This window comes from Ornithorhynchus anatinus, chromosome 3 (assembly GCF_004115215.2).
Source record: "Ornithorhynchus anatinus isolate Pmale09 chromosome 3, mOrnAna1.pri.v4, whole genome shotgun sequence".
NCBI classification, from domain to species: domain Eukaryota; kingdom Metazoa; phylum Chordata; class Mammalia; order Monotremata; family Ornithorhynchidae; genus Ornithorhynchus; species Ornithorhynchus anatinus.
Genome location: NC_041730.1, coordinates 30,068,675 through 30,357,032, shown reverse-complemented (window position 1 = coordinate 30,357,032; position 288,358 = coordinate 30,068,675). Strand labels below are relative to the sequence as shown.

Here is a 288,358-nt window from a genome sequence, read left to right as displayed (position 1 = left end):
GGTTTTCTGGGGTATGAATTGTTAAGGACAGTTGAATTCAGTCCCTGTAGCCCTGCCCTGCTAGACTGCAACCTCCTTGAGAGGATGGATGGCTTCTCCTACCTATTTTTGCACTCTCCCAAAATGCTTAGAACAGTGCTCTGCACATTACCGGTGGTCAATAAATGATAAAAATAATAAATAATGACTACTAGTAATTATAACTATTGAGGGTTTTTAAGCACTTACTATGTATCTTACTTACTATGTATCTAATACTGAACCAAACCCTTGGGTAAGCAATCAATCAATCATATTTACTGAGCTCTTACTATGTTCAGAGCACTGTACTAAGTGCTTGGAAGAGCAAGATACAACAGAATTAACAGACATGTTCCCTGCTCATGATGAATTTACAGTCTAGAGAGGGAAACAGACATTAATATGAATAAATAAGTAATTTAATAATGTATAATTTAAAGATATGCACATACGTGCCTTGGGGTTGGGGATGGGGCAAATATTAAATATCCAAAGATCACAGATTGAAAGGCACTGACAATGCAAAAGGGAAAATGAGCCAGGGAAAAGAGAGCTTAATCATGGAAGGCATGTTGGAGGAGATGTAACCTTAGTAATGCTTTGAATGTTGGGAGAGTGGTGGTCTGGCACCTATGGATGGGGAGGGAGCTCCAAGATAGATACCTTATCAGCATATTGGACATAGTTCTTGTCCTCCTTGGACTCCCAGTCTAAAGGGGAGGGAGAACATGTATCTTCTCCCCATTATTTGGCAGCTGAGGGAACTTAGGTACAGAGAAGTTAAGGGACTTGCCCAAGGTCATGCAGCAGGCCAGTCACAGATCCAGGATTACAACTTGGGTCACCTGATTTCCAGGCCTGTGTTCTTTTGAAGAACAAGGAAATGGCAGTGGATATAGAAAAAAAGAAAGAGAAGGAGAGTGGGGACCCCTCCTTGAGGGTTTCCTCCGGGCCTAGCAGTTGCACACATTTTGGTGAGCATGGAGGAAACCAAAATTTTCTGCACAATAGCAACTATCTTGAGCTTCTTGGTCCAATGGAGGGTGTTGGAAAGGTCAGCAGTGGGATGGTAATCAATGCTCTGGTTTCCCAACTTGAACTCTGTTGGAGGTTTATGATAGAGTTCTAAACTTAGGGTATAAAGCTCAAGATAGTGTAAAGAAGATGGAGGAGAGTAAAATTTTCCCCTCTCGAGAGCCATGCACATCAATGCCCTGGCCTTGATGACCACAGAGATGTTAAATAGCAATAAACAGGGCAGATTTCAAAAGAACATTTATGAATAGATAGGCATCCTCACCTATTTCCCACCCTCCCCCCTTCCTCCCCCGCCCCATCATCCTCTATCTTGAAAAACGGGTGTATTGTTTCTGATTCTGTTGAATTCTGAGGGAGGAGTTTGTGGTGAGAAGGAGTTTGTTATTTCTAACGTTGTTTCCAATTTGGACAATGAACCCTGATCTCCACTTTGTCAGAAGAGGAATAAATGTCTAGTCTGAAGTCACCCTAAGCAGTTGTTCCCACCAATATATGTTGAGACTTGAAAAATCTCAGTATAAATCACCAACATAAGGAAAGGGTTGAAGATTCAACTTGAGGGAGCCAATCTACAAATGAACTGAAAGGAGTCCATTAGTTGTCTCTAAAATGCAAAGTGAAAAGTAAATGCAGGTTTTTTGGCAACATAGGAAAACATAAATAAAGATTCAATGAAAACTTGCAAATTTGCCTCCAAGGCGGACAGGAATGTTCACAGCAACTCAAGTGAGTGTGTGAGTTTACTTCTCCCCTCCTCTTCCTCTCCTCCCACCCCAGGATTCAAGGGAGAAGGATATAAGAAGTGCTAAGAGTGGAGAAGTGTAGCTCTGAATACAAGACACTGACTGGGATTTGCAGTTACTCTGTTTTTTTCTCGTTGTTTGTGGGTCTCATCCTTTGCTTTTCAGGGGGCTATATATACATTTTTTACATTTGTTTTCCTCTTCCTAAGGTCTGATTCTGCTGACCTACATTCCTTCCCACCTTCAAAATAATAATGGTGTTAAGTGCTTACTCTGTGCCATGCATTGTACTAAATACTGCGGTAGATACTAGATAATCAAGTCAGACACAGTCCCCCTACCATAGAGGGAACACAGTCTAACCCTCCTAAAAACCTTCCTCAATCAATCAATCAGTCAAATTCAATCAGTGGTATTTATTACGTGCTTGCTCCTTGCAGAGCACTAAAGCACAAGGGAGAGTACACTAGAGGAAGTAGACATTATTCCTACTCTCCAGGAGTTTACATCCCTGGAAAGCATTCCCAATCTAATTACCCCTTCTTGATCATAACTTCTTCAGAACCAAACTTAGCACTTATTTTTATATTAGTTAATTTATTCCATTTATGTATTCGTTTTTGTTGATAACATAGAGAGCAGTTGCATCGATGTTTTCCCTTTTGTTGCTATTGTTTGCATACCACTTATGTCTGCCTGTCTTCCCTATTAGATTGTAGAAACTTAGAGGGTAGGAATTCTGTTTTCCATTTCCATTATCTGCTCCCAAGAGCCAAATACAGTGTAATTATATAATAATTATAATGGTATTTGTTAAGCATTTACTATGTGCCAGACACTGTTTTAAGCACTGGGGTAGATACAAAATAATTGGGTTGGACACAGTCCTTGCCCCACAAAGAGCTCACAGTCTTAATCCATTTTTTCCAGATGAGGGAACTGAGGCACAGAGAAGTTAAATTACTTGGACAAGGCCTCACAGCAGTGGCAGAGCAGGGATTAGAACCTATGGCCTTCTGACTCCCAGGCCCATACTCCTTCCACTAGGCCATGCTACTCATCCCATGATGATGATGATGATGATGATCATGAGGATTATGGCGATGGTGGTGACAGGTTTTCTAGGCAGGAGAAAAGAGTTTAAAATGAAGACATGATAGCTCAATGCATTAACAGTGTCATTAAGCCTAGAAAAAAACTTGAGAGTTCTTGAGTTTGAAATGACTTTATTAATAAAAAGATTTCTTATTTTCACTCCATATATTTCACTGAAGTTTTGTATTAGAAACAGAGCTCCCATTTTACATATAGGGAAACAAGAAGCCTAGAAAGGAGGAGACACTGGTCTAAGATTTCTGAGGTGAGTTAATGATAAGGTTTGGCCTAGGGATAATGATCAGAAATTATGGTATTCCTTAAATGCTTACTATGGGTCAAGCACTGTTCTAAGTGCTGGGGTAAATACAAGTAAATCAGTTTAGACACAGTCCCCGTTCCACATGGGACTCACAGTCTAAGTAGGAGGGAAAACAGGGATTTAATCCCCATTTAACGGAAGCACAGAAAAGTGAAGTGATTTGCCCAAGGTCACACAGCAGACAACTGACAGAGCTGGGGTTAGATCTTCTGGCTCCCAGACCCATACCCTTTCCACTAGGCCACACTGAACTAAGCTTTGTACATATTTCCCATTCAATCCTCTATGCCCCCACTCTCAAGGCTGTTACTGATCTCACCCTTCAGAAAATCCATCACTTGGACCTTTGCATTCTTGATTAGGCTTCATATTCAGACAAAAAATAATAATAAGGGGAATGCATTTGCAGAAAAGTGAGGGCAGGGACCAGGTTCCTGAACAATTTAAGGAAAGAAAATCAATTCCCTTGACTACTTGCTGGTGACCAATTTTAGCAAGGCTCCTACTGTTTGTGCTATTTCTCTCCTGGCCAGTGATAAACACTGTTCTCCTGAACAAAATGTAATGCGGTCCTGTGCTCTGCCTAACTGATGGATCATCAACTCACCAACCGTGTATGAGGAAGTGCCAAAGAATGGGTTTGAGTTTTCTGCTGTGACTGAACGTTTATATAAGTGGGAAAAGCACTGTGCTCCAAAATAAATATACCCCTGATTAAACAAAACCTGGTTACCCAGCAGAGAAAGAAAGATTCAAACAAAGAAGTGGAAGACTCTGATGGGAGAAGGGAGGCAATTTTGCCAGGTGGGTTAATGCTAAAAGAAAAGGGGGAGGGATTCAGCCTGAAAACTGAAAGAAATGCCAGACAGTCAATCAGTTGTATTTGTTGAGAGCTTACTGTGTGCAGAGTACTATACTAAGCTTTTGGGATTGTACAGTATAACAGAGTTGGTAGACGTTCATTTATTCATTCAGTCATATTTATTGGGAACTTACTGTGTGCAGAGCATTCATTCATTCAATAGTACTTATTGAGCGCTTACTATGTGCAGAGCACTGTACTAAGCGCTTGGAATGTACAAATCGGTAACAGAGACAGTCGCTGCCCTTTGACGGGCTTACAGTCTTATCGGGGGAGACGGACAGACAAGAACAATAGCAATAATTAGAATCAAGGGGACTGTACTAAACACTTGGAAAATACAGTTCGGCAACAGATAGAGACAATCCCAACCCAACAACAGGCTCACAGTCTAGAAGGGGGAGACAGACAACAAAACAAAATAGGTAGACAGGTACAAGTAGATGGGCATCACTACCATCAAAGTAGATAAATAGAACCATAGATAAATGCACATCATTAATAAAATAAATAGATCAATAAATACATACAAATATATACAAGTGCTATGGGGAGGGTATGGGGGTAGAGCAGAGGGAGGGAGAAGGGGTAATGGGGAGGGGAGGAGGAGCAGAGGAAAAGGGAGGGCTCAGTCTGGGAAGGCTTCCTGGAGGAGGTGAGCTCTCAGTAGGGCTTTGAAGAGGGGAAGAGAGTTAGTGTGGAGGATGTGAGAAGGGAGGGCATTCCAGGTCAGAGGTAGGATGTGGGTTAGCATTTTAAGGTCCTAGCCGCAAGCAACATTCACACACAATCTTTCTTGAAATCCCACAGGTTCTTGCTCTCCTCAGGATTTTTCTGCTGCTCCCTGGGATAGGGACTGTGATGAATCTGATTACTCTGTATCTACCCCAGCCTTTAGCACATTGTTGACAAATTATATGTAAACCCATAAGAAATATCACAATTATCATGTTGATTATTATCACTACCAAAGATCCACCCCATTTCCAGTTAGACCAAAAAAAGGTAAAAGCAAATCTAGGAGCCAGAGAAGTGTTTTCCCATTCTGTCTCTCCCCATCTCAGTTCTTTGATACCTTTGAGCTTGCCCATCCTTCCAGGCCCTATCCCTCACCCTTCAACCTTTCCAGGGCAACTCCCTGGACTACCAATATCATCAATCCCTTAAGAATTCAGATTCCTACTTTGGAAATAATAATGAGATCCCACTTTTATTAATTATAATCCTCTGCAATGTCATAATGCCTCACTAAGGAGCTGCTTTTCAGTTATCAATTAGTTAATCCTCTCACTTCCCCTTGGTTTTAAATTGTCATTATTAGCTCCGTTGACTCAATCAAGTCTTCAGATGGGTTCAGTGACTTGCCCAAAGTTAAAAGCCAGAGACTCAGATTGGGATCAAATACAAGGTAAGGGTGATTCTTGTGAGCCTGGGCTTCTGAGCAGGTATCTTAAAGCAGAGATTCTGGTGTTGGTGTTTTCCTGAGGGATATCACTACAGCATAGAGCTAGAAGCAGGGCCAATGTGGAGGTCAGGAGCAAGACCCCTCAGCACCTCCTCTCACCTGGGAATGGGAATGACAAAGGCTTCCCAATTGATTCCCTCCTTCTTTCCAGCTTTGCACATATTTCCCATTCAATCCTCTATGCCCCACTCTCAAGTAACACCTGTAGGAAGCAGCGTGGCCCAGTGGAAAGAGTATGAGACTGGGGGTTGGAGGACCTGGGTTCTAATCCTTCCTCTGCTCCTTGCCTGTTGTATGACCTGGCCAAGTCACTAAACTTCTCCGTGCCTCAGTTCCCTCAACTGTAAAATGGAGTTTGAATCTTATTTCCTCCTATTTAGACTGTGAGCTCCATGTGAGAAAGGTTTTGTGAGCATGATTATAGTGCATCTATCGTAGCACTTTTTACAGTGTTAGCACATAGTAAGCCTTAATAAATATTATTATTATTATTATTATTACATGCCCTCCCTTGCTCAGCTCCAAGAGAGCCTGCTCTGATTTTTTTATGGTATTTAAGCACTTACTATGTTCCAGACACTGATCTAGAGGCTGGTGTAGATACAAGGTAATCAGGTTGGACACAGTCCCTTTTCCATATGAGGCTTCACAGTCTTAATCCTCAATTTACAATGAGGTAACTGAGGCACCGAGTAGGTGAAGCGACTTGCCCAGGGTCACACAGCAGACAAGCGTGGCTCAGTGGAAAGAGCCTGGGCTTCAGAGTCAGAGGTCATGAGTTCGACTCCCGGCTCTGCCACTTATCAGCTGTGTGACCGTGGGCAAGTCACTTAACTTCTCTGTGCCTCAGTTATCTCATCTGTAAAATGGGGATTAACTGTGAGACTCACGTGGGACGACCTGATTACCCGTATCTCCCCCAGTGCTTAGAACAGTGCTCTGCACATAGTAAGCGTTTAACAAATCCCAACATTATTAGACAAGTGGCAGAGCTAGGACTAGAACCCAGATCCTTCTAACTCCCAGACTCATGCTCTATCCACTAGGCCATGATGCATCTCTGATTTCTTTGAAAACTCCCAACTCTGTGCCTTCAACTCCTGCTGGTCTTCCTGCACTGCAGCATTCAAACATTTCAGTTAGTGTCCTTCTCACTCTGCCACTAATTAGTGATACCTGAATAAATATTTCCCCAGACAAATGAAATGTGTGCAAAAGAAACATTTTGCACCCGTGTAATTAGTGTCTGACTCTTCTTTTAAGGGCCAACTTTCTGGATGTACAAACATGTGACTCAGAGGGGAACCTTATATTTGTTAAACAGAATAGCAAACACATTTATAAGTGACAAATCCCACAGAAACCTCTCCTCAAAGCCTTTAAAAATCACACGGTCAGGAGGGAAAAATGTCAAATGAATAAAAGCTGGTGTATTCGTTCCTAATGAAAATTCAAAGAGTTACCTGCCCACAGTGATGATAATTACCATTTGTATTGACATAGCTCCTTTTTCATTTGCAGAGTTCAAAGCTCATTTATATACATTAACTCTTTATTCTACCTAATAGCCAAACGCAATGGATGGCCGGTTTTGCTAACCCCTCTAGTTTGGTGTTGTCTTTGAATTGGGTAGACTGAATAATAGAATGCAATTATCATGAATCAATCATTCACTGCTATTTATTGAATGCCCAGTTTCCAGAGTAGCATAGCCTAGTTGATAGAGCATGGGCCTGAGAGTCAGAAGGTCATGGGTTCTAATCCCAACTCTTCTACTTGTCTGTGGTGTGACCTTGGACAAGTCACTTCTCTGTGCCTCTCTGTGTGAAAGTTGGGATTGAGACTGTGAGCCCCTGATGAGACTGTGTCCAACATGATTTGCTTGTATCCACCTCAGAGCTTAGAACAGTACCAGGCACATAGTAAATAATAACAGTGCCAGGCATGAATACCATAATTACTCTTACTATTAAGCGCTTCCACTCTCAAGGTCACACCTGGAGAGTTTCCAGTACTCTACCAGTCTCGACTAGGGGAGGGAGAGTCAAGCAGAGGCATATTCATTCCATTCCTAGCTTGGGCAGTGGCTAAAGAGTGGAGGGCAATCTGCTGCAAGTCAAAACTCACCTGTGCTGGGCAGCAGAGGCATGGGAGAGAGATGAGGGTGGAGACTCAAGTTGACTGCATGGAAGGAGGCAATGGTAAACCACTTCCACATTTTTACCAAGAAAATTCTATGGATACACTACCAGAATGACTGCAGATGGAGGTGGAGCATTCTGGGAGAGACATGACCATGGCATCGCTATGGGTCGGAGATGACTCAACAGCATAAGACAAGAATTAAGTGCTTGGAAGAGTACAAGACAGCAAATTTGGTAGACACGATCCCGGCCCACAAGGAGCTTACAATCTAGAGAGGGAGATCGATATTATTAATATAAATAAATAAATTACAGATATGAACATAAGTGCTTAGGGTAGGGTGAATAAGGGGTACAGATCCAAGTGTATAGGTGATGTAGAAGGGAGAGGGAGTAAGGGAAATGAGGGCTTAGTCAGGAAGGCTTCTTTCCATTATTTGATAAGACTAAATTACCACAAAAATACCCTGGTACAAATTTGAAACATAATTAAACTGGCCTATTCAAAAGTAAAAATATGTATTTTCTCCTATGTCAAACTATATGGAATGTAGTGGGTGAGAATTTTAGAAACAAATCTAAAAGTTGAAAGTTTAGTCCTGGGATTTTCTCTATAATTTCTGAAAGTGACACCTTAACCTAGATTTTGTATTGCTTGGGCACTTTTTAATGACTTACTCTCCCTCCTGAGATTGAGAGGTCCCTTGATTTACAGATGAGGACATCAAGGAACAAAGAGGTGAAGCTCCTTGTCCATCACCAGACGGTAGCATATAACAGAGCCCAACATAGCAACCAACATGTCAGATTCCCCCAGTATGATGGCTAGGGCTGAGAAAAATCAATCAGTCAACAGATGGTGTTGATTGAGCATTTACTTTGTGCAGAGCACTGTAATAACCTCTTGGGAGAGTACAATATATTAGAGTAGGTAGACATGTTCACTGCCCACAGGGAGTTTACAGTCTAGAAGGATAAATTACAGATGGCGCTGCCCCAACTGCAAAGGTGCCTCAGAAGGGAGGGAAAATAGGGGAAGTGAGGGCTTAGTCTGGGAAGACCTCTTGGAGGAGATCAATTAATGGTATTTATTGAGCACTTATTGGGTGCAGAGGACTATTTTGAGCTCTTGAGAAAGTATAACACAATAGTCTTGGTAGATGCAAACCCTGCCGTTAAGGAGCTTGCAGTCTAGATGGGGAGACAGACATTGAAATTAATTACAGATAGGCAAAAGAACAGACTGTAAAAATATGTACATAAGTGCTGTGAGGCTGTCTTGTCTTATTTTGTCATCTCCTACTGATAGCAACACCATGGCCGCATCTGTCCCATAACACCCGACCTCCAGTGGCAATCATTCTGGTAGTGTATCCACAGAGTTTTCTTGGTAAAAATATGGAAGCGGTTTACCATTGTCTCCTTCCATACAGTAAACTTGAGTCTCCACCCTTGACTCTTTCCCACACCGCTACTGACCAGTGCAGGTGAGTTTTGACTTGTAGCAGATTGCCCTCCACTCACTAGCCAATGTCCAAGCTAGAAGTGGAATGGATAAGCCTCTGCTTGACTCTCCCACCCCTAGTCGAGACTGGTAGAGTACTGGAAGCTGTCCAGGTGCAATCCTGAGAGGGGGCTGTGAGGCTGGGGGTGGAGTAAATATCAAATGCTTAAGGGGTACAGATCTGTGTGCATAGGAGACACAGAGGGAAGGGAGGGTAGGGGAAAAGAGGTCTTAATCAGGGATGGCCTCCTAGAAGAGGTTTGGTTTTAGGAGGTGTTTGGAAGGTGGGGAGAGGAGTGGTGGAGAATAAATTCTCCCATTCCTGCTTCTCCATGTCCAGAAGGAGAAATGTCCACAACTGGAGGCCTACTGCTAAAGGGAGGGACATCGCCAAGTCTGTGTCCAATGCCTGTATGCTCTCTTGCATCTACAGACCTTGGCAAGACTTGGGACTGACAACAGATTCCTGCATTTGAGAGGTTAACCCAGCACCAGCACTGCTGCTGTCCATTCCTGGTCAGAGCAGCTCAGGTGCAAACTGAAGGTAAGGGGAGCTACTGTGGAAGGCCTCAGTTATACCCAGATGAAACAAAGAATGTTTCTCCATGCATCAAAACCACCCACAATAACCAGCAGTCACTTTTCAAGTCGGTAAGGGTCTGAGACAGGGTGGATGTTTCCAGCAGAGCATTGTTTGAATAACTCCAAGATAGCACCTCTTTATCTCTTGTTCGCTCACTACATGTAAACTATGTGGACTTCTCTATTCAACTCCCCTTTTAGGAAAAATTATCAAGAGGTGAATTCTTTCTTGCGGAGAAAAATTCTACTCAGTAAGCATTTTGGTTTCCAAAGATAAATCACATTTATAGAGCTATTGTGCCTTTAAGGTTAATGTGCATCTAGTTTGAATCCAAGAGATTCAAGGAGACAGTATGGCTTAATGGAAAAAAAATGGGAAAAGGAGTCAGGAGACTTGTGTTCTACTCCCAGTTCCTCCATTTGCCTGCGGTGTGACTCTGAGCAAGTCACTTAACTTCTCTATACCTCAGTTCCCTCATCATTTAAAATGGGGAAAGAGTTCTTGTCTTCCCTCAGTTTTAGATTATGAACCCCATATGGGACAGAATCTGATTATCTTGTACTAACTATACCAGAACTTGGCACAAGTAAGGATTTAATAAATAGCATCATCAGGTATGATATCCCTGGGGCCAATGTTCATTGTTCAGGTAATGACAGGTCTATCTTGGAGAGATCTTTTTACTTGATGGTTTAATTGGAAATCTTGGGGCCCAGAGGACAAAATTTAGGGATGGAAGTTATAAAAAAATCCTCAACCATGTTAAACAGAAAATAAAGTAATTTTATTTGTGAGAGGGCTAACGTCCTGTTTCTCAAATTCCAGGGTATGGAATTTGGATTAACTTCCCAAAGGCAATATGGATTATCTTCCTGATAGATTATAATAATGTTGGTATTTGTTAAGTGCTTACTATGTGCCGAGCACTGTTCTAAGCGCTGGAGTAGACACAGGGGACTCAGGTTGTCCCACGTAGGGCTCACAGTCTTAATCCCCATTTTACAGATGAAGTAACTGAGGCACCGAGAAGTTAAGTGACTTGCCCAAAGTCACACAGCTGACAAGTGGCCGAGCCAGGATTCGAACCCATGACCTCTGACTCCAAAGCCCGTGCTTTTTCCACTGAGCCACGCTGCTTACATCACACTGCTGATTATCTCCTGAACTGCAGAAAGAACCACTGTAGCCTAGTGGAAATAGCAGTGGCCTGGGGATCGGAAGACTTAGGTTCTAATCCTGACTCCACCATTTACCTGCTGTGTGACCTTGGGCAAGTCACTTAACTTCTCTGTGCCTCAGTTTCCTCATCTGTAAAATGGGGGTTAAAGTTGTGAACCCCATATAGGAGAGACATGGACTGTGTGCACCTTAATTATCTTGTATTGACCCCAGCACTTAGTACAATACCTGGAATGTAGTAATCACTTAAATACCATCAAAATCAAAACCAAAAATTGCTTAATAAGGTGATATGATCCTTATAAATACTCTTTGAACACTAATTGGTGATGGTGATGATGGTAGAGACACTATTTAAAATGGACTCTTCTGTGGGCACCAGGGTGGAAAATACTGCCTCGTGGCTCTTTTCTCTTAAAGAAAATTCAGCTTTGGGAAGATGTGAAATACCTGTTCCAAAACATGGAGATTGTATGCACATAAGTAGGAAAGGACATTCTTGTGGTTTGGGTCTTTGAAACTGATCTCTTTTCTTCAACACGTGGAGAGCAGTGTCTATTCAACTGAGCACTTTGGGAGTTTTTTCTTGATTTTAAACATGGAAAGCCAGGTGTGGAAGGCAGTCTTTTGTTTAAGGATAAAAATGTGAAGTGACACATTCTATACAGCTCCAGAGTAAGGACAAGTGAAGGGCACCTAATTGCTGATCCCTTGGGTTGGCCCTTGCTACATAGGACAAAAAGCTTTGTATTCATTGTAGGATCCATTAGGGTCCACGGGCTACACAATCTGGGCAAAGAAGTTACTCCATTATAGGAGCAACTTAAAAGCTTGAACTCCTGTGGACACAGCCTCTGAACAAAGAAAGCCCTTTGCAAAGACAATTAATTTTGAGACACTCTAGTCTAGAAGATTTCTAACTTAGGGAGTGTTCCCTCAAGGGGTTCACAAGCCACTACCTGGGCTAATGACCCTTATATAACAAGGTCAGAAGGAACTGCATTCTCATCTTTCCCTCCCCTAGCCCTTGAGTGAATATGGGGAGGTTATAAATAGGGCCCAGCATTCATCCGATTGCCCTAAAGTGATGTGGAGATTTTCAACTCTGGAGAAACTTTGTCCAGTCAGCAGCTCTGAGCTGTGCTAGGGTTTTCTGCCAATTGTCTGGGGCTCGTCCCTTGCCTTTCTCACAAATGCTAAGCAGGAATTGCACCTGCTATTTTAAATAAATGCAAAACTCTTATTAATATTTGACAATGTTCCAGGGGCATAGCATGGGAGGTGGGAGCCCTAGATTCGAATGTCCCCTCTGCTACTGGCCTGCTGTGTGACCTTGAGCAAGTCAACTCTGTGCCTCTGTTACCTCATCTTTAAATGGGCATAAGATACCACCATTATTTACCTTTTAGTCCCACAGGCATTAATCAGTCAAAGAGAGAGGAGTCAGGAGCCCTACCCTTAAGGAGTTTATAACCTAGAGAGAAAAAAATGAATTGGGAAAGTCTTCCACAGAAGGTGGGATTTCAGAAGGATTTTGAAGATGCGGAGAGTTGTGGTATAGCAGATTTGGAGGGGGAGGGAATTCCATGCAGGAGGAAGAGTTTGAGCCAGGGGTTGGAGATGGAGGAGTAAGAATATGGTGAGAGAGTAGAATATCTTGAGAGGAATGAAGAGTTGAGCTGGATTCCAGGAGGAAAAGAAAAAAATTTGATGGAATGCCATAAACCAATGATCAGGAACGCAATGGGAAACAACTAAGATCCTGAGATACCAAGAGAGATAAGCAGAATGATATGACTGACTTCAAGCTATAATCTTGTTTTTCCTCCTGCTCTCACTATTTATAAATAATTATGTTTGCCTGCCTCCCCCATTAAATTACTCATCCCTTGAGAGCAAGAACCATGTCTATTGCTTCTGCTGTAATCTCTGAAGCTCTTAGTACAGTGCCCTGCATGTAGTAGATGCTTTATGAACACTATTCATTAATCGCCCAAGTGGATTGACTCTGGGAACATCTAGTTTACAAACCATAAGAGAACACATCTAGTTTACAAACCATAATAGAACCAACATGCCCAATATATATTAGACAAACACATAGGGATTCAAACACATTTCTCTGCCAAAGTTCAGGTTTTGATTAGCCAGTGAGTACACAATCACCTGTAGGTAAAGTGAGGATTCTCACTCTCTTTAATTGGAAGCTACTGTAGACAATTAATCCCACTTTTGCTAGTCACCAATCCTAGCTCTCAGTGGAGCATTTAGCACATCAGATCTCAGGAGGGGGCTTGTTGGGGTTGGGGTACAGATGCTTTGTGGAATGGGAGAGTGGATGGAGGGAGATTTTGGTCTTTTTTCTAACCCTTAAAATGTAGAGGTAAGAGCAATCAATTTGATGGCATATTTATTTGTTTTAGCTTATTTGAGCCCAATAGGCAATGGGGCATTGGAATTTCTTGGTAACTCATAAAGAAAAATCCCCTGTATTGAATGATTTTTCAAGATCCTACTCAGCCTATATAGCTCAGATGGTTGGGTGAAAGTCACTTCTTCTAGCAATGCAGGAGTTAAATCCTTGGGGAAGGGATAGTAAAGGCCTAAACAACTTGAGCCAAGAATTCATCTCGTTTGAACACTATGAGATCCCTTTGTCTCCTAGGAGGTGGTTATAGAAAGCTATAAGTATGTGGTTCTTAATGTCTTGTATTTGGAATGGGTCTTCTACCATAAAAGACTTTTCCTTTGTTAAGGGTTTGATTTAACAGAATTTCTGTGATGTTTAGCTTTAATTTTCTAAGCCCTGACTTTTATTTGGCTTGAGGAATCTGGAAGACGTTTTCCTTGGTTCCACCTATTACTGTGCATAGCAGGACTATTTTCTCTGGGTAGCCAATAGTTGGATGCCCAAAGTGAAATGTGGAGCTGTTTAACTAGCCATAGTAGAAGGTAATCCTGATCTAGACTAGGAAGGCAAGCAGATGATGCACAGTGTGAATCCAGCGTGGTTGCTAGCGTGTTTCCGGAGAGCGGAGGGATCTCAAGTTCTTAGGTCCACTGAGTGCTTTGGGCAGAAATGGTAGATGGCCTGAACCCACTGCTTTTGCATGGCAGGAGAGAAAGCCCCCCACTCCCACCCCCTGCAACCAGGTCACTGTGGCCTAAGCAGACCTGTCAGTTTGGGGGAGGGGAGCAAATTGTCCAGGCAGAACCCACACATTCTGGGAGTTAGAGGGTAGGAGTGTGATGTTTAGTTTGCCATAATCCAGGCTGAACACCCCCAGCTAATCAATAAAGTGTATTTTTTGAGCACTTCCTGGGTGTAATAATAATGTTGGTATTTGTTAAGCGCTTGCTATGTGCCGAGCACTGTTCTAAGCGCTGGGGTAGACACAGGGGAACCAGGATGTCCCATGTGGGGCTCACAGTCTTAATCCCCATTTTACAGATGAGGTAATTGAGGCACAGAGAAGTGAAGTGACTTGCCCAAAGTCACACAGCTGACAAGTGGCAGAGCTGGGATTTGAACTCATGACCTCTGACTCCAAAGCCCGTGCTCTGTCCACTGAGCCCTGCTGCTTCAGAGCACTGTACTATGTGTTTGGGAGTGTAGAATACAACAGTGTTGGCAGACAGATTCCTTGATGATGATATTTGTTAAGCATGTATTGTGTGTTAAGCATATATTGTGTCTAGCACTGAACTAAATACTAGAGTAGGTAAAAGATATAATCAGTTCCTGTCATTCATGAAGCTTTCAGTCTAAAGGGAAAATAGAGTATTGAGTCCTCATTTTATAGATGAGGAACCTGTAGCACAAATAAGTTAAGTAATAATTGTGTTATTCATTAATTGCTTACTATGTGTCAAGCACTATATTAAGCGCTGGGGTGGATACAAGATAATCAGGTCCCACATGGTCTCACCATATAAGTAGAAGGGAAAACAGGCATTGAATCCCCACTTTGCAGATGAAGGAACTGAAGCACTGAGAAGTTAAATGACTTTCCCAAGTCACACAGTAGGCTATTGCCAGAGCTAGGATTAGAATCCAGGTCCTCTGACTCAAACTCATGCTCCTTCCACTAGGCAGGCCATGCTATTTCTTTACTATTCAATTAACCTTTTATCAAAGGAATAATTTTCCATTAATATTATCTAGTCATTTTTGCCTATCTTCTTTGGACCCCCTCCCATTTATGCACAACTTTTAACAGGTGAAATAACTGAAACTGGATTCAACTTTCTCTTGTCTGATCAGTGAGGGGCTAAGAAGAATAACTCCCTTGCTTTTGTAAGTCTTATTCCTGTTTATACTTTCCAGAACCATGTTGTCTTTTTCAACTAAAAGAATAGTTTCTGACCACTTTCTATTACTGGTCAGCTCAGGTCTCCAGGTCTTTATTAAGTACTGAGGCTTCCTAAATCCTCCATGGGTAATCTCTTCATCTTTAAGTTTTTTGCTTTGTGTGTGTTGGCTTTTAATTCATTGGCCCTACTGAATTTCATTCTGTTTTTATAAGTTCAACTTTTTAATTTGTCTAAATCACCCTGAATTATAATTACATGTAATATAATTATATATTATATGCTTGTCTTCCAAAAAATTAACAGCATTGCTCTATTTTTTTATCACTGGCAGACTTTGATGAATGTGCTCTCAGTTCCCATGTCCTATTCAATAAAAATATTGAATAAAAATGGTCCCAGACACTGATCCATGCAGAGTACCTTTCAATACATGTCCCTAGTGTGACACTGAATGCTACTCTTTAGGTCAGCTGTGCATCCACCTAAAATTTTTATAAAAACAAATTTACCCATTTTGACAGTAAAAAAAAATCATTTGGAAAGGAATCAAGTTTTTATGCCGTCTATTGCTTCCTTGTCTACAAGGCCTGTTACAATGACAAAAGTAGATTGAATTTGTGGAATAATTTTCTTCTCTCAAATCAGGCTGTCGACTTCCTAGTATGACTTAGGATTAGATGTACTGCTTTTGCTTTCTTGTCTCTACAAAAATCAAGCAGTTTGTCAGTAATATTTCTTGAGTTTCTACTATGGACAGAACAGTGTCTAATTTCTTCTTCCTATTGATCTGGGCTAACTTCCACTTTGTAGCTTTCTTAATTTTCTTTTAGGACCCTCAAGAATTCCTGGTTTAACCAATCAGTGTCTTGCCACTTTTTCCTTCCTGTGCAGTGATAACTTCTCTTAATCCTATAGAATTTACTGGTCCCCTAGGTCAGTTATGTAGACTGTGAGACCCAAGGGGGACAAGAAGCATGTCTGCCCTAATTATCTACTCCATTGCTTTTTCAATTGCTTTTGATGCTGTGAAATCTTATGAGACTGATATATGCAAGAGCCCTAGGTGTATTGTTTTGCTATTCACTTGTCCAGTCTACATAGTACCTTTTGGTTTTTTTGCCTAATTGAAATGGGATGAGGTTACCTGGTTCGGAAGCATGACTTAAACACTGCGTTGCTGGGTGCCCCATGTCCTGCTGTGGAATCCTTCTAAAATCCAGAGAAAGAGCTGAACTAACTGTCCAAATTAAAACAAGTGTCTGAATTTCTTAATCTCTACTTTGAACTGTCACCCATTGTAATTATCTTGAAAATTAAGGTTCCTGTGAAGACTACCTTTTCCCCTGAAAGACTGAAATCAAAGTAAAGAGCCAAGTTTCCAATGGGAAACTGAGTGGGCAGCAATGTAAGTAAATTTGGCTATTCTCTAGGAAGGGTTGTTTAAGGATATTCATCTTCTTCCCTGGAGTAGGCACAACTCCCACCTTGTCCAGGTAGCAAACTAAATGACCAGTAGACATTCCTTCATGAGTCGTTTTAAGGCACACAACGTTTTTGCACATCCACAGTGCCCAGTACTCTGAACAATGAAATTAATACCAGTTTGATCCACTTAGCAATCTTTTTTCTTAATGAAATTCCTTAGCAGAGAAATCTCCACAGAAGTCAAATGACTTTTCTAATATATATAAAAGATTCAATATATAAGGATTTACCCCAGTACAAATACTTGAAACTTTTAAAGTGTCTGGTATAGCTGAACATACATATAAGACATTTGAAATAATCTACAGCAATCCGATACATGTGCTGTAATGGTTTGGAATTAAGGAGTTTAACTCACCCAAAGGATTCGCCCCATTGGTGATTCTCTAGGAAAAGTATTTAACTGACACTAAGGGTCTGTTGTCATGAAAGTACAGTTTAGATGGCTCATGGAGGAGAGAGAGAGGTTACTGCAGAAACAAAACCTGTGGAATATCAGTTAAAGATCGAGGCGATGTCCATTATTCAAAGTTGTCCTCAGAGGTTAATTAGCTAGGCTTTCTCACACCTATGAGGGGAGAAAAGCTGTGCTGTGCTATTTAGTAGGCAAGTTAGAAATGTGGACTGGGGAGATTAAGTGGGTTCTGGAACGTCAAGCTGTGGATCTGTAGCAAGGCCAGGAAAAGAATGGCTGCTTGTTTAGATGAACCTGTTCTAGTTTGGCTGCGATAAAGAGCTGATTGTTTGCTGCTCTCATTGGGTTCGGTTATGAAACCTGGGTTCCAATTGACTGTATTTCAGCTCAACACTCACAAGTTCTGGACTCAGAGAAAGCTGTGGCATTTTGTCTCTGTTGTCCTTTATAAACTGGAGTAGAAATGGGTGAGATTAGAAACCTGTGGAGTTTGCTTCTTCTCCTAATATCTTCAGGATATCTGTGTGGACTGTAACTGGTAGTGGCTTTTCTCATTCATTTTGCTCAGGGGGCAGTAGACTGCCTTCTATTCTTCCTGAACATGGGTGAACTTCACTTGTCAAATTCGGTTTAGGTTGGCTATTGTTTGTCCCCCAGTGTCAAGAGTGGCTAACAATCATAACTGTGGTGTTTGTAAAAGTGTGTACTATATTCCAACCATTATACTTAGCACTCAAGTAGATACAAAATGATCAGCTTGGACACAGTCCCGATCCCTCATGAGACTCACAGTCTAAGTAGGAGGGAGGATAGATATTTAATCTGCATTTTACATATGAGGAAACAGAGGCACAGAGAAGTTAAATGATTGCCCAAGGTCACACCACAGGCAAGTGATGAAGCTGGAGTTAGAACTCAGAACCCCTGACTCCCAGGCCAGTGCTCTTTATACTAGAGCACACTGGGCCCCTCCTGCCCCACACCCCTAGAGACCATCTCCTGATCCTGGGCTTCAGAGAATTGACTTCTCGATCTCTTAATGATTTTGGCCTAGAGTATGGTTCAGTAGGGAAAACCCTTGAGAATAAAATTTAATAAATCCAAGCAAGCTGAATGCTCTCCCTGTCCTTGACCTCCCCCTTGAAGATTTTGATGCTGGTTGGAGATGATGGGCAGAGAGCAGATTCCCACTATGGGCTAATTTGTGAAGAACTAGCTTGGTTTAACAACTGTAACTTAAACTCCTTTGGTAAGAGTCTTTATTTCTTTTCTGGCAACATTCTGGTCAAGGACAGACACACCAAGAGCACTGAAATTTCAGTTTCAACCTGTCCAAAGGGCTAAGATACTTCCTCCCCTCTCTTCTTTCCACCCTCTTCCTCCCTGCCCACCCATCCTACTCTGAATAATTATAATGATGTCATTTGTTCCAATCTTAATATGTGTCAAGAACTATGCTAAGACCTGGGGTAATAATGTTGGTATTTGTTAAGCGCTTACTATGTGCCGAGCACTGTTCTAAGCGCTGGGGTAGACATAGGGGAATCAGGTTGTCCCACGTGGGGCTCACAGTCTTAATCCCCATTTTACAGATGAGGGAACTGAGGCACAGAGAAGTTAAGTGACTTGCCCACAGTCACACAGCTGACAAGTGGCAGAGCTGGGATTCGAACTCATGAGCCCTGACTCCAAAGCCCGTGCTCTTTCCACTGATACAAGTTAATCAGTTGGACACAGTCCCAGTGGGGCTCACAGTCTTAATCCTCCTTTTACAGGTGAGGTAACTGAGGCACTGAGAAATAAAATGATTTACCCAAGGTCACAAAGCAGACAAGTGGCAGAAGCATTCCATTCCTCAGATTGAACGAGGAGGAGAAGTCCAGCTGGTAATATTCCCACTTCTAGGAGAATGGAATAAAGACTGGAAAGAGAGGATAAGGCCGTGCTTAGCGGGGCTTCACCTCAAATCCTTCCCCACTCTCTAAACCCCACCCAGTTATGGAGCAAGGAAGTACCATTGGGTTGCCAGACTGGTGCAACCTGAACAGTTGGAAGCCAAGGGAAGTAATTGATGACCAAGGTGGGAAGGGTAAGTAGGGAGACAAGGGCGGGAGGGCACAAGGAGGGAGCTAGTAAGGTAGTATGTCTATTTCTAATGAAGCCAGACTGTCTATATCTTGCTTTTCATCACAGTGAAATCTTATGAGCCTGATATGTACAAGAGAGCCTTGGGTGCATTGTTATGCTATTTGGTTTTGATAAAACATGGTATTGTACATGATGTTCTTTAGCTACGTCAAACCTCGCTTCATGGCTAATACATGGCACAGGTCCATACCACAAATTGTGCAATGCTGGGGCAGTAAAAACATTGCTGCTACTAGGGGATTAGGATTGGTATTTCAATTTGAACTTTGGAAAAAAAGAGAGAAAACTGATGGCAGAGGTTAAAGGAGAAACTTTCTTTGTTTAAAAAAACAAAAAACAAAACAGGGATGGGCAGATTGATTCAAAACAAGGAGATTCTTTTTTTTTTTCCCTTCCCTTCCAATGAGGCTTTCTTTCCAGTCAAATTGTTTTTCCTGACATTTGGGGATAGGCAGGAAAGCACTCCTTTCTCTCCTGCTCACTGACTGTGGTAAGAAGTCCAAGTACCTGAAACTTCAAGCCAAATTTTGCAGGAGGCTAAGATGGCTGAGATAAGTCTCAAATAATTATCTAGATATGTTTGTGCCCTCCTGACCTGAATTTGAACTTAGACAGTTGGGTGTTAACTCCTTAATATTCCCAGGGCTATGTGTAGAGGCACGAGAGAACTGCGCCACAGAAATACTCTGACCTAAAGTCCTTAGAACTAGAAAAATAATAAATCAGCTGTTCTTCATTGGGAAATTTCATAGGAAAATCTATCCTGATGTGGGTTTTTTGTGCTAAAATCTAATTCTCACATTAAGTCTAAGTAGTAATAATGGTATTTTTAAGTGTTTATTATGTACCAAACACTGGGGCACAAAATAATCAGGGCAGCCCCAATCCCACAGTGGGCTCACAATCCAAGTGAGAGGGAAAGCAAGTATTTCACTTCCTCAAGACTATAAACTCATTGTGGGCAGGGAACTTGTCTACCATTTGTGTTATTATTTTTATGACTATGGTACCTGTTAAGCACTTACTATGTGCCAAGCACTGTTCTAAGCACTGGGGTAGATACAAGGTAATCAGATTGAGCCCAATATGGGACACAGTCTTAATCCCCATTTTACAAATGAGGTAACTGAGGCACAGAGAAGTTAAGTGACTTGCCCAAAGTCACACAAGTGATGTGGCGAGGCCAGGATTAGAACTCATGACCTCTGGCTTCCAAGCCCGTGTAATTTCCACTAAGCCACACTGCTTGCATGGTACTCTCCTGAGCTCTTAATACAATGTGCCGCACACAGCAAGCATTCAATAAATACCATTGATGATGACTTATAAGTGAAGAAACTGAGGCAAAGAAAAGTTAAATGACTTGCCCAAGATCACACATGGGGCAACTGATAGAGCTGGGATTAAAACCTAGGTTTTCTGACTCCTGTCTGTGCTCTATCCAATAAGCCTGCTGCTTCTAAGTGGCTGGCTAGCTATATAGGTGTATTTGGCTGGAAAAATATCACAAATGTCAGAAGTGAGCAGTTGAATTTGGATTCCTTTGACTCTGCTGCATTTCTCTCTGGAGAGAACTGTGTAACTTTGACACGGAACCCTCAGACATATCAACCTGAAGAGTATACTTATGCTGTTTTTTTAAGGTTATCAAATTCCAGCTCCTTGCTGTCTTGTGAGGTGCTGGTTGTTCTCAACTGACAAGGTCAATGGTTTGAAAAAACAGTGATTCTGATTGAGTAGGAGGGAGAAAGATCCACAGAAGTTGGACGTCTCAGCGTAGTTGTCAACTGTATTCGACAAAGCACAGGAAACTAGGAGTTATTCTAATTTCCCGGGTACAACATATTTGGCAACATATTTGGACATTTTAATTTATGATTTACTTTCATCATCTTCACCCCTGATCCTGGGCTTGAATGCCCCCTAGATGCATGGTACTTACCAAGGTCTCTTGGCCAAATGTAGCTGAGATCAAGTTCCTACCCTCAGGAAACATGTAAAAAACTTTCTGAAAGCTTCACTTCTCTTTACATTTTGTTTGCCCTTGTTAATATATTCACCCTGACTTCAGCTATACTTGTTGTGGGCAGGGAATGTGTCTGTTGTAATATTCTTCCAAGGGCTTAGTACAGTGTTCCACACACAATAAGCCCCCAATAGATATGACTGAATGAATACAAGGAAATTCTTTGCCCACAAACTTTGACTTATAGGTATGACTTCTTTTCTCGGAGTCTTCAAATAAGCAGAAAGATGTGGACTTGGTGTTATTCCTCAGATTGGCTGGCCCCAAGGATTTTTTTTCTTTGGTATTTGATGTGCATTTTACTATATGTCAGGCACTGTACTAAGCACTGGAATAGATAGAAGCCAATCAGGTTACATGCAGTCCATGTCCGACAATAGGGCTCACAGACTTAACCCTCATTTTACAGATGAGGTCACTGAGGCACAGAGAAGTTAAGTGACTTGCTCAAGATCTCACAGCAGACAAATGGCAGACCTGGGATTAGACCCCAGGTCCTTCTGACTCCCAGGCCCGTACTCTATCCACTAGGCAATGCTGCTTCTCACTGTACATAATAAGTTGAAATCTTATTCTTGCTTCCCTATCATTGGAAGGAATTAGCAAAAGCCTACAATGAAAAATGCAAACAGTGAGACTTGAGAGTATTAGTCATCCTTTTCAAATGCCATTTCAGAATGAGTGTTTGGTACTATAAAGAGATGCTATATTACCAAGTACAGCGGGCACAGGCTTCATCACCTAGAAATTAGCATTCTAAAACTGTTACCAGTGACACAAATATGTTTATGGATTTGGAAGAAAATAACATTCCTAAAATCACACACATTCATAATATTATTATGCACACTGTTTACAAATTCTAACATTCATAGCTCTCTGAGAGGTACATTGAATGGAGGAAGAAAATTACTTCATCTCAATCAAGGAGGCTTCCTGAACAGCATGGCCTAATGGAAAGAGCAGGGCCTGGGAGTCCAAGAACCAGGGTTCTAATCCCGGTTCTCCCACTGGGCTTCAGTTTTCTCATATGTAAAATGGGAATTCGATCCTACGCCCTCCTAGTTAGACCGTGAGACCCAAGGGGGACAAGAAGCATGTCTGCCCTAATTATCTACTCCACTGCTTGTTTGGCCCATAATGAGTGCTTAACAAATACTACTACTATTGTTTTTATTATTAAGTAGCATGGGAAAACATCTAGATGGTGAAACAGAACTCTACTAACCTAAATTGCTTCAAAGGTTGTATAAAGAACATTTATTTAGTAAATGACATAAATATTTTTAATGGAATTAAACATGTGAAGTTAATTTTCTTAGAGCAAAAACAAATAACTCAATTTGAGATGACAAAACACTATTATCAGCTCCTCTTCTCACTGTGCTTCATTCTTTACTTTCTCCTTCCAAACTCTTGTTCACAGCCTTTCTATTGCTTGGAACATTTTCCCACTTCAAATACACCAGACCACAGCTCTCCTCACTTCAAAGCCATTAACTTATTTTTTTATATCATTGCCTGTCTCTCCTACTAGTCTGTAAACTTGTATTGGGCAGGGAGCATTCCTGCTAATTCTGTTGCATTGCTTAGTACAGTGCTCTGCACGGAGTAAGTGCTCCATGAATACCGTTGATTTAAAACTCACCTCCTTCTGGAGGAATTCCCCAATTAGTGTTCTACCTTCCCAAAGTTTACCTTTGTACATTACCCTTAGCACTTAACCTACTTTCAGTTTCGGTTAACGTTTTTATCTTTTTGTTCTTCTGTAGGTGTGCTTTCAGTAGTTGCAGCAGTGCTCTTTTCCTCCCATAATTTCTTGTGACTGCCTGTCTGTCAGTCTTCCCCATTAGATTGTAAACTCCTTGAAAGCAATGACCATATCATTTATTCAGTTATTCTCCTCCACTGCTTAGTGCGTTCTGCAAACTGATATCCATTCAAAAATATTGATAAAGAAAATCACCTAGGGTTTATAGTAGCGCTAATGAATTATCCAGAGTGCTGGTAGTTTAGGGTCACTGTGCAAGCCACTTGCACTCCAATTAATTCCTCTGCCCAGATTTTGAATGGCAAGATTTCAGAACCAAGGCTTATCTCTCTTTTCTGGCAGTCGACTCCATCAGTGTCATTGTTTTTGAGGAAATAACAGATAATCCAGTGTGTACAACCTAGAGGAACTTCCATACCTACTCATAAAGAGCTGCAAAGTGTTGATCACTAATTTTTTTGCAATACTGCAAGTACTTTTTTGATCTGAGTTATATAAAGCAAACCAATCTTGGTGGTGTCAGCTTGCTATAACTTCGAACCCCATGTTGTTCAGTAGAAAGTATCTCAGTAAAACTTATTCACAAGGACACTTGGACAGGATCCTTACCCCAGTTGGAATGCTGGGATGTTACCACAGAGCTCTCTGAAAGCTCATAGAGAAGCAGCATGGCCTTGTGGATGGAGCAAGACTTGAGAGTCAGAAGGATCTAGGTTCTAATCCTGCCCCTGCCATTTGACTGCTGTGTGACATTGGGCAAGTCACTTCTCTGTACTTTTTACCTCATTTGCGACATAGAGATAAATACTGTAAGCCCATGTGGGACATGGGCTGTGTCCAACTTATTGGCTTGTAGCTATCCCAGTGCTTAGTACAGTGCCTGGCACATAGTAGTGCTTAACAAATGCCATAGAAAAAAGTGTCTTTACTCTCCCAAAATTTGACATTGAGCCTTCTTGTTGGCTTGGTTTCTGTTCTTTGGTATATTGGTTGTATTGCTCATGCAAGTTCAGAGAATATCCGGTGATGGCCAGTCTGAAACTCAGCGCCTCATATTGCATCTTCTAAGAGTTATAATCAATGAGCTGCTTTTGTTTAGAACTTGGATGCATCTATGGTGTTTCTTTTTATCGGAAGATGAAAGATGGCAAAAGGTGTCATTTGGCTCCTTCTCTAAGCAGGTGTAGAACTTTGCTATTCAGTTTTCCAGTCTACTGGCAGAAAGTGGAAATCCCCCATGGCAATCAGTTGTTGGATTTTGGTACTGCTTATCGGTGTTTGTCAGTGTTGGTGAGCTGAAGATAGCAGTGAAGGGCTGTGTATATACATATATATTTATATATATATATAGAGAGAGAGAGAGAGAGGGACAAAGTTAGGGAATGGGAGGTGGGAGAAAGAACTGGAGAAATAAAATGGTAAGGAGTGTCCAGAGAGGGAAGAGAAGGATCAAGAGAGAAATGATTCAGAAGTCTGTGTTTCCAGGAAAATGAAGTGGTCCACACTGTCAAAAGAAAATGGGATGTGGCAGTTGTATGGATGGGATGAAAATACTAATAGGAAAAGAATAAAGATAAGCAATTTACGTTAATGTCCTTTTCCACCTCTAGACTATAAGTTCACTGGGCACAGAACAAGGCTACCAACTCTTATATTGTACTCTCCCAAGTACTTAGTGCAGTGCTCTGCACACAAAGCGCTGAGTAAATATGGGTGATTAAAGGTTAGACCTAGGGCTCTCATATCTCTGGAGGTACCTGTGATGAGTGAACTTCTCACTTCTACCATAGAAAACACTGAAACTTTCGATGTTTACTTTGAAAAATGGAGTTCACTTTGGACTTTTAAAGTGGGATTGAAGGTGCTTGAAATAATGGTTTGCATTAATGAAATTTAGGGGTGGCAGAAGGCAGAAACGGGAGAGAAAAACCCTAAAGTTTTTATATCACATACAGAAATCTTGTTTTTTTATTTCTATTTTTAGGATAACTGCTCAACATTCACATCTTTTCTCCCCATCACTCCTCTTCTACTTCCTTACCCTCAACCATTATGGTAATAGAGGTCATAAGCAGTTACTGAGAACAAACTAAGTGAGGGCTTCAGCCTGACTGAAGAAAAGAAGATTGTGTATTGTGATTCTCCTCAACTTTGGAAATGTGGAAAACTGAAGAGAGCCACAAAAATTAGTAGAGATTTGAGGAATATAGCCTAAAGGAACTGGAATTATTGAATTTAGGGAAATCAAAGCTAAGAGATGCTTTTAACTTCAATAAATTTAGAAGAGATCACTGTTAGGAAGTTGCTAATTAGCTGATCTCAAGCTCCATAGAGACCCTAAAGGTGGGGTGGGAAAGAAATGCTTCAAATTTCAAGAATTCACCAAGACCCAGTTATCTGGAATCATTTAGGGGCTGTCCTTCCAGATTCAGGAGAATGGGCTGAATTTCATCTCTTAAGGTCCCCAGTTGCATAGTTCAAAACCAGGTAACCATCACTACTTTAGTGAGCCATGCTCAGCTATATTAGAATTTGCTTAGGCAGACTTTTCATGATTTTGAGAAATTCATTTTTTATGTCATTTCTGAAAAAAATGATCTCACACACCTTGAGGAGAGATGGGTTGGGAAAGAAGATGAATCTGCCCGATCTTAAAATAGATCCTTAGGAATTCAGAGTAAATTCAGGCTGAAGAAATGTTGATTTCTGTGCAATCAAAGACTGATGACTCAGTTTCTTGATTTGTATGCTGTATCTAGTTTAAAAAAAAGTACAGGAAAGGTACATTTGCTTACCTTTAGTTTGTCTCCCAAGCCCAGTAGCATTTCCTTACTCTTTTTAATCACAAGACAGTTTCAAACCATCACCAACTCAAATGGAAGAAAGTGGTTGTGCCGAATGACTTTTTTTCAAGATGCTTAGTGGAAACTATACCCTTGAAGCACTTGATATTCACCCCACAGCACTTACATATGTACCTGTATTTTATTTTTATGTTTGTCTCCACTTCCAGACAAGTTCCTTGTAGGTAGGGAATGTGTGTACCAATCTGTGGTATTACACTCTCCCAAGAGCTTAGTATAGTGCTCTGAACACAGTAAATTCATTCATTCAATAGTATTTATTGAGCACTTACTATGTGCAGAGCACTTTACTAAGCGCCTGGAATGTACAATTTGGCAATAGAGACAATCCCTGCCCATTGACAGGCTTACAGTCTAATCGGGGGAGACAAACAGACAGACAAAAACAATAGCAATAAATAGAATCAAGGAGATGTACATCTCATTAACAAAATAAATAGGGTAATAAAAATATATACAAATGAGCGTATGAGCACAGTGCTGAGGGGAAGGGAGAGGAGGAGGAACGGGGGGGGGGGAAGGGGGCTTAACTGAGGGGATGCCGGGGGGCAGAGAGGGAGCAGAGGGAAAAGGGGAAGCTCAGTCTGGGAAGGTCTCTAGGAGGAGGTGAGCTCTCAGTAGGGCTTTGAAGAGGGGAAGAGAGTTAGTTTGGCAGAGGTGAGGAGGGAGGGCATTCCAGGACAGCAGGAGGATGTGGGCCAGGGGTCGACGGCGGGATAGGAGAGAATGGGGGATGGTGAGGAGGTGAGCCGCAGAGGAGTGGAGCCTACGGGGTGGGCAGTAGAAAAAGAAAGGAGGAGAGGTAGAAGGGGCCAAGGTGATGGAGAGCCTTGAAGCCTAGAGTGAGAAGTTTTTGTTTCATGCGGAGGTTGATAGGCAACCACTGGAGGTTTTTAAGAAGGGGAGTGACATGCCCAGAGCATTTCTGCAGGAAGATGAGCCGGCCAGCGGAATGAAGAATAGACTGGAGGGGGAGAGACAGGAGGAAGGGAGATGGAAACATTATGGCCACTGATTATTATTTTTTTTAATACTCAGGTCCTCAAAGGGGCGATTTGTGCTCTGTCTCCCCTCATTTCCCTAACAGCCTGCTGTAGCCAGGTTTACCCCACCCTTCCAGGAGAGAAAATTTTCAAGGACAGAATGATGTTGAGATCATAGGTGAAATGGTAACTCTAGCAGCCACAGCACACAGTGAAGATCCAGGCATATTCACTTCTGTTAACAACATACCAAAGACCATTTTTAAAATGGTATTTGCCTAGTGTTTACTATGTGCCAGGCACTGTACTAAGCACAAGGGTAGATGTAAGCTAATCAGGTTGGTCACGGTGCATGTCCCACAGGGGGCTCACAGTTTAATCTCCATTTTCCATTATAACACTCACTGTTAGCCCTGTAATTGATTAGTCAACGTCATCAATTTTAGGGGAACATTTAGGGTCTAGGAAGCAGTAGGGGGAGGGAGTGGGGCTTTTAATGAGTCAAGATATAATCCCTTCATAATGCTAACATTCAATTCCTGTTTTCCTGTAGTGCACAGTGAGAGACATTTAAATCAGATTATATTTAATCTTTGACAAACTAAGGCTGTGAAGTCCCAGGATAGAGAGAGAGGATATTGCCAGGGCTTGCCTGGCTCCTCTGGAATTGGCTGTTTATAGCCCCGGCACCTCTGGACTTGCCATTTCAGTTTTATAAACATGTAATACTTGTAGGTATTGCTACATATAGGTTTGAAAACAACTAACACTTATATAGGGCTATGCTGCTAGGCTGTTCTCTCAAATAAGCTCATGACTGAATGTCCATTGGTGATATTATCCTTGGTAGCAATGACATTAACTTGGCTTCACATCCAAACTCTGTAATTACTTTTTTTATGGTATTTAAGTGGTTACTATGTGTCAAGCACTGTTCTAGAGCTGGAGTAGGTACAAGTTAATCAGACTGCATACAGCCCCTGTCCCCCATGGGGCTTAGAGTCCAAGTAGGAGGAAGAAGAGAAATTGAATCCCCATTTTGCAGCTGAGGAAACTGAGGCACAGAGAAGTTAAGTGACTTACCCAAGGTCACACAGCAGGCAAGTGGTGGAGCCAGGATTAGAATGGAGGTCCTCTGTCTAACTTTATAATAATAATAATGATACTAAGTGCTTTCCATGTTCAGGACACTGTATAAAGAACTGGGGTTGTTACCAGCAAATCAAGTTGAACACAGTCTCCGTTCCACATGGGACTCAGTTTTAGTCCCCCTTAATCTCTACCTTTAAACTATAAACCCACTGTGGACTGGGAGTGTGTCTGCTTGTTCTGTTGTACTCTCTCACATGCTTAGTACAGTGCTCTGCATACTATAAGCTCTTGTTAAATACAATTGATTCCCATTTTATGGATGAGTGTATAGAGAAGTTAAGTTGACTTGTCCAAGGTCACATAGACAAGTTACTGGATTAGAAGCCAGGTCCTTCTGACTACCAGGTTTGTGCTCTAACCTCTAGACCACATTGCTTCCCTTAGGCTTGAGCTCTGACTGCTTACATGTCACATTAAGGAATATGTAGTACACTATTGTGCAGTTTTTAAAAAAATTAGTTGATCTGAATTCAACTGAGGATGATGCCCATGAATCAAAGACTTTAGGATAAAGGCAGGATAATGTATACTGGAAATCATTTAATTAATCAATAGCTCAATCGTTTTTATTGCTCACTTACTGTGTGTAGAACACTGAACTAAGTGCTTGGGAGAGTACAATATAAAAAGAGTTGGAAGAAGTTTTGCTCATGAATTCACAGTCTAGAGTGGGAGACAATATAAAGTATGGATATGTACATAAGTGCTGTGGGGCTGCGGAAGGGGTGGCTAAGAAGTGAAAATCCAAGGGTAAGGGCGACGCAGAAGGAAGCAGGAGAAGAGGAATTGAGGGCTTAGCTGGGGAAGGCCTCTTGGAGGAGATTGGCCTTTAATAAGGCTTTCAAGGTGGAGTGAGTGATCATCTGTTGGATATGAAGAGGGAGGGCATTCCAGACCAGAGGCAGGATTTGGGCGAGGGGTTGGTGGTGAGGTAGATGAGATTGAGGTACAATAAGTAGATTGGCATTAAAGGAGTGAAGAGTATGAGCTGGGCTGCAGTAGGAGAGTAGCAAGGTGAGGTAGGAAGGGGCAAGGGGTTTGAGTGCTTTAAAGCCAATGGTAAGGAGTTTCTCTTTGCAGGGGTAGATTGGCAACCACTAGAGGTTCTTGAAGAATGGGGGAATATGGCCTGAATGGTTTTGTAGAAAAATGATCCAGGCAACAGAATGAAATATGGACTGTTAACTTGTGGGCAGGGAACATGCCTACAAACTCTTTGTATTCTCCCAAATTCTTAGTACAGTGCTTTCCACATAGTAAGTACTTAAGTATCACTGATTTGACTGAAGTGGGGAAAGGCAGGGAGGTCAGCAAGGAGGCTGATACTATAATCAAGGTGGTATAGGACAAGTGCTTGGGTTAGCGTGGTGTAGTGGATAGAGCACAGGCCCGGAAGACAGAGGTCATAAATTCTTATCCCAGCTCTGCCAACGGTCTGCTGTGTGACCTTGGGCAAGTTATTTCACTCACTTTGCCTCAGTTACCTTATCTATAAAATGGGGATTGAGACTGTGAGCCCCACATGGGACAGGGACTGTGTTCAACTCGATTTGCTCTTAGCCACCCCAGTGCTTAACAAATACCATCATTATTATTATTATTAGCAGCTAGGATAAAGAAGGGGCAGATTTTAGTGATGTTTTGAAGGTTGAACTGACAGGATATGGAGACAGGGTTGAATGAGAGAGAAGTCTAAGATTACACCATGATTACAGGATTGTGAAACAGGGAGGGTGGTGGTGGTGCTGTCTACAGTAATGTGAAAATCAAGGTGAGGACAGGGTTCAGGTGGGAATATGATGGGGGCAGGATTGTGGTACCAGCATTAAAGGAGAGGGGGCAAATATTCTGAAGTACCCTCAACCCAATTTGCTTGTGTCTACCCCATTACATAGTATAGTGCGTGGCAAATAGTAAGCACTTAAGTACCATAATTATTATTATTATTATTACCCTGAGAAGTTGGGGGAGAAGAGTTTTCAAAGGTACTGTGCTTTGAGCAGGGACATTAAGTTCTATTCCCTTCGCTCTGTAATTGAAGTATCATAAGAAGGAGACCAGTTGAGTTTTTTTCTTTTAAGAAGATGATCCAATATGGGGACTGAAAGTGAAATTTGAAGGAACTTTATACTGAAATAGTGTATCAGAGATGGTTGGAATTAGATATCTACTAGTTAAAAGAAGGAAGAAAACCACAGGAAAGAATCCTTGCAATTAATCAGTGGTATGTGTTGAGCACATACTGTGTATATGGCACTGTGCTAAGTGCTTGGGAAAATTACAATACAATAACATTGGTAGATTTATTCTGCCTACAGGATTTGTCTTAGTGATCAAGCACCCTGAGTCAGGATGGACAAAAGGTCATCAGGACTTGATTGACAAATGGGTAAAGCCCTCTAGCCTCTTCACCAGTGAGAACCTGTCCTGACCCAACACATTTGGGGCTATTGACTTTGGCAGCTTGGGGCTATGACCTGCCAGCAGAGTTCTTGAAATATGAATGTGAAATGATTGGGAATGAGAGTTTCTATGACACTGATAAGTGATAAGGAGAAGCAGAGTGGCCTAGTGGATAGAGCATGGACCTGGAAGTTAGAAGGAGCTGGGTTCTAATCCCAGCTGTGTCATTTGTCTGCGGTGTGACCTAAGGCAAGTCACTTCACTTCTTGGCATTAGTTACCTCATCTGTAAAATGGGATTAAGACTGTGAGCCCCATGTGAGACAGGAACTATGACCAATCTGATTAGCTTGTATCTACCCCAGATCTTAGCACCGTGCCTGATACATAGTAAGCACTTAACAAATACCATAAAAGGAGAGGAGCCTCATCAAGTTGCATTCTGACTTTGAAACCTCAGCTCTAATCTTCTTTAAATGCAATATATTCTATGATGGCATTAAGAGTAAGAAACTTTTACTTTGGAGATTGAAGCTTCTCTGAGTCTCCTCATTGGTTCTCTCAGTGCCCCTCTTCCCCTTCTCTCCCTTTCTTCCTCTCTCCCACCTCTCTTTCATGAAATAGGGTCAATGATGAGCGCAGACAATGGACTTTGGCAAGCCCTTCTGGTCTATGCATGAGAATGGACCTGGCCTTATTATTGGCTACCCACATAGAGTTTTAGCTGCTCTCATTCCATAAAGCTTGAAACTAAGATATTCCTTAACTCAGTCTCTCTCTGTAGTCTACCTAATTTATTCAATAAACATGGTGCTTAAAAGTCAAAAAGATAAAAAGACCTGAGATTTTTAAGAAACAAAATTCTGGGAGAACAACTTTAAGACCTTCTGAAGCTGCTTTGGGATAAACAAGATTAGCGTCATAATAAGTTTCTGGCAAAATTCCTTGGCTAACTTAACTAAACTGAGTAAATAGCTCAATGATGTGGTAATGCTGGGGTAAAGTCATGGTGGCTAGAAAAGCTATTTGGAGGCTGCCAAAAAACACATAGCGATTCATGAAAGCAGTACTGACCCTAAGCCTTACAGGTAGAACAAAATTATTATTCTTTTTCATGAAGCTTAACTTTCATAATACTCTTCAATGTTGAGAGATTAGCTTGGCTAATTTCCAAGAAACCAAAGGAAGATAACCAACTCTAAGGTGTTAGACTCTTAAAAGCTGCACAGTGCTTGTAGGGAGGGACAGAAAGGGCTACACTGTACCATAGCACTCTGCCATAGGAGTGCTAGAATAGTTTAGCATTTTTTGAAACAGTAATGCCTTCGTTTACTCTTGCTCACTCTCTCAGTCATCACCACTAATGATATATATTGAGCACTTACTGTGGGCAGAACACTATACTAAGTACTTTAGAGAGTACAATAGAGAAGTAGTATGGTGTAGTAGATGGGCCTGGGAGTCAGGGTCATAGGTTCTAATCCTCTGCCACTTGTCTGTTATGTTACCTTATTCAGGTCACTTCACTGCTCTGCCTCAGTTACCTCATCTTTAAAATGGGGATTGAGACTGTAAACCCTATGTGGGAGAGGGAATGTGTCCAATCCAATTATCTTTTATTTACCCCAGTGCTTAGAACAGTGCCTGGCACATAGTAAGTGCTTAACAAATACCATTATTATTATTATTATTGTTATAAGTGGTGGAGTGGGGACTAGAACCCATGTCCATCTTCTTTCCACTGGGCCACACTGCTTATATAAACTGGAAGATAGCTTGAAGCACTTAAATGCCACAATTATTAATCCCGGTTCTGCCACGTGCTTTCAGTGTGACCTTGGGCAAGTAACTTAAATTCTCTGAGTCTCAGGTTCCTTAACTGTGAAATGGGTGTACCTGTTCTCCCTCCTACTTAAACTGTAAGCACCACATGAGACAAGGACTGTTGTCCGACCTAATTAACCTGTACCTACCCAGCACTGAGAACAATGCTTGACCCATAGTAAGTGCTTAATAAATAAAATTAAAAAAAACTTGGTAGACACATTCATCTCCATCTTTTCTTGAAGAAGGATGATATGGTGATGCTGATAGGGATCTAACCACTGAACATTTTGAGGTTACTATGGTCACTGACAGTTGAATCCACTTTGCCAATCCAATTTACAGTCATTGTGGGTTTTCTTCCAGGTGGTATTCCCTGATTAACGTCTCCTTCATCTTTTTGGTCATACTATCCCTTCAACCATCTCAGTACTTTAATGCTCTGTTCTGTTTACTTCTACTCTCATCTTCTTTAAGCTATTGTTTCACTCATTTCTCTCCCATTGGACTGAGGTTCTTTGAAAGCAGGGATTGGGACTTCTCTGCATCTCCTAAACCCCTATTACAGTGCTCTGGACACAACAAGTGCTCAGTCAGCATCAGCTATTGGAAAGAGCAAAGCAGGCTGCCAATAGGAAGGAGTCTCTCTAAGCCCCATCCTTCTCTCTTCTCTTCACCCCATTGGGGTGGGGGTTTGGTGGCCCCAAGCAACAGAAATTTCACAATCTAAGGGAAGTGTGGACCGGGGGTTGTGCTGGGAGGGAAAGGGAAGGGTTGAAAATGTAGAATTTCCTGCTACTCCAGTAGTTCCACACCTTAAATTGCTCCAGGTTGAGCTCGGGGTGATCCTCATCATCATCAACAATGGTATTTGAGTCCTTATTGTGTATAGAGCACAATAAGAACTTGGGAGAATACAATACAGCAGAGTTGGTAGACACATTCTTTGCCAACAATGAGCTTACAGTCTAGAGATGTTAAAGCCCAGAACCCATGCCTCCTGAGTTCAGTTCAGAGGGGCCGCTTAGGGAGAAACCTGCTTCAGTGGCTGGTATTTCCATTATTGTAACCCCCACCTTTTCCCCTTCCCTCCTCCATTTCACTCTTCAGCTCTGGATTAAGGCAGTGGCATATTGGTTTTCCTCCCCCATTTGAAAAGCCATTAAGAAGTGGTGTGGCCTAGTAGGAAGAGCATGGAGAGTCTGTGAATTTGAGTTCTAATCCTGGCTCTGCCATGTGCCTGCTGCATGACCTTGGGCAAGTCATTTAACTTATCTGTGCCTCACCTGTTAAATGGGGATTCAGTGGTATTTGTCCTTCCTCCTTTGACTGGGAGCCCCATCTGGGACAGGAATTATCTCTATCTACTTCAGTGCTTGGCACAGAATAAGCACTTAACAATTACTGCAATTATTATTAGTGTAATGTGTTGAATTGATCTTGAATCAATACTTCACCCTATTGGCAATGATGTCCCTCACTAGATTGCACAGTCCTTGAGGGTAGGTATCATGTCTACTGACTCTATTGTGGTGTATTTACCCAAGCAGTTAGTATGGAGTTCTGCCCACAGTAAGCAGTCAATGAATACCCCTATAGGGCCAAAAGGGCCAGAGAACTGGAGAGGAAATAAGTGTCCTATAACTCTCTAACCTTGTTTGGAAGAAGGCCAGTCCAGGAAGAGCGGTCATTGAGCACAAAATGTCAGACAAAAGACAACTAAGATTGTATGCTTATGGAGGACACCCGCCAGCTGAACATCGGACCGTAGAGTGTAAAAGTAGATTAGTAGTGACCCTAAGTATCAGTCATTGATTGCTTTGCAGGGTCTGCAGTTTCCAGATGCTGGGATTCATCAGGAAAGAGATTTTTTTTTAAAAAAAGATCCAGTTTGACCTCTACTTAAAGTATGTCACACCTGCTTCTGGAAAATTGCATGCATTTCTGGTCCGACTTCATGTCCCCATGAAGTTGGAACAGCAGCAGAGAAAAGCAGAAACGGTTACTGGTGGTGGTGAAATGAGAGGTAGAAAACTTTCAAATAAGGATAAACCAGAGGCTAGCATTTCAGTCTGAAAAGATGAGACTGAGAGGGAGCATAACTTGAAGTCTAGAAAGTTATGAAAGGGTGCGTAGGGTGAAGGAAGAATTATCATTGGTAAAAATCCCACAGCAGTCAATCATTTCTTGAGCGCTTACTATGTGCAGAGCACTGTTCTAAGCACTTGGAAGAATACAATACAACAGAATTAGCAGACATGTTCCCTGCCCATAACAAGCTTACCGTCTAGAGGGGGAGGCAGACATTAATATGAATACATAATTTATCATATACAATTTAAAGATACAAAATTGCAGTGGGTTTGGTGAGAGGGGGGATTATCAAATATCAAAGTTCACAAACTGAAGTGCAGAGATGATGCCAAAGGGAGAGCGAGCTGGGGGAAAGAGGAATGAACTGGGGAAGGCCTCTTGAAGGAGATGTGACCTAATAATGCTTTGAAGGTGGAGAGAGTGGTGGTCTGGCATATAGGAGCCACATTATCTGGCTCTAATAGGAGATTAGCGAAGTGAGGTAGGATGGGATAAGCTGATTGAATGCTTTAAAACCAATGGTAAGGGGTTTCTGTTGGATGTGGAGGTGGATGGACAGCCACTGGAGGTTCTTGAAGAGTGGGTAGACGTGAACTGAACATTTTTGTTGATAAATGATTCATTCGGCAGAGTGAAACATATATTGGAGTGGGGAGAGAGCAGAAAACCAGGAGGTCAGTGAGAAGGCAAATGAAGTAGTCAAGGCGTGATAGGGTAAGAGCTTGGATCAGCATGGGAGCAGTTTAGATGGAGAGGAAAGGGTGGATTTTAGGAATGTTGTGAAGGTAGAACTGACAGGATTTGGTGACAGATTGAATACGTGGGTGGAATGAGAGGGATGATTCAAGGACAACGCCAAGGTTGTGAGGGCTTGTGAGGTAGGGAGGATAGTGGTGTTTTTTTACAGTGATGAAAAAGACGACGAGGACAGAGTTTGGCTGGGAAGATAAGAGTTCAGTTTTGAATATGTTTAATTTGAGGTCTCTGTGGGACATTCAAGTATATATGTCTTGAGGGCAGGAGGAAATGCAAGATTGGAGGGAAGCAAAAGGAAGAGGGAGCATCCACTGAAGATTGAAGTTGGTAGGATCAGAACTAAAAGAAGGAAGACATTCAAGCCAATTAAAATTACCAGTGGGTTCAAGAGGGCTTCGGTAATTCAAGGGGAAGCAGGTCACAGAAGCTTTCTAAAGGGAAAGTTAAGAATAAAGAGGAGAGAATTAGGGATGTTAGTTGGTATACCCGTAAACTTTAGGATTGTTGTTGAGCAAGGCAAAGATGGAGTTCTGAGGATGAGAAAAGTCGTTGCCCAAGAAGCAGGGGCACCTCTTGTATCACATGGACTGGACTAGAAGCAGTGTGGTCTAGTGGATAGAGACCTGGCCTGGGAGTTGGAAGGACCTGGGTTCCAATTCCAGATCTGACACTTTGTTTTGTGACCTTGGGCAACTTACTTAACTTTGCTGTGCCTCAGTTACCTCATCTGTAAAATGGGATTAAGACTGTGTTCCTCACATAGGACCTGGACTGTGTGCAACCTGATTAGCTTGTTTCTACTCGAACTTTTAATACAGTGCCTGGCACTTAGTAAGCACTTAATACCATTAAAAAACAAATTGATAATACAGATCTAGGCAAGGCTGCATGGGCTGATAAAAGGATGCTACAGAGACAGGGGATGAAAGCATTTTTTTCAGAGGGAGTCCTTTCTTCACTCAAAAGGTAGCTCTGTGAGGAGGTTCTGGGGTCAGACCCTCCCCAGTGCCTCTGGAGACATTGAGCCACCCAATCACCCAAGCCTGTGTGAGCCAGGAGTGTCACTTTTGAGCTGAAGGACAACTTTACTGTCTTAATGATTCTGCCATTTACTGGCACTGTTGTGTCCACTTGCACAAAGGACCACTGTGTTTTTTGTTTTGCTCTTTGCTTTTCATGCTTTCCTTCTGTTTTTAGGAGAAAATCCACTCTGAACTGTTCTGTCACAGGCAAGGATGACTGACGAAGTGGTGTGTGTTCCTGGGAAAGGTCTTGGTGATTTTTTTTTTTTTTTTTTTGATTCCTTGGTCTCCCCCTACCAGCTACTTCAGGTTGCCTGCCACTGAGCGAGATAATATGGATAACTCAGCAAATTATCACCACTACTGCAAATGCAACTCAAAGGCATGTCCAGTTTGCAGTAAAACTTACTCCTCACCTTTTTAAATATTGATTTCTGAACCTCCATCAGCAGCATGCTTTTGAACTAAAGCACAACTCTGTTACTAGTGCCATGAATGGACTATTAGTATAACTCAGTGATGGAATTTTTTTTGGTCTGATTAACATGACAAACATCAGGTTTAGTAAGAAATCTCTCCAATGACTCAGTATTTTTTTCCTTGGATGACATAAATAGTAGTGACAAAATGGTACATCTAAAGTCTAGAGCACCTTGATTTAGGAGTGGGAAAGCTGCATCTTTCTGCCACCCAGCAATCTAGTGTGGTAGGTAAATATAAGAAATCTTCCCTCTGTGTCTCCTCCCCATCCCAAAACAATCATTTAAAATTAAAGTATTAATGCATATGCTGGCGCCGGTGAAAAATTAGGGTAATAATATGGGCAAGAATATAACCTGGTGTGGTATGTTATTACTTAACATATATAAAAGCAGAGGAAAATCCTCAGGTGAAAGATGACAATAACACACCATTTATAGAGCTCTTTTCTTCAGAACACTTCAAGCACCTTGAAAACATGATTTCATTAATCTGCACCACACCCCAGGGAGGCAGGAAGGTGGCAAGATTCTTTACCCTCATTTTGCATATGAGCAAATTGATGTTCAGAGAGCTGATGTGACTTAACCAAGATCACCAAGAAGAAATGGAAGGACTTCACTTCCTCCTCCTCAGTTCAGTCTGTGGAGTGAGTGGGGAAAAGAGACTCTGGAGTATGTGAGAGATCTGCTTGATTTCCTTCAGGGATACTGAGGTTCTGTATCATTTCAGTTAAACTCATGACTGATCCCATATCAGTAGGTGAGGCTGTAGTCATAGGAAATATGCAACTGGAGAAGGACGCAGCTTCTCTTGTCCTCTAACATCCTGGGGTCACTGATCGCTTTGAAGATAAATGAAGACTTTCCAACTGGCTAAGTCGACTCAAATCCATGCAGCGTGGTTAACTGATGTGATGAACAACAAGATAAAGCATTTATTCAGGCGCTTCATGGAAAATAAAAAAATTATTTCCTTTGAGAAGACTTCCAAAGGCCTTTTCTTACACCAAAAAGATAATTACAACACAAAAGAAGGTAAAAACCAAGGGCACTTTGTCCACGGAGACTTTTCCAGAGCTGCAGTCCAAAGAGCCTGAGTGTTCCCCTCTACCTTTTTTGTTAAGCAGTTACTATCTTCCAGATGCTGTACTAAGCGCTGGGGTAGATACAAGCTAATCAGATTGGACATAGTTTGTGTTCCACATGGGGCACTCAGTCTCATCTCCCATTTTACAGATGAGGTAACTGAGGCACAGAGAAGTCAAGTCGCCTGCCCAAGGTCACACAGCAGATAAGTGACATAGCCAGGATTAGAACCCAGGTCCTTCTGACATCCAGGCCGGTGCTTTATCCACTAGGCCATATTCCTTCTCTAATCCCTTGGGCTGCAGCTCTGATACCTTTGTTTGAAGTACTGAACTCAACCAAGAATAGAATGGTAGATGATTCTAGCAGTAGTTAACGGTCCAGAAACACATTTACAAGATGAGATGACAGACCTTAGCCTTTCATTTCCTTTGGTCAGAATGTCTTTGGGCTTTCAAGGTTTTTTTGTGTGTGGGGGGGTCTCCTGTAGTGTAAGCTCCTAGTAGACAGGGAATGTCTACAACTCTATTGTACTTTCCAAGTACTTAGTACAGTGCTCTGTGCACAATAACTCAATAAATTGGATTGATTGAATGGTTAACCATTTGAATATCGAGAGACTTGTGGAGGATAATGTTTTAGAAGAAATATATCAAGGAGGGGAAGAGTGGAGGCAGGGGAATAAGTGAGGAAGCTGAAGCTGTAGCCATGCCAAGAAATTACAAATGCCCTGGACCAGAAAGGATGCCATTTGGATGGACAGAAAGGGGTGGATTGTGGAAATGTTCTTTAGGAAGAACCAAAAAGATTTGGAAATGAACTGAAGGATATATGACAAGGTCATGAGTTTGAGTTGTGGTGGAGGATGGAGGAGGTGGTGGTGTCAACCGTGATAGGAAGTTAGGTGGACAAGAGTATTTGTTGGGAAAGATGAGGAGATCAGCTTTGAGCTTGAGGTGCCAATGCGACATCACATAGAGACTTCCTGAAGGCAGGAGGAAATGCAAGACCGTGGAGGATGACAGAAGTTGGGGTTAATGAGCTAGATTTTGGAGTCATCTGCATAAAGGTGGTAGTTGAAACTGTGGGAGTGGATAAGCTCCCTAAGAGAGTGCGTCAGGAAGTAAAGGGAATCCAGAACAGACCATTGAGGAACATATAGTGTATTCTCCCAAGGGCTTAGTGCGGTGCTTTGCATACAGTAAGTGCTCAGTAAATACAAATGAATGAATTCACAGTTATGGAGTAGGTGGCTGAGGAAAAGCTAGCAAAAAAAGACTGAGAAGAATTGGCGAGAGAGGTAAGAGTGGAACCAGGAGAGGCTTGAATCAGAAAAACCAAGGTTATACTCCCAACGCAGCTCTTGTCTTTCTCAAATCCCTCTTAGTCAATCTGTCAAAAGTATTTATTGAGCACTTGTATGCAAAGTACTGTGCTAAATGCTCGCCTCACTCCCAGTCTGACCAGTGTAATTCTGGGCATACCATTTCAGATTGGTTTGCAGCCAGACCAAATCATATTACTGGACAAATGTTGAAAACATTGTTGACGTACCCCTACTCCTATGTCTCCAAACCCACTTCCCTGCACACCCCCTGGGTCTCTATCATTACAATACTCTGCAAATAGTAAGTGCTCAATAAATACCACTGATGATGTCTCGCCGGTTAGGAATAGAGCTGACTTGCTTTGGCAGTAACTGCAGGGCTTTGGTAAGTAAGTTGCCGATGAAAGATCATGGTATCCTGTATCCTGCTCTCTTTCATTACAGGAAAGCTGCACCCATTTTGCTCCAGGCCATTTTATGTGGTTCACAAGCCAGTAGGCCCCTCTTCCAATGGGAGATTGCCAGCCAGCACTGTCTAAATTTCACCATTGTGTGGAATGTGAGTATGGGCAAGTTTTTGATGGGTTCACTCAACCACCTTCTGTAGCAGTTGATAGGCCCATTTCCCTGGTCCGGTGAAAAGGATCCAGCTCTGAGAGCCTGCTCCAATAAAACCCTGGCTATAAGAAACGTCCATGTCTGTCAGAAAGCAGTAGCAATGGGATTAGGGCCGGCTGGAGTACAATCTGCCCCAGGAGGCAGCTAGAGTTGTGAACGACTTTGACAGAAGGTATGTCACAGACCAAGACAAAAGGGGGTAAATCCCCTTTGAGAGATTAAGCTAGCAGGAAGTACACTAATAGGAAAAAAATTATATTTCATTTCTATATCAGGTCGTATCGCAGCCTCACCCCGAGATGAAAATCGTCTAATTCCTTAGAATACTTGCTAGAACAATTGATTGGAAAATAACCAAGAGATGGGAGCCTTAAAATAAACTGTACATATCAACTCCTACCTCCAAGGCTTCTTTTACAGTAGGAAAAAAGAAAAGTCATAATTTCCTCCCACACCTTCGTTCTCCCCTTCCTCACCTTATTGGTGTTAGTCTCATTAGTACCCTGTGTCTGGGTGAATCCTGCACTGTGGATTGTGAATTTCTTCTATCATGGAAAAAACCAATACCTAATACGATGCCCCCTTTAACCAAAGTTAAGGGTCCACCGGAGGACAAATCATTGGAAAAATGCCAATTGTTGATGAGACTATGCTTCTGACAAGGTCAGAAGTCAAAGTTTGGTCATCAGCCAAAGCAATCTGAAGCTCCACACTAGTTAGGGCTAGTCAGTTATTGGACTGACTGATATTTGACATATTTTAGCATTCGACAGTTGGGTATGTTAATTCCTAAATCTTTGGTGGCATGGTTGATGATGATTGGTAAGTAAGTATTCAAGACAGCTTTCCGAGGGTGATGAAATAATGGAAGTTCTCAAGTTCCCCCGTCTCTTTCATGATTTGTGTTGGCTAGAGGGAGTTATGTCTTCAGCATTCAATTTATTTAATCCCATACCATTTATATTCTGACTCCAATCAACTTTTTAATCAAGCATGGTGACGCTTCTAACTGGTCGATGAACAAATGTCCAATTTCCTGTCCGCTCTATGTATCAGGGAGCTCAGGCTAAGTTGGTATTTTCTTTGGTTTCTGGGAGCTCCTCCTTCACAGAAAAACAGGAAGAGCTAGAGAGACCAGTAATTTTAGTTCTGGCCCACCAGTTTAGAGCTAACAAAATATTTTGGAGCTGCATTTTCTACCATGTTTCCAAAAGGGTGGGGAGACTGTGAGAGTCCTAGGGAGACGGATTTAGTTGCTACAGAAGAGTCTCATTGTCGCTCAACATGGGTTACTGAGAAAGCAGTGGGAGATGGGAGAGGTACCTCAGAGGGAGGGAACAAGATTAAAGAATGGGCGGGAAGCAGGGTGACAGGTGACATATATTAAGAGAAAAACAATCCCGTGTGCCATAACAAAACAGCGGACGTTGGCAGAGAGAGGTGCCAATTAAACAACATCACGAGGCCTTTAAGGTATGTGACCACTTTACATTTGGCAAGTGAGTCCTCATGAGATGGGGGTGAGGCTAGTCCTGACTTCTTTACAGGTATAGGGATTTGTCCACCAACTCGAGGCACCAATAGCACCTCAGGATTAAGATAAATACATAGTAATATTTAAGCACTTACTATGTGTCCGGCACTGTTCTAAGCACTGGAATTAATCAGGCTAATCAAGTTAACCAGGTTAGTCACAGTCCCTGTCCTGCTCGGGGCTCCCAGTCTTAATCTCTATTTTAGAGAGGAGATAACTGAGGCACAGAGAAGTTAAGTGACTCACTCAAGGTCACACAACAGACAAATGGCAGAGTCAGGATTAGAACCCAGGTCCTCCTGAGTCCCAGGTCTGTGCTTTATCCACTAGGCCATGATACTTCCTCCAACCATAAAGGGAATGTCTTGGAATAGGAATGAGAATTTACCAATGTAAGCTTTATAAGATGATTCTGCAATCAATCAATAAATCAAAGGTATTTGTTGGATACTTACTGTGTGCAGATCACTGTACTAAATGCTTGGGAGAGTACAATACAACAGAGTTGGCAGATGTGATCCTTGCCCACAAGGAGCTTACGGTGACCAGAGGGAGGCAGACATTAAAATAGCAGAGCAGCTACAGTAACTGGTTTTCTTCTGGGGTTAAGGAAAGATGATCGGGTGTTGTTTCCCTCTCTTATACAAGGCCTTCCTGCCTTGACATCCACAAATTCTTATTCCTGGGGCGTGGCGATTCTTCCTGTCAGCAAAGCCTGAAGCCCTGTTGTTCCGTCCTGCAGTGGGGTGTGTAGAGTAAGGAGGTGTTCAGGAGGGTTGTGGGAAATTGAAGGGATGATGACAGTAGTGTTTATGAGCCAATCTGGCTTCCTCAGGCTAACAAACTACCCGCCTGGTTGCTTGGAGAGGTTACTGTCAGGTGGACAATGAGAATTGGTGCACTGACAGTGGGAAAACAGGTTTTTCCCTCCACAAGCTCAGGCCATGAACCAGAAGAACCCAGGGAACCCAGAGCTCCAGGAACAAGAGCAGCTTCAGTCCAAGACTCCTAGACCGGGAACACTGAGCTCCACTTGTCCCGATGTTACCCCAAGAGAAACTGGGAGCTGGGTGGGTGAACCAGAGAAAGAAGGCTTCACTGAGGTGGAGGCTAAGCATTTGGGGATACAATACAGCAATAAACAGACACATTCCCTGTCCATAACAAGCTTACAGTCTAGAGGAAAATGCTAGTCCAGAGATTGAGGATCATACCCTGGAGGTATTTAATGCTGCTTAGCTCTTTTCGTCTTTTGGATCTAAGAAGTTCGATTTCTTGGGTCCCCTTCCCAGTTCTGATGCATATGCCTCAAGTCCCTGGAAAGTAGCTCAGATGCCTCTGTTCACTCCCATGGACTGCTTATCAGTCCCTTTACAGTGAAAAGCTAGCTGCCTTGAGTCCATAATGTCAATGGTCCATAATGTCAATGGATGACTACCCAAGGGAAGTGTATGCATCAAAGGTTGAAAGGATGGTCTCCCCAAACAGAGCTTCAATCAATTATATTTAATGGGTGCTTACTCTATGCAGAGCACTGGACTAAGCACTTGGGAGAGCACAATATTACAGAATTGGTAGACACATTCTCTGCCCACAATAAGCTTACAGTCTAGAGGAGGAGGCAGACATTAATGTAAATAAATCATGAATATGTACACATGTGGTGTGGTGCTGAGGGAGGGGTGACTAAAGGGACGCAGAGGGGAATGGAAGACCTCTAGGAGGAGGTGTGCCCCACCACCATATCACCTTCCTCCTCCTCTTCTCCCCTTCTTCTCCCTTCAAGACCCTACCTTTGTTCAACTTTAATTCCATAGTTTTGTCCAGCCCTATCGCCTAATCCCCTGCTTTCTTCAATCAATAGTATTTACTGAGTTTCTACTGTGTGCAGAACCTCTAATAAGCACAAGGGTATGAACTGTTGGAGACATAATCCTGATAGTGCTCTGCATACTGAAAGAGGAAGTGGACAGTAAGCACTTGGGAGCATACAGTGTATTTAGGAGACAATCCCTACCCACAAGTAGGTTGTTTTTGTTGTTTTTTAAAAATAATATTTAAGTGCTTATTATGTGCCAGGCACTGTAGTAAGCACTGGGTAAGTTACAAACTAGTAAGATTCAACACAGTTCATGTCCCACATGGGGCTCACACTCTTAATCTCCATTTTATATATGAGGTAACTGAGACACAGATAAATAAACTGACTTGTCCAATTAGCTGACTTGCTTGTCACATAGCAAACCAGTTGTGGAGCTGAGTTTGGAAGCCAGGTCCTTCTGCTTCCCAAGCCTGTGCTCTTTCCACTAGGTCAAGCTACTTTTCTAGAGAAGCAGCGTGGCTCAGTGGAAAGAGCATGAGCTTTGGAGTCAGGGGTCATGAGTTCGAATCCCAGCTCTGCCACTTGTCAGCTGTGTGACTGTGGGCAAGTCACTTAACTTCTCTGTGCCTCAGTTACCTCATCTGTAAAATGGGGATTAAGACTGTGAGCCCCATGTGGGACAACCTGATTCCCCTGTGTCTACCCCAGTGCTTAGAACAGTGCTCTGCACATAGTAAGCACTTAACAAATACCAACATTATTATTATCATTAGTTAATTCCTTCCTCTTATCCTCCTATACTCATCTGGAAGAGTGTAAGATTTCCCTTGCAAAGCCCCAATCCTATGGAAATGGGCTCCCTTCCCTGCCTTACCCACCCAGGGGCAGTTGGAAACAGCGTGGCTTAGTGGAAAGAGGATGGGCTTGAGAGTCAGAGGGCATGAGTTCTAATCCCAGCTTCACCGCTTGTCGCTGTGTGACCTTGGGCAAATCACTTAATTTCTCTGTGCCTCAGTGACCTCATCTGTAAAATGGGGATGGAGACTGTGATCCCTACGTGGGACCACCTGATTACCTTGTATCTACCCCAGTACTTAGAACAGTGCTTGGCACATAGTAAGTGCTTAACAAATATGCTTAACAAATACCAACATCATTATTTAATGATAATGGCTGTGTGCAAAATGATGTAGCCCATTCCTGGTTCCACAGAACTCCAAATGAAACAACCCAGGCCGGCTTAAGGCTGATTTTCACATGTGCAAATGAGTAAGTTAGGCCAGGATCAGCGGTAATGATCTCAGCTGAAAAATCCAGTTATTGGAGACTTAAGACGTTACTGGAGACTTAAGACGTATCTTTATGATCACAGGAAATCAAAAGTAGAAATAGTGGAGACCTATCCAAAAGCTGACCCCTTTCCCTGGCACTACTATAACAGGTCTTACCTTTTTGATTTGACTAGAACACGATGGCAGAATTTGGAAGCATTCTTCTGGCCGTGTGTGTCTGGATACAACGCAGCACAATATCGGAAGAAACTGTTGCACACCCACCCATGGCATAGAAGATTAATTTTCTTTAATTGGGGTCTTTCAAGAATGCAATCCTTGCATTTTAGAACTGGTTGTATTTCCTACCATCTGTCTTGACTCAGACTTCTTTGAAAATCTTTAAAGGCCTCTCCCTTGGGCTGTTTTTCATAGACATCACTGTGAAAAATTTTCCATGAACTTCAGCCTAGGTCTTCATTTTCTTAATTTCATCCTTAATTACCTGAATTATGACTCGCTTAATGTTTGTTTAACAAACTTGTACTTCTTTGATTCAGTTCCATAGAACAGCTGCCCAATGGAACCTTTGTTCAGAATCTCTTTTCCAATGGCCTTCATGCCACTACTGTTTGCCTTCTATAATGGCACTTCCAATAAACCTGAAAAACATGTCCATGGTTATTGTTTAAACCTCAGCAGGGTAAGCTTAGTTGACATCTGTCATTCATCCCATTCAATTCCGGTAAGGAAACCTACTTATTTCTTCTCACAGGGTACACTTTATTTTTGACACTTGTTGAGAAACAGATTCTCTGCCTGAAAAAGCAGGATGTATTTATTCTTTCAAAATTCCATAGGTTTTCTCTCAAAGGTCTCACAACCTGACTTCCCCCATTTTTTCTTAAACTGGGCTTTCATTATCAAGTCGTAATTCACATCTATGGCGGGAGTCTTACAGCAGTTTATTGTATAATTGGAATTCATTTTTGGCATCGCTGCTTAGACCTATTCCAAGATATGCCAGGTGTTGCTTCCCAAAATTGAACCTTGTCAAACTAGGTCAATAATTAACTTGAATCGTACAACAGAATGCTTTTGCTCAAAGAAGTGCAATGTGCAACCAATGGATTTTCTTTGAAAATAGCAAAGCAAGAGTGAATAAAAATGGATTCATCATCCTATGTCTGCACTCTGAGAATTGCTTGGGTTTGGAAATTCAAACCTGAAGATGAGAACAAATCAACAAATTCCCCTCTAGGCTCTGAGCTTGTTTTGGGCAGGAATGTGTCTGTCTGTTGTTATATTCTCCCAAGCACTTAGTACAGTGCTATGCACAAGGTAAGCACTCAATAAATATGGTTGAATGAATGAATTAGAAAATTTGACGAAAAATCAGCTTCAGATAAATATCTTTGCACTTGTACTATCTTCCACAGGAACTAAATTCAACCTCAGCCTCCATGCACCCTGGAAAGAAAGCAAAGATTAAAAAAAATAATCCCCAACTTCTGGGAGGTTTTTTAGTAAATATGGAAAAAAAGTTCCATAACTGGCTGACCCAGGGATCAGAGTGAGAACTAAAGTTCTGATGCTTGCCTGGGGGTTGGGCTCATTTAAAGTCAGCGTAAGACTTATCAAGATATAAAAATGAGATCCAGTTGTTAGGATTCTGCCTTGTGGTTATGTTTTGTGCTAATTATTATAGTTTGATAATGAGGCTCCAAGAAATTCTGGCTGGGCTGTTCGTCTGTGTGGGGCTGTGTAGTGGAGGGCCATAAAGCATAGAAGCCAATTTGTTCATTTGAAGAATCCTTCCCCTTCTCCTCTCTCCTCCTGGAGGAAGACTCACATGTCCCTTACTGGGGAAAAAGTTGTCATGAGAACCCCTCTTTTTCCTGGTTATTTCCTATCCTAAGACCTCCAAGAGGTCTCATTTCCACTTCATGTGAGACGCACTTCAGATTTTGTCAAACTCTGTCATATTTGATACAGAAACAGAAAAAGTTAAAGCGAGAGCAAAGAGATTGGAAAGTGGCATTCATTTAGATTTTTTTGTGGTTTTTTTAAATTTTTTTTGGCAGGGGGTGTCGGGGGGAGTGTGGGGTTGGGGGTGGGGAGGCATGAAGAACATGCACAGGACCTATTGAGTGTAACAATAGCTCTGATTCTCCTATCACACAGGGAGACCAACACAATTTCAATTAGTAGGTCTTGACAAATAAAGAAAACAAACAGTTTAGTAATAATAAATGAAGGTCAGACTTGGCGTTTCACCAGTCTCCATACTGTATCCCTGCCAGGGTTTTTCAAAGGGAGCCTTTGAACACTGCTAGAATGGGTTCCATTTTTAAACAATTCCAGCTTTTGTTTGTGGTGTTTCTGTTCTCTTTCCTTTTTTAAATTTATTGTGAAGAGACTCCTATAAAGTACACTGAATTTCTGTTCCAGGGAGAGTTTGCCTGTTCTTTTTGCTTCTTCCCAAGTTGATACCACAATTTCATCAGTTTATGTATAATATCAAAAATGTATGACAAGTGGTTTGGGGATGCAATAGTGGGAAATGAAAATTAACTATTCTGTTTAAGGCTTCAAATTTCGAAGAAAAAGTACACTCTAGGGAATGCTCTTCCCTGGGAAAAGTCTTGGATAAGTCTAAGCCATGACCTTCCATTTTTAAAATAGGGGTGACAGATTGGTGAGTGGTATTATATTTGGGATGCACAGCCAGTGTTGTATTCTTTTAAACATATTGGGATTTAATTATGCCGATGGTTCACTTGTAATGTTGGCCATGAATTTACCCATTGGGGCTTCAGTTCTGATTTTGAGTGAAATAGGTCTTTGATCATTTTCCTTCTACTTGCTTAATCATGAAGTCTGAAGAGCTAAAGTGCACATGTGGGTATGCTGGGTAAATACCCTGAGAAAATAACAAAATAGTTGTCTGGAAACAGTGAATCCAAATCTCTCCTCTTTATGTTCCCATTCCCAGTCTCAGGAACTCTGAAAATAAAGCGAAAGGATGAGCAATATTAGACAAGCGTGGTATGTAGAGTTCCACATTTTATTTTTTTAAAACACTAAGAAAACATTTTTTTAAGGCTTAAACCCTATCACTTGTTTTCTAGATAGGATATCCTACATTTATTGAAAAGATCTTTGCTCGTAAACTCCTTGTGGGTAGAGATGGTTATACACGATGGTATTGATAGTACACTGCTCTGCACACAGGTACTTTATAAATGCCATCGATTGAGAAAGAGAGGGGAACAGAGACTGTATAGCCACCTTTGCTGTAGAGCATGATATTTCTACTTTTATGTTGGGGGGGGAGGGGGCAGAACGAGGATGTGTGGCTTCAGTAAACAAAACAGAAACCTCAGAGACAAAACCCATGAAGCAGCACCTCACAGCATCAGTTCACGGTTTAGTACACAGTAGACATTTTAGCAAATATGGTTCCTAGACAAGACAATTACAGCCTCTGGAGAATTAATTTTCAAGCAAACAAAATAGAACTTCCAACATTCAGGAGAAACCGATTTCACAAAATGAAATAAACAGAACACATGATAATCATCTTCAACTGGAAACAGTAGCTGTGATCAAGAGAAAAAGAAAAATCTAAATCCAACACTGGAACCTTCAGAAAAAAATTGTAACGAGTGCTGAATTTATTTTCTTTGGGGGGTAGTCATAAATCTCTCAGTGTTTTCAGAGGGTTAAATGAGGTTAACTGGAGGGAAAGATTGGGCAAAAGAGTGAAAACTGTGAAGTTCAGAATATGGTTAGGTGACAAGTAACCTTCTTTCCCTCTTCATTTGAAACATCTCTTCAGGAACAGGAAATGCAGGAAACACCCTGGAATTCTCAGTACAAGAAAGAATAATTGGATTATGGAAATTGTCACATTAGACATTTCTCAAATTCAGGATAGTCCTTAGAGAGTTGGGATGGTTAGAAACTTTTAATTGAGGGAATCGTTCTGATCTTGAGGGAGGAGGCGGGAATGAAGGGTGGTGGAGAAACCACACATTTCTATTATGGGAAAATCAAGAAACTCCAACTTCTAGACTGTATTCCAGCTTGGTTCCTAGGAGAAAGTGTAAATCATTCTCAGGATGACATTAATTTCACTTTGTATCACTGTACCTTTTTTTTTTTTTTACAAATTATTTTCTTCTGCCATGCTTTTTTACATAGTTGTGGGCTTGCTAGCTATATACCATGAAGAGGAGAAGAAATCTTTACGCATTTTTCAAGCCTCCATTTGGGAGTTGTGAGAATCTATAAAGGTTTCAAACAAATCTGATGTGGACAGAGACCTAATGGAGCTTCCATAGGATGATTGAAATAGCACTCTTCTGAGGAGGAAGGAGTAGACAGATAGCTGTCCAGAACACTGGCCTACAGGGGATAGGGAGAGAGAGAGAGTGTGTGTCTGAAAAGTCAAAAGCTGCTGTGGTGATTTCCCCAAGAGGATCATTTGATCACCTCTGGGGTGATTATGCTGTGTAATACCCACTGTTGAATTAGTTGGTTACCTAAGCCCAACTTCCAGGGCACAGTGCAGTGATTTTTCTGTATTTGAGAAGAACACTGCTGGACCGTGAACACTCTGCCTTGGATCTCCTTATTTAATGGTGCTCTGATTCCAGAGCAACAACATGGAGTGATTAAGGGGGCCCCAGGGCAGTAGAACAACACTTTTAGCTCAGAACACCACTCTTAGCTCAGAATAACCTAATACCCTTTAGAGAAGCATTGTATACTTCTGAGGGTTAGGGTCTGTGTCTAATTTCTACCTGTGTGTTCTCTCCCAGTGCTTAGAACAGTGCTCTGCACACAGGTAGGTGCTTAAGACATATTGGTATGACTACTAGGGTTTGCTGAAGGTAAGGACTGACTGGATCACCCTGAACTCCCCAACAAATTATTGCATTTTACCTCCTCTTGCATTCCTAGTGGAAATGGTCTCCAAGGTTCTTGGTTAACAGCTTTCCTTAGTGATAACTGTGATTTCCTTTTCCATTTGCACTGTAATAATCCTTATTGCTATTATGACAATATATGCTAAGTACTGGGATGAATGCAAAATTATGAGTTCAGACATAGTCCCTATCCTCAAGGAATTCACAACCTATCCTATTGCCATTTTACAGATGAGGAAAACTCAGGCTCAGAAAGGATAAGTGACTTGCCCAAGGTCATACCGTAGCCAATCGTGGTGCTGGGACTCAAGTCTCGTTTTCCTGATCCTTGTCAAGTTGTCTTTCCAGTAGGCATGCTGCCTCCCTGGGGACTGTGCTGTTGAAAATTTAGTAAAATTCACAATGAATTATTGTTGGTCTTTTCCTCCAATAAGGCTTGATGAAAATCCCAACTGATGGTGAGAGATTGACTGTTGGAGGAGTGGAATGGGAAATCAACCAATGCTATTTTTTGAGGGTTTACTGTGGGTAGCGGGCTGTACTAAGCATTTGGAAAAGTACAATACAGTAGCATGGCAGACACATTCTCTGCCCTCAAGGAGTTTACAGCCTAGAGGGGAGACAGACATTGAAAAAAATTACAGATGGATATGTACATAAGGGCTGCTGGGGCAAGGGGGATCTCCATCCAATTTAAAATGCCCTGTGAATCAGTATCTAGAGATTTGAAAATCAAGCAGGCAAACACTCCACGGATGACTTTCAGGACAGTGATAGACCTGTTTGGGTGAGATGGATTCTTAAAGCCAAGTCACAGATACTTTGTCACTTAAATATCAGTTTCAAAGATAATTATTTCATCCACCTGATGAGAAATTTGATGGCTCAAATGCAATCAGGTGTGATTCTAGGGATGATGCCTATCTGATAAAACAAACAATTACACTTCGCCAGGAATGAACTTCTAGTTGATAGGCTGCTTGAACAGCTCTGAAGCAGCAGGAAGTCATTCCTTACATTAATTAACCCTATGAATAATCTTTGAATTGTGACTAAGGACCTCTTAAAACACCATTATGACTGGCTCAAGCTGCAGAGGTCATTGATTTCTAATTGGCGGATTGTTTCTACCAGCTTAACCAAAGCAGCAGTTCCAAGATTGGTCATTCTTGCATGTGTGAATAGTGTCAGGCTGTCTGTGTGAGGTAAGAACTGAAAGCCAGGGTCCCTGGAAGTCGCATCAGGCAACTACCGAGGCCAATTTTCAAGAAGAGACTGGGTCCAGGCTGAACTCCTTTTGAGGGAATCTAGGGCTGACTGAGCAAGCCAGGGTAATGGAAACCACCTGGGCCAAAACTTGCCATCTCCCCAGTGTCCACAACTAGATGCCTCTGTGCTCCTCTGGTTCCATGCTACTTGCATACACCTTCCTGTTACATTTGCCCCCTTTCTTCCCTGACTAGCCCTACTCTTCCAGGACTAGTTTCAACATAGCAGCTACTACAGAAAACGTGCAGGAGGAGAACTTGGGTGGGCTGTCAGGGTGAGGTGTGCTGGATTCCCTGCAGGCCAGTATTAGAAAGCTGGGAACCCAGGACAGACTACTGACTCCCCCCTCTGGGTCAGCTCTCAGCTCTAGAGATTTCTCAGGAGAGGATGGGTTAGAGCAGTGCTCCAGCACTTAAAGCAGTGCTTGGCACATAGTAAGCGCTTAATAAATACCATCATTATTATACAACAGTTCTGCTCCTTTAGGCCATGTTTGGTGGGAAATCTTCTTTCTGGGCCAACTATCACCAGACCTTCTCTGGTCAGGTGGGCAAATCTTAGATCTACTGATAGACAGTGACTGAGATAATGATGGTACTCTTTAAGTGCATACTATGTGCCAAGCACTGTTCTAAACAATGAAGTAGGTACATGTTTATCCAATAGGACAGAGTCCTGTCCCAGATGGGGCTCACTATCTTAATAGGAGGAGTAGGATTTAATCCCCATTTTACAGATGAGGTAACTGAAGCACTGAGAAGTGAAGTGACTTCCCCAAGGTCACACAGCAGGTATGAGGCAGACCTGGGATTAGAACCCAGGACCTTTGACTCTCAGGCCCGTGCTCTTTCCCCTAGGCCAGGCTGTTTCTGAGATAATTGCCTTATCTGATCCCCATCTTCTAGAACTCCAGCTGTTTCCATGCCAACCGTGGCAGGCTCCCCTAAATGTATCCTTAAGGACAATGAGCCTGGGCAGCTGTCCCTTTGGTCCTAAGGGTTAGGCGTGACCTAGCATTTGGTTATCAAGGATAAGCCATCTGGTTTGGTAGACTGCCTTGTGTGAGTAGTTATTGTCACAACCACCCTCCAGGAAGGCTTTTCCTCATGATCTCCTATGGAAAGTTGGGCAGAGAGGTGAAGTGATTTGCTTCAGTCCAGACAGCAAATTAATGGCAAAACCAGGATTAAAATTGACCATCTCCACTTTGCCCACCTGGAAGCAGGAACTAAGATGACTTTCTGCTCAGTAGGGTGTTCAGAGGTAGAAAAAACAAAAAACAAAACACTGAAAGGGATGATCCAAGGTCTTAGATAAAATCAGCCATCATTACCTTTGACCACAAGGGAAAAGCAATGAACCAAATACTCCTCTGATCCCCTTTCTCTCCACCTCCCCTTTCCCCCCTTGCCCAACCCCAGGGTTGGTGCATTGAGACCACTTTGGGTGCACCATCGCCAGCTCTCCAGTGGACAAGTCCAAGCCAGTCACTTTCCCCTGGAAGTGGGTTGGGTAGCAGGAAAGCTGGCTCAAGAGCAGAAGGCTGACTCCAATTCTGATTGGGGTTAAACATTTCTCTGCATGAGGTTCACTCATGTTTGTTTCTGGGACTGTCAGTCTGCTTCCTTCCCTAGAATGATTTAATGAAAAATATCAATACTTTGTGCTACCATAGTGACTTATCACTATCGATGTCATCATCATTTATTGATGAAGTGCAGAATACTATGTCTGGTGCTGAAGGGCATGAAAAAGAATCACTCATTAGTATTTGAGCACCTATGTGCAGAGTACTGTTAGCAGTGTTTGGGAGAATACAATAGGGTTAGTAGACATTAACCCTGCCCTCAAGTTTACAATCTATTAGACAGTTAAAGCAGCATAAAACGTGGTTCCTACCAATAGAGAGTTTACAATCTAATGAGAGGAGAAAACACATAAATTCATAAGCATAAATCAATCAATAGTATTTAAGTGCCTCTCATGTGCAAAGCTCTGTACTAAATTCTGCCTGGCCTAGTATAAAGAGCATAATACTAATAATAATGATATTTGGTAAGTGCTTACTATGTACCAAGCACTGTTCTAAGCAATGGGGGTAGATACAAGATAATCAGGTTCTCCCATAAAGGGCTCACAGTCTTCATTCCCATTTCACAGATGAGGTAACTGAGACACAGAGAAGTGACGTGACTTGCCCAAAGCCACACAACCGAAAAGTGGCGGAGCTGGAATTAGAACCCATGACCTCTGACTCCCACCACCAGGCTCTTTCCACTAAGCCACGCTGCTTCTCATGGGCCTGGGAGTCAGAAGGATCAGGTTCTAATCCTGCTATGTCACTTGTCTGCTCTGTGACCTTGTGCAAGTCACTTAACTTTGTGCCACAGTTGCCTCATCTGCAAAATGGAGATTTAGACTGTGAGTCTTATGTGGGATAGGGACTGTGTCCAATCTGATTGACTTGGATCTACCCAGCTGCTTAGAAGAGTGTTTGGCATATAGTAAGCAGGTAAGTATCATTAGTATTATTATTATTATTTAAGAACAACAGAATTGATAGACACATTCCCTTCCTATAAGGAGCTGACAATCTAGGGGGGAAATGGACATTAAAATAAATTATGGTTATAGACATAAGTGCTAGGGGTGGAGTGAATATCAAGTGCTTAAAGGGTCCAGATCCAAGTGAATAGGTTGTGTAGAAGGAAGAAGGAGATGTGATTTTATTAAAGACCATATACAAAAGGAGAGAGAGTTCCAGGTCAGCAGAGGCAGGATGTGGGCAAGGAGTTGGAAGTGAAACAGATGAGTTCGAGGTACAGTGAATTAGTTGGTATTAGAGGAGTGAAATATGCAGGCTGCTGGAAATCAGAGAAGCAGGGTAGGAGAAGCAGTGTGGCTTAATGGAAAGAACACAGGCCTGGTTCTAATCCCAGCTCTGCCACCTGTCTTCTGTGTGACCTTGGGCAAGTCACTTCTCTGGGCCTCAGTTACCTTATCTGGAATGAAAGTGTGAGCCCCATCTGGGACAGGGACTCTGTCCAACCTGATTAACTTGTATCTATCCCAGTATTTAGAGCAGTGCCTGGCACATAGTAAGTGCTTAACAACTATCATAAGTAACCACTTAACAAATACTGCAATTATTATTATTAGGAGAGGGTGAGCTGATAGAGTATTTCAGAGATGATGGTAAAAAGATTTTGTTTAATGTGAATATGGATGGGTAATCACTAGAGGTACTTGGAGTGAGGAGATGTCTAAGAAGCAATGTAACATAGTGGATAGAGCATGGGCTTGGGAGTCAGGTCACGATTTCTAATCTTGGCTCTGCCACTTGTCTGCTGTGTGGCCTTGGGCAAGTCGCTTCACCTCTCAGTGCCTCAGTTCCCTCATCTGTAAAATGGGGAATTAAGACTGTGAGCCCCATGTGGGATGGAAACTATATCCAACCCAATTTGCTTGTCTCCACCCCAGCACTTAGTACAGAGCATGACACATAGTAAATGCTTAACAAATACCACAATTATTATCATTATTATTATGGACTGAGTGATATTTTTAGAAAAATTATTTCAGCAGGAACGTGAAGTATGGACTGGAATTGGGAGAGGAGGGAAGGTCACCGAGGAGGCTATAAGTCTTACCCTCAAATCCTCGAGGCCTGGATGTAGTGAATATTATTCCCATTTCATGGAGAGGACTTCTATGTAGGGAGAAGCCTTTTCATGGTCACAGAGCTGGTAACACACCCAACTCTCCTCCAAAAGCTACTCCCTATAGTATGGTGCTGAAAACAGTGGAGAGGGAAAAGCAATCCAAAACTAAGCAAGCTCTTCCCCTAAATATGTGAATACACAAATGGATTTCCTTTTAAAAGAAATAAAGGTATTGCATAGTCTAAGCGTTTAAATTCAAAATTTAACACCCATCTCAGAAATCATTTTTGTCTTGACTTAATGAGTACTGTGACACCTTTTTGGAAACATTAAAAACTCACTCAATTATGCCTTTTTTGGCAGTGGAGAAATAAAATCCAGGAAAAGAAAACATGCTTTGACTTGTCAAGTCCTGAATCATGTTACTTTTCCCCCTTTTTGCATAAGGATTTTTATAGTTTTCAGGTCGAACTGGTTCAGATAGGTTGCATATATCTGTCTCCAAGCTATTGACTAACAAACAAGTCCAGGCAGAGAGGCAGGGGGCTGGTCAGTTTGGAAGTGCCAGGAAATGTCTCTCCTGTAGATTTTCCATAAATGAGACCAGGTTCCTTCTTTTGGTACTTTTTTAATTCTTGTATTTATGATGTTTGTTTAAGAGCTTACTATATGCCAGGTACTGTTCTAATCACTGGTGTAGATATAAGCTAAACAGATTGGACACTGTCCCTGTCTCACTGGGGACTAAGATGGTGAGTCCCGTTTTACAGATGAGGTAACTGAGGCCAAGAGAAGTTAAGTGACTTGCCTAAGGACACACAGCAGACAAGTGGCAGAGCTGGGATTAGAACCCAGGTCCTTCTGACTCCCAGGTCTGCACTCTATTTACTAGACAACACTGCTTCAGAGGCGCTGTCTGTCTGGAAAACTGAGGCTGGTGCAAGAGGCAGGACAATATCCTGAATGCCCATTCTTTCCTGCTAGCACCTCAGAGTGCAATCCCAGACCAGGCCAGAGTAGTCCAGGAGGCCCTGCGACCTTTTCAAGCCTCCAGAGGAGTCAGCAAAGAAAGCAAAGGAGTGATGTGAAATGTAGTTGGGAGAACCAGAATAATACCGAGTCAGTGAAAACAACATCCAATAGTGTTCTCAGGAGCAGAGTGTGGTCCACAGTGTCATCTAAGATGGCCAAGAGATTGAGAAGCATTAGGACAGAGTAGAATCCATAGGACTTAGCTCTAAGAAGCCAGAGACCATGTCTGCACAGGTCCACCATAAAGTCAGGCAAAAGTCAAAATCCGCCAGGGCCTTTAGGGTGCTAATGGTTTGGTACTTCTTGATTAGTTACAAATTGGTGGATGCACTCTCTGAATTTTTAGTTGGAAGTAGCATTTTCACACTGAAAAAAATAATAAGATGGAGGGAGGCAGGCAAGTTTGGTGTTAAAATACATTCTAATTGGCCCAGAAGCCCTTTGAATAAGTTGGCTTCTCTAATACCAACCCTACTTAGTGTTCTTGGCTCTCATCACTCTCCCCATTGCCCTCTTAATGATGATGATGATGATGATGATAGTACTTGTTAAGTGCTTACTGTGTGCCAAGCACTGCTCTAAGCGCCAGGGTAAATATAAGTTAACCAGGTTCGACCCAGTTCCTGTTCCACATGGGACTCATAGTAGCAGCGAGTAGGATTTAATCCCCTTTCGCAGATAAGGTAAGGAGAACTAAAGTGATTTGCCTAAAGTCATACTGGATGGGTGACCTTTGGAAATGAGATATTTGATATTTAATATTCACCACCACCTCCCCAGAGCACCATCTATGCATATCTATAAATTATATATTATAAATCATTTGTTTATAGTAATGTCTGTTTCCCCTCTCTAGCTGTAAGCTCATTATAGGTAGGGAATGTGTCTACCAACTGTTGCATTGCACTGTCCCAAGCATTTAGCAAGTTCTCTGCACACAGTAAGTGTTCAATAAATACCATAGATGATGATGATGTGGCTGAGCTGAAATTAGAACCTAGGTCCTCTGACTCCCAAGCCTGTGTTCTTGTTCACCCCTTCCATTCTTCCTGGAACTTTCCCAGACCCCTTTACAGGCCACCATCCTCCCCATCTTCAAAGCCCTACTAAGATCATATCTGTTCCAGGAAACCTTCCCTTGGGGAGTTCTCATCACCCTACATCAATTTCCCCCACTGCTACATCACCTATACACTTAAGCCCTCACTCCTTCTAGGCATTTTTTAGGTATTGCTCCCACCACAGCACTGATATACATATCTTTAAATTAAACTTGTTGTTTCCCCCTGCCTGCATTTTATTTTAGTGTCTGTCTCCCTGGTTAGATTGAAAGCTTCTTGAGGGCATGTCTATTAACTCTACTGCATTCTCCCAAGTGTTTAGTATAATGCTCTACACATAGTAACTATGCAATACGTATTACTGGTTGATTGGCTGAATAATAGCTGCCAGGGTGCTGAAAAGCCTTCACTCTCTACCTCACCCTGCTACCAGATTTCCTGGAGTATGGGATTGTCCTGTAGGTCACCGTGAGGGCAACATTAGGGGGTAAGGGGCTTAGGGGAGGATGCTGAGAAGGGTAGAGGCTGAGAAGCCTGAAATACTCTGGCAAACAGGCAGCCATGTTAGTGTACTGCTTGCGATTCACATCAAAACTGATTCTTCCACTTAAAAGTCTTCTGCACGAATGCTCTTGGTCTATAAAGGCATGGCCACAATCTCATAGATTTCACTGGGAGGAAATTGGTTTCTGAAACAATTTCTGCTCTTCAGGCTCAATTTTTACTTCAAATGAACAGGCTCTTTTATGAAATATCCTCTCAACTGTACATCCAGTTAATCGATTCTTAACAATAGCTTTGTAGCCAGACTATTTTAAAGACAAAACCTAAAAAAATTAGAATCCTTCCATCAAAACAGACAAGAGGAATGTCTTCCATTCCTCAAAAATGAAACAGATCTGATCCCTTGAGCTCCTGCCTGAATTTAGGAATTGTGAAATAGACATTAATTTGGGGCACTGTTGAGGAATATTTATAGTCCCTCTAGACTGTGAGCTCATTATGGACAGGGAATGTGTCTGCTAATTCTGTTGTACTGTACCCTCCCAAGCACTTAGTACTGGTGCTCTGCACTAGTAACTGCTCAATAAATACCACTCATTCAATTGTATTTTTGAGAGCTTACTGTGTGCAGAGCACTGGGAGAGTACAGTACAACAATAAACAGACACCTCTGCTCACACTGAGCTTACAGTCTAGAGAGGGTTGATTGATTGACTGAATATTTCGATAGTATCATTCCCTTCTAAACCTCAGTTTGCTGGTACAAATAAAGTTATATGTTGAGGGATTTTTAAATACTGACATTAATATTTTTAATATTGCTATTAGCCATTTTGCAGTAAGAAGGTGTTAAAAAATGACTCTCCTTGGCTGAAGTCTGTTCTAAAAGGGTGGCCTTAGGAAACAGCCTGAGATCATTCTCCGCCCCCTGCCCTCAGCCTGAAAATGGTTATATTGTTTCTGCTTATTTCATGCAGGGATTCAGTATCCATTACACAATCTTTGTCTCTACTCATTACTGGGAGAGGGGCTGTCAGGGCACTTAATACGTTATTTATTCATGTTCATGTCTGTTTCCCCCTCAGGACTGTAAGCTCGTTATGGGCAGGGAATGTGTCTGCTAATTCTGTTTTATTGTACTCTCCCAAGCTCTTAGCACAATGCCCTGCACATAGTAAGTGCTCAATAAATACAATTGATTGATTGATTAATATCCAAAACTCTCTCAATTTCTCCACCCCAGTAAACCATCTCCTAGATGTAAGGCTCAAAGGAGGGAGGGAAGAGGAAAAGAGAAGGAAAAGGGGGACTACTGAGGAACAGACTCTTGTCTGCTGTGTGACCTTGGGCAAGTCACTTAAATTCTATATGATTCAGTTCCCTCATCTGTAAAATGGGGATTAAAACTGTTCATGTGGGACATGAACTGTGTCCAACCTGATTAGTTTGTATCTCCTCTAGTGCTTAGTACAGTGCGCTGCACAAAGTAAGTGAGAAACAGTGTGGCCTAATGGAAAGAGCGTGGGTCTGGGTGTCAGAGAACCTGGCTCTAATTCTGGCTCTGTCAAATGTTTGCTGTGTGAGCTTGGACAAGTCACTTATCTGTGCCTCAGTTTCCTCAACTGTAAAATGGGGATTAAATACCTATCTTCCCTCCTACTTAGACTGGGAGATCCATGTGGGACAGTGACTGTCTGATTTAATTAACTTGTATCTACCCCAGTAATCAGAAAAGCGTTTGACATATAATAAGCACTTAACAAATACCATTAAAAAGTGCTTAATAAACACAATTAAAAAAAAAGAGCAGAAACTCCTGTGCAGCAGACTCAACTGGAGTGAAGTTAAGTGATCACTGTTAAACATCTTTAACCGATTACAGGAGATGGTGGTTTGTGCTTGCTAAATTCCTTTTTTTAATCAATTTGCATGCTAGGGATGCAGGTGCCTTTGTCCAGTGCCTTGTCCCTGGCTAAGGCCCAATTAACACCGTCCTTATCATTTTGGTGAGAAAGTCTCTGAAATGGAGACCAAAATAGAAGGGTGAGTTTTTTTTGCCTCCTCTCTAAAAGAAACATGACAAGTCTGTAAAGAAGTCAGAAGAAGGAAAGCCATTCATCCTGCCAGAGGTTAGACTGTAATGCTTAGCCATCCACTGAGATCTTGAATATCCTTTACAACAAAGACATGGATTAAGCATCTATCAGGACCAGACTATGGGCTGGATGTTGTCCAGAGGGAGGTGACCAACCCTGGGGCCTGCTTTCTAGGTGCTTATAATCAAAGACAAGACAACCCTGTGTCAGCCAGGCATATGAAAAGGACATACTGACCAATGAATGAACACTGAACATCTACTATTCATATCCAGTAGATCAATCGAGGATATTTATTGAATACTCATTGTGTGAAGGTTGCTATATTAAGTGTTTGGGAGAGTACATTTTAATAGAGTTGGCATGTTCTCTGCCCTCAAACAGCTTACTATCCAGTTATATCCCTTCTGTGTCTTTTATGCATGTGGATCTGTGACCTTTGGACATCTGATATTTGCTCCACCCTAACTCCACAGCACTTAGATATATATCTTTAAATTATACATTATAAATTATTAATATTAATGTCTGCCCTTCCTTTGTACTGTAATTTTATTATGGGTCGGGAATGTGAAGCGCTTAATACAGTGTTCTGCACATAAGCATTTCAATAAATGCAATTGATTAATTCAAGCAAAGGGGTGAAATCATACTGTGGGTCATTGAGTAAAAAGGGAATAATGGCAGCTATGTAGCACCCTATTATAGATCATTGTCCCATGAATTTAGCCAACCCCTTTTTGAACCTACCAACATTTCTAGCTTCTGGGAATAAGCTGTGTTCCAGGGAGGAGGAAGTGGTGACAAGCAGGGCAGGAAGTGGGTAGGAAGAAGGGATGAAATAGAAAATTGTCAACCCTGAAAGTGGAGGAAAGCAAATATCATTTAAAGACTCCTATGTCCAACCCAATTATCTTGTATAATATTATAATATTATATATTAATAATATTGTATAATATCCTGTGCTTAATACAGCTCCTGTCACGTAATAAGGTTGAAAAAATACCTTTAAAATAAGCTACATTGTACTCCCCCAAGTACTTTGTACAGTGTTCTGCACACATTATGCTGTCAATAAATAGATTGATTTATGAGGGTGAGTTAGGGGATGTTTTCTGCAGCTCACAGAGACTGACTTGGAAGCAAGTTTCTGAAGGGCACCAAAAAGTCAGAGCTAACCTCTCTTCCACTGACACAAGAAAGTGCTGTCTAGATATGTAAATTTCTTGTCCAGTTGGTAATAGTGTTTACTGAGTGCTCACTGATTCAATGCACTGCTCTTCATGCTCAGGAAAGAGCAACAGAAGTGTAAGACATGTTTCATTAATAGTGGTGTTTGTTAAGCACTTACTAAGTGTGAAACATTCTAAAGTGTTGGGATAAATACAAGATAATTAGATGGGATGCGTCTCTATTCTACATGGTGCTCATATCCTAAGTAGGAGGGTGAACAACTACGTAATAGTTATTTACAGATGAGAAAACTGAGCCACAGTGAAATGACTTGACCAAAGTCATACAGCAGTCAAATAGTGAAGCTAAGATTAGACCCTAGGTTTCTTGACTTCCAGGCACCACTTTCTTTCTACTAGGCACACTACTTCTCACAATCAATCAGTGGTGTTTAATTTGTGCTTACTATGGGCAGAGCACTGCACTAGATTGTAAACTCCTTATGCGCAGGGAACGTGGCCACCGATTCTGTTTTATTGTACCCTCCCAGGAGCTTAGTACAGTGCTCTGTCCACAATAATCATTCAATAAATACAACTGTTTGATGGTACTAGGCACGTGGGAGAGTACAGTAGCAGTGGGAGACATAATCCCTGCTCTCAAGGGGGTTTACAATCTAGTGGGGGCCTTAAAAATCACATAGGAAGTTTATAATCTCATGAGGAGTTTACACTTAAATGGAGGAGACAGACACAAATGTTTCCTAATAGAGTGTTCAGAATAAGTAATTGATTGTAGAATTGATTACGCCTATCTGCACAAGTGCTGAAGAGAAGTATAAAAGTAATTCTACTAGGTTGATGTGACTTGGGATATTGGGAATTTAATAGGGGAAGGCTTGGTTGAGGAACTGGGATTTTAGGAGAGCCTTGAGGATGGGGAAAGCTGTAGTTTAACCGGATTGGGGTGGGGCGGGAGTTTCAGACCAGGGAAACCACCTTAGTAAGAGAATGGAGGCGGGAGAGTCCAAATCAATATACAGTTAAAAATTAGCTTGAGAGAAATGAGGAGAGTGAAGTGGGGAAGAGTGGGTGGAGAGAGCTGATTTGTAACATAAGGAAAGTCAGTGGAGAGCACTGAAATTAAGTTGAGGAGTTTTTGCTTGATGCATGAAGAAATGGGAAGCCATTTGAGGGTTTTTAGGTGAGGTATGTGAAGAAGATAATAATAATGTTGGTATTTGGTAAGTGCTTACTATGTGCAGAACACTGTTCTAAGCGCTGGGGTAGATACAGGGTAATCAGGTTGTCCCACGTGAGGCTCACAGTTAATCCCCATTTTCCAGATGAGGGAACTGAGGCACAGAGAAGTGAAGTGACTTGCCCATAGTCACACAGCTGAAAAGTGGAAGAGGCAGGATTCGAACCCATGACCTCTGACTCCCAAGCCTGTGCTCTTTCCACTGAGCCAAGATGATCAGTGGGACACTTGTAGTATTAATTGGTTGTGGCAGAGGCTAGGGGCAGGGAGGCTGGTGAGGAGGTTGGTACAATAATCAATCTTGACAAAGCTTGGACCAAATGATGGTAGTTCAGGTGAGTGAGTACAGAAATGGTGTGTTGGAAGAACCAGCAGAAAAAATTGAAAGTAAGGGCTGAAGGTCATTGAGCAGTTGAGGTAGGCACCAGAGTTGTGGGCTTCTAGAATAGGGAGAAGGGTGGGTGGTGTTGCTGACAATGATGGACAAATTAGGAGAGAAGGTGAGTATTTAGGTTGCAGATATATTAAACTTGAGATGTCAGAGGGAGAGCAAAGTGAAGATGTTTTGGAGGTGGGAGGAGATGAAGGATTTTAAATCAGATGAGAAGGCGGAGCTGGAGAAGTTGATTTGGGAGTCCACCATGTACAGAAGGTAGCTGAAGCCATGTGAGAGATGAGCTTACCAGGAGCTCTCTGAGAGAATGGTTAGAGAGAAAGGGACAGAGCTAGGGACAGAACAGAGCTTTTTGGGGATGAGAGGCAGAAGAGCCAGTGAACAAGAAGCAGCATGGCCTAGTGGAAAGACCATGGGCCTGGGAGTCAGAGGACCAGGGTCCTAATCCCGGTTCTGCCACGTTTTGTCTGTGACTTTGGGCAATTCACTTAATTTCTCTGTACCTCAGTGACCTCATCTGTAAAATGGGGATTAAGACTATGAGCCCTATATAGGGCAGGGACTCTGACCAACCCGATTATCTTGTATCTACCCCAGTGCTTAGTAATAATAATAATAATAATGATAATTATGGTATTTAAGTACTTACTATGTGCCAAGCACTGTTCTAAGCGCTGGGGTAGATTCAGGGTAATCAAGTTGTCCCACTTGGGGCTGACAGCTTTAATTCAAATTTTTCAGAAGAGGTAACTGAGGCACAGAGAGGTGAAGTGGCTTGCCCGAGGTCACACAGCAGACAAGTGGCAGAGCTGGGATTAGAACCCACATCCTCTGACTCCCAAGCCCGTGCTTTTTCCACTAAGCTAAATACAGTGCCTGGCACATAGTAAGCTCTTAACAAATATCATTAAAAGCATAACAACATGAAGCTGAGAAAGAGCCTTCAAAGAGAAAAAGGAAAATGAGGTTAGTCTAACTGGGACCTGGTAGTTTTTCAGAGAGGAAGAAATGGCCCCCGGTGTCAAAGGCAGCTGAAGAGAAAATACTGGGGGTACTATGGCAAATCGAAAGTGGTGGCATTAGCATGCTTGCTGGAGCAGTTCACCTAAATTAAAACTATGGTAAAAACAAAGGACACTTTCATGTCCCAGATAAACTTTCCGAGGGACATTTTAAATATCAGGATTTGAGACCCAGCCAAATTCTTATTTCTACTGATTCTAGTGGCATTAGTAGCATTTTCTTAGAGCATTAAGGATTTCTATATATGTAAGACTATGTATATAATCTCAAAGAAAATTTGGGGGAGGAGAGAGTGTGTGTAATAGAGGAATACTGGACTATTCTATCTCATTCTAACTCCCAATCATTGACTACTCCAAGAATCTGTGTGTGTTTGTGAACTGTATCTGCAGAAAAGCCTGTCCTATATAGTGTAAGAATCTAGGTGTAAGATAACTGAATATGCGTGAAAGCAGATTGACCTAATGTTATGTCACATCTTGTGGTTTATTTGTTCTTCAGAAAAGAATTGACTATTTGACACAGACACACACACACACACACACACACACACACACACACACACACTCTAGGCTCTGCTGCCTTTGGAAGGAGCTGAGTGGCATAGGGTGTTGAGGTGAAATGTCATTCATTCATTAGATTCCCAGCTACTGGTCCCTGGGCATGTTCAGTATTTTACTGGCCCTTGCATTTGGGTATTTTAGACATAAGTTAAGACTTGGTGAGGAAAATAAGCAAAGCAAATAAAATCTCCAATGAAATAGAGTCTCCAAAGGTACTATGGTTCTGGACTCTCTTCTTACTGTGTGCCCTATCTTTTCAATTATGGATCGCCAAAGCTACCATTTTTAATGTTTCACTATTTGGCAATCAAAGGCACTTTATAGTCTTTAGAGTCTTTAACAAGGTTTTTGCTACCAAAATAAAATCCCCAAAGCTGGTCAACTTCCAGGTCTAAATTTTATTGTGACAATATGAAAATGGAGAAAAGTGAGGAGATGATGTGGGTATTGAAGACTAGGGCTAAGGACTCTAAACACTTACCTTTGACTGTTAATTATATTGTGGACCTATTGACCAAGTGTGCATGAAGCAAAAATCACATTTCCAATTCCTTCCCTCTACCCTGAAAAAAAAAAACTTAAACCTATATATTTCTTTAGGACATTGAGATGGGTTAGCCCCCATTTTCATTCCCACCAAAAAGGAATCGACAATCTCAACAGTTGTGCTGTGAAGTTTGGGGATTGGAGTGAAAGCCACTGGTTTTGACTGAAGAGGCTGAGATGTTTAACCAAATCATGGTGTTTCCCTGGGTGGGTTCCTATTGGCTCAGAAACCTGTCCAACTTTCAGCTGCTGCCATGGGAGCTATCTTCACCCTGCTACTGCTACATTAGGACTCTGAAGTCCACCAAGAATTTTCTGCATGGCAGTAGCAGGAGCAAACAGCAATCGAATGTGGAAGAATTCTGCAGGCAGAATTGCTTGTGGAGAGTTTCTTGGGCAGACACTTGGGTGGGAATGGAGGTTTGAGGCTGTAGACTAGAATTCTCACATTTGTGGGGTTCTCCCCCAAAGACAGTGGTTGAGTACTTTTTAGGTTTACCCCATTGCAGATCCAGGCTCCAGAAAGCTTAAAAATATACGAACCTCATCCTGTAATTTCTGTAATTTCTTCTTCATTAATAGAATCATCTGAATTCTCTACATAGTGTGTACCTTCAGGGAAAAAATGTGATCCTTAATTGATGACTATGAGGTTTAACTTACACTTCAAATAAAGCTCTACTTAATGACACTTTTTGGAAAATGCCATCTATACTTTCAATGAGACATGCTCCTGGTTACACCATTCATATTGTAATGATTAAAAGAATAATGGATTTATTTGTTACTTTCTGAAATGACAATTTAGGCATGTTTGAGATCCAGAGTCTGATGATGAACACTGTAGGGAAAATTAAGAATTTGAAAACTTTCTAAAGAAGTAAAAGTAAAAAGAGAATTAATGGTCTCCAGATTTCTCTTCTCTAGAGGTGATTTGTGATAGTGTAATTGTGTATATTGAATTTCAGTATCCTAGAAAATATTTCTTGAATGCCATCTGTGCAGACTGGAAGTCCATTTTTCAGAATAAACTGAAAACCTGAGATGTCATTATCAAAGCACATCTGCAACATTCAGATCAAAGATGATGGCTTCCTTCCAGGTGTAGAGTACTTCTATCCCTTAGTACAGTACTATGCACACAGTAAGTGCTCAATAAATAGCAAAACCTTCTTTCCTAGACTCCCAGCTCAAAATAGTGTGGAGACTAGGAGAGCTAAGGCTCTTGCCCTGTTATACTGCTCCCTGTGTGACCTTCCACAAAGCCTTCCACAAAGCCCTTAACCCCTCAGCATATTAGTTTCACCAACTTTAAAATGCAGACACTTGCTACTCACCTCTCTTGCGAATGCAGGAGGGTTGATGAGGTGAGAAATTAGGTACACTCAGTTCTGCCTTAATGTGTGTTTTCAATTTGAATTTTGTCTAGAACGCAATTAGGAATTAATGAATATTCTCCTAACAAAACCAGCCTCTTGGGGGTCGGCAAACAGCATTAATGAGGTAACTACTTTTGCACATGCACGGAATATCAGAATGGGTGAGATCTACAGCACGAGATTTCCTTAATGTGATGAATGGTGAAGATATAGCCCTTAGATTACAGGAGAACAGGGTGTTCTAGGATAATGTCTGTTGGAAAAGAAGATAAAGAAGCATTTGAAGTTTCATAGTCCTTTATAAAATCAGTCCTGTCCCTAGAAGGTAAGGATCTGGGCTCTTGGAAAGTGCCAGGGAAGGACCTGGGCAGTGCATTTTGGACTAGAATAGAACAGATGGGGATTTGCTTTAGGAAAGAAATGCAGTCAAGCAGTATAAAATGGAATTCTGGGTATCTGAGACATAATAAAGTAAATTATCCTTTGTCAGCCAAGCCTAGTGAATGACAAGGCATCCTCCTCTACAGTCTGGGAGGGCCGGTGAATAGACGTTTTTCTTTTCTTTTTACATTCAGTAAAAGTGTGTCATTAATTTCAAAGGCCATCTTGAAGATGGCGTTGCAAATTAGTCAATCAGTGATATTCACTGAGCATGTACTGTCGGCAGAACACTGTACTAAATGTTTGGGAGAGTAAATAAGACAAATTAGTAGTCACATTTCCTACTTTTAAAAGGCACTGATAACTTAGAGGGGGAGACAGTCATATAAATTATGGATAAATACATAAGTGCTGTGGGGCTGAGGGTGAGGGGAATATCAAGTGCTTAAAAAGTACAGATCCTAGTGCATGGGTGATGCAGAAGGGAAAGGGAGTAGGGGAAAAGAGAGCTTGGTCAGTGAAAGCCTTTTGGAGATATAATTTTAATAAGGCTTTTAAGAGTGGTGGTCTGTCATACATAGAAGGAGCTCCAGGTCAGACAGAGGACATGGGTAAGGGTCAGTGACGAGATAGGGGAGATCAAGGTACATTGAGTAAATTGGTGTTACAGGAGCAAAGTAGGAAGATTGGGTTGTGATAGGAAATCAGGGAAGTGAGGTAGAAGAAAATGAGCTGACTGAGTGCTTTACAGTAAAAACGGGAGTACAGTGAGTTGCAAACCCAAGTCTCTAACAAATGAAAACTCACCTTGTTTCCTGATTTGTAATGGAACTGAGGAATGTCTACTTCCCCACTAAAATAACAGATATTCACTAAATCCTTGCCAAAACCCTACCTGGGTCCCCTGAGCAACTTAGGAGGCTCACACTACCTGTTAACTAACAAGCCTACTACAGTGGCACAGGATGTTGTGTTATTTGGATAATACCAGCCTGGTGAATTAGAGCAACCAAAAACATTTAGTAAAAAGAAGGCATTTGTGATTCATTCAAACTGATAGGGTCTGGGCCAAACTGACATATTAATTCCCCCAAACTGAGGTGAACTGAATGCTCACAAAGTGAGTAAAACAACTTCTTTAAAAAAAATGCACTGTTGAAGAAAGCAACATTACCTAAGGACTAGACAATTGGACCTGGATTCAGAAGACCTGTGTTCAATTCCTGACATTGCCCTGTCTCACCTTGACCTTGGACAACCTGTGGGCTTGTTTCTTCAGCTGTGGAATGCAGTAAGAAAACCTATCCACTTTTAGTACAACTGATAATTACAAACTCAACGGGTTCATCACACAAGTCCTGAACTGGAAGACTTTCATCCATGATGATGATGGTATTCGTTAAGCGTTTATGATGTGCCAAGTATTGTTCTAAGCACTGAGCACTGTTCTATTCAGTCGTATTTATTGAGCCCTTACTGTGTCCAGAGCACTGTACTAATCTCTTGGGAGAGTACAGTACAACAACAGAGTCACATTCCCTGCCCACAATGAGCTTACAGTCTAGCGGGAAGACGGACATTAGTAGAAATCGCTATGTACATAAGTGCTGTGGGGCTGGGAGGAGAGATGAACAAAGGGAGCATATCAGAGTGACGCAGAAGGGAGTGGGAGAAGAGCAAAAGGGGGCTTAGTCAGGGAAGGTCTCTTGGAGGAGATGTGCCTTCAAAAAAGCTTGGAAGGAGTGGGAGAGTAACTCTGTCAGATTTAAGGAGAGAGGGCATTTCAGGCCAGAGGCAGATGTGGGTGAGGAGTTGGCGGCAAGATAGATGAGACCGAGGTAATATCGAGATTGATAAACAACTTCTCAAGTCACCTTTGCCGGGTATATATTGATCTTGGTTTATCCTGATCGAACTCTGACTGAAGCTGCTTGAAGCAATTTACAGATGTAAGATTTACATTTACCTGAAGATTTACGTTTACCTTTTCAACTTCCCCTTCAGTTGAAACTCTAACATGACAAGAGAGACAGAGGCCCTAATTCAAGTCCCGCTCAGCCCCTCCAGCAGGTCACCTTCACTGACTGCATTTGTATTGCATGGAGAGATGTTAAAAGCAGTAAAATAAATGAACACATTGTGCATCCCTAATCCAAAAGGAGAACACTCTGTCTTTCAAGACCTTAGGACAACTAGTCCTACCTGTTCAGAACCCAGTACATTCTGTTTGTTAGAGGGATGAAAAGAAACAGCCTTACACCAATGTCTCATCAGAATAAATGCCATTTCAGGTTAATTATTTCTAGGTACTACCGAATTCTAACCCTGTTCAAAAATGCACTTCCAATATATTCTTTGGGGCAAGACATGAAAGAGGTTATTGTGTGCAGTGAATGAGTACTGGTGACATTTGCCAAGTATGGCATAATTGCTTATAAACTTATAAGGGAAGTTTTGTACATTGTGTGCATACACATATTTTCTCATTTTATAAGACAATCTATTTACATTAGCTATTTACTCAGAGGTACTGTTACCGAAGCAGGAATTTTAGCCATTAAATAAAATATCATATCAGCCTAAGTTGACACAATGTCTATAAAGCATAAACTTTAGCCCACAAATATGTAATTCTCATCTGGCATTAACTGGCTCTTTCATGTCCAGAAAGATCTTCAAAGTTAATTTGTCTTCTTTCTTTCTGTGAAAACATTAAGAGAGTCTGTAGAAATAAAGCTTGAACGTAGTCATGGGTTTGAAGCTCCTCCTCTAGACTCTAAGCTCTTTATGGGCAGAGAATGTGTACCAATTTTGTTGTTACGTGCTCTCCCAAGCACTTAATACAGTGCTCTGCACACAGTAAGTACTGAATAAATATCTTTGATTGGGAAAAGAAATGTTTAAAGCGACAAGCTGGCCAAATTAAGTGAACACCAGTCAGTCAATCATATTTACTGAGTGCTTACTGTATGCAGAGCATTGTACTAACTCTTTGGAAGAGTAAACTATAACAATAAACGGACACATTCCCTGCCCACACAACCTTTTACAGCTGTGTGGGTGCTGGTTTCCTCCACTAAACCTAATGGGGACTTTTTGCCTCGTGCTGGATTTACATTGTCCACATCTTTAAACTGTTTTTCTCCCAATATGTCTCTGCTTCTGCCTGCCATCAGTACTGCTGCTTCCCACCTGTTTCTTCTCTTGAAGCCTCAATAATAAGCCTAACATTCCTGGAGCAGTCTTGCCAAAGGAACTCCTCCCTTGGTTCCAAGACCAACCTGTTTTCTGAGATGATCTGAGTTTTATTAGCAGCCATTTTGGGGGCAGGGCTGCTTTAACCACTAAGTAAATGGGGACAGCTGTTCTGAGCCTTAATGGTCAAAGAAGCCCATGTTGGCTATTCTGCTTCAGCATTTGCCTTACGTGTGACCCATCTTGGACTAAAACGTGCACCAGAAGTCTCGGGAAGGGGAGTGAGTCACTGGAAACTAGGGTGTGTGACACTTCCAGAGAATAGCCTGGAGAAACTCACCAGAATTGCTCTGCCTTGGGTCTTTAAAAGCGCTCCTTGAGCCCGTAATAAATATGTATCATTTTTCTTTTTAGGAGCTGAGCACTGAACTCTATTGCAGTGTACCAAGCGCTTAGCATAGTGCTCTACCCACAGTAAGTGCTCAGTAAATACCACTGATTAATCTCTGTAGTTGTGGCATTAGTTTCTCTATGATTTCAGTATTTCTACTTGCTAGGTATGTCAGTCCTCTACATATTTAGCTTTTTCCTTTAACCTATGGCACTTATCAACTGTTGACTTATGTATCAAACACTGGTCTAAATACTGGGATAGATGCAAGTTAATTAGGTTAGAAACAGTCCCTGTCCCACATGGGGCTCACAGTTTTAGTAGGAGGGAGAGTAGGAGAACTGATGCACAGAGAACTTAATATTAAGTTTATCTTTAGCATCTCTGTGCCTCAGTTTTCCTATCTAATGAAATGGAAATAATAGTTCCTGCCCTTAAGAGCCCCGTGGAGTTTTTATGGGAACAAATGAGATGGCCACTATGAGAGTGCTATAAGCTTTCGAAACACTAAGTAGTTATAAGCAGTAAGTAAAATCAGCAAATTCCACTCATGGAGTGTTTTCCCCTATCATTGACAGATCCTGCAGGTAGCTAGTAGATAGCTGTTGCTTGATAATTAGGCTTCATGACTTTGTCTCCAAAGGACCAGGTATTTTGGGGATTTTTGACCTGTGCAAGGAGAAATCCATGCTTTTGGTGTCAAATATTAGCAAATATTAGCATATATTAGCAAATATGACCCTGTTGTCAGCCTTACTCTCAATTCATGAGGCTTTCCCACCCCAAGTCCCTGCCTCCCCTTCCATACCCCTGCACCACCACTTTAGAGGGAGTTTCAGGGCAATCTTCAGAGGCCCTTAGTGGATAAGCTACATTTGATTATCTTATGGGAGTCTCTGAGCACCCTTATTTGATCCAACCCGTTGAAGGGGTTGATTTAAGGCATATTCATGAGCAGCATTCTCTGATTCAATTGTATTTATTGAGTGCTTAGTGTGTGCAAAGTACTGTACTAAGTGTTTGAGAGAGTACAATGCAACAGTAGACTGTAATAGTGAATTTACAGTATAGAGGGGGAGACAGACATCAATACAAATAAATAAATTACAAATATTTACATAAATGCTGTGGGGCTGGGAGGGCGGAAGAGCAAAGGAAGCAGATCAGGGTGATGCAGAAGGAAATGGGAGATGAGGAAAGGTGGGACTTAATCTGGGAAGGCCTTGTGGACAAGATATGCCTTCAATACGGCTTTGAAGGTGGGTTGAGTAATTATCGGCCAAATTTGAGGAGGGAGGGCGTTCCAGGTCAGAGGCAGGATGTGGCCTAGGGGTCAGCGGAGAGATAGGTGAGATCAAGGCACATTGAGAAGGTTTAGCGCTAGAGGAGTGAAGTGTGTGATCTGGGTTGTAGAAGGAGAGAAGCAAGGTGAAGTAGAAGGGGCCAAGGTGGTGGAGTGCTTTAAGGCCAATGGTGAAGAGTTTTTGTTTAATTCAGAGGTGCATAAGCACCCACTGGAGTTTTCTGAGGAGCGGGGTAACATGTCCTGAATGTTTTTGTAAAAAAATGATCTGGGCAGCAGAACGAAGTATGCATTAGAGTGGGAAGATTGGTACCTGCAGACAGGAACTGAATGATTGGAGGATCTGCCAGGCTTCTGACACAGTTAAATCAATAGTGGGAACCAGACACTGTGCATATGTGAACCTTACAGTCCCCAAACATAAGGGCTCCTGCTGGATTATGTAGGCACCATTCCCCTCTGGGGGACAGAGAGAAAAAGACGGGGGCTCCAAAAGGGTTGTGTCAGAGGAGATGGGGGCAGAGAGGCTGTTCCAGGAGAGGTGGGAGTCAGGCTCACCTAATAACCATCCTCCCTGTAAGGCATTGTCTTAGAATTTTGGAAGGGGGTATAAAGGTGTGAGTATGTACATATGCAGGTATATGGCACTGTTTGCTTCAAAAAGTCAAGTTGTAAATAGAAGTGCCATAAATAGGAACAAATTTTCCCATGAAAAAGCTATAAATAAGACTTTCATTTCCAGATAACATATCCTTTACAACCAGAAACAGACACCACTTGATTTTCTCTTATCATGGATTAGTATGAGCAAGTAAAATTATAGTGAATTTCAGCAGCACAAGTTTGAAGTAGGAATATACTGTGAAACTGCTATCTATGCTGTGGGACTTAGTTTTTAAATGGAGGATTTGCTACATACATTCTATGCTTACATACGTGCATGTTTATTTACATGTGTAGATTTATTTGGCCTTATTTAAAATTTTTCTTAATATTTGTATTCTGGTTTTGTTGTTAAATCATTGTGTTTTTGCTCAGTGTAATGGTTATATCTTTTGTGTGTCCATTTTCAATTTGTCCTTTTTTAGATTGTGAATCTCATGAGGACAAAGGAGTAGGTCTGAATTATCATTGTACTTTTCTCCAGTGCTTTGCATGTTGTGAGACTTTAGAAATATCACCATGATCATCATCATTATAATTCAAGTCTTGGAACACCTAACATGGCAAGCTTCTTCTAACTGTGCCGATCATTTCCCTTTGAATGTTCCCAGACATTTGCAGACAATTGGTTGGTTGTTAAGTTAGCCAAATTGTACAACCTGGATAAATGGAATGCCAATATGCTTTAGCAGAGCCTAAATATTTAGCTTCTACAATCCTGTAGAGGAGATCATGTTTTATTGGCTTGATTCTATTATCTTATGACTCCCCTGACCTCAAGATTAGGATAGATTTGTTACCTTCTTGTGGGCAGGGAATGATTCTGTTATATTGTTGTGTTGTAGTCTCCCAAGCACTTGGTATAATGCCCTGCACACAGTAAGCCCTCAATAAATATGATTGATTGGTTCTTATTAGCTGTCTATAGGTATACAGCTAGGTATATAGGTCTATAGCTGTCTGCAAAATCATTAGGAAGGAATTATCAACTTTGGAAGAGAGAAACTTTCAAAATGGAGGGAAAACCAGATGATTTTTACCAGGATTTATTATTCAATAAAATATGACAGAATAAATTGAAAGAAAAGTTGTGATGAATGGCATAATGTTGGCACATATCACAGAAATTTCTTCTGCCAAGTGAGATTGATGTCAGTTTGTTGGCATGACACTGGGCTCTCAATAATGTTTTAGAACGCTGATAGGCTCTTTCCGTTTATCTGTCAGAAATGAGATCAGTGTTTTTCTAACCTTCTCTGGCTGGGCTCAGATTGTCATGTACATTCCAGTTGCCTTCTGTGCTTTTTTTGCCCTGGTGTTCTGGGTCTGTTTCTCTCCTTTTCCTTCTAGCTTCCTTGACTCTTTTGAATGTTCTTTTTGCTTTCAATATTTTACTTTTTTTTCCCATTTTCTTCTCATTGGTATTTGACCTTTCCAGTGGGATCCGGATTAAACTTTTTTTAGATGTTTTATCATGAAAAAGGGACTAGTGAAGAGCTGGTGCAGAGACTTATTTACAATAGTGCAGACCCAGGAAGGTCGGTAGGAAATTTCAAGAAAGTAGCTGAACTGAATATGACTTTATACTTGTTCAATCAACACCTGCAGATGTAGCAATGAGTCCTCTTAGTTGATTCTTAATAGTTTGCAACAATTGAAACTTGAGAAGATGATCTTTGTAGTTTAGTGTGCTCCATGAGAAGCAGCATGACCTAGTGGGAAGCTCATCAACCTGGAAGACCGGAAACCTGGGTTCTACTTCTGGTTCTGCCATTTGCCTACTGGGTGACCTTGGGTGAGTCACTTAACTTCTCTGTGCCTTTGTTTTGTCATCTATAAAAATGGGGATAAGATACCTGATTCCACCTTACACTGTGAGCCCCATATAGGACAGGGCCTGTGTCTGATATGATTATCTTGAATTATCCCAGCACTTAGGGTGCTTGGCATACAGTAGGTATCTAGTAAATACCACTTATTATCATCATCATCAAGATGATAATTCAAGAACCACACATGCATTAACATATATATACACATATATATGCATATACTATATTTATATATGTATATATATGCACACACATATATTATGGTATTTAAGTGCTTACTATGTGCCAGGCATTGTTCTAAGTGCTGGGGTAAATATAAGATAATTGGGTTGGACAACATAGAGCTCACAGTCTTAATCCCAATTTTACAGATGAAGGAACTGAGGCACAGAGAAGTAAAGTGACTTGCCCAAGGGCACACAGCAGACAAGTGGCAGAGCCAGGATTAGAACCTATGACCTTCTGACTTCTAGGCCCATTCTCTATCCCCTAGGCCATACTGCTTCTCTAAATAATGGTATTTGTTAAGCACTTACTATGAGCCAGGCACTGTTCTAAGCACTGGGATGGATACAAGATAATCAGGTTGGACACAGTCCCTATCTCACATAGGGCTCAGATCTTAATCCCCATTTTACAGATGAGGTAACTGAGGCCTAGAGAAGTTAAAAGACTTGCCCAAGGACACATAGCAGACAAGTAGTGGATCTGGGATTAGAACCCATGACCTTCTGACTCCCAAGCCCGTGCTCTAAATACTAGGCTATGCTGATTCTCATTTTTATATCTTCTTGAACATGCCTATGTAGGTTGTGAAGTATATTCAATTTCTCATTTTGCTTCCTTTGATCAATCAATGCTTACTGTGTGTTGAGCACCTTATTAGGTGCTTGGGAGAGTGCAAATCAGAAGTTAGTAGGTACATTCCCCGCCCATAAAGAGCTTATAGTCTAGAGAAGGAACTTCAAACCAGCCACGACCATGTTCAAGCTCAGTTTCTACAGACTATGTCTTAATGTTTGCACAGAAACAGAGAGAAGACAAATTAGTTTGAGGATATTTCTGGGTATGAAAGAAAGAGTTTATACCAGATGAGGATTGCCTCTTTGTAGACTAAAGCTTGTGTCTATAGACACCGGGTCATTTTAGACTTACATAATATTTTATTTAATGGCTAAATAAAACAGTAGACATGTTCCCTGCCCACAAGAAGCTCACAGTGAAGAAGGACTCTATATATTACAAGCAAAACCCAAACAATAGTTAATTGGGTAGCGGCATTACTACTATCTAGGAAACTACCTCAAGTAGTACATAATTATCCAGATAACTGTAGCTTCATATAAGCACTCTAAAGTTTAATAAATACCTAGAACCTAAAATCATAAAATAACGGTTAGCATGGATCTAACTCTAAGCAATTTCCTAGTCCCTTTTTCATAGGTGTGATTTGTTTTCTGTACAAAGGGAGGCATTCTCTAGGCAAGTGAATGTTCAGTGCCTTTAATGAATGGGAATGGTGCCCCTTGCTGACTTAAGATGAAATACACCGAAAATTGAGGCAGAACAGAGGCCCTACTGCTGTCATCAAAATTCCACCTGAGGTATGGTCCATGTGGAAATTGTGTGGGTGTTTTTGCCGAGCAGCCTGGCAGTATACCCCTGATCTTTAATTTGGTAGCTTCTCAACTCATCCTTTATCTCCTTCTTGTCATCTAATCACAGCCATTGATTAGAATCTCTCACACCAGAAGCATGAGGCAAAATCTTCACCAGTAATGGCCCTCAAGCCCAGTCTGAAAAATTTGGTTGTAGAGGACACAGCTGGCTGACAATGCAAAAAGGACTCTCTTGGCAGATGGCACGGTGGTTAATTAATCTTTAGACAGCAGAGGCACCACTGAAATTCAATCTGCTGGTATCTTACGGTCCACATTATAAAATGGGGTCAGAACAAATGGGCTCTTATCATGTTTCTTCTATTCCGGGGTCTATTTTTAACCTGAACAGCCAGGAGAAGGATACTGTTGCTGGCCCATTTTAGGATATTGAAGGGTGGAAGAGCAAAGGTAAGGCAAGTTCCTGCTGCAACACCCACGACTCAGTATCATAATTAACAATGCAAATTCAGGGGAGTGTCAACGGATTTATCAGGGACTTGGCCTGTCAAACCATCCGCCTCGGTTCACCATCATTCACTGCATCTGTGGCTAGTCCCAGGGATGAATTGATTTCATGTGCAAACTGAGCTCCGTTAATACTCAGGAATCACTCTGGCTTATTTCTTAATTTTATGATCTCAGGGTGTGTGCTAATTAGATCATTATCTTCATCTCCCCTTTCTCTCTGCTATTTGTGTTTCTTTTTCTTTACCCATCAGCTATCTTCCATTTTTTTTAGTCATCTTTGTTAAGCACTTACTATGTGCAAGACACTATATTAGGCGAGGGGATAGATACAACCTAATCAAGTTGGACGTAGTCTATGTCCTACAAGGAGCGCACAGCTTTAATCCCCATTTTACAGATGAGGTAACTAAGTCACAGAAAAGTAAAGCGATTTGCCCAAGATCACATGGCAGACAAGTGGTGGAGCTGGGATTAGAACCCAGGTCCTTCTGACTCACAGGCCTATGCTCTACCCACAAGGCCATGCTGCTTCTCTATTTGTTTCATTCTCATCTACTGGCTGAATGACACCTGATGGTGTTAGGAATTTCAGAGAAAGGAAAATACTCAGCCCTTAGCCTGATCCAAATCAAAATCCCAAGAGGTCAAAAAACACTGTGTAGATATTCAGAACAAACTTCACAGTTAACCATATTCTCCTATTACTGGAAAGATAGATCAGGACAGTAGGGCTCAATGGAGTGGGCAGGGCCCATGCAAGTGAATGTCACTAAGCAAACTCCTTTGCTTATTTTGGATGTATTCATTATTCGAATCACACCCTGGATTTAATCAACATTTGGACAGAAATATCCCTGTCTGCCACTGAAAGTTCACTGCAGCTTTTATCTTCCTCCCCTCAGCCCCCTTTTCTTTTTCTTCACCTTTCTCTCCTGTCTCACTGACATTTATAGTTTTCTTTTCAGCTAACTCACTTTTCATCATCTGAAGAGCCAGAAGGGCTGCTATTTGACTTTGTTTGCTTTCTTAAAACCCATCTTAAATGTGCTCTAGGGCTCTTGGTGGGGGGTGGGGGTGAAGTAAAAATAACTTGAATGACCTCCAGCATCCACTGCACCCTTGAGAAACTTTCAGTTGATTTTTGGACTTATCCCTTGTGGGGATGGTATGCTGGCATCTGCTTTTGTGGGCCACACAGACGACTACATTCTTCCCCACACACAGTTTTTCCAAGTGGCTTCTGAATGGTGTCTATCCCAGGACAGTTTCTTCAGAAGCAGAAAAGGCATAGACCAAGCGGAAGCTTCCCTTTTTTCGCTGAATGCATCACTACCAGCTGTGAATGAGTTCTGTTTCTCAATCAAAGCCCATCCCAAGGGGATACCACGACACCTTTTCTGGCTGTTGATTGTTTTTGGTCTCCTAACTCTAGAATCTCACTCCTTTCTGTGGGTGCTAGGTAGGTTCAATAAGCATCATTTCAAATATAGTCTATCTCACAAAGTCTCCCAGACAAATGGAATTCCAATCTGACTTGTAAGTCTGTGAAGCACTTAAATGTTGCCTTCCTACTTGCTCATTGGAATTCAGTGGGATTTAAGGTATGGGAGTTCAATCAATAGTTGTTGACTGAATTCCATGAAGCAAGTAGGAGTCCAGCACTTAACTTCTTTCCAGACCCTCTTGAGCAACTCCCTTCTCTCTGGAGCTTAGTCTCTACCTGGGGAATGCTGGATGAATGAGTCAGTGATCAAAGAGCACCTGCTTATTATACATAGTTCCCTCTTATTCAGAGATAGCTCTGCAGATGTTATTTTTCATGCTAGACAACCAACCATCCCCAGGATTTATTCTTAGGTTGTTTAGAGAAGCAGCGTGGCTCAGTGGAAAGAGCTCAGGCTTGGGAGTCAGAGGTCATGGGTTTGAATCCCATCTTTGCCACTTGTCAGCTGGGTGACTTTGGGCAAGTCACTTCACTTTTCTGTGCCTCAGTGACCTCATCTGGAAAATGGGGGTTAAAACTGTGAGCCCCATGTGGGACAACCTGATGACCTTTTATCCCCCCAGTGCTTAGAACAGTGCTTGGCACATAGGAGGCACTTAACAAATGCCATCATTATTATTATTTACAGCGGAGACAGCTAAAAGTTACATTGTCTAGTCCCTTACCTGCATGCCTGGGGCCCAGAAGAATACAAGATGATAATAATAATAATAATGATATTTGTTAAGTGCTTACTATATGCCAGGCACTGTTCTAAGCACAGGGATGGATACAGTACAAACAAATGTACTGAAAACAATGAAAACAATGGTTGGGGGGTTCTGATGCCCAGAACTCTGTGGCTCCCTCTCCCACTAGCTAGGTATATTATCCAGCAGAATCTCTAACTCCTGATTCTAAATCCTGGCATGCAGTTTTGAATAGTTCCACAAAACATTTCTCTTCTCCTAATCTGACTAGGAACCTCTCAGGATCACACCTGGAGAGTTTCCAGTACTCTACCAGTCTCGACTATGGGAGGGAGAGTCAAGCAGAGGCATATCCACTCCATTCTTAGCTTGGGCAGTGGCTAGTGAGTGGAAGGCAATCTGCTACAAGTCAGAAGTCACCTGTGCCGGGCAGCAGCGGCACGGGAGAGAGTCGAGGGCAGAGACTCAGGTTTACTGCGCGGAAGGAGGCAATGGTAAACCGCTTCCGTATTTTTACCAAGAAAACTCTATGGCTACACTACCAGAACAATTGCAAATAGAGGTGAGGCGTTCTGGGAGAAATGTGTCCATGGCGTCACTATGGGTTGGACATAACTTGACAGCATAAAACAACAGCAATCTGACTAGGGCATTTCTCCTTCCTAATACCAGCAGCTTCTGATTTTCACATATAATCCCAATGAACAGTGTTGCCAATTGGATAGAGCACAAGCCTAGGAGTCTGAAAGACCCAGGTTCTAATCCTGACTCTGCAACTTGCCTGCCATATGACCGTGGGCAAATTTTTTTAACTTTTCTGAGCCTCAGTTACCTCATCTGTAAAATGGGGATTAAGACTGTGAGCCCTATATGGAACATGAACTGTGTCCAACCTGATAAATTTGTTTCTATCCCAGCATTGTTTATTGTGGTAAAGTACTCTCCCAAGCACTTAGTACAGTTCTCTGCACACGGTAAATGCTCAGTAAATACGATTGAGTGAATGAATGAAGCAAGGCCTGGCATAGTAAACGCTTAGCAAATAGTTTTAAAAAATGAACAGGGGTAAATGAGGGCTTGAAACTACAGGGAGACCTTTGAAATGAAAGGAAGAATTGGTCAGAAATGCAAATCAGAGTTGGGGTAGTTGTGCTGGAGTAGGGAAGGAATGAATCTACTGTGTATAGGTGATATGGGGAGTTGCAGAAACAGAAAAGGATTAAGGCCTCACTTCTAAGAAGAGGGAGTAAATGTGCCAATTAAACATAAAGGTCAAGATGTGAAGCATGGAAGAAATTTGAGTGAATATTAGCTCATAATCACATACGTATTTTACAGAGATCTACAAAAGTGCTAGGTGGTAGCTGGAGTGACTAGATTCAAGCAGTTAATCTGGGAAGACTTCATGAAGGAGTGGAGGATCATCACCTCCCTGCTCCTCCCGGCTCCATGGGTGCTTATATCCTCTCTTGGGTGCACAGATGAAATGAGTGCCAGGGAGACAATGGACTCTTGTCCTAGCAAAGCTCAATTTGATTGAAGCCTAAACCCCCTGTGGTTGGGCAGTGACTAAATTCCAAACTGGTTCACAGGGATTTAAGTGAAGTTATCATTGTTGAATTCTAGTGGGCAGTACTTTCTCTAGAGGCTCTAGTATTGTGCTACTAAATCAACCCCTCCTTTATTTACATATCACTGGAGTGAAATACACCTACTCTGATTGTGAAATGCCTGCATTGTTTTTGGCTAGCTCCCATTTAGGTGTAGTCTGGAATTCTTAATTCTGAGGGGTTGAGAAGAGTTTCATAAGCCACTTCCACCCTTAGGTTATGGCCCCAAGTAAAACTATGACCCAAGAAAAAAAAATGAATTCCATCAGGTGAAGTGAGCAATTAACCATGTGGACTGCTTTTTATTGTGTAAATTGGTTTGCAGGTACTGTAAAGCTAAACTTGCAATAACCCTTATTAAGTCTTTCTGGGTAGTAACTTAACGATGAGGAGTGTGTTCCAGTGCTGCAGAACACAACACGTTTGTCGTTAAGGCATTATTGGGAAAGAGTCACTGCATGAAGAAGCAGTTTTCACAGGCTCAATTACCTGATGTTTTGGGCTGGGTTCAGAGGTGGAATCTTGGTTTTTCCCTACACCTCCCCAAGGACTTGGCTATGCAAATCTCTCAGTGTTGAAGCAACACTTGGTCTGGAAAGTAATGCCTTGTCTAAATGTTTGCCGCTGCTATTAAGTCTTCTAGACTCTGAGCCCATTGCTGGGTAGGGATTGTCTCTGTTGCCGAATTGTACTTTCCAAGTGCTCAGTCCAGTGCTCTGCACACAGTAAGTGCTCAATAAATACGATTGAATAATAGCACCTTTTCCCCTCCACCTCCGCAGCCTCTGGGGGTGGGATGGACAGCAATCGATCAATCAGTGTCATTTATTGAGTGCTTACTGAGTGCAAAGAACAGTACTAAGCCCTTGGAGAGGACAGTATGATTGTTTGCAGACATTACCCAGGCCCACAAGGGGCTCACAGTTTAGTGGGGGAGACAAACATTAAAATAAAGTGGCAAAGTATATGAATACATACATACATACATAGGTGATGCATAGGGAAGGGTAGATAGGGTGGGTAAATGAGAGGTTAATCAGAGAAGATTTAGTAGGTCTTTGAAGTTAGTGAAAGTGGTGGTCTGTCAGAGGAAGGAAGTTCTGGGCCAGAGGGAAGGTGTAAGCATTAATCTCAGCACTAAAAGAGATGAGATTGAGATACAGTGAGTAAATTAGCATTAGAGGAGCAAACTGCGTGGGTTGGGTTGTAGTGAGGTTAGATAGGCAGGGGAGAACTGATTGAGTGGCTTAAAGCAATGGTATGGAATTTCTGTTTGATGTGGAGATGGATAGACTACCACTGGAAGTTTCTGAGTAGAGAGATATGTGTAGAATGATTTTTTTTTTCAAGAAAACTGATCTGGGTATTAGAGTGAAGCATGGATTGGACAGGACTAGAGACGGGATAAAACTAGGGCTTGGACCACTGGGATAACCACAGAATGCAAATATCACTATCAAGGGTAAATAAGTAATATTTAAAATTAATTAGGAAATTAATTTTCTATTATCAATTAGAAAAACACAGGAAATCCTGATCCTTAAAGAGTGGGTTTTAATAGAATTGCCCTCCAGTTTGAAGATGATGCTACTGATGGTGAGATTGTAATGAGCTAGGTAATAGTGGCAAGGAGTTTGATACCTGTTCTTATGGATTCTATAAAACACACCAATTGAGGCAGAACAAGTTTTACTGAACCCATAATATGACTGGATATTTAGAAGTCTCTGCTTATTAGTTCAAGGACCATCTTGGACCCTACTTCTCCATCCTATGCAATATTTCCATCCCACTCTCAATATTTCTCACTCACTGATTATGGGTCTCTCTCATCCACCCATTCATTTACCGTCTCCTAAATTCTTCTCTTCTCTCCCACTGCTTTCTCTGATTCTGCTTCCCCTCTCCCTTCCTTTCCTTGTCCCCCTCTTCTTCCTTCATTATTGTGCCCTATGACCATTTTCCCTGTTCTGTTCTTTCCTAAATTTCCTCTTGTCCAGTGTCTGTATTCTTTTGGGACTCTTTTTGCCTTCTTTGTTCTTTCCTCCCGAATTTTCTTTCCCATTTGTATTCCCTATCCTGTTCAATCCTCTTCTTTCCCTATTACCTTCCCTTTATCTTTTCCCCCCATTTCCCTTCCACCTTTAACAGCCCCTGATAATACTCTGCACTAGATTCTAAGGTCCTTGAGGACAGGGATCACGATTACCAACTCTACTGTGCTCTACGAGCACTCAGTACAGTATCACTTAGCATGCCAAGCAGTAGACGCTCAGTAAATGCCACTGGTTGATCGATTGCTCTCTGGGTTGGGAACCGGCTGATGAGATTCAGCCTGGTTACGGCACGGCTCAGTGCGGGAGAATGGGGACTTCGGCTTGAGCTGTTACAGCTGGGGTGGGGTTACAGCTGGGGTGTCCTGGGGCTGAAGTTGAATGGCCTGTCCTGAAGAGATCCCTCTCCCTCCCACTCTTGCTTTCTTGGCTGCCTGTCTTACACTAAGGAGCGGCCAGAGGCTCAAGAATAAATGTCACAGCGCATTAGCAACAAGGGGCGGAGTTGGCAGTTGCTCCCCTTTTGCTGACAGCGCAAAACCTGCCGCTGCTCTGCAGCAGCCCCTGCTGGGACAACGGAACCCAAACCAGTCAGTTATACTTATTGAGCGCTTACTTTGTGCGGAACACTGTACTAAGCACTGGAGAGAGTACAATATAACAATAAACAGACACATTCTCTGCCCACAACGAGTTTACAGTCTAGAGGGGAGACAGACATTAATATAAAAAGTAAGAGAAGCAGCGTGGCTCAGTGGAAAGAGCACGGGTTTGGGAGTCAGAAGTCATGGGTTCTAATCCCGGCTCCGCCACTTGTCAGCTCTGTGACTTTAGGCAAGTCACTTGACTTCTCTATGCCTCAGTTACCTCATCTGTAAAATGGGGACTAAGACTCTGAACCCCACGTGGGACAACCTGATTACCTTGTATCCCTCCCAGCACTTAGAACAAGCTCTTAACAAATGCCATTGTTGTTATTATCATAAATGACAGATATAGGCATAGGTGCTATGGGGTTGGGAGGGGAGATAAATAAAGGGAGCAAGTCAGGATGACGCAGAAGGGAGTGGGAGAAGAGGAAAGGGGGGTTTAGGGAAGGCCTCTCGAAGGAGGTGTGACCAATAAATTTTGAAGGGGGTGAGAGTAATTGTCTATCCTGTTCACCAGCCCTCACCCCCTCAAACTAGGGCTGGGTGGGTAATGAATGTCCCTATTACCCCCTACTGAGTCAGCACTCATATTGGCAACCAATGTGTAGCCTGAAACTCAGACTTTTTGCAACAAGGAGAAATGCTTATAAAGGGAGAGAGGAAAGTTTAAATCTGCCTTTGGCTCTGATTCCATCTGAAAGGAGGTTAGGCACTGTTTTGAAGAATCTTTGAGCGAGGCCAGATCTGATATGGGTTTTTCCTCCTTTGTAAATGGGGGGAGGGCGGATGTCTGTCAATATCGCTAAACTGTCCACCTAAATCAGGGGTTAAAGTTGCTAACAGGTGTCCTTGAAAGGAAACAACATCAAACCGGTCTTTTTGGGGTCCGTTGACACTTCCCTGAAATAACCAATTTTAAGCCGTGGCGCCAGCCCAGAATTCTGAGACCAGGAAGGAGCCTGAGTCTTCTGCTCCTGATCAGCAATAAGTGAAGAGAGAAACCAAGTAAGATGCTCTGTGAAATTTGGAAAATGACCACAGGTGGAGGGACAGTGCCACCAAGACTGGGCTAGGGATAAACTCAGTTTTCAAATCCTGCCCTCTTGGATACTGAAACTGGGAGATAAAATTATGAAATTCCTGTCTGGGGTAAATTTTGGTTAAAGCCTTGGGTGCTATTTAGCAGCATCATTTTGACACAAAAAAGTTTCCACCACTAGCCTTAAATAAATCTAAGCTCACATGTCTGAAAGAAAATAAAGAGAATGATTTTTATATATATAATTTTAGAATTTGACTTTCAGCTTTGTAATTTTTGGTGAACATTATAACCTAGCCATGCTAAGGGGTTTATTCCCCCAGGGTCTGTAAGTAGCTTTTAAATTAATTAATGTATTTTTGAATGGTACTTGTTAAGCATGTACTATGTACCAGTCACTGTATTAAGCCCTGGGGTAAATACTAGATAATCATGTTGGACACAGTCCTTATCCCACATGGCCACAGTCTAAATCAGAGGGAGGAGGATTTAATCCCCACTTTATAGATGAGGTCACTGAGGTATAGAAAAGTTAAGTGACTTGCTTAAAGTCACACAGCAGACAAGTGGCAGAGCTGGGATTAGGACCCAGGTCTTCTGACTCCCAGGCCTGTGCTCTTTTCACTAGGCCACACTGCTACTTAGGCCATGTTGGTGAAAGACCCACACATTAAGATCATTATGGGCAGGGAACATGTGTGCTAATTCTGTTGTACTCTCCCAAACACTTGGTACAGTGCTCTGTACTCTGTAATCACTCAGTAAATACCATTGATTGATTCGTTACAAAGAGTTGAGACTGTACCCTTCCAAGGACAATTAATAAGAAAAATCAAGCATCAGAATGCATTCCACTTGATGATGGTCATGCCTCATAATTAGCAAAAACTGCCCATTTACTCTGAAATATTCTCTATGCCAGGAGACAACTCCTCCCCTAAATGTTTAAGCGACTTCTTGTTGAGCTGGTTTCTGAGGATTATGCTCAGTGTAACTTCATCTTCCCCAGGTGTGAGACACTTATGCATACAGTAACACGATCCTATATAGTCAGGAAAAAACAGTATGTCTTTGTATGAGCTGTCAGACAGATTTGAAACTCTGAAACATTACCTCACCTAAAGGCAATCATCTCCTGTTGCAAATACTTTGATTACCATTGCTTCTTCCTATTCTTGTAGTGGAAGGATCTGAATGTGGATTTTTGAATCTCAATTCTGAGTCTAAACATGGATTGAATCTTGGTCGTTTTGGAACTAACTCAATTCAACCCAACTTCTCCAAGTATTTTACCATGATTTAAGCAGTTTTCCTGAGGGCTTAACCTGAAAAGGTTCACCACTTAATCAGTGAATACTGTACTTGATACCTTTTTTTTTTTGGTTTGCTGCTGCAGAATCTTGTTGAATGTTTCATTTCTGAACATCTTTAGGGTACACAAGCTGCTGGGGGTGTGGTCTGTACCCAGCGCTAAGCCTTAGCTATCATCAGATGTGCTTATTCTGTAATCACAAGGTGAGGAGGCTTAAAAGTGACACTTTCTAGGGGGTCAGGCCATCTGTGTAGGCAGATGCAAAGGGACATCTTAATCCTAGTTAAAATAGTAGTGTTGCCTAGTGGAAAGAGTACGGGCCTGGGAGTCACGGGACCTGGATTCTAATTCTGGCTCTGCCGTTTGGCTGTTGGGTATCCTTGGGCAAGTCACCTATCTTCTGTATGTCTCAGTTTCCTTGTCTGTAATACCTGTTATCTCTCCTACTTAGACTATGAGCCCCATGTGGAACTGGGAGAGTATCCGACTATCTTTTATCTGTCCTAGTGCTTAGTACAGTGTTTGGCGTAGAGTAAGCACTTAACAAATAGTTATCATTGATGTTATTATTGCAATTATTGTTACTACTAATAATAACCATCATCATAATCATCAGGTAAAGGAGACAAAATGCCCAAATACTGCAAACTTGCTGATTGTCAGCTTTTCATGTCTGGTGTACCAGGTTTGAAAAATCTTGACAAAGCTCTAGGTTTCAGTGATATTCTGCCACAGCACATTCAACAGACTGGTATCACTTTGACATTCTAATAAAAATTTAGAAACCCAGAATTTCCTTTTCTCCTTACCTTGCTTTCATTTGCATTTTAGTATGTCATCCTGAGAAGTCTCCAATTGTTTCATTGTGGGTCTGACTGTTGATGAAGCTCTGGATCATCTCATTTTAAAATTACAATCTCTTTCTAGGATTCCTTTTCCATGTGTATTTCCTGGTGTCTGTGAAAAGACATCTGGATACCTTTAGTGGGGGCACTTGTTTCCAGCTTCATTTCTCAGTCACTTTGATTCACTGAATCAACCCATGCATCTATTGTGAGAGACTGGTTTTTGTTACTGTCAGTAGCATTATATCTGGATTAGATCAACAGTAAATTAATTAGAAGGTATTTGATGCAACACACTGTACTGGTTTTACAACAAGAGTAAATACTGTCAAATGTCCATGTATCTGGGATGACTGCTCAGAACCAAAATAGAGATCTGGTGGGGGTGGGAAGAGGCACGGGAGGGTGAGAGGTTCAACGAAGTCCTCAAGAGGCCAACTGTTATCACTATCAATCAGATAGGACACGGGGAACAAAGGCTTTATGACTCTCTAGTTTCCTCCCCAGTATCCAAATTGAGATTGAGATTTCAAAGTGTCAATTAGCTATGGCTTTCCTGACTTGGAATCCCTCAAACTCGGTGATCCATGCTTTTCAGGGGGTATCTGTTATTACCAAGTGCATTGAACTCTTACACACTGTAAATCAGTGCATAGGTATGCCCCTTTGTAAAATAAGTGAAAATTGGCAGATATTATAATGTGTATAATCTAATCAATCAGTAGTATTTACTGAGTTCCTACTGTGTGCAAAGCACTGTTATAAGTCTTTGGGAAAGTTCATCAGGAGCAAAGCAAACATTCCTTGTCCAGAAAGGAGCCTATAAGAATTTAACAGGGGAGATAAGTGGATGAAACCACGTTGATTATAAGTAATGGCAGGAGGAAAAACTGTGAGAATTTTGTTTTTAGATGGCATTTGATAAGTGCTTACTATGTGACAGGCACTGTACTAAGCACTGGGGTAGAAACAAGTTAATCAAGTTGGATACAGTCCCTGTCCCACATTAGGTTCACAGACTTAATCCCAATTTTACAGATGCACTATCTGAGGCACAGAGAAGTTAAGTGGTTTACATTGGTAATACAGCAAAGGTGTCATAATTAAATATAAAAATGTCAAAATAATATACAATTGAGTATGCATATATAATTAGTGCTGAAGAGGGGGGACGAGTGCTAAAGCTCGCTCTTGGTTTAGTAAGCCTTGAGGAGTTGGGAATTATTTGGGAAACATTTCCTGGAGGAGGGGTGGACTTTAGGAGGGCACTGAAGATGTAGAAGACTGATGGTATGAAGGATTTGAAAATGGAGGGTGTTCCAAGCCAGGGAAGCCACATGAGCAAGGGGTCTGAGTTGGAATTATTGAGAGGGGATGTAGTAAAAAGGTAATCTTGGGAGGCAAGAAGAGAGCAAACTGGGAAGTAGCAGGTAAAGACAGCCCATACATTAAGCAAGGGAAAGCTGATGGAAGCCAAGGAGTGTTGTTTTTGGTGCAGAGGGAGATGGTCAGTTTTGAATTTTTATTTATTTTTTATAGTATTTGTTAAACACTTCATAATAATTATTACCGTACTCATTAAGCATTGTTCTAAGCACCGGAGTAGATGCAAGTCAATCAGGTTGGACACAGTCCCTGTCCCATGTGGGGCTCACACTCCTAATCCCCATTTTACAGATGAGGTAACTGAGGCCCAGACAAGTAAATTGACTTGACCAAGGTCACACAGCAGACACGTGGTGGAGCCAGGATTAGAACCCATGTCCTTCTGATTGCCAGACCTGTGCTATATCCATTGAGCCAAGCTGCTTCTTGCCTAAAGGCACATAACAGACAAGTGCATTAGAACTAAAGTCCTTCTGACTTTGGAGATTATCAAGGAATGGAGAGATGTGTGCTGAACAACATTTCAGGAAGGACAGGGAATTGTGTTCTACTAATTCTATTGCACTCTCCACACATTAAGCACTCAATATGTACTACTGATGGATTGAAAATAAACCAGGCAGGAGTTTGGACTATAAAGTGGAGATGAGAAGAGGGATCGGAGGTTAGGGTGCTAGTGAGGTGGCAGTAGTCTAACCATTATATGATGGTTCTTATCTTGAAACAAAATGATGGTTATTGGGATGGATCTAGGATAGATTTTGAAGGAAGGCTCCATAGGATTTTGCAGTTGACTGAACAAACATGACAATCCAGGATATGTTACAATACTTTTGCTGTTATAGTTTAATAACAACACAAAATGGATGTTATAAGAAGTACCAACAGCTTTGTATCTTCATATAAAGTAAGTGTTCAGGTAACTACTGTGTGGTACTTTCAAGTCCGTAAATTTTGCATTTTCTGCTTATTTATATGAAACGCGGCAACTGTGACTATCTAAATAAAAATAGGAAAAACACAATTATCCAGAATATTCGAGTATACAACCTGACCTTGCACCCAAGTATTTTAGATAATTGAGTTTTTAAGGTGCTCATGATTCCAGCTGTTGTCCAAACTTATGGTTAGCATAAAGTTTAGAATTAGCAAAACGATGCCATTTTGAAACAGGGATAAAGAAACTGAATTTGAGCCCAAACCATTAAATTCAATCGTATTTATTGAGTGCTTACTGTGTGCAGAGCACTGTACTGAGTGCTTGGGAAGTACAATTTGGCAACAGATAGAGACAATCTCTACCCAACAGGCTCACAGTCTAGAAGGGGAAGACAAACAACAAAGCAAATAGACAGGCATCACTTCCATCAAAATAGATAAATAGAACTGTAGATAAATGCACATCATTAATAAAATGAATAGAGCAATAAATATGTACAAATAGATAAAAGTGCTGTGCAGAGGGGAAGGGGGTAGAGCAGAGGGAAGGAGTAGGGGCAATGGGGAGGGGAGGAGGGGCAGAGGGAAAGGGAGGGCTCAGTCTGGGAAGGCCTTCTGGAGGAGGTAAGCTCTCAGTAGGGCTTTGGAGAGGGGAAGACAACATGTATACTTCAAAAAGATACCCTCAGAATCAATCAGTTAATACTATTGAACTCTTACTGTTTGCAAAGCACTGAACTAAACACTTGGGAGCATATAAGAGAGGTCAAAAAACACTACCCCAGCCCTCAAGGAGTTTACAGTCTACTGGGGGAGATGAACACAAAATCAATTGCAGATATTAATAATAATGTTTAAGTACCTATGTGCCAAATACTGTGCTCAGCTCTGGGGTAGATATAAGATAATCAATTTGAACCAAGTTCTTGTCCCATATGGGGTTCAAGGTAGAATGGTGAGGGAGAACAGATGTTGAATCCCCATTTTATAGAAGAGGAAACTGAAGAAGAACAAGAAGAAATGGGGAGAACTGTGGCCTGGGAAATTTGAAGGGGAGGATTTTCTCTCCAACCAAACAAATCCTTATTGAAGGCACAGCTTCTCCAAGAACTCTTCCCTAAGTAAACCCTCATTTCCTTTTCTTCCACTCTCTTCTGCATCACCCTGACTTGCTCCTTTTATTCATCCACAACTACCCCCCAACATCTCCTCAGCTTTTATGTACGTTTCTGTAATTTATTTATATTTATGTCTGTCTCCCCCTCTAGACTCTAAGCTTGTTGTGGATAGGGAATGTGTCTGTTATATTGTTATACTGTGCTCTCCCGAGTGCTTAGTACAGTGTTTTCTGCACAGTAAGCACTCAATAAATATGATTGACTGGCTGCCTGACTTTCAAGTTAAGAGCAAGGATGTGAACAAGAGGCTGAAGGTGGGAGAGGTGACGACGAGGGACAAGGGGAAGTTGTGCTTGGGATGAGCCTGGGGCATGGGTTGGAGAGTATGGGATGAGGAGGGCAGATAAGCAGAAGTGAACATTAAAAAAAAAAAAGTCTCCCCTGAGAGGAAATGACATTGTACACATAACGTTGAGCCTGCATTGCAACATGACATCACAGAGTGGGTTGGATTAATGTGAAACCAAAAATAAAAATGGGAGGCAGGCACTGGGGATTCCATTCTCCCACATCTGGCAGAGGACACAGGAAGGGGCCCTTAGTCCTCTCCACTTCTCTCCTCTTCTGCTGTTTCCACAGGCAGTGGGAGCAAGGTGGTCCCCCGGTGGAGACAGAGCTGCAGTCTGGGTTGCCAAGGGCTAGGGACTGGGCCAGCCTCTCCCTCTTTGACCCGAAATCTGCCTCTGGGGCAGGGTTTGCTGAGATTCATCCTGGTGACTCTTGGATTTCTCCCCTTCCTCGGGAAGCTGTCTACTCTAGAGACCCCTTCTCTCCACCGCCCCATCCCGCAAGCTCCTGCCCGGGGCTCCCTGGTGGTGACAGTGGGAAAAGGGAAGGAGTGAGTGGGCCGTCATTGTTTCCTCAGCTTGGGACACAGCATGATCACCAGATGCAGGGTGGGGGTCAGGGTGAGGCAATGGGCACTGTCCCTGAGAAACTCAGTGGAGGGCAGGCTCAGGGTGGGGGTTAAGGGTGAGGATTGATATAAATTTGATCTAGTTCTCACTCTCAAGAAGCCTCATGATCCACAAGGTAACTAAGAAGTGAGTGTTACCACTGCTTTACTGTGAAATCCTTTCACTTGGATAGTGAACCCTTTTTTCAACTCACCCTCAGCCTCACAGCACTTATCTACATATTCCATAATTCACTTTTAATATCCTTCTTCCTAGACTGTAAACTCCTTGTGAGCAGGGAATGGGTCTAACAACTCTGTTATATTGAGCTTCCCCAAACGCTTAGCACAGGGCATTGCACAGAGGTATAGCCCTCAATCAATACCATTGATTGATCCTACTCAGTCCTAAGGTCCGCTGGGGATTTTAAATCATTTTCCTTATGTCTTATTAATTTACCACTTATGTCCTTTAAAAGCATGCACCCATGCCCGCTTATGTCCATTCATAAGAACAAAAAAAGCCCTATTCCAGGGGGTCAGTTGTCTATCTAGCTCAGCATTCTGTCTTCAACAGTGTGATGGTTTCCCTCTTTGACATCCATCTCAAGATATTTAGGTAGGCATGGATCATCTAAGATTCCTAACCTTTTTCCATTACACCCCTGTTTATTTCTATTAACTAATTTAACCAAACCATTCTTGAACCTGCATTTTTAATGGTATTTATATTTTTATGGTATTTGTTATGTACTTACTATTTGTCAGGCTCTATACTTGGTGCTGGGGTAGATAGATACAAGCTAATCAGGTTGGATATAGTCCCTGTCCCACATGGGGCTCACAGTCTTAATCCCCATTTTACAGATGAGGTAACTGAAGTACAGAGAAGTTGTTGACTTGCCCAAGGTCACACAGCAGACAAGTGGTGGAGCCACCTGTTGGTAATTGTGATCTGCACATTTTCTGTGGAAATAGATTCTCAGATGCTGACCACTCTGGATGAATAATTGTTTCTCCTGTTGAACTCTTCCATCTTCAAACTGCAACTATACTACCTGGTCCTCATCGAGTAAACTTTGGTGAACAACGATTCTATGTTCTTTTTGCTTGTTTATTTGTTTGACTATGGTATTTAACTGCTTACTATGTGCCAGGCACTGTATGGCATTTGTTAATATCTGTGGTATTTAAGTGCTCACTATATTCTAGGCAGTATACTAAACACTGGTGTAGGTACAAGATAATCAGGTTGGAGACAGTCCATGTCCCACATGGGCTCACAGTCTTAATCCCCATTTTACAGATGAGGTCACTGAAGTGCAGAGAGGTGAAGTGACTTGCCCAAAGACACACAGTGGACAGAAGGCAGAGCTGGGATTAGAATCCAGGTCCTTCTGACTCTCAAGTCCAGACTCTATCCAGTAAACTGTGTAACTGTTGGTGTAGATGCATGCTAATCAGATTGGACATAGTTTATGCCCCACATGGGGCTCACAGTATTAATCCCCATTTTACAGATGAAGTAACTGAGGCACAGAGAAGGCACATAGGTCATGCAGCAGACCTAGGTGGAGCCGGGATTAGAACCAGGGTCCTTCTGACTCTCTTTTGTCTACATCCTTTCAACCATGTCCCTTCTCAACCTTTCCCTTTCTGATCTGAGGTAGAGCTCCTGGGCCAAGAAGTCCAGTGGCATTATGGAAAATTGAGTGGGACCTTAAACCCTTGACATGAGATAGCTCTGGTATTGGGTTGTCTCTGCCGCTTCTGCTCCTGTGTGGCAAGGACGTTAACAGTGTAATGGTGGGTGGGAAGTAAAGAAAAAGAAGTTGGACGCCAGATGTTTAACCTACTCTAATGAGGGCTCATTGACCTCCCTCTAGTTCTTAATAACTTTGAGGTATTCTGGCCAACAAGTTTATTTGCTGTCTGGTTATATTTGAAAATGGAGGCAGTCTTTTGGCTAGGATCTCTATTTGCAGTCTGACTTGCTTAAAAATGGAGTCGAGGTCATTGAAATTTCAATAGGCACTGCATTCTTACAGAGCTTTTTTCCCTCTGTAATAGGTGCTCCCTGATTCTGAAACATGGACAAGTCAGGACCGTGAACAAGCTTAGATAACTGGATTGGGAAACCATTTCCACGAACAGTACTTAAAATGAATAAAGCAGCCCAACCCCAATTTTAAACACTTAACTGAGGAAGAGTTAGATCTGTATCTTGAGATAGAAGGAAAAAATGCCTCCACTGAAAAAAGGGCATTTCCATTGTAGTTTATTCTTCTGGGTTTTCAGCGTGGTCCCTGAGGCATACATATTTGGAGCTGGGAACTGCCTGGCAGACTGGGAAAAGCAGAAATAATGACAGTTCAATTCCCAGCATACCACTTGCTTGGCTCAGCACCCCCAAAAATGCAGCACCAGAATCAGAGGCAATAGAGGTAGTTAAATAGTATTCTAATGGATTCCACCTGTGAGCTCACTGTAGGCAGGGAATGTGTCTACCAACTCTACTGTATTTTACTCTCCCAAGTACTTAGTAGAGTGCTCTGCAGTATTCTGCCACATGTCTGCTGTGTGACCTTGTGCAAATCACTTCACTGTGCCTTACTTACCTCATCTGTAAAATAGGGATTAAGACTGTGAGCCCCATGTGGGACATGGACTGTGTCCAACCTGATTACTTTATGTTTACCCCAGCATTTAGTACAGTGTCTGGCACAAAGGAAGTACTTAAAACATACCATAAAAAATAAATAAATAAAAGTGGTTCAAGAAAGGTTTGGTTAAATTAGTTAATAGAGATAAAACAGGGATGTAATGGAAAAAAGTTAGGGATTATAGATGATCCATTCTTACCTATATATTTTGAGATGATTGATTCTGTCACTCAGCATTGCTTAGTTGACAGAGCAAGAGCTTGGGAGTCAGAAGGACATGGATTCTAATCCTGGCTCTGCCACTTGTCTGCTGTATAACCTTGAGCAAGTCACTTCACTTCTCTGGGCCTCAATTTCCTCATCTGTAAAATTCATTCATTCACTCATTCAGTTGTAGTATTGAGCGCTTACTGTGTGCAGAACACTATACTAAGCACTTGGAATGTACATAGATAAAGACATGTAAATAGATAGAGACAATCCCTGCCCAACAACGGACTCACAGTCTAAAAGGGGGAGACAGACAGCAAAAATAAACAAGTAGTTAGCCATCAATACCATCAAAATAAATAGAATCATAGATATATACACATCACTAATAAAATAGAGTAATTAATAAATATATACAAATATACACAAGTGCTGTGGGGAGGGGAAGGGAGTAGAGCAGAGGGAGGGGAGGAGGGGCAGATGGAAAGGGAGGGCTCAGTCTCAGAAGGCCTCCTAGAGGAGGTGAGCTCTTAGTAGGGCTTTGAAGAGGGGAAGAGAGTAAGTTTGGTGGATGTGAGGAGGGAGGGCTTTCCAGGTTAGTAGTATGGCGTGGGCCAGGAGTCAACAGCTGAACAGGCGAGAACAAGGCACAGTGAGTAGGTTGGTGGAGGAGTGGAGTGGACGGGGTGGGCTGTAGAAGGAGAGAGGGAGGTGAGGTAGGAGGGGGCAAGGTGATGCCAAGAGTGAGGAGTTTTCGCTTCTTGTGAAAGTTGATAGGCAACCACTGGAGGTTTTTGAGGAGGGGAGTGACATGCCCAGAGGGTTTCTGTAGAAAGATAATCTGGGAAGCGGAGTGAAGTATAGAATGAAGCAGGGAGAGACAGGAGGATGGAAGATCAGAGAGGAGGCTGATGCAATAATCCAGTTGGGATATTATGAGAAATTGTACCAGCAAGGTAGCAGTTTAGATGGAGAGGAAAGGGCGGATCTTGGCGATGTTCTGAAGGTGAGACCGGCAGGTTTTGGTGATGGATTGGATGTGTGGGGTAAATGAGAGAGCAGAGTCAAGGATGACACCGAGATTGTGGGCTTGTGAGACGGGAAGGATGGTAGTGCCGTCCACAGGGATGGGAAAATCAGGGAGAGGACGGGGTTTGGGAGGGAAGATAAGAAGTTCAGTGTTGGACATGTTGAGTTTTAGGTGGTGGGCAGACATCCAGGTGGAGATGCCTTGAAGGCAGGAGGAGATACGAGCCTGGAGGGAGGAAGAGAGAACAGGGGAGGAGATGTAGATTTGGGTGTCATCTGCCTAGAGATGATAGTTGAAGTCATGGGAGAAGGGGACCAAGAACTGACCCTTGAGGAACCCCTACAGTTAGGGGATGGGAGGGGAAGGAGGAGCCTGCAAAGGAGACTGAGAATGAACAGCCAGAGAGGTAAGAGGAGAACCAGGAGAGGACGGAGTGTGTGAAGCCAAGGTTGGACAATGTATTGAAGAGAAGGAGATGGTTGATAGTGTCAAAGGCAGCTGAGAGGTCGAGGAAGATTAGGGTAGAGTAGGAGCCATTGGATTTGGCAAGAAGGAGGTCTTTGGTGACCTTTGAGAGGGCAGTTTCGGTGGAGTGGAAGGGATGGAAGCCAGATTGGAGGGGGTCCAGGGGAGAGTTGGAATTGAGGAATTCGAGGCAGCGAGTGTAGACTCATTCTAGGAGTTTGGAAAGAAAGGGTAGAGACAATAGGGCGATAACTGGAAGGGGCAGTCGAGTCAAGAGAGGGATTTTTTTTAGGATGGGGGAGACATGGGCATGTTTGAAGGCAGAGGGGAAGAAGCCATTGGAGAGTGAGTGGTTAAAATTGGGAATGAGACTGGGAGCCTCATTTGAAACAGGGACCCAATTTGCTTGTATCCATCCCAGCACTTAATACAGTGCCTGGCACATAGTAAACACTTAACAAATGGCATAATAATAATTATTATTATTATTATTATTATTATTTTAAAATCCTTATACTCTTCCATCTCCCGATCAGTAATTTATTTTAATGTCTTTCTCCCCCTCTAGACTGAGTTCCCTGTGGGCAGGGAATGTGACTACCGCCAATACTGTATTGTTCTCTCAAGCACCGAGTATAGTGATCAGCACATAGTGAACACTCAGTAAACACCATTCATCGATTGCTGTATCAAGAGCCCTAGATATGACCCATGGTGCTGTAGTTTAGTGTTGCAAATTGTTGGGAAGTGGAATCATCTCATTTAGATGCCTGAATATTCACCAATCTATCCAACATCCGGACCTATAGAGTGTTTTATTTCATAAGACTTAGTGTTGTTTGATTAGATGATGTGCAAGATAATGAGGAGTGATGGTCTGATTACTTAAAGATGTTAAGTTGTTCAAGGGTATCAGATAATATAGTTTTACAAGGTTTTGCCTAATGTAAGCTATTTGCTTCCTTCTGGAACTATGAGCAGTGGTATGTTGTGTTGGGTAAGTTATGTGAAATAGCTGACATGAGTTTTCAGTGGTACTTAATGATTTGGATTATCAGCCGGAAGTGGTTAGGGCTTGGGCTGAAATGACATCCATTAGTAAGTCTGTGTCTGCCCCATGAGTCAGAATCAGAGTAGAGGCCTCAAACTCATACTTAGAGAAAAGTACCTAAGGCCAAGGAATATCTGTCACTGCTTCATCATATAGGTGTTATTGAATTGTGAGTAGTATCACTTTCAACAGGAACAGAGACTAGAAAGCATGGCTAAAGCAATATGAAATGTGGGGTTTTTCTTTTTTTAAAAAATGCAGGCAGCATTTCAATCGAGTCTCACGTTCTGAAAGAAACTATATTGTTGGCTAGCTTATTTGCTAAGAGCTGCTGAAATTTAACTAAGTTGTCCTAAATTTCTGCCCTCATAGTAGGCCAGGTACTTGGGAGGATGTTGTATGGTGTATTGCTATACACACTGTGAACACAATGCGGAGATGCACAAAACTGCCTCCTGATTATCTGAGTTAATGTTTTCCCAAAGTGCTTAACTTCAACCCAGCAGACAAATGAAATGTTATGAATGGATAATAATTCAAACAAAGAACAAGCATATGAGAAATGTCCCAACCTAATACTCTTGAAAGGTATTTGGTTTGTCCCCTCTGTGCAGCCCTTGTTTTGGGGTTAGTGCTGGAATAAGAAAAGGTCAGTCTGCTGAAGCAGGAGGGAATTCTTAATCAAAAAGGCTGCACAGAGAGTTGGTCCAGAAATGTCAAAAGACAACAGGTAATCAGCTTTCCAATTGAGTTGAGCATCTTTAAGGTACAAAGGAATTGGTGACATTTCTATGAAAAGCAGTGATTGGCTGCATTTCCAGAAATTGTTGAAAACATAGTTTTTGGCTTAATTGTGGGAAAGATCCACTGCAAGCATTAGACTCGGAGGTAAAATGATGAAAATGCAGTTGGGATTTAGAGTCTTGAAAGGGATTGGGTCGTGCCATAGGGTCTGGGCCTGGGGGCCCCACTGAACCAGAGGGAATCCAGTCAGCCTTGGGTGGGACTGATAACAGCCCCTCGGAGTCTCATCACTTATGAAGAGCAGCATGGCATAGTGGATAGAGCACGGGCCTGTGAGTCAGAAGGTCATGGGTTCTAATGCCGGCTCTGCCATGTGTCTGCTGTGTGACCTTGAGCAAGTCACTTCATTCTCTATGCCTCAGTTACTTCATCTGTAAAATGGGAATTGAGACTGTGAGCCCCGTGTCCAACCCGATTAGCTTGTATCCACCCCAGGGTTTAGTACAGTGCTTGGCACAGAGTAAGCAATTAACAAATACCACAATTATTATTATTACTTAGAGATGTCTATGGCTGGAAAAGACCATGTATGGCAGGTTACAGTACTGCCACAGAGTATGCTTCTCCCTCACAGAGAGTGATGCTTATACACTCCTACCCAAGCCCCACCAAACCTGGTGGTTACTGTCCTGGGTCTCAGTTCAGGTAATTGAATCAATCAATCACTGGCATTTATTGAGCTCCTCCTATGTGCTAAGTACTGTACTGAGCTCTTGGAAGAGTTCAACAGTAACAAGGTACACGTTCTCTGCTTCCAAGTTTGCAATCTAATGTGTAAAACAGGGAAACATTATTTAGCTCCTCCCTAGGATATAAACTTCTTTGTTAAACTGTAAACCTCTCAAGGGCAGGGATCAGGTATTCTAGTGTACTCTCTCAAACACTTAGTACGGTAATCTGCAAACAGTAAGTATTCAGTAAATACCATGGACTGATTAATTGATTGAAAACTGGAGAAATAACTTATGTGTAGGAAGTAGCACAAACACATGAAGAAAAAATAGCCAAAAATGACTGTACAGAGAATTGAAAATAAAGTTAGATTCTTAAGTGCTGAGGATAGCATTAAAATACTGGCCTTTCGAAGTTTTAAGACGGATGAGGAGAATCTCATGAAGTATTAATATTTAACATAAACTCTGCCTTGAAAGCATAATGACAAAATATGTCTTTTTTTCTTATATAGTAGATAAAAATTATTTCATGGAAGGTACTATTAAGACTGAACCTGGATCATTCCTTAGATAATAGCACCATGTTGAATATTTTATTTACTGGTTTTATATTCAAATCGTTTCATCTTCACGCCTCCTAACTGGTACTAAGATATCACACCCTAAAAATAACAAGCCACAGAAAAGGACTTTACTCACTGAAGTAGTCAGCCACATTGCTAAGATGAGACTTTTAGGACATGTGTTTGAACCTCTCATCCATACCAGAGTAGATTTATTTTTCTTCCCTCCAGAGAAATGTGTATTTATATAGGACTTGTAAGAAAGAAACATAAAATTACAGGTTTTAGCTTTTCTGATCAAATTGTTACTTAACTAGGATAGATATTTTAATTGTTAATATTAAATATTGAATATGCTTGATCTTTCATGGGATTATTCCCTCACATTTCATATGTAATACTACAGTTTCTAAATTACTCCAAATGAAAACTGAAAAGAATTTGGGACTTCATAGGTTAGCACAGGTAGATATTAAGGGGTCAGAGCAATAACATGGAAAGGAAGAATTTAATTACATATTCCAACAAAGAAAGAAAAGAAAGGTTACTATGTTTACTTGCATAAATTCTGCAACCCAAAGTAGGGGAGGGGCTTTTCTGCAGAGAACTAAGTCTAACAATTAGGGGAGTAGGAGGAAAAAAAGAGGAAAGGGAGAAGGAAGAGAAAGGCAAGAGGACTCATTTCTACTGTACTCTCCCTATTTCTGCGAATAATGGGCACTCATTGAATTATGGTAACATCCCCTCCCTTCTCCTCTTCCTAGCTAATGCACCACACAAATTTCAAATAAACCTACATGTTGCAAAACTGAACCCTGAGCAATTTAACCTGATTCCTCCTCTTCCTACTCCAGGATCATTGCTATCACTTCTTACAAAAATATTTTATTTCCTCCTCAAAAACCAAGCGGTGGAGGTGGGGGTAATAATGTGATGGGAGCATAATTATGCAAGTAAATATTGTACCTTCAAATAATGGGTCCCAAATAAAATTATAGGGAAAAGACTATTCCCATCACCAAGGCAATAGACAAACCATTGCCTTTTTGGGGAGATAAATGAAACTACATTTTCCCTTATTTGAAGTCCATCCATTAGCTGTGTGGCAGTGAAGAGAGTGAAAGTTTTGAAAATCATCCCCTTTATGACAGTTTTGTTCCACTCAGCTCCACATCCCTGAACTTTTACATCCTTCAAAAGTTTGGGAGATCTGTGCTTGCCAGCTGTCTTACGGCTTGGGTTGGGAAAAGCTGCTTAAACAACCATCAGTGCATGGTATTTACTGAGTGTCTACTATGCAGAGAATTACACGAAGCACTCAGAGAAGTATAATAGACATGGCTCCTGTTCTCATAGAGCTTACAATCCAGTGGAGAAGACAGATAGTTGCAAATTATATTACACAGAACTAAATAACGATAATCTACACTAGATGCTGAAGATGGGAGCAAATACATAATTGCTTAGAATGGTCAAAATATACAAAAGTGCTAAGGATAGATGCAAATTCAGGGTTGGTTTTGGGGCGATGGGAAATGGAAGAGGTTTTCTAGAGGTGGTCTTTTAGGAGGGTTCACCAATGGGAGAACTGTGGTCTGGAAGATATAAAAGGAGAGGGAAGTGCTCAATAAATATGATAGAACAAATGAAATACGATTGAATGAATTTGTCGCAGGGAGATGGTGAAAGAAAGAGACTGGAGGCAGGGGAGTCAAGAATAGGATACTAGAGGGTGTGTTAGGAGTGGAGAGAGCAAGCTGGGATGTAGCCAGTGAATAGAGTTGAAAGGGGAACCCTAGAATAAAAAGTATTTGCTTGATATGAAAGTGAATGAATGGCCACTGGAGGAATTTGAAGAGAGAAGAGATGTGTGTGTCATTCAACCTTTAAAGATGATCTGGGCAATAGAGTAATAAAGGCATAAACTAGGATCTGAATGTATTTTTTCCTCAAAAAGGTGGGTGTATTGGATGTTAGCTCGTTCTAGGCAGGGAACTACCAACTCTGTTGTACTGTACTCTGCCAAACACTCAGTATAGTGCTTTGTGCAGAGTAAGCACTTAACAAATACCATTGATTGGATGATATTTTCCTACAGACATAAATGTAATTTGTGAATTACCTGTTCCCGACATGATCACCAAGCCCTATAGGTAATTAAACAGCCCATTGTAGATCCCTCCCTTTCCTCTTCAGTATCCCTAGGAACTTTCCTGATCCCCTGCACCCATTTCATCCCCAGTTCCTCTCAGCTTGGTCCAGGGGTTTCCCCTCCCTGTGGTTGGACGATCGGATCCTAGTCCTGAGTGCTCTTTAACCTGACTGCCTTGCTGCTCTCTGTCCAGCTCTTATCGCTATGCCCGGCCCCTAAGCTTCTCCCCATGTGACCTTGTTAACCCAGGACCTCAAATTCCCCTGAGCAGCTGTTAACATCTCCCCACTTCTTTTCTTCCTTTCCAAGGCTGTGGGGGTTAACTCTGCCCCCATCTCCATGCACGCTCACTGCTGTTCCCAAATGAGCTGGGAATGTGGCGAATTTATCGGCATGCCAGGCGTAAAGCCCCACAGCAGGGTTTTTGTGTGTGTGTTTTTGGTTTCAAATGAGGGGGTGGGGAAGAGGGCACTGGAGGGTGGCAAACTGTTCCAAATAGGGCAGAGGGTGGCAAACTGTTCCCCTCATTGGTGTGAGGGGAGAGGGAGATGGGGACGGAATTGATCTTTGCAACAGCAATCGAACATAATGTCAGGTAGAGTTTTGGGATTCTGCGCTATGTCAATAATCGGTGCATAACGTAACTCTTTATTATGATTGTTTGGGTCTGGGGGCATATCTGTGTAGATTGAAGACTGGGACACAATGAGGAGACAGATACAGAAGTCTAGACATAATATAATCAGGGTTTTAAACAAGGTGGTGGCTATTTAGGAAAAGAGGAAGGGGAGAGTCTAGGACTGAGGAATAATCAGCAGGAATTGGCAACTGACCATGAGAGCCAGAGGACAGCAAGGAATATGGGAAGACACCAAAGACACCAAAGTAGTGGACCTTGGGATAGGGACAACGGTGATCTTGCCAAAAGTCATTCTGGGACGAAGAGGAGAAATTCAGCTTTTAGAAATGTTGAGTTTGAGATGATACTGGAACATCCCTGTGAAGATGTCCTGGAATCAGGAGGAAATATGAGATTATATAGGAAAGAGGTTGAGCTGGTGAAGTAGACTTGAGAGTCTTCTGCAGAGAGGAAGTAGCAGAAACCATGTGAGTGAGGTTATAGCAAAGAGTAGGAAACTCAGGACGGAGCCTTGCAGGGCACTCAAAGTTAGGGGATGAGAGGTGGAAGAGGAGAAAGAGAATGAGACTAAAGAGCAGTCAGAGAAGTTGGAGAGCCAGGTGAGTACTGTCGACAAAACCTAATTTGGATAGGGTAATGGACAAATTAGTTTCCAATTCAAGGTATCTTCCAGTTTATACAAGCAGTGTGGTCCGGTGGAAAGAGGATGGACATGACTTCTAGTCCCCGCTCCACCACTTATAATAATGATAATGATTTATTTGTTAAGCGCTTACTATGTCAGGCACCGTTCTAAGCACTGGGGTAGATACAAGATAATCAGATTGAACAGTCTCTGTCCCACATAGGGCTCACAGTCTTAATCCCCAGATGGGGGAACTGAGGCACAGAGAAGTGAAGTAACTTGCCCAAGGTCACGCAGCAGACAAGTGGCAGAACCAGGATTAGAACCTGTGACCTTCTGGCTTCCAGGTCCGTGGTCTATAATAATAACGATGATGGTATTTGTTAAGCATTTACTATGTGCCAAGCACTGTTCTAAGCACTGGGGTAGATACAAGGTCATCAGGTTGTCTCACGTCTGGCTCACGGTCTTAATCCCCATTTTATAGATGAGGTTACTGAGTCACAGAGAAGTTAAGTGACTTGCTCAAAGTCACACAGCTGATTAGCGGCGGAGCCAGGATCAGAACGCACGACCCCTGACTCCCAACCCATGCTTTTTCCACTAAACCATGCTGCGTCCCCAGTGGTCTATCCATTAGGACAGGCCATATCAAATGGTCTGCTATATGACTGTGGGCAAGTCGCTCAATGCTTCTGTGCCTCTGTTTCCTCATCTGTAAAACAGGGGTTGAATCCTACTTCCACCTACTTAGACTGTGAGCCCCATCTGATACAGTGACTGTATTCAACCTGATTAGTTTGTATCTTCCCCCTGCACTTTAGAACAGTGTTTGGATTACAGTAAGCACATAACAAGGAATGTAATTATGAAAGATTAAAAATTGACTTAATAAAATAACTTGATTACAGTATTTCAGATTTAGGGATTGAGATGGATCCCAATAAAAATGATAAAGAGAAAATCAATCAATTGTATTTATTGAGCTCTTATTGTGAGCAGAACACTGTACTAGGCGCCTGGGAGAGTACAATTTAACAATATAACAGACACATTCCCTGCCCACATAAGCTTCCAGTCTAGAGTAGGAAACAGGCAGTTATATAAATTACGGATATGTACTTAAGTACTGTGGGGTTGGGAGTGGGGATAAATAAAGGGAGCAAGTCAGGGCAACGCAATAAGGAGTGGAAGAAAAGGAAAAGAGGGCTGAGTCAGGGAAGGCCTCTTGGAGGAGAAGGGCCTTCATTTAGGCTTTGAAGCCGGGGTAGAGTAGCTGTGGGATATGAAGAGGGAGGGCATTCCAGACCAGAGGCAGGACGTGGAGGAGAAGTTGTCAGCGAGATAGTCAAGATCGAGGTACAGTGAGTAGGTTGGCATTGGCTGAGCTGGAGTAGAAGAGCAGTTGGTGAGGTAGGAGGGGGCAAGTTGATTGAGTGCTTTACAGCTGAGAAAAGAAATAAAATCAGGCTGTTTCTTCAGCTTCAAAATATGAAGGCTACATTATGAGGGAGTACTAGAAACTCGCGGGAAATATAGGAAAAGGAATCATAAATTGAGAGTTGCCTTACTTTGAGGTCCTCCCTGAAAAAAATGATCTGGGTGGAACCGAAAGGCTAAAGAATCAGTTGAGAAACAATGCATTATCTCACCAAGAACTAGACACACCCAGCAACTAAAATGTTAATCCCTTATCCAATTTGGGGTGTGAATGGAATGTCCTGCACTTAATGAACTGAAAGCCGAGTTGATTGCCTTAGGTCTGTTCACCACCCTGAGTGTTCTCTTACACAGAGAGGCGCAGTTCACAGGGAGAATCAGGGAATCTGGACATTCCCTAACTGTGGTTGGCTATCTTTTCACTCCAAAGCAAGGGTAGACAAGAGGTCTTGATTAACTTGGAAGAAGCGACATGTTAAGAGCTATAACATAAACGATGGTGACTAACTTCACATCAACTATTTGGGAAAATAATTAGATTTGCTATGACCATATTTTAAATATATTTTAACTCTCATTTAAATGTTATTTTGTGATAATTGAGGGGCATGGGTTTTAATAAAAATAAATACCTAATCTGTACAAAAAAGCAGTAATCTATTTTATAAATTTTGAAGAAAATCCTGAGAATCACAGGGGATGTTTAAAATAATTCCCAAATAATGTGTCTTTTTATCTTTTCAGTTGATTTAAGATTGAATTACAATTCTTTAAAATACAAAAGTAGAAAATGTGACCTTCCATCGTTAAATCAATAGCATTTATTGAGCTCCTATTATGTGCAGTGCTGTACTAAACGTTTTGGGGGGAGGATAACAGTATTAGTAAGTGTGATTCTTATTATCAAGGAGTTTACAATCCAGCTGGGGAAATACTCAAATTACAAGTAGGAGGAAGCAGGAAAAGGGGATATGTATATGAGTTAGTTCTTAAGTAATAAAGTGTGTAAAATATGTACAAAATGCTCTGGGAGTTTATCAGTGCACCAGCACGTAGGTGGCATAGAAGTGCTAAGCGGGAAGTAGGGGGGATAAAGGCAGGGAGAAATAAGAAATGAATTAGGGAAGGGCCTCCTGGAAATGGTATTTCACAAGGGCTTTGAAAATGGAGAACACTGCAGTCTACTGAATTTGAAGGGGAAGGGAGAACGGGTATTGAATTCCCATTTTACAGATGAGGAAACTGAGGCAAGAGAAGTTCAGTGACTTGTCTAACATCCCACAGCAGATAAGTGGCAGATATTTAATGTTGGATGAAACATAGAAAGGATCTGGCACCAAACTGAACATGGAAGTTGAAAGAGATTGAGAGGATAGTGGTGCTGTCAATTGTGATGTGAAAGTTTGGTGGAGAAGAGGATTCGAAAGGGAAGATGAGGAGTTCAGTTCTGGACACGCTGAGTTCAATATGTTTATTAAAAATAGTTACTCATCTTGTATTATCAAGGGCAGCAAATGGACAGTAGCAGCTAGACTAGATTTCACGACAAATCTTCCCAGATGTAGTAAAGTAGTGTAAAGGAAGGCAATCAAATGGCATACCTTGGGAAATTGTGAATTCAAATGCCCACCAAAAAACTTGGTGATCAAATATATTATTCCTATTGTCACGGTATATCAAAGTTTTCAGTAATAGTGTAACATGCCCCTTAAGAATACAAAATCTCTATACAAGCATCATCACTAAAGATATTTATTGAGCACTTATTACGTGCCGAACACTATACTAAGTGCTTGGGTGAGTACAATACAAGCAGGGTAGAAATTCTGGGCTCATTAGCTACAAATAACTTCTGTAACGGTTATACAATTCCATTTTCGCCAGCTGGACGCTCTGAAGGGTCCAATCCTATCATCTTCATCTGTACCGCAATATCAAACAAGTAGTCATAGCACTCACACCTTTAAAATAAAAATAAGGTGAAAAGAAGAGATAAAAGTTAACAGTGAAAATGATCCCTCTGATCGAATTCAATTTTACCTTGTTGTCTCCATCTCATAGCCTCTGCTCTGCCGAAGTGTGCTTATCAACACAACTTCATTTCTTCCTATTTTGGGCCCTTTCCTACATTGCTTCTCCGATAGACATGTTAGTAAATTTGTCTCGATCATTGAAACGGGTTTCAATTTGCTCAGAAGGAGTTGGGCTTGACTAACAGGACTAAAATTTTATATTTCTCAATTCAAGACATACTGCTTTCAAGAATGAAAAGATAAATCATTGGAACATTCTGATAAGAAAATTCAGGTCTATTAATTATTAGGAGTAATGAACTGCTTAAAATATGGCAAATGAAATGTGCTGCTTGGTAATAGCATTCATGAATAATTGCGATTTTAATGTAAGTGACCATTAATCTCCTCTTGACATATTTCAGGCAGTAAGCCATTTTCCCTCCAATCTGGATGTTACTTTGTCAGTGTGGCAAATTTGGTTTTTTTTTCTGTCTCATGTATGGAAGGTAGTGAGGTTTGAAAGAGCTATTTTATTTGATGTTTTCCCAGATTTTCTTTATTTGATACTCACATGGTTTTGGCCCTTTCCCAAGTCTCTCCCCATACATATACTCCGTGACGCCTCACTAATACAGCACAGGAATCCGGGTATTGATTCATTGCTTGAGCCATTCGTTCTTTAAGATCCTTCTCTTCAGGTGTGTTCTCAACAATGGGGACCACTAGTGTATCATAGTATCTGTCCAGAAAAACAAGGGACAGTCACTGTACAAAACCGTTTCAACTTCAGATAACTTCAGACTTTTCTCAAGCCACTTTACTCCTGGAGACAATCTTACTGTACCTGGAAAGTTAATGCCAAACTCTCTATGGACAAGATGTTGCATGTTAAACTGTGACTCCTGCACAAACATCTGTAGCAAAATGGGCTTGGGGTTTTTTGGCATTGTTCTAATCTTAAACATAAGTGGCAGAAACTTGAACAGTACATTAGTGCCTGACAAAGAAAATCATCAAGACCTTACAAGTATTTCCTTGAAGCAGTGAAAAGCAGAATATTTTTAACTAAAGATGGGAAAGTAAGAAATCTCAGGATCACAAATGTAGAAAGGATTAGCGACTGACTACCTATTAACACGGAATTTTGCAGTTGTACAAAACAATCTTCTCTCTTATTTCATACTAAAGTGGGTCCCAAAGCACTGTACAGCAGGTTTGTGTAAATACAGCACCTCTTTCAATATGCCTGGGGTTTCAGGCTTTCATAATAAAAGATCCTATGGGTTCTAAACAAAGTGCAGTCAGTCTTCATATCTGGACTCTGATTATTTTAAAAATCAAAACCTACTCTTCCAAAACACCTGGGCTTGACTTTGGTGAAGTGTATTTTGTCTAATAATGGTACCTGTTAAGTATTTACTATGTGCTAAGATACAAGATTATCAGGTCCTACATGGGGCTCACAGTGTAAGTAGGAAGAACAGGTATTGAACCCCCATTTTGTAGATGAGGGAAATGAGGCACAGAGAAGTTAAGTGACTTGTCTAAGGTCACACACAGCAGGGATGTGGCAGAGCTGGGATTAGAATAATAATAATAATAATAATAATGTTGGTATTTGTTAAGCGCTTACTATGTGCCGAGCACTGTTCTAAGCGCTGGGGTAGACACAGGGGAATCAGGTTGTCCCACGTGGGGCTCACAGTCTTAATCTCCATTTTACAGATGAGGTAACTGAGGCACCGAGAAGTTAAGTGACTTGCCCAAAGTCACACAGCTGACAAGTGGTAGAGCCGGGGTTCGAACCCATGACCTCTGACTCCAAAGCCCGTGCTCTTTCCAGTGAGCCACGCTGCTAGAACCCAGGTCATCTGAATCCAAGGCCTGTGCTTTTTCCACTAGGCCCCACTGCTTCTCTTCTGCAAAGTGCCTTCACAAAAGGCATGGAGACACTAGACAGTGGAATGGAGAATATAAGGGAGAGATTACTGTACCTTATTCAGAAATTATATCGAATGGCCTTGACAGTACGTGAGGCTCTGCTAATCGGAATAAGATAAGGACCACAAAACCTAGCACTGGGCTTATGGATGGGTTTGGATGCCCTTCCTCTTTAGGTGCTTTAATGTACAAAGCCTCTTTTCCAATCCCTATGTGACTAAAGTTTTCCTTCAATAACTCACATCTCTATTTTTCCCTGGCATATATAGCACTGAATAGTTAGCTATCTGTCAGCCAACATTTTTTTTCAAAAAGGTATTTTATTCAGCCAGCTCCTTAAAGAGTTTTATACAAATGTTCTACAAATGAGGCTTCATATACTGTCCTTTCCTCAACAAGGCTTATATAGTACTCACTGTGTGCCTGGTACACATACACAAACCTCTACGATACCTTTATTAATCTCACCGAGGGCAGGGAACGTGTCTGCCAACTCTCCTAAGCACTTAGTACAGTGCTCTGCACAACAGTAAGTGCTCAATAAGTAGGATTGATTTATGTTCCCCAGGACCAGAATGACAGAATGTCAAAGAGAAAATTCTTAGTACAATACCTATAACACCCTCCTGAGGTACATTTTCTGATTCCTTTTATCATCTCTTGATGCGTAATTTTAAACTCATGTCCTGGAAAGATAAGGGTAGCCATGACGGCAGCCTTCGAATGACTGTGGATCACTGCTCCAGCTCCTAGAAATATAAAGGAAAAGACTTCTGGGCAAACGAGACCTCCATCCACAACAAATTATCTCACTTGACAGGTTATGTATTAGGGGTTATTTTTATTCCTCTTGCCAACTTGTGCCAGAAAATGTTCCAGGGGATAGATGAAGAGCTAGGAAATAGCTACTGGGATAAAACTAAATAAAAAGTGCAAAACAAAACCTTTACCAGTTACAGGTGGGCCTAGGTCCAGCTGCAACATTGAGGATTTTGAACCCCGTGGTTATTTGCTGGCCATTACAGGGGACAGAATAGGTCTTGGGTCACAGGTGGTATTTGTATAAACCTGAAATTACATATGGTGACAATTACATACCACTTTTAGAAATTAGGAGTGGATTATTTGCTGATGGTTTCAGATCGTTTTAGTTTATGGAGATACTATTTAAATTCCTCTGCCTGAACATAAAACTGTCAGTATGACACTAACTCTGCTGAAGAACAGAACACAATATTATCATCTACTTTAATTCCGCAATTATGTGGTATTAGTATAAGGTTTGGCATTAGTAGCTCTACTGTTCCAGTTGAGAAGGCATTTCAATTACAAGCCTTTATATTCAAATGATCTTTCAGGTTGTTGTGTACCAAACTGTGTGGGAACTAAAATTCAACTGGTTGAGCAAGCCTGAAAATGGTCAAATTTCACTATTTCAGCTGAACATTCCTATTTACTTTTTCTTTTTTAAAAAATGGTATTTAAGCACTTACTTTGTGCCAGGCACTGTACTAAGCACTGGAGCAGATACAAGCTAATCAGGTTGGACAGTCCATGTCTCACATGGGACTCAGTCTTAATCCCCATTTTACAGGTGAGGTAACTGAAGCACAGAAATTAAGCAACTTGTCCAAGATCACACAGCAGACAAGTGGCAGAGCCAGGATTAGCACCCAGGTCTTTCTGACTCCCAGGCCTGCCTCTTGCTACTAGGCCATGCTGCTTCTCCAGTTACTTTAGTTAGGTGAAAAGCTATGGCCTACCTAATTTATTTCCACATTCAAGCTTGCTAATGGCTCTTGGTTATGACTCCCTCAAAATGAAGAACTGGAGCTTTAATTAATAATAATAATAATAATTCTGGTATTAAGTGCTTATTATATGCCAGGCATATAATGCTAAGCGCTGGTGTGGGTACAAGGAAATCAGTTTGGACACAGTCCCTGTCCTGAACAGGGCTCACAGCCTTAACCCCCATTTTACAGATGAGGTAACTGAAACACAGAGAAATGAAGTGACTTGCCCAAGGCCACACATCAGACAAGTGGTAGAGCTAGGATTATTCATTCAATCATATTTACTGAGTGTTTACTGTGTGCAGAGCAATGTACTATGCGCTTGGGAAGTACAATTCAGCAACAAATAGAGACAATCCCTGCCCACAATGGGCTCACAGTCTGGGGGGGGCGGGATGGACATCAAAACAAGTAAACAGGCATCAGAAGCATCATTATAAATAATAATAATAATAATGTTGGTATTTGTTAAGCGCTTACTATGTGCCGAGCACTGTTCTAAGCGCTGGGGTAGACACAGGGGAATCAGGTTGTCCCACGTGGGGCTCACAGTCTTAGTCCCCATTTTACAGATGAGGGAACTGAGGCACAGAGAAGTTAAGTGACTTGCCCACAGTCACACAGCTGACAAGTGGCAGAGCTGGGATTCAAACTCATGAGCCCTGACTCCAAAGCCCATGCTCTTTCCACTGAGCCACGCTGCTTTAGATATATACACAACATTAATAAAAATGAATGGAATTATAATTACAAATATGTACATATATACACAAATGCTATAGGGCTGGAGGGTGACCTTTTGACTCCCAGGCCCTTGCTCTATCCCCTACACCATGCTGTTTCTTAAATATAGAAAAGACCTGCTCTCCAAAATAGCCCACTCAGAGGGCAACCTGGTTCTAAATCTTTCACATTGAGCCAATCAGTAGTATTGACTGAGTGCTTACTTGGAAAAGCACAGTAGAATTAACAGACATGCTCCCTTAACCTGGAAGATCTTACAGTCTTGTGGGGCAGACATTACAATAAATTACAGGTGGGGGAAGTACGAATTTAAACATAGGTACATAAGTGTTATGGGTGTTGGTTAGCACAGCAGTGCTTAGGTGTTTCACAAGTGTGGGAGTGGCAGTGTGGGGTGGGTGGGAGTGAGAGATTAGTCACGGCAGGCTTCCTGGAGGAGATGTGATTTTAAAAGGACTCTGAAGTGGGGAGAGCAGTGGTCTGTCAAATGTAAAGGGGGAGGAATTCCAGCCAGAAGGGAGGGGGTGAACGAGAGGTGAGGCGAGAGATGGGTGAAAATGAGGTATGGTGAGCATGTTGATGTGAGAGGAGTGGAGCATGTGAGCTGGGTGTAGAGCAGTGAGGATATGTGGGGAAAGAGTTGACTGAGTGCCTTAATAACAATGGTCAGGCATTTCTGCTTGATAAGGGGAGGAATGGGCAACCATTAGAGGTTTTAGAGGAGTGGGGAGCTGTACAAAGAACTCTTGTTTTAGAAAAATGTCAAGATAATACAGGATTGTAGGCCTGAGAGAGGATGGTGGTGTTGTCAGCTGTGATGGGAAAGTTAGGAAGAGAAGCTGGAGCCCTATGTAAATAGGCCGATTATTCAGGGAATCAAACATAATTCTGGCATACCTCTTATGGTATAAGCATTCATAAAGAGAGGAGTACATTGACTCTTCTTTAGATTCTTGTATGATGGAGGTCCACTGATATCCTGCTCATTTATGTCGCAAACAAACATATCTTCCGGCTGTAAGGAAAGCAGAGATAAATATCATTTCTTCTTTTTAATGGATTTTCCACACAGTAGGAATAAACAGAGCCCAACTGATTACATTTTTTTAGTCAGAGGTAAAATAAAAAGGTTGAAAGGTGTAATTAGTCGAAACAGCAGGGAGCACAGAGATACTGAGAGATGTGAAAATTCACATACCCCACAACAACACAAAACAAAACAAAAAATCTCAAAAAGACAGCAGGATTGAAATGACAAAGATTACTTGAGGAGTTTACTGATGCACTGAGTCAATACTGTTGAACCCCGTGAGGCAGTGAGGCCTAGCAGAAAGAGCACAGAACTGGGAGTCAGGAGATGTGAATTCTAACCCAACTCTACCATATACTTGATGTATGACCTTGGGCAAGTCATGCAATTCCTCTTTACCTATGTTTCCTTATCTGTAAAATGAAGACAAAATACTTTTTCTCCTTCCCTCTTTGTTTGCGAGTCCCAAGGGAGACAGTGGGGGTGTCCAATCTGATTATTTGATTGACCCCCATGTTTAGCATAGTGCTGGACACTAAGTGCTTAATAATTTATCCTTCAATCAATCAATGGTATTTACTGAGTGCTTATTATGTGTGGACCTCTGCACCAAGCACTTGGGAGAGTAGAGTACAATAGAATGAAGAGACAAGTTCCCTGCCCATAATGAGATTACATCTAAGGATTTTGATTATTACTATTATCTACTACACTTACCCTCAATCAAGTTAATTTAGGTGAAACAGTTTTGATTGCAATTTTACTAACATGTTTTTGAAGAAAATGAAACTGTTTCCAGTTGACAATGTAGTCCAACTTACTATTTTTCTTATCCTTAGCCTAAAAATTTTACCAAGGAATTTCCTCTAGTGAATGAGAAATTAAACACCTACGCTGCCAATTTAGCTTGTGTTGGTCTGAACACGTTTGGAACTCCATGCCTTAATCTCTAATCTGCTTTTCTAAAACTTAAACTATATTTTAAATGAAACATCCATTAATTTTAATCAGGGTTGTCCACCTTTTCAAATACTGTCCTCCTCAGCGGTTCACTCAATTGTTTACAAATCAAAATTATTATATGTCTACACATACATTTATATGCCCTTCAAAGTGGGAAACCACACTTTTATGTGTGAGAATGTGACTGATAAAACTGCTGCATGACTGATAATCTTTTCCTTACTATGTACAAGGAAAGATCGTGCAGGGAACATGTCTTTCACCTCAAAGGGTTTCAGGTTTTGGTCCCCAATTTATGAAACTGAGATGGACTGTGAATTGAAGCAGCTTGGGCTAGTGGATAAAACACAGGCCTGGGAGCCAGTGGACCTAGGTTCTAATCTCAATTAATGACCTGGTGTATGACCTTGGGCAAGTCACTTAACTTCTCTGTGCCTCAGTTTCCTCAACTCCAAAAATGGGGATTCAATACCTGCTCGCCCTCCTATTTAGATTGTGACTCTTATGTGGGACAGGGACTGTGTTCGGCCTGCTTAATTTGTATCTACCCCAGTGCTTAGTACAGTGCTTGAAACATAGTGAGCACTTTACAAATATCATAAAAAAATCCCCAACAAAAAACCCACTTTATTTACCAAGTCATAGTGCTTCTGCTGCCTGTGCTTTTTAATTCAAAAATACATTTCTGGGATTTTGGGTGGGGGTTATTCAATAGATAATACGGTCTTCAACAGCAGGGACTAAGCCTTATTCCTCTTTTACATTTCCCCAGTGCTTTATACAAAGTAGGTGTTCAGTAAATACCGACCATAATGAAGAGAGGAGAAATGACATGCTTAAAGATAATCAACCAATCGATGGTTTTTATTGAGCTGCTTGTATGCAGAGTTCTGTAATAAATACAAGGGAGACTACAATGCAACAGGGTTTGGTAGGCATGTTCCCTGTCTACAAATAGCTTACAGTCTAGAGGGCGATGGCAGCACAGTGCTAAGCATAGATACAGAGTAATCAGGTCAGACAAAGTCTTTGTCCCACAAGGGCACCGAGTCTAAGAGGGAAGGTTAACAGGTGTTTTATTTCCATTTTATAGATGTAGAAATTGAGGCACACAGGAGTTACGTATTGCCTGTGGTCATAAAGCAGTCAATTAACTGGTGGGTCACTTGACTTCCTGTTCCATGTGTTTGTCAGTAAGTCATCTTTTGAAGATGCAAACAAAATTAAAGTTTTTATTCAGGGATGTCTACTAGGGCATAATTACAGGTAATACTAGTTAGCCTCCAGAGGGTTGACCTGTGTAGTTAACATATAAGTTTATGCCTAGATGTTGGATGTTGAGATTCAGGCTTAAAGGGGATGAGAAAAAACAATCTGACCATCCAATCTGGCTGATGGAACTGGTCCTATTCAGCCGCCACAGAAACATAATATTCTGATTTGAGAAGGAGCTGCTTTCCCACCCTACGGCTAAGATGAGTTTCTCAATAATTATAACATTTAAAGAGAGTTGTCACCATCAAAGTTGTGATGGCATAAATTTTTTTATGACCTTTGATGACTTTTGGTGTGATGGCATTTTTTAAAAATCTCCCAAATAATAAATTTCAATGAAAATGATTTACTTGACAAAATATTTACTTCTTAACCAGGGAAAAGAGATTATGCCCTCATTTTCTCTTTTACAACTTCCTTCCAGCACATGTGTACATATTCATAAATTATTTATATTTATGTCCATCTCCCGTTCTAAACTGTAAGCTCCTTATGGGCAGGGAATGTGTCTACCAACTCTGTTATATTGTACTCACCCAAGTGCTTAGTACAGTGCACACAGTAAGTGCTCAATAAATGCAATTGGTTGATGGTTAAAAAAAATCAATTTTACATACCTGAATTCGTTCTTTTTGTACTCCTGATGGAGCAATGTAGATTTCATTGCTGAAATACAAAATTTAGAAGTATAACTAGTCAAGATTTTATGAGATCATTCTATCTTTGCTGAGAGAAGTCACAAGTATTGACAAGAATTTGCAGTAGACAATTGGGCACATAAATATCATTTATACAAAAGTTCATATTGGAAAAAATAAGACATGAAGGATACACAACTACAAGTTAAAGAAAAACAGTGTTTATTACATATTGTAAATGATAACTTTCTCAGAGACTGTAAAAAACAATTTATGATGACTGGAAAAATTTTTCATTTAATTTTCCTTATTTTCCTGTGTACCTGTCATGAGGTGCACTAAAAAAAGAAAAGAAACCAAATGGCAGGCTGGTTAAATGTGGTTAATTTTTTTTTCAAGGTGCTTTTATATAATGTGCCATAAAGTGACTGCCTTGGAAACAAAACTGGAAAATCGATTTCTTTAACTTGCCTAATTGTTTGTTAGATACAATGGTAGTTCCTCCCGATTTGTAAAATCATACATATTTTAAATCCAAAGCTCGAAGCAGTCCATCAACCAATCAGTAGTAATTACTGAGTGAGTACTAAGAGTTTAAGCAAATAATTTTTTTTTAATGAAAGGGACTCATTAAAAAATTTTTTTTTGTAGTGTACAATGCCCAGGAATTAAGTTAAGGTACCTCAATTCCTGCGCACCTCACCCTCAGCACATTACCACAATAATATTCAATAATTCTCATTTGTCAACAACAGGAAAGCAAATTTTTAAACTAAGAAAAGAAATGTGAAAGGAAGAGGATTTGAAAAAGCTGAATTGTCCTTGCAATTTTTAAACAGCTGCTCAGAGACAACTAGTTCCAGTCTCTGGGACCAAAGTTACTGAGGAATTTTAATTTCCTCCATCTCATATCTTTAATCGAGGCTGAAGTTTGGAAATCAGTGGTTCCCGTATCTTTTTTTCTAAGGAAGGGGAGTATTTTGGAGGTTTAGCAATGGTCACGATATGCACACCAACTAAGCCGATTCCTTTTCGTACTACTATTATTTTAAATACCTTAATTAAAAATACATGAAAAGAAAATACGAAGTGCAGAGACCTCTAGTGAATGGTTAGGCAAGCTACAGCTATATTTCCCCTCCAATAAAGTGTTTCCTAAGAAAGACATGGTGTCATAAACATTTGAATTTGGAAGAAATGCTCCATATAAAGAACACCTGGAGGGAGGTCACAGAGATGACTGATTATCTGGAGAGCTGGTTTATGTGGTAATGAAGCTAAAGGAATCAATCAGTGGTATTTATTAAGCGCTTACTGTGTGCAGAGCACTGTACAAAGAGCTTGGGCGAGTACTATGTGATAGATTTGGTAGACATGATCCCTGCCCACAAGGAGCTTAGCCTAAACGGGGAGACAGACATTAAAATAAATAATGGTTATATACATAAGTCCTGTGGGGCTAAGGGTGGGGTAAATATCAAGTCCTTCAAAGGGCACTGATCCAAGACATAGGTGACGCAAAAGGGAGAGCAAGTAGGGGAAATGAGGGTGTTGTAGGGGAAGGCTTCTTGGAGAATATGTTAATTTAGTAGGGCTCTGCAAATGGGGAGAAGTGGTGGTCTGTCGGCTACGAAGGGGCAGAGAATTCTAGGCCGGAGGGATGACGTGGGCTAGGGATCGGCTGTGGGAAAGACGAGATCGAGGTACAGTGAGTAGGTTGGTGGTAGGGGAGAGAAGTGTGCGGACTGGGTTGCAGCTAGGTGATCGGCGAGGTGAAGTAGGAAGGGGAGAGCCGATTGAATGCTTTAAAGTCGATGGTTAGGAGCTTGTCTGTGGAGGTGGATGGGCAACCCACTGGAGGTTCTTGAGGGAGACATAGATTGAATAATCTGGGCAGCAGAGTTAAGTATGGACTGGAGCTGGGGACTTGGAGGCAGGTGCAGTAGTCAAGGCAAAATATAAGTGCTTAGATCAGGGTAAACTCATTGTGGGCGGGGAACGTGTCTACCAACTCTGTTATATTGTACTCTCCCTAGCGCTTAGTACAGTGTTCTGCACTAATGTGTTACAGTACAGTGTTCTGTAAATGCTCAATAAATATGATTGAGTGATTGCAGTTAGGGTGAGAGGAAAGGGCAGATTTTAGCCAAAAGGATGTGGTGGATTCAGTGGATGGTGTCAAAAGAAATGGTTGTAAGCAGTCAAGCGGTGCCTAATATGAGTAAGTACTGCAACATGAGTTTTCCTGAGTGCAAAAATTTGCATGAACTAATTCCCCATGTTTTATGAGAACTGGATAGGTACAAATCCAAAACAAGGCCATCTGATTTGCCAGACAAGTAAGATCTTCCCCACTCACCCACCCAGATTTCAAAGAAGTTGGCCATTTCCAGGATATTCATACCCAATTTCTTCCTCCTTAAAAATGACATTCCTCTTGTTTCCCCAACACTTCCTCCATGCTAAAGAGGCATTTGTGAAGGTTATGGAGATCTGGGAGCCTGGGAATAAGACTGTGAAGGGTGGAAGCTGAGATTTATCAACTATTACAGAGATAGTGGCTGAAGGGGGCTTGCCAGCTATCTCTGGAGTATCCAAATCTTTGTATGGATGCAACAGGCTTGGATCACCCACACAAAGTCATCGTTCTAAAAGGATAGACACTTTCAAATGGAATACCTGACATAATCTGGGAGCCCATCAAGTCAGGGCCTCTTGAAAGATATATTTGAAGAGCTTTGCTAAGATATTTGTCATTTTTGAAACCTGTGTAGTTTTTCCAATTCTTCACTGGCTTCAACAGGTTACCCTGAAAGATTACTTTATACAGTGCTGCTTTACAAATTCCTTCCATGCTTAAGAGATTCATATTAGTGTCTGTATAATTAAACCTTCTCTACTGTCAAATATCTTCTTCCTTCACATATTTTTTTCAGAAAATATTTCTGTTAAATTAAAATGTTTAGAACAAAATCTCCCACTTCTTCCTTAATTTGACAACCTGAATTTAATCCCACTGCAACCATCTCCATGACAACAGACTGTCATCAAGAACAGGGAGAGAAAGGAAATAAAATCTTGAAAAATCTCTGTAGGTATTTTACCCGCAAAATGAAAGAGAAACAATTAGATTTTAAATTGCTTTTAATATGTTTTTTGAAAAATCTTTAGAGTGGGTCTAGAATTCATTCATCATTCATTTTTGAGATCCTGGAAGTTGCTGCCTGGCAGAGACCAAAAGGAACTGCTTATTTGCATCTGAAGGCCGCTTATTAGCATTTGTAAGAAACCTCCAAATACTACAACATAGGGTACTAAACAAATCCTGATTTCCTCTTCTCTCACTCCCTTCTGCATCACCCTTATTCACCCTTTTACTCACCCCTCCCTCAGCCCAACAGCCCTTATGTACATATCTTTAATTTATTTAGATTAATGTTTGTCTCCCCCTCTAAGCTTGTCGTGGGCAGTGAATGTGTCTACCAACTCTGTTATATTATTCTCTCCCAACTGCTTAGGACAATGGTCTGCACACAGTAAGCGGTCAATAAATATGATTCATTGAAAGAGCCCTAGCTTGAGAGAACTTCACCACCTTCTCCACTCCCTAAAGACAGTTAATGGCTTATGTGAGCAAGGCAAAACCAACACTAATTAAAACCCCAATGTTTATTTGTGGTGCAATCATTTCCAGTCTCATTTCCAATCAAATGACAGAGGCATTTGCAACCGGTTCCTTTAGTCAGAAAATTTCCTGACTGGCTGAAATCCATTTGCTTGCACCCCTGTAGATATAGGAGTTTGGCCAAGGGTTTACGAATTGTGCCGCGTGTCCTGATTCAGCAGGAAATCCACCTGATTTGAGACCTGCTGCCTGGGAGTGATGGAGTCTTTACATAGCAACCTGTACTCTACTGTCAGTGCTCTTGCTCTCTGGATACTGAGGGTAACCTCCACGGGGGGGGGGGGGGGAGAAGGAAGAGGTACAGGAAAAGGCTGAAATGTTATTTCAATCAGGTGGTGGTACTTGAGGCTGATGAGGAAAATGCTTGGAAACAATAGGTGCAGTGTGGGCCAGAAGCAGCATGGTCCTAGTGGAAAGAGCATGGGGGCTGAGAATCAGGAGATCCAGGTCTTTTTTTTTTTTTAACGTGGTATTTGTAAAGTGCTTACCTCATGCCAAACACTATACTAAGCACTGGGGGAGATATGAGATCATCAGGTTGGACACAGACCATGACCCACATGGCACACCCAGTCTTAATCTCTATTTTACAGATGAAGTAACTAAGGTCCCGAAGTTAAGTGACTTGTCTAAAGTCATACAGCAGATGAATGGGATTAGAACCAAGATCCCCGTGCTCTATCTACTAAGCCAAGCTGAACTTTTCGGCTGTATGACCTTGGTCAAATCATCTAATTTTTCTAACCCTCAGTTTCCTCATCAGTAAAATGGAGATGAAGTACCTGTTCTCCCTCTATTTCAGACTGTGAACCCCATGAGGGAGTTCCTCAGTGCTTAGCACAGTACTCGGCCTAGAATAAGTCCTTAATCAATATCATTATTAGTTAGGGTGGTTTGGGTCAGAATTAGATAGCACAAAGTGAAATGAGAAGCAGCGTGGCCTAGTGAATAGTACACGGGCCTGAGGGTCAAAAGGACCTGGATTTTAATCCTGGCTCCACCACCTGTCTGCTGTGAGACCTTGGGCAAGTCACTTCACTTCCTCTGTGACTCGGTTCCTTCATTTGCTAAATGAGGATTAGGACTGTGAGCCCCATGTGGAACAGAGACTTTGACCAATCTAGTTTGTATCTATTCCAGCACTTAGTTCAGTGCCTGGCATGTGGTAAGCACTAAAAAAATTCCATATCCTCTTCCTGCTCAATGTCACACTCTCCCCCTTAACAGAATGCCTGCTCACTTTCCCATTAGAAAATTATTGTTATTATTATTATTATTTTTACCTGCAGCTCTCAGCCACGTATTTTTGGTTCATAAGGCCTGTCTACCTATGGGATATTTGTCCCTTTTTATGTATGCAGATGTTTCATTGGCTCTGTTTGTACTACTTCCTGGTATAAAAGTCTTCCTATTTACCACTACTGGTAAATCATTTTGTTCCATTCTTCCATTGGATTCTACACTTCTAGAGGGCAAGCGTGTTTTGGGCCTACTAAAGTCTCCCAAGCACTGAGTGCTCAACACTTACCACTGAAGATTGTTATTAAACCAGATTAGCAAATTCATGGGGGTCTAAATAAGGGTGCAGAAGATAGATGAAGGAATGTGGATATGCAAAAATTAGCCTCTTAAAGGCTACAGAATCAGTAGATATACATTTTTTTATCTTTATGAAATGTAAAAGTGATTTTAATAACTTGCATGATTGTCGCAATTCAAATATCTAACCTGAACTTTCTCTGCTAGGTAAAAAAATGTGCACTTTTTAAAATGGTATTTGTTAAGGGCTCACTATGTGCCAAACGCTAAGCACTAGAGTAGATACATGCTGATCAGGTTGGAGACAGTCCCCGTCCCACACAGGGCTCACAATCTTAATTCCCAATTCAGAGATGAGTAACTGAGGCACAGAAATTAAGTGACTGGCCCAGGTCACAACAGAGACTTGTGGTAGATCCTGGATTAGAACCCAGATCCTTCTGACTCCCAGGCCCGTGTTATAGGAATGGACCCAAATAAAGAGGAAAGCTATTTGCTTATGAACAAATGTAATTGCCAAAGTAATGAAAAATGTCTTGTTTTGTTTACTCAAATTCCATTACTGTCTAGTCAAATGAACAAGAGGCTATATACTCATTATGTTAAAAACTTCAAACAGTTGAAAGGTTAGCTACATACCTTTATAAAATGTAACTATAAAAGGTACCAAATTAAAGAAAAGGAAAGAGCTTTAATTTCAGAAGGATTAGTCAGTATATTTAGTGTAGAAATACCAAAAATTATAGGAGTTGTTTCAATGTATTAATATAAACAAAAAAGTTTTAGCTTCCAAAGTAAAATGAGCTCTGGAAGCTTTCCTGGAGATCTTTCATGAGAATATGTTAAAAGACAGACCAGGGCTATGAATTATATCCTAAATTTGGCCATTCACTGAAAATAACTTCTTTCTATTCCCACCATGACTTCATTTTGTCATCTAGAAAATAGATCAATCAATTGTATTTATTGAGCACTTACTGTGTGCAGAGCACTGTTCTAAGCTTGGGAGAATACAATATAACAGAGTTGGTAGATGTGTTATTGCCCACAGTGAGCTTATAGTCTAGAAGGGGAGACAGATTTTCCTGTAAATTACATATATGTACATAAGTGGTATGGGGCTGAGGGAGGGATGGTTAGACGGTGCAAATCCTAGCACAAGGGTGCCATGAAGAAATGAGGGCTTAGGCAGGGAGGGTCTTTTGAGGGAGATGTGCTTTTAGTAAGGCTTTGAAGGTGGGGAGAGTGATCGACTCTCAGATATAAAGAGGAAGGGCATTCCAGGCTAGAAGCAGGACATGAGCGAAAGGTCGGCAGTGAGAGAGATGAGACTGAGGTACAGTGAGTAAGCTGGCATTAGAGGACCAAAGTGTGCCGGCTGGCGGAAAAACGATCCGGCAACAGAGAGAAGTATGGGCTAGAGTGGGAAGAGACAGGAGGCAGAGAAGTCAGCAAAGAGGTTGATACAGGAATCAAGGCGTGATAGGATAAGTGCTTGGATTAATGTAAGCAGTAGCTTATATGGAGAGGAAAGGGTGGATAAAAGTGATGTTGTAAAGGTTGAACCGACAGGATTTGGTGACAGATGAATATGTGGGATGAGTGAGAGAGATGAGTTGAGGATAATGATCAAGAAAATAGATCAAGGAATAATTCTAACTGACATATCTCAGGATTACTGTGCCCTTTGTACATATAAAATTTAATACCGCATTTGAAAGACCAACCACAAATGTGTGCGGTTCTGCTAGCATCTTTGTTTCTGCTTGTTTCTTCCCACTTCTTTTGTCCTTCCATTTGCTTGTGCCTCAGTTTTCCTCAGTTCTCTTCTTTTGTTACTTTAGTTTAAGGTATTGAGATGTGTGTGTGTGTGTGTGTGTGTGTGTGTATCATATATAAGAGAGATATCTAGAGATCAGATTGACCAGATGATTTTAGGAGTTATACATCTGATCAACTGAATGACCTATCCTTGGTTTTAGAAGGTGATACAACCGACAGAGTTTTAACCACTTTTGTGAGTTTGGCTGAAAAGACCACTGCATGACTGATTTCCTTCTGCATGTTCACCCATAATTCATTCTCTCAGTTGTATTTACTGAGTGCTTACTGTATGCAGAACTCTGAACTAAGTGCTTGGGAGAGTATGCTCCGACAATAAACAAAAATGGACATTTTCCATATTAATAGGTTGCCCCATACAAGATCTGTTTCCTCTTTCGATCTGACCTCTTTTTATCACCAGCTCTGTTAAGCTTTGCTTGAGTAGAGCAACCACCAGTTCCGGTGTACCAGGATGGCCTGTCTGCTTCAGTGGTCCGCTTCTTCATGATGCTGTTGGGAGACTGTGCTTTATTACATATGGCTTCATGCACTTATTGTGCTCTCAGAATCTATGTGTGCCCCCTTTTAGTTCACTGAACAGAGTCTGTTTATATTTGTACCGATAGTTCTTTGAACGATGGCACAAGCTTTTTTTGGGGGGAAAAGGTCCTCTTTTAATCAATTCAATGATCACATGCTTTCTCAAAATAATGTCATAATTTTCAAGGGCCAGGTCCATTAGCTAAATGCTGAACTTACAGTAAGCGCTCAAAAAATACCACTGACTGATTAGACATCTAACATTTCTTGGTTGAAGATTCTGGGGGAATTACGTAAAAGTCTGGAAAGGCAACATTACCTGTCAGTTTAGATTCAAGTTTGCATACGGAACGTTAATGTTGACGATGCCAAAGTTTCACCATTTACAGGTACTCTACCTTGAATTAAGTAATAGGCAAAGCAGAACACACTGCCCATGCACGGGTCCTGCGATTTAAGCCTGTAGGGCCGGGTTTGGCCAACACATAGACAAAATTAGTCATGTTGGGGCCGGGCTCAGAACTGGGCACCGATAGCCTCCTGTGGACAGCCCACTGCCCAACTGAAAAGGGGAAGAAGAAAGGAGGAAAGTAAAATGGGGTGAAGTACATATTTAAATCTCTTCTTTGTTGGCAGAAAGACGTAAAGCCAAAGATATTCAAATCATTTACCAGCAGACTTGGCAGGCAGTGCTGACTTAAGTCAGTTGGCTATCCTGAGGCACAGAGATATTTGCTGTCTCCTCCGTTCCATTCATCACATTGAGCCAGTCGTGCATGCAGTGTACCGTAATAACATCGTGAGGAAATCTGCTCAACCCCGTGAACCATGAGGGTTTCTTTTTTCATGTGACCTGCCCCCCCGTCAGCCTTCAAAGCCTTACTGAGGGCACATCTCCAAGAGGTCTTCCCTAACTAATCCCGCCCATCCTCTAATCCCACTCCCTTCTGCATCACCCTGACTAGCTCTCTTTATTCATCTCCCCCCACCCCCCCAGCCCAAATCACTTATGCACATTATCTGTGCTTTTAGAACAGTGCCCAGCGCTTAGAACTGTGCCTGGCACATAGTAAGGGCTTAACAAATCCCACCTTCATCCTCATTTATTTCCCCCTCTAGATTGTAAGCTCGCTGTGGGCAGGAAATGTCTGTTATAATGTACTCTCCCAGGCGCTGCTTAGTAGAGTGCTCTGCACTCAGTAAGAGTTCAATAAATACCACTGCCTGACTGGGGAAAATCTGAAAAACCCCCACTGCTTCAGAACTACTGTATTTCCCTCTCCCATCTCAGTTAACAAAGGTGTTGCTCTGAATGGGCACTTTAACGTTAACCACCAGCGCCCCCTGATGTCGAAGAAGGAACGTGGCTTAGTGGAAAGAGTCCAGGCTTGGGAGTCAGAGGTCATGGGTTCTAATCCTAGCTTGTCAGCTGTGTGACTTTGGGCAAGTCACTTCACTTCTCTGGGCCTCAGTTACCTCATCTGTAAAATGGGGATTAGGCCTGTGAGCCTCACGTGGGACAACCTGATTACCTTGTATCAATCCCAGCGCTTAGAACAGTGCTTTGCACAGAGTAAGTGCTTAACAAATACCATTATTATTATTATTATTGGACACATGTTGCTGTTCCCACCACACCAGGCTGCGGCCTGCCCTCTGACTCTGCAGCTTGAGGCATTTAGTTATTTATCCCTTTTGAAGCGGTGGGTAAGTGCGTGTGGGGGAGGCTTACTGCTTGCAAGCAAAACTCTAATGCAATACGTACAGGACTGCAGACTTTTAGACACCATACTGTACAAGGTCACCATTGACTTCCAAATCCACCTAATCCCCTTGGATCTCTCAGCCATCTTTGACACCACTGTAAAAACAGTCAATGATATCTATTGAGTGCTTGCTGTATGCAGGGCACTGGACTAAATGTTTGGGAGAGGACAGTACCACGAGACCTGCTCCCTGCCCACAAGGAGCTATACATAAAGAGGTGAACAGATATTCATGTCAATAAATAAAGTACAAATATGTATATAAGTGCTGTGGGACTGAGGGTGGGGGTGAGTATCAAAGTGTATCAAGAGTATCATTTGTCTCTAGACTGTACGCTCCTTGTGGGCAAGGAATGTGTCTGCTTACTGTTACACTGTACTCTCCCAAGTGCTTATTACAGTGGTCTGCACACAGTAAGCTGTCAATAAATACAACTGAATGAATGAATATCAGTAAGCCTTACTGAAGACACATCTCCTCTAAGAGGCCTTCCCCGGCTAAACCTCATTTCCTCTGCTCCCATTCCCTTCTGCGTCATCCGGGCAGTTGGATTTGTGACCTTTATTCACCCGTTCGTCGGCCCCACAGTACTTATGTACATATCTGTAAATCATATTGTCAGTCCCTCTCTAGACTGTAAACTCACTGTGGGCAGAGAACAAATCTACCAACTCTATTACACTGCACTGCTAAACAATCTTGCTTAGGATATCAGACCAGATTTAACAGTGTCCAAATCTTGATTGTGAAGCAGTAAGAATGATGCCATTCGCTTAAGAGATAAGCAGAAGCTGAACAAAGATGCCAGCTATCCAAGCAAATTTATTTATAGTGAGAAGACAAATTATGATGCATTTAAAATGACTAAACTGTCCAGACATTAAATTATAAGATCTATATAACTTCTGTTTACAGGGGTAGAAAAATGTGCTCATTTGATTTATCGACTGACAGAATTAGGACGAATTCATAAAGCAGTTTGTTCATTTTGGCAGTGAAAATGTTAAGAAAAACTCTGAGTCAAAAATTTGGAGAGGCTGGAGAAAGAGGAACCTCAAAAAAAAGATTCCGGGGTTAGAAACTGGGTTAAGCCCTAAAAACTTTCCCCCTAAAAATGCTTTTTCTTTTCATGAATGGACCGCTAGGAGGAGCTGTGTAGCTATTAGCCGATTTTTAAAGAACAGGTGCGCCATTCTCTGTGACACATCCTTATTCTAAAATGACTTAAAATATTTAGATTTGCTACTTTGCTAAAGGGATCACACCAACTAAAAGCATGCTACATACCAATTTAAAGTGGGTGGATTAAGGGATTGCCGGTCGAAAAGAATGGGTGGTTCCAAAACAGAATCGTTTACATAATCCCTTTTGCAAAGTCTTCTACTATTGAGAATTTTAATATTATCTTGTCAATTCCGATTTTGTCTTTAAAAGAACTGGTCCAGCTGACTCTTGGCTAAACATGAAATTGGATTTCTACACCAGAAGGTATGGAGAACAACTTTAAAAACTCTGCCGAGCACATTAACACTGGGGAAACCAGGATTATCAGAGTCACATCTGACAAGTGCAGAAATTAGTTTTGAACATAATAGTTTGTCTAGAAATGATTTTCAACCGTACATGGAACAGTTTTTGTTATTTAATAATAATAATAATAATAATAATAATAATAATGGTCTTAAACACTTACTATGTACCAAGCCCTATACTAAGCACTGGTGTAGATACAGGATAGATCAGAAACAGTCCCTGTCCTGCATGAAGCTCACAGTCTAATTTACCAGTACAATCACTGTTAACCAGAAATGGATACTGTACAACAAACTAAATATGACATAGCACATTAACGCAAAGATGTTAAAACACACCCATATATAACTGTTCCCAACACATACCAGCCCTTTATTGTGAGGTGCATATTCTCTCGCTGCTAAATTGCAGTGTTTTAATGTCACTTTGGAAGTTATATGCTGAATGGAAGAAGATGTAAAATGCCTTTTACATTCTTATAGGTACATGTACACATACATATCCACCTCACAAACCTGTAGCCACTTCTGGAACATAACTACTATCATATAAAGGAAGCAGATGCTCTAGGAACCCCTGTTGTTAGTTACAGCAGTGATCCTGGAGAGGCTGCCTCTTTTCTTAGTCTGTAAACTCGATATGGGCAGGGAATTCATTCATTCAATAGTATTTATTGAGCACTTACTATGTGCAGAGCACTGTACTAAGCACTTGGAATGTACAAATCGGTAACAGCTAGAGACAGTCCCTGCCCTCTGACGGGCTTACAGTGTCCGTTATATTAAGACAATATAACAATATTGTACTCTCCCAAGTGCTTAGTAGAGTGCTCTGCACACAGTAAGCGTTCAATAAATACGATTGACTGACTGGTACTGAGTCCCAAGGCTGGAGAAATTTTCAGAATTTATGTCCTGGCTAACCTTGGGCTGGGCAGTCTATTATTCTGAAATGCCGCGGTGGGAACTGAGCGGCTTTCAGGGGTACCGGGGAGACAGGATGGGCCTTGTGCTTCTTCCCAAGCAACAGGTTTCAGCTGCCTCCCCTTCCCCGGAGAGGTTCCTCATCTCTCCCACCTCTCCGGTCAATGCTCGGGGGACTTGGGGTACCGCTCCTGAACGCAAGTCACAGTGGTCACGGGCGAGCGATAGGGGACTCAGAATGGCGGGCAGCAGCATGCTGGGGCTAATGAAAATCTAAGAAAGTTCCCAACCAGCAGGAAAGGCAGCTACTCCTGAAGCCAGTATCAGAAGTTGGCTTGCCTGCCTCACTCCTGCCCCAAACAGTCACAGGCCAATGTATATTTCTACTAGTTCTAAAGTCCTTGGGAACCAGTTTTTTCTCGTCGTTTTTTTCATGGTATTTGTTAAATGCTTATTATGTGCCAGGCACCGTTTTAAGTGCTGGGGTAAAAGCAAGTTAATCAGATTGGATATAATCCATGTCCCACATGGGGCTCATAGTCTTAATCCCCATTTTATAGATGAAGGAACTGAGGCACAGAGAAGTGAAGTGACTTGCCCAAGGTTATACAGCAAACAAGTGGCAGAGCTGAGAATAGAATCCAGGTCCTTCTGACCCCCAGGCCCATAATCTATCCACTAGGCCATGCTGCTTTTCTATTTATTAAGCACATACTGTATGTGAGGACTAGGCTCTTAGGAATTTACAAGGAAAGAAGAAAAAATAATCCCTGCCCTTGAGGAGCAGAAAAAGACAAACGAATATGTTACAAACATACAAACAAAAACCACAGCTGAAATACAGATTCAACTTGTAACAGCACCAACACATATACTAAGCAGGTATACACCTGAGTACTAAGGGTGATCAATACCACGTCCTGTTCAGTGAGGTGGGGGTTAATCTGGGAAGGCTTCCTGGAAAGCATATGATCAGACCAGTTTTTAGGCAGATGATCAGACCAGTTCTCAATATCCACAAAGGATTTTACTAGATAATTTAAATTGCAGGAGAGTTTGGTTGGGGATAAGGAAAAATGTTTTAACTGTGGGCACACAAGAACATTTCCGGAGATCTTTAAAATCAGGAACAGATAACCAACCATTATTCCATCTCCTAAAGATGCATGATTGAGCTGTACCTGCAGTTGGAAACCAGTTTCAAGACATCTTGAAAATTTGCACCAGCTCTTTCAGCACACCAGCTGCTTCTTCACTCTATTATACAAAGGGTAATTTCTTTCCCAGACAGTAGTATATTAAAAAACTGATTTTCTTGACACTAAAAACCCAATTGACCAGGCATTGTTCCTTGGGGCCCTCTAAGAGTTGAATCAGGATTCTCAAAAACAGGATAGGCAGTAACTTACCCATACTTCAGGCTAATTCCTCCTCCAGTCCCAGTGACCCAGCCCAAATGATAAAACTGCTTGCAGAGCTCTGGAATCAGATTTCTTGGATGCTCTTTATCCTTAATTAAAAACAAATAAAGTTGACCTTAGTATTTTGATCTATTCAGTCTAGATGACAATACCCCAAAGGGAGGGTTGGAACCCCTTGATTCTAGAACTGGATCTATCATGATTCTCCTTTCCTAGCCTCTTTAACTTTTCTAATTCCAGAATCTTTTCCTTTACATTTCCACTATCAAACTATTTTCTGACAAAACAAGACATTTATATACAAAAGCAGAGTGGCCTAGTAGAAAGAATACTGGACTGGACCGTGAGTCAAAGTACCTGGGTTTTAACACCGGCTCTGCCACTTGTCTGCTGTGTGACTGTGGGCAAGCCACTTAGCTTCTCTGTGCCTAAACTCCTTCATCTGTACCTGTTCTCCTTCCTACTTAGATTGTGAGCTGTATGTGCCATCTGATAACCTTGTTTCAACCACAGGGCTTAGTACGGTGCTTGCTCAACACACAGTAAGTGCTTAACAAAAACCACAATTATATACAGATTTTTAAATTAAGTTCAAAAAGGGGCCAGAAAAGCATGCTAAAGAAGGCAAATTTAGAACGGTTTTCTGAATCTAGTTCGGGTTAAGTCATCAATAGGTTTTTTTTTCTTATGGCATTTGCTAAGTGCTTACCATGTGTTAGGCACTGTACTAAGAGCTGGGGTATGTGTCTGGATTGACACACTTTCAGGGTGGTGGATTTAGGTGGGGTATGGAAAGAGGGTTGATGTGGGCAAATTTGGCTCAGCTGAACCCACTTGAGAACACAAGTTGAGCAGACTTTATAAGTGCTCACCCCTGCTTCCAAAAGGTGAGTCACATGGATTTATTACAGCCATGCACACTTTGCTTGGCTGATACTTGGAGGGAAAACAGCTAGACTTGGCTTGGGCTGTGGGTGTCGTGATGAGTGTCACAAACATGAGTGATCTATCTATTTTGTTGCCCCTTTGGAGATCCAGGGAGTATGTGGGCTCTAATGCTCTCCTCGTCCCAACATTTTAAGCTCCATCAAAGGATGCTTGGAGAGAGCTGGATAGCTTTTCCTCCCCTTGCAAAAATGATTAGTCTCCATCCAACTGAAGATCCAAATATTTCATCTTTAAAAATTAAAGAATCCAAATTCCGTTCTTCAGGATTAACTCTCCAAAAATGCATGCATTTGCAATGTAACCAAATTAAACAAAATTGAATTGATTTTTAAGCCTTCTTTCACTGAAGGCGATATTCTTACTAAAATCTTAGCTATGAAGAGGTTTAAAATGCATTTACTCGGGCTATTCTGCACATATAATCCAGGATTAGCGCCTGGAAAATCTCAACTAGCCCTCCTTGGAAAAACTGATTAAATTTCACACAGACTGCACGATTACTGCCTAGTCTCTCATCTTTTTATTTTTTTTAACAATGACTCTATTTTACTTCCCTAAGAAGCAACAGCATAAAAATCCTGGTAGCATCTGATGCAATATGTCAGAAGTGGCCAGACATACATACTGGAAACTGAACAAAAAGTCTAGTCTCATTCTTTAAACTGAGTGAAAACCAAATAATCATCAAATAAAATGTTTAAAAAAGTTATTTTACATAAAAATTAAAATGGATCATGCTTAAACGTTTCTTCTTGAAATATACATGACATTGTTGTAAGCTTGTTGTGGGCAGGGAATGTGTCTATTTTTATATGGTACTCTCTCAAGCACTCATTACAGTGTTCTGTTACAGTAAGTGCTAAATAAATGCGGCTGACTGACTGCTTGATGGTCTTTTTATCAGTGAAAAAGCCAGACCTTAAACACTTGAAGCAACTTCCAGATTCTTCCATCACAGTGCCATTAGTTCTTTTTCCAGAAAAATGCAAAATAATCCTTAAAGGATTTAAATGCAGAGGACAAATATTGGAAGTAAAGAGTGACTTTCTGTTTCTAAACAGCTTCTCTTACAGGAAGCAGGATTTTGACAATTAAAAAAAACTGATTTATTCATTAACACTTAAAATAAAGAGGCCTTTAGGACTCACACCTAAAGTGTGAGCATCCATGCCAGAGCCAATCCTCTGACACTTAAGAATGTACACCTGTCCTTAGCCCTTATGGATATTAGATGGCACAGTTATCCATTTAGCTATTCTCCCCCCACATTCTCATGTTACTATCTGTTAAATCCTTGTTCTTCCTCCAGCTCTCCAGTGTGGTCTTTCTAGGGCACGAGATCCAGCATCTCGGGGCCCGGCAAACCCACATTCCTTGCTTCCCACCAGCAAAGAGACAAGGTGAGGAAAGGGAGCAGCCTTTCAGAGCTTTGGTACAGAACTTTGTGCACTCCAGGGGAATAGGCGGAAGAAGTGGTGAGCAGCTGGCTTCAACGGGGATGCTCAGAGGAGAGGAAAGGGCAGACAGGGAAGTGATGGCACCACAGACAGGGCTGCTGCTTTGAGAAACACAGCCACAAGCACCGTTTGCTCTGCAGCTGGAGGCAGGTAGTAGGGTTTGGGTTGGTAGTCGGGGCCAGCTAAGTGGGAAAACTGCTGTTTCGGTGGAGTAAAACAGCATGACTTGATGATAACACAAAGGAAGAGATGGCATCAGCCTACTGATATAGGGAACGGTATTTTGAATTGGCGCCTCAAAGGAAAATAAGGGCAAAACTGCAAAAAAATAACTCAAGGATTCAAAGCTAGCCTATTTAGACGCCCAGTAGATGCCCTGGTTTTCAGGTTTATTTTAACCTGCTCTGAAATATTGCTAGCTCTGCAGCGGGAGGAATGTAATAACTCACGTGCCATCTTTCCCACCCATGGCTCCATGCTGGATGGGGCACAGGTCTTGGGGCACAGAAGGCAGGGGCTATGGGGCTCTGAATATGGGAGGCCTAGAGAGTCTGCTGTAGGAACAGACAGGTGAGTTTCTTTCCCCTCACTCCATTTAATCTCTGAGAGGAAGAGACAGAGGAGCAAGAAGTCGCTTCCTGAGAGGAAAAGGTGAAAGGAAAGCTGAAGGGGTCAGTTGTTTTTTGAATCCTGGAGTGAGGAGACCCTGGTAAGCTGGTACCAATATTGGCAGGGAACTTAGTATATTCTCTCCTAGTGATGTGGCTGCAGCAGCCATTATTTTGGTTATTGGACTCAGAGCCATAAGGAGCCCCAAAGTCTGCTCCTCTAGTCACAGCACCCTATGCTCTCATTGTATTTATCATTATCCTTGTCTTGAAAGTGATTTTTGTGTTATTTCATCTTTTTTATATGTCTCAATCAATCAATGGTATTTGTTGAGAGCTTACTTTTTCTTTATGGAATTTAAGTGCTTACTATGAGTTGGACATTCTTCTGAGTGACGGGGTAGATACGAGATAATCAGGTTGGACAATGTCCCTGTCCCACAAGGGGCTCACGTTCTTAACCCCCATTTTACTGATGAGGTAACTGAGGCCCAGAGAAGTGAATGACTTGCCCAAGGTCACATAGCAGACAATATGTGTGCAGAGCACTTGGGAGAGTACTACATTCCTTGCCCACAACGAGCTTAAGATCTAGAGGGGGAGACAGTAATATAAATAAATGATAAATTACTGTTATGGAATAAATTACGGATCTCTGTCACCAAATCCACCTCCTCCAGTATTCTAGATTGTGGGCTCCTCGGAAGTTCGGTGCCATGGCTAATTCTCACCCATATGTTCTTTTTCCAGCACTTAGAACTGTGCTTTGTACAAGGTATCGGAGGGCTAAATGTATGCTACATCAACCACCACCACAAGAAAGGTAGATTAGAAAAAGAAAAACGATCTCTAGAGAAAGCCGACCTGATGGCCTGTCTGGTGCTCCAAGGACAGAACTCGGTTTCTGTCTGCCACAGCCTCCCCAATGTACCCCCATTCCTAAAGGCAGGCTCGGTGCAGATGGGGCCCAGGTGTTTCCGGCCTCGGACTTGTGCAGGGAGAGCACGGTCTGGTTTCCTCCAAGGATGGGCAGCAGGGTGAGACTTCTTGGCCCATAACAGGTCGCTCCTGTGCAGAGCCCAGAACTTGTGGTGACGTGTGGGTAGCTCCGGGATCACAGGGCTCAACATGGTGCTCCGCACAACGCAGGCACTCAATATATACCATTAATTGATATACATGGGCTTCTTTTTTTAAAAAAAAAAAATATGGTATTTGTTAAGCGCTTCCTGTGGGCCAAACAGTGTTCTAAGCACTTGGGTAGATGCAAGTTAATTAGACTGGACACAGTACCTGTCCTACATAGGGCTCTCCATCTAAGTAGGAGGGAGAATAAGCATTTAAGTACCCCCCCCATTTTTTTTAACAGTTGAGGAAATTGAGGCATAGAAGTTAAGTGACTTTTCCAAGGTCACATAGCAGGCAAGTGGTAGAGCCAGAATTAGAAGCCAGGTCCTCCAACTACCATGTTTGTGCTCTTTTCTCTAGGCCATGCATGGTTGGATTTTAGCTCATGGTTAAATGTGGCCTTCTGAGTTCTTACTGGTGGACAACAACCCTCCTTCCAAAGTGCTGGGGGCCCTCTTTCCCCACATCAGGTATCCTACCCACTGTGCCAGAGAAAGGCATGGCCTAGGGACATGGCTTGGACATGGCTTGTCTTCTGTGTGATCTTGGGCAAGTCATTTCACTTCTCTGTACCTCAGTTCCCTCATCTATGAAATGGGGATGAAGACTGTGAGCTCCATGTGTGACAAGGACTGTGTCTAACCTGATTACCTTATATCTACCCAAGAGCTTAGAAAAGTGCCTGTTACATTTTAAGTGCTTAACAAATACCATAAAGAAAGAAGAGCAGAGACCTTCTTGCCGCTTAGCCTTCTCTCTGCACACAGGCTTCCTCCCCGTAATCATCAGTATCATCTTCCGAACGGGGCTTTGACCATGTGCAGTTGGTCCCAATCTACCAACTACCAACTGTAAGATCCTTGTGGGCAGGGAATGTGTCTGTTTATTGTCATATTGTACTCTCCCAAGTGCTTAGTACAGTACTCTGCACATAGCAAGCACTCAAAAAATATCAAGCACTCAAAAAATATGATTGAATGATTAATTTATTGAATAGCCCTCCCTACCTCCACTCTCTGTCATGGTGCTGCCCAGCCAGCTCCACAGGGTGTGCTATCCTGGTTTACATGAATAAAGCAGTGGCCAATATTACTCAACCAGGGAGATACTCAGAACTGTAAAGAAGATGGTAATCAGAACTTAAAAGTGCCCTCCCCCTTTTTTTTAAGGAAAAAAAGGAGAGTGGAATGACAGAGATCCATGATTGATATCCTCTGCTTGGAATCTAGAAGAGTTTAGCTAACTAAACTAGCTGGAAACAAGGGGGAGTGAAGTCGACAGGGATATCGTATGTTCATTTTCATTTAAGTTGGAAAACGTGCCTTCTGAGTACTAAAATAACCTAAATTATTTATTAACTATGAGGGAATTTATGCATTCTTAATTTGGAGTAATGAGATAAGTAGCCCCAATAATTTTACAACAAACAAAATATAGCTCTCTTCTGAATAGAGTATGTGGTCTTTTCATATCTAAACTCAGTGTTTATAACTATATTTTGTACAAATTTGGTTTGTTTTTCAGGGACTCTAGGGGAATAAGTAAAAGTTTAGGACATGAAAAGAAAATAGTTTTAATTCAACACTGCACAAGAACCAGAAAATGAAATGTGACTAGAAACATTCGGCCTTGTATTATTAACAGAGGTGTTTGCCGAAGGGAAGTGCATAAAATAATAATAAAAAATCTGCCATCTCCAACAGAAGTTCCTGATGGCCACAATGAAGAGCAGGAATAGTCAGGAATGCCACAAGCAAATGTGCATATGATTTGCATGTATTTTGCACATCCTTACTTAGCTGGATCCATCTATATTTAAATGGAATGCATTAGAGCTTTTCTTGTTATTTTTAATGTTATCATTTCTTGGTTTTGCTTCTCTCTAGTCCATCTCCACCACCACGGGGTCCAGGTTGACAACAACAAAAAATGGCTCCCCAAATTTGTTTTACACCTTGATGAGGGGTGGGTCACCTCTCTTCTCCTATGAGCAGCTTCTCTTCCTGCCAAGGTAGTGAGTCTTTGTTCCAGATGTCATAAACTAGTGCACCTGGAAGGGATGGGAAGGGTAGGGGGAGAGAGAGAAAGAGCAAGTGAGGGAGAGAAAGAGAGAAGGGAGAGAGAGCGAGTGAAAGCTTGCTCCATATGGGGAAGGAGAAGAGGGCCAGTGACAACTGGCGGCTCCTGCTCCTGGCAGCTCCTGGTGCCAGTTGGGGCCAGAAATCTGCAGCCCAGAGCAAAACAGGCCACTCCTGGGCTGTACCCCACCTGGCAGACCCTGCTGGGCACTGGAGGGAGGGAGACACATCGAGCGGACCACGGTTTACAGAAATCATCATTAACAATCTTTCCTGGGAGTCAGAAGGACCTGGGTTCTACTTCTGGCTCTGTCATTTCATTCATTCATTCAATAGTATTTCTTGAGTGCTGACTGTGTGCAGAGCACTGTACTAAGTGCTTAGAAAGTACAATTCGGCAACAGATAGAGACAATCCCTGCCCAACAGTGGGCTCACAGTCTAAAAGTAGGAGACAGACAGCAAAACAAAACAAGTAGTCAGGCACTAATACCATCAAAATAGATAAACAGAATCATAGATATATACACATCTTTAATAAAATAGAATAATAATATATACAAATATACACAAGTGCTGTGGGGAAGGGAGTAGAGCAGAGGGAGGGAGTAGGGGCAGTGGGGAGGGAGTAGGGGCAGTGGGGAGGGGAGGCTCAGTCTGGGAAGGCCTCCTGGAGGAGGTGAGCTCCCAGTAGGGCTTTGAAGAGGGGAAGAGAGTTTGGTGGATGTGAGGAGGGAGGGCATTCAGGGTCAGTGGAAGAATGTGGGCCAGGGGTCGACGGCGGGACAGGCAAGAACGAGGCACAGTAAGGAGGTTAGCGGCAGAGGAGCAGAGTGTACGGGGTGGGCTTTAGAAGGAGAGAAGGGAGGTGAGGTAGGACAGGGCAAGGTGATAGGGAACTCTGAAGCAAAGAGTGAGAAGTTTTTGCTTCATGCCAAGGTTGATAGGCAACCACTGGAGGTTCTTGAGGAGGGGAGTGACGTGTCCAGAGCATTTCTGTAGAAAGATAATCTGGGCAGAGGAGTGAAGTATAGACTAAAGCAGGGAGAGACAGGAGGCTGGGAGATCAGAGAGGAGACTCATGCAATAATCCAGTTGGGATATTATGAGAGCTTGTACCAGCAAAGTAGCAGTTTGGATGGAGAAAAAAGGGCAGATCTTGGCGATGTTGTGAAGGTCAGACTGGCAGGTTTTGGTGATGGATTGGATGTGTGGGGTGAATGAGAGAGCAGAGTCAAGGATGACACCAAGGTTGTGGCTTGTGAGACGGGAAGGATGGCAGTGCAGTCCACAGTGATGGGAAAGTCAGGGAGAGGACAGGGTTTGGGAGGGAAGATAAGATGTTCAGTCCTGGATATGTTGAGGTTTAGGTGGCGGGCAGACATCCAGGTGGAGATGTCCTGAAGGCAGGAGGAGATACGAGCCTGGAGGGAGGGGGAGAAAACAGGGGAGGAGATCTAGATTTGGGTGTCATCTGCGTAGAGGTGATAGTTGAAGCCATGCGAGTGAATGAGTTCACCAAGGGAGTATAGATGGAGAACAGAAGGGGACCAAGAACTGACCCTTGAGGAACCCCTACAGTTAGGGGATGGGAGGGGGAGGAGGAGCCCACGAAGGAGCCCAAGAATGATCAGCCAGAGAGATGAGAGGAGAACCAGGAAAGGATGGAGTCCGTGAAGCCAAGGTTGGATAATGTGTGGAGGAGAAGGGGATGGTCGACAGTGTCAAAGGCAGTTGAGAGGTAGAGGAGGATTAGGATAGATTAGGAGCCATTGGATTTGGCAGGAAGGAGATCATTGGTGACCTTTGAGAGGGCAGTTTTGGTGGAGTGGAGGGGACGTAAACCAGACTAGAGGGGGTCCAGGAGAGAGTTGAAATTGAGGAATTTGAGGCAGAGAGTATAGATGACTCATTCTAGGAGTTTGGAAAGGAACGGGTAGGAGGGAGATAGGGCGATAACTGGAATGGGCAATGGGGTAAAGAGAGAGTTTTCTTAGATGGGGGAGACATGGGCATGTTTGAAGGCAGAGGGGAAGAAGCCATTGGAGAGTGAGTGGTTATAGATGGACGTTAAGGAGCGGAGGAGAGAAGGGGTGATAGTTTTTATAAGATGAGCGGAAACAGGGTCTGAAGCACAGGTGGAGAGGGTGGCACTTGCGAGGAGGGAGCAGATCTCCTCTGAAGATACAGCTCGGAAGGATAGGAAGATAGAGGAGAGGGTTTAGAGCTGGGGGGTGAGGGGTGGATGGAGAAGCGGGAGGGGTGACTTTGGGGAGGGCAGACATGACGGTGTTAATTTACCTAATGAAGTAGGTGGCTAGATTGCTGGGGCTGAGGGATTCGTTCATTCATTCAATCGTATTTATTGAGCGTTATCTGTGTGCAGAGCACTGTACTAAGCGCTTGGAATGTACAATTCGGCAACAGAGACAATCCAGGAGAGAGTTGGAGTTGAGGAATTTGAGACAGCAAGTATAGACGACTAGTTCTAGGAGTTTGGAAAGGAACGGTAGGAGGGAGATAGGGCGATAACTGGAAGGGGCAATGGGGTCAAGAGCGGGTTTTTTTAGATGGGGGAGACATGAGCATGTTTGAAGGCAGAGGGAGGAAACCGTTTGAGAGTGAGTGATTAAAGATGGACGTTAAGGAGGGGAGGAGAGAAGGGGTGATAGTTTAAAAGGGGGAGACAGACAGCAAAACAAAACAAGTAGTCAGGCATCAATTCCATCAAAATAGATAAATAGAATCAGAGATATATACACATCATTAATAAGAGTAATAATATATGCAAATATACACAAGTGCTGTGGGGAAGGGAAGGGGGTATAGCAGAGGGAGGGATGGAGGAGGGGGAGGAACAGGGGGCTTAAGGAGGGAGTTAAATGTCCAGAACAGTTGGCAGGGGTGATGGGCATGGGTGTCAATGAGGGAAGTCTGCTGTGTGACCTTGGGCAAGTCACTTTACTTCTCTGGGTGAAATAGGGATCTGTAAAATAGGGATTAACACTATGAGCCCCATGTGGGGCAGGGACTGCATCCAACCCAATTTGCTTGTATCTACCCCAGCAGTTAGAGCAGTGCCCGGCACATAGTAAGAATTTAACAAATGCTACAGTTATTATTATTTCCTTGGATTTCATAAGAGTTTTTTCTAAGGACAGTCCAGTCACAACTGCCAGATAATACATTCCTCAGGCTTGCCTTTATTTACCAAAATTTCTTTTGGTTTTTTGTTTTGCTTAACACATTCCTCTAACTACAAAGAAAATAATGAATCTCCTTTGAGCTTTCTGAACTGTTCTATGTTAATCTCTTCAGATTTTATTTTAATGTAAATTTCCATTGAAATGTCAAATATAAAAGCCAGGGGTATTAGCAGACAGTAATTACTTAGGACTCATAGGATCACGGCAAAATGCACCTGACAGAAGAGATACTAACAGATTTCAATCCCTCTAGACTTTAAACTTGTTATGGGCAGGGAACATGTTTGCCTATTCTGATAAACTGTACTCCTTCCAAATGCTTAGTAAAGTGCTCTGCGCACAGTAAGCGCTCAATGACTCTGAGTGATAGATTTTCTTTGCCAATTTATTCAGGGATTTAATTAACAATTCTATCTGCAGATGAATCTTTAAATAATTTATACTGAGACCATCATAAAATGTATCATTTGTGCCACTATTTTCCCATTGTAATTAAAACTGGATTAGATTTTGGTAATATGCAAAAAGATTAGGAAAGCTATTAAAGTGTAAATTCCAAATACATCACCACAGTCTTTACGAGATCGGAGAATACAGTAAAACGACAAATGAGCGTAAGAATGGCAATTAATTGATAGGATAACATTTAGAACACAAAATCATAAACAGTTGATAGGGAAACTGAAAAAAGCTATCATCAGTCTCTAGTGAAAATTTCCAGTTAATCTTCAACATAAAGAATTAAAATAATTGACAAAAAATGTGTAAAGGGACTCGATATTGACTACTCTAATAAGTCCTCTTTACACAAGCTACTAAAATTATCCATGTCCCTGGTAATTTATAGCTTCCATTTTGGGGAACAAAAATGGTATTTTAATTAGACACAAAGTTCCATCTAATGGACACAGACCCTGCAGTTTTCAAAACCTGAAAACTACCAATTTGCACAATAAGAATAAACATTTCAAAGAAAATGTCCATTTTACTGTCAGCGTTCCTTTTTCCTTTTGTCTTTTCAAATGCTGTTTTACAGCAATTAACAGATTTGGGAACATGAAAGAAAAACAACAGTTGTTAAAGCGGCTGTGTAGTTGAGTTCTGACACAACCTCTCTTAACCATGAAATGACATTTCCAAGGAAGATAAGCCCATAACAGGTAACAGTAAGAACCAATCGGAGGTGTTTATATTGAGTGCTTACTGTGTGCCCAGCACTGTATTAAGTGTATTACTTAATACTTAAGTGTAAGTATTAGTTGAATCCTTAAGTGTGTTAAGTACAATACAACGAAGTTTGGAGATACAGTCCCTGCCCACAACAAGCTTATGGACTAGAGAATGCATACATATGATGAGTTGGTGAAAACCCATTCATTCATATACAGTTTAGATGGAAAAGGAAAAAATAACACTTTTCTCTCTGCAATTTCTGTACAATTCTCCCCACCCCTGGCCCAATATTTCATTTATTTAATATTTCTTCTGAATGCATAGGCTCAGGAATATAACACCCCGCCAAGTGTGATGAAATTTACAAAAAGCTTCTATAGTGGCCTAGTGGAGAGAGCATGGACCTGGGAGTTAAAAGAACCTGAGTTCTAATCCTGGCTCTGCCACTTGTCCGCTCTGTGACCTTGGGCAAATCACTTAACTTCTCTGTGGCTCAATTTCCTCAACGTAAAATGGGGATACCTGGTCATCCTACATGCCCCATGAGGGGCAGGGACTGTGCCCGACCTAATTAACTTGTACCTTCCCCAGCATTTAAAACAGTGTTTGACACATAAGTGCTAAACAAAGGCCTTGAAAAAAAACAAAAACGCAACAACAAAAACTCTACTCCTAAAGCAACACTGGCTATTTTTCTCCCATTCATTTATGAAACGACCAGATTCGATTTTGGTGTATTCTAATCAACAGCATCTGTGTTTAAGGTGCAAATTTGAAAAGACAAAAATTAACTGAGTAAATCCTCCTGGGAAGTTACTCAACTATTTTAGTCGTGCCACTTGGCAGAAAAGGGGAAAAAAAAATCTGTTATGTATATGCTGTCCCTGTTAAAATGAGATGCCCAGGGAGTACCAAGATGAAATAAAAATAGCCTTCCGATTTTTGCTTTCTTATGAACCACAGTTTGACTTGGTTGGGTGAAACTAATCTAATAGCATGAAGCACAGTGGAGCCTGCTAGTGGTCACCAAATAGCAATAAACCCCTGCCATTTTCATTCAATCATAATTAGAGAGCACTTACTGTGTGCAAAGCACTGTACTAAACGCTTGGGAGGGTACAATATAACAACAGACACATCCCCTACCCATAATTTCCATTCTATGGCAAGTTTCCTATTTTAACTACAGCACTCTAAACTGATTTTTATTTATGTGTCCACAAGGATGTGGGATCTATGTGAAATGATATCATAGACTCACGACCTTGAATAGGTTTGGCTGAGTCTTTGAACAAAAATTATTTTCAGGTCTGGGTACCAAACTTGCACCCCAGGCCGGCCAAGAGGCCAGGTGTGAGGTTCTGAGCTGCTGACTGTAGATCAGTCAATAGTATTTATTGAGCACTCACTATGTGCAGAACACTGCAGTAAGTGCTTGGGAGCATGCACTATAGCAGAGTTGGTAGGCAAGTTCCCTGTCCTCAATGAGCTTAGAGTTTAGAGGGGACGGTGGCTGTTGGTGCTTCTGTCCTGGGCAGCTGCTGGCTCCTTGGGCTTCCAGGGTTCTGGGGGCCACTGCCCCCCGAGAACAGTGGCCATGGCCACTCCGACAGCTCCTCGTAACCAGGCTTTCTACACTGTAAGTTCCTTGTGGGCAGGGACCATGTGCTCAATAAATACCACCACTTGATTCATTAAGAGCAGGGGAAAGGTGCTTTCTTCTGTCTCTTCTTGCTGCTGACATTGCTGTCCAAAGAAAGGACCACCTGGATAAATGTGCACTTGAGAAAGGGCGTAGGAGGTTTATGCCTGTCTCTTTCTGTCTCTGGGACTGACTGGTCTTCATCTCTTTTTTTCTTGTCTTCTCTCTTGTATTTTGGCCCACTAATACTACAACTAAAAATTCTAATTATGCTGATAATAATAATGTTGGTATCTATTAAGCACTGACTATGTGCCAGACACTGTACTAAGAGCTGAAATGGGCACAAGCAAATCGAGTTGAACGCAGTCCCTATCCCTTGTAGGGTTCACAGTTTCAATCCCCATTTTACAGATTAGGTAACTGAGGCACAGAAGTGAAGTGATTTGCCCAAGGTCACACAGCAGACAAGTGGTAAAGCTGGGATTAGACCTATGACCTTCTGACTCCCAGGCCCATGCTCTATCCATTATGATAGCTGTGTTTATTCACTGATTTTCTTTTATTCTGTTTCATAGTGCTTAGGACAACCCATTCCCTCCAATGTACAGTCAATCAATACCACTTCTACTAGTGGGTTTGGTAACAATTTCTGTATGACTATATCAGTAATTTGCTGTTAAAAAAAAACCAGTCCTCATACAAATGTACAACCTCTAAAGTGGCCCATCCACAGAAATCAGTAGTGAATTTTATCCACCAGTGTTAAAGCAAGATAAGTAGGGGTACACTTCTGAGGATGAAACAAATAACAATTAGGGAATATATCAATCAATTTTTGTTGTATCTTCCAAGTATTTAGTACAGTGTTCTGCAATCAATAAATCAATCAGTGGTATTTATTGAGTGCTTACTGTGTTCAGAGCACTGTACTACATGCTTGGGAGAGTACGACAGAGCTAGTAGATATGTTCCCTTCCCACAAGGAGCTTATAGTCTAGAATAAACGCACAATAAATACTATTGACTGATAAGTGCCCTGTTTTTTAAAAGTCTAACCCAGCAAGGATATGCCAATAATCCATAAGGGTAAGAAATGTAATGTCACCTCTCCATAGAATCCAAAATTCCTATAAATGGTTTGGGGATAAGATTGGATATTACATTAAAAAAAATCTGGATGCATTTAATAACTGGTTCAACTATATGCATAATTCAATCTTGACCCAAAATCACTTCATTTAGCTTTATTAGATCAAGATTTATAAAGAGATTAGGCAGTTGAATGAGAAGCTAAGGGAAAGAAAGTGGTTGGAGCAGAGGATTCAAGTCCGGGACCAGAAGGTTAAGATGAGAAAATGACCAGGAGGGAATAGGACGTAGAAACTGGATTTGAGGATTTTTTTTGCCACCTTTAGGATTTATGTTTTACAATTCTTTGTCAATTTTTGTATACCATATACTTAGCCATTTATTCTTGCTATTTATTACCCTCAAGAATGTGGTTTCCTTGTGGTTAGGGAGCATGCCTGACAACTCTGTTGTAGTGAGCTTTCCCAGACGCTTAGGGAAGTGCTCTGTGGATAATAGGTGCTCAATACATACCATTGATGATTGATTTATTGAACAATTTATTGCACTTGGGGTGCTGTGCTGTACACATGGGAGAGTGAAGTGGACTAGAATTGGTAGATGAGACCCTTGCCCATGGGGATCTTATAGCCTAGAGTGAAATAAATCACATAAGCAGAACAAAAACCTTATTTTTTGATTCAGGATTTTGCAGTAGACTGATACAAGGAGCACAGGACTAGGAGTAATTCGAGTCAGATTCAATGGGACTCAGATTCAAGTCCCAGCTCTGCCATTACTCTACTGCATGACCTTGAGTAAGTCACAAATCCACTGGAGCCCCAGTTTTGGCACCTGTAAAAATAATCTGGTATGGGTCAGGGATTGTCCAGACCACTTAAATACTTTGATACTCATTCTACTCTCATCCCCTAAAGCACTTAGGTAATCATATCCTTATCCTCTGTTGCTTCTACTATCATCTATAATTTACTTAATCTCTGCCTCCCCTTGTAGACTGTATGCTCCTTGTGGGCAGGGATCATGTCTGCCAATTCTTTTGTCCCATACTTTCCCAAGTGCAGTTTTCTGCACACAGTAAGTGTTTAATAAATATCACTGACTATTTGATAGCCATAGTCTTCTGTACACAGTAAGCACTATAAATACTATTATTTTTGAAGTATCTGTTAAGCCCTTACTATATGCCAGACACTTTACTAAGTGCTGGGGTAGATACAAGCTAATCAGGTTGGAACCAGTTCATGTCTCACAAGGGGCTCAGTCTTAATCCCCATTTTACAGATGAGAGAAAAGTGGCACAGAAGTCATTCTAAAAGGGACTGGAACCCAGGCCCTTCTGACTACCAGGCCCGTGCTCTATTAGGCCTCGCTGCTACAGTCTATGGTTTTCATCCTGTTTTCATCAGAGGTGCCTATCTTTTCATTGTAACCACCAGAAATAAAAAGGGGAAAGACCTCAGATAGCTCACCGGGCAGAAGGCCATACTTCCGAGTCTTTTAAGCCTTGGGTGGAATCTCCCTGGACTTGTAGGAGTCATTCATTCATTCAATCGTATTTATTGAGCGCTGTGTGCAGAGCACTGTACTAAGCGCTTGGAATGAGCAGGCCTGGACAGATAGTCCCCACAGGATGGGCAGCTACAGCTTGCAATGTTAGGTCTCTGAAAACACTTCTCTGAAAAAACTCCTCTTTCCCCTTCAATGGTATGTTCTCTGAAGGCAGTGTCAATTACCTCTACTGTACTCTCCTAAGCGCTGAGTAGAGACCCTGCACACAGTTGGTTTTTAATTTGTGAATACTATTGATTGAAGCAGTTTGAGTGAATTAGACCCATGTCCAAAGCTGGTACATCTTGAACAGAGAGAGATCATTCAAAGGAGAAGCTATATTATAAATTTCTTGAGAGGAGGGATCATGTCTACTAATCTTCTTGTATTCTTCCAAGCCCTTAATAATGTTGGCACGTAGTAAGCGCTTAACAAATACCAAGTACTGTAGTAAGCGCTGGGGTGGCTACAAGCAAATCGGATTGGACGCGGTCATTGTCCCACACGGGACTCACAGTCTTCATCCCCATTTTATAGGTGGGGGAACTGAGGTCCAGAGAAGTGAAGTGACTTGCCTAAAATCACACAGAAGACAAGTGGTAGAGCCAGAATCAGAATCCAGGTCCTTCTGACTCCCAGGCCTGTGCTCTATCCACTTCACCATGTGCTAACCACACAGAGTGTGCTCAATCAATACCCTTGATATACAGCATCTTAAATTAAGTAATCAACTTTTTATGGTGTTCTTACCATTTTTTATTTTTTTCTGAAACATTACTGCTGGACATCTGCCCTGGCAGCCCAAATCCTTGATGGGAGTGATGAATACTTCAGCAAAAGAGAGTATCATTATTTCTGCTACTAATAATTACAGTGATTATTTTTAAGCACTTACTATGTGCTGAGCTTTGCACTAAGCGCTGGAGTAGTTGGAGATAGGTGAGACAGAGTCTAAGGGGGATAGGAGAACAGGAAGCAGCAGCAAGGCCTAGCAGAAAGAGCAGAGGGCACGGGCCTATGAGTCGGAGGGCCTGGGCTGTAATCCCTCCAGGGCCTGCTGCGTGACCTTGGTCAAGTCACGTAACTTCTCTCTGTGGCCTAGTTTCCTCATCTGTCAAACGGGGATTCACTACCAGTTCTCCCTCCTACTGAAACTGAGAACCCCATGTGGGACGGGGACGTGATTCGATTTGTTTACCGGATATTTATTCATTCAGTAGTATTTGATGAGCGCTTACTGTGCGCAGAACACTGTACTAAGCGCTTGGAATGTACAATTCGGCAACAGAGTCCATCCCTGCCCAATGACGGGCTGTGCTTAGCACATAGAAGGCGTTTACCAAATGGCACAGTGATGATGATTATCCACGGGTGGCTAATCTACGTTTTCTAAATAATGGTGGTATTTGTTAATGTGTTAGGCAGTGTATTAAGCGCAGGGGTGGATCCAAGCAGATCGGATTGGACACAGTTCTTGTCCCGCGTGGGGCTCATAGTAACAATCTCCATTTGACAGATGAAGTAACCGGAGAAGTGAGGTGGTTTCCCCAAAGGGCAGACAAGTGGAGGGGGAGGGATTAGGACCCACGAGCTTCTGATTCCCGGGCCGGTGCTCGACCCCCTAGGCCATGCTGCTGCCCGGCATGACGACGAGGCCGGGGTCCCGGGGTGCGGGGCCGGGGCCTCCCCTAAGCTTGTCCAGCCCTGATCGTACCTGCACCGATGCTACCCGGGGGCAGCAGCGGTCCTCCGCCGAGCCGGGACAGGCACACATGATGCAGGGAAGGCGACGACAAGCCGAGGGAGCGGGTGGATGGACGGACGGACCGGCCTCCCTCCTCCGGGGCCTTCTCCTGGGCCACTTCCCGGGCCTCCCACGGCGCTGCGAGGAGCCTGGGGGCGGAGCGGCAGGAGTGGGAGGGCCCTGGACTGGGACGAGGAGGAGGCGGGACCTTTATTATGAAGTCATCATCCTAAAATTGGCAGCTCTATACTGTTTCCATTCATTCAGTCGTTTTTATTGAGCGCTTACTATGTGCAGAGCACTGCACTAAGCGCTTGGAATGGACAGTTCGGCCACAGAGAGAGGCAAGCCCCGCCCAATAACAGGCTCACTGTCTAGACGGGGGAGACAGACAAAACAAAGCAAGTAGTCTGGCGTCAATATCACCAAGGTAAATAGAATCATAGGTATAGATAGGCACCTCATTAACAAAATACGTAATAATAAGTAATATATACAAATATGCACAAGTGCTGTGGGGAGGGGAAGGGGGGAGAGCAGAGGGAAGGAGTAGGGGGAATGGGGAAGGGAGGAGGAGCAGAGGGAAAATGAGCCCGTTATTGGGCAGGGATTGTCTCTAACTGTTGCCGAATTGTACATTCCAAGCGCTTAGTACAGTGCTCTGAAGCACTGTATTATTGAAGGCGCACCTCCTCCGGGAGGCCTTCCCCGACTAAGCCCCCTTTTTCCTCTGCTCCTTCTCCCCATCGCCCCGACTGCCTCCCTCTGTTCTACCCCCTCCTCGCCCCTACAACACGTACATATTCATTATTCTCTTTTATTAATGATGTGTATATATCTCTAATTCTATTTATTTATATTGATGCTATTGATGCCTGTTTACTTGTTTTATTGTCTGTCTCCCCTCTTCTAGACTAAGAACCCGTGTTGGGTAGGGATTGTCTCTGGTGCTGAATTGTACATAGAGAAGCATTGTGGCTTAGTGGCAAGAGCCCGGCTTCGGGAGTCAGAGGGCGTGGGTTCTAATCCCGGCTCCGCCACTTGTCAGTTAAGTGACTTTGGGCAAGTCACTTAACCTCTCTGGGCCTCAGTGACTTCCTCTGTAAAATGGGGATTAAGACTGTGAGCCCCACGTGGGACAACCTGATAGCCTTGTATCCACTCCAGCGCTTAGAACACTGTTCGGCACATAGTAAGCGCTTAACAAATACCACCATTATTATTATTATTCCCAAGCGCTTAGTACAGTGCTCTGCACACAGTAAGCGCTCTCACTTCCTCCAGGAGGCCTTCACAGACTGAGCCCTCCCTCTTTCCCTGCTCCTCCTACCCTCCCCATCCCCCCTACTCCCTCATTCATTCAATAGTATTTATTGAGCTCTTACTATGTGCAGAGCACTGTACTAAGCGCTTGGAAGGTACAAGTCGGCAACAGATAGAGACAGTCCCTGCCCTTTGACGGGCTTACCGTCTAATCGGGGGAGACCAGCAGACAAGAACAAGGGCAATAAATAGAGTGAAGGGGAAGAACATCTCATAAAAAACAATGGCAACTAAATAGAATCAGGGTGATGTACATCTCATTAAACAAAATAAACAAAATAAATAGGGTGATAAAGATACATACAGTCGAGCGGACGAGTACAGTGCTGAGCGGGTGGGACAGGAGAGGGAAAGGGGGGAGAAGAGGGTTTAGCTGCGGAGAGGTGAAAGGGGGGTAGAGGGAGCAGAGGGAAAAAGGGGGGAGCTCAGTCTGGGAAGGCCTCTTGGAGGAGGTGAGCTTTAAGTAGGGATTTGAAGAGGGGAAGAGAATTAGATTGTGTGAGGTCAGGAGGGAGGGCATTCCAGGACCTCGGGAGGACGTACTCCCTCCCTCTGCTCAACCCCCTTCCCCTCCCCACAGCACTTGCTTGTATTTGTACATATTTACTACTTTATTTATTAATGATGTGTATATATCTAGGATTCTATTTATCTGTTTCGATGGTGCTGTTGCCAGTCTACTTTTGTTTTGTCTCCCCCTTCTAGACCGTGAGCCCGTTGTTGGGTAGGGATTGTCTCTCTCTGGTGCCGAATCGTACTTTCCAAGCGCTTAGTACAGTGGCGTGCACACAGTAATATCGCTCAATAAATACGATTGAATGAGTAAATGAACAAATGCGATTGAGTGAATGAATGGAAAGAGGAGGAGACGGGTGGAGAGGCGGGAGGCGGGGCGAGAGGCGGGAGGAGGCCCGGTGGGAAGATGGCGGCGTCCTTGCAGCTGGGCCGTGGCCGGGCGCTGCTCCGCCTCGTCCCGGGGCCGGGGAGCCGGCGGGGAGGAGTCCGCGTCCTGCCGGCGGGCACTGGGGTTTGGCGAGGGGTCCACAGCGGGGGCTGGCTGCAGGGTGAGTGCCCGGCTTGGGGGGCACCGAGGAGGCCCGGCCCCAACCCCGCCCCGGCCTGATGGCTGACCTTGGCCACCCACCACCCTCCCTCCCCCCTTCTTCCTCCCCCAAAGCCTCCGAGGGGTGGCTCGCTGTGAGCAGGGAATGGGCCTCTTTTTTAGTAACAATTGGGGCACTCGTTAAGCGCTAACTGTGTGCCAAGCTTTGTTCTAAGCGCTGGGGTAGATGCAGTTTAGGTTGGACCCAGTCCTTGCTCCACATGGGGCTCCCGGTCTTAATCCCCAGTTTTTGTTTTTTTCGTTTACAGATGAGAGAACGGAGGCACAGAGAGTGAATTGTACACTCCAAGTGCTTAGTACAGTGCTCTGCACATAGTAAGCGCTCAATAAATACTGTTGAGTGAAGTGAATGACTTATCCAAAGTCACACAGCAGGCTGTATTAATGCTTGTCTACTTGTTCTGTTGTGTTGTCTGTCTCCCCCCCTTCTAGAGTGTGAGCCCGTTGTTAGGTAGGGATTTTTCTATTTGTTGCCAAATTGTACTTTCCAAGCGCTTAGTAATGATAATAATAATAATGTCGGTATTTGTTAAGCGCTTACTATGTGCAGAGCACTGTTCTAAGCGCTGGGGTAGATACAGGGTAATCAGGTCCCACGTGAGGCTCACAGTCTTAATCCTCATTTTACAGATGAGGTAACTGAGGCCCAGAGAAGTTAAGTGACTTGTTCACAGTCAGCTGAGAAGTGACAGAGGTGGGATTCGAACCCATGACCCCAGACTCCCAAGCCCGTGCTCTTTCCACTGAGCTACACTGCTTCTACACCCAGCAAGTGCTCAATAAATACGACTGAATGAATGAAGTGGCAGAATCGGGATTGGAACTCAGGTCTTTCTGGCTCCCAGGCCCTTACTCTATCCACTAAACCATGCTGCTTATATCTTACTCTCCCAGGCGCTTTCTATAGTGGTCTACACCCAGTAAGTGCTCAGTAAATTCGAATGACTGAATGGCATGAGCGCAAGTGAGATTAATGATCATCCAACTCTATAAAGACCTTGAAGAAAGGAAAGCAAATCTTCATAGTGGTTCTTACTAAAACCACCTGCCTTAGTACAGTGCTTTGCACCCAGTAAGCGCTTAATAAATAAGATTGAGTGAATGAATAGCATGAGTGTATGGAAAATCTAAGGATCATCAAACTCTTTAAGGTCTTTGAAGAAAGGAAAGCAACTCTTCATAGTGATTCTTTCTAAAACCACTCAGGTTGAGGTCACCCTGTCCACATCTCCTAGGGGACAAATAAGTGGATGTTAGTGGTCGAAAGGACGATTCCTAAAATGGTAGCATGGTCTGGTGGATAGAGCATACGCCTGGGATGCAGAGGGACCTGAGTTCTAATTGTGGCTCCACCACCTATCTGCTGTGTGATCCTGGGGAAGTTACTTGACTTCTCTGTGCCTCAATGATCTCATCTGAAAGTGTGGATTAAGACTGTGAACCCCATCTGGGACAGGACCTCTGTCCAATCCAATTTGCTTGTACATGTCCCAGCGCTTAGTACAGTGCCTGGCACATTGTAAGTGCTTAATAAATGCCACTATTATTATTAGTTTCCTCCAAGTTAATTGCATCATTATCAGGGAATGGGTGAAAATAGATCTTGAAGGCTCTCTTGGCATAACTCTCCAGGAGAATTTTTGAAGGGAAGGTCCAAAGGGTTGTATTGAAGATGAATAGGGTGATTTTCTTTATTTTAAGAGAGGTTTACAGATGATCATCAAGGATTTTTCCTTGTAATAGTCATATCGAAGAATCTCAGTATGCCGAACACCTTAATGCTTTCAGCGTTCTTGAGTTGGATATAAATGTTGCCATGTAAAGAATGCCCCCACCCCCCAAGTAATCATCAGCAATCATGACAAAATAACTCCATTGTCTACTCATGTCCAACAGCTCTTGCTTCTCTTATAAACTTTGAATTGATTTACCAAAGATTGAAGAAATAAACTCTTAAATTATTTTTATTCGAAGCATCATTAATGGATTATTTGAGTGGTTCTGTCACCTCCCAACCACCAGAACCTCATGGTTAAGTAGCACTCCCTTTATCAGAAGATGAGACTCTAAGGGCTGTGCTAAAATCTTTGCCTTCCCCCCGGGAACCCTTCACCTTGCTGCTGCACCCCCACCTGTCACTCTTCTTTGCAGCTCCCAAGCTAACCTTAACTGTGCCTTGCTCTTTACTCCCCCTGCTTTCACTTCTTCACCCATCTGTCAAATCCACATCCCTCCCTCTTTGTCCTAGGAGATACTTTTTTATGGTATTTGTTAAGCACTTACTATATGCCAACACTGTTCTAAATGCTGGGGTAGATACAAATTAATCAGGTCATACACAGTCCTTGTCCCACCTGGGGTTCACAGTCTAAGTAGGATGGAGAACGGATATTGAATCCCCATTTTGCATGTAGGGAAACTGAAGCACAGAGAAGATAACTGACTTGCCCAAAATCTGAAGGTGGGCAAGTGACAGAGCCGAAATTAGAACTCACGTCCTGTGGCTCCAAGGCCTGTTCTTTATCAACTAGGCCCTGCTGCTTCCCAGTCAGATTATATTGTTTCTACTGTCCCTGCTCATGCCTTACCAGTAATAATAATAATGGTATTTAAGCGCTTACTATTTGCCATGCACTGTTCTAAGCACTAAGGTAGATACAAGATAATCGGGTTGGGCATAGTCCATGTCCCACGTGGGGTTTTTGGTCTAAATAGGAGGGCAAACAGGAGAACTACGGCATAGAGAAGCTAAGTGACTTGCTCAAGGTCACGCAGCAATAGCTGTCCTTATGTGTATATTGATGATTCACACGTTGCGTTTATTCATTTTCCATCATCTTTCCGTTATCAGTTGAATCTGTATTTTGTATAGGTTTGTTTGTATGTGATTTGCTTGTCTTAAGGGCAGAGACTTTTATTTTTATCACACTCTCCCAAGTGTCTAGGACAGGGCTGGGCAACGTTAAGCACTCAATGAAATCGAATGTACAAGTTGATTGTACAGTAAATTAGATTGTAAGCTCCTTGTAGACAGGGGTCTGGCCTGCCATCTCTATTGTGTTGCGCTGTTCCAAACGTCTGGTATAGTGCTCTGCACTCAATAAGCACCCGATATAAATTAAGCACAAAGACAGCAGCAGACGTGCTGAGGGACCTCCGTAAACTTGCTTAAAAATGGGAGGTGAGAACAACAAAATCAGGACCTCATCCTTATTTCTTAACAAAATTTATAGCTCTCATTGCCCTTCTGCTCTTTGATTTGGTTGTAAAATAGAAAGCTAGTTTGATTGAAGAAATGGGATAATTGAACAAATTTGGGAAAAGTAACTGGCTTTCTACTGAATTAATTCTCTGTCCTCAACCTAAAATTTTATTATCTCTTTCTTGGTCCTCTCCTACCAGGCCTATTTTCTCCCCTCTCTTGAGGCGAGTCACATGGGAGAGCTGAGCATGTGACTGAGTGTCAAACCAAGCTGTTTAAATATTACCAACTTTTTTTTCCTTAAAAGTGCAAAGAAAGCTATCATATCTTCATTTGGAGGATGAGTCGGTTTACATTAATTTTTCCAGATCTAACTAACTTACTTAAATCTGCCCAGAAAAGGATTTGGAGCCTGGAGATTGCAGAGCCTTTCATATAATGTACTTCCTGAGGTACCTGGGTGTAAATATCTATACCTCCTCTGATTGCAGCTGCTGCTTGAGAGGGCTTGGATCACTCCTGAAGCTGAGCCAGCATCTCCTCCTCCCCCCCCCCAGAAGTTGTGTTCTAAGCCTGCCCCCTCTAACTGATTTAGAGGGGTGATTGATGTAATTAATGAGTAGGTGGTTAAGGGGTGCAGGATTCTCCTCCCCTGTGAGCTAACGGTCAGCCTCGGGGCCTCTGGTGAACCCACAGGAAATCATGGCTACTTGTTGCAAGGGACACTGGTTTGGCAGGAGCTGAGGAGTGGAAAGATACCTCTGCCAGTCCTCTGATTCAGCAGTGCAGGGAGGGAAACCACACTGAGTATTCACATACCTGCACATATGTCTTCCCTCCCCTACTCCCCACGTGCATCTGTGTGTGCTCCCAAGCATAGATTACCCCCAGAACATCCACAAAGAGCCATAAATAATAATGACGATGGTATTTGTTAAGCTCTTACTATGTCCCAAGCACTTAAACAGACTCTACATACCACCAACATACATACACATACCTACATACATAAAGCCACAGTTATTCACAGACCCTCCTTTCCACATATTCAAAATCTGCCTATATCTCCTCTCACACATACACGCCCATGTAGAGTCCTAGGCCCACACACACTGGAGCACACACAAATGTCCCTGTAGAAGCAGACCTTAACAGGACTATACACACACACACACATACAGACACACAAACACCCCTTCTCCCCCTACCCCCAACAAGAATACAGATAAAATCCAGAGGAAATTAGAAATACAAGCCTGCATACACACATATCATTCAGTTCATTCATTCAATAGTATTTATTGAGCGCTTACTATGTGCAGAGCACTGTACTAAGCGCTTGGAATGAACAAGTCGGCAACAGATAGAGACAGTCCCTGCCGTTTGACGGGCTTATAGTCTAATCGGGGGAGATGGACAGACAAGAACAAAGGCAATAAATAGAGTCAAGGGGGTGAACATCTCGTAAAAACAATGGCAACTAAATAGAATCAAGGTGATGTACATTTCATTAACAAAATAAATAGGGTAATATATACAGTTGAGCAGACGAGTACAGTGCTGAGGGGATGGGAAGGGAGAGGAGGAGGAGCAGAGGGAAATGGGGGGAAAAGAGGGTTAAGCTGCGGAGAGGTGAAGGGGGGGTGGTGGAGTAGAGGGAGAAGAGGAGCTCAGTCTGGGAAGGCCTCTTGGAGGAGGTGAGTTTTAAGTAGGGTTTTGAAGAGGGGAAGAGAATGAGTTTGGCGGAGGTGAGGAGGGAGAGCGTTCCAGGACCGCGGGAGGACGTGGCCCAGGGGTCGACGGCGGGATAGGTGTGACCGAGGGACGGTGAGGAGGTGGGTGGCGGAGGAACGGAGCGTGCGGGGTGGGCGGTAGAAAGAGAGAAGGGAGGAGAGGTAGGAAGGGGCAAGGTGATGGAGAGCCTTGAAGCCTAGAGTGAGGAGTTTTTGTTTGGAGCGGAGGTTGATAGGCAACCACTGGAGTTGTTTAAGAAGCGGAGTGACATGCCCAGATCGTTTCTGCAGGAAGATGAGCCGGGCAGCGGAGTGAAGAATAGACCGGAGCGGGGCGAGAGAGGAGGAAGGGAGATCAGAGAGAAGGCTGACACAGTAGTCTAGCCGGGATATGACGAGAGCCCGTAGCAGTAAGGTAGCCGTTTGGGTGGAGAGAAAAGGGCGGATCTTGGCAATATTGTAAAGGTGAAACCGGCAGGTCTTGGTAACGGATAGGATGTGTGGGGTGAACGAGAGAGACGAGTCAAGGATGACACCGAGATTGCAGGCCTGAGAGACGGGAACGATGGTCATGCCATCCACGGTGATAGGGAAGTCTGGGAAAGGACCGGGTTTGGGAGGGAAGATGAGGAGCTCAGTCTTGCTCATGTTGAGTTTTAGGTGGCGGGCCGACATCCAGGTGGAGACATCCTGGAGGCAGGAGGAGATGCGAGCCTGAAGGGACGGGGAGAGGACAGGGGCGGAGATGTAGATCTGCGTGTCATCTGCGTAGAGATGGTAGTCAAAGCCGTGAGAGCGAATGAGTTCACCGAGGGAGTGAGTGTAAATGGAGAACAGAAGAGGGCCAAGAACTGACCCTTGAGGAACTCCAACAGTTAAAGGATGGGAGGGGGAGGAGGCACCAGCGAAGGAGACCGAGAATGACCGGCCAGAGAGGTGAGAGGAGAACCGGGAGAGGACGGAGTCCGTGAAGCCAAGGTGAGATAAGGTATGGAGGAGGAGGGGAGGGTCGACAGTGTCAAAGGCAGCAGAGAGGTCAAGGAGGATTAGAATGGAGTAGGAGCCATTGGATTTGTCAAGATGGAGGTCATGGGTGTCCTTAGAGAGAGCAGTCTCGGTAGAGTGGAGGGGATGGAAGCCAGATTGGAGGGTGTCTAGGAGAGAATGGGAGTTGAGGAATTCTAAGCATCGATTGAGGCGACTCTTTCTAGGATTTTGGAAAGGAAGGGTAGCAGGGAGATAGGGCGATAACTGGAGGGGGAAGTGGGGTCAAGAGAGGGTTTTTTTAGGATGGGAGAGACGTGGGCATGTTTGAAGGCAGATGGGAAGGAACCATTGGAGATTGAGTGGTTAAAAATAGAAGTTAAGGAAGGGAGGAGGGCAGGGGCGATGGTTTTAATAAGGTGAGAGGGAATGGGGTCCGAGGCGCAGGTGAAGGGGCTGGCACTTGCGAGGAGGGAGGAGATCTCCTCTGAGGATACTGCAGGGAAGGATGGGAAAGTAGGGGAGAGGGTTGGTGGGGGGGAGGGTAGAGGCAGAGGGGTGACTTTGGGGAGCTCAGACCTGATTGTGTTGATTTTCGTGAGGAAATAGGTGGCCAGATTATTGGGGGTGAGAGATGGGGGAGGGGGAGGAGCAGGGGCCTAAGGAGAGAGTTAAAGGTCCGGAACAATCGGCGGGGGTGACGGGCATGAGTGTCGATGAGAGAGGAGAAGAAGTTTTGCCTGGCGGAGGAGAGGGCAGAGTTAAGGCAGGAAAGGATAAATTTGAAGTGTATGAGGTCGGCTTGGTGCTTGGACTTTCGCCAGCAGCGCTCAGCAGGAACCTCCCGAGGGACAGGAACCACCACGTCTAATTCCCACCTGTGTATTCTTTCCCAGCGCTTAGTACATTGCACTGCACATAGTAAGCACTAAATAAATACCATTATTATTAATAGATATGGCAACAGAGAAGCACAGATATACCCCATTTTCCAAACAACCTCAGTACATAACAATCCAGTTATGTCACCATGCACTAATTGCCCGTGTAGCCCAGTGCTATCCAATCACTGCTGGAAAATTAATTTCCTCCTGACCCCTTCACTTCCCAAATTAACCCAATCTTTTGTGATTTTTAAAAATCCCCTAAATGCATAACTTATTTATAAATCATTTTGAACATTATTTATTGCAGTAGTCATTGATTTAGTTAGCAGCGTGTTAACAATGTCCTCCCCTACTCGGAAGGCTAGGTGATAGATCCTGTTGTTCTTAAGATTTCATAATGACTGTCCAGTGTCCTTTGCATTCAAAATGAAGATTTTGATATTACACTTAACTAGTTTATCCTTAGTACCTGAGTACTGCCAAGGATTCTTTAAAATAATTAGTAGATAATGATAGCAATAGTGGTACTTTTTCATTCAATTCAATTGTATTTATTGAACGCTTACTGGGTGCAAAGCACTGTACTAAGCGCTTGGGGAGTACAGTGTAACAACAGAGACATTCCTGCCCACAACAAGCTCACAGTCTAAAGGGGGAGACAGATATAATATAAATAAATAGATAACTAAATTAATTAAAGATATATGCATACGCGCTGTGGGGATGGGAGGGAGGATGGATGAAGGAGCAAGTAAGAGCAGCGCAGAAGGGAGTGAAAGAAGAAAAGAGGAAGGAGATGTGCCTTTAAAAAGACTCTAAAATTGGGGAGAGCAATTTTATGAGGAGGGAGGGTGTTCCAGGACAGAAGCAGGATGTGGGCAAGAGGTCGGCGGTGAGATGAGATCTAAGTATAGTGAGAACGTGTGCATTAGAGGAACGAAGTGTGCGGACTGGTTTGTAGTAGGACAGTAGTGAGATGAGGTTGGAGGGGGCATGATGATTAAGTGCTTTAAAGTGCTTTAAAACCAATGTTGAGGAGAAGCAGCGTGGCTCTGTGGAAAGAGACTGGGTTTGGGAATCAGAGGTCATGAATTCGAATCGCGACTCTGCCACTTAATAATGTTGGTATTTGTTAAGCGCTTACTATGTGCAGAGCCCTGTTCTAAGCGCTGGAGTAGACACAGGGGAATCAGGTTGTCCCACGTGGGGCTCACAGTCTTAATCCCCATTTTACATATGAGGTCACTGAGGCACAGAGAAGTTAAGTGACTTGCCCACAGTCACACAGCCGACAAGTGGCAGATCCGGGATTTGAACCCATGACCTCTGACTCCAAAGCCCGTGCTCTTTCCACTGAGCCATGCTGCTTCTCTACTTGTCAGCTGTGTGACTGTGGGCGTCACTTCACTTCTCTGTACCTCATTGACTTCATCTGTAAAATGGGGATTAACTTTGAGCCTCAGGTGGGACAACCTGATTACCCTGTATCTACCCAGCACTTAGAACAGTGCTCTGCACATAGTAAGCGCTTAACAAATGCCAACATTATTATTACGTTTGATGCAGAGGTGGATGGGCAACCACTGGAGTTTCTTGAGGAGTGGGGAAACATGGTCTAAACATTTTTGAATAAAAATGATTTGGGCAGCAGAATGGAGTATGGACTGGAGTGGGGAGAAACAGGAGATTGATATAATAATCAAGGCGGGATAGGATAAGCGATTGCATTTGTTAAGCTCTTATTGCATGTCAAGCACTAGTCCAAGCTGTGGGGTAGATACAAGGTTATCAGTGTGGGCACAGTGCCTGTCCCACATCAGGCTCACAGTCTAGGTAGGAGGGAATAGGATGTAATCCCCATTTTTGCAGGTGAGGAGACTGAGGCACAGAAAAGTTAAGTACTTTCAAATGGGAAAATGCTCCTTAATTCACTGAAGAAAGTACTATATTTAATCACCAAGAGGAAACTCAATTTTACAGTTACAAGTCTTCTTTCTGCAAGACGAACAGCATGGCATAGTGGAAAGAGCATGGGCCTGAATGATCTTGAGCAAGTCACTCAACTTCTCTATGCCTCAGTTCCCTCAACTGTAAAATAGGGGTTACATTAGACTGTGAGCTTCATGTGGGACAAGGACTGTGGCCGACCTAATTAACTTGTACTTGCCCCAGTGCTTAGAAAAGGGTTGGGCACATAGTAAGCTTTTAATGCCATAAAAGTTGAAGAAACAAAATGACTTGGCCAAGGTCACATAGCAGATTGGGATTAGAATTTAGGTCATCTGACTCCTTCCACTAGGCCTTACTACTTCTCTTGAAGAAAGAAGGCTTATGAAAGTAAAATTTAGTTTTCTCTAGGCGTTACTTTCCTCAGTGAATTAAGAGCTTTTTCTCTTTGAAAGTTGTCTGTACTTTTTCTATAGAGTACTTTCTTTCCTCAAGGAATTAGAAGCACTTTCCCTTTGAAAGCTCTGTGTTTCTCTAGCATTGCTTAAAAATTTCCCTTGTTACCTTTGCTCTATATTATCTAACCTGCAGATGGCAGAAGTGTTTTATCTTTAAAGGTGATTTTAACAGTTTAATTGCATTTAATAAGTTATTATATTAAAGGTAGGTGATTAAATGAGCCAAGTCTATTCCTTTGGGATCCTAGAAAACACATGTTAAGGGCAAATATAGGGAACCTGCCTAAAAAAACCAAACCAAAACAAAAAAAAGCTAGATAATTTACTTCTGCATTGGTTGGCTTAATTTCACGGTTCTTGTCTGGGTTTCTATTAATCTGAAAGTCTGTCTGCACTTCTTTTCCTGCCTTCACTTCTGCCTTACCTCTGTCTTTGTTTATGCCTCTTCTTTTTCCATTGTTTCTGTCATAACCAGGAAAAGTGCAGTTGCTCAGTTAAAGATAGTCAAATAGAACTCTGGAAGTAAAAGTGAATATGTATTTCCAGTTTTCCAGATATTTGGGTGAAACTCATTTTACTCAGTGTTGTTAGCTCAGTAATGTGTCCAATATACAGATTTAGACTTCACCCAGGGTATAGTCACCCAGTAGTACTTATTGAGCACTTATTCTGGGTAGCACACTATACTAAATGTTTGGAAAAATACAATAGAGGCACTGATAAACACAATCCCTGCCTTAAAGGAGTTTATAGTGTAGTCCAGTACACACACTAAAATAAACTACAGGAAGGAGAAGCAACGGACTGTAGAGATATGTGGCCAAAGAACATATCTATCTATTTTATTGTTCTTTCCCAAACCCAATAAATTTGATTGATCAATTGATGCGAGTAGAGTTGGGAGATGGAATATTAATCAGGGAAGGCCCCATGGAGGAGATGTCATTTCAGAAGGGCTTTAAAGGCAGGGAGAGGGGAATCTGCTGGATAAGAAGAGGGGAGGGTGAAAGAGCTCCACTGAGAGAGAGATAAAGAGGTACAGTGATTAGTTTGGCTTTAGAAGAGGGAAGTGTGTGGTTTGGGTTATTGATTGTCAGTTCTTTGAGGGCAGTGATCATGTGTACCTACTCTTTCGTACTCTCCAAAGAGCTTAATACAGTCTCTACAGACACACTCAAATGCCACTGACTGGTTAAGAGAGGATTGAAGATAACAGCACAGGCTTGGAAAGGCAGAACTGGTTTCTAATACTGGCTCTACCATTTGCTGTGTGTCCTTGGGCAAATCACTCAATTTCTGAACCTCAGTTTCTTCAACTGTGAAATGGGGATGAGCCTCATGTGGGGCATGGACAGTGTCCAACCTGATTAACCTGTATCCACCCCAGTGCTTAGTATAATGCCTGGCACATAGTAAGTGCTCAACAAATGCAATGAAAAAAACCCACAATTCAGACAAAAACACAAAATAAAAAATCAGTAGGGTTCTGTGGCTAGAGGAGCAGAATTTGTCTCCTCGGGGCTCCGAGTTTAGGGTACCCCTGCAGCCACCAGTCTTCCCAAGATTTTGTGGAGGGATCATAGTGTGGGTTTGTGCAGGAGCTGCTTTTATTCCTGTTCTGGTGTTCACAGAGCGTGCCCATAGCAGGGGCCTTCAGTGAAGGGAGGGAAGGCAGTAGGAAGTAATGTTTGAGACAAATGATCTGGGCAGCAGAGTGAAATATAGATTGAGGAGGGAAGAATAGTCCTAGTAATAGCTATTAAGTGCTTACTGTGTGCAGAGCACTTTACAGCACTGTAATAGAGTACATAAGTGGAAACTAGACAGGAACCCTGTTCCTCACAGGGCTCAAAATCTATGACTATAGGTGCAGAGCGAGGTCTGGAAACAGACATTTTGGAAGCAAAGAAACGATAAACACAAATGCACAGTACACAAGATAAAAACAAGTCGGTAGAGTGCTGTGGCTAGAGGAGCAGAATTCCAGGCTCTTTGTGATTCAGAGTCCATGGTACATCCATAGCCACAACAACAGCTACTAAGTTTCTCAAGGTTATATGAGGCCTCATGATACTATTATTATTATATTTGCTAAGTGCTTACCATGTGCCAAGCATTGTTCTAAGCACTGGGTTAGGTACGAAGATAAGCTGGTTGGACACATTTCCTTTCCCACATGGAACTCACAGTACAAGTTGGAGGGAGTAGGATTTAGTCTGTTTACAGTTCAGGAAACTGAGGCACAGAGAAGTTAAGTGACTTGTCCAGAGCCATACAGAAGATAAGTAGGGGAGTTGGGATTAGAACCCAGGTCCTCTGACTCTCAGGCCCATACTTTTTACACTAGGTCACTAGTTTCCCAGTGCTTCTTCATTCTTTCATTCAGTAGTATTTATTGAACACTTACTGTGTGCAGAGCACTGTACTAAGCGCTTGGCTGAGTACAATACAATATTAGACACATTCCCTGCCCTCAATGAACTTGCAGTCTCAAGTAGGGGAGACAGACATTAATATAAACAAATAAATTACAGATATGTACATAAGTGCTGTGGGGCTGGGAGGGAATGAACAAAAGGAACAAGTCAGGGTGACACAGAAGCAGGAGAGAAAAGAGGAAAAGGGGGCTTAGGGAAGGTCTCTTGGAGGATATGTGCCCTCAATAAGGCATTGAAGAGGGGGAGAGTAATTGTCAGATTGTCAGATTTGAGAAGGGAGGTTGTTCCAGGCCAGAGGCAGGATGTGGATGAGGGGTGGAAGGTGAGATAGACAAGATCGAGGCACAGTAAGCAGGTTAACATTAGAGGAGTGAAGTGTGTGGTCTGGGTTGTAGTAGTTGTTGGGGAAGCAGCATGGCTCAGTGTAAAGAGCCTGGGCTTCGGAGTCAGAGGTCATGGGTTCGACTCCCGGCTCTGCCACTTGTCAGTTGTGTGACTCTGGGCAAGTCACTTAACTTCTCTGTGCCTCAGTTACCTCATCTGTAAAATGGGGATTAACTGTGAGCCTCACCTGGGACAACCTGATTACCCTGTATCTACCCCAGCACTTAGAACAGTGCTCTGCACATAGTAAGCGCTTAACAAATACCAACATTATTATTATTATTTAGTAGGAAAGTAGTGAGTGAGGTAGGAGGGGTCAAGGTGATTGAGTGCTTTAAAGTCAATGTTGAGGAGCTTCTGTTTGATGTGGAGGTAGACGGGCAACCACCAGTTTCCTGAGGAGTGAGGAGGCAAGTCCTTAGCACTTTTGTAGAAAAATGATCCAGGCAGCAGAGTGACATATGGGCTGGAGAGGGAAGAGACAGGTGGCTGGAAGGTCAGGAAGAAGTCTGATAGCAGTAATCCAGTCAGGTTAGGACAGTGATTATATTAACATGGTAGCAGTTTGGATTGAGAGGAAAGGGCAGATTTTAATGATGTTGTGAGGGTGGGGCTGTCAAGATTTGATGATGGATTGAATATGAGTTGAATAAAAGAGAGAAATCAAGGATAACAACAAGGTTACTGGCTTATGAGAAAGCACTGATAGTGGTGCTGTCTACAGTGATGAGAAAATCGGGAAGGACAGGGTTTGGGTGGGCAGATAAGGAATTCATTTTGGACATATTAAGCTTGAGATGATGGGAGGGCATCCAAGTAGAGGTGTCTTGAAGGCAGAAGGAATTGAGTGACTGCAGAGAGAGAGATCAGGGCTGGAGATATTGATTTGGGTATCATCCGTATAGAGGTGATAGTTAAAGCCATGTGAGCCAATGAGTTCTCCAAGGGACTGTGTAGATGGAGAATAGGAGGGGACCTAGAACTGAACCTTGAGGAACTCCCAAAGCTAGGGGGTGGAGGCAGAGGAGGAGCCTGTGAACGAAGGTGACTGAGAATGAGTGGCCAGAGAGATAAAAGGAGAACCAAGAAAGGACAGTGTTGGTGAAGCCAGGTTTGGATAATGTTTCCAGGAGAAGTGGATGGTTGAAAGTCAAAGGCAGCTGAGAGGTCAAGGAGGGTTAGGATGAAGTGGAGACTGGTGTGGTGGGAGACCCAGGGCCATCTCCCAGGGAGGCAGCACGACTGGTGCCTAAAGCATGCCGGGTGGAGGGGAGAGAAGGCAGTTTGCGTGCAGCCATATAGTTAGGGGGCCAAGAACAGTCAGGGAGGCCAGCCCGCAGTTAGTGGATGCTTCATTTGGCCGCGGGGGAGAGGGGAAAGCCTGGAGGTAGAGGGGTTTTGTAGGATGCCTATGCAGTTTAAAACTGTGACAACTGCTTAGATTAGGGTGGTGGCACTTTGAATGGAGATGAAGGAGCAGATTCTGGGGAAGAGTTGAAGAAGCAACCAACAAGATTTTGTGTCTGAATAAGCAGGCTGAAAGAGAGAGGAGTCAAGGATAATGCCAAGGTTACAAACTTGAGAAACAGAGAGATGATGATGATGATGTCAACAGTGATGGGATTCTTAGGAGGAGAGGATTTGGGAAGGAAGATGAGTTTGGTTTTGGACGAATCGAGGTGGTGCTGATGAGACATCCATGTAATCATGTCCTGGAGGCAGGAGGAAATGTGAGACTGCAAAGGAGGAGAGATTTAAGTTGATCATCAAGTCACTGTATTTCCCTTCAGGGTTAACTTGAAGTCTTTCTTAGCCTATGAGATCTATATTTCTCCCCTTACCTCCTCTCCTCAGTTATTCAGCTTATGAATCACTCTTTCTGCCTGTGGCCATTTCACTGCATATTATTAGTTTCAGTGAAAGGTGAACTGTGTCAAGGGGTGGAGAGAAAACTGAAATTGCTTTTGTTTCTTGTTAGCCTTTCTTATTAAAGGTTTAGTAGGGGAGTAGATTAAAATTGCTCCCTTAAGAAGAGGTTTTATATATGTATGCAATTCCTGTCTCTCTGGAGGATCACTTAATTATGGTTGTAAATGCTTACTATGTGCCAATGCTTAGTGCCAGGATAGATACTGTTGTCTTTTAATATCATTTATTGAGCCCCTACTGTATGCAGAGCAGCATACTAAGCACTTGGAAGAGAACACTAGAGGTAGAAGTGGGATCTCTGCCCTTAAGAAGCTTACAAGACAATGGGGCATTCAGTAAATCAGTGGTATTTTTTGAGCCCTTATTGTGTGCACTAAGTGCTTCAGGGATCACAATAGAGGTGGTAGATAAGATGAATGAATGATGGTATCTGTTAAGTCTCACTGTGTGTCAGGCACTGTTTTAAGTGCTGGGTAGATACAAGCTAATCAGATTGGACAGAATCTCTGTCCCACATGGGGCTCATAGTCTTAATCCCCATTTTTCAGATGAGATAATTGAGCCATAGAGAAGATAAGTGACTTGCCCAAGGTCACACGATAGACAAGTAGCAGAGCAGGGATTAGAACCCAGGTCCTTCTGACTTTCAAGCCTGTGCTCTATCCACTAGGCCATGCTGCTTCCTCGGTCCTGGTTCTCCTACCTCTCTAGCTGCTGCTCAGTCTGTCTCACAAGACCTTCCTTGGCTTCTGATATGCCAAGTGTGGGTTTCCCTCAGAACTCCGCGTGTACATTCGCTCCCTCAGAGAGCGCATCCGTACCCACGGCTTTTAACTTCAACCTCCATGCAAGTGGTTGAAGTTACGACTTTGCTACTTTGCTAGTCGTGACCTCTCACTGCCACTACCGTGTCATGTATTCTCTTGCTTCCAGGACGTGTCTTTATGGATGCCCACTGACACCTCAAGTTCAGTATGTCTAAACCTGAATTCCTCATCTTCCCAGCCCATATCTGTACCAAGCTTTCCCATCACAGTTAATCACACTCTCCTTTTTGTCTCTGAAACCTGCAGCCTTTATAATATCCCTGGTTCTGTTCTCTCTTTCAATTCCCATATTCAGTTTGTCATTGAAGCCAGTTGGTTTTTTCTCTACAACACTTCCGTAATTCACCCTTCCTCTCTATCCATACAGCCACCATGCTGAATCAGGAACTTCTCAAATCCTGGCTTGACTACTGCATCAGTATCATTACTGACCTTTCACCCTCCAGCCTTTTCCTTCTCCAGTCCATACTTCAAATGATGCTGTTCATATATCTCCCAGTTTCTCATGAACCTCAGATAGTTACCCATTTCTCTCTGCTTCCAGCAGAAACTCCTGATCGGCAGTTTTAAGGCACTCAATAAACTGCTGTCCCACTAATTTATTTTTCTTGTCCTACAATACCTCAGCGCAGATTCACTAGGCTCAGTCTCATCCCTCCTGCCTCTGATCTCTTGCTCATGCCTTTCCTTCTTCGTTTCTGAACCTTCCTCCCTCTTAGTGTCTGTCAAACCACAGGTTTCCCTCCTCATCTTCAAAACCCTTCTGAAATGTAATCTCCTTCCAGAGTCCTTCCTTGATTAATTCCTCTTCTTGGTTTGTTTTATTCCCCCAACTGCAACTCCAGCATTTTGCACCAGCCATTCGTTAATATATTCTGTTTCTTCTCTTTCTTACCTGTAAATTATTTTAGTATTTTTTGTCCTCACCGGATTGTGTTGTGGGCAGAGAGCGTGTCTTCCAGCTCTCTTATATTGTGCTCTCCCAAGCGCTTAGTTCGGTGCACTGCACCAGTAATTGCTCAGTAAATATGATTGATTGTAAAATTGTGTGCGGTGATATTGTTTTATTGATCCTACTTTTCTGACTGCTTAATACAGTGCCCTGTACACAATAGGTACTCAGTATACTCATACTTTCGACTGGTATAGACTGTAGACTGTAAACTCCTTTTAGAGCTTTGTCCTCTCTCAACTGCTTAGTGCAGTGCTTTGCCCACAGTAAGTGCTCAATAAATACCATTGATTAGGTATAGGGGGAGGAGAGAGTGGATAAAGTAAGGGAGAGAACCGTTTGATTGTCTTGAAGCTAATTGTCTTAATTCTGGAGGGGAGTGATTAACCATGAAAGGTTTTTGATAAGTGAATGAACATGTTACTGTATAATGCCTGTTGCGCCCAGAATTTACAATCCAAGAGGTTGGGAGAGCAGGTATCTTGTTTCTGTTTTTATACCTGAGGAAGCAGAAACTGAGAGATTAACCCACTTGCCTGCTGTGTGACCTTGGGCAAGCTGCTTAATTTCTGGGAAGCAGAGTAGCCTACTGGACAGAGCACGGGCTTGGGAGCCAAAAGGACCTGGGTTCTAATTCTGCTGTGCCACTTGGCTGCTGTGTGGCCTTGGACAAGGCACTTCACTTCTCTGTGCCTTAGCTATCGCATCTATAAATTGGGATTAAGACTGTGAGCTTCATGTGAGACGTGGACATGAGCTTGTATCCACCCCAGCGCTTAGAACAGTGCCTGGCACATAATAAACGACTTCCTTCTTGCCAAATCCAATGGCTCCTACTCTGTCCTAATCCTCCTTGACCTTTCAGCTGCCTTTGACACTGTTGACCATCCCCTTCTCCTCCACACCTTATCTCACCTTGGCTTCACAGACTCCGTCCTCTCCTGATTCTCCTCTTATCTCTCTGGCCGGTCATTCTCGGTCTTCTTCACAGGATCCTCCTCCCCCTCCATCTTCTAACTGTTGGAGTTCCTCAAGGGTCAGTTCTTGGCCCTCTTCTGTTCTCCATCTACACTCATTCCCTCGGTGAACTCATCCGCTCTCACGGCTTCAACTATCATTTCTATGCAGATGACACACAGATCTACATCTCTGCCCCTGTCCTCTCCCCCTCCCTTCAGGCTCGTATCTCCTCCTGCCTCCAAGACATCTCTACCTGGATGTCTGCCCACCACCTAAAACTCAACATGGCCAAAACAGAGCTCCTCATCTTCCCTCCCAAGCCCTGTCCTCTTCCTGACTTCCCTATCACAGTGGATAGCACCACCATCTTTCCTGTCTCTCAAGCCCGCAACCTCGGTGTCATCTGTGACTCGGCTCGCTTGTTCACCATACACATCCAATCCATCACCAAAACCTGCCGGTCTCACCTTTAAAATATCGCCAAGATCCGCCCTTTTCTCTCCACCCAAACAGCCGTCTTACTGTTACAGGCTCTCATAATATCCCAACTGGACTATTGTGTCAGCCTCCTCTCCGATCCCCCTTCCTCCTGTCTCTCCCCGCTACAGTCTATTCTTCATTCAGCTGCCCGGTTCATCTTCCTGCAGAAACGCTCTGGGCATGTCACTCCCCTTCTTAAAAACCTCCGGTGGTTGCCTATAAACCTCTGCACGAAACAAAAACTTCTCACTCTAGGCTTCAAGGCTCTCCATCACCTTGCCCTCTCCTACCTCTCCTCCCTTCTCTCTTTCTGCTACCCACCCTGCACTCGCCACTCCTCTGCCGCCCATTCATTCATTCATTCAATAGTATTTATTGAGTGCTTACTATGTGCAGAGCACTTTATTAAGCGCTTGGAATGAACAAGTCGGCAACAGATAGAGACAGTCCCTGCCGTTTGACGGGCTTACAGTCAGACAAGAACAATGGCAATAAATAGAGTCAAGGGGAAGAACATCTCGTAAAAACAATGGCAACTAAATAGAATCAAGGCAATGTACATTGGAGAAGCATGGAGAAGCATGTACAATGGAGAAGCAGCGTGGCTCAGTGGAAAGAGCACGGGCTTTGGAGTCAGGGCTCATGAGTTCGAATCCCAGCTCTGCCACTTGTCGGCTGTGTGACTGTGGGCAAGTCACTTAACTTCTCTGTGCCTCAGTTCCCTCATCTGTAAAATGGGGATTAAGACTGTGAGCCCCACGTGGGACAACCTGATTCCCCTATGTCTACCCCAGCGCTTAGAACAGTGCTCGGCACATAGTAAGCGCTTAACAAATACCAACATTATTATTATTATTACATTTCATTAACAAAATAAATAGGGTAATGGCCCCGTTCTCACCTATCCCGCAGTCGACCCCTGGGCCACGTCCTCCCGCTGTCCTGGAACGCCCTCCCTCCTCACCTCTGCCAAACGAATTCTTTTCCCCTCTTCAAAACCCTACTTAGAGCTCACCTCCTCCAAGAGGCCTTTCCAGACTGAGCTCCCCCTTTTCCCTCTGCTCCCACTGCTCCCCATCTACCTCCCCTTCACCTCCCCTCAGCTAAGCCCTCTTTTCCCCCCCTTCCCTCTGCTCCTCCCCCTCTCCCTTCCCCTCAGCACTGTGCTCATTCATTCAATTGTTTATATTTTCATTAGCCCATTTATTTTGTTAATGAGATGTACATCACCTTGATTCTGTTTATTGCTATTGTTTTAATGAGATGTTCATCCCCTTGATTCTACTTATTGCTATTGTTTTTGTCTGTTTGTCTCCCCCAATTAGACTGTAAGCCTGTCAGTGGGCAGGGACTGTATCTGTTGCTGATTTGTACATTCCAAGTGCTTAGTACAGTGCTCTGCACATAGTAAGCACTCAATAAATACTATTGAATGAATGAATATACAAATAAAAAGTGACTTGCCCAAGATGTCACAGTGGCTGAGGGATTAGAAGCAGTGTGGCTCCGTGGAAAGAGCACGGGCTTGGGAGTCAGAGGTCATGGGTTCTAATCCTGGCTCCTCCACTTGTCTGCTGTGTGACTTTGAACAAGACACTTAACTTCTCTGTGCCCGAGTTACCTCATCTGTAAAATGGAAATTAAGACTGTGATTCCCATGTGGGACAACCTGATTACCTTGTATCTACTCCAGTGCTTAGAACAATGCTTGGCACATAGTAAACGTTTAACAAATACCAATATTATTATTGTTATTATTATTGTTATTATTATAACCGCAGTTTCTTGACTTCCAGTTCGATGGTATTTCCGTTAAACGGTGCTGCATTAATCCAGGGATTGCTTTAGTTCCTTTCTTTTAAAATTTGCAGATTCTCTCTCTCTTAATCCCAGGTTAAACTCTTTTGAGTTACAGGAACCTTAAAGTCAGTTTGATTGAACAAATTTAGATAAGCCTAACAAGAATTGAAATATTTAATTGGTAATTTCCATATTTTGTTTTACAGCTACTATCAAAATATTAATGCCTTCACTGTCTCCTACAATGGAAGAAGGGAATGTTGTGAAGTGGCTAAAAAAGGAAGGTAAGCATATCTTTAAGTTCTTTTGTGTCCTTGTTATTTAATTAGAGAAAAAAATGAAACAGATAATTTTAATAAACTGTATTTTGGATAGTGAACTGAATTGGATGCCTGACCCTCATGCAAGGTTCTACAAGTAAGACTTTTCAATAGTATACTGCCAAACATACTTATTTTGTGTTTTTCCAGTGTCTTGTTTGGAGAAGAATATGATTTCAGATTTTTTTCTACAAGAAAAGACTCAAAAAAATGTGATTTCAGGGAAAGAGATTGTCTTCTCATTGTGTTTGAGAAACTTAGGCTAAATGGAATTGGAATTGTGTGGGGCACTAGAGGGTGCAGTTGAGTTATTCAAATGGTGCCTCGTAGTAGTTCTAGTAATTTATAATAATAGTATTGGTTAAGCATTACTGCATGCAAATCATTATACTAAATGCCAGGAAGGAATGCATGGGTGACAATTACAGATGGTCTACAACCCTATTTATAAATATCAACGTTTTGTAATACATGTGCTGACTGTAAGCCCGTCAAACGGCAGGGACTGTCTCTATCTGTTGCCGACTTGTTCATCCCAAGCGCTTAGTACAGTGCTCTGCACATAGTAAGCACTCAATAAATACTATTGAATTTTCAGCACTTATTTTCCTGACCCTCCAGCCTGTTGGCTTGAGGAGCCACCTAAGATTTATTGAGGTGGAGCAGGTCGATGGGGAAGAAGACACCGCTCAACCCCTAAAGCACTACTGGTTAGCTGGGGGAGAGAAGGTGAAGGGGTTTCAGCAGGGCAGTTCAGCCGTTCCTAGTAGCCAGGGGGCAAGAGCCAACTGCCCACTGCCCAAGGAGAGCAGGCAACTCTGTGGCAGGTATAGTCTCTGGTAATGTTGTGAAGAAGGTTTCTCTGTTATAAATAACTGAGTTCATTGAATTTTTTTTTAAACGTTACTTTCTGGTACATTACAGAACATGGGCTATTTTTGCCTAAGGTATGCAGGACTAATTGTATCCTCTGTTCTGAAATGACAGTTCAGGCATGGAACAACTTTTTGGGGGATGATTATAGAAAGATTCATTTCCCCAAACTCCAAGAGTTAATTAAATATCACACAAGAAGTCACTCTGGGCCTACATTTAACTCTCTCTTTTTTTCCTCCTCCTTGCTGTCCTCTGGTAGATAATTCATGGGACAAGTATTTTAGGGACCGGTAAGATTTATGGCCTTAAAAGTTAAAACTTATTCCATTTTCATGTATTAAAATAGAGCATATTGCTTTTTAAGGAGAATTTTCCAGATGTGTCGGCTAGCATAGCATTCTCCTGAAATTTCTTTCTTGTCATGGGCCTTGCTTTACCTCTTGCAAGGAAAGCCCACTGGAAAAAAATAGTTTACATACTGATAAGTACAGCTGTCGCTCACCAGTTGTTTCTGATTCCTACTTTTGGCCTCTCACATTCTGGTCAGGGTCCTACAAAACTCTACTGTTCAGTGGCTAAGGCATCATGGGACATGGGTATTTTTTTTGAGAGTTTTTGCTTGAAATATCCATTTCTGACCCAAATCTATGTGAGTCAATGCTAATTCTCGTTTCCTAGAATATATTTTGCGGAGTGACATCCATGCAGAAAGGGGGAATGTTTGTGGAACAGTGAACTATTATTTGACCTACATGGGGTTCATGCCAAGGAATTCACTCTATTGACAGATGGCATTTGGGGATTTTTTGAGGTTCTCTTCCCTGTTTTCTCATCTCACTGTTTCCTAGACTGCTTCATTTAGGGCCCCAAAGACAGCAGTGCTAGCAGGAGGGTAAAGAAACGAAGATGGAGTCCCAAGAAGTCCTCGGTAGCACCCATCAATTAAGCTGCACCTATCATTGGCATTTGTTGAGCGCTAAAGTGTGTCCAGCACTGTGCTAAGCAGCTGGGGGAGTACAGGAATCATGATTTGGGAAATGATACAACAAAAGGAAGTGATTGCCAGCCCTTTTTTTTTTGATTGAAAATGAGGCTGAAAACAATGCTTAATGGTTAGCAGTCATAATTGATTCCATGGAAATAGTGTTGAGAAAGTGCTAAGAGTGTAAGGGAGAGAACTGAATGAGTTCCCTAAAACTGGTGGTCAGAAGTTTCCGCCTGATGTGGAGAGGATTGGGAAACCATTGGAGGCTTTTGAGGAGTGGGGAGGCGTGCACAGAACAATATTTCAGAAAACTAAAAGAATATATTAAAGAAACAGCTTGGCCTATTGGATAAAACAATGCCTTAGAGAAGCAGCATGGCCTAGTAGTTAGAACACAGGCCTGCAAATCAGAAGCCCCTGGGTCTTAATCTTGGCTCTTCCACATGTCTGTTGTGTGACCCTGGGAAAGTCACTTCACTTCTCTGGGCCTCAGTTACCCTATCCATAAGATGGGAATTAAGACTGAGCCCCATATGGGATGTGAACTGGGTCCAATCTGATTAACTTGTGTCAACGCCGGCGCTTAGAACAGTGTGTGGCACAGAGTAGTGCTTAACAAATACCATAAAAAAATGATCTGGGCAGTAGAGTGAAGTATGGACCAGAGAGGAGAGAGATGAAACAGGGAGACCTTCAAGAAAGCTGATACAGCAGTCAAACCGTGGTATGACATGGGTCTGGACCAGTCTTGTGACTGTTTGGATAGAGAGAAGTGGTGGACTTTGGAAATATTGTGGAGAAGGAACCAGCAGTAGTTGAGGTTAATGTCAAGGTTTCAATCTTGCAACTACAGGGTGGTGGTGTTTTCAAGAGTGATGGGAAAGTTAGGTAGAAAGGAAGAAATGGGAGGGAAGATGAAGAGTGCAGATTTCCAATTATTACTGCTCTGAGAACTTTATTATTATTAAAGTTGACTCACAAGTGTAAAATCCCATATTTAATTCACATACATGCCATAAGAGAATGAAAAATTAGATATCAAACTAAAGCAGAGCTAAACCAAAGATGTCAATGAAAGCAAAGCAGGGGGCATATGATGTGTTACTTTTGTACCAGTAGAATTATACTAGTAGAATTGTGATTTTAGAACCCAGGATTAAAATTGATAATGAGGCTGACACAAAAAGACAAAATTGAAATTATTGTTTCTGTGTTACTCCTACTCCTTTTGCTAACCACTTTCAGTAAGTGTGGTTTGCTCTTTGCAGAGTATTAAAAATCTACTGTAAAAATGGAGTTCTCTTACGTGTAACGGTTCTTCAGTTTCTCCTAAATCTTTCAGTGAAAGATTTTTGATAATTTTTTTCGGATTAGCATTATATAAAGCTTTGAAGAAAGTTATTTTGGTTCCTGCTGCTTATCAAACACTTAAAAAAAGTCTCAAGTAGCTTTTAGAGACTCTTTTGTAAAATTAGTAAGCCAGGAAGGTAGTGGTGAAAACATTTGAAAGGCGCTAGATCATGCTGTTTTAAGAGCAAATACTAAGGTGTTAAAATTAGTCTCCTGACTATTGCCTTCTATTTGAATAGTAAGCTAAGGACTTTCTCTTGTAGCCAGACCTTTCACCTTAAAGTAGATCAGATGTTTCCACAATCCTTCTTGAACTGCAAGTCTATAAGAATGTTATTTACTTCCAATGTATGTGAAGTGCTTTGAGTTTCTATGAAGAAAGACTTCATATACTTGAAAGAAATTAAAGTGTTGCAGTTCAGCTACTGTGTTGTGAAACACTTGGGGATTACTCTTCCATGAGAAATTTCTGTCCCCTCTCACCTTCTCTGTAGTCCTAGCAGTCATCAGCAAGTGATGCAGATTTCACCATCTTTTCCTACGGATTCTGCCCCTCTGGTTTCTTTGCAATTTGGTAAAACAACAGCTATATGTTCTGTGCAGCACTAGATCAGCTTTTCCCTCAATGCCCAACCTATCACCTTGCTAAGATGATTTCCCTGACAGCCTTTGAGAAGTTAGTACAATTTTAGCCTGGAGCGGTGGAGTAAAAGATGTTCAGTATTTGTGTTAACCTCAGGCCGTAAGGTTCCTTCCTTTCTTCTTGGCATTCATTCAAATGTCGGCGTGGAGCAAACCAATTTCTAATAGTTAAATCACAACAAGGGAAGAATTGAAAAGGGAAGCCTGACTGACTTAATTTGTTGATGCTATTTTTCTATAATGCCCTTTTTTTAAAAAGGTATTTGTAAGCACTTACTGTGTGCCAGGCACTGTTCTAAGTGCTGGGGTAGAGACAAGGTGATCAGGTTGGACACAGTCCATGTCCCATGTGGAGCTCCCAGTCTTAATCCCCATTTTACAGATGAGTGAACCGAAGCACAGAGAAGTTAAGTGACTTGCCCAAGGTCACACAGCAGATAAGTGGCAGGGGCAGGATTAGAACCCAGGTCCTTTTGACTCCCAGGCCTGTCCTCTATCCACTAGGCCATACTGCTTCTCAGTACTTTAGAAAAGAATAAGGAGAAGGATGAGGTTTGAGTGGCAGCTGTCCTTTCATAGTTAGCTATTTTTCCAAAAAACCAAAAGATTTATGAAATTGATTTTGCATGTTTTTAAGGCAAAACCACCAGGGGTCGGTAGAGTGTTGTTCCAGTTGCTGTGGCCATTGTTCTATTCCGAAAATCCAACTTTCATTTATTCTTTAATCACTCAATCTATCAGTGGTATTTATTGAGTGCACAGTATGGGCAGAGCACTGTACTAAGCCCTTGGGAAAGTTCAACACAACAGACTTAACAGTCATGTTCCCTGTTAACAGTCTAGAGGATTTGAAAAATACATAAATATAAATAAATAACTTTATTGTACTAAAATGGGATCATGCATTTAACAGTTTTCTTACTTCCCCTGCCTCTGCTGGTTGAAAGTGTTTTTTGACTGTCGTGCTTCCTTTAAGTTTTTTGACCTGTGAACAAAGTAGTTTAAAAGAATGGAGATAGCAGAAGTAATGGTAAAGCATTGTTCTTAGAAGTACCTAACATGCTATCCTTAGGGATCTTGTCCCTTTAACACATTCCTATCTGGGTTTCTCAACAGACTTTGCAACTAATTACAAACCTGAATGGGAGTTTGTTGTTTTAAAAAAAACAAACAATTTATAGGTTTTAAAAAAAACAACCCTAGAAATTGTACCTTGATATATTGTTTTAAAAAGGTCTTGCAAAAGCATTCAGTAGCACAGTAGATATCTATTAGTGTTATTTATTAAGCACTTATTGTGTGCTGTACTAAGCGCTCTGGAGAATACAGAATGACAGAGTTAACAGATACATTCCCTGCCCACAACGAGCTGCAGGCTAAAATTCATATTGACATTTTAAAAGGGCAAGGCAGCAGGATTGTCAAAGCACAAGATTGAGGTGTTTTTTTTTCTTCTCCACCATCGACAACTCAACGTGACCTTCTACAAGTCTTTTAAATCCCCTGCTTTAAAAGCAATTTGTGCTTCTCTGAAGATATTATCATTGCAGTGTCATGTTGCTAATCCTCCAAACCAACGAGGTTCTGTACATTAGCTTGTCTGCTTATTTTAAAATTTTAAAAAAAGGTTTGGCATTGTGATTTGTGTCAACAAAGCATCATTTCTCTTTTTGAAGAATTCATGCCCAATGAGTTGAGGAGCTTCTGAACTGATATAGTTCCTAAGCAAGGGCCACCAAAACAATAATAAATATTTCTTTACTTTTCATTTCTTTTATATTTCTAGGATTTTAAGCCAAGGTATGTTTGTACCACTTGCAAAGAAGACAGATACATTTTTCCAGTGTTTAAGAACTTCACAAAGCAAATGTTAGAAACCAAAGAAAATAAGATAATGTTTTGGATAATAGCTTACCAAGAGTACTTTTTGTTTTAAATTTATTTTTCATTTTATCTTTTCTCCTCAAAGAAATTGAAATTAATTTCTTTTTTTTTTTAAAAAAAAGGTTCTAAATGTCTAGGAATTATATTTATAAGGACATGTTGTGCAGGAACAGTTATATGTAGAGAGAGAAATCCTAATTTTTTATTTCCTCTTGTGAAACTGATTTATTTGCAAGATGTTTCAATGATAATAATTTGGTATTTGTCACTGTACTAAATGCTGGGCTGGACCCAAGCAAATTGAGTTGGACATAGTCTCTGTACATAGTTCCTGTCCCATGTGGGGCTCAATGTCGCAATCCCCATTTTACAGGTGAAGTAACTGAGGCACAGAGAAGTTAATTGACTTGTCCAAGGTCACACAGCAGACAAGTGGCAGAATCGGGATTAGAACCTATACCTTCTGACTCCCAGGCACTATCCACTATCTATCCACTGCACCATGCTACTCTCATAAAGTGGCATAATCCAAAACAATGTATTTCTTCTCTCTAAAATGCTAAGTTGTTCTTTCACTATTTGTGAAAGATGAAAATCATTTAATTTTCTTGGTACAAAAACAAGATGGAGCAGTTATTTTTATGAACTGTATAACAAGGGGAAATAGTTCAAATATCTGAGGAATATCTAAAAAAGTAAAATGCAGGGTTAAACATTATATCTTTTGGTAAGCACTTGCAATGTGCTTGGGCAGTGGAAAGGTGCAAAGATAAGAATTTAGACATGGCCCCAATCTACAGGGCTTGCAGTCTAAAGAAGGGAACTGATAACTAAGCTCCATGGAAAGAAACAATGGGGATTCAAAAAACAAAAGCGACAAAGCAACAACAAAACCAGTAGCTCTCTATTGGTCCCCTTGGGCTCCTACCTACTCTAGATTTTGTAGGGTTGGTAGAATTCTAAATTAGGTAAGAAAGCATCATCCAATCAAAAATATTTCTCTAACTTCAACCCTTCATTTCTTTGACAAATACAAGTAATTTAAATAGCGCAGACATTCCCAAAGTGTTCAGATATGCTATTTATTGAGTGCTTACTGTGTGCAGAACATTATACTAAGTGCTTGGGCAAGTATAATAAGTCCGAGTCGGTAGACACATTCTCTGCCCTCAGAGACCTTACTTACAATTAGCACAATTGATTCTAGTAGAAATGTATTCAGTCTCTAACAGATTGACCTACCTGGAATTTTTTGCCTGTTCTCTATGAAAATTGTTTTTAATAAGTTTTTGTATTTTTAAAGGTGTTATTGCATTATCCAAGTTTTTGCCCTAGGGTTTGCCACTGATCCGCAGACTGGGGAGACAAGTGAGAATATGACTCCATTGTTGAGGATCTACATATGTAGAAACAGTTTCTGAGGATGCTATGTTTCAGGCCTCATTTTAAACAGCCGTGTGTATTTTCTAGGTGAAACCGTGACTGCTGGAGATGCATTATGTGAAATTGAAACAGACAAAGCCGTGGTTACCTTGGATTCAAGTGACGATGGCACTTTGGCTAAAATAATGGTAAGAATAAATTTATGTATTAACTTGAAGTTGTATATTGTGTACACTCCAGTTACATTGGTACACTTATGACAACTTGTGTTTTTTACTTCTCTATTTATAGGCATTCATTAGCATTTTGAAACTGCCAGTTTCTAAATTGCAACTAATTAAGCAAAGAGTCACCATCATCAGTAGTGCTTATTGAGTTCTTAGAGACTAGAATGAAGAAGTATGACCTGATTATCTTGTACCCCAGCTCTTAGTAGAGTGCTTAATGCCCATTAAGCACTTAAATGCTATTTTCATAATTATTAAAATTAATACTGATAAAATATGAGGCGGTCCATGTTGAGGAAGTATTAGTCAAGTGCTAAGTTTGTAATATTCAAGAATAAAATTTAGAAAATGCCTTAAATGTAGTACAATTGCTATGAGTTTTGGGGTTTGGGAGAAGCTAGGTGAGTTTAGAGTGCTTAAAGGGAATTAAGGATCAGGAATAGGTGGTTCTCTATTATTGGTTTCTCCTATCTTTGGTAGCCCTTAGGCAAGCCTAGTTTGATGCTGATCGGTGCTTTTATTGTTTAATCGATCCCCTATATTAATAACTAAGAATCACTCTTGTTCCTGAAGGTTTTCTATTTGAAATAGTGTTTATACAATGGAATAATTGAGTGGGCATTTGTAATCCAAAGAGTCACTGCAGATGACTCCTTAGGTTATATAAAGTATATCCCATTGTTTAGAACTTTATTTTCTTCTAATGCAAGATGGGAAAAATCTGTTCTAAAAATATAGCAGTTTCTGCAGGTGTAAAAATTAAGGTGAAATGGACTTTAGTTGGTGCTTATACCAAGACTTTTAAAGGGTACAATACATGTGTATGGTAAAATGAAAATATAAGTGAAAGATATAACAATACTAATGATCCCAATAAATTTGTTTCTCTTTTTAAAGCCAAGTTAACCCCTCAAGAGTCAAAAAAAAATAGAATCAAAACTTTCAAAGACAGATCTGTCCCTTACTGTATCTTTATTTGAATAAAAAGGGGACTAATTTTTAGTCTGAAAATGAGTGGCATGTAAGTGGTGTTTTCTAAACCTTAGATTAAGATCAGAGTTTTGATGTAGTCTCTCTCCTTAGCCAAAGATCAGTTCAATCCCAAGAAGAAGCGGGTAGCCTAGTAGATAGAGCACGGGCCTGAGAGTCAGAAGTACCTGCGGTTTTAATCTTGATGCTGCCAGTTGCCTGCTGTGTGACCTTGGACAAGTCACTTTACTTCTATGCCTCAGGTACCTCATCTGTAAAATGCGGAGTAAGACTGTGAGCCCCATGTGGGACATGGACTGTGTCCAATCTGATTAGCTTATATCTACTGCAGCACTTAATACACTTCCTGGAATGTAGTAAGCACTCAATAGCTACTGTGGAAAAAAAAAGAAAAAAAAAGACTTTGGGATCAAAAGCCTCATGGAGGAATTGATTAAAATGCTAATGGTTTGCTCAGTGCCACTTGCACTCTCAGGTCTCTGCCAGTGGTGTTCTCATCAGAGCAGTAGATACAGCAAGTGAGTAGGTGGGTCTGGGAAGGTACTCAGATATCTGTGAATCGATCCCTGGTGACAGTGACTAGGACAAATTTATTCCTAATGAGAAAGCCGTTGTTTTCACAGTCCCTTTTTGACTGAATTACCAATACTCAAAGCACACTCAAAATTTTCAGAACAGTACTACATTAAATCAGAGCAAATTATTACCAAGAGATATGAATTATTTTTATCTTTGAATTTGACTGTACCTCATCTAAATATAAGGAAAGCTACCTGCTCTGGTTCAGATCTGTTGGCTCTAAACCTTTGGCTACTTAAGTCTCTTGGAAGTTGCATAATTTTTATTTTTTAAACATCGTGGCAGAGTTTAAAAAGTCTCTTTATTTTCAGGTACCACTGCCAATTCATATTTTTTTAAAGGTGGTATGACAGTTGTAATGGCTTGTTTAATGATCCCTATGTGTTCCCTGTAATTCCCTGTAATCCCTGCTCGGCCACATGTCAGCTGTGTGACTTTGGGCAAGTCACTTAACTTCTCGGTGCCTCAGTTACCTCATCTGTAAAATGGAGATGAAGACTGTGAGCCCCACGTGGGACAACCTGATTCCCCTGTGTCTACCCCAGCGCTTAGAACAGTGCTCGGCACATAGTAAGCGCTTAACAAATACCAACATTATTATTATTATTATTGTAATTAGGTGATGTGCAGAATAACAATACAGGCCTTTCTAACAACAGTCCCATGAGGTTATTTTTCATCTTATTAGTACAGTGCTCTGCATGTAATAAGGGGTCAATAAATACCATTGATTGATTACTGAACCTCAATAAGACTTATTTCTCATATTATTACTCATATGTGGGATCTCTCCATGGGGCAAACCTAACTAGGGTTTGAAAAAGTATCGTGGATTCTGTCCCTTAGCAACTCTGGCAATACCTGTCTTGGGACCAATATAACTGAAATGAGGCTGGCAGGTAATACTTTTTCTGATAATTTTATATGGTAGAGTGTGAACACATTAGGTTAATCTAGTACAGGCAGATGTCTTTGCTGTGGATTGCCATCTTTGTGCAGAGTTTGATCCAGACTTTCTCATTGCAGGCAGCGATTGTTATGTTGTTACATCATATTCTTCCAAGTGCTTAGTACAGTGCTGTGCACATAGTAAGTGCTTAGGGAATACGATTCACTGAATGACTTTGGTCCAGTAGATAAATGCTGGTGGTCCCTCATTTCTTTCCCCACACAGAGAGAAGCACCTGCCTGGACTCTGGCAAATGCCCTGAGACTTTTCACTGTGGTAACAAAGGGCAAGAAAGTGGAAAACCCTGAAATGGTCTCTGTCAGTAAGGTGATCTCAGGGTGTCAAGAATGAATTTAAAGATGGAGCCAATGATTTGGTTTAGAAAGTTAGTTGTTCCCAAAATGGCGGGTAATGGCATCTGTAGCAGGTGCATTACTGGTAGCAATGAGAGGGGGCATATTCTTCCTTATAAGGCCCAATGTCACTCTAATTTTGGGGGTCAGGTTCTAACTGCCTCCAACTTCGAGGCCAAAACCCATCTGTCATTCCTCACTGGATCCACTGTAAAATACGGAAAAAGAGGCACGAGATGGCTTTAGTCTTATTTTCAAAATTTCCAGGAGCAGAATTTCAAGTGTAGCAGATTCCAGTGCTTATTACCCTATCAAAAAGTTTAGCCCACATTCTCCTTGCTACAATGTAATTATCTTAAACTACTGTCTCTAAATCTGGACTTCAGCCTCAAAAAATTCTCCTTCATATTATATTTAAAGTCAGTTATTATAGTTCCCTGCTGTCATCTTTTCTCCAGATTGTGTCAGTTTTTTATGGTTTCTTAAAGTAAAGATAGTATGTGGAATGTTACACCACTTTACTACGACCTAATGCTTTTTGTCATTCTTTCTCCACTTTCTGTTTAAAAATAGGAGACCAAAACCACTTTTCTAGACCTGACCATTCGCCACTCCAAGTTCTCTTGTTATATGAACGTAATGTTATTGCAAAAGCTCACTTTAGAGGAAAACTTGACCAGTTGTACTCGCCTATTTCAACGCTTTGCAGACTGATTACAGACAGATTTGCATTATCAAGCAATCAGTGGTATTTATTGAGTGCCTGCTCTGTGCAGAGTACTGTATTAAGCATTTAGAAGAGTAGACAACAACATAGTTGGCAGACGTTCCCTGACCAGAACGAAAGTTCCCCAGTGCCTGTAATGGATTCCTTTGAGTCGGTTCTTGGTTCAGAAGCCTTTGAGATTGGGCCAAGGCTTGTTTGTTACTTCTGATTGTGGACCCAGTTGTCATAAAATTTTTCACAATGTTGAATGCTAGGCCCATCCTCCACGGTGTGTAACAGTATGTCCAAAAGTGCAACCAGCTAAATCCCATGTCATTGTTGCCAGAAGAATTCACATTTTTGAATATGAAATCCCCATTTATAGCTAGCCCGAAAATCACTGTATATTAGGTCAAAACTCTTTAATGATTTTGCTCTTCTTTATACTGCACCCTGCAGAAACAGAACACCAAAGTGATTTGAATTACTATATATAAATCCAATTGCATTTCATTACATTTTTGTTTCTGACAAGCAGTGCTGCTGGCCTTTCTCTTGATAGCATTTTCCACTCAGCTGCTTGGACATGAATTTTGAATTGCTAACAATGTCCCTAGGGCAACAGCACCTATTCATCTGGCCTTTTAATACCGCACAGATGCAAAACAGTTGACGGGACTAGTTGTAGAAGCTTTAGAAGCCCATAGTAAAAAATTCTACTTGATTACTAGGCTTGATGTCTCTATCGTTATGCCATATTTTTATGGTGTCAGGAATGTGAATTTTGTGAACTAGAAAATCTTTTGCAGGTAAAGGAGGTGAGGTGAGACTCAAAGTGAGAGAAGCAACGTGGCCTAGTGGAAAGGCCCTGGGCCTGGGGAGTCAAAGGTCCTGGGTTTTAATCCAGGCCCCTCCACTTCTCTGCTTTGTGACCTTGGGCAAGTGACTATGCGGCTCTGTGCTTTAGTTTCCTCATCTGTAAAAATGGGGGGTTAAGTCCTACTTCCCCCTACCTAGGTTGTGAGCTCAATGTGGAAAAGGGACTGTGTCCAAACTGATAACCTTGTAGACACCCCCATGCTTAGAACAGTGCTTGGCATATAAACTGTAAGCTCAATGTGGGCAGGGACTGTGTCTGTTATATTGAACTCTCCCAATTGCTTAATACAGTACTTTGCATACAGTAAGTGCTCAGTAAATATGATTGACTCACTAAGTGCTTAACAAATATCATAATTATTGTAATTATTAAAGAAGAAAAGATCTGAGGCTATAGAAAGAAAAATATTGGTGATTCCAGTCCCATAGGAAAATATTCAAAGCCCATTTTAATCTGTAAATATTTTCTTCAGATATTTGAATAAATGGATAGCTAAGGACTGTGACATTTAATCTGAAATGAAATTTATAGTTTATCCATCAGCCGTAACTGCCACATTGCTACATGGAACTGAGATTTGAACAGATAATGGAAGCCGTTTAATAGTTCTGAAAAAGCACCTGCTGTCTGTGAAAGAACTTCTAAATCAAATATATCTACTATTCTCTCACAAGAGATTGTTACAAATATTGAGGAAATGAATGTTAACCATTAGCTTCATTATTCTGAGAATGTGATTAAAAATGTACCATTCAAGACCCTCACAGCAAGTAAGTGCTTTATTCCCACTTGAACCAAGGGGATGGCAAGTAGGAAGGGGAATTAAAAAAAAAGTAAAGTTATTTCTCATTGAATCATTTAAAAAATGCAGTATGAAGCATTTTTAGGGTACCTTGGCCAGGGATCATGCCACTTGAAGGGATAATGAAATATAAGCGCTTAGTACAGTGATCTGCACTAAGTAAGCACTCAATTAATACAATTGACTGATTAAGGTGTTTATCAGTTTGAAACTTCCACCTGTTACAATAACATGGAAACAAGCCAGCGGCAAAAGCAACCAGTTGAGAACTCTGAAGTGCCCTTCCCTTGTAGAAATGTTTTTCCAAGCTGCAGGAGATCTTGATGACCTCACATCAGTCTCATTAGTCAGGTGTAGACATAAATAACCCATGTGAATTAGAATGATTATTCTTTCCACCAGAGACTGAACATAATGAGAATTAAATGATTACTTTGGAGATCCCCACAATGGTTGTGATGAGAGAGCTTTATCAAAGAGTATTTGGGAATCAGGAGTTGGGGTACCACAGGCAGGGCATCATTCAGGGTGAAAGAGGTCCCCCTTTGTAGCCTTCTAAAATATGAGCAAGTGCATTACTAAATTGGACCTCTTTTCTCTCAGCCCTAGAATTAAACCAGTTCCCCGAGAAGTTAATTTGAGGTAGAGAAATGAACACTTCTGGATGAGGAAAGATCCCTTGGCATTCTTCAAGGTAGATAAATTACCTCAAGTATTGAAATCAGGTTATAAATAGGGAAAAGCAGCATGGACTAGTGAATAAAGCACAGGCCTGGGAGTCAGAAGGACCTGATTTCTAATTCCTACTCCACCATTGTCTGCTGTGTGACTTTGAGCAAGTCACTTTACTCCTCTGTGCCTCAGTTTCCTCATCTGTAAAATGGGGACTAAGACTCTGAATCCCATATGGGACTGGGACTGTGTCCAACCCAGCACTTAGTTCAGTGTTAAATACTATTATGATTGTTATTATTATTATTATACATGATAAATACATTTTGTCCTCCTAAAGACCATCTGCAATTTTGGGGATGTTGCACTTGCCTTCAAAATTTGGTCTTGTTACAGAGCCACTGTTGCCCCTATCTTGGTTACATTTCACTACTTGGATAAAAAAGATTTCCCCCAAAAACATTAGTTTGTAGAAAATAATTTCTTTCTGGACTCAGAGTATTCATGAAGTTTCTGTTCTAGCCCTGAGTCAAGTTGGAAGAGCTAGGTCTTAGGTCTTGATAGATCTTGTTAGATCTTCTCCATAGTAATTTCCTTTACTTTTATATTGTTTATTCTCTCCTACAATGTCTGAATCTGGACTGTTGTTACTGTATTTTAATTAGAAATATAGTACCTTAATTTTAAATCCAAACTGAGTCATCTCTCTTAGGTTAAATACCTTTTCTATTTATTTTAAATTTGTGCCAGCTAATTGGGCCACTTTAAACAGTAACTCAATTATTAATCAGTTATTGTATTTAGGAATTTTGGTGGTTGTAATCTTAATTTTGGAGATAATGTGAGGTTTTATCCCTTTATGTAATGGGGGTTGTTAAGTAAATGCTGTAATTGGCAATTACTGAAGTGGCACTAGCCATGATATAAAACACTTCCTGGATTTGAATTAAAATTGGGGGATTGAGATGACCGTGTTTTATAATTGCATTTTACTTGATCTAATGTGCTTTCATTCATTCAATTGTATTTATCGAGCACTTACTGTGTGCAATGCACTGTACTAATTGCTTGGGAAAGTAGAATGCAACAATAAACAGACACATTCCTTGCCCACAATGAGCTTACAGTCTAGAAAGGGAGACAGTAATATAAATAAATAAATTACAGATATTGATGAGCAAGAGCATAAATGTCAGTTTTTAGACTGGGCTCAGGAAGTACATTTTAGATCAGTAGATAAGATTAAAAATCAGAAGTGTATTTTCTTCTTTTCAGTACACACCACATCCTCTTTGTTTAGATAATTGAAAATTTTAAGTTGCCCTTCTCCACAATAATGTTAATTCTTTTCAGTCTAAGTTCAGAATTTAGTTTCTTTTGTTCAAGTAAGTTTCCATAGTTCACCTGTTTAGTAATTTGAACCTTCTACTCTGTGCAATTTCTTTCACTTTTGAAGTGACTTATCTGTTTTCAAGAGGCGAATACAAGAAAAAGTAATCTTGAAATAATAGATTGACCTTTCCATGAAATTAGCTGAAGTGTAGAAAAATGAGCAGACTTTGTAAAATTGGAAGGCCAAAAGGATTTTGTAGTATGTAAGATGCAGTTAAAAAGCAAATGAACAGAAGTGTGATTGCCAGTGGGGATTATTTCAGATCAGCATTTTAACCACATATAATTCTGATTTAACAAGTTTGGTTTTTCAAATATTTGGGATTATTTCAAACTAACTTTTAATTTTTTCATACATTTTCAGCTCTCCAGTTTTGCTCTGTTCATTGCGTTGAATCTAAACCCCTGAATTTAGACATTTAAATCTTAAAAATCTCCTCTAGGGTGTAAGTCCATTTTGACCAGGGAACAGGCCCAGAGTCATTTGGCCCCGCTGCCACTCTAGACCTCATGGTGCGATACACCCCAAACTGGGTTTTGAGAGAATCCACTTAATGACCAAGGCACCATAGGGCAATATGAGGTGGACACCACTCCTAATTTAGGAACCACAAGGAAGACTCCCTCCTCAGGCCCCCGTTCCTCCCCCTCCTCCATCCCTCACCCCCAATGATCTAACCACCTACTTCATTAGGAAAATTAACACATCCAGTCTGAGCTCCCCAAAGTCATCCTACCCCCTTCTCCATCCCCCCGACTCTCAACCATGGCCTCTACCTTCCCGTCCTCCCCAGCAGTATCTTCAGAGGAGAGCTCCTCCCTCGTCACAAGTGTCATCCCCTCCACCTGTATTTTGAACCTCGTTCCTACTCATAGAAATATCATTCCTTTCCCTCCTCCCCTCCTTAACTTCCATCTTTAACCACTCACTCTCTAACCTCTTCTTCCCCTCTGCCTTCAAACATGCCCATGTCTCCCCCATCCTAAAAATCCCTTCTCTTGACCCCAATGCCCCTTCCAGTTATCGCCCTATCCCCCTCCTACCCTACTTTTCCAAACTCCTAGAATGAGCGTCTACACTCGCGGCCTCAAATTCCTCAACTCCAATGCTCTACTGGACCCCCTCCAATCTGGCTTCGGTCCCCTCCACTCCACTGAAACTGCCCTCTCAAAGGTCACTAGTGGCCTCCTTCTTGCCAAATCAGATGTCTCCTACTCTATCCTAATCCTCCTCGACCTCTCAACTGCCTTTGACACTGTCGACCATCCCCTTCTCCTCAACACATTATCCAACCTTGGCTTCACAGACTCCGTCCTCTCCTGGTTCTACTCTTATCTCTCTGGCTGATCATTCTCGGTCTCTTTTGCGGACTCCTTCTCCCCCTCCCATCCCCTAACTGTAGGAGTTCCTCAAGGGTCAGTTCTTGGTCCCCTTCTCCGTCTATACTCACTCCTTGGGTGCACTCATTCGCTCCCACTATTTGCTTCAATTATCATCTCTTCACAGATGACACCCAATCTACATCTCCTCCCCTGTTCTCTCTTCCTCCCTCCAGGCTCATATCTCCTGCTGCTTCAGAACATCTCTCCTGGATGTCTGCCCGCCACCTAAAACTCAACATGTCCAAGACTGAGCTCCGTATCACCCCTCCCAAACCCCGTCCTCTCCCTGACTTTCCCATCACTGTGGACTGCACTACCATCCTTCTCGTCTCACAAGCCGGCAACTTTGGTGTCATCCTTGACTCTGGTCTCTCTTTCACCCCGCACATCCAATCTGTCACCAAAACCTGCCAGTCTCACCTTCACAACATCGCCAAGATCCACCCTTTCCTCTCCATCCAAACTACTGTCTTGCTGGTACAATCTCTCATAATATCATGACTGGATTATTGCATCAGCCTCTTCTCTGATATAATAATAATAATAATGTTGGTATTTGTTAAGCGCTTAGATCTCCCATCCTCCTGTCTCTCTCCACTTCAGTCTATACTTCACTCCTCTGCCCGGATGATCTTTCTACAGAAACACTCTGGGCATGTCACTCCCCTCCTCAAAAGCCTCCAGTGGTTACCTATCAACTTTCACATAAGCCAAAACTCCTCACTCTTGGCTTCAAAGCTCCCCATCACCTTGCCCCCTCCTACCTCACCTCCCTTCTCTCCTTCTACAGCCCTCCCCATACAGTCCGCTACTCTACCACTAACCTCCTCATTGTGCTCGTTCTCCCCTGTCCCACTGTTGACCCCTGGCCCATGCACTGACCTGGAATGCCCTCCTTCCTCACATCTACCAAACTAATTCTCTTCCCCTCTTCAAAGCCCTACTGAGAGCTCACCTCCTTCAAGAGGCCTTCTCAGACTGAGCCCTCCCTTTCCCTCTCCCCCTCCTTTCCTCCCCATTGCCCCTACTCCCTCCCTCTTCTCTACCCCCTTCCCCTCCCCACAGCACTTGCATATATTTGTATATATGATTTGTTACTCTATTTTATTAATGATGTGTATATATCTCTGATTGTATTTCTCTGTTTTGGTGGTATTGATGTCTGCTTGTTTTGTTTTGCTGTCTGTCTCCCCCTTTTAGACTGTGAGCCCATTGTTGGGCAGAGATTGTCTCTATCTGTTGCCGAATTGTACATTCCAAGCGCTTAGTGCAGTGATCTGCACATAGTAAATGCTCAATAAATACGATTGAATAAATAAATGAATGATTTCATTTTTTCTTTCTCCCTACCCAGGGTTTTAGTAGGTGAGGAGCGGGTGGGAATTGGAGTGAGATCGGAGGTGCCCAGACAAAACCCAGATGTCCAGCCCACTTCCCCAGGATTTGTTAAAAAGCTGTCTGGTGGCCCTCCAGCCCGGGAGAGGGGAGTAGCCAAGACAGGTCCAAACCCTCCTAATTCTCTTCAGGTGCCAAGTTACTCTCCTTCACCTGTACCAAACCCTGACAATACCACCCAGATGTTAGGATAGTGTTTCCAACTTTCAGGAGGTTGAGCAAATTAGAGAAAGTGTTCTGCTTTAGCAGCAACACAGTATGTTGGTAGGAAGGGAATCCCAATATGCTTTAAATTGAAACTACTTTAAATGAAGGCAGATTGTAAATTCAGTGAAATTTCACCAAAACAAATAAACAGTTTTAAATTGGATCATATTTAGATGTGATCTTTGTGTAGGTGTTTGGGTCTTTGTATCTTCTCTGTCTTTGTGTATATCCATATGTATGTGGTTATAGCTCTACTTCTGTCCTGAATTTAGCCATATCTTTCTGTTATATTTACTTGTCTGTGTTTTTAAAATTTGAGTCAAGTGGAAAACAGCAAATGGTTTGTTTCGTTCCTGCCTCCTGATGGTGCTAGATTCCCTGCTACCTTAGTTAGGTGAGATTCTTTTTAACCACAGTGTGTTACCAAAAAAATGCTACTTGAGCAAAAATTGGGTGAGGAAAAGAAGAAGTGTGGCTGAGGACCTTCAGAAATTTCATCTTGTGAAGGGATTTCCCATGTTTTTCAGTAATGGTGGTATTTATTAGCTCTTGCTATGTGTCAAGCACTGTTTTAAGCACTGGGGTAGATACTTGAACCCAATCCCTAGCTATGTGTCAAGCACTGTTCTAAGCACTGGGCTAGATACTTGGACCCAATCCCTATCCCGTCAGTCCCCATTTTACAATTGTGGTAAGTGAGGCACCGAGAAGTTAAATGACTTGCCTAAAGTCACAGGGTAGACAAGTGGTGGAGCAGGGATTAGAACCCAGGTCCTTCTGACGCCCAGGCCCATGCTCTATCCACTAGGCCATGCTTCTTCCCAAGAAAGAGGATAAGCATTACTGAAGTTGAAATTATATTGTGTTAATTTGCTTTTTACTAAGGTATACAAGTGGCCATCACTGTTTCACTCAGTTTCAGTCATATAGTGAGGACTTTTTTTCCACAAGAAAAAGTTCCAGAATTGTTGACTTTAGGGTCTAGTTTGGCTGTGAGGCATAGGAATTGCTTAACAGTATTGAGGAACCTTGGTAGCTGTTTGCTCAGAAGCAGAGAACGTCTTTAAAAAAAACTTTTTTTTCCAGTGTGTTTGAGCTCCTGCTATGACAGTTGACATCCAGACCCTATTGTGTGGTTTTTTTAACTCCTCCGTTAACACATCCACTTTCTAATCTTTTTTGACCTAAATCTTTTTTTTATTATGCTACCTTTCAGAATGGATATTTAAAAGCAGCGTGGTTCAGTGGAAAGAGCACGGGCTTTGGAGTCAGAGGTCATGAGTTCGAATGCCGGCTCTGCCACTTGTCAGCTGTGTGACTGTGGGCAAGTCACTTAACTTCTCTGTGCCTCAGTTACCTCATCTGTAAAATGGGGATTGACTGTGAGCCCCATGTGGGACAACCTGATTCCCCTGTGTCTACCCCAGCGCTTAGAACAGTGCTCTGCACATAGTAAGCGCTTAACAAATACCAACATCATCATCCTCATTTTCTGAATGCATTTTGATGCTGGGCCAAAACTTCCATGTTTCATGCCTCTGTAGAATCATCTGCTCACATTTCACTTTTTCTCCATTAACAATCCAGGTAGAAGAAGGAAGTAAAGGCATTCGACTGGGAGCACTGATTGCTTTGATGGTAGAAGAAGGAGAAGATTGGAAGCAAGTAGAAATTCCCAAGGATGTCGGGCCTCCAAAATCACCACAACCAGCTGTGCCATTAACTCCCACCATTCCAGAGGTTCCTGTCTCTGTGAAGCAGGAGCAAGCACATGGAAAACTGCAGTGAGTGTCAAGTTAATTTAAGGCTTTTACCAATAATGCATTGTATTTTATGGATTTTTATGGATTTTATACTCCTTTTTGAAGAGCTCAATTCTTTATAAATGCCTAATGGTGGTATTTGTTAAGCGCTTACTGTATTCCAGGCACTGTGCTCCACGCTGTGGATACAAGCAAGTCATGTTGAACACAGTCCCTGTCCCACATGGGGCTCACAGTCTTAATCGCCATTTTAACAGGAAGGTAGCTGAGGCATAGAGAAGTTAAGTGACTTGCCCAAGGTCACATAACAGACAAGTGGCTGAGCCTGGATTAGAACCCAGTTCCTTCTGATTCCAAGGCCAGTGCTCTATAATGGTAGTAATAGTAATTATAAGTGCTTTCTGTGTACTAAATGGTGGGAAAAAATTCGCAGGTGGGAATTAGATATAGTCCCTGTCCCCCAGGGGCCTTATTGCCACAATATAGACAATATTTATGGCAAGAGGATGCTACAAGGTGGATAACACACACCCCATTTTACAGTTTGAGTCTTGAGCCCTAAATTGGTGAATGATTCAATTTGGTTAAACAGTAATGAATGAGGCAGCCAAATGCCCCCCCCCCCCCAAAAAAAAAACCAGGAGCAAAATTCAGGCCTTTGGACCTTACGTTAAAGAAGAGGTTGTTTGGGCAAATGATTCCAAATTCCAATCGCTTGTCCGTCTATAACAAAATTAAGTTAGTGGCATGGGCTAATGGCTGAGAACATTTACAATAAAGTCAAGAAGCAGCATGGCCTAGACCAAGGGCCATGGAGTTGGAATACCTGCGTTCTAATCCCATCTCTGCCAATTGCTTGCTGTATGACCTTGGGTAAGTGACTTAACTTCTCTGTGCCTCAGTTTCCTCAAATGTAAAATGGGGATTAAATGACTATTGTCCCTCCTATTTACACTGTGTGCCCCATGTGGGAGAGGGATTGGGTCCAACTTGATTAACTTGTATCTGCCCCAGCATTTAGAACAGTGCTTAACACATAGGTGCTTAATTGATTCACATTCTTTGATTTGTTGTTTGGCATATGCATTTACCACATGGAGCATAAACTGAGTTCTTGCCAACTTTCTTTGGTGACACATGCTTCTTGTAAGTTCTAATGCCATTTCTATTTTTGTTAAATAAAATACCAAAGTTCGTTCCTTCATTTAAAATATCAATCCTGTAGAAAAATGCTAGAATAGTGCTTCCCAGTATTTTAGCCATAGACCCAAATGAGTAAATTTTACAGTTCCCTTCAATTTTTTTCATGTTTCTGCTTTGATTAAAAAGATATTGAGCCATCCATATCAGGGTATTGGTCCTAAGGAATAATGTCTAGTGCCGAAAAAGAGCAGTGTAGGTATTAGGAGAGGCCTCATTGACTAAGTCATGGCAGAAAGATCTGGTTGTTGTGATGGAATATAAGCTATGAATCAGCAATATAGTAATTGTTTAAAGGCTCCAACTTAATGGTAATGAGCTGTGTCACTAGAGGTGTAGCTTCAGGCATAGAGTATAATCTATATGCTATATATTCAGCATTAGTCTAGTTCTTATTGGAGTAGTTCAGTTTTGTCTCCACGGCTTAAAAGGAATGTTAAGAAACTTCATTCAGCGGCATTTATTGATCACTTACTCTGTACAAAGCGCTATACTAAGTGCTTGGAAGAATGCAGTATAACAGAGGTGGCAGACATGTTCTCTGGCCACAACAAGAGGGTCGAGAGAAAAACACCAGTGTTGATTAAATGAATGGAAATGAGTCCTGTGAGGAAAGTGAGACTTAGAAGGTTGTCTTTTTTTATTCCTTTTTTGTGAGAAGGGTATGAGCAGTTATTCTTCAATTCCTCAGAGGACCCAACAGGAGATAACATATTTACATTGCTTTGAAAAGAATTGTTAGACATACCGGGAATTAAACCCTGGAATTGGCTGCCCAAGGAGGCTCAGAAATCTCTTCTAGGTATATGTGTGCTCTGTGCAGTTTTAGATATTTGATTTGCTCAATACAGAGAATTGGTTGGCATGTCTTCTGATTCTCCAGCCTGATGCTCCTTTGATGGTTATTATTTACATATTCTCTCAGTTTCTCCAGTGTTTCAACTTCTTCAGTGCAAAAGCTATCTAGCTCCTGTTTCTTGCATTCCTCATACCCTTCCTTCCCGCCCAGACTATCTCCTTTAAACTCCCTCTAGTAGCAAACCAGCAGGCCCCATATTGTTTAGCACTCTCCTTGATGTCCACTGATTGAAATACCATATGGGGACCCTAGAAGACAGACAGATGGCAATAGAAAAAGACAGTCCCCCCACACCGCTTTTCTTTTCTCTTCCTCCTTCTCTCACTCCCCCTCCCACTTCTGTTTCTCTCATCTCCTTCCCCACAACGCACCCACACACATTCATTCATGCAGTTACAGATTTTCAATACTTTATTGAAAAAGGTACCCTCCATGGTGGAACCAACAGTAACAACTCCCACTACCACCACCAGCTATCTTTGCTGCTAGGTACATAATTTGCTACATAAAACTGTAGGGAAGTGGGGAATTGGTCAGTCAGAAGGTAGGGTAAAGGGTCAAAGAAGGAAAGCAAGAGATAGGGAAGATAGGGGTGTCAGTAGTAGGGAAAAGTAGGCAAAGTTACACCTATCACCCATGTACTGACTGTCCCATTTCCCAGGAGCATTAGTGGCAGCTGTGGGATGTTCTGTAACACTTTACTTTAGTCACTGATGTTTTTTCAATCAGTTTTTCATTGAGCCCATCATTGTGGGTAAGAATACCATTCATTGTGAGTGTGGCTGTGTGGCGAGTACATTTTTGTATCCTCCTTTTTCCTGGCCATGTTCTCCTCCTTCTCCCTGGCTGTCACTCTTGCTTTTCTCTGTCATAGACTTCTTAGTTGCTTTGATATCCTCGTAAAATACAGATCTTTGTCCTAGTAGTAAATGTTCTTTTATTAAAAGGATATTTTGAAATGAAGTGGTATTGCAGAGATACTTTTGCAGCAAAACGATGGATATTAGCTTGACTCGAATGAGAAAGTTTGACATTAGAAGTTACCTGTTGTCACATGGAATCAACAAAATCACAAAGATTTAGATTGCTCTACTTAACCCTTGAGTTAGTTGAGATATGTCTTTGCACTTGAATTTGCACCCTTTCTTCACCCTTCCTCAGCCCCAGAGCACTGATGTACACATTCATAATTTATTTATATCAGTGTCTGTCTCCCCCTCTAGACTGTAAGCTCATGGGCAGGAAATGTGTCTACAAACTCTGTTATATTGAACTCTCCCAAGCCCTTAATACAATGCTTTGCACACAGTAAGCGTTCAGTAAATACGAGTGATCGACTGATCTGTCACTGTCCTTGTTTTCCTACTCAGGTTCCGTTTAAGTCCTGCTGCTCGTAACATCCTGGAGAAACATGGACTTGATGCCAGCCAGAGCAGCCCCTCAGGGCCCCGGGGAATATTCACGAAAGAGTATGTTTGCACTTGCCAAATGCGTTTATCATGATCATCTGTTCCTTAAAACAAACCTGCCCAGAATATGCAATTGAAAAATACACAGTGAATTGTCAGAATTCATTAGTCTTTTGTATGTTTAATTACGTCTGACAGGATATAAGGATTATTGTACTAATAGGTCATGATTTTTTTCTAAACAGTAGTATTGTTCCCCAAAGAAGAACTCTATTTTAGTAACTGAACCGGATTTAGGGCATCGGAGCCAACTGGTAAAGATTACAGTGCAGAACAGTGACACTCTGTCATGGTGTTGTTTTGGGTTTGTATTAAGAACAGTGAAAGAGCCGTGTGACATTTTTGTTTCAGAAACACAGGAAATCATTTCTGTTGAATTGTCAGTAATTTCAAAATTGACCAGAGGATTCCTCCCACTTTCTGGTTCTCCCCTCACATTTTGGGGTCATTCAGAATTTCTGAAAGGGCAGTAAAATAATAGAATAACCTAGAGAAAAATGAAGTTGCATTTCATTTAGAAAATTTAAGTGTAGTTGATTTGCTCCAGATACTTAGCAATATGAAGAACTTGATATTGAAATGTGGAGGAAATCAAAAGGATTCTTTAGCTCTTCGTTGTCATATCAGCTATAAAAATATTCTATGTGGATGATTCAGGAGAGCACTAAAAGTGTGGTTCAAGTGATCTCCCTTGAGGAAAATGTTGGTTTTTACATATTCATAAGTAAGTAGTATTTATTGAGCATTTAATATGTACGGAGTACTGTACTAAGCACTTGGAATGTACAGTTTGACAACAGAGACAATCCCTGCCCAATAACGGGCTCACAGTCCAAACGACGGGCTCACATATGATCCTAATACTTTCCAAAATATTTTAAATTTGCCAGCTCAAGCCAGTTCATCTTAAAAGGTAAAAACTAACCCCCTAAAACAGTAATGGGAGTCTTGGAAGACTCTTTTTTATGGTATTTAAACATTTACTCTGTGCTTAAGCACTGAACTAAGTGCTGGGGTAGATAGATTGATGGTTGATGATTGATGATTGTTGATTGATGATTGATGGCTAATCGGTTGGAACGCAGTCCATATTCCTCATGGGGCTCACAGTATTAATCCCCATTTAACAGATGAGGTAACTAAGGCAAAGAGAAGTTAAGTGACTTGCCTAGGGTTAGGCAGCAGAATCAAGATTAGAACATAGGTCTTTGTGATCCCAGGCCTGTGCTGTATCCATTAGGTCACGCCGCTTCTCTTCTATTTGCTCTGGTTTAAATAAAATATTTCTCCTTGGTTTAAAGTAGGCAGATATATACACATAGAAAATTGCAGTCATATTGCAATCCAATAGGTATCCACTTGTTTTTTACTCTTTTGGGACAATCAGGTTTATTACCCTATTTTAAAGGGTCATTAATGTGATAACAAATGGCAAGAAAGTAAGGCATAGGGGAATTAACATCTTCATATTTGTGTAAAATTGAGCTAAATTGATGGTGTATCATTTGTAATGAAATGTTATCAGATAGCTTTATAATTATGTAAGCATAGCAGTAATTTATGGTGTGTAACTACTTCATAGCAGCTGAGAACCCTCTGGAATTCTGAGATATCTAATTAAAGTTCTTAGTCACCATGGAGATGTACCATTGATTTCATTAGGAAGGTAATTATTATAGCTTCAGAATGTCTTTTAAACTTGTTCTTCTTGTGCCTTTTAAACAAAAGGGATCAACTTGGTCATATTATTTTTAATATTTACTCTTTTGTTTATGTTATTTTAAAATGATAAATGGTTGTAAATATTGAAGCACTCTAGTATTATATACTGTTTAAATAGTGTTTAAACATATGCTATGTCAGTGTCATTTTGCTTTGTTTTGGAAGAACTGTAAGGTGTTTCCTTGATCCCTTAATATCTAGCAAACAAAATAAATGCTGTATTCTATAGCCAATTCAAGCTTCATACCAAGTACTCATATTATCTCTTCTAGTCAGTCATGAGGCAATCAAACACTTTCTTACTCATTCCGTATTCCCACTCTCATCTCTGTCCTGCCTACTTAATTTGTAACAGAAAGAAACATTCATGACAGGTCCCAAACATTTTTAGGAAGAGTAGTGTAACTTCTATCCTTTATGAATATCTTTAGATGATGACCTTCAAAAAGCTTATTTTAATAGTATTTATTCAGTTAATGCATATGCAATTTTGTTTGAAGAGCAATTGTTTGGGATACATTTTGGGAGAAATTTCTAAACCATTTGGGACAAATTGAATTCTGAAAGCAGGAGAAGCAGCGTGGGTCTAGTGGAACGAGCAAAGGCCTGGGAATCAGAGGATCAGAGTTCTATTCCTGTCTCTGCCTCCTGTCTGCTATGTGACCTTGGGCAACTCACATAACTTCTCTGTGCCTCAGTTACCTCACCTGTAAAAAAAAAAAAAAAAACAAGAGGGGGAAGGGGGAATTAGGATTCTGAGCCCCATGAGGGACATGGACTGTTCCAACCTGATTATCTTGTATCTACCCCAGTACTTAATACAGTATGTACCACATAGTAATTGTGTAACAAATACCACTGAAAGAATTTGAAGAAATTCTGATTTGATTTACTGTTATATCTCTTATGACAGTGTGGTTCACGATGAAGCATTCAAAATTGATTTTTTTTTAATATAAAATAATTATTGATGCTCGTAGATCTCCAGGATGTCATTTGTTTCCACTCTGAATATATTTCCATCTCTCTGCCCATCTGTATTTAAAATTGAGATTAATCCAGTTTCATGCTTTTTCTATTTTGCACAGAATTAAATTACATGAAATAGCCGTGATTTAGGTGAAAAAATTTACAGAACATGGCATGTTTTAATATGTAGTCATCAATAGAAGTTTGCTAAAGCCAGTGATTCTAACAGCCAGAATAGAGTTCTTATTTGCCTGTTTAATGATTGAGAGCTTTACCCATTAAACCTTTTACAACTCTTAAGTCTTTACACTCTATTTCATCTTTTTTACTTAGAAGGTAAAACAAAATAGCGTGTTTCTCAAGAATATCAATTGGGGTGGATACAAGCAAATCAGGTTAAATGCAGTCCCTGTCCTGCATGGGGCTCACAGTCTTAGTCCCCACTTTACAGATGAGGTAACTGAGGCAGAGGGAAGTGAAGTGACATGCCCAATGTCACACAGCAGACAAGTGGCAGAGCCTGGATTGGAATTCTTGACCCTCTGATCACCCGTGGTCAAAGGAAACTGAAAAACCTAGCTAACTCACTTGGGTAGGCCTAGTTGGTCTCTAAATTGATGCATCGTGCGTCATTCAGCTGATTTCAAAATAATATTGCAATCAGTTTGTAGTGGAAAACTTATGTTAAATTTAAAATATGGTTGGAATTTAAATGTATTTTAAAATGATGGATTTTTAAAAATTGAGATAAATTACTCTGGGCTTTTTGTGCATTGTAAGAATATCAGATTGAGTTATTTGGCATGTTATAGTGTAATGCATATAGGTTTTGAGATGCAAAGAAATTCCATTTTTTTAGTGATAAGGCAGATCTGTAATGTTTCTTTTCAGTCTACTTAGTAGTCTAGTCGATGTTTACTTATGCTGATATACTGATTAAAACTCTGGATTTTTGCCAATAAACTGACTTGATTTGCTGTATAATACCACCACTGTGGACGAGTGTGATAAATCTGTCAGTTTCTGAATATTTTAGTGATTTCCTGACTGCACATAGACTAGATCCTACCCATCCACAGTTCTTTTATTTAATAAATTATCCATCAAATGACTTGATAAAACTAAACTTCTTTCTCTTTGAGTTTAGTCCAAGTAAATTTGGATTTTAGTTTGGTAAAACACCGTTTATTTTGTAAGCAATGAGGCCCTAGGACCAGAAAAGCGGTGTGGTCTAGTGGGTAGAACATGGGCCTGGGAGTCAGAAGAAGAATTCTAATCCTGACTCTGACACTTATCTGCTATGTGACCTTGGGTAAATCACTTAACTTTTCTATGTCTCAGTTACCTCATCTGTAAAATGGGAATTAAGACTATGAGCCCCATGTGGGACATGATTGATAGAGAAGCAGCGTGGCTCTGTGGAAAGAGCCCGGACTTGGGAGTCAGAGGTCACGGGTTCTAATCCCGGATCCGCCGCTTGTCAGCTGAGTGACTTTGGACAAGTCACTTAACTTCTCTGGGCCTCAGTTACCCAATCTGTAAAATGAGGATTAAGACTGTGAGCCCCAAGAGTGACAACCTGATCACCTTGTATCCTCCCCAGTGCTTAGAACAGTGCTTTGCACATAGTAAGCGCTTAACAAATGCCATCATTATTATGATTAGCAGGTTACTACTCCAGTCTTAGTACAGTGCCTTGCATGTAATAAGTGGTTAACAAATGCCATAAAAAAAGCAAACAAAAAAACCTGGCAGGATAAAGTACTTTGAATTCTCATTGTATCCCTACTTACCTTCCTACTTACTCATTCTTTTTTCCTGGTTTACATGTTTTTGCTTTTTTTAGGTGACTGTCTCCCTCACTAGGTTGTAGGCACCTTGAGGCAGAAGTCATATTTACTAATTCTATTGTATTTTCCTGAGCACTTAGTACAGTATTTGGTATGCAGTAAGGGCTCAATATAATGTTTAGATTGATTTTTACCATTAACTTGTTCTCAATCTAATCTTGGATTTTATTTTTTCATAGGTAAAGAATTAATTTTTACCTTTCAAATTTTCTGTTCTAAATTAACATTTTCATCCTTTTTCTTGTTTTTTAATTCCATCTCATTTCCAGAGATGCTCTTAAACTCTTGCAATTGAAGGAGTCTGGGAAAATTCCCGAATTGAAAGCTTCTCCTGCACCCCCACAAGTAACTGCAGCAACTTTGGCCTCTCCAGCAGCTGAGTCAGTACCATATCTAAGACCAATGGTTCCTCCTGTTTCAACTCCAGGAAAGCCAAATGCATTGGTGATGCCTTTTTTCAAACACTTGATTTAACTTGATAAAATATATTTCCTGGTTCATTTTGGGGGTTAGAGTGTCTTACAAAGTAAATTGTCACATTAATATTTTGGGGTAGGTTGAAGTTTCCTTAACTCAGTCTATTTTTAATAGCCAGAAATTCACATAATTAAAAAATTATATTAAATGGTGATTATTAACCGTACCTCCTACCCACCTCATGATGGTCTCAGATTAGGAGCTGAATAATTTCCTGCAATACTCTTACTTTATATAATCACTTTGTGGTGTAATTATTTTCCTATTAAGCTTTGGAAATGTTTGATATTCTCATCACAGAATGTATGCTGTCAGGTGTTTCTTTTCTGATCGTTTCCCTTCCTCATCTCAGTAATTACACAAACAAATCTTCAGATTTTTCCCCTGTGAATATGTTTTGTTTTTCAGTCAGTGGATTAGGAGTAGAATTGATTTGAGGGTAAATCAAAGGCTGTTTTAAAGGAGAAATAGCGATCAACACCGTAGAGAAAGGAATCTCGGTGGTGGGGAAAGGAACTAGAAAGATACTGTAGTGCCAGTTTCATTCAAAATCCTAAATTTGAACATGCTTAGTTTTGAAACAGTTCATTTTTATACATAAAGTTGGATTTTTCTGAATACAAACTGTTATGTCCTGTTCTATTCATTGAAGAACTGAATGTCATATCTCAGCTACCAACTCTGGGTGCATCTTTTAGTTTCTGGATAAATCAGATAAATCTTCAAGGATTGTAAAAAATAAATTCAACAATCAGAGGTTTTGTGATGAAAAGTGGAGACAGGCATTCAGAAATGCTTTCATTTCTATACATAAAAGCATAGTGGAGGTGAAGAAAAAGGTAGTGCAGGCTTGAGTTAAATCAAGACTTATTAAATACTAATGTGACCACATGATCCTGCTAAGTAGTTGTGAAAATAATGTTTCAAGGGAAAAAATTCCAATGTTCTTCATCCTTAAGAAGATAATGTGAATGCAGTGCTGTGAAATTATGAGGCTAAGATGTTATATAAACATAGTGAACACCATTGTGTTCAATTTTATCACCATTTGCCCCATAGAAACCTTAGTTTGTTGTACTTACACACCTTTCAAAATCTTAATTCCTAATGGTTAAAGGTTTTTTTTTTTATTTTGAGTGTTCTTCATTGTAGCTGTAAGTTTTGGTGCATGTCACAATTCAAAAGTATCCGTATTTTATGGTAAGGACAGGAGCCCAGTTATGAAATGTTATTGTCTTTTACCACCCATGGTTTAATAAACAGATTGTCATTTCTTTTCAGGGAACATTTACTGAAATCCCTGCCAGCAACATTAGGAGAGTTATTGCCAAGCGGTTAACTGAATCTAAAAGTACTGTTCCTCATGCGTATGCTACTACTGATTGTGACCTTGAAGCTATCTTAAAAATAAGGCAAGATCTGGTCAAAGGTTAGTAAAGGTGACTATGGATAATGAAGTGCAAAGACTAACCTCCCATATATGGCCATTACTTGCCAAAAGTAGACTATGTCTCACCTAAAGCATTTTAAGTTTATTAATTGTAGTTTTTTATTCTCTGCTGTTTACAGTTAATTCTGCCATTGCATGTGTTTTCATTTGGCATTTTGGATAGACTCACATTGTGGAATTAAGAAGGGTTTATCAGACAACACAGTAGGGGCACAGTAAATATTGATGATAGTGGGGAAGAAGAATTGAATGAGATTTTCAGATTGAGGTGCCAGTGCTTCACATGGACTCCTTGAGTTCTGTAATTCTGAGGAAATTCTAGTCATTTGTGGGGATGAGAAAAGTAGCAATTGTAGCATTTATTGAACGCCCACTTGGCGCAGTGCATTGTACTAAGTATTTGCTAAGAACAGAATAAAATGACACGTCTTGCTCACAGGGAGTTTACACTCTATTTGGCAAAACAAACATAAATATATATATACACACACACACACACACACACACACACACATATGTTTGCACAGGGGCATTAAGTGGTAGTAGTAATATATATTAAGCACTTACTATGTGTCGAATATTGTATTAAATGCTGGAATATAATACATGGGTAGGAATTAGACACGGTCCATGTCCTTTGAGGGGGCTCCCAATCAAAAATAAAAGAAGGTCAACTTCTTTACAACTGGCTTAGTCAAAGGCATTCTTTCCTAATCAAATGAGAAATCGATTTTTGAATGCATCTCATTTCCACACTACCATTTTTAATCTCATGGATTGATTCTGAAATGTTTTACTGTATTAGTTTTCTGTTGTGATTTGAACAAAGGTGAATGCTGTTCCCCAAACCTATAATTTCTCCTGGTCTCTAATAATTAACATCAGACCAGCAACAATTATTTAAATGTTTTCATCACTCTTTTTAAGGACATTTTGTTTTGGGATAGGAATCTGCAATTCTCCACATTTGCGTTGGTTTTCAAAAGGTGCAGCTGCCTCTCGGGGTCATGCCAGCAGTCTTTTGACCATCGTCTCTTTCACTCAGGAAGCAGTAGCAGTTCGGGCCACTTTTGAGTATCAAGTGATGCCGTGGATTGAGTAATCCAGTTTACTCTCAGAATGGCAAAAAAATAAAATAAGCCCATTCGATTAGGGCTTTTTAATTTCCCATAGCTAATTCTGCCCATTGTATCTGATCTTGGGCAAATCAAAATCTCTAGGTCTCAGTGCCCTCTTTTGAAAGGTCATACTTCATTTATTTCACAAATGAATTATGATTGTGATCGTTTTCAAAAGCATCTTAAACATTTGATATTTTAAATTGAAAGAACAGTTCTACTTTTGCAGAAGTTTTAACTAACTAGAAAAATTTACAGGAAAAATTGAGAGAAAAATGCACACAGTAGTTTGAAGCTTTCACACTCCCATTTGTATGTGATCTGAACAACATCCTGCCAACAAGAACTAGAATTTGCAATTTAGTTGTCTCTGGGAAAAGTTGCCTTGCTTTGTGGTATACTATAATCTTTCTGCAGCTGTGTGGAAATTGGTGTCTGGACTGTAAATGCTAGTCTTCCTTGCATACCCAGAACATTCTAATTCAGAGCTTCAAAAAACTTTTTACTTAGCAGTATTTCACACTCCAGATGCTGGTGCCTGAAGCAAAGGAGTTGGTTTTTTTTTCTGAAATCTTGAGAAGTACTACGGAGCTAAATTTACTGTCGTACATCCAACCGGAAGGTCTAACCAAAGTGATTTGACATGATTTGCTTTGGATAAAGTTTTGATGGTTCATTATTAATTCAGCTCTGAATAAAGATTTAGGGAAACATTTGGAAAGTTAATTTATTGAAAGTCTTGGGCCATATTCACACTTCTTACATGATGAGCTCCAGGTGGACCATTAAGTCTCAGTCATAACTGTAAATTAGAATCTAAAATCTAAGCAGCACTTCTGTCCATGTAATTGTATTCATGAAGTCATTTACCATGCTCATCCAGTTGTCTCATGAAAGACTTCCCAGCAGGCCCTTCCAAATTTATTTTATTTATTCATTTTTCTAATTTTCAAGTTTTTTGCTTAGAATCTCTCTCAACTCTCAATCTAAAATAGTTTATCTAAATAAACAGATTAGTCTGATTTTTATACTGCTCTTACTCTTGAAATTGACACTGAAACTATTTGACTTTCTGCTGGCCTGCCTGACATTGATTCATTCATTCAGTCATATTTATTGAGCACTTACTGTGTGGAGAACACTGTACTAAGCACTTGGGAGAGTACAGTTTAACAACAGACACATTCCTGCCCACAGTGAGTTCACAGTCTAGAGGGGAGACGTGCATTAATATAAAAAAAAGTACATCTCTTCCTCCTGGGCAAGACTCTATTCCTGTTTGGTGACATTTGAGTTTCACTGTCCTTGTTCTGAGGTGGCCAGTTTCTTGAAGGATTGTGCTTTCTTTGGTGATTGTCAGTGCTTATATCCCACCTGAACAGAGCCATTTGAAGGTCACAGAAGGATTCCATTCTCAGCTTTTGTTTAAGGTGACCTGGTAAAGGAGAATGTCATTTTTGTGTGTGTGTGTGTGTGTGTGTGTGTATTATACTTGCATACCATTTCCTGACATGGGCTTGGCTGCTGCTCCAGGTTAGGCAGGGGCAGTGGTCAGCCAAACAGACTTTAAACTTGCCTTCAAGAGCTTCCCATTCAGGTGCCTGCTGCCTCCACACAAACAGGGCAGCTACCTGAGCCAGGGAATAGCCCAGAACTGCAGCCTCACAGGCTTATAACTGGCCCTGGGGTTCTGACCCGCACCATGGTCCTAGTGGATCCCCCAGGTTGCCAGGCTCTCTGGGTGAGAGCTAGGGTGGCAGGGACCAGTAGTGGGGATGAGGTGCAGGAAAGGATGGGTTGCCATTATGTTGCTCTCCTTTTCCCCTTCTCCCCCCTCTTAGCCTTCTTCATTATCTTCCTCCTCCTCCATCCTTTTTTCTCCTCTTCGTCTTCTCTCCCTCTCCTGTCTAGCTCCCTCCCCTTCCAGTTACCTTTCCTTACTTAAGCTCCTTCCCCTCCATTTAGCTTCTTTTTTCTCCCTCTTTTCTTTCCCTGAATTTTCAAAGCCCCATTCCCTTGAAGCATCACCCCAATACTTCACATGTTTTCACCTCCACTCAAAATCACAAGTTGGCACCCTTGCCCCCAGGCATTGGTGAAAGTGAAAAGAGACTAAGGGCTTTCAGTTGAGGACCCATGCAGCAAAATTGGTTCATAATATCTCATGACCTATAGATAAGGGAGAAACTCTTTTCTACTTATAAAGTTTATGTGGGAAGGTTTAGCTGGTATAATTTGGTATTGAGTATTTTCTCCCTAGCCTATTTTTTTCCTGTTATAATGCAAATGAACTAATTGGTGAATGAGACAAGAGCAGAGTATATTGATTATGTTATATGTATGAAACCAGGGTAACAGATAAATGAACTATGGCTAGAAGTCTGTTTAAAAACTGTCTATATATTTTCTGATAGTCACATCAGAAGAATCTGCATTGTTTGGAAGCCACCAGTCACCTTATCTGTGTACTGGAGCAGCAGCCTGAAGCCTCAGATATTTCATTTTATCTCCTCCAGAAATCTTTAGCATGCCTTGGAATTGTTGCTACTTTAGGTGTAAAGTTGCAGCCGATTGTCTGTATCTTGCCACATAGCACTGGTTATGCGTAAGGTAACAGTCTCTTCCCACAAGCTCTTTTAACAAGTGTAATTCAATGTAGCCATTTTCCCCCACACTCTTTCTACATAATTGGAGGGGGCCCCTGTGAACCACTGGGGGGACCTCAACATGGCAGGCTAGAGACCCAGCGTGGCTGCCCTAACAGCAGTTTGTTCCATTCCTCTTTCCCTTCTGCTTCTTCATAACTGCTTCTGGCATATCAAGGAGGCATCCTTACCCTGTTTCTCAATTAGGATCAGGAAATTACTGAGTGCTGCATGTGTTTATAAGTAAATACACATTTGTTTTACCATCACTGGGGGAAATTGACTAAAAAGGGTCGTGTGCTATGGACCCTTGTACTAATATCCCAGCTAACATTGCTTTACTTCTGGCATTATTCTGCATCTTGTTTGATTTGACACATCATAATCAAATTTAGAGTCTCCTCTAGTCTGCAATGATCTGGATTCTGAGGATACAGTTTAAATTGTGCTAATAAGAAGTATTGGATTTTCCTTTTCAGTGATTGCAGCTGTTATGCTTTTTTCAAATCCCATATGTGATATGCTTTCAAAGAATAACTGTTGTATTAAGTATTATGCTATTTTTGTATGGTTTATACACTGGAACTGAGAGTTTGCCCACTCTACATCTCACCTTTCAGGAGTCCTACTGCTAATGAAGAAACCTTTATTGACTAAGAAATTTTAAAGCTTTTCATATCAGCCTGCCAGTTTCATATTTGTCATATTTCTCTTTCAGAAAACATTAAAGTGTCAGTAAATGACTTTATTATCAAGGCAATAGCTGTAACCCTCAAGGTATGTAACAGAAATTTTGAAGTGCTTGGTACTAATAATAATGATAATCGCTTAACTTTTTATAACCCTCAACAGTGGTGAACCTTTTGAACTTGAGGTTTATTTGCAGTTGTTTTTTGTCTGGATTCTGACTTAAAACCTCCAAAGCTCTCTTCCTAAATAAGGACTATAATCCAAGTTTCCATTCTTGAAATTTCTTCAAGTGCTTTGTGGTTTTGATGTGATATGGAAGTAAAAGAGTTAAAATAGACTTTGTCTTGCTTTGTCAGTAATTTTTGTCCTTACATGATTGGAGAGTATATGTATTTTTACCTTTGAAGAATAAAGGACATCTGTGGCAGCATCCCTTTTTGTTCATTTAGTATAGTCATCCATCATGTAGATACCTGAATTCTCATTTTAAGAACAACTGTTTTCTGAAGGCATTTCATGGGTAGATTGCTTTTATGGGTTCTGTCCCTGTAGTGAATGGAGGAAAAGGCACTGATCTTTTATTATCAGAGTTTGCATGAGAAAGTTACTGTATTTTGGCAGTGCAAGTTACGGCAATATTCTTATTTGTTCAAAGTGCATTTGTTTCCCGGAGCTGATTGGAAATGCGTTACAATGCTGACCAAACTCTGGAAAGTTCATTTCTGACTTTTGGGGGAAAATTTGAAAAATTTTTCCTTAAGAATTCACCTGTTCCGGTATTATATTTCACTGTTTCATATAGTCTCAGTAGAAAAATGTGATTCCTGTTTAAACTAGTTGACAGGACAGAAATACATAAGTTTTCGAAAACTGAATTTGTTAGTCATCTAGCCTATATTTAGTATCTTATTTGCTTCTGCTTTCTCCTTTGTTTCTTTTATTTTTTTAAGTATAATTGCGGTCTATTACTAGGGTAAATTAAAGAAGAATTTCTAAGAAGTCCTCCTCCCCACCCCCCGGCTTGATAGTCATCAAATAATTGTGTCCATGTTTCGTTTAGCTTACAGCAATTGTTGTATGATAGCCAAAGCTTGCTCCTTAAGAATAATCTCCCTATTAGCTAATTGATAATACCCTTATAAATGAACAATTTTCTTAAATTGGTTATAGTCTCTTCAGCTCATTAGAACTGAGTCGAAAGCTTTCAGTAGAGCTTTCCAGGATCCTGCTAGTTGGTGGCTGAAAGACAAACTATTTAATCTATGTAAAGCATATAGTCTATGCTTGGCAAAAAAGGCAGCTGAACATGTGGCTGTTTGCTTAGTTCTTCATTGTACTTATTCAAGTTACTTTAATGTAGACAATGTTTGCACCCTAATGAATAGAAAAAGTGAGTTAGAATTCAGGTCCATTTCACATGCTATTGCTCTTTTGCCCGTTTCTTAGAGATATTGATTAGAAATGTGCAATTATCTGTATTGCTAGTGCCTGAATCACCAGTCTGTTATGCACACATCTGCACAAAATATTAAATCAGAAACCTGAGAAATCAGCATAGTGAGCAAAACAGAGATATCAAAATTGCTTCAGATCGCCTCTGGCTTGGTTTCAGGTATGACTACAGAGATTTTTTTTTTTTGAGCATCATCTTTAGTTTTTGTCCGTTTTGATTTTGTGAAGCAGCATGGCCTAGTGGATAGAGCACAGGCCTGGGAGTCAGAAGATCATGGGTTCTAATCCTGGCTCTGCCACTTGTCTTCTGTGTGACCTTGGGCAAGTCAGTCTACTTCTGTAAGCCTCAGTTCCCTCATCTGTAAAATGGGGATTAAGACTGAGCCCCATGTGGGACATGGACACTGTCCAGTTTGATTAGTTTATATATACCCAGTGTTTAGTACAGTACCTGGCACATAGTAAGCACTAAACAAATACCTTTGAAAAAAAAGGTAGGGAGATAGAAGATGTCCCATTACTTTTCTAGCCAGTTCAGTTACCTTTCTGTGCACCTTCTCCTAGGAGACGCTGGAATGGCCTTCCCCACTGGCACATTTTGGGGAGCAGCCGGAAATAAGTCCTAAGTGGTGAGGAAAGCTGGGACCCAGCCTGAATGGTCCTACCCTAGTCCCAGTCCATGTACAGCACCTAACTGGATCCAAATTGAGCCCTAGCCAAACTGAAATCGGATCTGTGCGTGCTTTCAGGGAATGTTATTGTTTATATGCAGTGCCACGTCATCTGCCTCCTAAAATGTGCTTCTTTACCCCTACCTCTCCCCTGCCACTCCCAGCCCCTTCCCCTCCAGTGAGGGTGTAAAGGGAGCGGGAAGTCCACCTGCTGTGAAGTGGGCTAGGCTTTATGGCAGGGAGGATCTGGTATTTGTTAAACACTTACTATGTGCAGAGTACTGTTCTAAGTGCTGGGGTAGATACAGGGTAATCAGGTTGTCCCACGTGAGGCTCACAGTTAATCTCCATTTTACAGATGAGGTAACTGAGGCACAGAGAAGTTAAGTGACCTGCCCACAGTCACACAGCTGACAAGTGGCTGAGCTGGGATTTGAACCAATGACCTCTGACTCCCAAGCCCGGGCTCTTTCCACTGAGCCACGCTGCTGAAATAGCATGGGTTTAGGAGTCAGAGGTCATGGGTTCTAATCTCAGCTCCGCCACCTGTCAGCTGTGTGACTTTGGGCAAGTCACTTGACTTCTCTGTGCCTCAGTTACCTCATCTATAAAATGGGGATTAAAAGTGTGAATCCCACGTGGGACAACCTGATTAAACTGTATCTACCCCAGTGCTTCAAACAGTGCTTGGCACATAGTAAGCACTTAACGAATACCATAATTATTATTATTGTTATTACATGCATTTTGTGTGGGGATGAGGGTACTGGGAGGAGGCTTGCTAGCCTAAGGGGTAACCTGGGTCACATCCCTTAGTAGTGGCACAGTCCTCACATTTTCAGCTGTCATCCATCACTTTCCACAAAGTTGTTCACTTTTTTTTCTAATCCAGTGCATCAAGCACAAACTAAAAGTTAATCCATCCTTCTTAGAGGTGGAGAAGTCTTTAAAAACATTGGCATTGGTTACGGAAAAGCTGAGGTGACAAAAAAAAGAAAATAATTCTGGATTAGGATTTAATGTTTGAATCATTCTGGTGGGATTCACATCTTCAAACATGCGATGTTGAACTTCCAGCTTTGTTGTTTTTATTTTCAAAATAAAAGAAGAACGATTGTATATGATCTTGCAATGCAAATCTAAGACCTACATTATTATAACTGCCAATATGAATGTTAATTGTTTTTATTTAAATAGCACCAACAGGTTTTGTTAAAGAATTTGAAACAAAAAATGGGTTTTTAGATCTTTCCCTTTTCAAGCTGACTTTTTCAACTTCAGTCTTTAAGGATGAAAAGGAGAAAGCCCCATTTCATCTTTTTTATGTACCCTGAGTATTTGGACATTGTAAAATTGCTGCAATATTAATTAATCAATCAGTTGTATTTATTGAGCACTGATGTGCAGAGCACTGTACTAAGCACTTGGGAAAGAACAGTACAACAGAGCTGACACTTTCCCTGTCCAAAATGAGCTTACAGTCTAGAGGGTAGGCAGACACAAATATAACTAAATCATTTGCAATATATAATTTAAAGTTATATATAAAAGTACTGTGGGGTTAAGGAAGAGGCGAAAATATCTAATGCCCAAAGTTCACAGATCCAAGTACACAGATGTTGCAGAAGGGAGAGGGAGCCGTGGAAAAGAGGGCTTAATCGGGGAAGGTATTACAGCTATAATAGGGTTGCATATTTTAGGATGAAGTAGACTTGAAATGTAATATGGTGGCATCCTCTTTAGCATTGGACCTTGTATTATATAAACTGTTCCTGCTGGTTAACAGTTCATAAATCTCCCTGCAGATCAAAGAGTGCCCCAGAAAACCAAGCATGGAACTTTGGGTCCTACTCTTGCTTGTACTCCACTTCTATAAAAGCTTTTGTTTTCAAAAGTGGTTATATGTACGAAAAGGGATGCTCCCAGGCTTGGTATAGAGTTTCTCTCCCTTTTCTGTGCAAAACTGGCAAGACACTGTAATGCGTTCCCTCGATGTCACCTCGGTGGAGCAACACTCTCAGAGCGTATTCCTAGTGGTAATAGCATTTTCTTCTGTGCGGAGAACTGCCTGAGGCACTTCTTTTCTCCATCAATGTGTAATTTAAAGGAGTGATGGGATCGGGAAACCTGTAAGAAACTTCTTTATTTTTGCCTTACTAGTGTTTACCTGGGCTGCTATTTCCTCCATCCCAGAGGACTATGTTTACAGTCACAGGTTTTATTTTAAGTGCCATGTTGTTATGAAGCTATGAAAAAGATTCACATCTTTTGAAAATGCAAATATCTGCTTCTGTTTCACCGCTGCTTTTAGGTCGGGCTGGATTGGCATTATCTTGTTTTGACTTGTATACCTTTCAAGAATACCTGTATGGGATCACAAAAAGGAGATGCTTTCTTGGACACATTTAACTACTTACCCTAAGGCTTTTATCTTTTATTTCATTCTGTATTTCTATTATTTTGTCTTTTCTATTGTGTCTGTTGCCAAACCCTTCTCCACCTCATTTATAGATTGTGAGCCCCAGGAGGGCTATGAACCATGTGTAATGCTCACCTGTGTGGTTTTTAATACAATACTCTGTACCTAGGAAGCACAAGAAGCAGGCTGGCATAGTGGATAGAGCACAGGCCGGGAATCAGAAGGTCATGGATTCTAATCCCGGCTCCACCACTTGTTTGCCATGTGGCCTTGGGCAAGTCACTTTACTTCTCTGTGCCTCAGTTACCCCGTCTGGAAAATGGGGATTGAAACTGTGAGCCCCACGTGGGACAGGGACTATGTCCAACCCAATTTGCTTGTATCCACCCCAGTGGTTAGTACAGTGCCTGGCACATAGTAAACAGTTAACAAATACCATAATAATAATAATAATAATAAATACACACTATTACTACTACTACTAAAGCTCCAAGTGCTTAATATAATTTTAGATCACTTTGGTCTCAGCAGGGCCTCACCTTCTTTTGTCAGGCGTGTGAAAATTCACCTTTGTTCCAAGAGAAGCTTCTCTTGAGACCAAACAGTTCACTTTTTTTTTTTTTTTGCTCTTGCTCCTGGCTGTTCCTAAAACAGATGTGATCTTCAGACTAAAACTGTAGTCTCTTCCTCAGTTAATTACCTTTGTAAAATGCAGGGGGGTGTGTTATTTTTCTGTTTTTCCAGCAATTGGTTGCATCGAAGCTGCTTTAACAGATGTCCTTCTGCTTCTCTCTTCTAGCAAATGCCAGATGTGAACGTGAGCTGGGATGGAAAAGGCCCGAAGCAGCTGCCCTCCGTCGACATCTCTATTGCAGTGGCAACAGATAAAGGTCTCATTACACCAATCATTAGAGATGCTGCCACTAAGGGAATTCAAGAAATTGCTGTCTCTGCCAAGGTATGTTTCAGATCAACAGTAATGTAAGACTATCCGGCAACTTTCTCTTACCTAAAGCTGAGGTACAATCTAGACAAAGGGTGATTTTTAAAGTAAATGCAGCTTGACAGTCGAGTGAGTGCATGGCAGAAGCACGGGTTGCCACATAGTGCTTTTTTGGCATGGAACATCCTGCAGATAAATATCCGAGTGACGGGCTAGATAAGCAAAGCCCATCATTTAATTTGAGCAGAGTCCGGAAGGGACTCCGAAAAGTCCATCTTCTTATTTTCGGCCACACCACTTAGAAGCCAAACAAAAGAGGCAATATTCTGCCACCTTTTAACGACCTTCAGAGAAAGCCTCACGAAGCCCATTTCATGAGTATAGTAACGAGAAGCAGTGTAGCTTAATAGATAGAGCACGGGCCTGCGAGTCGGAAGGACCTGGGTTCTGATCCCGGCTTTGCCATGTGTCTGCTGTGTGACCTTGGGCACTGTGTCCAACCTGATGAGCTTGTATCTACCCCAGTGCCTGGCATATAGTAAACGCTTAATAAATACCATTCTTGTCTTATGCTGTCGAGTCATCTCCTAATCATAGCGATGCCATGGACACATCTCCCAGATCTGCAATCGTTCTGGTAGTGTATCCGTAGAGTTTTCTTGGTTAAAATATGGAAGTGGTTTACCATTGCCGCCTTCCACGTGGTAAATTTGAGTCTCCAGCCTCGACTCTTTCCCATGCCGCTGCTGCCCAGCCCAGGTGAGTTTTGACTTGTAACAGATTGCCTTCCACGCGCTAGCCACTGCCCAAGCTAGGAATGGAATGGATATGCCTCTGCTTGACTCTCTCTTCCATAGTTGAGACTGGTAGAGTCCTGGAAACTCTCCAGGTGTGGCTCTGAAAGGGGAACAAATACCATTGAAAAAACCCCAAACCCCCACCCCCACATCCTTCCCTGGTGAAAATGTGTCCCTTATATCGTGCTTCAGACGCTCATGTTACAACTGGAGAATATTTCCTCTTATTTGGACCTTGCTGAAGGTAAAGGACAGCTGGTTGCCATCCTTTTGAATGTTAGATGTTGTCAGGAGTGTAAACTTGGCACGAACTTTTGTCAGAAGATGACAAAAACCCCCACTAATCTTAACTTGAGTAAATCTCTTTCTGAGGAGAAGGAAAACAAAAAAAAAAATGTTGTCAATCTCTCATCACAACCATTAAAAATCTAAAAGTCATTTAAGAGACCAATTTTAAAATTCCACATAGCATCCCCATGATTTGGTGGCCTGACATTATTCTTTTATTTCTAATTTTTTATAATTTTTATTTTTATGCTTAAAAAACACAGACCTGGAAGAATTCAGTAAACTGCCAAAGACAGCATTTCTTTTTGGCATTTGTTAAATGCTTACTATGTGCCAGGCACTGTTCTAAACACTGGGGTAGTTACAAGGTAATTAGGTTGGACACAGCCCATGGCCCACTTGGGGCTCACAGTTTTACTCCTGATTTTGCAGGTGGGGTAACTAAAGCACGGAGAAGTTAAGAGACTTGTCCAAGGTCACACAGCAGGCAACTGGAAGAGGCAGCAATAGAACCCAGGTCCTTCTGACCCAGGTCCTGTGCTCTATCTACTAGGTCACGCTGCTGCTATGATTTCTGAAATATTGGCCTTTATTTTTGGAGAACTGAAGTTCTCGGCATCCTTTTTTTTAAAAAAGAATGAAATCGTTAAGCGCTTACTAATATATTAAGCACTGTTCTAAGGGTGGGACAGATAGAAGTTATTCATTCATTCGTTTGTATTTACTGAGTGTTTACTGTGTGCAGAGCACTGTACTAAGCGCTTGGAAAGTACAATTTGGCAACAAATAGAAACAATCAAGTTAATCATGCCGGATACTGTTCTGGTTCCATATGGGGCTCACGGTCCAGGTAGGAGGGAGAAAATGCTAGAATATAAAGCAGACGGGTCCTGCGTTCAGATGTCATTAATTTGCGGCTTTGTGGACGTCTCCATCTCTTCCCGATTATGTTTGCACTTTTAGGAGAGGCAGCACCCTCCTTGGGCCCTCCCTGGTCCCTTCTTGGCTTCCCAAGGATGCTTTGGCAAAAATAGGCAAGACAACAGGGCCAGGCTGGTGCGTGAACAAGCATGTGAGTGGGGACATGTGCACTTGTCTTGATGTGCCAATGATTAAATTAGGGATTGGCAAAGACAGGATTAGAGTACCTGCTCTCTGACCTGCAGTGATCCAGATGGGCAGAGCAAGAGAACTCTTCAAGCACTTACAATATGCAGAGCACTGTACTAAGTGCTTGGAAGGATACATTGCAACGGAATTAGCAGACACGTTCCCTGCCCTTGGTTGCTAAAATCTTTGAAAGGTGTTATGCCAGGGCTCCCAGGTCTGGCTGGTTTACTCCCTGTGAATCAGGGTGGGTGAGGTGATCACCATCCTTCCTCCTCCTCCTCCATTCCCACCCCAGGGGTGAACAGTTGGGGTTCAGTTGCCTGCATGTTCCTGGATCCCTCTCTTCTGCAACAACTAAGGGGTAGAACACTGTATTTGAAGACTGGGACAGTGTTACTTGTACAAATGCCTTCAGCAGATTTGGTCTTTTACTGTCCCATTTCCCTGAATGATTTTGTCCTTCTGTTTATTGAAACTCAGCATCTAGCTGTTTTAATACTTCATCTAAGCTATGGGAATGGGAAAAGTCAAGTTAATACAGCAGTTGCTAAATGATTTGGCACATACATATTTGAATATCCTTGCCAATAATCATTTTGTTTACAGAATCATAAAAGTGCTTGCCTACTTTAAGAGTGAATGTGAAACTATTCAATTAAAAAATTATCACATCTTTTCTTAGGCCGTTAAAGTACCTTTCAAGTCTTTGGCCAATAAATATCACTGGAGCCTTTGCAAGTAGTACCCACCATGCTGTTTGCACATCCACATTCCAAGGGAAGTGAGTGGGGATTGGAATTTCTAGAACCACAAGATTTACTAGGAGATAGCCTGGACTCATTTCCCGGAATTCAGGTTGTGGGGCCATCAGCAAACATGGCTCTGACCAAACTTGGCACCTGGGTATAGTGTACAGTGTACTGTGCATAATAAGTGCTTAATGCATATCATTATTATTATTATTTATCATCTTAAACTTACTCTTTACTTCTCACTGCCTCTTAAAAATAAATTTTGAACATCTGTTACCCCTCCTAGCCCAGTAGAGTGTGTTTCTTTCATCAAGAAATGATGTCATTGATCTTTTTTAAAAAAAATGCCATGTTAAATCTCTTTGCTGGAGGCAAGGCATAGAATAGTGGAGCTGGGAGGGGAATCTCAAGAGGTCACCTGGTTCAGCCTCCTGACTCCAAGCAGAAGAATGCGTAAACGATCCAGGACAGATGGCTGGTTGCCTGTTCCTGATTTTAAAGATGTCCCAGAATGGGGGCTTCTCAGCTGCTCCAGTGTTGATATATACCCCCACTTAAGGCATTTTTCCTTATACCCAACTAAATTTTCCTGCAATTTAAAAGCTCTCGTACAGTCCATTGTGGTCATTGAGAACTGGTCTGATAGTCCACCTAAAAACCCCGACATATGCTTTCCAGGAAGCCTTCCCAGATTAATCCCCACCTCACTGGACAGGACATCCTATTAATCACCCTGATTACTCAGGTGTAAATCTGCTTATTTAGTGTATGTATTGACTCATTTTTGTTCACTACTGCTTTCACTAGTTGAATCTGTCTTTCTGCTTTGGTTTCTTTTGTATCTTTATGATTTGTATTCATCTGTCTTTTCCTGCTCCTCGAGGAAAGGGATTATTTCTTCGCTATTTCTTGTAAATTCCTAAGTGTCTCCTCTGCATCCAGTACATGCTTATTAAATAGAGAAGCACTGTGGCCGAGTGGATAGCTAAAGCAGGCCTGAGAGTCAGAAGGGCCTGGGTTCTATTCCCAGCTCTGCCATTTGTCTGCCGTGTGACCCTTCACTTCTCTTTGCCTCAGTTATCTCATCTGTAAAGTGGAGATTGACAGTGACCCTCATGTGGGACATGAACTGTGACCAACCTGATTAGATTTCATCTACTCCAGCACTTAATTCAGTGCCTGGCACATAGCAAGCATTAACAAATGCCGTAAAAAATACAGTTGTTGAAGTCATGGTCAATGATTTATCAACAAATTGCCTATTTAAGGAAAGAGACATTTGCAGATTGCTTTCTCTTTGCTCCTTAGATTCTGGGGGCTAGCACAGATCAAAGTCCATCTCCTTTCATCATCATCATCATCATCATCAGTATAATTAGCCATTCCATTGTTATTTCAAATCCAAATCCTTTTTAATCACTGCTCACATCTGTGATAGTTTGAGTTGGTGGTAAAATCCTACTTTTTTTGTCTAAGGAAATTAAAACAATCTGTAGCTTATTGTTCATTAGCTACCATCTGTGATTGTTATACTAAAAATTAATCTTTATTCTAGTCTGGCTTTTATTCATGTTCTGTAAGATAATTTTGTTCATTAGAGACTCTGGTTATTTTGAATATATTCCAGCCATTTATATTATTGTTACTTTCCCCCAGTAGCCTTGCTTGACCTATAACCAAATATTTCTGTGTTAAGTCATGAGCAGAAAACCTGAACGCCCTTGCTTTTGTGTTATTACAAATAAAGGAAAACCAGCCTGTGTGCTTCTTTTTTAATCCAAAGATGATGAAATTTTGATAGTGTTTCTCTGGGAGAGATTGTCTCTGTCCCTCACCTCACCCCAAACTGGTGAGGCAGAGTTACAAAGCTAAGTAGGGTCAGCTAAAATTTTAGCAATGAGTTTGCTTCAAAAAAAACCACCATAATTGGGGACTAGAAGCTCACTAAAATGTTGCGCTCATTAAAATGGCTAATGGTCTTCAGTCATTCTAGTATTTGAAAAATTAGTATTAAAAATGCCTGGAATTTTAAATATCAGTAGGAAGAGAAAGAGGAAACATGAGGAAAATTTAAGTAAGGGCACAACTGGGAAAGAGCAGGCTCAGTTAACAAAAATGTTTGAATTTATATGGCAAAATCTTCCAATTGGCAGGAATAATCTTCTACAATATTGATTGATTGAATATCTTGGGTGTTCATTTTTCTATTTTCATTTTCTTAGGCTCTGGCAAAGAAAGCAAGAGATGGAAAATTGTTACCAGAAGAATATCAAGGAGGATCTTTTAGGTAAAATAGAAAATCCTAATTCCCAGTAGAATAAGAGATTTTAACAATCTGACTTGTTCTATAAAATACAGGTTTTCTTCATTTCATTTTATTTTTACCCCAGAAAGTTCATCCTCTTTTACATTTACCCTTTAAGATAATAGAAACCTTAAGGAGAAAACCTCTCCAAGGCCATTATCAGTATTTTCATATCAAAGAACCTTTGAGAACATCAGAAAGCAATGTTCAAGTGCACTGAATTGGTTGTTCCCCTTGGTGGAATCAGTTCATTTAAAAATAACCATGCACATTGCCAAAAGGATAAATGTATTTACATATTCAAATTAAGACTGTGCGTGTTTAAAAGAGAGGTTTTGATAACTCAGTCGTTTTTATTTGCTTTTTAGTATTTCCAACTTGGGAATGTTTGGCATCAGCGAATTTAGAGCAGTAATAAACCCTCCTCAGGCCTGCATTTTGGCTGTGGGAAGCTCTCGACCAGAACTCAGACTTACCCAAGATGAAGAAGGAAATGCCAAACTGCAGCAACAGCAGCGTATGACGGTCTCCATGGCGAGTGATTGCCGAGTGGTAGATGACGAACTGGCTTCAAAGTTTCTTGAAAACTTTAAGGCGAACCTAGAGAATCCTATCCGGCTTGCCTTGTTATAAAATGATTTAAAATGGAATGGGTCTTTGCCTCAGACCCATTCTTTAGTAACAACCATTGTACAGGTTTAGTAACAACCATTGTACAGGTTGTTACTAAAAAGTTATCATCTAGAAGAAAATAACTTAAATGCTTAGTGGAAGATGGAGAAATAAAGTATTTAATTTATTTGTGTTTATTTGGGGAGAAATGTTTCTGACCCATCTTTTGACCATGTTCAACTTTTAAAAATAAATATATTTTAAAGCTAAAGGGGTTTAAATGCTAATCAAAGGAAGGAGGATATTTATATACTCAAATTCCATGCTAACCAATCAAGTAGTGAAAGGGTTATTCTTCATCTATATGTACTTCAGATTAGAAAATGATTATAAAATGTGAAGATAGATGAGAACATTTCAAGTATAGAAATCTGAATTTCTCATGATGAATATTGGGTTAAAATTGAATGTGATATCCATTGACTGAAGTTAAGCTGTGTTTTTCAAGAATGATTCCAGCAATGTATTTGAACCACAGCATTGAAAATGAGTAGCAAAATGTTCTGACACCCATTTTGAAAGCTGGATTTCATTGTGAGGGATTATGGAGACACCTAAGGTCTGTATGTTTATGTTATTACGGTGAGGGGAGTCCAGACTCTTTCTGCTCATAATATTGTTCCACTGTGAACTTGCAGAAGCAAGATGCATAGGAATGGATTAACAATTAATACCATTAATACTTGAGGTGGACAGTTACAGAAAAAGAAAATAATTAATGATAACATAATGCTGACAACACTTATTTAAATCAATGTTCCACATAAGTTCTCCTTCCTAAAAGTATTTAAAAGCTACTCTTAATTTCAAGTAAAATGTTTTCCCATGCATTTTAATTTTTCTTGATTTTCCAGAGTAGACTGTAAACTTGGCATGGGCAGGGAACGTTTCTATTAATTCTGTCATATTGTACTCTCCCAAGTGCTTAGTACAGTGCTCTGCACATAGTAAACGGTCAGTAAAGGTGACTGATTGGTAGAGTATAAGCAGCACAAGTGTGATAAATGTGTCTTAAAAAGTATAGACGGTAGTTCGAAATAATCAGAAAATTATCTTGTAATAAAATGGAACCTGCGTCAGAAATAAAATTAGAATTCCTTGGGTGACTTTTATGAAATGTAATACCTTGTAATTCTAGTATTTATGGAATATCTGCCAAGAAGAGAGAGTTATAAAATAGGGCAAATAGCCAGGTGGTAAAATTTGATTTGTGTTATTCTTGAGTACTCAGTACAACTCCTCATTTAGTCCAATCTGTAGTCAAGATCAGCATTCAAGTACAGATCACTTCTTAGGCAAAACTATCTCATGATTATAGGAATTCCCTGATAACTCCAAGATGCATAAATGAGAACGGGGTGAAATGGAAATGTAATTCAGTTAGAAATACAACCATAAAGAAACAGTATACGACATTGTGAACTATTTAACTTCTACATTGCAGGATACTATTATAATGGGAACTCCCAGATGTTACCTAAAACACACTGCAATCCATTGGTCTGATTTTCAGTTTAAATTTTGAACTTCAAATATGAAAGCATTAGTCAAACATTCTTAAGAGTTGAAAATTTTAAACCGCTAGAATAAACTAATACCACTCCTAAATGCAAGGGTCTTATTTCACAAGTTAAGCGCTTAGTATAGTACTCTGCACACAGTAAGCACTCAGTAAATACCGTTGATGATGATGATGATGAGATGAAGTTGTGACTTTCAAGGTCAGTCTAAATGAAGCCATTTGCTTTTGAGCTATGTCCAAACGATATGACATTAGAATTCCATAAGTCCTGAAGCACTGAACTGGAGAGTAGGAATTTCTAAATTTAGTGCTTCAATTTCTCATCTGTGACAAAGGAATAATGAATAATGCCTTGCCTACCTCACAGGATTGTTATGAGGATGGATAGCTGATGGAAGTATTAGCCAAGAAGAGCAGCTTACAAGGAAGGTGCTATATTAATTACTGGTAATGATATTCTTTCTTAGCATAACTTTTTATGTAGTTTGGCCTACCTCTGAATTTGATTTCTTATTCAAATTTGGATCAAGATGTGAGCATCTCTAGTTTTGTGGGTCCACATACTTTGTCATCTTTCTGTTTTTATGGTATCTGTACAAAGATGTCATCTGCAAATATAAATAAAGTTACTGACTGTTACCTGGATCCTCTAGACTATAAGCTCTTCGTGGGCAGGGAGCCTGTCTACCAACTCTGTTATATTGTACTCTCCCAAGCCCTTAATAAAATGTACTGCACACAGTAAGCATTCACTAAATAAGATTGATTGATTTTGTCTTTGATAATACTAATTAGGGAAGGAACCCACTCACCTATCTAGCTTTTAATCTATGTACTAAGAGAGGAGTATTGTAAAGGTTGTTGAACTGTGTATTACATATTTTCTCTTTAAAGCCACACTATCAGACCTCCTTTATGGTATCCTTGTTATTGGTAGCTATCTACAAAGTGAATATAAAAAAATACAAAATGATACGAGTTAAACACTCTAGCATAATTTGGTAATAAAAATCAAGTTGTAAAGAGTTCTCTAACATGAAAAGCAAACATTTTATTTTCAACTGATACTTTAATTTCTTCTAGACCAAAGTGTTCCACTCCTAACTACAAATTCAGCTTCCTAATAAAAGTATTGTCATATTCAAATCTTTCTGTGGTGAATATTTTTTAATCAATTGTGAGTTACCTTGGATTTAGCTTTGCAGTTCCAATCAAGTTCTTAAGATTGAGTACCCAAAATGAACCCAGTATCCATGCATCCTATTGGAAGATAGGGCTATGAGGTAATATTCTGTATTAATGAGCTCTGTAATATCTAGAAGTGAAAAGAAATATGGTATTTGGATTCTAGGCTCATAAAACCTATCCTCATTACACATTGCAGCACAGTGAATTTCTGCTTAGCTGAGGCAAAGAAATGGAAGAGCAAGAGGGTTGCAGATTAGAATTAACTAGTAATGGAAACACTCATTTACTTGAAAATATGGGATTCTGATTTGGTACATACATTGTGTCATTTATTTTTAAGTTTTCAACCTTTAAGCTTCTGAAGTAATCTTTTACATAAAATAGTTTTAATCAATCATTCAAAGGTATTTACTGAGTACTTATTGTGTGCAGTGCACTATAAAAGTGCTTGTGAGAGTACAGTAGAGTTGGTAAACACATTCCCTTCTAACAAGGTGCTCAGGATCAAAATAGGGAGACAGACATTAAAATAAATTTTAGGGATATATGCATAAGTGCTCTGGGGCTGAGGGTGGGGTGAATATCAAATGCTTAAAGGGTACAGATCCAAGTGCAGAACCAACACAGAAGTGAGAGGGAGTAGAGGAAAAGATAGCGTAATCGGAGAAGAAATAAGTAAATATTTTAATTGATTTGCATTGTTAAATTTGCTTTGGAAAGAAGATGGGGCAAAACCTGGGATGTAAAAATGGGGTCAGGCAATAACTGATGAAATGGAAACTTAATAATAAATGATTTTTAGCCTGACCCTAGATTTAAGCATGCTTTTTATTATTAGGTTGTCAACATTAGAATACAATAGAACCATGATTCTCTGAGTGGCTCAGGACCTGGTCCAATCCAGAGAAACCGTGTTCTGAGTCATCCAGGTCTTTGATTGCCTTCTGGTACAGGAGCCAAGGAATCCATGGCTGCCACCCATTTCTCCCAACACTCGCCCTGCCCGTATTGGTTGCTGATCTAAAGTGTCACTACCCTAAATAGAGGTGATAGGGGAACCTTTGGATATCCTGCATGGTCACATTCCTGCAAGTAAACAAATAGTTGTTCAGGAGGAGCTGCGAGGACCTTTGCTATTTTCCTCAGGAGCCTCTGCTACCTCTGGGGATGACTCAGGCAGGGAAAAAAAAACTGGGATGTCCTGCTCTCCTGGGCAGGTCCCCAGAGTGGCCCCAATGTCACTTCTAGTTTATGGTAAAAGAAAATGAAAGATTAAAAAAAAACTAAAATAGAGAAGCCGAAGTACAATGGCATGGCAGCAACCATGAGAAGCAGAGTGGCTTAGTGGGAAGAACATAGGACTGTGAGTCAGAGGACCTGAGTTGTAATCCCAGCTCCACCACTTGCCTGCTGTGTGACTTTGGACAAGTCATTTAACTTCTCTCAGCTTCCAGTTTCCTCATCTGTAATACCTGTACTCCCTCCTATTAAACTGCGCCCCAGGTGGGACAAGGGCTGTGTTTGACCTGATTATCTTGTGCTCAGAACAGTGCTTGGTACATAGTAGGTGCTTAACAAAAACTACCATTATTAACGTTAGGCAACTAGCAGGGTAACTTGAACTTTCAAAACTCCCACTGAACCTATCTTGCTGTTAAGAAGTGTCCATGCCCACCTTTCAATAAGGCAGTGTAAAAGTGCCCCATGAAAATTGCCTGAATTTGTCATTTTGCTGCCTTGAAATCTACCCGTGAGTTTGGAACAGGAACATACTTTTACAATGAATTAGCTTTAGTACAATAATGTGATGTGTAATAGTAGCAATAGCATTTTTTGAGCACCTACTTTGTGTCAAGCACCAGGCAGAATTGCATGAAAGAACATTAGGTACAGTCCCTGGCTCTCCAGCGGTTTACAACCTAAGAAAGTGGGAAAACTTTTGGCAACGAATTTAATGAGGAAAGATGAAATCAATTAATGGTATTTATTGTGCACTTACTGTGTGCAGAGCCCTATTACTAAGTGCTTGGGAGAATACTATTGTAGACATGTAGACGTGTTCCCTCCACTGAAGGAGCTGACAGTCTAGAGGGAAAGTAATAGAAACTCCAAAGCAACATCAACAGCCCAAAAGACAACTCAGCATCCAATGTCATTGGTGCATTGGAACCAGTAGAGGCTTTACAGTGTCTGCCACCCAGTTCAGCCAGAGTCCAGTCACAACTAAAGCCTTCCTGCCATCCTAAATTTTGTGAAGGCCCCTTGCTGCTGCTGCTGCTGCTTGTGTCCATTGGTGTCCCACAGACACAGGGCATGCTGGAGCAGAGGTCCTGTTTAGTGCTGGGAGGAGCCACCTTTGTAGCCTCGCTCGAGGGTCCGGTTGGATGGGAGGCCAAGAGGTGTGCTCCCTCATCTTGAGCTCCTTGCAGCCACACAGGCAAGGCCTGCCGAAGCTACGGTGTTTGCCTTTTGACATTGTCATTTTCAGCGACTTCCGACCATACTCAATGAACGTGACTGAGCTATATAGAGAACACAAGTGAACTTAACCATTCCAACTATGAGGCATAATTAATGGTATGCTGTGCAGACATGTCCCCTGTTTCTAAATGTTTCTAGATATTTATTTGGCACCCAAAGAGACTGGTTTAGAGGATTGCAGCATCTTTAATTAGCACTGAATTCATTTTATTGATGAGGGGCAGCTGAAAAAGGTGATAAAAGTATTTCCAACAAAATGCATAAACCTTTTCAATTTAAGTGTAGAGCCTGGTGTTTGTAAAATTACTGTGAAATGAAGGTGTTTCGGTGACATGTAAAATAGAGAAAATGTCCTTGTACAAAAAATCATCTTTGCTAAACCAGACGTGCCTAAGGGAAACACATCTCAGGTTATCGAATAGCCGCCTACATTTTCTTTAGATGAAGTGCTTTCAATTTTCTCCAGTCTTTCTATTGACACTTTTTTTTTAAGGTTTGAGTATGTGTATGGGCATGTCTACAGGGAAGTAATTTAATAAGAAGGGACCCTAGGGCCTGATTACTGTTGCATCAATTCAAATAAATGAACTTTATTTCAGGATCCTATTGTTTGCGACATCAAGAGTGATGCATCATGCAGAAACTCCAAACCACTGGCTTCAGCTCTTTTCCCACTACAAACCAGCTCACCCTCTTTGTTCCTCCCAAGCTCACTTTCTTTTTATGTCTCGTTTTTGACCCTGCCCCTTGCTTACTCCCTTCCTCATTTCTGGAACTCCCTCCCACTCAAAGTCACCCAAGACCACAGCTCTCCCCACCCCTTAGTCCTCCTGAAAAACCCACCTCCCCCAAGAGGCATTCACTGATTAATTACTACCTTCCAATATCACTTCCATTCAACAACTGCCCTTAGCACATATATTCATATACCTTAGCACTTGTGTATATTCTTGACTTAAATATTACTTAGATTTCTTGGTTTACAGATTTATGCTTCCACACTTCTGCTCTGAGCCACTCTAACATTTCTTTCTCCAATCAATCAGTGGTATTTACTGAGCACTTACTGTGTGCAGAGCATTATACTAAGTGCTTGGGAGAGCAAAATAGAAAAGAGTTGGTAAACATGTTCTCTGGCCACAAGGAATTTACAGTCCGGAGGAGGTGACTGACAGAATAAATAACGGATATGCACATTAATGCTGTGAGCTGATGGTGGAGTGAATACCAGGTGCTTAAAGGGTTCAAATCCAAGTACAAGGGCGATCTAGAAGTGGGAGGGAGTAGGGGAAATAAGGCTTTAGTTGAGGAAAGCCTCTTGGTTGGACTAATTGTGATCCAGGCTTGCCAGTTGATGTTCAGTAGGGTAACCTGCACTAAAATGCCTATGGAAGATACTTACTTGAGCCTTTTTGAGTTGATCTTTGAGATGATCCCTCACCAGCAGATAAAAATCTGTAACTTCCAATCACATGATAGTGAATAATCAATCCATGATTACTGATTGCCTAAGCAGTAAATATTTTAATGAAGGTCCACTGTGAATTCTCTATTTTAAATGATTAGACATCTATTGTTTGAATAGCATGAAGATGTTTGTTGCATCTTGCACATGGTATCTTTTCTAAGAGCAAATTCCCTCTGGCCCTGACAAATCCCAGTTTTAGGAAAGATTCTCAAAATTTAAGACTAAGTACTTTTAAAGCTAGTAAACCTTAAGCTCTCTTTGGGCAGGGAAGATGTCTCCCAACCCAATTGTACTCTCCCAAGTGCTTAGTGCGGTGCTCTGCCCACAGTAAGGGCATAATAAATACAATTGGCTGATTGATTGGTAGTAGTTGAATAAAGGATATAAACTAGATGTTAATGCATTAATTGTAGGTACAAACATGAATTTGAGGTTGGCAAATTAAGCTATAGCATACCTGCTGTGAAGTGGTAATAGAGGACAAGGGAGACCTATCCAAACCCAGGGTGGGTCCAGGAGTTTGTTGACATCACCCAGGGTCAAAACACAAGCACTTAGGCCTGGTATTGCCCCAGGGTTGCCCATGGTAGGATTGCCTCGGTTTATTGTATTTTTTATTCATTTGACCAGGGCACATGAACCAAGTAAAGTTAAGCACCCTAAATTTAATAATGGGTTTGGTCATTTATATTACTTTGCATCCAGCTTCTCATTTGTTAAATGAAGCCAGAGCAACAATAATAATAATTGTGGAATTTGTTAAGTGCTTACTATGTGCCAGGCACTGTACAGAGCCCTGGGGTGGATACAAGCAAATCAGGTTGAACCCAGTCAGTGTCCCACATGGGGATCATAGTCTCAATCCCCATTTTGCAGATGAGGTAACTGAGATACTAAGAAGTAAAGTGACCTACCCAAGGTCACACAGCAGACAGGTGGCAGAGTCAGGATTAGAACATATGTCCTTCTGTCTCCCAGGCCTATGCTCTATCCATTAGGCAGTGCTGCTTCTCTGTAGAGAACCTAGGAGAGACTGGTAGGAGTGATAGCTTGTAAAGCATTTTTTGGATGGAAAACTGAACAGGTGACCATGATTATTTTTAAAGCCCTCCTACCTTCTAGCTTGGAGAATTTCCATCAGGTGGTTTTTTGGTTTTTTTTTTGAGAGCAAGGGAAACAAAGGTATGATTTTTCAGTTTTTTTTTTCTTCATATCAAAAGCGGGTTCCTCCAATATGTTCCATATACTTCAAATACCCAAATTAAGTCTAAATGGAGGGTGGCTCCCCTACTGTAGATTCTCTTTTGATGTCTAGTTTATTGGGAAATGCTAAATTTGGCATTTAATTTCTTTTTAAGTCTTTGCTGTATAATCATTCTCAATGCAGTTTTTTAAATAGGCAAACAGAGGTTGTAGCTGTTCTTGGCAGTCTCTTTTACAGTAATTACACATACTATTGTAAAAATAAGTATCTGACTAATTCAGACTAATCTGACATTAGGGTTTCTTTCAGTTCTAATGGTGGGAATACCTGGGTTAGCTTCCCTGCAGCTTTCGGATTCATGAAGGGTAGTAGCCGGGGTGGATTAAATGCTAAGGAACAAATGAAAAAACATTTGGTTGTTCTTTTATAAGTGACATTAGAAAATTGCTCAAAGAAATGTAAAATAGGAGATAAGCCAGTGAGAATTTCTATTTACTCAGCATTACTTTGCACATATTAAGTGCTTAATAAATACGATTGAATAACTGAATTGTACAGGAGGAAATGGTTCAAAATTTGAACAATAAGGTCAAACGAATAAACTGTCCTTGGTGGGTTTCACTATAGAACTCCAGGCTCCGCAGGAGACTACAAGACTGGTTCCTGGTAATGAGAATAGCTGGTTTCCTGTGCTTCGCTACCAAGGTCTCCTTTAATTTTTCTGGTTTGATACTGCTGTTTGCTGGATTCTTACTTTAAAATATTTGATAGATTAAAATATTAGTAGAAAAGTAGTGTGGGAAGCAGCGTGGCCTAGTAGAAAGAACATGGGCTTGGAAGTCAGGGCCCTGGGTTCTAATTCTGACTCTGCTGATTGCCTGATGTGTGACCTTGGGCAAGTCACTTCACTTTTCTATGCCTCAGTTTCCTCAACTATAAAATGGGGATTCAAAACCCATTCTCCCTCCTATTTAGACTGTGAGCCGCATATGGGACAGGGACTGTGTTTCATCTGATTAATTTGTACATATCCTAGCTCCTAGAGCACCGCTTGACACTTAGTAAGCACTTAAAAAATAACATAAAAAAAGTTTAAGAGAACAGAAAAGTATTTTATTTTCTCCATCCCTCTCAACCTACCTCATTGTTAATTTAAAATTTTGTAAAACAGCAGCCAAAACTCTTTCCTGAGATGATTTCCAGTTCACATTTGCCTTAGATAAAGCTGGGAATCAGGGTGGAAAGTGCCATTATATACTTTCCCCTTTGAGAGGAAGGGGGTCATTTGTTTAAGGACTCAAATGATTTTTTTCTTCTTTAAGAGTCTGAGAACATCAATACCTCAAACAAAGTTCTTTTATGTCTGATGAAATCTACTCCCCAATTCTTCTGAATGCCATTGTGTGATGGTGATTTCTTTTTCATCTGAGGCAAATGCCTAATACCTACTAGAAAAAGAGGTTCATTGCTAAGAGGGAGAACAAAGATGTTGAAAAGGCAGATTAATTGATGCAAAAATGAGCTTCAGTCAAATCAATCAGTGGTATTTACTAAGCATTTACTGTTTGTAGAGCACTGTACTAAACACTTGGGAGAGCATAGTACAAGATTTGGTAGACCTTCTCTCTGCCCACAAGGAGCTTACAGTCTAGAAGCTTCAACAAGCCAAAAGGGGATAGATACATACATACATACAAAAGGGGATAGATAGATAGATAGATAGATGATAGATAGATAGATAGATAGATAGATAGATAGATAGATAGATAGATAGATAGATAGATACAGCCTAGCAGTTCTCATTCCACCAACTATGGGTTCTTGGTATGTGATCAATTCATCCTGCAGATTCCAGATAGCTTATACCCCTGATCACTCTCTTTCCTAGGCATTGTAAATCTCCAGGTATTCAGAAGTCTTAGTAGATATTCAGTGGGGTTTATTTAAAGTATGTTTGCCAACATTGGGCTTTTATTTTTCCTCCACCAAATAAAGGAGTCTAGAGTTAGGATTGTTAGGTTTTTGAAATTGGGAGTAGTTTGCTGGGTCCTGGGAAATTGTGTCTGTTATTTAAACACACTTTTGTATGTCCACTTACTCATTCATGTAAGGAGAATAAGTGCCAAAAGGAAGGTTGAAGGTCAAAGGGGAAAGCAACTTTTGCTGTCATAGCAATAATGACCAATTATGGACCAAAATCAGATGGGAAGGAGGAAATGGTGGCTGGCCACTGGACTCGAGGAGGGCAGTTTGGATAGCACCTCCAGCACGAAATACAGAAATGGAAAGTAGTCAATCCCTCAGTTTCTGGACATTTTACTTGACCAAACACTCAGGTACATTGGTCATGGCTCAGAAATAGATTAGCGACTTCTATTTGTTCATTCTAAAAGAATTTTACCCACAAGAATCCATTTGCTATGAGGGCTTTTTTATGGTATTTTAAAAGTGCTTACTATGTACCAGGCACTATACTAAGCACTCCAGGCACTATACTAAGTGCTTCAGGTACTTTACTAAGCGCTGAGATAGATACACGTTAATCAAGTTGGATAAAGTCCCTGTCCCATATAGGGCTTACGGTCTTAATTATATTTTACAGCTGTGGCAACAGGCACAGAGAGGTTAAGTGACTTGCCCAAGGTCACACAGCAGACAGGTGGCGGAGCGGGATTAGAATCCAGTCCTTCTGACTTCTAGGCCCATGATCTATCTGCTAGACCACACTGCTTCTCATGAAAGTTACACAAAGCCTTCTAATGAAAGCTACCTAAAAGAAAGCTGACGAGAGCAAAGTTAACCGCAGAGAGGTGGAAAATTACCCCCGACCCTCGGTGAGTCAGTGGAAAAGCCAGGAATCAGCCCTGTGATTCTCAGTTTCCCGCCTCTGCATTTCCTATTACCCACCACCAATCATATCTTGTTTGTTTTTTCAGTGGCATCTTTGAGCCATGACCAACCTACCCAAGTGTTTGGTCAGGTATATGGTACCAAGCATACAAATTATTTTAGCCAAAATATGCTTTAGTCTCAATTATCCAAAGTTTTCAGACCAAGAAAGTCTTCACCTAAAATACCTGGATAATTGACGCTTAAAGTATACTTTCGATTTAAATTATCAAGATAATTTGCTAGTGTAGAACTGACCGTAGTGGACATTTTACCTTGAGAAAGCTTCCAGTTTCAGAGACGAATGTTTTATTATCTAGATCGAATTTGTGGCTCAACAAACCCTGTTTGTTGAGTTAAATTTTGAAAGCCCTTCTTTGGTTTGTTTCAGATTAAAGCACACATTTCACTGATAGATATTTCAAGTTTGAGGGGTTTCTAAATGGAAGTATATGCTTTTGGTAACAAAAGTTTTATGTTGCACTGTGAAAAAAGCACAAACCTTTTCAAGGGTTTGCCTTGCAATCAAGATATAATGTAATGTACATAATGGGGTGTAGTTTTGTCAATCAATAGTGTTCAGAGAGGGTCAATTGTGTGCACTTGGGAGAGTACAAGAGAATTAATAGAAGTGATCCCTGTACTCAAAAGGTAGCAGGGGTAAATCACTTACAGGTAGGAGGAAACATTGGAGTGGTCTAAGGATTTGTGCATAAGTAAAATGGGAGAGGAAGCGAGTACTCAATATCTTTGGTGATACAGAAGTTCTGAAATGACTCTTGAAATGAGATGAGATGAAATGAGAGATTAATCAGGAAAGGCCTCCCAGAGGTGCTATTATTTCAGAAGGGCTTAGAAAAGAAGATTTTGACCTCCTATGAAATATTCAACACATAGGCAAGAGGTTGTTGGCTAATCAGAAAACAAAGCAGGGCTAATGTTGAGAAAACACCTCCCTGGTCAAATTCCAAGTCAAAACCTCAGGGAAACCGATGCTGATGTCAATGTGTTTGCACACAGCTAAAAGGTGACAGAGGCACACCCCAGTTCAAGATGAAATTTAAGTTATTTTTTAAAGTGACAGTGTTTCCCTCTAAAAGTTTTATTAATCTCTGGTGATCTGTGATTGAAGAGGGAGGAAGTGTAACTCCATGCGTAGTGGTAGACTGGTTGGGTACGTAGGGTATCAATTGCATTTATTGTGAGAAGCGGCGTGGCTCAGTGGAAAGAGCACGGGCTTTGGAGTCAGAGGTCATGAGTTCGAATCCCGGCTCCGCCCCTTGTCAGCTGTGGGACTGTGGGCGAGTCACTTCACTTCTCAGTGCCTCAGTTCCCTCATCTGGAAAATGGGGATGAAGACTGTGAGCCCCACGGGGGACAACCTGATTCCCCCGTGTCGACCCCAGCGCTTAGAACAGTGCTCGGCACGTAGTAAGCGCTTAATAAATGCCAACATTATTATTATTATTATTACTGCGTGCAGAGCACTGTACTGAGAGCTTGGGAGAGTACAATGTAACAGAGTGGAAAGACACATTCCCAGCCCACGATGAGCTTACCATCTAGAGGAGGAGCTTACAGTCCAGAGGGCATGAACCAGAAGACCAGCCTTCTTTCTACCTCAGGTGACCTTGGATACCATCTAACTGCCTCAATTTCCCCATTGTAAGAGAGGAATGATATTTGCAAAGGAATATTTTCTTCCCTTAGGGGGATGAATGAGACTGTAAATCATTTTGAGGAAATTGGGTGATGTTAAACTGTAGGAAACTCAAATCTCATTTTCCAGTATAAAGTTTAGAGGAAGTTATTGCAGCAGTAAGGCTATATTTATGGAACTTTCTATATTTATGGAACTTTTACTAAAAGCTTGGGAACTACAGACTGTCCTGGCCACTGGCCTCCTTGGCTCCTTGATTTCCTGCTCACTGACATTTCTTGTGCCTTATCAAAATGATTTAAAGCTGAAGCCTGACAACTGTCCTGTGTAATTACTTGGGCCAAGAATTGACATCAAAGTCACAGAATGTGCTTAAAAAATGAAGGTCCGCAGGAAGTCATTCCATTTTATTAGCTCCTTGAATCCATAGGACCTGCAACATTACCCTATTTATGTTGTCAGTGAGATATACATCACCTTGAGTCTATTTATTGCTATTGTTTTAACGAGATGTTCATCCCCTTGATTCTATTTATTGCTATTGTTTTTGTCTGTCTCTCCCAATTAGACTGTAAGCCCGTCAATGGGCAGGGACTGTCTCTATCTGTTGCCAATTTGTACATTCCAAGCACTTAGTACAGTGCTCTGCACATAGTAAGCGCTCAATAAATACTACTGAATGAATGAACTCTAGTGCCAGGGGAAGAAGATCTCTTCAGCAGGAACAGTTTGAGAGCCCCTTTCTCCACACAGGTACCATGAAGTCATTCCAATTTTCTGGACAGAGATCCTCATGTCCAGTGAATTCCCCAGAGTTTAAGCATTTCATTCATTCATTCATTCAATAGTATTTATTGAGCGCTTACTATGTGCAGAGCACTGTACTAAGCGCTTGGGATGAACAAGTCGGCAACAGATAGAGACAGTCCCTGCCGTTTGACGGGCTTACAGTCTAATCGGGGGAGACAGACAGACAAGAACAATGGCAATAAATAGAGTCAAGGGGAAGAACATCTCGTAAAAACAGTGGCAACTAAATAGAATCAAGGCGATGTACAATTCATTAACAAAATAAATAGGGTAACGAAAATATATACAGTTGAGCGGACGAGTACAGTGCTGTGGGGATGGGAAGGGAGAGGTGGAGGAGCAGAGGGAAAAGGGGAAAAAGAGGGTTAAGCTGCGGAGAGGTAAAGGGGGGATGGCAGAGGGAGTAGAGGGAGAAGAGGAGCTCAGTCTGGGAACGCCTCTTGGAGGAGGTGAGTTTTAAGTAGGGTTTTGAAGAGGGAAAGAGAATCAGTTTGGTGGAGGTGAGGAGGGAGGGCGTTCCAGGACCGCGGGAGGACGTGACCCAGGGGTCGACGGCGGGATAGGCGAGACCGAAGGACGGCGAGGAGGTGGGCGGCAGAGGAGCGGAGCGTGCGGGGTGGGCGGTAGAAAGAGAGAAGGGAGGAGAGGTAGGAAGGGGCAAGGTGATGGAGAGCCTTGAAGCCTAGAGTGAGGAGTTTTTGTTTGGAGCGGAGGTTGATAGGCAACCACTGGAGTTGTTTAAGAAGGGGAGTGACATGCCCAGATCGTTTCTGCAGGAAGATGAGCCGGGCAGCGGAGTGAAGAATAGACTGGGGCGGGGCGAAAGAGGAGGAAGGGAGGTCAGAGAGAAGGCTGACACAGTAATCTAGTCGGGATATAACGAGAGCCCGTAACAGTAAGGTAGCCGTTTGGGTGGAGAGGAAAGGGCGGATCTTGGCGATATTGTAGAGGTGAAACCGGCAGGTCTTGGTAACGGATAGGATGTGTGGGGTGAACGAGAGAGACGAGTCAAGGATGACACCGAGATTGCGGGCCTGAGAGACGGGAAGGATGGTCGTGCCATCCACGGTGATAGAGAAGTCTGGGAGAGGCAGCTTTACAAAGCAACTAATCCCTTTCTCAAGTCTACTTGATTTCGGCATTGCGAATGAAGGGGTGGGGGAGAGAGGCCATGGGATAGATCAAGGTCTGGGCCCAGTTTTTCATGGGCATTCATGGGCAAGCAGGCAAAACACTGCCAGGAAAGCTCTTGTAGAACCCCTCTGTGTGGAACCGGCATCAAAACACACCTTCAGAGACCCCCATATACTCTTTATTTTCTTGAAGCTGGAGCCTGGGTCTTGATGGCAAGCCTGCCCCTTCCCCCTCTGACCTCATTCCCAGCAAGGAAGAAAGCTGTCAGGTTTTTTTGCAGGATTCACCGGGAATCTCCCAATTGCTTGCAGTTTATTATCGGACCTCAGAAGGTATAGAAACTCCTCCAGATTTGTAGGGGGAGGAAAAACACCCCTCTCCCTTCCATCCAAAACTCTAGTGATAACATCTGAACTCTCCCCCAACTTGTGACTCCCTCAATTTCTGGTATCCCTTTTCCCAGATATTTTGCCTGGCCACCAAAAGAACACAGGACTGGTGGCAGGAGCCCTGGGATATAGTGTGCCTGCTGCCAATGAGAAGCAAGATGCACTGGGTATTGAGTGTTTTATGATCTTATTGTATCTACCCCAGTGCTTAGCCACAGTGCTTAGCATTCAATAAGTGCTTAACAAACCACAATGATTACTACTATAATATTATTACATCTGGTGAAGTGCATCAAAAACATCAGCTCTTCATCTAGACAGTTATCTAGATCAAGGTGCAAAAGGATGTCTGTGTGAAGGTAGTAAGAATACCCAGAGAGAGAAATGGTAAATATTTCACTGGTCCAGCAAGCCTGAATGCCAAATAGTAAATTAGGAGTATAGCTGAAACTATCATTTTAGTAGCAGGACCAAACTTCATTGATACTGAAAAAAGTAAACTGTGCTAAAAGAAAATGGATTCTAAAGGCTCTGGTACAGTTGGGCTTAAAAGCACTCTAAAAGGTTCATAAACTAATCATGAATGTGAATGAAATAGAAATGGCATAATAGATAGAGGACAGACCTAATGGGTTCTAATCTTGGGTCCACCAGTTGGCTGCTGTGTGACCCTGAGGAAGTCACTTTGTTGACTCTGTGCCTCATTTACCTCATCTGTAAAATGGGAATTAAAATGGTGAGCCCCACATGGGACAGGGACTGTGTCCAAGTTGATTTGCTTATATCCACCCCAGTTTTTAGTAGAGTGTGTGGCACCGGTGAACTCTTAACAAATACCATCGTCATTACTTTCTCCAGAGGAATACCTCCAACCTTGCTGGCAGGGTTGGTGCTGTGTCCTTGGGCCAGGGAGATCCAAAGCCAAAGGGGGAGGAGGTGGGTTTCTCTCTCCATGGTTACTGCCGGCGGCACTTTCTTTTGACCTTGCCAGAGTCAAATTGCCCTTTTCCCTATCTCCTTATGCTGCTTTCTTTTTGGCGTTGACTGTCCAGAGATTAAAAGACCATCTTAATGACGCATTCATTACAATTAATTGTGCATCGTACCCAGAGTCTAGTGCTGGGATGGCTATGAAAGACTGGTTTCAAACAAACTGACATGTTTGAGATCTGCTTGTTGACACTAAGTGGGTAGAAAGAACCCCAGGGAAATTTCCCTTTAAGAATTCTGAAAGGTTTTTGAAAGAACCACAACTGAAAACAGGACACTTGCTGGGAGAGGGTCTCTGATACCTGAAGTCTGACTCTGAAGTCTGCAGCTATAATATAGAGTAATAGGGCCAGGCTGCTATTTGTATACTAGTGGATTTGGTTCCTGTTGCATTTTGGATAGTGATAGCTATCAGACTCCTATCGCTGAGCCATGGAGAAGAAATGCCAACTCTCGCCTCTTGAAAATAGCTGGCAAGTTCTTTAAGTCCTAAAATTGACATTACCTTCCATTTCCCTGTGCACTGCTTATGTAATGCATCCCTGTTCTCCTGGTATGTGGAGGGTGACCTGGGTCCACTGGCTTCCGAAAACTCAGAGACCATGAAAAACATAGCAGGATGTGAAAACACCACTTTTTAACCTTTCACAGTTGATAAATTGGGGATTTTCTGTTTTGGTTTTTAATCAAAAGAGAACTGACCCAAATAAAAAAACTAAACTTAAAAATCCCAAAATGAATGAAATCTTGTGGGGAAGGATATGATGTGTCAATATGTCCTTTCTAAGTCAGTGGGAGAGACCATGTTCTACCTCTGACCTGGATTGCCCTCACTCCTTACATTCACCAAACTAATACACTTCCCCCTTCAAAGACCTATTGAAAGCTCATCTCCTCCAGGAGGCCTTCCCACACTGAGCCCCCCCTTTTCTTCTGCTCCTCCTTCTCTCCCCATTGCCTCTACTCCCTTCCCTTGCTCTGCCCCCCTCCCAGCCCCACAGCACTTGTGTATATAGGTACATATTTATCATTCGATTTATTTTATTGATGATGTGTATATATCTATAATTCTATTTATTTACCTTGATGCTATTGATGCCTGTCCACTTGCTTTGTTTTGTTTTGTTGTCTGTCTCTCCTGCTCTAGACTGTCAGCCAGATGGGTAGAGATTGTTTCTATTTGTTGCTGAATTGTGCTTTCCAAGTGCTTAATATAGTGCTCTACTCAATAAATAAGATTGAATTAATTGAATGAATGATTGAATGAATGAAAAGAAGAGTGATGGGTTCCAGTTGGATTCTTTGGTTAATTGGTGACATGCTAATGTTTATATTGTCAACAAAGGAGATTCCTCCTATGAGATTATTTTGTAACAAAATTAACACTGTCACTGTCCCAGAAAGGGTCCTCAAACCAAACTAAGTACCAGAGGTCAAGCCACTCAAATGAAGTCAGCACTTTGTACAGTACCTACCACATAGCAAATGCTTAGCAAATAGCATAAAAAATTCAGAATGATAATATGACAGGGAAGAAGTCCTCAGTTCATGTTTTCCAGAACTCCTGTGATTACCTGAAACAGTGAAAACTATAGGGAAATTCCATATTGTTATCAATCTTATTGATTGGGGTGCAGGAAACTCAATCAATCATACTGACTGGGGCAGGGCAGAGTCTCAGTTCCACTGTAGCACCTTGAGTCTGTGTAGTGCTGGAGTTGCACTTGGAGAAGCAGCAAGGCCTAGTGGATAGAGCATGGGCCTGGGAGTCAAAAGGACCTGAGTTCTAATCCCGGCTCTGCCACTTGTCTGCTGTGTGGCCTTGGCCAATGACGTCACTGGACTGTGAGCCCTATGTGGGAAAAAGATTGTGGCCAACATGATTAGCTTGTATCTTCCTCAGTAATGAGTACAATGCTTGGCATGCAGTAAGCGCTCAACAGATACCATAAAAAAAAAAAACCTGCTGCCAGTCCTGAGACTGTTGTTGCTGATTCCAGGGACTACTGAGTTAGGGGCAGTCCAAATGGCAAGGACCAATCGGAGGAATCAATATCTGGAAACCATCAGGATAGTTTTTGAGGTCTTCTTTTTGGAAGGCAGTGGGTAGAAAGACTCCCTGGAAAGATTTCACTACATGGATTCTAGAGAGTAGTTGAAAGCAAATTTTTACCACACTGAAACCCAGTCTGAAAAGAGGGCACCTGATGAGATCTGATGACTCTCTGATACCTGAAGTCTGAACCTTCTTCTGTCAGCTTTGGGGACAGGAAGAAGATCCACTTCTGTAGTGTTTATAGAGTAATAGGACTAGTTGGGCATTTGGGCACATTAGGTGTGCTAAATTTTGTCATCTATAAATCCAAAAGGAAACTTTAATTCCCTATTCATTTTCCCAAGACTAAAAGTGATTTCCTTGATTCTGATTAACCTTTCGCTTCAATTTAGCCTGGATAAACTTAAGGTTTCCCAAGCACTTAATACAGTGCTCTGCACACAGTAAGTGCTCACTAAATACCATTGATTGATTGACTGAAGTCAGAATTGAATCTGGTATTGAGTCACTCTGGGTTTCAGCACCTAATCAAGGAGCGCTTCTGCTCCTCTACTGAATGCTAGGAAAGAGAAGATGTTTCATTATTAGCCAGCTTTGAAGAAGATACTCTTAGGAGAAGCCCTAATTATCAAGAAGGGTCTGTGATTCATGCCTTCCTGGGATGTTACTGTTACTTGGGGAGGTTTTCTTTGCAGGTGGCTTTGGCCCACATACTGAATTATCACTGAAAATGAGTGTAAATTTAACAACTATTAGCTCTGCTTGTGGACTTTCAAAAGAATTAAAACCTCATACATTTGGATTTTGAGAGTGACTATCCTCATTTATAATTAATTTTTGTTTTTATTTTTGTTTTTTTTCATCGTATTTGTTAAACACTTACTAAATGGAAAACACTGGTCTAAGTGCTGGAGTAGATAAAAGTTAATCAGGTTGGACATTGTCCCTGTTCTACATGGGGCTCATAGTCTAAGTTGGAGGGATGACAGGTTTGAATTCCCCCTTTTGCAATTGAGGAAACTGAGGCACAGAGAAGTGTTTAGCCCAAGGTAATCACACAGCAGGCAAGTGGAAGAGCTCGAATGTCAACACACTGTCCTTCTGGCATCCAGATGGATAATCCATTTGCTTCTGTTTCAGTCAAAGATGTGATTTACTATATCCTAAGCAATTGTTTCTAGAGTTATATTTGTTTTAGACCAGAGGCTATTAAAAAAAAGGAGAATTACCAAAGTTTTGCAAAGTTTAGTAGAGAATGAGAGGCTTTCCTCAAAAATATAACAGGACACACTTTAGCTCTGGGACACAACTGGCTAAGGGTCTCTACTTTCAACATCATTGCCAAAAAATAAAAGAAAGATATCCCCACTAAAAGCCTAGAATATGATTGGAAGGGCACCATTGGTTCAAGGGTGGAGAGAAAAGGGAATTATGGCCAAAAAAATAATCGGGCTCCGGAGGGGATTCCTACAACCTTCCAAAATGAGAGTCCTCGAGGAGGCTTTCTAGGTAGTGCTGACACAGTCCCTGTCCAGGATGGAACTCTCAGTCTAAGCAAGAGGATTCAATCCCTATTTTACAGATGATGGAACTGAGGCACAGAGAAGTGAAATGACTTGCTTAAAGTGACACAGCAGATGAATGGGGGGGGTCGACTGACTTGTATGATTGGATGTAATTCTGGGACTTTAGGCCTTTTCTGCAAATGTCCAAAGTGCCCCTGAGAGCTGCTATTCTTGTGGCCTGCATTTCTCTTTCCTTAGAAAATAAATTGGGATGATTGGAAAAGGAGTGCTCTGCACATAGTAAGTGTTCAATAAACACCACTGATTGAGTCTAAGTAGAGGCTAAAATTTGTAATAATAATAATGATAATAAGGGTATTTGTTAAGTGCTTACTCTGTGCCAAGTACTGTTCTAATCACTGGAGTAGATCAGTTTATCAGATTATCAATTTGGATACAGACCCTGTCCCACATGGGGCTTCACAGTCTAGGTAATGGTTTCCAGCTTAGTAAATGCAATCTTAGAGGCTTCCAGTAGATGGAACCAGGTTTGTATAACTACGGCACTACTGAATTCAATTAATATAAGCATGTGTTACATTGCATTGTTCTAAGTGGGTGGAAGGACATAAAGTCTGGGGTAGATAGTTCTCGCCCTCCAAGAGCTTATTGTCAGCTCAGACGAATCCTGCAAGACAAACATCCAGTTAAGATAATAAACTCCAGACAAAGTGATTATGAAATCCCGGACATAGTGGAGAATACGTTCTGTGCTTGTGGAGAGGATATTGATTAGATTATGGCTGGAGGTGAGTCCACAAACCCTCCTTCTACCTTGATGGGGAAAACGAAGCCTCTTTTGGCTTGTGGTATTTTTGGCCTGCTACATGTCTGCCTTACTGTGGGAACTGTGCTTTTTAGAACAGCTTGAATGAGCAAGCTGGGGCACATAAACCTTTCCAAGGCTTAATGAGAAATTTCATCTCTTCCAAACTTTCTCTGACGCAGCTAGATGATGTGTCCTTTGAACTCTCCCCTGGATGGCCTTGATATAGAAAAACTTTGTTAAAGTCTTCCAGAAATTCTAATTGCTGAAAAGGAAGGATTTTAGGTGAGGTGAAAAAAGCATTTAACTCTTAGGACACAGCACTCCCCGCCACAGAGAACCTTCAAGGGTAACTTTGACAAGAGTCTTGACCAAGGGAGGGCTGACCCCACCTCACCAGGAAAAGCGAGGAAGATTTGTTTAAGTTGGAGACATCTTTATGAAAGTGTTAGACACCTGCTCCTCCAGCTCTGAATTGTTGAGGGAGTTCTGTGATACTGGAAAGGTGAAAGACGCATACACCAAAGATAAAAGACCCGATAAGGTGCCAACCAGACCACCCACGCTGGTTGGAGAAGGGAACACCCTAAGGAAGGAAGAAATAACGCATAGCCCATAGTCACACAGGATCAAGATGACCTACAGATCAAAACTTTTGTTGGTGGTGTTAAATCGATAAGACCTATTTACTAATTTTCTTACACCTGATTTAAGATAGCATTTACTAAATGTATACTATGGGCCAAGCACTGAGGGAGGTATGAGATGATCAGATTAGACACAGTCCCTGTACCACCCAGAGATCACAGTCTCGAGGGAGGGAGGACAGATAACATCCCCATTGTTCAGATGAGGGAACTGAGGCACAGATACATTAAATAACCAAATTCACATGCAGACAAGGAGTGGAGTCGGGACTAGAACCCTGGTTTCCTGACTCCCTGTCCCATGCTATTTCCACCAGGCCATGTCATGGAGTAGCCCAGAAGAGGCTCGAAGGTCTCTGATAATTAATGGTGCTCTACTTCTTATTTGAAAAACAGATATATAACTTACTAGTCCATTCGAGTAAGGTATGAGTAATTGCCTTTTCTGTCCACAACTGTTCCCTTTGAATTTAACTTATGCTTATTTCCTCTCAGCCTGTTTTTATCTGTAAAATACCGATAACCCCTCACTGGGGTTTTCAGGACTTCCGCTGCCATTTCCTTTTTCTTAGATCTGCAGCTATATTAACCTCTTCTTTTCATCCTAGCCCCCACTTTTCATGCTTTCCTCTCACAGATTTGAAACACAAAAGAAATTAGGTAATTTGCTTTATCTACAGCAAACTTTCCCCTCTACTGAGGAGATGTTTTATGGCTGTTGCGTTTGTTTTCCTGAACTCTTGGGACCTTAGTGGACCCATTTTACGGTCTTGCAGCATTCTCTGTAGGTGCAGATTTCAGTCTGTGGATTTGGGAATGAAAATTAGAACCATTACTTTTATTTTTCCTCTGTCTGAAAGGTAAAATAACCTCTGACTTTTACTTTTAAACCATTTCTTTTAAAATATCTTCTCAGATGATATTTAGGGCCTAAGCCCTAGAAAGTCTGACAGGTGATTCCCCCCGGTGAGCTGATCAGAGACCATGTTCTTATTTCCCATATAAAATGGAAAGATTTTGGACTTTTCAGGCTTCTTTTCTATTTCCTAGCTAAGATAGATTTCTTAGGCCTCTGACAGTGCTCACCATTTACTTAGAACCTGAATAAATTGTCCTAAATCACTACTGGCAAATGTCTTTTGCACTCACTATATTATTTGGCTTATTTTAAGTAATAACCAGATCAATCAATCAATCATATTTATTGAGCGCTTACTGTGTTGCAGAGCTAGGTTCTAAGAGCTTGGAAGAGTACCAATATACCAGAGTTGGTAGACACATTCCCTGCCTACGACGAGTTCACAGTCTTGATTTATATGAGAAGAAAAAGCATGCGTTTTCTCCCTAAAGATGCTTACATTTGGCTACTCTAATTGCAAGGTAAGTTTATTGCCTAAAAATATCCAGCGCTCAGCAACCTTCATTCAAAACCTGGGATATTTGTTATTGCCAAAATTCCGGTTTAAAACATGGAACAGATCTTCTTTGGTACTGCTGTATACAGTTTGTCCTTCAATTCCACCCCCTGCCTATATATTTTAGGTCTCTCATCCTTTTGGCAGAGAGTCGTTTAAAGTTAAAATTTCCAATGGTGAGTCCCAAAACAAGGCCTATATATTGATAAAGTAGCACATTTGTGCAGTAAAATGAGAACCTTCTGGAACATGAGGCAAAATAGCCATTAGCCTCCTGGGTGAAAGATTTCCTGAGAAAAGGGGGTGCCCAACTTGATCTTTGCTCTTTGACTGGAAAAATAAAGTGACAGGATTAGAGCCAGATCTACTTGTTGCATTGTACACTGGTTGTTCTGGGGAAGTATCTGCAGTGTTTTACAGCTAAGACAGTTTTACACCACCATCAGTCCACAGGCTCTTTTCACAGCCTCTTTGGCATTTCCTCTTCAAACCAAGTCAATCTCATTCCCTCTATTTCTGTCTCTTTTAATTTTTTTAACTCCAATAAAATGGGTTTCATTTTTAATGCTGCTTAGGAATGATTACATCTGCTACAAAAGCCCCATTGTCATTGCCTCAGAGGAAGTGTACTTGAGAAAAAAGCATCCTTTCAAAAGATAATATAATATTCTCTTTCGGACAAAGGTCTTAAGGGTGCAGCAAGCACTTCCAGGAGCTGAGGAGAGAGAGAGGAAGCTCCCTCCTCTTCCATCCTAATTCTTCTCTCAGGAGGCACCCAGTTTCAAGCAGAAAAGCATTGACCACTCCTCATGAAGATAGCAGGGAACAGCTGAGCAGGGGGTGGTATCCGAATGCCAACTCCTCCCTCTCTTTGGTCATACCCATGAATGGCTTTATGATGATGCTGACAGTGATGGTATTTGTTAAGCGCTTACTATGTGCCAAGCACTATTCTGAGTGCTGGAGTAGATCCAACCTAATCAGGTTGGACACAGTACCTGTCCCACCTCCGGGTCAGTCTTCATCCCCTTTTTACAGATGAGGTAACTGAGGCACAGAGAAGTTAAATGACTTGTCCAAGGTCACCCAGCAGATAAGTGGTGGAGCTAACTCCCAGGCCCGAGCTCTGTCCACCATCCTTGGTGGTGTGGCCAACCTAGGGACAGCCAGTTATGTTTCTTGCACTGGGCACCGGGGAAGCAGTGGAACACTTTCCTTTCCTCTACCAAGCCAGCAAACCTCTACTGAGCCAGTTCTGCTCATCTGTATGACAGCCTGCTCTCGCTCAGTGAGAGGAGTAGAGCATATATATGTGTGTGTATATATATATGTGTATATGTGTACATATGCGTATAATATATTTATATAAATTTCTTAAGCACTTACTAGGTGTAGAACACTGTTTTAAGTGCTGGAGCACCTGTTCTAAGCTCTGGATTTATGTCCGTACTCTTTCAAAAACAAGAGGCCACTACCAGTTTAATCAGATTCTCATTATATCCTGGCTAGACTACTGTGTCAGCCTTCTCTCTGACCTCCCTTCCTCCTCTCTCGCCCCGCTCCGGTCTATTCTTCACTCCGCTGCCCGGCTCATCTTCCTGCAGAAACGATCTGGGCATGTCACTCCCCTTCTTAAACAACTCCAGTGGTTGCCTATCAACCTCCGCTCCAAACAAAAACTCCTCACTCTAGGCTTCAAGGCTCTCCATCACCTTGCCCCTTCCTACCTCTCCTCCCTTCTCTCTTTCTACCGCCCACCCCGCACGCTCCGCTCCTCTGCCGCCCACCTCCTCGCCGTCCCTCGGTCTCGTCTATCCCGCCGTCGACCCCTGGGTCACGTCCTCCCGCGGTCCTGGAACGCCCTCCCTCCTCACCTCCGCTAAACTGATTCTTTTTCCCTCTTCAAAACCTTACTTAAAAATCACCTCCTCCAAGAGGCGTTCCCAGACTGAGCTCCTCTTCCCCCTCTACTCCCTCTGCCATCCCCCCTTTACCTCTCCGCAGCTAAAGCCTCATTTTCCCCTTTTCCCTCTGCTCCTCCACCTCTCCCTTCCCATCCCCACAGCACTGTACCCGTCCGCTCAACTGTATATATTTTCGTTACCCTATTTATTTTGTTAATGAATTGTACATCGCCTTGATTCCATTTAGTTGCCATTGTTTTTACGAGATGTTCTTCCCCTTGACGCTGTTTAGTGCCATTGTTCTTGTCTGTCCGTCTCCCCCGATTAGACTGTAAGCCCGTCAAACGGCAGGGACTGTCTCTATCTGTTGCCGACTTGTTCATCCCAAGCGCTTAGTACAGTGCTCTGCACATAGTAAGCGCTCAATAAATACTATTGAATGAATGAATGAATGAATCAGATGGCTTTAATTTGGTTCTCTAACCAAATTAAACCAACAGCAACTCTAACAAATTAATGCCAGGATCCAGAGATGTGGTGGGTAGAGGTGGGTAGAGCAGCTGCCTTAAGGATGCTGCTCTTGAAGCTTCCTTATTTATAGGTGATGGAGAAAGGGAAGTGGTTGCGGGAACAGAGGAGGGTGTGGGTTCTGAAAACCAGTGAATCAGTCCAGCTCTCTACACCCACCGGGTGCACAATAAATCTTAGTGAGTATAGATGGGGTGAAAGTGAATGCAGATGGTCGATATTCATTCTAGAAAGAAAGTGGGTTGGGTAATTCCATGGAACTGCCTTTGAGCCTGTAGTTGCCAGTGTGGAATGGAGTTGGCTGTTTTTGATTAGCAAATTCCACCAGCAGATTGCAGTCAGCTCTCTTCCCCAAGGCTCTCATAACCAGGGAACTAACTAGGTTGCTGAATGACCCACCTCCGGGGGGAGCTTGGCAATCTCTTAGGCAAAGTGAAGGTGCAAATTTCTTAGGTGTGGCTCCCAACCAAGCCTCTTTTGGAAATGACTCTGGATGACTCACTTCTCTGTGAGTGCTGTGTGAAGGGGAGTTTCGGGAAATGAATAACCCACTGAAAAACTTATTTGGGTCGGGGAAAATATATTTCTGGGCCTGCTTACGGCTTTCCTTAGTTGGAGGTGTCTAGAGGCTTAAAGAGGCAAATTAAAGAGATTTTCTTATTTGTGGTGGAGGGGTTTTCTTGTGAAAATTTTATTGCTTCATCTTTACTTCCTATCATCCCTCAAATGTATTTCTGCTCTTCGTCTCGCTTGCTCAGCTCTCTTACTTCACTAATTTCTCTCTATCTGGTGTCTCTAGTTCCTCTTCTATGGATTCTCTCATTTTTGGGACACAGGCCAGAGCACGAGTGGCTAATTTTATAAGTGAAAAATTCTGGAAATTCATTCCTGGGTGATCATTCTAACTGATATGGGATACTCTTCACCAGGAAGGGTGACTTTCCACCAACCCAGTGTTTTCCATTGAAATTGTTTTCCATTTTAAAATCTGGACCAGGATTTGTTGGGTTTGGATGACAGGAAGGAAATCTGGTTTAGCACTTTGATTCCTCCATCAGTAGGAAAACACATTTCCCCAGTCTTATCCACTTGGAGGGCTGGGATGGGGAAAGGGGACTTGCCGGCTGAGGTCTGAGCAGCAACTCTAACAATTCTCCATCTTTATGATAAACTCTAGCATCACGGCATTTTGCTTCACCCCTTCAAGTCAGAAAAAGCCATGTAAGATTGCAACAGCCAAAGGATTTGGGCAAAGTTTGACACCACTGGTTTAGGGTTAAAACAACAACAAACAAACAAAAAAAAATACCTAATTTAGATCACTTCCTTGAAGATTTGAATCTAGATCCTCAAATTTTAATTCCCCTTTGACTTATAAATTTATAGGATTTTCCTATCACATCTGGGGCCTTCCTCCCCTCAGGCCACACAATTTTCCATGATGTTGGGCACCAATTGGGTAATAATAATAATTATGGTATTTGTTAAGTGCTTACTATGTGCCATACACTGTACTAAGCATTGGGGTGGATGCAAGCAAATCGGGTTAGACACATTCCCTGTCCCACATGGGGCTAACAGTCTCGATCCCCGTTTTACAGATGAGGTGAATTGAGGCACAGAGGAAGTGAAATGATTTGCCCAAGGTCACACAACAAACAAATGGCAGAGCTGGGATTAGAACCCATGACCTTCTGACTCCCCGGCCCGTGCTCTATCCACTACACAAATGCTGCCTCTCTGCTTCTGCTTCTCTGGGATTCAAGGAACTCGGCTCCTGAGACTGATGTCCAGTGTGACATCACGAGGGTTGGGGTGAACAGACAGAGTTTCTACTGTTCTCTTCCCTCTCTCCCCAACTCCTACCTCTGGCAGATACCCTCTAGGGAAGCCCAACCCAGGGACTGGTTGGGAGTTAGAGTGATTGTGTTTGAAGAAGAGCTTCTGCTGTCATTTCAGAGGAATTCAATGACACTTTCATTCATTCATTCAATAGTATTTATTGAGCGCTTACTATGTGCAGAGCACTGTACTAAGCGCTTGGGATGAACAAGTCGGCAACAGATAGAGACAGTCCCTGCTGTTTGACGGGCTTACAGTCTAATCGGGGGAGATGGACAGACAAGAACAATGGCACTAAACAGCGTCAAGGGGAAGAACATCTCGTAAAAACAATGGCAACTAAATAGAATCAAGGCGATGTACAATTCATTAACAAAATAAATAGGGTAACGAAAATATATACAGTTGAGCGGACGGGTACAGTGCTGTGGGGATGGGAAGGGAGAGGTGGAGGAGCAGAGGGAAAAGGGGAAAATGAGGCTTTAGCTGCGGAGAGGTAAAGGGGGGATGGCAGAGGGAGTAGAGGGGGAAGAGGAGCTCAGTCTGGGAAGGCCTCTTGGAGGAGGTGATTTTTAAGTAAGGTTTTGAAGAGGGAAAGAGAATCAGTTTGGCGGAGGTGAGGAGGGAGGGCGTTCCAGGACCGCGGGAGGACGTGACCCAGGGGTCGACGGCGGGATAGGCGAGACCGAAGGACGGCGAGGAGGTGGGCGGCAGAGGAGCGGAGCGTGCGGGGTGGGTGGTAGAAAGAGAGAAGGGAGGAGAGGTAGGAAGGGGCAAGGTGATGGAGAGCCTTGAAGCCTAGAGTGAGGAGTTTTTGTTTGGAGCAGAGGTCGATAGGCAACCACTGGAGTTGTTTAAGAAGGGGAGTGACATGCCCAGATCGTTTCTGCAGGAAGATGAGCCGGGCAGCGGAGTGAAGAATAGACCGGAGCGGGGCGAGAGAGGAGGAAGGGACCTCTTTAGCAGGGTCCTGGAACTTTCTCTGGGGTGGACACAAGCTGCTAACATGCTGGCACATGCAGAGCACTGGCTGTTCAAGACCAGTGTTTTTGGAAAGGAGAAGCAAGGAGCTGACATACTCTCCTCAAACTTCCTAGTTGTAATACAGAAGAAGAAGGGAAGGAAGAGGAGGAGTGGGAAGGAGGGAGAAAGGAAAGATGTTGTCAGGAAAATGATAGGGAGAGTGGGCTTTTGAGGAAAGGGTGGGAAGATTGTTGGAAACAGTAGTGAAGGAAGTGTGTAGATGCTTGGGTAAACAAAAGAGGAGAAAACGGATATCATAAAGCATGGGGAATCACCACTTCATCAGAAGAATCATGGTTCACTGCTATTTTTCAGACCTGAAATAGGGAGAGGCTCTGTGCATAAATGAAACTAGAAGAACAGAAAAAGATTCAAAGGATGATAGGTTAACAATATTAGTGCTTCTCTGTATTTTATCCAGAGCCTCCCGATATTCTATCTATTGTCTTCCCAGTGTTTCTGAGTGGTGTGTACTACAGGATTGTCATACCCATTTTAAAGACTGAAAACTGAGATGCGGAGTGTGGGTGATTCAGTCAAGATCATATAGTAAGCGAGTCAGGGCCTGAAGGTTCTTACTCTGGTTTCGTGCATCGTCCACCAAATGTACCCACCCTTGTCTTTGCTCAGCTGAGATGTAGGAGACCTGGGTAGAAGGCCCAGGCAGATGATCTTGGACATGTCAGTTAATCTTTTTGAACCTCAATCCCTTCCTCTCTCTTCTCCTGGATATTGAGAGACAAGTGAAAAAAATCAAAGCTTTTCAGACAAATGATTATTTTTTTAACTTCTCAGATTCATCTGATCTTTATACACTTTTTAACAATGCAGATATAACCAACGTCACTATAATGTAATTAGAGAAGCAGTGTGGCCAAGTGGAAAGACCGTGGGCCTAAGAGTCAGAGGACCGGGGTTCTACTCCCGGCTCTGCTCCTTGTCTGCTGTGTGACCTTGAGCAAGTCACTTAACTTCTCTGTGAATCAGTTTCCCCATCTGTAAGATGGGGATTAAATCACACTCCCTCCTACTTGGACTGTGAGCCCCATTTGTCTTGCATCTACCTCAATGCCTAGAGCAGTACTTAGCACATACATGCCCGAAAATACCACCTTCAGAACCCATTGTTGGGTTGTTAGATATGTTGTGAATCCATCTGTAACTTACAATAGAGGACGGGTGTATATTTTGGAACATTATTGTGATGGAATCCATAATGGAAAAGAGCAAAGGTCTGGAAGTGAAGACCTGAGTTCTAACTCCATATCTGCCAGTGGCCTGCTGTGTGACCTCAGGCAAGTCAGTTAGCCACTCTTTGCCTCAGTTTCATTACAAGGTTGCTGTGAGGATGCATCTGCCTCTACTTAGCTCATAGGGTTATTGCGAGTATAAAATGAGAGAAGTGTTTTGTCAAAAAAATTTTGATTATAAATTCAGAGTATTATCAATATTATAATCCATGGGATCTGTTGTCCTTCAGATGCTTCAAAATTAATTAATTAATTCAATTAATCCTTCAAAATCAGTTCTTACACTGGGAGCCCCATGTGAGGCAGGGATTGTGTTCAACTTGATTAACTTGTTTCAGCTCCAGTGCTTAGAACTGTTAACATTTTTCATTGTTGTCCCGTGGTATAAAGTTATGATCATTTCCAAATCCAAATCATTCTACCCATATCGCCTGTATCACCTCCAAAAAAAAAAAAAGAATTCCTTCAGTCTTTACAAACAGTAAACTTGGTATCAGACACAAGTTAAATGCATCTCTGTTGACCTAATTTTTGATGTTCCAGGCATGAATTTGCTGCTGAATTGTTGGTAGATTTGCTGCTGGATCAAACTATTTTCTGAAGTTTTAGTGGTTTGAAACTAATTTGTTTACATGATTCATTTATATAGGTCAAAATCTGATTTCTTATAAAAATGGTCTCCCTTTTTTGCAAATTGAGAGTAATACAGATTCTAGATGTATTTGCTCTTTTTCGGCCTCTTTCATGTGCTAGAGAGCTTCACTCTGTTGTAGCTTTTCAGTATGAAGCTTTGTCCTTATCAATCCATGGTATTTAACATATTGATATCTACATGGTTGCCCATCAACTTCTGCATCAAACAGAAACTCCTTTACCATGGATTTAAAGCACTCAATCACCTTGTCCCCTCCTACCTTACCTCACTGGTCTCCCACCATAACCCAGCCCGCACACTCCACTCCTCTAAGCCAATTTACTCACTGTAACTTGATTTTGTCTCTCTCTCCACCAACTCCTCGCCCACATCCTGTATCTGGCCTGGAGCGCCCTCCCTCTTCATATCAGACAGACAGTTAATTAGACATATTAGACAGATTTGCTTCCTTTATTCACCCCTCCCTCAGCCCCGCAGCACTTACGTACACATCCGTAATTTATTTATATTAATGTCTGTCTCCCCTTCTAGACTCAGCTCACTGTGGACAGGGAACATGTCTACCAACCCTGGTATATTGTACTCTCCCAAGCTCTTAGTACAGTGCCCTGCGTACAGTAAGCACTCCATAAATATGATCGATTGATTAATGTGCTGATCTCAAGAATTCATTCGGACCATTTGGACCAAATGAACGTTGTTAGAACTGGTACTGCAAATGCATTAATCGTCTCTTATTGCTGCCTGCATTGAGGTAAATTTTTATTGTTTTTATTTTACATTTAATTTCAGAGTGGTTAATCACTCTCAAGAACAGATATCCTGTGTCTTTTACACTAAAGCATCAATAATTTCGATTTTAGGAACAGTGAATTCAACCCTCGCTGCAAATTGTAGCTTCCTCATTTGTACTGACTTACATTTAGCCATCCCTAATCTCATCACTTAGATTCTTTGTCATTTTGGTAGCATAGAAAGCTAATGTAAATAGCTAATCGTGCTCTATTCTAGTCTCATTTCCCCCTTTCCTATCTTTCTGTTTCATTCTTTGAATACTATGCCCACTCTGATACTCACAGCTTCTTGTTATAAAATGGACTAAAACGAGCCTTTCTCCTTATTCCCACAGATGAGTGTTGATTGACTTCCCATCAAACGAATACCAAGAGGTATTACTCAGCAGCTATTTATTTGAATATGGCTCTGTGCTGTGCCCCATGGAGCTGGGCAGTCTCAGCTCACTCTGTCTACCTTCCATCATCCTCCCCAAACCCTCTCCATGGGCAGAAGTCACTTTATCTGTTCCTCAGTAGCTCTAAAAGGTCGGGGCTACTGGACTCAGTGTCCCCACATTCATTCTGACATGAACCCCAAGGGCATGGCCATGATCAGATCATGTATGGTTCTACCAAACCAGAATTAAAGAATGTGGTGTTTCTTCACCCCTCCCTCAGCCCCACAGCATTTATATCTGGAATTTATTTATTTATAATACTGTCTTTCTCTCTAGACCAAAAGCTCATCGTGAACAGGAAACCTGTCTACCAACTATGTTATATTGTACTCTCCCAAGCAATTAGTATAGTGCCTGCCCACAGTAAGTGGACAATAAATATGATTAATCGATTGATTAATTGATTGATTGATGTGGTTGACATGGTATCAGCAAGCCTCCCAGGACTTTCCCCCACCCCAGAGGCCTGGGGGTTTCCTTGTGACCCATGCAGCCTAAACAATCCTAAATAAGGAGGCAAGAAGCATGTGAGAATGAGACAGGCCAGGGCCTAAGGGGAATGAGGCCAGGGGATTTGTGAGAGAGAGGTGGGGAGGTAGGAGGAGAAAGGAGAGAGGAAGAATGAAGAGGAAGCAGGAAGAATTTACCTCTTCCTCCTCCGCCAGTATGGCTCAATCCATAGCCTGGCTTTGGCTGTGTGTTTGGGCCAGTGCCTCCGCCACCTGAGCAAGGTGGCCGCAGGCAGGAGCAGTTGGGTGAGGATGACGAGCACGGGCATGAAGGTCAGGGATAGGCAGCTACAGATTTTCAGCCAGGCTGAGACTCTCCCCTTCTGGTCGGTGATGGGAGTTTCCGATTCAGCCAGATGATGCATTTCCGGCTCTGTTACATACAATTATGGGTCTACTTCAGTTTCAAATTAACTGGGGCCAAATAATATGGGCTCAATCCAATTTTTTAAGGGCAAATGTCTCCGGGGCAGATCTGGTTCAGGTCTAGGGCGGTGAACATGCGCCCTCTAGATGGTAGGCTCATAGTGGGAAGGAACGTGTCTACCAACTCTGCTATATTGTACTCTCCAAAGTGCTTAGTTCTTAGTACAGTGCTCTGTACCCAGTAAGTGTTCAATAAATTCCATCGATTGATTGATAGAGCAAAAGTTTCAGAGAGGAACTGCTCCAGATCCATCTCCATTCTTAGGCCACATGGCTTACCTAAAGTAATTTGCTGTTGATCCATGAAGCTCCTGGGCCGTAACTCCAAAGGGCAGCAGGGTTTTGGTAAAGCATGTAGCAGATGAGAGGCAGAGAAGCAGTCACCCATAACTGGTGACAATATGGGATTATTAGCCCTAAGAATGGAGGAGAGATTTGAGTTTGACTCAGGAGCCTAACAATTTTGGAGTGGCATGGAAAGAGTTTGGGACTGAGAGTCAGAACTAGGCACTAGTCCCAACTCTGCCACTGTCCTGTTGTGTGACTTGGGTACCTCACAACCACTCTGAGCCTCAGTTTCTTTATCTGTAAAATGGGGGTAATACCAGCCTTTCCATACCTCCTTAGAGATGTTATTAAAATGAAATAAAAATAATTATACTGATAATAACAATGATTGTATTTATAAAACACTTACTATGTGTGAAGGACTGTGCTAAGCCTTGAGGTAGATACAAGATAATCAGGTTGGGTACAGTCCCTGCCTCATGTGAGACTCAGTGTCTAAGAGGGAGGGAGAACAGATATTTTATCTGCATTTTACAAATGAGGAGACTGAGTCCCAGACTAGTAGCTGGACCTGTGGATTCTTAGTCCCATGCTCTTTGCACTAGACATAGTTGATGTGAAAAAAGTGCTATACATATACAAGGTGTTTGTAAAATAGGGCTCAAATCCCTCAGGTTTTGGAGTTCATGGCAGGTAGATGAACAGATGTTCCACATTCAGTAAGTTCTACCTGTACTTTACTTCTCTGTCATTCAGCAATTTGGTGGTAATTGTGATTTTTGTAATCTTGTAAGCTGCAAGATTTCCTTCTGGGAGATGTGTGGGGCCATGGCTCTAGGAAGACTCCATTCCAAGCAAGGCTGGATCAGTCCATCCCTGCATGACCAGCTGTTTGCTCTTAGAGTATGTTGAGGTCAAGTAGTGAGAGTGTTACTTGGGCTGTTTGATAATCAGCAGGCCCTGTGACCTAGCCCCTTTCCAACTGTCCTAAGGCCACATTTCACAGATGGGACAGATTAAGTAAATGAAAAGGGAGAGTTTAATCACAGTGTACACTGATAACTTTGGAAAAAGGGAAATCCTTGTCAGGCAGCCATTTTGTATACTTGAATAATGAACTGACCTGTCACATGTCTACTAGGTTGCTCATTCCTAAGAATAATTGTTGACAGCATGATTTTTCTTTACATCAATGCCCATATTTCTTTTACAGTTTGTGGTTAGATCCTTAGAGGAAGTGTCCGTTTATCAGGCCTTCTATATCCTACCCACTGACGTGCAGGACGTTGGGAAATAAGACTAACTGCCTCTGTGTACTTACAATAACAACTGTTCCTAGGAAATGCTTCAGGCTAGGGGGCTAGCTTCTTAGTGAGCTGTGCACACCAGCCCCTTGAAGCTAGTGGTCCCAGTTCTCCTCAGGGCTGGATTTTTCAAGGTGTGGCCTGTCGCAGACCTCTCTGGATTTACAGGAGACCAAACCTGTCACAGCCAGGAAGTACTTCTGATTGCTGCAACAGATTGGTGGGGACCCTTGGACGTTTGAGACTGGAAAATGCTGGTCCCAACTTTGAAATCTGAAATTCCAAAGTAGAACAGTATTGACACTTAGCTAACCCTATTTTCAAACTTGGCCCTACCAGTTTACCCAGGAATCTTGGAGGGATAGGAGAAAGTTTGCTTGTCACTTGGAAGGCAGAGCAAAGAAGGGCATCGTCTCTTCCTTCAGTCATCCTTGGGCAAGCAGTGTGGCCTAGGGGAAAGACCACAAGCCCAGGAGTCAAAGGATCTGGGTTCTAATCCCTGCTACATCACTTGCCTCCTGTGTAAACTTGGGCAAATCATACCTCTCTGTTCCTCAGTTTCCTCATCTGTAAAATGGGGATACGAAACCAGTTCTCCCTCCTACTTAGAATGTGAGTGCCATGTGGAACAGGGACTGTGTCTAACCTGATTATCTTCTATCTATTTTAGCACTTAGTTCAGCATCTGCACATAGTAAGAACTTTACAAATACCACAGTTATTATTAGGGCTGAAGCCTTTAACCCTAAGGATGAAACATTTGGTGGCAGTCAACCCCAAGCACTTTGAGTGCAGAGAGGTAAGGGGCACATAGAAATAGGTATCTCTTTCCTTTACTCAAGGTGCCCCCACCGCTTATCATCAATGATATTTATTGAGCACTTACTACACACAGAACACTGTATTAAACACTTGGGCGAGTACAATACAACAGAATTGGTAGACACATTCCCTGCCCACAAAAATCTTACAGTCTAAAGGGTGAGACAGATATTAATGAAAATAGATAATTTATAATATATAACATAGATATGAGCTGCATATTCATCTCAACTTGAGGTAAAACAGAAATTCAGGGAAGGACCAGGGAGGGGCTACATTGGCTCCAGCAGCAAATATCACCTTGATTTACTTGTGCAGGAAGACACTTGAGAACATATCCGAGGTATTGAAAGCAGTTGTTAGTGCTATTTTTCTGGCCTATAACCCGGTGACTCTGGGCACCTTGATTTATGAAGTATCAGACAAAGAAAATGCATCTGTTTGGCACACCATGAAGATATTTCATGGATATAAATGATCTCTCTAGTTCAGAAGATAGTAGATTGCTATTCAATACTGTTGCCTGAACACCCTCAAGTTTAAGTCATTCCCCTTCTACAAAGAGTTTCTTTGAAATAAGCATCATTGCAGTCACAAAGGAACAAGAACTCCACCATATTTTGAATAACCAATAAGTAACGATCAGTTTGCTGGAAAGCTTAATGTTAATGTCATATGAAAGGAGAGAAGGTTAGCACCTTCCTTGAGAAGGATGGAAGAGGTCCTCGTGGTCTTTACAGCAAATATATGGTTAAGGTATGCCACCTACTTTTTTCTGAATTGTACCTTCCAAGTGCTTAGTCTAGTGTTCTGCACACGGTAAGCACTCAATAAATATGATTCAGTGAATAATGAACAATGTGATCAGGACTTTGGGATTCCATCTCTCTCACACATACACACACACACACACACACACACACACACAGGCACACACCACAAAGGTGAATTTCAGCATCAGTAGCATCTGTTTTGCATATGAAGGGGACAATTATATCAAAACACAAACACATACACACACACACATACGCTCCTCATCACTGACTCCTTGAGGGCAGAATCATGTATATTAATTCTATTGTAGTTTTAAGTTCTTAGCCCAGAGGTCTGCATACCGAAAGCACTCAATAAATACTATTGATTGAAATAGGACTGAAACATAAGGTTTTGTTTCCAAGTCTTCTTGGACCCCATGGAAATATATGTAAACGAAAGTAAAAAAAAGTCCCAAGAAATGACTGAGATGCTATCTCTCTCGAGAGGTTGAGGGAAATTGGAAATCACCAAACACAACAGAAAAACAAAATAAAATTGGATGGTCACTTAAAGCACTTTATAAAACAGGCCTGTATAACGATAATTTCCTGGGTCATTCTGAAAACAGTCCTCAGTGGCTGTTACAATACACATGGCATGTATGTAGATCTATGAATGTTTGTAACATTTTAAAAATGCTATAAAGTTGTGATTGTCCAAACTCGAAGGTAAACAGGGATGCTAAGACGTGGCATGATTTGTAATGCCCCATCTGGAAAACACTTAGCATAAAACCCTTCTCTCGAGGTCTCTTGATCATGTGGTTCATATAATATTTGCCAATTATGTGCATCATCTCATCTAGAGTTGGAATAGCAGCTGCATTCTAGAGGCTGTACACTGGATGAAACTGAGCTTTATTTAGTTCAGACTCGGTTTAATGGGGCAGCGTTTTTCAAAATTTTCATTGATTTTATCATTGTTGTGGATAAGTGATTTAGTAAGTAATGAATTCCATATTTGTTTAAAAAGATGATAGAGATGTGAAGTGACTGTTGCTCTAACATCAAGAGGAATGGTCTTATTTAGAAGGAAGGGAAATTCCCTGTAGCAAAGCTGATGAATAAGGTCGGCACGGTGTCTCTACTATAGTAAAAGCTTTTAATTCAAGAACACATATTGCCAAGGCTTGGTTGTTTAGGGGCTGATTATCCAGAGGCTCTTTGCCATTGACTTGCCTTCTATTCTCTTCTCGAAAACTTTCCACTTCTCCATAGCACGGAGGCGCAGGGACAGGGAGAGAAGTCTAACTGAAGTAGAGTCTGGTCCTCATTAGCTGCTTGGGTGAAAAGTTGGTAGGGGAAAAAGTTGCCCAAATTTGTACAACTGAGGGGTTGTTTGAGTATTTCCTTTATCAAGGCCTTCCTCAGCCAATTTAGCCAACTGAATCCTTGACTGCTTTTATGGTATAGTTCTTTGTATTTATTCAAGTTTATCATAGCACAAGGTAAAGGCTGGTGTTCTTGTTCTCATTCATCAGACAAAAATATCGAGGCTTGGAAGGTTCAGGAAAGGGCCCTGGAAGCAGAGTTGGAAATAGAACCTAGGGACCCTGACTCTCTCATTGTTTGTCCATGGAGTCCTGGGTAATCTCTGCCAGACTTCTTCCTTCTCCTTAGAAGAGCCACAGGGGAAATGACACCAGAGTGCAACAGGTGCCAAATGATAAGAAGCACTTTCACATTTCTTATCTTATTTTGACCTCACAATGTCCATGTGGGCTAGGAAGAGGCAGACCGTGCTACTATCATCATTTTACAGATGAGGAATCAGTAAGTCAGGGAGATTTAGGAACTTTCCCTGAGTTACAAAGCAGGCCAGTGGCCGAAATGGGACTAGTACCTGCTGCCAACCTCCAGAATCCACATTCAGAGGGCTAGGCAACCCATTATACCTTTGGAAGAAGGAATAGGATAAGAAGAGTAAATTCTTCTCTCTTCAAACCTGCTCACCTGAGAATTTGGAGGGAGGGATAGAGAGAGAGCATGAGAGAGCTAGAGAGAGAGAGCGAAAGAGAGAGAGACTGAGAGATGGGGAAACACATTGGAGAAATAGTAATGAAAGCATGGTTCAAGTGGAGTCCACCACTATAGTAATCAATGGTCTGTGGAGTTCTGCAGATAATCAAGGGAAATTTACAGATTAGGTGGGAAACCCACAGTAGTTTATTTCATGTTATGTTCCTAATTTTGGTGTTTCATTTCAACATGTCTGTTCAGTAATTGTGGTTCTGTAATAAATGCATGAGCAATACGGATAGGGTATTTTTTAGGGCTATACTTAATGTCTAAGTTTAGCAGTCAGCCAAACATAGTTTACCTGGAAATGGTACTGTATTTATCTGGAGCCAAATTAGAAGCCGCATTGTGACCAGGAAACAAACCCACTGTTCCCTTAGACTTCCTGATGCCCTGTTTTCTTTGCTCATTGTGATTCAGCTTTCCTTCCAGTCTCCACTTAACACCTCTTTTGACTCTTTGCTCATTCATTCCAGGTCTACGGCCCACTTACCTGCTCCTTCTTTAGAACCTGAGGCCATGAACAGTGCTCTTTCTGAGTCAGACCAGTGGCCCAGTCAGACCATTATTCTGTTTCTGACAGTACCACCAAAAGTCACCTGGAAGAATATTGCTATGGTGGTCTTCTTTGACACTGAACCCTTCACCTGGAAATGTAACTTCTAAAATACTGAACTCTTCCACCTAATAGACTTTTAGGGGATCTTTACTCCATAAATTTATCCAAGTATTACTCAAACCTATTGCAATATTTCCTGCCACTACAATTCCTAGACCTGTAGGAACACATTCCATATTTGCTTTCCAATGTGTTGCTCTCTTTAGGTAGGTCTGAGTCAGCATGTCTTCCAGGGCTGGGTGGGGCTGAAACCGTTGCAATAACTCTGGTCCATATGTAATAATAATTATGGTACTTGTTAAGCACTTACTTTGTGCCAAGCAATGTTCTAAGCTCTGGGGTAGATACCAGTTAATCAGGTTGGACATAGCCCCTGTCCCACATGAGACTAGCAATCTAAGTAGAAGGGAATATATCACTGATTATAGAAAACCTTTGTCCTTGAATAGGTTGCAGTCATGTTTACCTACACTGGTTATCATTTATTTGTCTGGTTTCAGCCAAAAATGAAAACTTGTTTCATCTTCCATATCATAGTTCAGTATGTTTAGGAGCCAATGCCCTCTAGGAATCTGTGTCACTCTGTCACAGAAGCAGCGTGGCTCAGTGGAAAGAGCACGGGCTTTGGAGTCAGAGTTCACGGGTTCGAATCCTGGCTCTGCCACTTGTCAGCTATGTGACTGTGGGCAAGTCACTTAACTTCTCTGGGCCTCAGTTACCTCATCTGTAAAATGGAGATTAAGACTGTGAGCCTCACGTGGGACAACCTGATTCCCCTGTGTCTACCCCAGCACTTAGAACAGTGCTCTGCACATAGTAAGTACTTAACAAATACCAACATTATTATTATTATTACTCTAGTAGCAGCAGCAGTGGTAACAGAAGAAATAGTGGAAGAAGTAATAGCAGTAGAGCTCCCACTATACCAGACACTGGGGAAGCCCAGAAAAAAGAAAGGACATGTTTTTTGCCCTTAAGGAGCTTACATTCTAACATGGGAGGCAACAAATAATCAATCAGTCAGTGGTATTTATTGAGCACTTACTGTGTGCAGAGCACTGTTCTAAGCTCTTGGGAATGTACAGTACAATAAAGTTGGTAGGCATGATCCCTGCCCTCAAGGAACTTATAGTCCACAGGGAATCCCTTACACATAGGGGAAATAGTAGAGTATAAGGCTATGTCCTTAAATGCTGTGGGGCTGGGGTGAATATCAAGTGCTTCAAAGATATGTAGCCAAGTGCATAGTTGATATGAGGGGGAGGGTGTATGGGGAAAATAAGGACACTTGAATGGTCTAAATAAATGATTGAATGCACATACAAGTATGTGAGTTCTAAGGAGGATATAAATAAGTTCATTAAGTACTAGAGATGGATGAAGAGATGATATGGCTTAGGGCCCTGAGAAATTAATCAGGGAAAACTTCTTGGAAGAGATGAGATTTTAGAAGAGTTTTAGATTTGGGACAGTTATGGTCTGCCTGATGTGTGGGGAGAAGTCACAGGGTGGGGAAACAGCAGGAGATTCTAGAGTGAGGTTCAGCTAGAAGGTTGGCTTGAGAGGAATAAAGACAGTGAGTTGGGGAATAGCAGGTGAAGAGAGCAGGTAGGTCATGGGGGTGGGAGCCGGGGCCGGGGGGGGGGGGGGGGAGGGCGGGGGAGGGCGGGGGCAGCAAGTGAAGAGCCTTGAATCCGGTTGTGAAAAATATTTGTTTGATCTGGAGATGCTCAGTAAGCCGGTGGAGCTTCAGTGAGAGGATATCTGTGGGCCAAGAGGATCTTTTGGGCACTTGCAATGTATGTGTTGATTCAAATGCATCTAAGACTTGGGATAGCCATTCCTTGCTACCTGAGCAATGGACATAGGTAGGGAAGTCATCAGCTTTTCTACTAAAACTGCTTGGAGGCCTGTTCTTTGTTCGAGATACACTATTGCTCCAGCCATGCTTTGATCACTCTGTTACCTTCCCAGGCCAAATTTCATTTTCCTAACTGTTTATTCCTAGCTTGACTGTCAACACACTTGTTTGCGTACGCAACTGGGCCCAACCCAAACTTTTTCAGTAACAATGCCACTTTTTCTATTTTGCATTTCTAATTAGCTCCTTAGTAGAAGGAGGTCCTGGCTTCAAGCCAGGATATACCCCCTGCATGCTCCCAGCAGCTCACACATTAGCCAATGCCATTATGTTCATATGCAATTATCTTCCTAATTGTGCTTATTTATAGATGGTTTATTCCCCAAGTACCCTTCATACTGTCATTTGGAGATCTGATCTGATTTTCATACACGCTCGGTGAGCAGAAAATTAAGTGCCACCGCTTATGGGAGAAGAGAACTCTCCTGATTATAGGGTGAATTACGTGACTTAAGCCATAATTGAAAAACATTACCTTCCTGTCTTCAGAAGTTAACACTTTATGAAGAAAAAAACTTATCACTTTAAAGCTTATCCGTGTAACTCTGGCAGTCCCTTAGCATCTAACCCTATCAAGATGTGGACCAAGAATACTTTCCCTCTAGAATCAGGTTCATTGACTGTGATGATGGATTGTTTCTCAAAAGAATCTCCTTGGACTGAGGTTATAGTCATCTGGTAGAAGACCTCTCCCTTTAATTAAGCACATAAGAACATTAGAAAATGTCATCACTAGAAAAGACCAGCATCTTTTCCAAAGATATATTTTCAAAGCTGACTATTCTGCTTCCAACAGTAGCAACTAGATGCTCAGAGGAATAATGTGATGGTTGTCCTTCTTAACCTCCAATTAGGTGGTTAAAGATGTAGTATTTTATACCTCTAATATCCCTAACTTCTCATCCTTATCTGTCATCATTATCATCACCAATATCATCGGTATTTTTTGAGTACTTACTCTATGCAGAACACTGTACTAAAATTTTGGGAAAATACAATACCACATAACTGGTAGGCATTCCCTGCCCACAACAAGCTCACAGTATATTATGGACGTGGACTGTGAATTTACTTGAATCTGCCAATATTTGAAGCCTGCACAAGTTCGCGTGGTAACCTATTCCATAGGCTACCACCTGCTTGGCAAAGAAATGCTGCAAACCTAAGACCCTTAAGCTTCAACTGGGGATCCCCTGGTCCTTTGGTGGGATTTGTCTTTGCTCTGTACACACCCTCAGTTTTTGTAGTTTATATTTTTGTGCCTAAATTGCTTCTGTATTAGATTGTAAGATCACAATGGGCAGAGATTACAAATTAACTTCAAATTCATTTCTAATCCTGGCTCCACCACTTGCCTGCCATATGACCTCAGGCAAGTCATTTAAGAGATATAATGGGGATTCAAAGACTGCTTTCCCTCTTCCTTAGATTATGAACCCCATGTCGGACAGAGACTGTGTTCAACTTGATTAACTTGTATCTTCCACTGATACCTCCCCTCTCAGGGTTGCACCTGGAGAGTTTCTAATTCTCTACCAGTCTTGACTATGGGAGGGAGAGTCAAGCGGAGGTACTTCCAGTCCTATCTTGGGCAGTGGCTAGTGAGTGGAAGACAATCTGCTACAAGTCAAAAATCTTCTGTGCTGGGTACCAGTGACCTGGAAAAGAGTCGAGAGTGAAGACTAAAATTTACTGTGCAAAAGGAGGCAATGGTAAACCATTTCCGTATTTTGCCAAGAAAACTCTATGGAAACAGCACCAGAATGATTGCAGATGGATACCACTGATGCTTAGAACAGTGCTTGGCACATAGTAAGTGCTTAACAAATATTATTAGCATTTACATGTGGTTGCTTTGTCCCAGGACCAGTCTCATTTCCTTCATTCCTAACAGTATAATCACTTTTAAAAATGTTGAATGAAACTTCCACATTTTTGTTTGTGGGGTTCTCAATATGTCTTGGGTAACTGTGGGCAAACAGATGATCCAGGGAATGTGACCAAATGTCCTTATATGGACAGGAAGTCCTAAAACCTGTGGCCCCACCTGACCTTGGGAAACCTGAGGAAGGAGAAGATCACACAAATTTTCAACTTGGGCAGGAGTGTTGGCAACATGGCAACAAGGAGGAAGGAGAGCCCCTCCCCACCCCCCACCATGATGGGAATTTCCGGCTTAGCCAGAATCTCGTGTTTCGGGCCATGTTGGAAATTCCCCCTTTCATAACTGTCCCTGGGGTGGGCCACAACAGCTGTAATGGGAGCTAGGGTGACTTCTGTGACCATTGCTACTTCTGCTTAAGTGGCAGCTGCAGGGATGGTGGATTCAGCTTAACTAGTCAATCTGGGCCTGGGCTTCTATGGCCCCTTCCCTTGTCTTCCTTCTTCCCAATTTTTTCCCTTCCCCCTCCACCAAATCCTCTTTCTCTTCTTCCTTCTTCTTTCTTTTCCCTTCTCTCCACTTTCCTTCTCTCTCTCCGTCCCCTCCCTCCTGATCTAGGCTTCTTTTAGCCCTTGCCTTATTCCTCCTAAGATGAACAGATTCTGATATGCTCACAATAGGATATTCCTGACATTAATTCGCTCAGAGAACAGTTACTCGTATTCCACTGCCTCCAAGTAGTGGTGAACTGGAAGCGTACAAGGCAAAGGAACGGTAGAGGAAGAGGGCCACAGCTTTCAGTGAAAATGAAAGTTACATCTCGGGGATTTCCTTGCAGGACCACCCGGTGATATTAGAAGGAAGGGAAGGTTTGCTTTTGTTTTCAATGATTTGATTGACTCTTGCCATTTTCAGACTTCCAATAAGAGAAGTCTTGGAAGAACCCTTTGGAGGAAACTCTCAAAAGGCTTGAAGGTTTGACTTGGATCAGCATTTAATAAAGGTATATTTATTCAAGCTTTACAAACCACGGAGGCTGGTCTGGAAACCTCCCAAGATAAGCTTTTTATTCACCTCTTACTCACCTCCCTGCCAGGTTTTCATATATTGCTTCTTCTGCTTCTGTTTAGATTGGAAGTCCCATGGGAATGGCCATCATTCCCACTGATTATTGAAACAGGGTGAAAAACTGAGGTAAATCCCCTAAAGCAACATTCCCTTCAGGTTGAGAATCAACAAAGTCCTGGTATATTTGGAAATAGTTTTAACTAAATCATTTTCGTTTCCATAATGCAGGAGTTTCAATTAAAAGGGAGAATCTTCCCATCCCAGAGAGGAATATTTTTAAAATGAGGCCACCTGGCTCTGGGATGACAAGCTGTTAGGCTCTGCCATGTGCCACCCATTTATCATGGGCTCTATTGCCTTTTCTAGCTTCTTAAATGTTAAAGTGGCTCAAGAAGATTTTTCCAGGTCAGTTGGATTATTCTGATACTCCACTGCTTCCCTCTTCAGAGACCAATAATTAAGACGGGTAGTCATATAGAGTTTACTATGTGTCAAGTGGTGTGTTAAGTGCTGTGGTAGATACAAGATAAACAGATTAGATCAAGCTCCTGCCCCACATGGGGCCTACAGCCGAAGAAGGAGGGAGGGAGAAGAGAGACTTTTATCTCCATTTTAGAGATTAGGAAACAGAGGCACAGAAAAATTAAGTGATTTGCCCAAGGTCACATACACAGCAGGTAAGAGGGTGGAAGGAAGGGAAAGAGCCTTGGGCTGGAAAAGAAAAAATGGACTTAATATGGCTGGATTGTCCCTTTGACTTTCTGTGAGCTGGGCCTTCTGGGGTCCTCACAAAAGTTTTGTCTGCCTTCCCTTATTTTCCCAAAGAAACACCAATTGTACTCCCCCTTTAGAGTCTTAATTCCAGCATCCCTGGGTTTCCGTATCTCTTAGTAACCTAACCTGGCATTTGCCTAGGCAGCTAAAAATAACTGTCCCCAGGAACCTGTCTATTTTGGCAGTAAGAGCTTGTCTACCACCACATAAAGACTCTTGTCATTTGGGGTTTTGAAGAAGGGAATTACTAAAATGCTAGTTTTTCAGCCTAAATCAGGATGGGATGGGGGAAGGAAGGGAAGGGGACTTAGAAGAACATTCCAAAACAACTCTCTGTCCTATCCAGGTGACCCTGTTGCCTACAGTGTGGGTTTTGTGGGGAGAACTCTCTTGTCTAATGGAGCCACCAAGCTCTTCCTTTTTTTACACAACCACCGGAAAAATAAGAAGGACTGGACCTGCAATTGGAAATCTTGTATTTTCAGAAACGTATTTCTCATGGGACCATTTGAACACTAAAAACACCACATCAGATTCAGGGACAGGTAAAGGAGTGGTGGCCATGTCAGGGGAAGTCGGGGAATCAGGGGAGAGAGGGCAGGGGGAGGAAGGAGGGTGATTGAGGGTGGTAAAATTGGTCAAGAGCCCAATTTACCCAGTGATTAAGGCACCATATTCAGACATCTTAAACCGTGGCATTAAAACCCATTGAGGGTTTGGAAAAAACAGCTCTATTTTAGCTATGAATATGGAGCTAAAACAGGATCAAACGTCGGAAGAAAATAGGCCATCTTATTGACTGTGGTCAACTCTTGATAATGCAGAGGTTGGGATCAAGGCCGAAAGTTATGTATGATGTAACTTGGACTTTAAAGGGAATGGATGCTGGAAGGTGCAACTTTGTAATATTTACAGTACCAGGAATACATGATAAAATACTATCAATTATGTAGAGGTATTCTTAAAACCCACCTTTGCCGCTTAGCTAGAACTAGATCCTTTCAGTCAGGGAAAGCAGCGTGGCCTAGTGGCAAGGGCATGGACTTGGGAGTCAGAGAATGTAGGTTTTAATCCCAGCTCTGCCACTTGTCTGCTATGTGACCTTGGGCAAGTCACTTCACTTCTCTGTGCCTCAGTTACCTCATCTATAAAATGGGGATTAAGACTGTGAGCCCCATGTGGGGCAGCCTGATTACCTTGTATCTACTCCAGTGCTTAGAACAGTGCTTGATGCCTAATAAGTGCTTAACATATACTGTCATTATTATTACCAATTTTGTTGTACTGTACTTTCCCAAGTGCTTAGTATAGTACTCTGCACATAGCATTAAATACCATTGATTGATTGATCTTGGAACTACCTTCCTCTGGCATTCAGCTAGGTTCTGGACTATTTCCTCCCACACATTGTAATCCCAATGTCATTTTTCTCCAAAACTGGATATTAGGGCCATCACAAACACACACACACCCATGCACACCATCTTTATTCCCACATCATAGTCTCCTAATGTTAACTGTTATACTCAGGTCAATTTTTTTTTATTGTCTTCTTTATTGTATTATCTATACAACTTCTCTCCTTGATTGACTGCTAAAGGAAAATCAATTCACTTGATATCTCAGTATCTATGGGAAGCACCTATATGGAGGGGATGATAGATGAGTCTTGCCCTGAAATTTCCCAAACAATGCCCAGGGGAATTACTTATAGAGCTAGTGGTTTGTGCACCGTCACTTACACTCTCCCATCCTTCTAGCCTGTAAGCTCCTTCTGCCGACTTTCCTTCTAGCCTGTAAGCTCCTTCTGCCGACTTCATTGTATTGTACTCACCCAAGTGTTTAGTTCAGCGCTCTGAAAACAGTAGGAGCTTAATAAGTACCATTGATGATTGGTTGATGGATCCCTGCCAGCCAAGCACAACCAGCGAATTGGTGGATGGGATACAGTGACATGCATTAGAAAAATGTCCAAAAATAAACCAAAGCAGTTGAACACATGCTACTTGAAAAGCTGTTAACTTCTCAAGGATGATCAGATACTCTGATGCTTGCTTCATGTGTTCTCTGCATCTTTAGACTTCCAGAGCTAAGAAGTGGAGAATACCTCTCTTTTCCTTGGGTTTGTGTGAAACAGTCCCTCCACAATCTACCCATGCACCTAAAACCACCACAAAAATCCAGAAAAAGTATTTCAAAAGTATTTTGAATTACCTATCATTGAAGGGTGATTTGGGCAGGCAGGAAATGTTCCCACCCAATTGTAATGTACAGTTAAGGCTACTACTGTGGAGCCAGACATAGGAAGTTAACAATAGAATGCACATCTCCACATGGTCCAAACTTGTGGCCAGACAGGAATATTAGAAAATCCACCTAGAATTTAACAACAGTAATGCGAACCGGTTCAATGCCAGATGATGAAAGACAGATTTAGTACCTGAGTTTTGGGAAGTGATTGCTCTCAAAAGGGCTAACCACAACAGTTTGGGATCATGCAGGCATGGTGGATTTGGAAAAGGATTGCAACCTTGTGCATAGCAACTTACTGGTCCACAAGTCCATCTTATCAACAAGCCCTGGTGGAGGTGGTAACCTCTCTGAGGCTCCTGGTCATTTTCCTGGCAGTCTTCTTGGACTCTGGCTTCAGGAGGGAGGGATGAAAATGATAAAGTTACCCTCTGTCTGAAATGTGGATGACCTGACTCCAGAAATTGTCAGACAGCCTCGGAGGTGGGACTGGGGAATGCAAGGCTGTATTAAAGCCACTGGGGAGGCCAATGATCATGTTTTGAGAATCTGCCAAAGCCCACGTTTGCTCCTTCCCATGCCCTACTCCTCTGATGCCCCTCTTCATTGAATGGTATTTGTTAAGTGCTTGCTATGTGCCAGGCACTGTACTTAGTACTGGGGTAGATACAATACAACAAGGCCGTACACAGTCCATGTCCCATATTGGGATCACAGCCTTTTCCCTATTTTGCAGAGGAGGTGACTCAGGTGTTGAGAAGTGAAGCCACTTGCCCAAGGTCACACAGCAGATGAGTGGCCAAGTTGGAATTAGAACTCAGGTCCTCTGACTCACAGGCCCGGGCCTTTTCCACTAGACAATGCTGCTAGCAGTTCTAGTGGTACCTTTCCCTTCCTGCACAAAGGAATTTATTGGATTGGTACTCATTTGCATAGGGCCACTAACATTCTCTAATCCCTTCCAGTTATTTTCCTATAAGGATATGGAGGGCAACAAGCGAGTAGGCCAGCAGGAGAGCAGCATATTGCAAAATGTACACACAGATTTTTGTGTAATAGCCCATTCCTGACCCAAATAACCACAGCATGGTGCCAACGCTGTGCCATAGAACCCTAGATCAGGTGCCAATGCTGTGTCATAGCACCCTAAACCATAAGACCCTCAACAGGATAGCACTCTGAGAGCTGCTTCGACCACCGTCTGCATTGGCCAGCCATTTTCAGGATTCCTGCTGAATCTGAGATGCCCTCGGTAGTTCTTCAGGCAGAAACCCTTAGCACCGATGGCATTGCTTCAATAGATATTGTTCCCCTGCTTCTCATAATATTAAGAATAATAATTGTGGTATTTGTTAAGCACTTACTATATATCAGGCACTGTACTAAGCGCTGGGGTGGATACAAGCAAATTGGGTTGGACCCAGTCTCTGTCCCATGTGGGGCTCACAGTATCAGTTCCCATTTTACAGATGAGGTAACTGAGGTGCAGAGAAGTGAAGTGGCTTGCCCAAGACCACACAGCAGACAAGTGGCAGAGGCAATATTAGAACCCATGTCCTTCTGACTCCCTCTCTCCTTCTGTCTGTTTCTGTCCTTCACTGTGATGAGGAGTAAGTTGAACCTTTAGAAGGGTGGGCATCAAGACACACCTCAACTCTATTTCTAACAGAGTTTAGTCCTGGTAAGTTTATGCAAGTGCTTGGGACACATGGAGTAATTCCTTAAGTCGTGTTAGACATGAAATCATTTATTTGGATATTAACCCACATTTATCTCCTGCTTTAGAATCAGATTGTTTGGAGTTGTATAAGGACCCATTCATAGACTTTGCCTTGCTTGATTTCTGGGTGAATCTGGACCTGTCAGTTGTTGATTAAACCTATTGGAGTGTTACTGCAGCATTGTGTTTCTAGTGTGTTTTGAGTGTGTGTGTGTGTGTGTGTGTGTGTGTGTGTTTCTCCTCTAGGCAGTCCTTTCCTTGACATTCCTGACATTGTCTCTTAATTCAGTATTATTATGAGAAAAACTACCTGCTCTACTATGGGGATGGAGAGAAAAGGAGAGAGAAAATGAATCAAAATATTCACTTAGAGCTCTTCAAAGATCCCATTGGTATAACCCAAATGATCTTGCTCTAGACTGTGAGCTCGTATTGGCATGGAATATGTTCTCTAATTCTGTCATATTGTACTCTCCCAAGCACTTAGTATAAAGCTTGGGAGAGTACAATGCATATCCATCAATAACATTGATTGATTGATTGATTGACGTGTAAGCATCCAGAACTCATTAGTACAATCAGCCTGTCCTCTTGTCCCCTAGGCCTTACTGAATGTTCCAAAATGTGGATGTGCCCACCAGATTAGGGAAATTTGATCTCATTTCTAGGAACAATGTGTGGGAGCCTTCCTTTTCCCTCAGGTCAGTATCTCCCCTCCTCTTCCCTTCTGATCCAATTCTCTATCTTCTCTCCTTCTCCTCTACTTTCCCATTTTCCCTAAACCTTCTTTTCCTCACCAAGTCATGTTGGGGCCTTGGCCCTGGGAGCCCCCAAATTTCTCTCATTTCAAACTTTAAACATTATGTTCACTGAACCCAATGTCTTTAGAAAGCAACACATCTCATAGAAGCATAGTGAATTTTCCAAAGTGAAAGAGTGAAAAGTTTTTATCTGACCCAGGCATAATTATTCAGGAAGAGGGAAGGCTGGTGGTTCCTGGTCCCAGCTGGTGGTAGGGAAAAGATACCCAAGCCACAGTATCTTACAACTTCTTTCATTTTCCTTTGCCTCAATTTTCACATCTCTTAGTGACAGGTTCTTCCTCACTCTTAGACTGTGAGCCCACTGCAGGACAGAAACTGTGTCCAGACTTATTAGCTTGTATCTACCCCAGCACTTAGTATCCTGCTTAGAACATAATAAGTGCTTAAATACCGTAATTATTATTATTATGGGTCAAGGTCCTTAAATGCCTGTGTTTTAGAAATGATCAGGGACAAACAAAGGACCAACCCCTTGCTTCTGAGAGCAAAGAGTGGATTGGTCTTGAAGCCTAGAAACTTCTAGTGGAACAAATGATCAGAGTTCTCTCAGAAGGAATCCCATAGTGATCTTGTCTTAAGGGCATTTGTAGGATCAAGCCAGAGAATGGCGAGAGGCTGAGGTTCCTGCCGATTTCAGGCACCAATTAGTAGCTATGCTTTATAAATTTAAAACAAACCCCTGCCCCCAAATCCTATTATTGTACTCTCTCTCAGAAGAGGGGTGGTTTAAATTTTTCAGTTACTTTCACAAACAAGGGGATTCAAAAATGAAGTCATTTCATGCACCCCGATGTTCCTTTTCCTTTCTCCTTTTTCTTTTCCCATCCTTCTGCTAGTCCCTCATTTCAGTTCTCCATTCAAAGGTACTGACTTTCTTCTACCACCTCCTGTTTAGCGTTGGACAACTCATCTGGAGAAATGGGGAAGGTAAGATTCTTGGCAGCTCTATCTATGGCTTCACTCAAAGGTAGGGATGCATTATGTTCTGTGACTTGGGTTGTTTTTTCTCAGAAAGGAAAAACTGGCAGTTAAAAACCAGATCCCCAGAGTGATTTTTTAAATTGAAATAACAAAAACCTCCTGGTCTCCCTCTGCATCCTCACTTTTATTATTTTAAAAATCATATTAAGATTTTTATAAAAGTACTTATAGTGTTGGAACTAAAGGTGTGGGCAAGAAATGTCTGTTATATTGTTATCTTGTATTCTCCTAAGTGCTTAGTACAGCATCGTGCACACTGTAAATATGATCGACTGCTTGATTGCAGAAAGGGAAAAGAGGTGACTAACTGAGGTTGAACTTTCTCAATCCTAACTCCTCTAAGCCAGGGGGCTTTGGCCTTTAAAAGAGAAGGACTTTTAGCCCACAAGAAGCTGGTTTAAGTCTCGAATCATGACAGGTTGTTCACCTCTCCAAAGGGCCAGTGACCCAGGTGGCTAATTAGTTGCAGGTGTGGTCACAGAGTTAGGCAAGTGGATGTCCCATTACAGGGCAAAACTGAGTAAACATCCCATGAAGAAGTTTTCCATTCCTTTCGGTTCAGGTAGAATTTTAGTCAGTGACCTAAAGATTATATTTAAAGATGCAACTTTCTGAATTCCTGATTCTGGTTCCCTATTATATCCACAGTCTCTCCCTCTTGCTTTCTCTTGTCTCCATACTTTTTCCATGTATGTCCCCTTTATGAGGAACAAAGAGCTTTCCCTCTCTTCACAGGGTACTGTCTATTCTTGCAATAAGTGACTATGCTCAAAACAGGCCTGAGTCAGAGGCCAGTTTGGCTCCCAGGAGGTGGGGAAGATTGGAGTTGGCGACACTCACTTGGACAAGTAGTGTCAAACGTACATTACCCATTAGCCGGGAACTGCTCATAAAATTTTCCATTCCTTTTAAACGTCAGCGGAGTTGGGGCCTCTTCTAGAAATGCTTAATACAAACCAGGAAGGATTTTATGGTTTAATGAGAGAGAATAAAGAACCTCATCTGGGGGTCTGGAGCACACAGAGGACGTTCAGCTAGTCTTTCTCTCCTCTGTTTATTTTTAAAAACAGACGTAGAGAAAAGACCAAAAAAAAAAAAATCTCCTTGAAACCTTTCCCAGTTGCTTAGGCTTTGTGCACATTGCCAATACTCATTTTGAATTGTCTGAGGTCATTTCAAGGGAGAAGTCCACACTCTTTAGAAAAGAGAAGCCAAGGATCAGTAACTCAGGCAAGTTGGTGTTCATGTCACCCGTAGCTTCAAATCTCCTTGCCTGAGAGTCATCTCTCCTATTTCCTCTCTCCCCTCCCACCCGCTGCATCCCCTTAGCTTGCCTTAGCCCTGGGCTTTTACTCACTGCATCCCCTCTTATTCCTTTTCCTCTGTCTTGTCAATACCCAATGCTAAATGAGGCAGAGGGAAGTCTCTGCTAATGCATGCCACCTGGCTTTATAATTGCCCTCCTTCTCTGCTGCCTCACCTTCCCCCACCCCAGCCACAAGGAGCTTGCATGTGTTCCTGAGGGGTTTATGTTCTCCATCATCACATTCAGAGATGGGCCCAGACCCTAGCTGGATTTTTCCACCCAGATAGGAAAGGAGGGCTGGGGGAGAGAGGAGAAGGAGCTGGTCAGACAATGCTGGATCTGTGTTTGGATCTGGAAGGACCACCCACAGCAAGATTGGGCTCTGTGTATGCAACCTGGGAACTGAGAAAAAAACACGTGAGGAAATTCAGAAGCCAATTGCCACATGAGAAATGGAAGGACAAAAGATCCTTTTATCTGCTTTCTGCCAGAAGCCATGAGCATGCAAATACATTTCTATCTGTCGTCTATTTCTTACAGTTGTGAAGTGGTGAATGTCTTCTTTGTGACTCGGTACCAAGTGCAGTTCTTAAGGGAACTCAGTCTAAAAATCATTTTTCTTTCATCCAACATTTTTCCTCATCCAGGAATTCCTCTTTTTGAGATGCTTCTTCAGTATCAACAATTTATGACTGAGCTTCCTTTGGAAGAGAACTTCTTCCAACTGGTCAGATTAGTATTGCCATTTTACAACTGGTTTCAGTTGCAACTTTCAGGCTGGAAGGTCTAATTGGGTTAATTGTTCAATTACCTAAGAGGGGCTATAGTTTTTCAAAGTCCACTTTCTTGAACATGATGTTTGAGGGACCATGATGATGGTTTCTTTGGATGTTTGTATATATATATAATTCTATTGATGCCTGTCTACTTGTTTTATTTTCTTGTCTGTCTTCCCCTTCTAGACAGTGAGCCCATTGTTGGGTAGGGATTGTCCCTATCTGTTACCGAATTGTACTTTCCAAGTGCTTAGTACAGTGGTCTGCCCACAGTAAATGCTCAATAAATACAATTGAATGAATTGAATGAATGAATGTTTGAAATATAGTTGAATACATCAAATTGTTTGTCAAAAAACTGACACACTTGCGACAGTCCCAGAGCTGTAGTTGAAAACTCATGGGTAGGGCAAAATTGCAGGCTACTTTCAGATTGTGGCTTCTTAGAGCAATAAAGGAAATAAATCTAAAGGAAGAATCTATTAGTCAAGGATGTTAATGACCCTATGTCTCTTAGATTGTAAGCTCCACATGGGTCAGGGACTGTGTCTAGCCAGATCACCTTGTATCTACTCCAGCACTTTGTACAGTGCTTGGCACATAGCAAATGCTTTACAAATATCACAATGATTATTATTATTATATTTTTAATGCTATTTGTAAAGCACTTACTATTTGTCAGGCATGTACTAATCGCTAGGGTAGATACAAACTAATTTAGTTGGACATAGTCCTTCCCCACATGGGTTAACAGTCTTAACCCCCATTTTACCTATGAGGTAACTGAGACACAGATAAATTAAGTGACTAACCCAAAGACACACTTCAGACAAGCTGAGGAGCCAGGATTAGAACCTAGGTCCTTCTGACTCCCTGGACTTTGCTTTATCCACTAAGCCACACTGTTTCTGCTTATTATTATTATTAGGAGGACGAAGGGGGGTGGGAGAGGAGGAGGAGGAAGAGGAGGTGAAGGAGCCAAAGTGCTTTCTCTTTAAAGCTGCTGTCTCACTGACAGCAGCTTGGATTTTGACCTGTTAGACCATATCATGTAACAATAAAAGGCAGAGGGTTGCATGGGGCAAATATACCTGGAAGATCAACTCTCCCTGAGAGCTAGAGGAGCACAAAGCAGAAAGCCCTAGAAAATTTGACTTTCTTTTTTTATTTGACCTTTGGCTTCCCTGAGCTGCAAAGGCAGAACAAAATGGGAAGGGAAATTTTACTTTAAAAATGGACACAGGAGGATAGACTTGAAGGGAGGAGTCATATGGATGAGGGGATATGAACTGAAAACTTTCCAAAAAGAGAAGATGCTTCTCTTAGCAAAGCTTTGGGGTGATATAAATTTATGTGACCCAAAGTCACTGATTTGTTTGATTTAACACTAGATTCTGTGCATCCTGTTATTGAATGCTTTCTGCTGAAATTATCACAGATAAGCATGCAGGCCCTGTAGAACTAAATCTGGTCAGAGATGCAGAGAAGTAGCCTAGCCTAGTACTAAGGGCCCAGGAGCCAGAGGATTTAGGTTCTAATCCTATGCTCTGCCACTTGCCTGCTGTGTAACCTTGGGCAACTTGCTTACCTTCTCTGTGGCTCAGTTACCACAACTGAAAAATGGGGATTCAATACCTGTTCTTCTTCCTCATGTGGGACAGGGACTGTGTCTGACTTGATCACCTACCCCAGCGCTTCATACTGTACTTGGGGAAGCAGCGTGGCTCAGTGGAAAGAGCCTGGGCTTCGGAGTCAGAGGTCATGGGTTTGACTCCCGGCTCTGCCACCTGTCAGCTGTGTGACTGTGGGCAAGTCACTTAACTTCTCTGGGCCTCAGATACCTCATCTGTAAAATGGGGATTAAAACTGTGAGCCCCACGTGGGACAATCTGATCACCCTGTATCCCCCCCAGCGCTTAGAACAGTGCTTTGCACATAGTAAGCGCTTAACAAATATCACCATTATTATTATTATTAGCACATAGTAAGAACTTAACAAATTCCACCATTATTTTACCATTATAATTATTCTTCCTTTTATCTCCCCAGAGCCGGTACCCACACTTACCTCTTCAAGTGTTCTCTCCTACCAAAAACGCTCTGGGGGTTATTCTTACCCCTGGAACAACAGCTTTGGTGACAGTAAAAGGTTACAGGATATGTTGTTAGGTGTCTTTGGTGGAGCCCCTAGGAGGCCCGGGGTCTATGGATCTAGTTTCCCAATAGCTAATTCAGCAGTGCAGGAGTAACTTCATGCTGTTGGAAACAAAGTAGGTTGGCTATGCTGGTAGAAAGCCATCTTCCAGTCTCTCAGGCTCTCTTATCTAATTTGTTTTCATCAATTAATGTCTTATTATTATCCCCATTAGATTGTAAATTGCTCAAGGGCAAGAATCAGGTACTTATTCTGTATAATAATTATGGTAATAATTATGGTATTCATTAAGCTCTTACTATGGGCCAAGCACTGTTCTAAGCACTGGGGTAATAATAATAATAATAATGTTGGTATTTGTTAAGTGCTTACTATGTGCAGAGTACTGTTCTAAGCGCTGGGGTAAACACAGGGGAATCAGGTTGTCCCACGTGGGGCTCACAGTCTTAATCCCCATTTTACAGATGAGGGAACTGAGGCACAGAGAAGTTAAGTGACTTGCCCACAGTCACACAGCTGACAAGTGGCAGAGCTGGGATTTGAACTCATGAGCCCTGACTCCAAAGCCCATGCTCTTTCCACTGCGCCACGCTGCTCCTCTACAAGGTAGATACAAGGTAATCAGGTTGTCCCACATGGAGCTCACAGTCTTAATCCCCATTTTACAGATGAGGGAGCTGAGGCAAAGGGAAGTTAAATGACTTGCCCAAAGTCACACAGCAGACACGTGGCAGAGTAGGGATTAGAACCCATGTCCTCTGACTCCCAAGTCTGAGCTCTTGCCACTAGGCCATGCTGCTTCTTCATTAGGTCATGCTGCTTCTGTATGTTCCCCTTGTAGCCAGTTCATACAGTCCCTGTTCTAGGCACTCACTCAATATACTATTATTGATGAGGCGGAGGAGGAGGGTGGAGACCACAGTCCCGCAACTATCAGATATGGGGGAAAACACTGCCTCCCACAACTTTGAGGCACCCTTAGTGTTGCAGCACACCACATGTGAGAAGCTCTGTGAGAAGCTTCCTGAGTAGCAGCATTGCCTTCTGGATAGAGCCTGGGCCTGGGAGTCACTGGGAGTCAGAAGGACCTGGTTTCTAATTCCCTCTCTGTCATTTGTCTGCTGTGTGACCTTGGGCAGGTTGCTTCACTTCTCTGTGCCTCAGTCACCTAATCTGTAAAATGGGGATTAAGTCTGTGAGCCCTGTGTAGGACACAGACTGTGTCCAACCTGATTATCTTGTGTCTACCCCACTGCTTAGTACTGTGCCTGGTACTAGTAAGTGCTTAACAAATACCTTTAACAAAAATGAAAGCTCCATATGCCACAGGGAAAACACATGAGAAACATGGGACTCAGCACCCCAGGAGATCTGGAATCTGCCCCCACCCCTCCTCGTCCAGACCACCGAGCCCCCAGCATGGGACGTCACATGTCGGAAGTCACATCCCATCCCTTCACCACCTTTAGACCACTGGGAAGGCCCCGTGGTTGAAACTAAGGACTGCCTGCCTAGAGTGGTAGAAGCTGAGAACCTCAGCTCCCATTATCCATTTCTTATCTTAACATTATCTTATCAATCAATAAATAGGATTTGAGTGTAAAGAGTACTTAGGAGAGTACAATCACAGACCTAAAGGAGTTAATTAGCAATAAATTAGTGGTATTGAATGGGTGTTTATGTGTGCAGGGTACTGAACTAAACACTTGGGCACTATATTAGCAGACAAACCATTCTTGGTTTATTTACTCAGTTGCTTATTATTGTTTCCAAACCATTGCCATCATTCACAATCACTTAGATTGTTAGTCCCACCGCCCCCCCTTCTCCTCCCCCCCCCCCCCCCCCCCCCCCGCGGAAGGGGAACAGTGCCTGAACAGGCCCAATCAATCAATCAGTGGTAGTTATTGAGTGCTTACCATGTGCAGATCACAGAATTAAGTGCTGAGGAAAAGTATAATGCAATATTGTTCATAGACATAATCCCTGCACACCAGGAGTTTACAATCACTGGTAAATATTTAATCTCCACTAGTCAAAATAAGCATTTAACTCTATGGCAGTTGTCTTTTGCTCATTTATGTGACTCAGTCAGAAAGTAGTATTTATCAGCATCAGGGTGGTATTCTATGAACTGTGACTTTTCAGTTATAGACTTTTCAGAAGCATTTGTGCCACTAACATAATTTTAGGGTATGGATTTATATCACCTGGGACAGAAGCTTTGGTATAAAATACACACAGCTGGCCCACACCACTTAGTTGAGCTGTTAGTAAAGGAAGCCACAGTAAGTAAGCTATTTGAAGAGTACACTTATCTCTGATGTGAATGGACTTGTGTGGTACATGGGGGAGCTAGCATAGTCACCTGGAAATATGTTATTTTTTCAGGTGTATTTTACTGTTGTAAGTTGACCAAATAATACTTGTGTTAAGTGCTTACTATGTGCTAAGCCCTCTGTGAAGTGTTGGGGTAGATAAAATACAGTAAGATCAGATGCAGTCCCTATCCCCCAGGGGGCTCTCAAGTGAGTACAGTGAGGTACAGATAAATCAAGTGACTTACTCAAGGTCACACAGCAGGTGAGTACTAGATCTGGGTTTAGTGTTCAGGTCTCCTGACTCCTAGTCCTGTGTACTTTCTACTCAGGCTTGCTGCTTTTAGGATTTCACAGTCCACGGAATAGCCTTACCCAGATCTCATGAACACTGTGGCCTGAGTCACATGAATGAACAGAAGACAATCATCACAGAGGTAGGTTTCTATTTTGACTAGTGGTGTTTAAATATTTATGTATGATACTGCTTTTCTGTGGCCCATTTCCCATAGTGCTTTGGTTAAATGGATGAAGTTTCTGTCCATGACTCATGCCCTTTCGTTCTGAAAGTGTGGCTTGGGCTGGCAGGGGATTGGTAACTACTCCTCGGAGTGCTGCTGGTAGGGGCAGGGAGATATGGCTGTGCTTGACTTTAAGCAATGTGGCCAGTTAGGAGAGTGAAACTCAGGGGATCAATAAGAAGAACAGGAGGTTTTTCCCTTCTAATTTACGGACTGTAAAAACTCTGGATTGGCTTTGACTGCAAGTCTTTATGACTGGTTAGTTGTTAAATGACACTTTCAGAATTCATTTTAAAATCAACTACGATGGGGAAGAAATGGGTCAGCTGCCATGTAGGACCACATAAATTGTGTTGGGCAACCGATTGGTTTGATCACATATATTTTTTTATTTGAAATTCACAGTTTTAGGGGGGATTGAACAGTTACAAAAGAGAGGTAAAAGTAGCATGGCCTAGTGAATAATGCACAGGCCTGGGCCTCAGGAGGACCTAGGTTCTAATCCCAGCTTTGCCCTTCGTCTGCTTTATGCCTCCGGCAAATCACTTAACTTCTCTGTGCCTCAGTTTTTTGCTTCTGTAAAATGTGAATTAGATTTGTCTGCTGTGTGACCTCAGGCAAGTCACTTAACTTCCTTGTGCCTCAGTTTTTTCTTCTGTAAAATGTGAATTAGTTTGTGAGCCCAGCATGCAATAGGAACTGATTAACTTGTATCTACCCCAGTATTAAAATGTCTGGCACATAGTAAATACTTAACAAATACCATTTTTAAAAAAGTAGTCTTTGGGATCCTGTTGTTTGACTTGCTGCAGAGTGTTGAATCTAGCAATTAGAAATAAAGCCATTTGTTTGAAAGTCCAATTCCATCCAGAGTTACTGTGTCTCTGATAGAGAGGTTAAACATTTTGGGGAACTTCAATTGGAATGATGAATTTGGGGTGTTTTCAATTGATCTGTACATTCCCATGATTAAAGCCAACAGGGAAAATAATTTGTGACTCAATGATCCAACCTACACCATCTTCCAAAGTGACTATTCTGTATGACTCTGGGAAGATACAGGCTGAATGTTCAAAAGTATATTCTAATATTTAAAGCTACTATACCTTCCTTGATAAAATTGTTAGATGGCATGTGGCTCAGTTCTAAAATTTCGCAAAATGGAGTTGTAGTGTTAGCTTCTCCTGAACAAATGAAAGTCTCTATATAGATGAAAAAGGCAAGTAGGTCTTGTAATATTAAAAAGATAATTTAAAGAATACAAAAGTCTTAATGCATTATCCTGAGCCTAGAAAAGACTTAATGGATAATGGTGGACAACTATTGACCCCTACTATTGAGAGGAGAGTAAGGAGCATGGCTTAATGGATAGAGCATGAGCCTGGGTTCCAAAGGCCTGGCTTCATTTATTCTTTCATTCAATCAATTGTATTTATTGAGTGCTTAATGTGTGCGGAGAACTGTACTAAGCACTTGGGAAACTACAATACAGCAATAGAGAGAGAATTCCTGCCCACAACGAGCTCAAAGTGTAGGCTCTAATCCTGGCTCCGCCACTTGGTTTCTGTGTGACCTTGGATGAGTTACTTCACTTCTCTATGCTTCAGTTAATGCATCTGCACAATAGGGATAAGGCTCATAAACTCCATGTGGGACATAGATTGTGTTTAGTATGATTTAGCTTATTTCTACACCAGAATTTAGTACATTGTGTGGCACATAAGTGCTTAACAGATACCATAAAAAAGTGAGGAGAAACTTAATCTAACAGAGGAAGGGGTTGAAGTGAGACATAAATGAAAGCTTTTTGATTGCATATGTTGGAAGAAATTATCCCAAGAGGCTTAGAACCAGGAAAAGCATAGACTGAGAACAGACCTTATTGCTTAGAAGCAATAAAACCTAAGTCAGGCTGCAGGGAGGCAGGTCAGGAAGTTAGTAATAATCAAGAGTGCTTACTATGTGCCAAGCACCATACTCTGTGCTGGTGTAGGTAAACGATAAATTATCAGATCCAGTCCCTACCCCATATGGGACTCTGTCAATCTGCACAATGTCAGTCTCCATCAGAGGATTTGGAGGGGAAGGGGCAGGAACAGGAGATTTCTTAAAGTACATAGGAGTGGGTTTGAGAAGCTGGGTTTCACCGAGAAGGTTGAGCTGGTCAGTTGAAGTGCCCAGGAAGACTTGTGGAAGAGGGTGACCACAGAAGACCTACTTATGGAAAATAGAGTATCTAGACTCTGAAAATATAACCAGCCCTGGTTTTGGTGCAAGTGAGTTGTGCAACTGTCAATGATCATTCTTTAAATAACTACCAGTTCTCTGTTCATAAGCTGTAGTATTTATGAAATGTCTGTGGGAACTCACAAGAGTTTGGAAAAATTGCTGTAATAAGAAATAGGAGTTTGAATTTCTCTGAGCCTCTTTTGGGCAACCTGGTCATCTGGATGCTTCCAGTGTTGCTTTGGCAGGGAGGGAGAAGTGTGTAGATTCTGAGAGTCAGGGAATGGTGACAGTGAACTAAGGACAAATTCAGGCTTCACTGCTATGAGCCCTAAAATTATTATTGCAAGTACATAAACAGCACATTAGGGCCCTGAGAATTTTTGTAGATATCCAATCCTCAAATTGGCTTAATTGGGTCATCCTAACCAGGTAGAGTGCCTTTAATAACTCAGGAACTGCTAGAGTGGCAGTTCAGAAGAGCCAACTCTCTTGGTGATTATTGTATTAAAATTCCAAACAAGTTTTAGGGTCTAAGAATGAAAGTAGCTGCCCTGTTTTGGGAGTAGAATTCCACAGTATCTTGAGAGGCAGATTCTACATGGTTATCTTGAACCTACTCCAGTGCTTAGGACATTACTTGGCATACAGTAAGCACTATAGTTTCATACTTAATTAGAGCTCTCCAAGGAAAGAACAAAGGTATATTCCCCAGGCCAGTCTTCCACGATGTTCCCATTGTAGTGAGATTTTCAACTACATAGTGTTTACATGATCTATTGCTTTCCTGTGGGACATAACATCTGTGATATTCTAGCCAAAGGCTCTGAATGGTCTACTGTCTTATCGTTGAAGGTTTTGATATTTTCCATTTTCTAAACACCTGTGACATTTTTTAATTGTCTATCACACTTAGGTTACTAAAAGTTTCACAAATAGTGATTATTATCTTGTCTCCTGGTCTGTGGGTTTTTGTGTTCTCACTTCACTTTGCATGTGCAACAGTGCTACCCCATCGACCCCCTAAGCAGTCATTTCTTTTAAATCTCCTGTAGTTTTTTTTTTGAGCACTCATAGATTGTGGACCCCTTGAGGCCCAGGGTCTATGTCTAGTTCCCATCTATACTGCTTTTTCCTTATGCTTTGAGCATAATAAGTTTTTTAAATACTACTATTCCCATGATGACCATCATCATCAATGGTATTTATTGAGCATTTGCTATGTGCAGAGCATTGTACTAAGCACTTGAGAGTGTATGATACAACAGAGTTGGCAGATACATTTCCTGCACACAGTGAGCATAGAGGGAGAAGCGGACATTAATATAAACAGTTTATAATATGTAAGTAGGCATTTGAATTTACCTGAGCCCCTTAGGCAACCTGGTCACCTAGAGCGTAGAGTCTAGAGGAGGAGACAGACATTAATATAAATAATTTATAATATACAATTAAAAGCCCAGCAAGTTCACTTCACTCCCCTAACATCAACCTAATCATTATACCTCTACCTCACTACTGATCTCTTGCGCATGTCCTGCCTTTGGCCTGTAACTCCCTCCCTCTTCCTATCTGACAGACCATCCCTTACCCTGCCTTCAAAGTCTTATTAAAATCACATCTCCAAGAAACCTTTCAACTAAGCCCTCATTTCCCCTATTTTCTCTCCTTTCTTTCTTGCCCTTGAACTTGGAATTGCACCTTTGATTTATCCCCACTATCAGCCACATAGCACTAAATATAAATCCATAATTTATTTTAATGTCCATCTCCCTCTCTAGATTGTAAATTCCTTGTGGGTAGGGAATGTGTCTGCCAACTATGTTATATTGTTCTCTCCCAAGTAGTTATTTCAATGCTCTGCACATGGTAAGCACTCAAATATGATTGATTTAATACTACTACCCATTGTGTGCAAAGCACTGTAGTAAAAAAAAAAAAAAAGCATGTGACATACACTCTATTTACAGAGAGTTTACTAGTCTCACAAACTGAAATTTTCTATATCCATCAATGTATATCTACTTGTTTCTTTGTCTTTTCCACTAGATGGCAAGCAATTTGAGGTCAAGAAACATGCTTCCCAAGAACCTAGTATGGTGCTTGACCCATGGCATCTACCCAGGAATAGCAGCAATAGTCATAGTAAGCAGGGATTCAGAATTTCTTGGTTTTGTCTCCTCTCCATCATTCCCTCTCATTTCCATGGTAACCCTTAGCTTGTTGTGGACAGGGAACATGTCTACCAACTCTGTTGTATGGTACTCTCCCAAGTAGTTAGTATAGTGGTCTGCATGTAAGCACTCAAATACCGTTGTTTTCTTTTTCTTTGTCCTCTAATTTTGATCATGGGAGTGAACTTAGATGGGGGAAGGGGTGTGGGGTTTGTGTGTTGTGGGGAGGGCAGGCACAGGTGTTAAATGAGAAGAGCTGCTAACTCCCACTTAGTCTGTCTGTTTTTTTGTTTTGTTATGTCTTTTCTTGATGGCAGGAGTTAGGGATTTCCAAGCTCATGGCCCAAACTCCCACTGTCCTTGCTTTGCTCTTGACAGGGCCCAGAATGTTATTGCAGCAGAGGCTGATATGTGACAGAGCCAGGACCCAGACTGCCTAAGGAAAGGAAAATTTAACTTCTTTCTATCAGGCCAAGTGACCAGGATCATAGGTAGCATGGCCTCTGGGTCTAATCCCTTCTACCAGATAATATCCTTGCCAGGTGGTGGGACTTGATTCAGTTTCTGGCCCTCTTCAGCAGGCTCAGGCCCCTACTTTAGCTGCCTTGTTTGCCACTGCTTCCATTTTCATGACCCTCACCTCTCTCCCCAGATACTGTAGCAGGTCCAGGTAGCATGGGTTCATTAGAACCCAGAACCCTTTCTCTCTCTCTCTCTCTCTCTCTTTGTGGTATTTAAGTGCTTATCTTGTCAGACACTGAACTAAGAGCTGGGATAGATACAAGATAATCAGGTTGAACACAGCCCCTGTCTCACATAGGGCTTATAGTCTTAATCCCCATTTTACAGATGAGATAACTGAGGAACAGAGCCCTGATCCACTGGTGGGGATTGGGCAAAGATGCCCAAAGACAACTGTGGAAGAGAGAGACAGTGGGAGTTGGAGATGGATCAATGACTCTCTGGCTGAGTGGCTGGATCAATCATTCAGTGGTATCTATTGAGCATTTGCTATGTGCAGAGAGCACTTTACTAAATGCTTGGGAGAGTACAGCACAATACAATTAGCACACACTTTTCCTGGCCATAATGATAAGGGCACCTCTGAGGTTTGCAGGGAGGGAAGGGATAAACTAGCTAAACTATATTGTACTCGAGTGCTTAGTACAGTGCTCTGCACACAGTAAATGTTCAAAAAATATTGTTTTCACCCTTCGGCTATGTGGACAGCAGATTTCATTGCTTCTGTGAAGTCAGTGCCTATGAGTGGAAATATTTTGGACAAGAAAATGATACAAATGTGAAATATTGACATTTCTGTTAAATAGGAAGGCAAGTGACTGTAGCCAAAACATGAGACTGACCTTTGCAAAATTGGACCCTCATTAGGCTGCAGCAAATGAGCCATCGGAACTCTCAGAGTGGTGGTAATGGAAATTCTTTACTCTGGGAATGTTCCCTGGATTAGCGTTAAGTCATTTGTACATGGTTAAATGATTTGCAGACCAGTGAGGCCAAGAAGTCTGGAACTGCATTCCCTTGTGTTTACATTCTTTCCTCTCAATCTCTCCATCCCACTCCTCAATCCCTGTCTTTTTCCCAGATCCCATCTCTAGGACTATCTAGTATCAAATCCATAGTATATTTGCAATCATTCTCAACTAGTTCAATATGGCTTAAATGTAGAAAGAAAGGAAGAAGAGAAAGACTTGGGAGTAGATAGGGAAAAGGAAACCTTACAAAAGTGAGTCACAGGAAATCTCCTGTTAAGAGAAATCCCCGGTTGAAGCTGAGTGACTGGACCATGAGTCACAGCAGCCTGACTCTGTTGCTCCAAATCTGAAGCAAAAAAACCCACAGTTATCTTGATTACCGTTAACTAACTTCAAATACAGTAGCTAGCAAGCAGGACTGATTTTTTTACAAATGTCAGTGGAGGCATTGAGGCATTTGAAAAGGAGGCTTTATTCATAAAAGGCTTCCAGGGAATAAGAAGTTTAAAAGTACCGTTCTTGTTTATATTTTCAAAGTACTTCACCATGACCACTACACTGTTTGAAGATATTTGCAAATGGTCCTGCCTAAATGGTGTGCCTAAAGACCTACTGCAGTGCCATAGCAAATAGCCCAGAGGAGGGAAAAGGATTAAACTTTTTTCCTTCCTCCTGGCCTGTAAGATCTTACTTTTACCACACGATTTCCTACTCGGGAAGTTCAAACGCCAAACTGACAGGGAAGCTAACCGCAGATTCTCCTAAGTGGTTTCCTAACCTGGACGAGATTAGCCAGACTAACTAAACTACTTGGCCAGTGGAAAAGCTGGGCCAACCTTTGGCTTCCATTCAGGATGAGAAACAGCTCCTCAAAGAGTTGAATTTCATGCTACCATGCTCATTACCTGGGTGGCAGCCACCTGACGACGCATCATTTGAGCAGATGATAAATCCCCTCCCCTGCCCAGTTGCTAAGCAACACCCTGACAACTTCAAGGGCAGTGGATTTCACTCCTCGATTTACCAGAAATTTGGCAAATGATCTTGGGCAGATCATTTAACCATATGTTCCTCTATGTTCCTCTGATAGAAAATGAAGACTGTGAGAAATTGTGATGACAAATGACATGTCCTATGCAATTGTGTTCTACTCATGTAACTTCTTTGATTTTATTTCTGATTGTTCTTCATACTAAGAATCTAAAGGATGGATTTGAACTTTGCTGCCTCTTGCTGCTCTAAGCTTACTTTTCATTTATCCAAAAACCTTGCTTTATTCAGAATTTACTCACAGGTAACCCAAAAGGCATATCTTGTTTTGAAAACCTAGAATTCATATGCAGATTCTACTTCTCCTTGGTGTAGGTTTAGTCTCTGAGGCAATCCAGAGATAGGGAAGGTCAGGGGTGTAGGGGAGAAAAATGGGGAATATAGGTTGTGTAGAAAATAATGTGATAGTGAGGATAGGGCCAAGACTACATTCACTTAAAGGCATTTATTGAACTCCTTCTGAGTGCAAGGTACTGTACTAAGCATTTGAGAGTAGAGCAGAAGAAAAATGTATTTTATTAATTCATTCAATCATTAATTGAGCACTTACTGTTTGCAAAGTACTGTACTAAGCATTTATCTTCCTTTACTAACATAAATCTGTATCCAGTCTAATGGTGGAGGTAGACAGAGGAAAATTATTAACAAAGAGCAGGAATTCAGTGTTCAGAAAGCAGTTTAGGTAAGAGGCAAGTGCCCCCTTTTGCCAACCAGACACCCCTACTTAGGCTGTGCTTGGTTTTCCCCATTCTGACCTGGTTCCCAGAGGTTGCCTGAGTTTCTCACCTCTAAATCTAACCCAGAGCAGCCCATTTTACTGCAAGAAAAGAAAGGGCAAGACTACTACCATCTCCTTTCAGACATCCCCCCAAATCTGGCTTTTTTACAGGAGAAAAATCTACTTTTCACTTATCTGAAGGGAATGTTTTCTATACACACTTACTACGGTGTAAGCACTGGGATGGTTTGGCAGTTTAAGGAAATTCTCATAGACCTGATCTCAAATAGTCAAACCTATATCAAGCCTCAGTGCTGTGAACTTTCTTACCATTCTTTAAAAGCATACAAGAGTTGCCCAATCATTCCTGCATCAAGCAGAAACTCCTGGGATCCAATCAGCCTTCTTCCTCCTCATTAACCACTCTCTACTCCCACTATCCCACTATATCCTGGCTTGTCCTCTTCATTCTTCTCAAGCCAACCTACAGTCTTCTCAATCCTCATTTTACAGATGAGGGAGCTGAGGGAAAGGGAAGTTAAGTGGCTTGCCCAAGGTTTTAAAGCAGATGAGCAGTGGAGTCAGGATTAGAACCCAGGTCCATCTGACTCCCAGGCCCATCTTCTATCTGTTAGGCTATGCTGTTTCTTTGTGTAGTCTAACACAATCTAATACTGAAGCAAAATTACAGTGACAGCTAGGTTTGTTTTCTAGAAGGCTTGCATTTGTAATGTGAGGAGGGGAAAGGAAAACCCAAGTACGGAATTGAGCAGACAGTGAAGGAGGAAAATACAAGTCCACCCAGACCTGCTATGCTCAAATCTGCCCAACCCAAACATTATTCACTTACTCAGGCACTTACAATGCAGTGTCATGTCACTGCATCACTCCTTCAGCATGTTATGTTGCCAGGGAGATGTAAAGGAGGATGAACCAATCTCCAGAATGTGGGTGGCAGGAGACAATCAGTCATTAAAGCCAACGCCCTAATCCTCTTTGGTTTCCCACCGAGGAAACCACAGGGTGAGTGTGAAGTGGTATAGATTTTTTTAAAAATCCAAAACTGAGCCTCTCTGGGCTGCTTCACTTTCCTCTCTAGTCTTCTTCCTCCTCTTGAAGGAGGAAGTGCTTGGAAGAGAGTTGGTTGGCTTCTTTTGGCGTCTAGGGGATGTATACTTTGCAGGAAAACACCTGGGGTTATTATGGGTTGCAGCTCAATCTGGATGCCATAATACCACTAGATACCAAAATGGGCCTGCAACCATAGCCTTGGGTGGGTGATCAGGCAGAAGCTGGGTGGTCTGTTGGTTAAAGTAAAAGACTTGAAGCCAGGAGCACATCACTCATTTGCCATGGAGCAAGGCAATGTAGCTCTCTGCTCCTCTGCTTCTCCTTCTTGATAATACTGACTCACCTCCTGCTGAGATAAAGCACTAACTGAAATTAGATAGTCAACGCATTTGGAAAACTTTGTTAAATTTAACTGCTACCTCCTGATGACTGCTTAAGCAGTACTTCAACTCTGTAAACTACAATCAGAATAATTCTAAAGCCCTCTCTAAAACTATAAGGTATTCCAGCAGCATTTCTTCATCTAAAATCCTGGTCCTGAGGAACCACAGCCTACAACTGTATATGCAAGGATTGCTGCTTTGAACTATGCAAGAAGAAAGAGAGAAGGGAAACAAAACACTTTCTCCTCCAAGGCTCTAATGTTCATGTAGTCTTTACATCATATGCTCTACTCTGTGCCTATGACAACTGATGGGAATGAAAAAATGCTATTATTATTTAAAATAAGCTAACACGAAAGTCCACAGAGACTCATCTCTAAAAGCATGCAGGACTCGATCAGCTGGATCACTTGCTGAAAGCACCAGGCATTTGGTGGCTGGAATACTTTTAAGGCACAGGAATTTGCATGTAATTATAATGATTGGGGCATTTGTTAAGCGCTTACAGTGTGCAAAGCACTTAGGTAGATACAAGATAATCAGGTCCCACATGGGGCTCACATTCTAGTGAGAGGGGAAAAAGATTGGATCCCCATTTTGCAGATGAGAGAACTGAGGCTCAGAAAAGTTAAGTGATTTGCCCAAGGTCACACAACAAGTAAGTGATGGAGCTGGGATTAGAACCCAGGTCCTTGACTCCCAGGCCTGTGCTCTCTATTAGGCCATGCTACTTCAGCAAATGTGCTTCTTCTCAAGCAGTTTTGTTCCAGCAGTGCTACATAGGGTGAGAGCCAGATCACCCACTCTCCCCCTCTCTCCTCCTCCCTTGTCACTGACAATTGTTCTGGTGGGATTAAGTATTCACATTAATAACTCATGAAAGGCGGTGGTTGCTTACCACACTGATTTCTAGGGCAGCTTCAGCTTTTAACCATTGTATAAGGCGTGTTCTAATCTTCCCAAGATTTTCTAAGTACCCATTAAAGCTATTCCTCCCTGAATAAACTAAACAATCCTTGTGCTAGTAAATTTGAACAATTTAAGTCATAATACTACCCCACACCTAGGCAGACTGGGGATCTCAATGTAATTAAAACAGTCCATTAAGAATCATGGTTCTCAGTGGCTGATGTCTTAGACATCAAGTATATTTAATGACGATATTGTTTATTTTTGTGGGGAAACAGTGGGTCAAAAGGCAGACCCCTAAAGATAATATAAATGGATGCAGAACAACAGCAAATGGCTAAGAAACTAACAGATCAGTCCTCATATACCCAGTCACACAGATCTGTCATGGCCCCTATCCCACAGTTGTAGTGAAAAGAGCATGGTCCTGGGAGTGAGAGGACCTGAATTATAATCCTGACTCTGCTACTGGCCTGCTGACATTGGGAAACAATAATAATGTTGATATTTGTTAAGCACTTACTATGTGCCAAGCACTGTTATAAGCGCTGCTGGGGTTGATACAAGGTAAGCAGGCTGACCTACATGGGTCTCACAGTCTTCTTCCCCATTTTACAGATGAGGTAACTGAGGCAGTGAAGTGAAGTGACTTGCCCAAGGTCACACAGCTGGCAAGCGGCGGAGCCGGGATTAGAACCCACGACCTCTGACTCCCAAGACCATGTTCTTTCCACTGAGCCATGCTGCTACTCAATCTTAACTTCTCTACTGTACCTCAGTTTCCTCATTTGTAAATTGGGGGTTTGATACCTATCATAACCCCTTAGATTATGAACCCTTATGCATGAGGCAGGGCCTGTATCTGATCTTATTTTATATCTACCCCAGAGCTTAGTACAGTGCTTGTCACATAGTAAGTGCTTAATAAATACAATTATCAGCATTATCAATTAACCCTAATGTAACCTCACTGTTTTACAGAGGCATTTTGCTGATTGAACTTGGATACTTGGTACTAACAATTAAATGTATGTGTCAGTGTAGGGCTGTCATGGCACACAACTATAATAATCTAAATAAGAGGGAAGCACATTATAATTTCTAGAAAACTTTTTTTCCCTTGGGGATCATAGTGCTTTTGCTAAAGGGATTTGTGCTCTTCATATTTGATGGAAACTTTGTGTGTGTTTTTTAAATTGAGTGAAGAGAATAATGAAAATTCCTCTTCAATTCTTCTTGGAATTTGGCCTAGTACAGTCAGACCTCCTCGTAAGATGTTTTGAAGTATAATGAACAGCTACACAGGGTTTCTAAATATACACCCTTTCTCAGCTGTACAAAAGACCATTTTCAGTTTTACAGGATTAGCCTTCTTTGTAACACTATCTCTGGGGCCTGGGCAGTAGGATGGGAAAACATCTTAAGGAGCTTTGGGGAAAAAAATGTAAAAAGGTTTAATAGGGTTCAGTTTAAAGAGGATTGGATGTAGGAGAGGTTGGAGGTGGTGAGGAGTGGGGAGATAGGGTGATTGAAACCCTATGGAGAGTCACCACATCCATTTCACTTCAGGCAGTCAACTTTTATTACATCAGTCCATCAGTGGTATTTATTGAGGGCTTATTGTGTGCAGAGCACTGTATTAAGTTCTTGGGAAAGTACAATACTATATCTTATCACAGCATCTCTCTGACAGTATAATTACAGTAATGTGGCTACATTTACTAATCTGTAATTGAGTACACAACTGGATGTTTCTATTAAAAACTGGGCATCTGGCCTTGGTTGATTCCTGAACCAACCCTCATTTATAACTTTTTTTTTAAGAAAAAAAATTATTTGACTTGAAACATTTTGGCCTAATTGGTTCCTGAAACTGTATTTAGTGTTGTAAGTCCAAGGAAATGAATGAAATGAAAAATTCTGTATTTGATGCCTGTATCTTTTCTTTAAAACAAAATGGCTCAAAACCGTCCTGTCCTATTATCTCCATTAAGCTCTAGAGTGATAAGGTTACCAATGACCGCCTTCCTTCCTTCAAATCTGAGGACTTCTACTCTATCCTAATCCCCCTAGACCTCTCAGCCAGCTTTGACACTGTAGATCACCTCCTTCTCCTAGAAGCTTTAGCCAACCTTGGATTCATGGACACTGTCCTCTATAGGTTCTCCTCCTGTGTCTCTGACCATTCCTTCTCAGTCTCTTTTGCTGGCTCCTCCTCTGCCTCCCACCTTCTGACAGTAGTGGTCCTTCAGGGCTCAGTTCTAGGTCCTCCTTCAATTCTCTGTCTACACCCACTCCCTTGGAGAATTCATTCACTCCCATGGCTTGAATTACCACCTCTATGCAGATAATTCCCAAATCTACATCACCAGCCCTGACCTCTCTCCTTTCCTACAATCTCACATTTCCTCCTGACTTCAAAATATGTTTACTTGGATGTCCTGCCAACAATTCAAATTCAAGATATGCAAAACTGAACTCCTAATCCTCCCACCCAAACCTAGTTCTCCCCTTGTCTTTCCCATCACTGTTGACAACACCACTATCTTTCCTGCCTCACTAGCCCGTAACCTTGGCATTGTCCTTGACTCATGTCTCTCATTTCAACCACAAATTCAATCGGTTACCAAATCCTGTTGGCTCTACTGTCACAGCATTGTTAAAACTCACCCTTTCCTCTCCATCCAACCTGCTATCATCCTGATCCAAGCACTTATCCTATCCCATCTTGACTACTGCATCTGCCTCCTCATTGACCTCTCAGCCTGCTTCATCTCCCCACTACAAGCCGTACTTCATTCTGTGCATGAATAATTTATCGACGAAAACCTCCAATGGTTGCCCATCCACCTCTGCATCAAACAGAAACTTCTTACCATTGTCTTTAATGCACTCAATCAGCTTGCCCCATCCTACCTCACCTTACGAATCTCCTACTACAGCCCAACCTGCACATTCCACTCCTCTAGAGCCAGCTTACTCACTGTGGCCCAATCTTGTCTATCTCATTGCCAACCCTTTTCCCACATCCTCCCCCTAGCCTGGAACTCCTTCCGGCTCCATATATGCCAGGCCTCCACTCTCTGCACCTTCAAAGCACTGTTGAGGTCACATCTCCAAGAGGCCTTCCCCAAACAGGCTCTCTTTTTTCCTCTCCTTGCTCTCCCTTCTGTGTCATCTATGCATTTGGATCTGTGACCTTATGATATTTGCCCCAACCCCACAGCACTGGTGTACATATCTTTAAACTGTTATAAATTACTTATTAATGTCTCCCTCTCTAGACTGTAAACTTGTTATGGGCAGGGATTACATTTGCTAATTTTGTTATATTGTACTCTCTCAAGCATTCAGTAAAGTGCTATGCACATAGTAAGCACTCAATAAATACCATTGATTGGTACATCTCCTGGGCAGGGCAGTCTCTCTTTGCTTTCCCTGCCAGGGACAAAAAGAAAGTGGCTGCTGAGGATAGTCATTATGTGAAATAGTGTGATTTAAATAATAATTGTGGTATTTAAGGGCTTATTATGTGCCAAGCACTGTACTAAGTTCTGAGTTAGATACAAGATATTCAGTCTCTGTCTCACATGGGACTCATTGCCTAAGTAGCGGGAAGAACAGATATTAAATCCCCAGATGAGGAAACTGTGGCATAGTCAAGTCAAGTGACTTGTCTAAAGACACACAGCAAGCAAATAGTGGGGTTGGGATTAACACGGTCCTTTGACTCCCAAGGCTGTGTTCTTTCCACCTGGCCATGCTCCAGAATTTATAGCCTGGGAGAAATCAAGCTGAGGGCCAGTAAATCCAAAATTATGCTCTTTAACAGTAGCCCAGTGATTCTTCAGGCAATTGATGTTCACTGCTCTTGATGTCACAGTTATGACACAACTGATGAAAAATGAATTGACTTGTTCAACCCATCTAATCTTCCAGTGGTTGATACTTGATGGCTAATGTATCCCAGTTAAATGGTCTTGCTGACTACTTTGCCCCTTTCTGCCTTGATAAACTAAGCGGAGACACAATGCCAGCAGAGGCCAGTGTTCTCTTGGAGGAGGGACTGCTCATCGCCCACTGCTGTTATCAGTGGCAGTATTTCTTAAAGGCCACATTTTAGGGGTGAGGTTGCGAAGGAGCATTTCCAGGCAGCCCCAGGCTGAACTTCACCACAACCACTGTGGGGAAAAATGCATCTATCTTCCAACAGCCTCAGCTCACATTTTCTCTCCTGCCTTGACCCTTCCCTGCTTGGACTCACCAAAGGAGGCCAGGAGCACATGGATTCACTGCTAGAAGATATAGTTTCCATTTCAATGGCAAGTCATTTAAATCCACTATTGTTCATTCTAATTTTTTTAAATGGTACTATGTGTCAAGCACTGTTCTAAGTGCTGGGGTAGTTACAAGTTAATCAGTAGGGACACAATTCCTGTCCCATATGAGACTTACACTCAACTAGGGGGGACAGCAAGTATTGAATCCCCATTTTTCAGTTGCAGAAGCTGAGGCACAGAAAAGTTAAATGATTTGCCCAAGATCATGTGGCAGGCAAGTGGTGGAGCTAGGATTAGAACCCAGATCCTCTGGCTCCCAGGCCTCTGTGGGGGGAAAAACATACACATTCATTCTTTGCCCTCATGGCTCACCTTCTCTCTGGATCCATTGCACACAATTTCTCCCAATTTTAAAGTTAAAATGTAAGCTCCTTGTGGGCAGAGAAAGTGTGTTTTTCTTACAATAAATCCATTTCTCAAGTACTCAGTACAGTGCATTGCCCCAGGATTGGATTAACATCCCTGTGGGCTCCAAATCTATTAATTTTGATGGTGCCCTCTATAAAACACATGACATCATTACATCTCATTAGTAGGTATACTGAAATGCTTCCCCACCTAGCTGCCAAATCTAATCTGCTGCATCTTCTCCCCAACAGACACAGCTGGGCCTGGCCTACTTTTTGCATCCAGCCCTGGCAGACTTGACTTCAACAAATCAATGGCATTTATTGAATGCTTATTGTGTACTGTACATTGTACTGAGTACTGTAGTAAGCTCAGTAGAGGTAAAATTTTACCAGCGGAGATTCACACTGCCTCTGTCTGCATATCTGAGACAGAAGAGCCTACTCTGACCCCGGCTACAAGGATGGGGCAGGAGAGTCAGTGAGAAAGGGTGAGCAGGAGACTGAAATATACTCCTCTAGACTGCAAGCTCCCAAAGGGAAGGATTCATGTCTATTAACTCTACTGTCCTGTCCTGAATACTTGGTACAGTGTAAGAGCTCAATAAAAACTTTAATTGATTAATATGGACAGATATTTTTTTTTAAGTGGTATTTAAGTCCCTGCTGTGTATCAGGCATAGTACTAAGTGCTGGGGTAGAAACAAGCTAATCAGGTTGCAGTAAGACCTCAATAAGAGCCCTTAATTTACTGACTAATATGGACAGTTTTTTTGTGGTATTTAAGCACTTACTATATGACAGGCATAGTACTAAGTGCAGGAGTAGATACAAGCTAATCAGGTTGGAACAAAATCCCTGTCCCAAAGAGGGCTCACAGTTTCAATCCCACAGTTAATAGGAGTCAGGATTAGAACTCAGGTCCTTCTGACTCCTAGGTCTGTGCTCTGTCCACTAGGCAGTGGTGCTTTTCAGGCTTGGATTCCTGTTAGAAGTCAAGTCTGCCATACCTGAGCATAGTCCCCACTCATCCAGGAGAATGGTTGCTTCCTCAGAATTTCTATGACCACCTTCCCCTCCCCAACTGCCATACTACACTGGGACCTGGTGTGGGGCCCCTTGAGGCAGAGGGAATCTCACGGCTGTACCTGATCTCTGGTTCCCAAGGGTATTCAGTTTCCTCTTTCTGCATACCTACCTACCTTCCACTTCCAGGCAGGACTGAACCACCTAAAAGGGTAGCAGTCCCTTTAAGACCCAGCCAAACAGAGGGCTAGACCCCCTTCCTCTCCCTGGGCCTGAGCTCAGCTGGAAGCATGTGGGAGAGAGGGAGCTGTGCCCGGTGAGTGCCATATTCCCAAGCCTAGTTCCTAGGGGCACCTAGGGGAAGAAGCTGACCAAAAATGGAAGTAGCGAGTGAGGGGTTGGGTGGCAAGGACTTCAGGTCAGCTCCACCACCCTTCTGCCCTGTGATGTTCAGAGTGTGGCAGCTTGAGATTCACAGCTCTAGGTAGAGGCCAGGAGCTCCCTTAGCTTGGAGCCTGAGGGTGTAGCCCCTAAGCCTTGTGGGAAGAGCACAGACCTGGGTTCTAATCCTAGTTTTGTCCCTTTCCAGCTGTGTGACCTTAAGTCACTTCTGCCTCAATTTCCTCATCTGCAAAATGGAGATTCAATACCTATTCTCTCTCTTACTTAGAATATGGGACCTGACTGTTGTATCTAGATCTGACTGTCTTGTATCTAGTACAGTGTTTTGTACATAGTAAGCACTTAGCAAATACCATTACATCAATCCAATCCAACAGTGCAGTCATTGGGTGCTCCATAGGTCATTTCACTCCTATCCATGGGTTCCTAGAGTCCCAGGCCTGTGCTGCTCTCCACCTCCCCACCCCCCTATCCATCTAGACAAGGGTGATTATTGTTCCTAGACTTTAGAGCTAGAGAAGAAATAGAGGGATAGCTCTAGGTAGCCTCCGAAATGCTGTCTAAGTTGGTTTTCTGGTGTTGTGTGCAATAGATTTGAGACAACTAAAGTGACAACTTTGGTGATGTGTAGTTGGCTGGATAAGAATGGCTGGAAGATGAGTTGGCTGCCTTGAGTCAGCTGGAGGTTGTGATCGCCAGAGTGACTCTTGGGTAAACTTTGTTCCCCAGCCAAATGCATTCTCTATACAGCACTAAGTTACTACTGATAAAGCAATCTTTTCTTTGGCAGAATAGAGACCCAGAGGCTGCCTGCTTGGAACTTTGCATTGAGTCCATTGGAACTGACTTTTCTTCCACTCTCTAACTTTCCCCTACAACCATTAACTCTTTGACAGGATCTAGCCTCATTTCATCTAGATCAGCTCAGTCAGTGCATGTGCTGAAGAGGAACTTGGTTTTGCCTGAGTCACCTGGGCATTCCTCTTTTGTGGGCAGCTGAGGCCCAAAGGGGAAGTATTTTTATGAAACTTAAAAGCAGAGTCTAGAAAATGTATGTATCCACCTCACTCTCTGTGACATTCCCAGGGGTCGTAGAGGTTTCTTGCTCTTCATGACATAGCCACGTCCCTTCATTAATGGACCCGTGAACTGTTGACTGCAGGAAGGTTAGTTTTCCTTGTGATCATGGATTCTAATCCTGGCGCTGCCACTTGTCTGCTGTGTGACGTTGGGCAAGCCACTCAACTTCTCTGTGCCTGTTACCTCATCCGTAAAATGTGGATTGAGACTGTGAGCACCTCGTGGGACAACCTGATTACCCTTTATCTACCCCAGTGATTAGAACAGTGCTTGGCACATAGTAAGCATTTAATAAATACCATAATTATTATTATTATCAGGACTGCTTTCTCCTACCCTGTAAGACATCACTGTTATGCACACTGACATAGAGAAGCAGCCTGGTCTAATGGTTAGAGCACAGGCCTGGGAGTCAGAAGGATCTGGGTTCTAATCCCAGCTCTGCCACTTTTCTGTGACTTGGGCAAGTCACTTAACTCTCTATGCCTCAGTTACCTCATCTGTAAAAATGGGAAATAAGACCATGATTCCCTAGGGATGCTTCTGTGTCCAGCCTGATAAGCTTGTCTCTACCCCAGTGCAGTACCTGGCACATAGTAAATGCTTAACAAATACCATTAAAAAAGACAAAAAAAAACCCCAAATCTGGCTCCTAGCCACCAGGAACCCAGGCAATAGGCAATTCTCTTCCCTCAATCCTTGAGGCTTCACCTACTTGGCTTCCCTGGAGCCCTGAACCTCCAATCTGCCTGGTCCAAGGGGCTAGATTGAGATGTGGAGAGACTTTTCCCCCAGCCCTGAAACATTTCTATATTCTGAATAAAGGCCAGTGAGGCAAGAATCTCAGTGTTTACAATGGTATCTTGTCAGTCCACGTGACAGTTTCTCTCTGAGAGGACACTGGATGGATAATTAGCCATTATATTTTGAAGGACTTTGATAGCTGCCACCTCCAATAAGGGCTTAAAGTTGCTGTAGTCCAGTATATTTATTTTTGCCTCCCTGAACCATTTTCATCAATGGTATTTATGGAGTGCTTAGAATTATGTTCAGAGCACTATATTTTGTACTTGGGAGAGTAAAATACAATACAGTTGGTGGATGTGTTTACTACCTGTAATGATGGGAAGACAAGCATTAATATAAGTAATTTATAATGTATAATTTAAAGATATGTGCATAGGTGCTGTGGGGTTGGGGAACATAGCAAATGTTCAAAGGTCACAGATTCAAGTGCATAGACAACACAGAAGGGAGAGTGAAGCAAACCCCTGAAGCAAATTCCTTTGTGTTCCCATCAGTATTTTTTTTTCATAAACTAGTAGTGGAAACCCATTCTCTCCCGTGGTGAAGGGAGAGAAAAGTGACTTCTCTCAAACCATGTCCACAATAACCCAATTATATTCTTGGTCCCTCAGGGCTAAGAATATGCCTAGATAGAGATGCTTGTCAACATTGTACATTTTGCTAGTTAATAATAATAATAATAATGTTGGTATTTGTTAAGCGCTTACTATGTGCAGAGCACTGTTCTAAGCGCTGGGGTAAACACAGGGGAATCAGGTTGTCCCACGTGGGGCTCACAGTCTTAATCCCCATTTTACAGATGAGGGAACTGAGGCACAGAGAAGTGAAGTGACTTGCTCACAGTCACACAGCTGACAAGTGGCAGAGCCGGGATTCGAACTCATGAGCCCTGACTCCAAAGCCCGTGCTCTTTCCACTGCGCCACGCTGCTTCTATAGGTCCTCAGGGCTAAATACCAGGTCTCTTTTAGTTGCTGGTAGAGTTCATGTGGACACTTAATGAAAACCTAGAACTTCAGAGTCATTGGATGGAAAGATACCTGCAGATGTTAGCCATGGAGGATTCTGGATTTTGTCCAGAAAAAGTCTTAGAAAAGTATCTAGATGTCCTGGAAAAGTGAGTGTTAGGGTTAATGATCCTCCTGCAAACAACCAGCTGCTGATGCTCACTTTAAACATTTGGATTTTGATTCCTTAGATGGCACAAACTCTGTTCAGTCTGTTTAATTCCCAAACCACTTTTGGAATTGGGGGATGTTTCCCCTCCCCAGACATTTGGAGTCTCCCACCCCAGCTTTCCTGACCCTTGAGAGTGAAGAGGAAGATATGTAGATTTGATGTCATGGTAATCTCTCTTTTCAAAGGAATATATGGTTAGGACTGCACCTAACCACCTAACCTGTCACATCTTATGTCCCTTGAGATGGAAGAAGATATGTAGATTTGATGCCACAGTATCTCTGTTTTTCAAAAGCATATATGGTTAGGACTGCACTTAACCACATAACCTGTCACAGCTTTATGTCACCTTGAATTCCTTCATATCCCCGATTAAAAGATACCACTCCTAGATCAAGTTTGGGGCTTTACTAGAAACAGCTCAAAGGCATAAACAGAACTGAGATTTGTAATCTTTGTCTTGAATCCCGAACAGAAGGAGAACCTATTGGATATATTTTAAAATCTCAAATCTTCCCTGATTGTATAGGTAAAATAGTCCTTTTTTTCACATCTCCCCAAGGAACCTGTTAATCCTTTGTCAGATATGGGATGCTTACTTACATGCCCGGTCATAATTAGAACCACACTGCAAGTGAAACATGAAATTCATATTTCATCTGAAAATGCTTAATGGCCAACTGAAAAGAAACAGCTACCCCTGTGGCCTGTATTGTAATCTCTTTAAAAGGCAGAATTTCTTTGTTCCATACACCTGTAAGCTCATTATGGACAGGGAATTCACTTGTACTCTCCCAAGTGCTTAGAAGGGTGCTCTGCAACTAGGAAGCACTCAATAATACCAGTGATTTTGTTTGATTAAAACTCAAAATAACATGAACATTTTCCCTGGAAACAATTCTCCAGAGCCTGCTTCCTCGTTTCACCACCCATGCTCTCAAAAAAAAAGTCAATGAACCAATCAATCAGTGGTATTTATGAAGTGCTACTGTGGGCAGAATACTGCAGTTAGTACTCCGGAGAGTACAATAAAGTTGGTAGACACAGTTCCTGCTTTCAACGGGTTTGCACTCTAGCAGGGGAGACAGATGTTAAAATAAATTACAAGGAGAATCAGCAGAGTATAAGGATAAGTACATAATCAGCTAATAGCACTCAATTCTGCCATAACACATTGTCAGTACACATTTTAGCCAGTGTGCGGATAGGGAATTGGAGGGCTTGTGTGCCTGTGTGTGTTGTCAGGACAGATGTGTACTACAGCAAAGGTGCCACCTAAAAGTAATGTGTACTAAAAGTAATGTAGCTTAGTGGAAGTCAAGAGCCCTGAGTTCAAGTATAGATATGTTTTCTAACTGTGGCTCCTAGGACGAGATACATGACATTACTGGACCTCAGTTTTTCCAACTGTGAACTGGAGGGGAAAATTAATACCTGCTTCCACAGGCCCCCTTGTGATCCTACAAAGGTAAATGAGGTAACAGTAGTGTGGTCTAGTGGGCTGGGGAGTTAGTCCTGAGTACTAACCTCAGCTCCACCATTCACCTGCTGGGTGACCTTGGGCAAGTCACCTAACTTCCCAATGCCTCAATTTCCTCATCTGTAAAATGAGGATTAAATACCTGTGGGCCCTCCTCTTTATACTGTAAATGGCATGAAGGACAGGGACTGTGTCCAACTTGATTCCCTTGAATCTACCCCAGTACTTGGCACATGGCAAGTGCTTAGTAGATAACACAGTTATTGTAATAGATATGACTCACTATGGGAAATGACTGTATTTAACAGGATCGCCCAGATCGCAGGACCTCACCAGCTTCAGTGTCCAAGGCCGTGCACCCAATAGAGTTTCAAGTTCTAACTGATGATGACAGTGACCAGGATGTGGGGTCTTTTGCCTTTCCTGCATCCACAATAGGTGTTGCTAATGTTTCAGAAGAGGAAGCATGGCTTATGGGAGAGCATGTAGCTCTGAGAGTTAGGAGAACTGGGTTCTAGTCCTGGCTCTGCCACTTGTCTGCTATGTGACTTTGGGCAAGTCATTTAACCTCTCTGTGTTTCCTCATCTGTAAAATGGAGATTAAATAAATGTCTCTCCCTCCTCCTTCATGAGCCACCTATGGGATGCAGATTATGTCCCTGCTGGTATCTTGGCTCTACCCTAGCATTTAGTACAGTCTGTAAAAAGTATGTATTCACTTACTAAAAACCATCATTAGCATCATCATCACCCACACAAGACCTTGAACTCAGAATTTGGCAAGAAAGTGACAAGGAAGCAATGCTCTGCACCTGTTCTGTTATCTATAATAGTGAGCCACCTTCCTCCCTATTTGTTAATCTCTAGTCAGTATGGCTGATCGTTTAGGAAGATTGCCTCTCACTCCCAGAGCACTATAGCTTGTGACTGCCTTATCTCCAAAATCTCTCTCTGAAGGGCAGATGGGGCTCTTTGTTGTATTTGTAATTAAAGTCCAAGGGGTGGGGAACTACCTCTTTGTCATCAGTTGGCAGATTTTTTTCCATCTCAGCTGACACCAGCAGATGATTACAGACTCTCTGAGGGTGAAGTGTTGCATAATGTCACTGTACTAAATCTGCTCTTAATAGCAACCCTCAGGGGACCCCCAAAAATATTCCTAGAGGATGAGCCTACAGCTGTTCCAGACTGGGGAAAAAAGCTAATTATTCTGGGTTAATAGAATTCATCTGACATCATTCCCACAGAGGATCTTGTTGGTGGGGAGAGCCCATTTTGGTTTAAGAAAGAGGAATGGTGAAAGCTAGACCAAAGGAGTTTCTCTGGGAGTATTGAAATCCCCATCTCCACCCCTCCCTGACTTGTATGTCTGCAGAATTAAAATGAGCTCAGTAGTTGGTTTTCATGTGTGCCAAGATTTGTTTAAGCATTTTGAGATGGGGTGGACCAAATGTGGCCAAATAGCACCATGTTGGAGAATGAAAGGAAGCCACCTGAAGGTATAATCAGAGAAACATGGGATCAATCAGTGGTATTTATTGAGCACTGTACTAAGCGCTTGGGAGAGTACAGAGCAGAATTAGCAGAGCCATTCCCTGCTCTGAATGAGTTTACAGTCTGGAAGGCCCAGATGAAATACTCAGAGAAAAGCAAGGAAATGACATTAATCCACTTTAGCTTCTGGGTAGCAGTGGGCCATTTTCTGCCTACTGAGGGGCTTGGAGAAGCCTGACTGTTGAGCTGATGTAGGCTGGTCCAGACTTGGGCCCTTCCCTCTTTGATGCTGGTTGGTAAGTCTTTTGCGCTGGCTCTACAACATGCCTAAAAATGGCAATGGGATACAGACTCCCATAGCAATGCTACTTGTCAGGTTTGCCCTATTTATTCCTCCTTCCCCCTGAGCTCCAGGAGCGACTGTAACTGATAAAGGGAACTTCCTTCCTGCTTTCCATTTCTTCTAGGTGGGAGTCAGCCAATCGTATTAATTGAATGCTTACTGTGTGCAGAGCTTAGAGAGTACCCAATAATAGACACATTCCCAGGCCACAATAGGCTTACAGTCTAGGGGATTGACAGCTCTCTAACTAGTCTGACCAGCACTTACTTCGAGGTTGGAGTAGTAATTTATTGAATGTTTAATTTGTGCAGAGCAGTATACGAAGCTCTGAGGAAAAAAATACACAGGTAAAAATTAGTCCCTGACCCTCAAAAACCTCATATTCTAAAAATGAGAGGGGTGATTGGGACTGATGACAGACACATAAGAAAAGATGAAACAAAAACCACAAAAACAACCTGAAAGTTAAGGACGGCAAAATATAGCACAAAAGGGATAGGACATTGTGGCTACAGGAGCAGAGTTCCAGGCTTCTTGAGACTCAGAGTCAAATAGTTACAGGCAGGTCTTTATTTCAAGTCTTCAGACCAGGATGGCTTCCCATTCCAACACATCTGTAGACTGGAGAGGGTTCAAGGCTCTTTCTGTTGTTCTTCCTCTTCTGATTCCTAGTTTAGTCTAATAATAGCACATACTAAGCGTTCAGTAAATGTGATTGAATGAATAATAATAATAGTGGTATTTTTTAAGCGCTTACTATGTGCCAGACACTGTACTAAGCTCTGTGGTAAATACAAGCTAATTATGTTGGATACAGTCCTTGTCCTACATGGGGCTCATAATCTTAATCCCCATTTTACAGATGAGTGAAGTGATGTGCCCAAGTCACACAGCAGACAATTGACAGAGCTGGGATTAGAACCCAGGTCATTCTGACTCCCAGACCTGTGCTCTATCCACGAGGCCAAGCTGCTGGATCCCCCTGGGAAGGCTGAGGCCCTTCAGAATTCTGAAGAGGCACAGGGCCCACCTCAACTCCCTTAAGGTGATCAACTGGGAGTATTGCTTATTTATC

At 41.9% G+C, this 288,358-nt stretch overlaps 2 protein-coding genes, 1 non-coding gene and 1 pseudogene across 3 annotated transcripts; 3 read left to right on the top strand and 1 right to left on the bottom strand.

Moving 5' to 3' along the window:
• The first annotated feature begins 77,608 nt into the window (after positions 1–77,608).
• LOC114810564 lies at positions 77,609–77,746 on the top strand. Its single transcript, XR_003758259.1, has one exon. It is a non-coding gene; the product is annotated as a small nucleolar RNA SNORA7 (small nucleolar RNA).
• A 25,260-nt stretch (positions 77,747–103,006) lies between these two features.
• LOC100076505 (APAF1 interacting protein) lies at positions 103,007–141,982 on the bottom strand. The gene is made up of 7 exons (XM_007658739.3): positions 141,792–141,982; positions 125,184–125,284; positions 111,943–111,991; positions 108,955–109,072; positions 106,131–106,266; positions 104,148–104,315; positions 103,007–103,522 (listed from the first exon to the last, which is right to left on the bottom strand). The coding sequence occupies exons 1-7, from the start codon at positions 141,849–141,851 to the stop codon at positions 103,423–103,425; spliced, it is 732 nt and encodes a 243-aa protein (XP_007656929.1). The 5' UTR covers positions 141,852–141,982; the 3' UTR covers positions 103,007–103,422.
• A 2,062-nt stretch (positions 141,983–144,044) lies between these two features.
• PDHX (pyruvate dehydrogenase complex component X) lies at positions 144,045–211,512 on the top strand. The gene is made up of 11 exons (XM_029060086.2): positions 144,045–144,208; positions 163,455–163,532; positions 170,776–170,876; positions 182,811–183,007; positions 186,416–186,514; positions 191,325–191,499; positions 192,814–192,961; positions 197,464–197,522; positions 202,777–202,935; positions 208,090–208,154; positions 208,541–211,512. Exons 1-11 carry the CDS (start codon positions 144,067–144,069, stop codon positions 208,803–208,805), a joined length of 1,488 nt encoding a protein of 495 aa, XP_028915919.1. The 5' UTR covers positions 144,045–144,066; the 3' UTR covers positions 208,806–211,512.
• A 31,969-nt stretch (positions 211,513–243,481) lies between these two features.
• LOC114810526 lies at positions 243,482–243,590 on the top strand (annotated as a pseudogene).
• Positions 243,591–288,358: the final 44,768 nt, after the last annotated feature.

Bases quoted from the DNA above. Each gene is read 5' to 3' on its own strand.
- LOC100076505 (XM_007658739.3), bottom strand. From the start codon at position 141,851: ATGTGTGCCTGTCCCGGCTCGGCGGAGGACCGCTGCTGCCCCCGGGTA. The intron at 125,285-141,791 runs GTACGATCAGGG...TTTTTAATTAAG, and splicing joins CCCGGGTAGCATCGGTGCAG to GATAAAGAGCATCCAAGAAA. The intron at 104,316-106,130 runs GTATTGTACTAA...TTTTCTGGACAG, and splicing joins ACCTCAGGAGGGTGTTATAG to ATACTATGATACACTAGTGG.
- PDHX (XM_029060086.2), top strand. From the start codon at position 144,067: ATGGCGGCGTCCTTGCAGCTGGGCCGTGGCCGGGCGCTGCTCCGCCTC. The intron at 144,209-163,454 runs GTGAGTGCCCGG...TTTGTTTTACAG, and splicing joins CAGCGGGGGCTGGCTGCAGG to CTACTATCAAAATATTAATG. The intron at 197,523-202,776 runs GTATGTAACAGA...TCTCTCTTCTAG, and splicing joins CAATAGCTGTAACCCTCAAG to CAAATGCCAGATGTGAACGT.